The 257,967-nt window shown below is 51.3% G+C and overlaps 14 protein-coding genes, 1 long non-coding RNA gene and 1 other non-coding gene across 41 annotated transcripts in view; 12 read left to right on the top strand and 4 right to left on the bottom strand.

The window, feature by feature from the left end:
• The first annotated feature begins 607 nt into the window (after positions 1-607).
• TOMM40 (translocase of outer mitochondrial membrane 40) lies at positions 608-11,824 on the top strand. The gene is made up of 10 exons (XM_014551835.2): positions 608-761; positions 858-1,140; positions 1,883-1,950; positions 2,419-2,511; positions 3,397-3,498; positions 4,169-4,274; positions 9,562-9,684; positions 9,838-9,914; positions 10,036-10,138; positions 11,157-11,824. Exons 2-10 carry the CDS (start codon positions 864-866, stop codon positions 11,294-11,296), a joined length of 1,089 nt encoding a protein of 362 aa, XP_014407321.2. The 5' UTR covers positions 608-761; positions 858-863; the 3' UTR covers positions 11,297-11,824.
• A 1,954-nt stretch (positions 11,825-13,778) lies between these two features.
• APOE (apolipoprotein E) lies at positions 13,779-16,576 on the top strand. The gene is made up of 4 exons (XM_032485849.1): positions 13,779-13,894; positions 14,681-14,746; positions 15,233-15,422; positions 15,714-16,576. The coding sequence occupies exons 1-4, from the start codon at positions 13,828-13,830 to the stop codon at positions 16,432-16,434; spliced, it is 1,044 nt and encodes a 347-aa protein (XP_032341740.1). The 5' UTR covers positions 13,779-13,827; the 3' UTR covers positions 16,435-16,576.
• Positions 16,577-24,122: 7,546 nt separating this feature from the next.
• On the top strand, positions 24,123-27,149 carry APOC4 (apolipoprotein C4). Its single transcript, XM_032485847.1, has 4 exons — positions 24,123-24,991; positions 26,141-26,282; positions 26,567-26,847; positions 27,044-27,149. Exons 1-3 carry the CDS (start codon positions 24,916-24,918, stop codon positions 26,730-26,732), a joined length of 384 nt encoding a protein of 127 aa, XP_032341738.1. The 5' UTR covers positions 24,123-24,915; the 3' UTR covers positions 26,733-26,847; positions 27,044-27,149.
• Positions 27,150-27,261: 112 nt separating this feature from the next.
• APOC2 (apolipoprotein C2) lies at positions 27,262-29,187 on the top strand. The gene is made up of 4 exons (XM_032485848.1): positions 27,262-27,353; positions 28,259-28,326; positions 28,496-28,655; positions 28,965-29,187. Exons 2-4 carry the CDS (start codon positions 28,272-28,274, stop codon positions 29,020-29,022), a joined length of 273 nt encoding a protein of 90 aa, XP_032341739.1. The 5' UTR covers positions 27,262-27,353; positions 28,259-28,271; the 3' UTR covers positions 29,023-29,187.
• Positions 29,188-33,075: 3,888 nt separating this feature from the next.
• On the top strand, positions 33,076-60,805 carry CLPTM1 (CLPTM1 regulator of GABA type A receptor forward trafficking). Its single transcript, XM_032485846.1, is given in 15 exon segments — positions 33,076-33,172; positions 38,582-38,694; positions 45,393-45,516; positions 46,560-46,718; positions 48,977-49,094; positions 53,490-53,575; positions 54,347-54,467; positions 55,036-55,280; positions 56,025-56,118; positions 58,161-58,351; positions 58,583-58,648; positions 58,650-58,679; positions 58,971-59,106; positions 59,700-59,867; positions 60,076-60,805. Coding segments are annotated over 15 exon segments (2,007 nt in total). The 5' UTR covers positions 33,076-33,100; the 3' UTR covers positions 60,360-60,805.
• Positions 60,806-62,987: 2,182 nt separating this feature from the next.
• On the top strand, positions 62,988-88,563 carry RELB (RELB proto-oncogene, NF-kB subunit). The gene is given in 14 exon segments (XM_032487397.1): positions 62,988-62,995; positions 64,015-64,307; positions 65,307-65,354; positions 68,976-68,984; positions 70,171-70,517; positions 75,799-75,918; positions 75,920-75,957; positions 77,389-77,480; positions 77,660-77,791; positions 79,354-79,458; positions 83,355-83,570; positions 84,378-84,446; positions 84,589-84,666; positions 87,756-88,563. Coding segments are annotated over 14 exon segments (1,941 nt in total). The 3' UTR covers positions 88,142-88,563.
• Positions 82,926-82,997, bottom strand: TRNAA-UGC. Its single transcript has one exon. It is a non-coding gene; the product is annotated as a tRNA-Ala (tRNA).
• Positions 88,564-88,751: 188 nt separating the features above from the next.
• Positions 88,752-110,852, top strand: CLASRP (CLK4 associating serine/arginine rich protein). Of its 2 annotated transcripts, XM_032485845.1 has the most exons (21): positions 88,752-89,035; positions 89,816-89,943; positions 96,801-96,898; positions 97,444-97,545; positions 97,772-97,851; positions 100,003-100,087; positions 100,503-100,651; positions 101,449-101,545; positions 102,474-102,552; positions 102,637-102,710; positions 104,013-104,054; positions 104,969-105,184; positions 105,300-105,587; positions 106,962-107,225; positions 107,548-107,587; positions 107,887-107,947; positions 108,178-108,236; positions 108,313-108,359; positions 109,961-110,043; positions 110,409-110,433; positions 110,700-110,852. In XM_032485845.1, exons 2-21 carry the CDS (start codon positions 89,845-89,847, stop codon positions 110,740-110,742), a joined length of 2,031 nt encoding a protein of 676 aa, XP_032341736.1. In that variant the 5' UTR covers positions 88,752-89,035; positions 89,816-89,844; the 3' UTR covers positions 110,743-110,852. The 2 variants fall into 2 exon arrangements, 1 of the variants encoding a protein (XP_032341736.1); XR_004322308.1 differs by lacking the exons at positions 110,409-110,433; positions 110,700-110,852 and having other exon boundaries at positions 107,548-107,591.
• A 506-nt stretch (positions 110,853-111,358) lies between these two features.
• ZNF296 (zinc finger protein 296) lies at positions 111,359-115,245 on the bottom strand. The gene is made up of 3 exons (XM_032485836.1): positions 114,800-115,245; positions 114,429-114,578; positions 111,359-112,452 (listed from the first exon to the last, which is right to left on the bottom strand). The coding sequence occupies exons 1-3, from the start codon at positions 115,095-115,097 to the stop codon at positions 111,479-111,481; spliced, it is 1,422 nt and encodes a 473-aa protein (XP_032341727.1). The 5' UTR covers positions 115,098-115,245; the 3' UTR covers positions 111,359-111,478.
• GEMIN7 (gem nuclear organelle associated protein 7) lies at positions 114,491-125,232 on the top strand. 9 transcript variants are annotated; one of them, XM_032485840.1, is made up of 5 exons: positions 115,028-115,166; positions 117,346-117,526; positions 120,874-121,003; positions 123,395-123,518; positions 124,414-125,232. In XM_032485840.1, exons 4-5 carry the CDS (start codon positions 123,509-123,511, stop codon positions 124,815-124,817), a joined length of 414 nt encoding a protein of 137 aa, XP_032341731.1. In that variant the 5' UTR covers positions 115,028-115,166; positions 117,346-117,526; positions 120,874-121,003; positions 123,395-123,508; the 3' UTR covers positions 124,818-125,232. The 9 variants fall into 9 exon arrangements, with proteins under 9 accessions (XP_032341734.1, XP_032341731.1, XP_032341730.1 ...); XM_032485839.1 differs by having other exon boundaries at positions 124,411-125,232; XM_032485842.1 differs by lacking the exon at positions 123,395-123,518.
• Positions 125,233-126,794: 1,562 nt separating this feature from the next.
• On the top strand, positions 126,795-167,079 carry PPP1R37 (protein phosphatase 1 regulatory subunit 37). Its single transcript, XM_032485835.1, has 13 exons — positions 126,795-127,295; positions 159,425-159,522; positions 160,495-160,540; positions 160,801-160,901; positions 161,588-161,707; positions 162,164-162,314; positions 162,407-162,562; positions 163,762-163,874; positions 164,533-164,674; positions 164,773-164,939; positions 165,050-165,788; positions 166,125-166,215; positions 166,315-167,079. Exons 1-12 carry the CDS (start codon positions 127,094-127,096, stop codon positions 166,205-166,207), a joined length of 2,118 nt encoding a protein of 705 aa, XP_032341726.1. The 5' UTR covers positions 126,795-127,093; the 3' UTR covers positions 166,208-166,215; positions 166,315-167,079.
• A 2,968-nt stretch (positions 167,080-170,047) lies between these two features.
• On the bottom strand, positions 170,048-190,377 carry LOC102524478 (trafficking protein particle complex subunit 6A). Of its 13 annotated transcripts, none has more exons than XM_032485818.1 (11): positions 189,839-190,377; positions 187,970-188,007; positions 182,519-182,586; positions 182,276-182,393; positions 181,590-181,673; positions 181,325-181,418; positions 179,857-179,916; positions 177,314-177,418; positions 175,975-176,418; positions 173,501-173,632; positions 170,048-172,272 (listed from the first exon to the last, which is right to left on the bottom strand). In XM_032485818.1, the coding sequence occupies exons 1-11, from the start codon at positions 190,032-190,034 to the stop codon at positions 170,357-170,359; spliced, it is 3,255 nt and encodes a 1,084-aa protein (XP_032341709.1). In that variant the 5' UTR covers positions 190,035-190,377; the 3' UTR covers positions 170,048-170,356. The 13 variants fall into 13 exon arrangements, with proteins under 13 accessions (XP_032341709.1, XP_032341710.1, XP_032341718.1 ...); XM_032485819.1 differs by having other exon boundaries at positions 170,048-172,164; XM_032485827.1 differs by lacking the exon at positions 175,975-176,418.
• Positions 190,378-190,393: 16 nt separating this feature from the next.
• BLOC1S3 (biogenesis of lysosomal organelles complex 1 subunit 3) lies at positions 190,394-193,201 on the top strand. Of its 3 annotated transcripts, none has more exons than XM_032485832.1 (2): positions 190,394-190,520; positions 190,994-193,201. In XM_032485832.1, exon 2 carries the CDS (start codon positions 191,003-191,005, stop codon positions 191,603-191,605), a length of 603 nt encoding a protein of 200 aa, XP_032341723.1. In that variant the 5' UTR covers positions 190,394-190,520; positions 190,994-191,002; the 3' UTR covers positions 191,606-193,201. The 3 variants fall into 3 exon arrangements, with proteins under 3 accessions (XP_032341723.1, XP_032341724.1, XP_032341725.1); XM_032485833.1 differs by having other exon boundaries at positions 190,453-190,535; XM_032485834.1 differs by lacking the exon at positions 190,394-190,520 and having other exon boundaries at positions 190,970-191,641; positions 192,417-193,201.
• A 13,493-nt stretch (positions 193,202-206,694) lies between these two features.
• On the top strand, positions 206,695-215,762 carry LOC116665676. The gene is made up of 3 exons (XR_004322307.1): positions 206,695-206,783; positions 212,009-212,122; positions 215,670-215,762. It is a non-coding gene; the product is annotated as an uncharacterized LOC116665676 (long non-coding RNA).
• Positions 215,763-220,087: 4,325 nt separating this feature from the next.
• LOC102505228 (very-long-chain 3-oxoacyl-CoA reductase-B) lies at positions 220,088-238,288 on the top strand. Its single transcript, XM_014551827.2, has 11 exons — positions 220,088-220,298; positions 220,675-220,721; positions 224,853-224,928; positions 225,138-225,248; positions 225,370-225,437; positions 235,886-235,930; positions 236,155-236,189; positions 236,424-236,505; positions 237,009-237,074; positions 237,460-237,609; positions 237,798-238,288. Exons 1-11 carry the CDS (start codon positions 220,139-220,141, stop codon positions 237,915-237,917), a joined length of 960 nt encoding a protein of 319 aa, XP_014407313.1. The 5' UTR covers positions 220,088-220,138; the 3' UTR covers positions 237,918-238,288.
• Positions 238,289-257,444: 19,156 nt separating this feature from the next.
• The window catches only part of EXOC3L2 (exocyst complex component 3 like 2), a 15,768-nt gene continuing 15,245 nt past the window's right edge, over positions 257,445-257,967 (bottom strand). For all 3 annotated transcript variants that reach the window (XM_032485814.1, XM_032485815.1, XM_032485817.1), the window contains exon 10: positions 257,445-257,967. This exon is cut by the window's right edge and continues 109 nt beyond it. In XM_032485814.1, coding sequence (XP_032341705.1) covers positions 257,803-257,967 — 165 coding nt within the window. In that variant the 3' untranslated portion in view covers positions 257,445-257,802.

Genomic DNA, 257,967 nt, shown 5'->3' with positions numbered 1-257,967 from the left:
GTAGGTAAGGGGCATTGTGGGTAACAAGAAGCCGGACAGGGTTCACCTAATGGGTTAGAATTCTCCCGGGGCACTGTGGGAGAAGCTAGTACTTCCGATTTCGGTCCGCGACTGCGGACTACAGGGCCGCCCCTTTACCGCGGTGCCTGGTGGGATGCGAGGCCTGACCTTGCTGCCTAGCAGCCTCTGCCGCTCAACCCACCTTTACCTGTGTCCCTTGACCCTGGCACATTAGCCAATGAACACAAGAGGTTGATTACGCCACCAGGGTCGGGCCCCTGTACCTGTTGGAGCCAATTAGGATGCTGCAAGGGCCAAGGCCGACCAATTATCATGGCAGTTTCGCCGCGGGGCGGAGTCCAAAAGGGGAACGCCTTCTGGAATGGGGCAGAGGCGATAAGTCACTGGGCGTTGCAAAGTGCGCAGCACAGACCAATGGCGAGTGAGCACAGGAACCCGCGGCATCGCGAGCCAATCGGGGTGGGTGCCACGAGCCAATGGGAAGGGCGGGGAGGTGTGCTTTGACCTGTCTGAGAGTGGAAACCAACAGAAAAGGACGTTCCAAAGAGATGGGTGGGACTCTCATCCATGACTCCAATAGTAAGGCCAGGCTCTGAAGCTGGTGGGCGGACCCCAAGGCACGCTAAACCAATGGGCTAGGCGGGGCGGGGCGACGGTGGCGGCGGCGGCGGCAGCGGGTTCGGTTGCGCGTGGCGCACGGGGTGGGAGCGAAGCCCAGACCCGGAGGAGGCGCTGCCGCGGTGAGAACCGAGGCTCCGAGCAGGCGGGTGTTGGCTGGGGACTGGGCCTGGAGACTGCGGGCCTTGACCTCTGCCCTTTGACCTTTCCCCTTACAGGCGACCATGGGGAACGTGTTGGCCGCTAGCTCGCCGCCCGCAGGGCCGCCGCCGCCGCCGCCTGCGCCTCCCCTCGTGGGACTGCCGCCGCCTCCGCCCTCTCCTCCGGGCTTCACGCTGCCGCCGCTCGGGGGCGGCCTGGGCACTGGGGCTGGCGCAGGTCGAGGTTCCGAACGGACCCCCGGGACTGCGGCCGCCAGCTCTGGAGGGACCGCGGATGATGGGGCCTGCGGCTGCCTGCCCAATCCGGGCACGTTCGAGGAGTGCCACCGGAAGTGCAAGGGTGAGGGGCTAGGGGCCTGGTAGGGGTGCGATGGCCCGGATCTCGGGGGAAGCGGGAGCACATTGAGGACCTTAAGAATTGGCATAGACCATTGGAATAACTTAACAGAGCATTAGGAGTTGACGTTGGGATCGCGTGGTGGAACGTCGGACTTGGGGCTTAGAGCGATGGGATCAAATGGTGGAACCTCGGGATGGAATGCCAAAGCCTTAGAGAAAAGCCTTAGGAACCTCAGGATCCCCAGGAATCAGCCAAGCCAGCTTCATGTGGTTGAGAGGGAAACTGAGGCCCAAGGTCACAGTGTCAGCAAAGTGTCAGCAAGGGGCTAGTGGCGGTGGAACCCAAGGCTTAGGATCCTGGCTTGGAATAATTATGGTAGCAAAAGTGGTGGAGACTTACTGAGCACTGTTCTGGAATTCAGTATGTGTTAACTCATTAAATTCTTGCAATATTTCCATGTAGTGAGTATTTTCATCTTACAGATGATAACGTTTGACAGAGATATAAAGTGACTTGCCTAAGGTCACAAAGGTAATTCTGTGATTTGGATGCAGGCAAAGGCCTTGGTCCTGGGCCCATCCACTAGGCTATTCTGCCTCTTTGCTGGTTGGGGTACTTTGTGCAATGTGCTGCTTGTTCGTCCCTGGAGAAGGGAGAGCCGGCATGATAGGGAAGGAAGGGATGAGAGATAGTGTGTGTGTGTGTGTGTGTTGGAGTGTGATAGCATTTCTCTCTTCTTTAGAGCTGTTTCCTATTCAGATGGAAGGTGTCAAGCTCACAGTCAACAAAGGGTTGAGTAATCATTTCCAGGTGAGCCTTCCTGAGGCCATTATTCTCCAGAGGTCATCCCAGCCATTCCCCTGTATCTGCATATACAGCCCCCTTACTCCTCCTCCCTAAAGGTCTGGGCTCCTTGGTACTTGAAAAGACTCAGAGACACAGTGCCAGGCTGACTACTCAATGGGGGCCAGTGGTAGTGTTTAGAGATCCAGAAGCCAGAGATCCTCCCTTCCCCTACAACCAGCATCCAGGCAGGAATGAAGTACCAGGTATGCAGTCCCAGCCCTGGCACATCTCTTCTCTGAGTCTCTAATCTAGTCAGTCCACACCTCCCAGTCTTCATCCCCTGCCCAGCCCAGAGATGCCCTGATGGGGAAGCCAGATTGGCAAGTATCCCCTATCCCAGGTGGGAGGGGAGCTGTCCTGGGAGTGGGCTCAGCTGGGCTCCTGGGGGAGGGGGCACAGTCTCATCACCACAGCCCTCCCTCTTTCTCCCAGGTGAACCACACAGTAGCCCTCAGCACAATCGGGGAGTCCAACTACCACTTCGGGGTCACGTATGTGGGGACAAAGCAGCTGAGTCCCACAGAGGTGAGGTTCCTTTTGCCATTCATTCATTGTATCTTTCTTCTAACAAATAATGTAGCCAAACAGGCAAGCTAAGAACACTTTGTCAGTAGGAGGCCAGAGCTGCTGAGGGTGTTGGGAGGTGGGGACTGTGTCTCTCCAAGGTGCATTGGAATCTGGGTCATTTCTTCATCCTGACCCCCACCTCTCTGCCCAGCCTTGGGCTGGGCGAGTCCGGGGACACCCGGGTCACCAGACAGTAATGACCTAGAGGGGGCAGAGCTGGGTTGTAAATCATGCTGGGCTTTGAAGGCCAAGTTAGACATTTGAACTTTCACTAGGGGGCGCGAGAGAGCCATAGGAAGATCTGAAGAGGGAAAGACATGGTGGGATGAATGCTTTGGAAATAGCCTCAGCAGACAGCCTGAGAAATGTTAGGTTAGGGGAGTGAAGAAGGCAAACCTGGGGGCTTGTAAGGAGGCTGAGGCAGGACAAGGAGGAGTTGGGCTAAATTAGATCTCTGCTTATATTAACTATTTCCATTCAATACATTAGTTTATTCAACAAACTTTCCTTTTACCCCATTCTGTGCCCAGCCCTGTGCTGAGCGGTGCTGGGGACCTAGCAGTGACTGAAACAGCCATGAGGCTCATAGCCTAGCAGAGAAAGGGAACAGACCTGTCGCCAGATAGTAACAGTGCAGGGTGGGCAGGACTGAAATGGGGGAACCAAAGGCTGTGGGGGCCCAGAGAGGAGCCTAACTCAGCCTAGGTGGTCTTGGAGGCCTTCCTGGAGGAGATGAGCTCAGTCTGGGGCTTTCTAAATCTAGGATTCTCACCGAGGCCCATCATGCTTGTACTTCCATTAGTGCTCTGTCTCTGATCTCTAATCCTGCTCTCTGCCCCACAGGCATTCCCCGTGCTGGTGGGTGACATGGACAATAGTGGCAGCCTCAACGCTCAGGTCATTCACCAGCTGGGCCCTGGCCTCAGATCAAAGATGGCCATTCAGGTGAGTGGGAGTTGTGTCAGCTGCTCCCCCAGTCACCTTGAGCACCAAGCCCTTGTCGAACCCAGGAACCTAAGTTCATATGCCCAATGCACAGTGAGGCCAAACAAACCAAAACATCTGAGTTTGAAGCAGAGTACGGGTGGCTCAGACTTTAAAGACAGTTTTCAGGGAAGAGTTTTTAAAGGCAGATTTGGTGAGGAGGGCTGCAGGATGTGTGACTTTCTTCTGGTTGTTTGGAGGGGGGTCACAGGGTGTTATGCCAGGAATCTGGTGCCCAGCCTGAAGTTACATCCATCTGGGTAGGGCCTTAACTCAAAGACGCATTGTTCTGTAGATCACCTGAGGAGGAACTAGGATCCTGCCTTATCGCCAGCTCTGTTGTTTGACTGCTTTTCCTTTGCTTCTGCCTTCCCTCCCTTACTTGACTAGTAAATATTTGAACCTGCTCTTAGGGAGGGTCTAGGAGGCTGAAGCCTCTCTCCTATAAACAAGAAAACTGGACATGACATATATTTGTATAACTGAATCACTGCTGTATACCAGGAGTTAACACAACATTGTAAATCAACTATACTTCAATTAGAAAAAAAAAGAAAAAAAGAAAATAAGGGGATAAGGAAAGGCTTTTGTATCTGGAAGGGACCCTCACGCATCCCCTTCTCCCTCACAGACCCAGCAGTCGAAGTTTGTGAACTGGCAGGTAGACGGGGAATACCGGGGTTCCGACTTCACGGCAGCCGTCACCCTGGGGAACCCAGACGTCCTGGTGGGTTCAGGTAAGAGGCCCGGGGCTTGAAGGGTGGTTCAACCCCCGCCCCAGCTCAACCAGCAAATCCATTTCTTTCTCCCTCCCTCCTTTTCTACTATCCAAGAACTGGTCCATGGGCAAGAAATGTCTTGAGAACATTGGGCCCCATAGCATTGTGGGTGAGAAAGTGATTGAAGCCCCAGCTGTGCCGCTGTCTCAACTGCGATTATATGCACTTTCATCAGTTCTGTGGGCCTGTTTCCTCATCTGTAAAATCAGATTGCCTCACAGGCTTGTTGAGTAGGTCATGGAAGTTCATATGTCTGGAGAGCTTCAAATAGGGTTAAGCATGTGACAGGTCCCAAGATGAGCTGCTCTTGTTACTACTTGTGGGGCTCTGGGGTTGCCTGGGGGCAGAGAGCAGATCCCAAGGCGGGTGGGGTCTACGTGCAGTTGTGGGGAAGCAAGTGAGTCTGAGGTGGAAGCTGACGGGGTTAGCTGGGGGCAGGGACCGGCTGACTTCTTCTGTCTGTACTTCTCCGCTTTGGTTCCCTTTTTTTTTTCTCATCTCTAGGTGTCTGCCTTTGATTTCTCTACATTCATTTAGTGAGTGTTTAGCGATCACGTACTGTGTATATTCTAGACCCCAAGGGTAAGGTGGTGAACAAAGGAAAATTAAGTTCGTCCTCTGGGAGCCTCCATTCTCCTGACACAAGTAAAGCAGCATATAAAGAAAAGACGTAGTGATGGAGTGATGTGAAAAGATTACAGCCTCAGGAGCAGTGGGTGGAGTCTGCAGAAAAGGCTTCATTACATAACTAATGTTTGCACGAAGACTGAGGGGTGTGAGGGAAGGTGTCAAGCAAATACATGGGAAAAGAGCTTTTCAGCTGGAAGGAACAGCAAGTGCAAAGGCTCTGAAGTAGAACCCTTTACTGGAACGTCAAGGAAGATCCGGGCTGTAATGAAAAAGGAAGGAGGGCAATGAAGGCCAAATCATATAAGGCTTTGTAAAACTTTGGTCTTTACTCTGAGTGAGTCTGAGGTCACCAGAGGATTTTGAGAGGAGCAGGCTCTGACTTAGCTTCTAACGGGACCCCTTGTGCCAACACATGGAGACTGGACCACAAGAGGTTCCAGCCTGGGGACAGTGGAGGGGGGGAGAAGTGATGTACTTTGAAGCTGGAGCAGTGGGGATTGCTGATGGATTGGGTGTTGGGGATAAGAGAGAGGTCAGAAATAAGAGATCAGTCCCCTTCTTTTTGGCTTGGACCACTGGAAGGGTGGCGTTGGTTCCCACCTTGTGGCTGGGCCCTAGGCTCTTGGGCAGTGAGCGCTGAGTGAATGCATGTGTGAGGTGGGAAACCAGGATATCTGGGAGTCCCCAGGGAGAGCCCTCACTTCTGCCTTCTGGAGGCTCAGGAGCCTTTGCAGAGGTGTCACCTTTGAGCTTCCAGAAGAAGGGGAGGAGAGGAGCCGTGAAGGTGAGGAGAGAGGGACGGGCTGGGAGATGGGAGGCTGGGCATGAGAGGCCTCCTAGGTGGGCTGCATCCAGGGGCCCCAGAGCGGGGGTCCTGTCCCCTCCACCCTCCTCTTCCACCTGCTCACACGCTCACTGCAGCTGGACCACAAGAGCTCTTCTGGAATCACTGTGTTGTTTCTTCCCCGGTCCCCTCTCTTTCATCTGCCATCCCCACTGCTTGGAATTCTTTCTGATCTTGACATGGCTGAATGAACGCCTCTCAGGACACACACCACCCTCGCTGAGAGACCTTCCTTGGCTAAAGTGATGTTCGCGTCTCCGTGGTAGCCCTTCCCTCTGAAGTGGTCTCGCTCTTCCTCACCTGCCTCCCATGCTAGGACGTCAGCTCTCTCCAGGCAGGGAGTCATCTGCTTACTCACTACTGTCTGCGCAGCACCTGGAACCATGCTGGGAACAGAGTAGGTGCTCAGAAAATGCTGAGTGATGGTTACAGCGCAAGCTGGTTTCCACCTCCTGCCCTTTATCAGGCCCAAAGCTTATCGTGCGCACTTTGTCCCTCATTCGAGGCACTAGGGGTAGAGCGTTGAGGAAACAAGTGGTCCTGTAGAAGCTCACAGAATCCTCAGCAGCCCTGTGGGGTCGGTGCTGCTGTCACCCCCAAGTCATCGAGGCACACAGGGACAGGTGCTTCCCCAAGGACATCAGCGAGTCCACCTCCAGAGTTCCGGCTCCTCTAGCACTGGCCCGCGCTGTGCAAACACTCACCAGCGTCGTCCTTCCATCTACCCAGCGCTGGCCTCTCCTTCCCTCTTCCCTGGAGCCCAAGGCCACTGGTGACACTCTCATCTCTCAGTTCTTACAGGTGTCCCTTCCTCCCCCCGAGACACTGATCAAAACTACTGGGCCCGGGTCAGTGCTGACCACCTATAGTTGGTGGCTCTGCCCCCTCTGAGCCTCAGTTTCCTTGTCTGTCTCTGGGGCACAGTAGCAGTGAGCACATCTTCCTAAGGGAGCAGTGGGAGAGCCCAGCTTCGGCCCTGAGTACGGGGCGAGCTACGCCTAGTTAGGGTGCACTCCCACCATGGGTCGGGGCTCAGTGTTCCCACAGATGAGGAGAGCAGGGCTCAGGGGTGAAACGGACACAGCTAGGAAGCAGAGGAGCTGAGATTTGAATTGCAGCCTCTGCCTCACTGAGGAGCCCATCGTTTCACTTCAGTTCCCTCCCATGGCCTCAGTTCCTCCCCTGGAGCCTCTGCTTCATTCTGAGCACCTCGCGCACCTGTGCCTGTTCTGGGCCTGGGTGGTGCTGGGACCCAAAGCCAGAGAGCCCCTGCCTGCCCTGTAGGTTTCCGGAGACCAGGCTCCTTTTCCAGGCCAGCTGCACTCTGCCCCTTGCCCACGGCCTCCTCTTTGCCCACAGATCGCTGACTCACTTCCTGTCCTTCTTGTGGGGTCTTGAGCTCCGTGGTTTCTCCCTCGCTGCTCCAGACGTCGCAGAATGGCCCCGGTTGAGAACCACTGGTCTTGACAAAGCTCCTTCCTCGGGGAGCTCCCAGGTCATGGGGGAGCTGGGTCTGGACGCAAGCAGGAGGGAAAAGCAGAGCAGCTTGAGGAGACAGAGATGCAGGAAGGGCTGGAATGCTCAGGCCTGTGAGGAGCTAAGTGCTGGACAATGAGCTGTAAAGCCCTCGGAGGAAAAACATCCCGGCGCAGGGCAACCACGAGCCAGAGGCCCAGGGAACGTGCTTGGGGCGCAGAGAGAGCGACTCCATAGGGCGACTCCATAGGGCACGGGGCAACCAGGAGAGGCTCGGGCCGACTGCAGGAGGCCAGGGCTATGCGGCCGCAGTGGTCCTGTGGTGATGGCAGCTTCAATCCCACGGAGAGAAAGCAGGCAAATCCAGGAAATGGCTTCAGTGCAAACATTTACTTTCCCAGACGAAGCAGAGAGACTGGTACACCCAGCCGAAGGGATGGTGTGTGCATGGGCTTGAAGGCAGAAGAGAGCTCCACGTGTTCCTGCAGCATGGCCAGCTGTGTTATGGGATGAGACGATGGCTCTCTCAAAGCTGGGGACCAGCCATATGGGGCCTTGCACCTGTTCCGTGAGGAGCCAGGGTCTCCTTGGCATTGGGGAGCCTGAGCAGGGGGAGAGCGGGGTCAGGTCTGTGCTTGAGCAAGATCCCTCTGTCTGCTGCGTGCAGGGTTGTTTGGAGAGGGTGAGAGTGGGATCCAGGGAGCAGAGGACGAGGCAGTCCCAGGAGATGGAGGGGGAGTGGGAGAGAAGTTTGGGGGTCTCTCAGTCCCAGTAGTGACCAGAGACTCTTGAGTTGAAGTCCCTGTGTGAACTCGAGATAGTCAGTTTTCTCTCTCTGGGTCTCGGGTTCCCTTTTATCGAAGGAGAGGGCAATCCGGGCCAGAGGTGTGCTGGTGATGATTTAACAGGCAGCTCCAGGGGTAGGAGTCAGGAGGTAGATCTGTATCATCTACTTGTGGGGTGAAGAAATGGACAAACTCACTCACTCGAGCCCTTAGGGATCCGCTCCAGCCCACCCTGACCCCAGCTGCCCCAGAAGACACCACCAGGTCCCTGGCCAGGAACCCTCAGCCTCCCTCAGTTCCGCTGGTGGCCGCCCCTTCCCAGGTGTGCCTGCACATGTGAGCGGCCCCAGATCCTGTCCTACCCGTCCCTGTCCTGCTGCCTCCAGCCTGTCCCCAGGCTGGTGCCTCTAATCTCTGGGAAGCATAGTTACATCTCCTGCTTCCTGTCTCTAGCTTGACACCTTGTGCTCCTGTCCCCTAGGCTTTGTACCACCCACCCCCAACTCTGGGCCTGTCCTGTCCCTGCCTGTCCCCACCTTCCTTTCTGTCCTGTATTCCTTCTTCTCACTGAGCGTCTATCTCTAAGCTTATCTCCAAGCTTATCTTCCACTGAGCTCAACTGCTCCATCTCGTCAGGTTAGGAATCTTCATTCCTCCATCCCTCTCCCTTTCTGATCATTTTCCTGTCACTACAGAGTTGTCTTTTGTTTTCCGCTTCTCTCTCTCTCCCTCCGCGTACCCCCTCTGTCTTCCTCCCTGGTTCTTCCCCTCTGCAGAGGTCACTCTGGTGTCTAGTCTCTGGGGCTTCAGAGACAGACACGAGTGAGTCTCTGTCCTCGGGCTCAAGGAATCAGCGCAGTGGTGAAGTCATTTGTTAACATACACTCAGGGAGCCTCAGAGCCATCCCTGCTGCCGAGGAACAGAGGAAGTAGACCTCAGCAGGGCCCATCCTCGTGATTGCTGGGTGCTGGCTGTGTAGATACTGCTCCTGCTTCCAGCCCTGAGCTCTTCCTCACAACCTTGCCAGGTGGTCCTTGCCAGGAGTGATGCCAGAGGCCTGAGGTTCCTCCACCAGCAAGTGGTGGGGCTGGGATCTGAACGCAGGCTTTCTGGCCCCCCGAGGTGTGCTCTTACCAACCTGTACCCTCTTACCTCTCCTGGCGGGAGAGCAGTTCAGAGCCTGGGCTTGGGAGGTGGAGAGGCCTGGAGTCTGCCCCTGACCCATTTTGTGACCTTGTGGAGTGACTTAATCCTTCAGCCTCTGTAGGCTCCTCCGTAAACGGAGGCACATGAATGCAGAGTAGCTGAGGTCCCACGGGGCCTGGGAGGCTGACCTCAGGGTCCTGTGAACCACTTGAGCAAGGAGCCTGCTTGGGAGGCCTGAGGCAGCCCTGAGCCTCTCGCAGGGGCAAGTCTAGAAGGCTGCCTGGAGCAGGAGTCTAGCCTGGCACTGTGACAAGGCGGAAACTAACCAACAAACCAAGTGTTAACTTACCGTCTCCCCTGCAGGAATCCTCGTGGCCCACTACCTCCAGAGCATCACGCCGTGTCTGGCCCTGGGCGGAGAGCTGGTCTATCACCGGCGGCCCGGGGAGGAGGGCACTGTTATGTCACTAGCTGGGAAATATACATGTGAGCCTGGGGGCCCTGGTCACCTGGGTCTGAAGGAGGAGGGGGCTAGGGGCCTGGACTCCTGGGTCTGAGGGAGGTGGAGGAGAACCTAGATTCCCAGATGCCCAAGCCCTCTTGGTAACCTGCCCCACCCACCGCCTTGCTCTCTTACAGTGAACAACTGGGTGGCAACAGTAACGTTGGGTCAGGCGGGTATGCACGCCACGTACTACCACAAAGCCAGCGACCAGGTGAGCTAGTCCGGGGACTGGCTGTCAGGGTATGCTTGCCGGGCACGGGGTGCTGGGGGCTGCTGTGCCTGAGATTCGCACCCAGGAGGCTGACTCGCCTGTGTTGTCCTGGCCCCTCCAGCTGCAGGTGGGTGTGGAGTTCGAGGCCAGCACAAGGATGCAGGACACAAGTGTCTCCTTTGGGTACCAGTTGGACCTGCCCAAGGCCAACCTCCTCTTCAAAGGTACAGGCCCCCATTTCCTTACTTGGGAAACGACAGGTGACTCAGCTCTGAGGGGGTGTCTAGACCAGGGGCGATGGTAGAGGGCATCATGCCGGCCCCCCAAATTACCCAGGGAGGGTAGGTGCCTGGGCCCCAAGCTTTGTATCTACCACCCTCCCTCCTCACCCCACCAGTGGCCCTCTCCCAGTCTGCACACCTGGCCCCTTCTCTCTTTTTATCATGAGTGGAAGGCAACTTGGAGCACAGCCAGCCCACCCCATATCTCCCATTTGGGACGTTGCACAGCCTCAGCCAGATCCAGAACCTTCCCCCAGGCTCACCGACTCTAGTCTCAAGTTTTTTCTTGGACCTCAGTGCTTCTCAGGCTTGGGGTGTGTGGAGATTGCCCCAGTAAGGCAGCTTCAGTCGGCCTGGGCCAGGGCTTCTCAAGGCAGCAAGGAGGCCCAGTGAAGGGTTTGGGGTTTTTTTGTTTTTGCCTCTGAAGCCTGCCTCCCCTGCTTGCCTGCTCGAGCCCTCGCTCTGCGGGCAGTAGCCTGCTGTCAGAGGCTGGGTTTGGGTTACGGCTCTGCTCTCCTCAACTCCTGGTCAGTGAGTCCTCCCTCCGCACTGTGCGGGAATGGCACCAGGTACTTGCACACCTGTCAGGTTCTGGCACACAAGCCCTAGAGGAGAGTTCAGTCTTTCATTCAGCAGATACTCAGCACCGCTCTGTGCCCAGCTTTGTGTCGAGGGGGCTGGGGACACAGCAGTCACCAGGCCCTGTCCCCATCCCCAAGAGCTAACAGTGGGAGGGACAGACCCATCCCCAGAGAGCCGCAGCAACCTGCTGCAAACAGGACCAGAGTGGATGCTGGGGGGGCTCTCCGGAGGTGGGGTGCACTAAGCTCAGAGCTGAAATTCTTGGGGTGCGTTGAGGGGCTTCGGGATGATGGGGACCGCATGGACAGCAGTCTGGGGCAGCTCCTGGGGACAGAGCAAGAAGCCAGCACGTGGCTCATACACAGCTATCTGCCGGCAGGCTCCGTGGACAGCAACTGGATCGTGGGTGCCACGCTGGAGAAGAAGCTCCCACCCCTGCCCCTGACATTGGCCCTCGGGGCCTTCCTGAATCACCGAAAGAACAAGTTCCAGTGCGGCTTCGGCCTCACTATTGGCTGAGCCCCTCCTGGCCCCTGCCTTCCACGCCCTTTCTCCTTCAGATCCCACCTCCCCCTCCCCCTGCCATGGAGGGGAGACCTGAGTCCCCCTCCCCCTCCCTTCCCTCCCTCCTCGGGGGTCAGGGGGACAGCGGAAAGGAGGGGACCCATCACCCCAGCAGCTGAGGGGGGATTCTGGAACCACGGGCGCTTCAGGGTTCAGAGTACCAGGGGCAGCGTGCCCCGCAGGCCTGGAGGTCCAGGAAGGGATTCTGGAATCGAGGGGCACACGGGATTCTGAGCACCATGGGGCAGAGGCAGCCAGACAACCTCAGGGAGGTGTTGGGGTGTTCCCATCCCCCAAAGGGCCCTGGGCCCAGCCCCAAGGGGGCAGTAAGCAGAGGAGCTTCCCACCCCCAGTCAGCCCGCCCTGCCCACTTGCCCGCCCACCCTGCATATAAATCATGTTTATAAGTTATGGAAGAACTGGGACATTTTACAGAAAAAAAAAAAACAACAAAAAATATACATGAAAAAAACCCAAGTGAAATGGGAGGCCTCTGTTTTCCTACGTGTGATGTGTCTGTGGCCCCGTTTGGCCTATTCCATCCACCCGACCTCCCCACAGTGGCCGGCAGGGGGGCACAAACCGCAAGGGAGTCAAGTCTGGTCATTGGCCAGAGCCCAGCCCAGCACGGGGACGGGCCTGGCCCAGGGTCACACAGCCTCCTTGTGACTTTCCCAGCCGCCGGGGACATCACAGGCTTCCCTCCCCAGGAGGGCGTGGTCCTGTGGTCACTCACCTCAGCTTGGCCTGGCCAGCGTGGCTGCAGAGGACTTTGTCCCTAAGAACTAAAGCAACAGGGATGAGGCTGTCTCTGGGTGCAGGGGTGGGGGCAGAGGGCTGGGACTCCAAGATTTTTCCAGGTTCCAAAGAGGGCAGAGGATGAAGGTGTGTGAAGACTAACAGGAAGATCAGAGCTTTTGAAAAGCTTCACGAAGTATTCAAGCACCTGGAAGGGCTTCAGAATCAGTTACTACCCTTGGGAAAAGGCCGTGGGCTTCTGGCCCCTGGTGGGGAGGGAGGGGGCTGGAGTCTGATTCACTGGTGGGGACAGGGGGGGCTGGAAGCAGGGGAGGCAAGCTGACACCCCTGACCCCACTCCAGACAGAGGAACTGAAACCCTGGCACACACTGTCTGCGGAGGGAGGCCACTGACCAGTGATGACCCCTCACGGCTCAGAGAAGCCACCCAACCCATTCCCTGCCAGGGCCTTCTGAGGCCAAAGCAAACAGGCCCTGGCCTGTCTGGCATGGGGGCTCCCTTCCTGAGACCAGCCTCAGATGCCACAGTATCCAATGTCCCCACACCCTCAGAAGCAAGCTCCTCCATTCTATTCAAAGAGTTGAAGCTCTTCTATTTCTTACTGGCTTCACTATCCACCTCAATTCCAAATCAGGGGTTACTCATATGTGAAACAGCTGGGGTGCATGTAACGGCTGCTGGGGAGGGGACAGTGACACTGTGGCCCACCACAGCAGTGACGGTTCTCAGTACTTGACATATACCAAACAATTCACCAAACAATAAGGCAACTATCCTAGTTTTCTGGACCAAGAAACTGGACGTTCAGAGAGGCTGTCATTTGCTCATGGTCACACAGCTGGCGACCAGCAGAGCCTGGATTCAGGCCAGGACATTTTGGTTCCAGAGTCAACATGATTGCTCCAAGCCCTGGGGGAAGGCACAATATGCAGGTGGCTCCTGGAATCCACAAAGCCTCTGTTAAAATGCTGGATTTTCATTTCACAAATGGGGAAAAGGGCTCAGAGAGGTACTTACGTGTGCCCAAAGTCACAGAGAGTGAGGGTTAAAAACCGGGTTTCACTCAAAGCCTAGGCTTTTAGCAGATGCTACACTGTCCCCACACGTCCCATCCCATTTCTCTTTTTTCTTTTTTTTTTGGAGGAGGTAATTAGGCTTATCTGGTTTTTTTGTTTTTTTTTTTTTTTTTTTGGAGGCGGTACTGGGGATTGAACCCAGGACCCTGTGCATGCTACGCATGCGCTCTACCACTTGCGCTATAAACACCCCCCACCTCGACCTCCCATCCCATTTTTGTCTGGGCCTCCATCTCCCTTCTCCCTCAACCCAGAAATCCAAGACCCCAGCCCCCTGCTTCCAATGACCCAGGATATCACTCCCCCAGCCCTTCCCCCAAATTCTATTCAACCAACTGCTGGAAAAGAGAGGGGCGGGGAATGGGTGTTCCGGGCAGCTGCCTACGCCTTCCCCTTCCACATGCCCCCCTAACATCCCCCTCAACCCACCCACCAGAATGGAGGAAGGCGCCTGAGTTAGTGGGTGAGAGGTCACCTCCATTCATGGGGCTGGGAGTGGGGGGGATGATAGGGCTTCCAAGCCCCACCTCTCTCCTCCTCCCTGCCTTGTTTGAAGGGGGAGGACAGCCCACCTCGTGACCTGAAGGGGGCTGGTCCAGCTCACTCTAGCTCTGGAGGACTGGGCGGGGCAGGGGGAGCCTTATAATTGGATGAATCTGGGATCCCTGAGTCCTGCTCAGCCCAGGAGGCGCGAAGGACACTGTTCCCCGGGAGCTGGTGAGAAGCAGAGTTGGGGACACAGAGCCCAGTTCAGGGCTTCTGTGAGAGTTGGGCTGCGGGGGAGGAGGTGACCGTCCAACGTCCTACGCCTGGGCCAGGACAGAAGCAGGATGAGGCCAGAGACGGGACTGGACCTAGAAGGGTGGGCAGCAGGGGCATCCTGAATTGCCTGGAAGGTGTGGTTGGGGGAGCAGCTGGACCTATAGGAAAAACTAAATGAGCCGTTGCAAGAGCCCACGAATTGTCATTGTCATTTATTGAGCACCTCCTGGGTGCCCCCATCGTCCTAATATCTCTGTTAATGGGAGGCACGGGGTGAGGATAGGGAGTAACAGGATGGCCACCAGGATGGTGGCCGGGTTACTAGAGCATCGGTTGAAGGGCTTTTAAATGAGGGTTAAATTAGCGAATATGTGTAAGGCAGTGTATAGATGTGAGGTTGGAGGTTAGAATGTGAAGGCACAACGAGGAATGCGAGGTTGGAACGCCCAGTTGGAGCTCCCATGGAACTCCGGGATGGAGGGGAGGGCGGGGTGAGTGGAATTTGAACTTTGGGAGAGGGCCTGGAATTTTGGCGGCGGCAGACCTGGGGATGGGGAGATAGGAGAAGACAATTAGGGAATTAAATAGACAATGAAGGCGCCGCTTGGTAAACATTTGTGATAGGATTAGGCTGATGCAGATGCTGGGGTCCAAGGCTTTGAAGGCCGTGACCGGATGGGGCGGGGCTCTAGGTGGGAGGAGCCCCCACTGCCGTTGAGTGACAATTTCTCCCTCCCCTAGGTTGGCCAATCTCAAGCCAGAAGATGAAAGCTCTGTGGGTTGCGTTGGTGGTCACGCTCCTGGCCGGTATGAGGGCGGAACTTGCTCTGGTTCCCTGCCCCCGCCCCCTTCCATCCTCCGCTGCACCCCTTGCCTTCCTAACATCCCTGGGTCCCTTCTTCTGCTGGTCTATCTCCCCAGGTCTGAGGCCTCTCTGACATTCACTGGCTCTGAGCAGCTGTTTTACTAACTCTAAGCCACAGTTTCCCAATCCTTAAAATGGGAGTTATAACAGTTTCTAATGCATCGTTGTCAGTCAGGTAGTGAGCACTAGATAAGTGTCAGCTGTGATTAGTTTTATGCTCCGTCACCCCAGCATGGCCCTGCATGGAGCACAGGACAATCAATGCTGGTCAAGTGATTAAACGTGCTGGATGTCCCTCCACCCCCGTCTCTGCTCACCAGCTCTCTAAAGAAGCCCACCAGCACTGGTTGAGCACCTACTCTGTACCAGGTACTGTGTGCCTGCAGTGGGCAGAGGACCCTGACAGCCGTGAACTTGCTCCCGTGCAGGATGCCGGGCGGAGGTGGAGCCAGAGCCAGAGCCAGAGGTGCAGCTGGGGCAGGAGCAGCCCGAATGGCAGGGCAGCCAGCCCTGGGAGCTGGCTCTGGGTCGTCTCTGGGATTACCTGCGCTGGGTGCAGACGCTGTCTGACCAGGTGCAGGAGGAGCTGCTCAGCACCCAGGTCACCCAGGAACTGACGTGAGTGTCCCTGTCCTGGCCCCTGATCCTCCTGGCAGGCAGTGCCTTCTGGATCTTCAGCCTCTACTGTCTGGGTTTCTTTTTGTCCCCCGGTGCCGATTCCTGGGGGTCTGGGTCTCTGTTCATTTCTTGCTTTCTTTCCATTTTGAGCTCCTGGCTTCACCTCTCTCTGATTCTGTTTCTCGGCGCGTCCTGCCTCTGGAATATTACTCTCCTTCTGGTCCTCCATCCTAGCTCAGGATCCCTATTTCTCTCTCTCCATGCCCACGCTCCCACCCTCTCGGCCCCCAGGGCGCTGATGGAGGAGACCATGAAGGAGGTGAAAGCCTACAAGGCGGAGCTGGAGGAGCAGCTGAGCCCTGTGGCCCAGGAAACCCGGGCCCGCCTGTCCAAGGAGCTGCAGGCGGCGCAGGCCCGGCTGGGCACGGACATGGAGGACTTGCGCAGCCGCCTGGCGCATTACCGCAACGAGGTGCAGGCCATGCTGGGCCAGACCACCGACGAGCTGCGGAACCGCCTGGCCTCCCACCTGCGGAAGCTGCGGAAGCGGCTGCTCCGCGACGCCGAGGACCTGCAGAAACGCCTGGCCGTGTATCGGGCCGGGGCCGTCGAGGGCGCCGAGCGCAGCGTGAGTGCCCTCCGCGAGCGCCTCGGGCCCCTGGTGGAGCAGGGCCGACTGGGGACCGCCACCACGAGCACCCTGGGCAGCCAGCCACTGCGGGAGCGCGCTGAGGCCTGGGGCCAGAAGCTGCGCGGGCGGCTGGAGGCGGTGGGCGCCAGGGCCCAGGACCGCCTGGACAAGATGCGCGAGCAGTTGGAGGAGGTGCGCGCCAAGGTGGAGGAGCAGGCCAGCCAGATGCGCCTGCAGGCCGAGACCTTCCAGGCCCGCCTCAAGGGCTGGTTCCAGCCCCTGGTGGAAGACCTGCAGCGCCAGTGGGCCGGGCTGGTGGAGAAGGTGCAACAGTTGGCCGTGGGCACCACCCCCACACCTGCAGCCAGCAAGAATCAATGAGTGCCCGGGCATCCGCCTGGGGCGCCCCACTCCTGCCCAGGTGCCCCCTGCCTCCCTCCAGCCTGTGGGAGGCCCTGTCCCTGACCCAGCTGTCCTCCTGGTGGGCCCTAGCTTAATAAAGAGTTCATCAAGCTTCACCGCAGCTGCTGGGTGTTCCTGTGTGATTTCTCACAGCTCACGCCTGTTTCTCTTTCCTTCCCTACTCTGGCCACACGGCTATCCTGTTCCCTCGGCCTGTGTGTGTCTGTTTGTCTCTTTCTAACTCTTGACTTCCTTCTGTCCCTTTCTGAGTCTTTCCCTTTTTTTTTCCATCTCTACTCGTTCTCCTCCCGGCCTCTCTGGCCATTCTGCCTCCAAAACAGGACTCTGGAAGAAATCCACCCGTGGGTTAAATCCCGCAGTTGCCCCTGACTACTGTGGGCCAAAAAAGCAAGCTCTGTGAGCCTCGGTTTGCCCAGCTTCACCATACCGGTTTCATTGCCTTATGACTCAGAAGACCTGAGACCACCACCATTATCATTAAACTGTTTTTATTGCCGCTTCCCCACCCCCTTTCTCCCTCTCTTATCTGATTCTTGGCCTCCTTCCCTCTCCTGGCCTCAGTCTCAGTCCTGCTCTCCCGGAGAGGCTTCATTTTCTGGCTTCCTCTTTTCTTCCATCTCTGTCTTTTATCTCTCCCTCCACTGGTTTCTCTTGCCCCTGGCCATGCTTGGTGGTTTTGTTTGTTTCTTTTTCCCTTCTTTGTCTGGGTTTGCCCTCAGCCACCATCTTGTGGCATGTGGGCCCTGGGCCTGTCTCCCTCCCTCTGGATTAGTGAGTCCCTTCACTCTGAGCTCTGCTTTCTTGTCCCCCACCCTCATTCTCATTCCTCTGCTCCTCGAGCTGGGTCATTGGCCTCTGGTCGACACTGACAAGCCTGCTGGGTGCTGGGAGCAGGCCAGGGAGGGAGGCATGCCCTGTGAGGGTCTGCAGCTGGGCCGTTGGTGTTCAGGGCGGGGCCATCTGGTAGGGAGTTGACATTCAGAGAAGCCTGGCTGGAGCCTGGAGATACCTGTGCTCTCCCCTCCCATGCCCTCCCCCTTGGTTCTCAGAGGAGGGGAGCGGGGTTCCCTCCACCAGGGACAGGCCGGACGGAACTTGTGTCTGCAGGGCCGCCTCTACCTGCTTTGGTTCCAGCACTCTGCCCTTCCAGCTTTCCCTGGCACTGCTTTGCTTGCCCTTGTGGAATCAGACTCCCTCCCCCCGCTCCACCACCAGATGAGTCACCCTTGGGGCTGAGTGAGGAGGGGAAGTATCTGTGGGCTCAGAGGCAGGGGCCTAGTCCCACCTGGGCTTCTGCTGACTCACTGTGTGCCCAGGAGCGAGGGCCGAGCCCTCTGAGCCTGCTTCCCCAGGTGTCCATGGGGGCAGAGACGTCCACCATCTCTCCCACTGGAAGAGCTGAATCTTGAATTCTATATGAACAGAGGCTGGCAGAGGGTGCTGTGGGGTGAAGGCTGACTCCAAAGGGACTCAGAGAGACAGCCTAAAGTCTAACAAAGGGAGGGAGAAGATGAGGGAGAAGGAAGGAGAGGACACTTAACCTCTCACTGAGCCATCGAATGTTCTGGTCTGCACCTCTGTTGGCCCATCTGTAAACAGAAACTCCTGTAGCTGAGTGGAGGACCAGATCAGCAAAGCAAAGTTGTCATTCTGTTCTGAGGGTGGAGAGGGGGAAAGCAGACATCTGAGGGGTTGCGTGGGAAGCACTGGGCTCACGGAGGAGGAAGCCGGTGTCTGGGAAGGCTGCTGGGGGCTGACGGGCTGGAAGCACTGAGCTGGCCGAAAGGCTGTTGCAATCCTGCCAGGGTAGTGTCTGTGCTTCCTTCTCACAACCACCCCCCTCAGCCCAAGACGGACACGTGGTTGTTGGGGCACAAGGCCAGCCAACATAGAGTCTGGGGCCAGGGCCACCCTCTCCCAGCTGCCAGGGATCACTAGCAGTCAAAGGCAGCTGAGAGGATGGGAGCAGGCATTGGATGGCAGCCCTGGGGGCTTGATCTGGTGGAAGGGAAGAGGGGCGGGTGCATGGTGTTAGGAGGGGCCCAGAGGGTGAATAAAAGCAGATGGAGTGTTTCCAGGGAAACTGGAGGCTTGGAGAGTTGGGGAGCAGAGAGAAAGGGGCTGCTGGTGGAATGGACAGAAGGGTGCACTTGTGAACCTTGCACCTGAGGTTTTGTACTTTTGGGCGGGGGAGGGGGTGGTAATTAGATTGATTGATTGATTGATTATTTTAATGGAGGTACTGGGGATTGAACCCAGGACCTCATGCATGCTAAGCATGCGCTCTGTCACTGAGCTCTACCCTCCCTCCATGCACTTTTTGACAAGTTGAAGAGACCCTCTCCAAAATGGAGATCGGGGGCTGTGAAATTAAGACCCCAGAGAGTATCCAGGGAGGCCTAGGAGTCTTCCAGATGCAGAAAGATGGGGGAATAGAAGGGCTAGTCTGAAAGTGACTGGAGGTGGCGTGAGATAGGTAAATGTGTGGAGGCAGACTGTATGACCCCTGAGTCCTGAGTATGAGTTATTTGAGGCAGGCAGGTAATAGCTCAGTGGTAGAGTACATGCTTAGCATGCACAAGGTCCTGGGTTTTATCCTCAGTAGCTCCATTAAAAAAAAAGTTATTTGAGCTGAAGGGGCCTGTTAAGAAGGGGGAGGGGATGATAGAGGTGGCCTGGGGACACAGTGTGAATTAGTTACTCAGTTATTGAGAGACTTACTGAGAGACCCCCTGAGGCTGGGAGAAGGGTCTTAAGCAGGAGAGCTCTCTAAGGGATCATGGCCACAGGGAGAGGGAGAAGGCTGTCCCCTGAATGGGGAAGACACCATGGCAGCCTGAGGTCCCCAACATTCAGGGAACTTTGGAGGTGCAGGTACTGTACAGCAAGATGCTTTTGGCCTAAGTGTTCAGGCCTATGTCCCACCTGATCCCCACCGCCACCAGGGAGGGGTGGGGAGGAGGAGGTAGGTGGGTACAGGGAGGCAGGTGAGGCTTAAGGGGAGGAAGACTGACCTTACCTGACTCCCCCGCCATCAAAAAGGCCCCGGGCCAGGCTAGGTCCTGTCACCTGTGCTGTCCTCAGAGCCCAGAAGGAAATTTGAGAGTGCTGCTCTGGCCCCACCCCAACCTAAGGCTAATTCTGTCACTCCCGGTCCTGCTGGTGGCTCTCTGCATGGTTTTGGAAGGTGAAAATGGGAAGGGAGACTGAGAGTTTGAGATTTGGGAAGGTGAGGCTACCTTGGGCCTGGGATGCGGGCTTAGAGGACCCTTGAGAACTCTGGGGTCCCTTCTGTACCCTGGTTCCCACATAGTCCACCAGTCGCCCTCACTTCCACCCTCCCAGTAATGTCTCAGAGTTCTCTAAAGCCAGGTCCAGTGTGTGTCAGTCTGCCCAGGGGAGCCCTAGTAACCGATGACGTGTTCATTCTAGCCCTCTGGGATTGGCTGTCTTGCTTTTACCTCCTGGAAAGGGCTGGGGAACTGGTCCAGTGCTGAGTAAGTTAATTCTCAGCATCTTTCAAGCCCTATCTGGTGCCTCCAGTACCGTCTCCTGCATTCTAACACCATGACCCCAAAGAATCACATTCAAAGGTCTCCTTTCCCATCCCCAGAATCTCATCCCAAGGGCTCCCAATACTGAAGGTTTTGTACCCGTGTCCCTTTTCTGGGCAGGCCCAGCCCCTGCCCAGGCCTCATCAGCTTTTTGGACCACATCCCGATCCTCAGAAAGCTGGCAAAGTTTGGAAAACCCCACGAGATGACTTAGGGTGTCGTTGGCACCATCAAAAACAGCAAAGTTCCTCTGAAGGCTGCATAAGGACCCTCTCCAGGGTAAGGAAAGGCTGAGGTGTGTGGACTTACACATTGGGATAACTAAAGTCAGGAGAGGCTGACAAAGTCCCTGTGGTCACACGGCTGGTCCTTAGATCTCAGGGTGCTCAGACATGGGGGACAGGTTCCCTGACTCCCATTCAGACACAGTGTAGAGATGGTCCTGGGTGGTGGTGAAAAACCCAAGCATGGGAGTCACGGTCCACAGGCAGACCTGTGTCCTCAGGCTGGCAAAGACCCACGGCTACCTGTGTGATCATGTGCCTCAGTTTTCTCATCTGTAAAATAGGTGCTCTGAGGGGAAATAAACTAGAGGAACTTCGTAGTGCCTGACATCTGGTAAATACTCAATACATTCAACTGGAAGTTAGCTGTTGAGTTAGAGGATCATTCATGACTGAATATTATGGAGCATCCGCTAACTGCCAGGAACTGTTCCAAGGTGGGGAATGACAGAAATGAACAGGATAAAGTCCCAGCTCATGGGGAGCTGACATTCTGCAGGGGAGAGAGGAAGGAGGAGAGAACACACTATAAACCCGTATATTTTCAAGAAATTAGTCCAGCTAGATCCATATACTGAGAGGACAATAAACAGGGCAGGTGTAAACAAGGCAGGATGGACTAGGGGCTTTTGCAGACTTGGTGACTGGATCTTGGAAAAGATGACACTTTCAATTCAGATCTTAATGATTAGGAAAATCCAGCCAGGCCAAGGGCAGCTTGTTGCCCTGGGAGGGTGAGTGCAAAGGCCCTGAGACAGGAGTACATAAAGTACCTAAAGGAGAGGGACGCATTCCAGGCAAGGAAACAACCCAATCAAGGACTGGGAGACTGGAAATTGCCCTTGAGGAAGTAGGGGACAGCTAGGGTGAGAGCAGGCTTGGTAGCAAGAGATGGCAAGCCTTGAAAGCCAGGCCAGGGTGAGGAGTTGTGACTTCAAGGTGCTCATCTGGGAAACAGGCACAGAAGTTGGGGCACCCAGCCTAGGGCTCCTCCTAATCCCACAGACAGGGTCCACCCTGCGGTTTTCTTGGGGGAAGGGGATAATCAGGCAGTCAGGTATGGGGGAGGATTTGGGCATCCCGCAAAGAGGCAAAACACCATCATCCCTGCTCCACTTCTCTCTATAGAAACTGGTTTTCGAAAATCATCCTCCAAGTCAAGCAGGTATTTCAGAAAAAAAGAACCTCCTGAGCACCAGGAGGGCCACCTCTCTCCTCTGGGTCTGTGCTCTGGGAGGGCTCTCTAAAGTTTCGCACACCGTGGACTCTGGATGGATGACTCCATGAAGTGCCATATCACCCCCGCCCACCAAACAATTAAAATTATAGAGAGAATTCTGAGTGCTTCTTTGCTGCGTGGCCAGGGCTATTTGACAGGGTGGGGGCTGTGCCTTTGGGGAAGGGCAGCAAGGACACAAATGGATTGAGTATTGTCTACTTGCTCTGTGTTGAGGACTTTGAACTTCATCATCTTAAAAGAATCCTCCTAAGAAACTTGAGGGAGGACATAGCTCAGCGGTAGAGTGCATGCTCAGCGTGCATGAGGTCCTGGGTTCAATCCCCAGTGCCTCCATTAAATAAATAAATAAATAAGCCTAATTACCCCCACCAAAAAAACTAAAAAAAAAGTAGAAGATAGCCCCCTCAAAATACCCATCAATTGATGAATGGATAGATAAATCCATAGTGTATGTGTGACCATTGTGTGTGTGTGTGTGTGTGTGTATATATATATATACACACACACAGTGGAATATTTTTCAGCCATAAAAAGGAACAGAGCACGGACACATGCTACAACATAGATGAACCATAAAAATGAAGTGAAAGAAGCCAGTCACAAAAGACCGTATATTATACGATTCTATTCACAAGCAATGTCCAGAACTGGGAGACAGAAAGCAGATTAGTGGTTGCCTTGCTGTGGAGAAGGGGCTGGGAGTAAGTGCCAGGGGGTGTGGGGTTTCCTTTTGGGATGATGAAATGTTCTGGAATTAGATAGTGGTGATGGCTAAAAACTTAGCAAATAGATCAAAAATCATTGAATTGTGCATCTTAAAAGGGTGACTATTATGGTATGTGCAAATCTCAATTTAAAAAAAAAAATGAATGAATGGAAATCTTCCAGACAAAGGCAGAAAGAAGAGATGAAGAAGGGGACATTCCAACCTCTCTTCCACCCCAGACTTCCCTGACAACCCAGAGCAGCAAGGGAGGGGAGTGTCGAGGGATGCCAGAAGGGAGGTGGGTACAGGGACTCAGGGGAGAGGGGATGGGGTCTGGACTGGGACAGGGACCCTGGTGTGAAAAGCAAGATTGATTTGGGAGTCTGATGATCTTGCAGACACAGAGGTGTGGGCTCAGAGATGCTCTCTGGCTCCAGACACACACGCTGGGGTCTCAGACCCCACTGCTCCCACCCCCAACCCCCTCCTTGTGACCTCTCTGCCCCCACCCACCACCTGGAGTTGTTTTTGAGCTGCCTCTGAGGTCCATCCTGAATGACCTTCAGCCTGTTCCTGCCCTGGATAACAGAGATGAGCAAACATTGCAAACAGCAAACAGCTCATGCTGACCTTGGAGCTGGGGCAGGGTCAGTGACCTTCCCTCCTCTTCCCCCCACCTCCCCCAACCCTGGCCCTGCTTCAGCCTCTCTCTTGCCCTGTAGGATCCAGTCGGGAGGTGAGGGCGGTTGTCCTGGCTTGGCTGTAGTGTGAAAAAGCTGGATTCAAATTCACCACTTGCTGGCTGGGAAGCCCCACCGCCTACAGCCTCAGTTTCTTCATCTGTAAAATGGGAATGAAAAAGATGCCCACTTCATAGGGCTGGAGCAAGTTAATTCAATGAGTTAATGCACTAAGGCCCTGCCGGGGCGCCTGATGCGTGGTGAGAGCTCAGGGAACACAGGCTTTATAAACAGCAGCTGGGGTTGACAGAGGCACTTCGCACCGTGTCTGGTGTGGCTCACTGCGTGCTTTACATACGATCTGCTTTACTCTCCTGGGTAGGTACCTAGTCCATGACTCTGGTTCCTGGATGGAGAAACAGGCCCAGAGACATTAAGCAAGGGATACCAGGTCACACAGTAGGAAGGAGGTAGATCCAGACTCTGAACCCAACACCACGCTGCTTCTCATAACACCATGCAAGGTGGGGTTTTTCTTTTTCCTTTTTTATTATGGTAAAATACATAACATAAATTTTACCATTCTTTAATTTTTAAAAAATTTTTATTTATTTATTTATTTATTTTTTGGTGGGGAGGGAGGTAATTAGGTTTATTTATTTATTTAAATTTGGAGGAGGTACTGGGGATGGAATCTAGGACCCTGTATATGCTAAGCACGCACTCTACCAATGAGCTATACCCTCCCCCCTCATTTTAACCATTTTTAGGTGTAAGGTTCACTGGCATTAAGTACATTCACAATCTCGTGCAACCATCATCACTACCCATTTCTGGAACGTTTTCATCATTCCAAACAGAAACTCCTGGAGGTTTTATTTTGCTGATTATTGTCGGTGAGGAACTCCAGGAAACATTCATTGAGCACCTACTGTATGCCAGAGCCCACGCTGGGGCCACTGGAATGGACAGCATTCTGCTGGATCCATTCTGTACGGTCGCCCAGGTTGTGGCCAAGGAGGGGTTGTCAGATTCACCACCTGAAAAGACAGGATGCCTGGCGGGATTTCAGATACACAAGAAATAATTTTTAGTGTAATTCCTAAATATTGCATGGGACATATTTATACTAAAAAATACTCATTACTTATCAGAAATTCAAATGTCATTGGGTGTGTTTTATCTTGTAACCTGAGACCAAGGAATCTGGCCCATGGTCCCCTGGCTAAACTATGCACCCTGGCTTATGGCTGGGTCCTCTAGGAGAAAAAGACTCATTTTTATTCTGTCTGGTAGTTGGCCTGACCCTGATGTTGGCAACCTCCTACTATGTGGGCCTGGAGCTTTCCTTCACAGGGTGTCACCCAGCCTTCACTTGAACTCTGTTACGCTTGTTACCAGCCCCATTTTACAAATGAAAACATTGAGCCCAGATGAAAGAGTCTTTTTGCCCAGGTCACGTGGTGAAGACGTGTCTGGACCTGTAGCCCAGTGGCCAAGGGATCGTAGAGACAGAAGAAACAATAACAAAAAGCTGCGATCTTTGAGCACCTAAATTACCAGGGTCCATGTTGAGAACTTCTTTTGTAATCACATCATTCAATTAACGTCCTAAAAAAAAAAAAAAATATGGATTGTGGGCCCATTTTACAGAGGAGGAAGCTGAGGCCTAAAAGCAAGGCTGTCACATGAAGTGGGATCAGGATTTGAATCCAGCTCAGCCCAGAAGGCCAAAGAGCCTTCTGCCTTCCCCAGTCAGGTTAGGGTGCTGGGAGAGTAGGAAGGAGGAAGGAAGGAGACCAGCAGGGGAGAGCATGGCCTCTGACTGTCACTGTCACCTGGGCCCCCCTCTCTCTGATGTCCCTGCCAAGGGGCGGGCGGAGGTGGCCAGGGGAGGGCTCTGCTCAGTGCAGCTGCCCCCTCCCCCAACCTGGAGTGCTGAGCACAGAGGGACAGAGGGACAGAGCCCCCAGAAATGTCGTTCTCTGGACACAGGTCCTGGGCCCAGCACCCCCTCTGCTTCTGCATTCTGGTCCTGGCCTGTGTTGTGGGTGAGGAGCCAGTTGGCGGGTTGTGGGGACCCCATAGCAACAGATGCGTCTGGGAATGGGTGTCATGGGAGACAGTGTGTGCAAAGGGTACACTTGCAGTGTCAGTTCAGATGCTGGGGGTCATGAACATGCACTTGTGTGTGTGAGCGGAAGAGAATGCAGTTGTGGGAAACGTGTGTCCATGAACATGCATGTGTATCCGTGTGTACACATGTGAGTCTTTATGGGGTATTTATGCAAAAGATTTTAGGGTCTGGACACATGGAAGGGTGTCTGTGTGTATTGGGATGTGAGCATGTCTGGGTTCTGCAAATACGTTTAAAATGTAGGGTACAGCTCAGGGGTAGAGCACATGCTTAGGAGGCACGAGGTCCTGGGTTCAATCCCCAGTACCTCCACTTAAAAAAATAAAATAAAAATAAAATGTTAACACTTATATAGTGCCTACGACATGCATGAAACCAGCCCAAGTGCCTTATAATTGGTAACTCTGAACACTCACAATAACTCTATGAGGTAGGTCCTATCAACCCATCCTATAGAAGGGGAAACTGAGTCTTGAAGAGGTTAAGTCATTAGCTGAGGGTACACCAGAGATCACATAGATGCCTCTGTACATGTGTGTACACATGCACCCCTGTGATGGCTGGTCTCTGTGGGTGAGGCTTTGCCCGGGTGCGTGAGTGCTGGACAGACAGGTGTGTGCGATTCCTGGCAGAACCCCTGGCCCAGCAGCCCGACACATGGCCTTGCTCACCTCCATCCCTGCGGGCAGGAAGTCCTCCTGTGCTCTCCCTCACTGCCTGCAGCGGTAGCTCAGACCGTGTGGGGGTCACAGGAGAGCTGAGCGGGCAGCAAGATCAGGCAGTGAGGGAGGCATCAGGAGGGGGCGAGGGGGCAGAGAGGAGATGGTACAGACTCAGAACATCACAGGCAGACAAGGAGGGGACGGGGCCAGGGTCTCGGGCACAGAGGCTGAAAGGTGATGACCGATGGCAGAAGCAGGGCTAGTGGTCAGAGGGACATATAAAGCGGTGAGAGGACTGGCAAGGGACCACAGGAGTGTCAGTGACAGTGAGCATAGAGGGAAAGGGAGGTGGGAGGGTGCTGGGGCCCAGCTGTCCCACACTGCCCTCTTGTCCCATCCAGTAGGCCAGCAAGAAGCGACCGGGGCATCCCCGAGCCCCCCACCAGAGACCTCGAGTAGTTCCTGGAGCCTGGTTCCCGGCAAGGTGAAGGAGTGGATGGAGCCGCTGGTGACCAGACCCAGAGAGAGGTGGCCGTGGTTCTGGTGAGTGTGTGCAGAAGGAGGCTTGGGGGCTGGACTCCTGGGTCTGACAGAGGAGGGGCCGGGGATCTGGGTCTGAGGGAGGAGGGGCTGGGGGCCTGGGCTCCAGGGTCTGAGGGAGGAGAAGCAGGCGAACTCCAGGGAGCAGGAGGGGGTGGGGTTGGGGAGGGCTGGAGGATAAGGGCTGAGAGCAGGGACTCCTGGATCAGAGGGAGGAAGACGTGAATGGGGCAGAAGTCTTCGGGAGGTGGCTGGAGGTCTCAACTGTGATGTCCCCTCCCTGACAGGGGCCTCGGGGCCTTCCAGGGCTTTGTGCAGACTTACTTTGAAGACCACCTGAAAGACTTGGTTTCCCGCACCCAGGCCTGGCTCCACAGCTCCAAGGACAGCCTCCTGAGCAAGGCTCATAACCTGTGTCCCCAGCTGCTCTGCGAGAAAGGCGACCAAGATTAAAGTGTTCACAGCCTCAGCAATAAAGAAATTCTCTGTGTCCCTGTCCCAGACCCTCCCCAACTCGGCCAGAGATAACTTCTCCCCATCCACCCTCAAAGATTAAGGAATAGAGGAAGTAATATGTGGCAGGGAACCACAGTAGGGGTTGGGGGATTGGTGGGAGGAGTCGGGGTTGCGGGGGATGACCCCTCAGGCTTGTTTGGGGGCAGGGACTTCAGGCTTCTCAGTTTGGGATGGAGGGTGAAGAACTGGAGAGCAGGCAGCTCCCCACAGCAGCTCCTCCTTCAGAGCTCTGCCTTCATTTCCCACAGGATGAAGACCCCCAGACCTCATTCCTGGTGGGCACCCAGTACCCCAATCTCGCCACAGCTCCCTACTCAGCCTGTCTCCCTCAGCGGTGAATTTTCCGAGTGGGGGCTCCCTGTGGCTTGACCTCAGGAATGTCACTGTCCTCTGCCCCCATGCCATCCCCCCCCCCAGCCGTTCTGTTGGCCAGGACTTTGGCCAAGGCCTCGAGGTTGGGGGGGGATGACTCTGGAGGACAGAGCTATAAAGAGCTCAAGAGCTATAAAGGCTTTCTCTGTCCGTGTGGAGCTGGTGCGGACAGCCTGCCAGAGTCCGGTAAGAGAGGGATGGAAATGTGGGGCGGGGGGCAGCAGGGAGGGGGCCAAGACTGTTAAATCAGAAACCATGAGAGTCAAGATGTTAGATTCCAGTATTGGAATCATGGAATGTAGAATCGTAGAATGTTTACCTGTGCCAATCCCCCTCCTGGGTCAGATCTCAACCTCCTTGCTACAGTCTCCTTATCAAAATGTGGATGGTAATATGGTGACCTGAGCACTGTTGTCACTGACAGCGCCTCCCTCATACGGTTGGGATCACGACAAAATGATCGAATGCATTAGAACAGGGCCCAGCACAGAGGAAATACTGTCATCCAAGTGGCAGCTCTTAATCAAGTCCGTGGCATGTGCCCCTGTACCGATTGGATTGGGTCTTAGCATCACTGTCACCCTCTGCTGAGGCTTTTTCAAGATACAAAACACACCCTCCTCCCTCCAGAGCGGTGTGACAGGCTCTTTACTTCACTCACTTAATATTTGTTAATTGCATTTCTCTCTTATGTCGGCGTCTTCTTCTTTTTTTTTTCTAATGTAGATGATGTAGATTGAACCCAGGACTTCAGGCATGCTAAGCACACGCTCTACCACTGAGCTATACCCTTCCCTTCTCATGTCGGCTTCTTAAGGGGAGGGCCAATGCTATGTTCATGGCTGGGCCCAGAACTGTGCTTGGCGCATAGTAGGTGCTGAAGAAATTCTTCTTGAATGAATGAGTGTTAGAATTAAGATGTTAAAATCAGGAGTAGCATCATAGAATGTTAGGAAGTGAGGCCCAAGTTAAGTCATAAGGAACTTGACTTCAGGTGGGGAGAGGGGGGTCCCAGGCCTGGATCCCTGAGTGCATGTTCCCCGGAATACATGTTCCAGTGGCCCTGCCCCATGCCCGCCTTAATGTTCCAGGTCTCCTGACGCCATGGGTACCCGATACTTCCTAGCTCTGTTTCTCATCCTCCTGGTGTTGGGATTCAGTGAGTATGGTCAGCAGGGGAGGAGGGGATGTGAGGAGGGGGATGAGCCCCAATCATCTTCCCAGCCCAGTCTTGTCTGGCCCTGTGCCTGCCCATTCCTCTTCTTCTCCACCTCGTTCTCCCATTGCTGGAGACCCGTCAGCACCCTTAACACACTTTCCTCTTGCAGAGGTCCAGGGGGTCGCTATGGCCCAGGAAGATGAGGCTGACAGCCCTGGCCTGCTCACCCGGATGCAGGAATCACTCTTCAGTTACTGGGATACGGCCAAGGCAGCTGCCCAGGACCTGTACCAGAAGACATACCTGCCCACCATGGATGAGAAAATCAGGTATCACCTGCCTCCCACTCTCACCCCAGGAACCCGGAGTCCCAGCCCCCGGCCCCTTCTCCCTCAGACTCAGAAGTTCAGGTTCACATCTATACTCTCTCAAGGCCCAGGTATCTCAGCTCCTAGCCCCCGGCCCCATTAGAACATGGGGTTCTGAGATCCCAGCCTAGGGATACAGGAATTTGGGTTCCAGCTGCTTTCCCCCACAGGACACATGATTCTGGTTCCCAGGCCCCTCCTCCTCCCTCAGGCCTAGGAGTCCACACCCCCAGCCCCTCCTCCCTCAGCATCTCTGTCCTTTCTCCTCAGGGACATATACAACAAAAGCACGGCAGCTGTGACCACCTACTGCAGGGATTTTTACTGACCAGCTCCTTTCTCTGCTGAAGGGAGACCAGTAACAGCATGGGCCCCCAATAGTGGGGCAGGGCAAATCCAGACCCCTGCCACCCCTGGGCTCCCCTGATCTACCCCCATACTTCCTAGCAGCTCTGAGCATCCTGCTCCCAACTCTAGCTTGACTTCTTATCAATAAAAAGAAAAAAAAAAGCTAAGTTTATTCTTTTCCATGTGCTTGCTTTTCTGAGACCTCAGGGGCTAAGATGGAGGGACTGATTCCATTCAGCCAACATTTATTGAATCCCTATTCTGTGTATATATATGTATATGGTCAGTGGGAATAAAGAGGTGACTAAAAATAATGAATAATCATAACAACAATAATTAGAGACTTTGCTTCACTAAGGTCTAGCTTTCTCATTTGTAAAATGACAAATAGACACAGATAATCTGCAGTGGCCTCTGGCAGTGTCTGGGTCCTGGGCTGACATTTTAAATATGCCATCGCAGAGAGGTCTCCAATGGTCCTGTGGCTGAGGGGAGACTGGTGCCCACGAGTCATTGCTGAGGATAGGAATGCAGTGCCCAGTTTGGCTGGGACCCAAGAGGACAGACCTATAAAAGGTGTGCTCTGTGACAATTCCCATACATTTGTCCCACATGGATTTACAGGGAAAAGACAGACAGTCCTGCCTTCAGGTGGCCCCTCAAAAAGAAAGTATTTTGGTCCTAACCCCAATTACATACTGTTTTATTGATTACAGCTTTATGACATTTTTTTTTAGCTGTTCTCTTATTTTTTTTAATATTTAAACAATTTATTTTCTATTAAAGTATAGTTGACTTACAATGTTGTGTTAGTTTCTGGTGTACAGCATAGTGATTCAGTTGTACAGATACATTCTTTTTCATATCCTTTATCATTATAGATTATTACAAGATATTGAATAATCCCCGTGCTATACAGTAGAACCTTGTTGTTTATCTATTTTAAATGTAGTAGTTAGTATCTGCAAATCTCAATAGCGTTCTCTTCTTATTAGCAATAAAAATAGCATTTCCTGAGCTCCTATTCAGGGCCAGGAGCTCTGGTCCATCCTGAGGCCACAAACAGAGGGGCTGTGGTGGAAGGGAGGTGGAGGATGACCAAGACGACCCCTGGAGAAGATAACTTTCGACAACAAGGCAGGCAGGGAAGAAAAGGAGAGGAAGTGAGGCGTTCAAGACCTGGGTGAGGCTACCTCAGATAGGTAGTGGATTCAGGCACAGGGAGGGCCCTCTAGGGGACCGGGCTGGGCTGATCACAGGGGATGCATCACCATGCAGTTGTGGATGGAGAGTAAGGGGAGGGGTGGGGAGCACTCACTTGGCTCCCCCTTCCCTGGTCTGAGTGGTTGGAAGAGGCTATCTGGGCAGCGGAAAACAGCAGGCTAAAAGCATAGGATGTACAAAGGTAAGCAGAGGATCTCCAGTTTGAGAGAGGATAGTGCTGTGGCCCATGGGTAGAGAGGCTGAGGACCTGGACTCCTAGATCTGAAGGGAGTAGAGGGTGGTCCTGGGCCCCCAAGTCTTATGGGTGGGGCTATTGGCCTCTGAGGATGCAGGGCCTGTATTTCTCCTAATCAGCTTGGCATTAAATTCCGGCCAGCCTGTCAGCACTCTTGGGGCAGTTTTTCCAGGTCCTGAGACTGGGCAGCTGTGAGTCTAATAGAAAACAGGGGCCTTGGGGAGGGGCTGTGGGAAATGCCCCCAAGTCCCCAGGGCCTGGGAAGAGCTGAGGCTGCCAAGCCCAGTGGGGGGACAGCGAGGGGGGGATCCTGGAGGAACAATCCCTGCTCTGTCCACTTGTTTCCCACAGACTCTAGCCAAACCAAACCACTGCCCAGGCCAGTTCTGCTTCCAACCAATCCTGGTGTCCTTCCCTGACTCCTCCTTCCCGTCTCAGGCCCCCACCCCAGTCCCACTCCCTTCAGGACTCCAGGAGTCCAGGCCCCCAGACTCCTCCAATCCCAGAACTCAGGACCCCCAACCCATTCTCCTCAGGACCCGAAAGTTCAGGTCCCCAGCCTCCTACTCCCTTAGAACCTGAAATCGCAGCCTCTGGTTAGTATTGGGCGTCCCCTAGTGGAGCGCAAACTGGGTCTGGCCTGTGATTCGCTTAACAATCAATAGGAATGGAAGAATTTATTTGGTCATTCAACAGACTTGGGGGAGGGCTTTATAAGGGCCTAGTCTGAGGTCACAGTCTAAGAGCCTCTCATGCTCCAACAGATCAGGACTCTGAAGTATATGAGGGAGGACACTGGGGCATTTTGTACCTAGAGCTGAGAGCAGAGATGGGGTAACAGTTAAACTGGAGATTAAGTTTCAAAGCCTCTCACTTGCCTGGGCTTTCTGTGGTTCTCTATTTAAATCTGTACATGTAATTTTGTACTTTTTAAAAAGAGGCCCACAAAATCTCAATCTGCCCGTCTTCTTGGAGATTTAATCAGTATGTTCATTTCATCTCTAGACTTGAAGACTGGGCCTACAACTTCACAGAATTGTTATTACTATCATTGTTATCTGTAAGTGAAGGGGATCTGGCAAGAAGTTCTCTAAGGTTCCTTCTTGTCCTTGTGTTGGTCCTCAGGGGAAAGTCATTCATCTTCTGCACTCAGAGTTTCATCCTTTCACTCAGCAATCACGCCCTGAGACAAAGCATTGCCCATAACCAAGACACACCCATCTGGGTCAGTAATGACACAAAGTGGGCAGGGATGGGGTGGGGAAGTTCAAGGATCCAGAAGGACTGAGATATGGTGCCCCGCCCAGCCTGGAGACCCGGGAGGGCTTCCTGGAAAAGGCGATAATACTATTGAGCTGAGACCTCGAGGAAAGTAAAGGATGTAGATAGCAAATGATAAATAAATAATGAGACTATCCCAATGCAAAGCCTGCTCTCCTTTCCAGGTAATATGTAAAGCTCATGAAAACAGCACATGATGTTGATCACTTACTAAGCAGGAGGCCCAGGGCCAGGTGCTTTACATTCCTATCTCACTGGGTCTTCTCAAGAACACGGCAGGGCAGAGGGAGGACAGCGGGTACCACTGTAATGTCTAGTTTATACAAGAGGAAGAAAATGAGGGCCAAAGAAATGAAGATCCTTTGTCCGCGATCATTTCGCCGATGAGTAGCACAACCAGGATTTAAACCCAGGTCAGACTTTCACTCAATTCATTGGTGAAGGTTTAACAGCCGCTGAGTCTTCTCTCTGGGCCTCTTTCACTTCCTCCCCGGGCCAAGGATCCCTCAACACGTGTCCAGGCTGGAGCTGTAGGAAAACAGCTAATGAAAAAGACTGGAGCTTCTTTCTAGAGCCCTTGAAGCTGAGCCCACAGCTGCGAAGCTATCTAGAAAGCAAAAGACCACTAAGGCAACGCGCATGCGCATTAAACTAAGAGCCCTGAAGGCTTAGGGAGGGGCTGACAGGGTCCAATTTGGAAGTGTGGTGGCGTGAGGACGCTGAAAGAGTAACTAAACGCACAGGATTATAACCTAGGGACACCTGTCGGAGGAAACGGCTGAGGTAAGAAGAGGGGTCAGAAAACGAGGCCCTTGACCGAGGGCCCTGCTCTCCGAGCTTGCGTACGGAAGCCAGGAAGGTTCCTTTAACGCAGGTGGGGCGTGGTTCCAGCGGAGCATCTTGAAGCGCTACAGTGACCGGGAAGACTCAAGCAACTTGGAACAGAAAGGACTCAGAATCGGCGGGGCGAAGAGGACAGGATGACCCAGAAGGCTCATATAACTGGAAGCAGCGGGTTTATTGAGAGGGCAGAAAGAATAGAGACTGTGGGAAGCGCGTTGGCCAAGAAAGCCCCGGGAGTCCGGGGCACGCAGCGTGTCTACTAGGTGAAAACAAGCGCCTGCGAAGAGAGGAGGAGTACGGTGGCCTGGTTGGCCCTTTCTTGGCCGGAAGCGGCTCCCGAGAGGCGTGGCTAAGGCGTTCTTGCCGGATATGGTAGCCGGCTGGTCGGGCCTATTGTGAAATCTCGCGCGATCGCGCTGGTGCCGTCGGGGACGGGGCGGGGTTGGCGGCGGGGGCGGGGACCCGGAGCGGGAAGATGGCGGCGGCGCAGGAGGCGGACGGGGCCGGCAGCGCCGTAGTGGCGGCCGGGGGAGGCGGCTCCGGTCAGGTACGGAGGCCGAGAGGGGCCTGAGGGGTTCTTCCCCACCCGGGGGGCCTCCCACGGGGCGTGTCCTGCTTTTTCTTAGGGAATCTAGTGCACTGGGGGCTCCTTGCCCAGAGGGACCTTGAATACCGGGCCCAGGCGGGGCCGGGCGGCCCGGGAAGCCGGACAGTTCGGGGAACGGGGCCCTGTTGCGCGCTGGGTCCCCTGCACGCTCGCGCCGGGCGGCCACCAGGCTTGTTGCTCGATCCGAGGAGACAGTGGTGCGGAGGGGCGCAGACTGGTACCTAGGCACCCTGGGTTCTCGACTCCTCGATTCCAGGCTCCAAGACTGTTCCTAGAGTGGACTGGCGTTCACGGCGTCTTTTTCTCAGTGCCCAACGTATGGGTAATGATTGATTAATGGGGAGTTTCCTAACTCTGTGAAGTCAGGTAATCATTGTGGGTAAGGGCACGCGCTGTAGAGGCTGACAGACCCATTTTACGGATAAGAGTCCAAAGAACAGACTGAGGCGCTTGTAGAAGGTCACCCAGGTTAAGTTTGGGATCCAGTTCCTGTAGAACTTACCAGACATAGCTAAAGCAGGGTGGCTGGAGCTGAGATGGGTGTGCTTTCAGCATAAATTAGTTCCACAGGGGAATTAATCCTGGTTCTGAAGACTTCTGACCCATTGCCTCCTCAGCTAAACTGAGGCTGTAGAACATATTAGTTCAGGCAGCCACCCTTCAGACGTTTAGGGAATCGATGGAGTGACAGACAGCGAGGGTTTGCCGACCCACCCACTGGGATGTCACTGACATGTAGGAGGCAGCACAGGGAAAAGAAGTGTAGGTTTGTGGGGAGAGCGAAACTGACTCTCTCTGTGACCTTGGGCAAGTTCCTGTCCCACTTTGGGCCTTCATTTTTCCGGTGGTGAATGAAGAGGTTGGACCACAGAGATGGCTCCAGCCCTGTCCCTTCATCAGTGGAGTGGAAGAGAAGACTGGTGTGTAAACAGAGAATTATAATCCTGGATGACAATGGTGGTGACAAAAAATCTGTCAGGGACTGGGGGAGACCAGAGGAGAGGCGAATTATAGCACCCGGGGAGGACACCAGTATGAGATTTGTGTCACAGAGCCAACATTCCTGGTCTTGATCTTTTCAGCATCTTCAAGCAGGGCCTGGCCCGGGGGCAACCTGAGGAAATGTTTGTTGAGTTAGGGCCAGAATGAAGACCCAGTCCCTGTCTCCAGGGGCTTCCCAGTCTTGCTGAAAGTTCTTTCCCCCTCTGAATTTCTCTTGACTACTGGGTAGGGGGTGATTAGAGAGACTAAGGCTCCCACTGCCCTGACTGCTCTGAGTTTACAGAGACCCACCCCTCTAGATCCCCTCTGGTCCCACTCCTGCTTAAAACCTTTCAAGACTTACTCCTTTGCTTTCAGGATTAAGTACAAATTCTTCGGCAGATCAAGGCTTTGCATGACCTGCCTTTTTTCTTCAGACTTGACTAGGATTTTTCAACCTCAGCACCGTTGACATTTGGGGTTGGATAATGCTTCATTGCAGGGGGCTGACCTGTGTGTTGCGGGATGTTTAGCAGCATTCTTGACCTTTACACACTAGATAGCATAGCAGTAGCCCCTTCCCAGTTGTGACACCTAAAAATGGCTCCAGACATTGCTGAGGTCCCCCTGGGGAAGGCAAAATTGTCCCTGTTTGAGAACCACTAGACAAGAGGAGCATCAGCCACTGTGAAGCTGTTATTTCCAGGAGTGTCCCTCAGTCTCTCTCCTCGTAGCCTCTGCACATGTTTCTCCCCTCTTTACCTGGTCAATCCTGTACGTCTCAGATGCTCTCTCCCCTGGGAAGCCTCTCAGATGCGGTCAGAGCCCCAGCAGTCCCTGGGCACCCCTGTGCCAGCCCTGCCCCCCTGGGTTTTCACTCTGTCTCCTCCAGTGGACTGTGAGTCTCTGGAGGACAGAGCCAGAACTGGCTTGGTCACCACTCTGTCCCCAGCACTGCCCAGCTCAGGACCAGACCCAGAACAGACGCTCAGCATTTGTGGAATGAGCAGCTCTTGAGGCAGAGGCTGCACTGAGGTGGATGCCCGTGGTGGATCCAGGCAGGCAGTGAGGATGCCCCGACTTTCTCCCAGCTCCCGCCCAGCCTCATGATCTCAGCTGTTTCCTGGGCCCCTTAGTGGGTGTTCCTGGGGATTGTGTGTGAGACTGGGCATGCGGGTCCAAGAGCAGGTACTATGTCTTAGTCACTGCTGTGTCCACAGCCACCACCACCCTTCCCTGGCCCGTGGGGCCTGGCCAAGAGCAAGTGGACTCTCAGCAGTCTCCTGCTCCGGCCAGCCAGCCCCTCCCTTGGCCAGAGGCTCAAACACAGAGCCCGCAGCTCTACTCATTGTTCCTTCAGCTAACGTTAAGTCCCCACTCCATGCTAGGCCCTGTGCAGATGTTGGGGATGCAGCTGCGACCCAGACAGAGGCCCTGCCCTCTTGGATCTCCTGTATTTGTTGAGCGCTGGGTGTTGGGCAGGGGTGCCTGGGACAGGGACAGTGAACACAGTAAATAAAGAAAACATACTGGGTCAGGTGGTGATAAGTGCCCTGGACAGGACTAAAGCTGGGGAGGAGCATAGGAAGTGAGGTCTGGGTCGTAGGGTTGCAGTTTAAATTGGGTAGTCTGGGAAGGGCTCTTTGAAGAGATGACATTTGAACAAAGACCTGAAGGAGATGAGGAGGGTAGCACACAGATACATTGGGAGAACGCCTTTCAGGAAAAGAGAACAACCAGTGCAGAGGCCCTGAGGTGGGAGGTGCCTGGTGTGATGCGGAAACAGTGAGGAGGCTGGTGCGGCTGGAGCTGGTGTCTGCAGGGAGAGGGGTGAGAACAAACAGCCACAGAAGGGGCTTGAAAGTGCCAGGCCCTGGGGGTCATGGTGACAACTTTGCCATTACTCTGAGGAAACTGGGAACCACGGGAGAGTTGCCATTTTATTGAGGTCTAGTTTAGATGCTGTCACATTCACCTGTGGTCAGTGTAGAGTTAGTTCAGTGGCTTTCAGTACATGTCTGCAGTTGTTCAGTGGAACCAGCAGCACAGTCTGGTCTGAGAACATTTCCATCCCCTTAAAACTTTCCCTTGTCCCCTTTTGCAGTTACTCTTCCCCCAGCAGTGTTCCTTTTTATTGCTAACTGGTATTCCATTGCACAGATACATCACAGGTCATTCATCAGAAGACCTTTGCGTTGTTTCTGGGTTTAGGAATAACACTGCTGTGAACAGTTGCGTATAAGCTTCTGTGTCGACGCGTGTTCTCATTTCTCTCTGGTAGAGACCTAGGAGTGCGGTTGCTAGTTTGAATGGCAGGTGCATTTAGCTTTTTACGCAGCTGCCATATTTTTCAAAGCAGCAGCTCCCTTTTTCCCACCAGCAGTGTACTGCCATGCTAACTTTGCACTTCCTCGGCGGCACTTGTGACCGTCCCTCTTTTTGATTATGGCCATCCCTGTGAAGTGGCACCTCATTGTGGTTTTCCTTTGCATTTCCCTGGGAGGGTTTCCAGCCAGCTTGTCCACCATTGTGGGTAAGAAAACAGACCTGGGAGCCAACCAGACATGGGTTCAAATGCTGGCCTGGCCTCAAGCTTCCTTTTTTTTTGACCCAGAATCAACTCAGATTTGCTAGAAACCCTCACTTGGCCCCTCGGTGCTCCCAGGAGCAAGGTCAGCTGAGCTAGAGGACCCGGTGCCTATTTGACCTCACCCCCGCTGAGCCAACCCCTTGCCTACACCTTTTCTCTCCCTCAGACACCCTTCACCCGGACGCCAGAGGCAGCTCCTCGGGAGGCCCCCGTAACCACGTGACCCGAGGCGGGTCCCTTGCCATCACCACTCCTACCTGTTTCCTCCGGAGTGCTTTCCCGTTTACCATTATTCACTGTCCTGTTCACTGTTCTGCCGGTGTGTTTCCCTCTAGACCCGGAGCTCTGATGGGAGAGGGCCCTGAGCTGTGTGGCCACCACCGATCTTACTGCCCAGCACTGGGCCTGGCCCACAGTGGGTGCTCAGGAATACTTTTTTTTGACACACGAAGGAAGGAAATCTTTTCTGCCCTAAACGTACCAATATTATCACAGCCTGGCCCTTGGGTCAAAGAGGTGAAGGATCAGTGAGGGGAAGGGACACGCCCGAGACCTCACAGCCAGAACCTATGGGACCAGCCCGCAGCCTAGGTCTGTCAAGCCCCAGAGCCCCCTGCCTTGCACCACAGGGCTGTCCTGCACTTTGGGAGACAAAAGAGCTCTTGCTAGTGAAGGGGACAGGAAGTGACAAATGACGTTTAACAAATGCTGGCCTCAGCTTTGTGGCAGCCTCATCTGGCCAGGGGTGCCTCTGTCCCTGCTCTTGGGGGCATTCGAAGCTGAGAGGAAGATGCTGCAGAGGAGTGGGCCTGGAGTGGGACTGGGGGGACTTGGGAGGCCCAGGAGTGGGTAGATTTGGGTGGCCTGGGTGTTCAGGGCAGGCCATTCAGGAAACATTTGTTGATTTATCGAGCCCCTACCCTCTGCCAGCCCTGTGCTGGGCAGTGCTCCCACCTAACAGCGATCATGACAGTTCTGGTCCTGCCTCTTAAAAGCTGAGGGGTGATGGGCCAGCCGGTAGGAGGGAAGAGGGCAGGACAGGACTGGCAAGCCAGCAGGTGCAGAGAGAGGGGCCCCATCTTGGGCCCTTTCAGCCTGACCTCATGAAATTCTCTGCCTCTGAGCTTCTGTTTCTGACTGAAGGTTCTTTCCCTTGGAGTCCCTGCCTGACTCCCTGGCCGCTCACCCCTTATCTAGCTGCTGTCATCCTTCCTGAGTGACCCAGACAAGTGCCTGAGGCTCCCTGAGCCTCCCTTTGCCCGGCTGCCAAATGGAGCTGAGCATGGTTCTGACCTCACCGGGTGGTGTGTGCCGTGTGCATGTCTCTCTCCTCCGGCATGGCTCACGGTGGCGTGGCTCACTGTCTGGTTGTGTTTTTCTGTGTCTGTCTCACCTGCTGGATCCAGAGCCTCTGGAGGGATGGGCCCCACACAGAACCGGCCACAGAGGAGGCCTCAACAACTGTTTGCCCGGGGAAGGACCTTTCAGATAAACCCAAGCCTTGAAGACTCTAACACCCGCCACGCGACCGCTTCTGCATTACCCCAGTAGCCACCTCCTTGTATCCTGGGCTCCAGCCCCAAGGAGCACTGGACGGTTCTCAGAGTCAGGCTGTGTCTCTCTGCACTGGCCAGCTTGTTATGATTTAGGCCTCAGCTCTCCTCCTCCAGGATCCCTGCCTGACCCCCAGGCAGGGCCAGGCATCCCCTCTGTGCTCTGCCCCGTGTGGGGGCCCTGGTACCTCAGGTTGCCTCCTCACCTGACCTCTGTCCCTGCAGGTGACCAGCAATGGCAGCATCGGGAGGGACACGCCGGCGGAGACCCAGCCCCAGAACCCACCACCCCAGCCGGCACCCAACGCCTGGCAGGTCATCAAAGGCGTGCTGTTCAGGTAAGCAGATGCGGCTTTGGTTTTGTTCGTTGAAAAAAGTTCAAAAAGAAAAGCATAAAGAGGAAAACAGAATCACTAAGGATGACCATCATTACTATATTGATGCAAATCCTTTTTATCTTCTCACAGTTCTGGAGGCTAGAAGTCTGATTTGGAGGTGTCAGCGTGTCTGGTTTCCTCTGAGGCTTCTCTCCTTGGCTTGTAGATAACCGTCTTCCTGAGTCTTCACGTGGTCTTTCCTCTGTGTGTGTCTGTGTTCTAATCTCTCCCTGTATGAGCAGTCATATTGGATGAGGGCCCACCCTAAGTAATGACCTCACTTAGTCTTAATTACCTCCTTAAAGGCCCTGTCCTGTCTGCAAAGAGTCACTGAGATACTGAGGGTTGGGGCTTCCTCACATGAATTTGGGGGAGGTGGGGGAAACAAGCTAGCCATAATACATACTTTACATAAAATTTACCATTTTAACTATTCTTAAGTGTACTATTCGGTGGCATTAAATATATTGACATTATTGTGCAACGTCACACCATCCGTCACCAGAACTTTTTCATCTTCCCCAAACTGAAACTCTGTCCCTGTTCAACACTAACTCCCCATTTCGCCCTCCCTCAGCCCTGGCAGCCACCATTATACCTCTGTTTCTCTGAACTTGGCTGCTCTCAGTACCTTGTGTAAGTGGAGTCATATAGTCTGTCCTTTTAAGACTGACTGGGGATGATCCCTTTACCTGTGGATTCATGTGACCATTCCTGGGCAGTGGGAGCACAGGGCTGGCCTTCTGGAAGCCTGGCCTCTGACTGAGAGGCCCTGGGGACCTGTTGGGTGGGGACAGGGGGGACACTTGGGACTGGGTTCAGTCTCTGCCTGCCTAGACTTGGTGCTGGTCCCCTCCCTGCTCTGGGACTTTGTTTACCCATCTACAAAATGGACATTTCTTTTTCTCTCTGGAGAGGTGTTTTAGCTAAATGGTCAAGAGACTAGGCCATGCACTGGGCAGTCACTTCTCCCCTTGTCAGCTATAGGGGATTACACAGCAGAGTTGTTTCAGACAGTGATCGCCTTGGCTAGGACGTTCCCACACGGCCATGGCCATATGCAAGGGGGCCTGGGGATTGTCTTTATTCTGGAAAACAGAGCACCCTGCTGAGAAGCAGGGCGTCTATTGCTACGGGAGAAGGGGAGAGTGATTTGGGGGAAGCAACTTCGTGTCTCCTCCATCCTATTTTATTAGTTTTTTTCCCCTCAATTTATAAATAATAGGGGCTTATTGTACAAAATAAAACACTTCACACAATACAGAGGAGTATAAAGAAGAAAGTAACAAAAAAGTGTAACGTATTGGCCATTCTGTAAACATACACCTGTAACTGCCCTTACATGGGATTAAATAAGGGTTCTCGCAGACAAAGTTGTGCAAAATGGAGAAAAGCTGGAAACAGCCTGCTTGTCCAACATAGGAGATCAGCTACTAAGATTTGGGTCGCATGGCAGGTGTCAGAGTCTGCAATACCAGTGTGTAAAAGCACAGGCCTGCCTTGACACCTCAGCTCCCCGACCTCTGAGTTGTGTGACCCTGTCAGGTGATCACCCCTCTCGTGCCTAAGTTTCCACCCCAGAGCAGAGTGCTGACAGTTAGCTCACAGGTCATCAAAGAATTCCAGTAGAATCTATGTCAACTGGGGGACACAGGGGCTGGCATGTGCTCAGAGTTGAAAGAGAAACAGCCGATAAATAGCCCACCATCCCCGCTGCAGTCACCGATCACGTTCTGGTGGGGATAGACCCACTTGCCTGGAGTCCTCCGGGAGTGGCACATGGGACATGGAGGAAGTCACCACCATTGAGCCTGGACACTTGGGTGTTGTTCCTGACATGCACCCCCAAGTTTGTTCATCCGTGGAGCCCTGTCCCTCCTCTTCTCTTTGCCAGCTTCTCCCCTCCCATCGCTCCCGTGTCCAGTAAGGACTTAGAATCTTCTTATATATCAGTTTCTTTTTTTCATGCAGGCAGCTATGAATAAAGATTATTTTTATCTTTCCCCCTCATTTTTACATAAGAGGTAGCCTATTTTACACTGTTCTGCACTTTGATTTTTTTCATTAACAACATATCTTAGAAATCTTTCCACAGCAGTATGTAAGGGAGCTTCCTTCAGATGGATGCTTTCCATACAGCCACAGCGTAGGCTCATTTCCTTCCTTAGAACCAGGCAGCACCAAATATCAGTCCGGGTGGGTTCCCAGAGACCCATCTCATCTGGAGTTCTTAAAGGGAGTTCAGGGTGTGTTTTCAGGGGCCTATGAAATCTCAGAAGTGTCAAGCAGATTGCTTGAGAATGGCCTTTTTAGGGGGGTAGAGGGTGGAGTCCATAGTTTTCAGCACATCCTGAGACTGTACCAGTGGTTACCTCAAGTAGGGGGTGGGCTGGGAACTAGGTAGATAAATGGATGGGCTGGGAGGGAGTTTTCATTGTTAAGTCTTTTCATTTAAAAATGTAAAATTTTTTTTTGATAAAGTCTTTTTATTTTATTTTATTTTTTTAACATTTTTTATTGATTTATAATCATTTTACAATGTTGTGTCAAATTCCAGTGTTCAGCACAATTTTTCAGTCATTCATGGACATACACACACTCATTGTCACATTTTTTTCTCTGTGAGTTATCATAACATTTTGTGTATATTTCCCTGTGCTATACAGTGTAATCTTGTCTATCTATTCTACAATTTTGAAATCCCAGTCTATCCCTTCCCACCCTCCACCCCCCTAAAATGGAAAATTTTTCTGTGAATGTAGAATGCTTATTTGGGATAGGAGGGAGGATTTAAAGTCTCTTTCATTTACTTATTGCAGTAAGTTGAAAAGCATTAGGTAAGGGCCAGTCCCCTGGAGGCCTGGCGTCCTCGGCACGGGCTTCCTGGTCTGGGATGTGGGGATGGAGGGCAGCGCCCGTGAGCACTGTGAGAGGGTCCATGAAACTGTGAGTATACGGCTGCACACAGGTATTCTTCGGGGGACTGGGGATCTGGAATCCCAAACAAGTCTGACTCAGCCTGCCTCGTTTTACACATGGGGACCCAGAAGCCCAGAGCGGGTGGGACTCATGTAGGCCACACACCGAGCCAGGGCAGAGCTGCCTGTGGGTGTCCTTGCTCCCACACTCTCCCTTGGCATGTTCACTCCAATGACTAAAATAGGAGCCTCCCTTGGAAGTGGAGGGGTCCCCAGAGATGGTTCCAGACCTTCCCCAGCCATGTGTGTTGGGGATTCTTGGGGAAACAGTAGGTGGCTCAGCTGGGCCAGGGCCCCTGAGACCCTGGACCCCAGGGCTCCATGGCTTCTGCAGGCAGAGGCAAGCCCCTGTGCTTAATCCTGCCCTTTGACGTGGTTTGGGGCTCAGCAGGGAGGCATCCACACACTAGAATTCCCTTGTAGTGTTTTTCCATTCCAAACGTTCTTGTGTGCCTTTTTCCTGTGATGAAAATAGCAGTAATAGCTAACATATCTAAGGCACTTACTGAGTACGTAGCAGGCTCCATTCTGGATGATGTATACAGCGTGAGTGTGTGTGTGTCCATTTAATTCTTGTAAACAGCCCTGCAAGGTAGGTAGTGTTGTTGTCCCCATTTTAACTGTCAAGGAAACGGACGCCTAGAGAGGGTAAGTCTTGCCTGAGGTCACACAGTCAGGAAGTAGCAGAGCTGGGCTTCAAACCCAGATGTTATAGCTCAGAGGCTGAGTGCTTAACCTCTCTGCTATACGGTTGACCCTTGAACAACGTGGGGATCAGGGGTGCTGACCCTCCATACCCACACGTAACTTAATGTTGGCCTGGTGATTCCTTTCTGTCTGCGGTTCTGCATCCCTGGATTCAGCCAGCCACAGATCTTGTAGAACTGTGGTATTGACTATTGAAAAAAATTTGTGTATAACTGGACCCTCATAGTTCAAAACTTTGTTGTTCAGGGTCAACTGTGTTGCTTTTCATACTTGTAATCAATAAGTTTGTGTCTAATTTAATAATTACAGAGCTACATGAATCTGTGAGGCCTGAATTAACAGAGTAGGAGTTTATTTCTCTCTCTCTCTCTCATGTACCATTCTGAACTTAGACCAGGATCATGTGGTCTTCTGCAACCCAGATTCCCTTCTACTTTTTGTTCCCCACTGCTAGGTTTTGCCCCCTTCTCATGGCCTAAGATGTCTACTGAGGATCCAGCCATCACATTCACATTCCAGGAGGGAAGAAGAAATCAAGGAGGATTGCTCTTTCTCTTTAGGACACTTCCTAGAAGTCCAACATAACACACTATTTTTATGTTTTACTGGCCAGGACTTTACCATGTGTCCATACCTAGCTGTAAGCAAAGCTGGAATTATAGTCTTTATTCTGAGTAGCCAAGGAGTCCACTTAAAATTTAGGAATTTTTTTTCTGAAGAAGGGGAAGATGAATATTGGGAAATAACTAGCAGTCTGCTACAATTCTGTTGTGGGGCTTTTATTTTGTTCATTAAAAAACACTCAAAAAGAAAAACCTAAACAAGAAAGTAAAAATCACCTACAGATACGTCATTCATCATTACTGTTTTGGCAGTGATCCTTTTACATGTTAATTCATACACATCCCGATTTTATTGTGCAGAATTCTTTAAGGCAGTATTGTGTTTTGAGGCATTTTGTTTTGTTTTTGTTTACCCTCACGCCTTCCCTATCCCCCCAAACCAAAGGAATCCATTTTAAAGTCTGATGGGTATCAATTTATACCTTTCTCTGCTTTTATGTCGGTATAAAGGTGCATTACAGATCATTGGGGTTTTTTTTCTTTTTATTGTGGCAAAATATGCATAACATAAAATGTACTATTTTAACCACTTTGGAGTATACAGTTCTGTGGCATTAAGTACATTCACATTATTATGCAGCCATCACTGCCATCCATCTCCAACACTTTTTCATCTTCCCCAACGGAAACTGACCCGATTAAACACTTAGTTCCCATTTCTCCTTCCTCCAGGCCAGGTTTGTTTGCTTGTTTGTTTGTTTGTTTTTTAAACAAAAATGGAATGACACTCAACACACTTTCCTTCATCTTGCCTTTGTCTTTTAACAGTGTATCCTGGAAATACCTCTATGTCAGTTACAACTCTAAGACTGAAATATTATGTTTATTCAATTTTGTGAATTCAGAAAATGACTCAAATATTTTTGGGGGGAGGAAGGTAATTAAGTTTATTTATTTTTAAATGGAGGTACTGGGGATTGAACCCAGGGCTTTGTGCGTGCTAAGCAGGTACTCTTAACACTGAGCTGTACCGTCCCCCCTCAAATATTTGTTTGAACTAAGATAGTGTCATTTTGTTTCTCTTTCAGTTTTTCCTATGGTGGTATTCAGAGTGTGGATACTTCTGAAGCTCTCTCTCACTATACATTTTGAGAGTTTCAGAGTTCAGTGGCTCTGAGCTTCTCAAATTTTGGTTTGGTTTCTGCTAGTTCTCACTTATAATGTCTTGTCTCCTTGTGTTTGGCTTGTCTTTGGCTGTGTGTTGATCATCATACTTGGAAAATTATTTACAGGAATCATTTCAGGCCTAGGGTAAACATGCTTTCCTCCGGAGAGGACTTGCTTTGCTTCTGGTGGCAGCCTGTTGCATTATCAGTGGTGGAGGATGTGGGGCGGGGGGAGGTTCCTTGCGCCAGGTTCAAGGATCTGTCTGTGTCCACCTGGTGTGACTCCAGGGAGGGCTGGGCCACACCTGCTTTCCGTCATCCTGGGCATGGAGCCCTGTGGGGTCTTAGCTTCTTCTAAGGTAGTTCTCTGGTTGCCTCCTGTGGGCCTTGGCTAGCATTTCTGTCACTCATCAAAGCACCTAGCTAATGTCCTCAGATATTAAAAAAAAAAGAAGCTCCCAGCGCTCCTTTGCTTCTTTGGTTCCCACCTTCCCTTCAGTTTTTGCCTGCTGAATGTACAGTCTTGTCTGTTCTTCAGTGCTGTTCATTTAAGAATGTGTGTTTACATACATTTTGTATGTAAACTTGATAAAAAATATATATGAGAAAATATATGAAGAACATATAGAATATATTATTGCTCTATCAAGATATATAATTATACATATAAAACTAGTGTTGGTGTGCTCTTAATCATATTAATTTTACCAAGCTTTTCCAAATTGTTTCCAACAGGGGTATTGGTCTGAATTACCTAGCCCAGTGTTACCAAAAATAAGGACTAATCCATTACTTACTGTCTGCTTCTCCAGTTTTTGGTTGACTTGAAGTTCTAAAATGTTGCTCTAAGGTCTGAGCCTCTAAAATGCTGGGATTCCAGACTCTAGGGTTCTCACACTTTGGGATTCCAGGGGAGTTGGGCATTAGGTTTCCTAGTTCTGAGGTTTTGAGGGTCCAAGCCCCTGTGGCCACCAGATCCCAGGGGAGGAGTCTGTGTGGAGACCAGGGCAGCGCCAGGTCCCCCACACGGGTGAACAGGGACATCTGGGGTCTCTCCCCAGACATGGCCTTTCGGGGCATCTTGTCTTCTCAGCAGCCCTGCAACTGCCTTCTCAGGGGCCCTCCCTACTTGGCCAGCAACCCCTGGGTCAGGACCCAGCATGTGCCAAAGTCAGAAGGAGGTCAGGCCGAGCCATGTTAGAAAAGGTGTGGAGACTCACTGTCTGCCCTGCTTCCCTCCTCAGGATCTTCATCATCTGGGCCATCAGCAGCTGGTTCCGCCGAGGGCCGGCCCCTCAGGACCAGGCGGGCCCCGGAGGAGCCCCACGCGTCGCCAGCCGCAACCTGTTCCCCAAAGACACTTTAATGGTAACCGTGGGCTGGGAGGCCAGACACGGGAGATGAGAGTGTGGGGGAGGGACATGGGCAGTCGGGACAGACTCGGGCCCTGGTCACTGTCAGGTCTGTGAATGGGTCCAGGGTTGAGAAACTCTGAGTCCATCCTCAGCCCCTGAAACCTGTGTCACTCAAGGGACACTTCTAAAGAACAAGTAAATCTTTTTGGTTTTGTGGTGGTGCTCTCTCTGGGAAAGAGAGACAGTAGAGGTGTCACTCAGATAAAAGCTGTCTTAACAGAGTCCTTACATATTTTAGTTCAAAAGTATGTTCAGGCTTTAAATGTTGCAAAGGGAGGTGTGCAAGGAGGAGGAAAGGGGTTGGAGGGAGAGAGCGAGAGGCCGGAGGGCAGAGTGGGCACTGGGAGAAGTGCACTATTGCCGCACGTGGGCAGCGGCCGGGCTTCAGGAGCATCAGCAGCGAGGCTCAGACCCCAGTAATCTCGGCTTCTCCCACCTTGCAGTTCTTTGCAGCTCTGAGATTCCTGATTTCACAGAATTCTGGCCAGCAGGGTGACCACTGCTCAGCTGTTGTTATCAGTGGGCTTCCAGGGCTCTGGACAGAGACAGCCTCAGGGACTTGAGAGAGGAGGGAGCTCTGAGACCAGCTCCCCCAACCGCCAGGTTCTCAGTAGCCGGCCGCCATGCCTGCACATCTTGACTGTGCTTTGTCCATAGGTCTGCAGAGCTCTGACCAAGGAGCCCACGAGAGGCTGAGAGGGGAGAAAATAATTCAGGGCAGTCTGGATCCTTTCTGACCCCAAATTCTAATTGGCAGTTTGGCCATTCTTTAATTGTTTTTTGCTCTTTGACGTCAGTCACAGACTCAGACCAGGACAGACGCGGTGGGTGCGAGGAAAGAAAAAATGTATTCTGCCAGCTGCTACTCTTCTCCCCACTAGCCCCCGCCCCCGAGTTGTTCATATCAGTGCGCTGACCACCGCCACAGCTCTTCAACTGTTAACCTTCCGAGGCTTTTATGAGCAGCCCTAAGCTCCCCCTTTCCCTTCCCAACAGAACCTGCACGTGTACATCTCAGAGCACGAGCACTTTACAGACTTCAATGCAACTTCAGCACTCTTCTGGGAGCAGCATGACCTCGTGTACGGCGACTGGACTAGCGGCGAGAACTCAGACGGCTGCTATGAGCACTTCGCCGAGCTGGACATTCCGCAGGTGGGGACAGTGCCTGGTTTCTGGCCTCAAGGCTGCTCGGCCAGCACTCAGGGCCTTTCCTTGAGCCAACTCCCAGTCCTTTCGGGAGTCCAGGTTCCAAGCCTGGCTCTACTCTCAGTTCACATGCTGTGTGACTGGAGGCAAGTCCCTGAGGCCCCTGGGCCTTGTCCTCCCCACATCTCCATGTGGATGGAGTTGGAATTGGCCTAGGATCCTCCCAGCTACTTTCAGGGTTATGTAACTCTGTGGTTTAAACCAGTGAAAGATGAGCAATCGTCCGTGAAAGTGTCGAGTCTTCACTAATTTGTCAGGTAGCCTGGTTTGAAAATAATGGTTAATGTTGATTGAGTACTTACTGTGTACAGGGCACCAGGCTAGGCTGACTGGTGGAAAGCACCCAGCAATCCTATGAAGTGGGAACTATTATTTCCATTTGACTGATGAGGAGACTGAGATACAGAGAGGTCACACCCAAGGTCATGCTACTAGTGAGAGATCTGAACTCAGGCTGTCTGGCTCTGGACTCTGGTAGCCCCAAGTTCCAATCCTACCTCCTCCAGGAAGCTCTCCCTGACACTCAGGCTCAGGCAGTGCCCTCTCTGGGCTCCCCTACCCAAGCTCTGCCAACTCTGGGGGATTGTCACTACCTGGATATGGGCCTGTCTTCCCCACGGGACTGTGAACCCTGTCAGGATAAGGCTAGGACCTTCTTGGTCACCACTGTATCCCCAGCTCTGCCCAGCAGGGGGCTGGGTACAGAATGTTGAATAATCAGTGAATTTTATGAATCTGTGAATGTTGATATCTCTTTGGAGCTACACTCTCATTCATTTTTCCCCATCAAGTCTTCTCCTTGGCCTCCTAGGGAGGAGGGGGCATGTGTGCTGTGTCTGTCTCTGTCTTGGTCTATTTGGGTAGCTGGACTCAGGGCAGTGATGCTGTCTTTCTGAGGCAGATAGGATAACCCATGCTGAGGGGTGGCTCCCACTGAGACCTCATGTCCAGCCCCCAGACCCCTCCCCAAGATCCCAGTAAGGCTGAGTGGCAGGAAGCCAGGCAGGGAGAGCTGCTCCCAAGGACTTGGATGTAACCTTCCTCCCCATATTGGCGGTGCAAGGGTGTCTCAGCTGTACCTGACCTTAATTTACAGAGGTGAGTGAGCAGCGACACAGAGAGGCCAATGCCATTGAAAGAAGAATTTACTACTTACATTTCCCAGGAGGAGGGGGCCCCCCACCATGCCACGCAGGGCCATAAGGGAAGCACCAGGTTTGGTCAGGAGCAGGAGGAGCAGGGAGGGCCTAAGCTAAAGCCTTTTTTGGGGTTTCCACAGGAAAGGCCAGGGAGGTGGGGGAACGGCTTTGGACTGACCAGCTCGGGTGTTGTGGTGGGCTCTGGGCTAGAGGGTTGGTCTCTAGTTGTCTGGTACCTGCCCTGGGAGCTCCAGTGCAGCCTGGTGTGTGAATCAGATAAAGGGAGTGGTTGGGAGTGTGGACTTGGAGTTGGTTGTTTTGTATATGAAAGATGTGTTCGAAGGCAGGTGAGTTTGTTATCTCTAGGAATCATCTAGCCCTGGGAGGGGCAGTCTCTCCCTGGCCACATGTTGAAACAGCATAAAGTATAACAAACATGGTTTATTAACACAGAGGTGGACTTAAAAGGCAGGGAAGTGAGGACACAGCACGGCCAAGTGAATCCAAGCTCACCTTGAAGGTCAGACAGAGAGGCTCCAGTTTGGCCTTGGCCATCGCCGCTTCAGTCTCCTCATCTCTCTCCCCTTACTGCACACTACTTAGCCTCTCCGCGTGAGCCCCGTCACTGCAGCTGGAACACAGGATAACACGGCCCACTGCTTAAGGTTTATGTGCGTTATGCAGATGTGAACTCACTGGATGGGGCAGTTACCATGTGAGGTGCCAGAAGCGGGATCTAGCCTTCACGGTTTTACTGTTGAATGAATTGAGGTCGCTAATGTTTATTGCGCTTTCCCTGTTTTCAGCGATCTCACATAATCCTGCAGCCCTGCTGGCCCACAGCACTGATTACCTGCACCCTGCAGGTGGGCACTGAGGCCGCACAGCCCTTGTGAGCTAGAGCCGGGTTCGAATCAGAGTCCATCTGACTCTAGTGTCCTGCTCTTAACCGCTCAGCTACACTGATGCCCCACTGAGCACTCAGTGAACGGGGTGGGGAAGCCACGGGGGGCAGGCATCTTGAGGGCCTTCACTGTTTCCTTCTCCCGTCCACCCACCTTGCAGAGCGTCCAGCAGAACGGCTCCATCTACATCCACGTCTACTTCACCAAGAGTGGCTTCCACCCAGACCCCCGGCAGAAGGCGCTGTACCGCCGGCTCGCCACAGTCCACATGTCTCGGAGTAAGTTCCTCCCTGTCCTGGGGGCCCGGCTGGTGCTTTGGGCCTCAACTCCCAGTCCACGAGGGTAGGCGCGGACCTTGTGCTCAGGGAGGCCGATGTTGGTGGCCGAGTTCAAACTGCGCATATGCTGTGTGCCTCTGTGGGCAGGTGGGAGAGGAGTCGGCTTAGAAAGAGCAGGTGGAGAAAGGGACTTCTGAGGGAGGAGACAGTGTTCACAGGAGGGGAAAGGCAGGGCCGGCTTGTGCACGGTACCTGGCCTGGTAGAGCGGACGCTCGAGAATAGTCTGTGAATGAGGGGGTATGGAGTGAGCAGAGGGAACCGGGAGGACCTTGGTGACATGTTGCGTCCACTTGTGATCTCCGTGACTGCACGTGCATCGGCCGCTCCTGGAATGCATGTGCACAGTGCTGCCCTAGGGGGGCCCGAGGCGCAGTGTGCAGCTGCCACGCACAGGCTGAATATGTTGTGTGTGACTCTCCGTCCCCGTACACACACCTCTGAGCAGAGCCTCTGTTGATGAAGCAAGCTGGTGAGGGCCATGTCACTGGACAGGCCCCATTCTTGTCCCCGCTGGCCACCCACCTGGTTCTGGGGGCCCCCCTGAGAATCCCGATCCGATGAGCAAACCCCAGGACTGCCAGTGACCCCTAGAAGCCTCGAGTCAGAGCTGGCCATCGGCAACTCTGACACGCCCTCTTGTTGAAACTGAGATTCTTTCTGCCTGGTCCGTCTTCTTAAAAAAATTTTTTTTTGTTTTAAATCTCTTGTTACAAGTATATGGTTTAAAATTCAAGTAATTCAACCAGACAGTGAAACTCATCAGTCCCCTGCTCACCCGCTCCCGCCCTCCCCAGTTTCCACTCCCCACAGGCAACTGCTTTAGCTGTTTCTGCTACCTAATCTCCAAGGCTTCCAATAGCAAGTTGATACTTTGATTTTTTGGTTTTTCAGTTTCAGACATTATCTCTTGACTTCCTACTCTAGAAGGGGAAATCTCAATTCAGGAACAGAATTTTGGTTAGATTAATATTCAGTATTCAAATGCTTTTGAGTATGTGACTCTTATTCACATCTGAACGACGCACAGGGCACAGAGTTTATTTTTAATTTCCTGTCCAGCTTCTTTTCCATGAGGTTAATAATTGTTAGCATTTTTTCGCTTGCTTTGTGTCTTTTGTCCTTGAGTCCACTGTCTCCTGATTGGCAGTCATGAGAATCTCTCACCATACTTGAGTTTCAGCAGATCTGGAGAACAGGACCTCCCCCCGCCCCCGCCCCAAAGACCCCGTTCCCTTTGTGTGAATTTTGTGTGCCCCACCTCGCTCTGATTTTGCTGCGCCTGTGGACTTGGTTAAGATCTCTCTGACTGTTTCGTATGGCCCAGTGACACAGGTATTTTAATTTGCGGTGGTTAGATTTTTTCTTACTTCTTTTCATGTAAAAATATCCCAAAGGATGAGAATGTTTTTGTTATCATCTACACTCGATGAAACAAAAAGTTGGTGACCCCATGTCAGTCCCCAAAACTGATTTGGAAAAGTCACCCAGGTATGCTGAGTGCTGTTCTCAGTGAGTGTGTCTGGGGCCTCTGCTCTGTGGGATGTTCCGCCCGGCTGGCTGGCTGGTGGAGCGAGTCTGTGTAGATGTGGGCAGAGGTGAGCTGAGGGGGTGTGGCCTGCAGTCCCCACAGAAGTGTCCCTGCAAGTGCAATTCATCAGGGGTCTGGGTTAGGTGTGCCTGACTCCTCAGAGGTTGCCTTGAATGCGACCCAGGTGGGTGGCTGCTCACCTGCATCCCAGTTACCCTGATCAACCTGGATCGATGCCAGCATCTTCTGTGGTTTTGTCTTTGGTGAACAAGATCCATGTCACTGTGCTGAGGTCGTGTTCATGGTCGATGTGACAGATACTGGCATGGTCTGCAAAATAGAATCTGCAGCCTTATGGACCACCAGGGTCACCCAGGTTTGCCTCACAGCTGGGCCAGCTTGGAGCAGGGACTTGGAGGGATGTGGAGCTGGCCACCGGCCAACTCCAGGGCATAGAATGTGACTGTGGGATCAGAAAAGATCCCTCCCTCCCCAAAGGGCCAGTGATCAGTACTCTGGAGCAGCTGTCCCATAGAGATATAGTGCCCTGCCTTAGAAGTCATTTTAAGTTTTCTAGTGGCCACAGTAGAAAAAAGACCATAAAATTTATGTTAGTTATAATTTTATGAAGGTCAACATGTTGTCATTTCCAGATATGATCAGTATTAAAAATTAATGAAATATCTGACACTCTTTTTTTTCCTGCACTAAGTTTCAAAATCCAGCATGTGTTTTGCGCTTGTAGCATATCTCAGTTTCAACTGGCTGTATTGCTGGTGCTTAGTGACCTCATGTGGCCTCACATGGCCACAATCCTGGCTGGTGCAGTTCTAGAAACTCTGAACTTCAAGAAAAGGGAGCTTTTTTCCTCCCTACGGAAGCCAGGTCCATCTCACATTACAATTCCATCTGTATGCTGCCAAGTAGCAGAATGTTCTCCACCTGAGCCAGAGCTTCTCTCCTGCGCCTCCCACTCCAGGCCCTCTGGGGCCAGCCAGGCATGGCTCCTCCCTTCCCTGGACAGCCTTTCCCAGATGTGGAAAACAGCAGAGCCTTTCCCCCTGGAATTTATCCTTCAGGATGCCCACCATTGGGTGTTTACTGCTCTTCCCGGACGTGGGGCCAGGTCTCAGGTGCATTAATGATAGAAGTGATGGGACAATACTCACAGTGACAGCAGCAGGGCCCGGGCTGAAACCCGCAGTCAGTTCCCAGAAGCATGGAACGTAGGGAACGGGAGCTCATCCCTGGAATCTAGAAGCCCCTGGTTCTGAGGGGGTGTGGGAGGGATCTGGGCCCTGTGGTTTGTGTAAACGTGATAGGCAGGGATGCTCTGTCCGGCTGGGCTCTGTAGAGCAGAGAGCCACTTCCCAGTGATCCTGCCAGGAAGAGGTGGGACTTTGATCCTCATTTTCCAGTGGAGGAGTGAGACCCAGGGAAGTGGCTAGCTCACCAGTGTCCTTCAGCTCTTGGGAGACAGAGGCAGGATGTGACCCCAGGGTCCCCACTCATGGCCAGCTCCCTCTCCCATTTCCCCGTCTCTCCCTAGCCCCTGGGGGCAGGATGGAGAAGTCATAGGAGGGGCAGGCCGTATGTTGTCCCAGGGTGGAGGTGGGGAGACCGAGCATAAACAAGCACCAGCCCCTCCTGCTGGCGTGTCTTGGCAAGTTCTGGGCAGGGTGGCAGGGATCCCATGGCTGACCTGGCCTCTGCAAGAGGAAGTGAGGTCCACTCTGGCCAGGGATTCACAGCCCCAAAGTGTTCTCATGTCGGCGGCTCTAGGCCTGCTTTTGAACTGTTGCTGCCCTCCTGTTTTTATTCGTCTCTTCTACTGTTCGTCCCTGTGGGCTTAGCCCGGGGCCGGGGCTACACCAGTGTCCAAAATGGGCCCAGCCCCACCTGGGATTCACAGACTGGTTGAGGGGACAGATAGCAAACAAGTAAACCAATGGGCAGGTGAATTTGCAGTAGTGGACTGTTGTGAAGGAAACAGGGATGGCGAGGAACAGGCGTGGGGATCCTCCTTCCGGGGAATGGGCAGGGAAGCCCTGTGGAAGGAGGGGCCTTTAACCAGGGGCTGGAAGAGTGAGAGGAGCCAAACAGGAAGATCCCAGCCATGCTGGGTCTGTGCCAGGGAGATACAGCAGCACATCCGAAGGCCCAAGTTTGGCGTATTTGAAGAGAAAGGAGAAGGGGTGGGCGGGGGGTGGGAGGTGGCGAGTGCTGAGAGTTCAGTATGGCTGTGGTGAGCCTCTCAGGCGCCCTGCTTGGGGCTGCGGGAGCCACCTGGGGTTCTGAGGCAGCGGGATGATCAGATACTTGGTTTAAAAGACTCACTGGCTGCCGTGGGCAGAGGGGATCTTAGTGGGGCAGGAGTGTCCTCCAGGAGACCAGTGAGGAGGTGATGATGGTCATCCAGGAGGGGACACTGTGGCTGGCCCAGGTTGGGTCCCTAGAGGTGGGAGGGGTGGTCAGATTTGAGGTGTGTGCCAAAGGGGACACCCCCAGGACGGGCTGATGGAATGGATGCAGCAAATTCTGGAAAAGGAAGACTCCAGTTTTCTGCCTGGGGCAATTTGATGGCTGTTAGTGTCACTGTAAAGACGGGGAACTGGGGGCTGGCTGAGATTTGAGAAGGCAGTTCAGGCTTTCTGGTGACTGTTACTGTCGGCTGGCAGGTGGAAGAGTGGCAGCCAGGAACCCAGGGAGCAGCTGTTGGTGGTCAGAGGTCTGGGGCCTGGGGCCGGGGGCCTGCAAGTGCCAGTCGGTCTCACGTGCACATCTTTCCCTGCCTCCCCTCCCACAGTGATCAACAAATACAAGCGCCGGCGGTTTCAGAAAACCAAGAACCTGCTGACAGGGGAGACAGAAGCTGACCCAGAAATGATCAAGGTAAACACAAGCAGAGCCAAGTCCAGGGCCTGTTCCCAGCCCAGCAGCAGCCCATCTGGGTTGACCTCAGGGACCACCACTGAGCCGTCATGGGGGCTTTTAGCTGAGCCTCAGTTTCCCTCCCTGGAACGGGGTAGGAGGCAGCGCTGCCTCTCAGGGAGTGGGGAGGCTTCTCACTGACACTAGGCACTAACAGAGCAGGTGCTCTGCGCGCTGTACACACACTCGGCAGCCTCTCGCCAGCCCTGTTGCATGGATCCCCTCACAGGAGACTTCCCCAAGGTGTCATGGTGGGAAGTGGCAGGGCTGGGATTCGCACCCAAGCAGCCAGGGCCCAGGCTTGGCCCGGCACAGAGTAGGTACCCGATAATGTGACTCTTGAAGGAATACTCTGGGGCAGCTGGGGCACTGGGGTATTGACCTGTGGTGGGCACCAAGAATCCCCTGTCTCCCCGAGGTGGTTCCGGGCAGGTGGGTGGTCCCTGAGTTGGAGACTGCACATGGGTCCTTCACCTGTTCTGTCTCGAGGCTGCACTTTGCCTCCTGGTGAACATCCCACCCAAATCCATGGGTCTGGGTTTTCTGTGCTGTCAGGTGGCCAGGGGATCCAAGGCAGCGGGCTCTGTAAAGGCTGTGTGCAGACTTACCAGGGTGAGCCCTTGGCCAGCGGTCGCAGTGGCAGTTGCTCTTTTGCTTTCGCGATTATCACGGGAGTCCTTGGGAGGAAGCGAGTGGGTACCTCTGAGGCTTATCAACCCCCTCACCCCTCAGAGGGCCGAGGACTATGGGCCCGTGGAAGTGATCTCCCACTGGCACCCCAACATCACCATCAACATCGTGGACGACCACACGCCGTGGGTGAAGGGCAGCGTGCCTCCTCCCCTGGACCAGTGTGAGTCCCCGCCACCCCCACCCCCAGGTCCTGACCCAACCCTTGCCCCTGAGATCCCTAGGTCTCCCCACTCCCAAGCTCCCCGCACTGCTCTGCCCCTCTAGACACTCCCCTTCCTCCCACACCGCGGGTGAGCCCAGCACTGACCACCGTGTGCCATGTCCAGCCTCATCCAGCCCGTGAGCTTTTTTCAGAAAATGTGCCTTAGTTGCCAACCTTGGAAATTCAAAGCATCACTTTAAAACCCAGATTTCTGACTTTTTGTTTTTATAAAACCTTGATCCGTGGTGGCCCTGGGGGCAGCTGTAGTCTGGAGCTGAGCTGCAGCTGTCCCCTCCAGCTGGGGCCTGCCCAGCCCTTCCTACCCTGTCCTCTCTGCTAAGGTCAAGCAGCCCTTTAGCTCCTTGGCCAAGAAATGTTCCCTGTCCTCCAGTCTCTGTCAGAGGGGCCCCATCAGGTCCCTGCACCTTTGTCCCCAGAGGCTGAGTGATCGCCGCTGCCCTGGCCCCCATGGGTACCTGTGGCCTCCGGCCTGGGCTGATGGTGCCCCTGCTCCGCACGCCTGCAGATGTGAAGTTCGACGCCGTGAGCGGTGACTACTACCCCATCATCTATTTCAACGACTACTGGAACCTGCAGAAGGACTACTACCCCATCAACGAGAGCCTGGCCAGCCTGCCGCTCCGCGTCTCCTTCTGCCCGCTCTCTCTCTGGCGCTGGCAGCTCTACGCCGCCCAGAGCACCAAGTCGCCCTGGAACTTCCTCGGTGATGAGCTGTACGAGCAGTCAGATGAGGAGCAGGACTCAGTGAAGGTGAGGCAGGGACGTGGGGGCTTCCCAGCACCTTCCTGGGCTGCAGGAGGGGAAGGGGAAGTGGGTCAGGCTGGCGGCCTGGGGACCTCTGGCCGATGCTCCCCTGCCCACAGTTTTACAACCTCCCAGGCCCCGTCCCTGCAGTGGGCAGGAAACAGGGCCTGGCTGACTCTGGGAGTCCTGTCTCTGCAGCTTCCATGGTGCTGCTGGTCATGGCTTTTCTGTCTGCTTGGCCAGGCCCTAAGGGTCTGGACCTACTCTGCCTGCTTCCATCCAAAGCTGCCTCCCCGACTTTGGGCTTGGACTCAATGTCTCTGCCCCCTCTCACAGTGTCTTGGAGTATCATCCTTCTCTCTGCCTGCGTCTGTGATGTTGAGACTTGGCTGTGCTTGCTTGGGATTGTCTTTGGTGTTGGGTTTCTGTTCCTCACTCCAACTGTCCCTTCTTTGTTACTCTGCCTCCCCCCATTGCTGTCTCCCCACCTCTTCTCTGTCTCTCTCCATCTTTCCTCTACCCTCTCTGCATCCCTCACCCACTTCTCTGTGCCCATCTGCCCATCTCTGACCTGCTCTCCTCCCAGCCAGCACTCTCTCTCCCCTCTGGGAAGCCCCAGGGGTTAGGTCTGTGGGGAAGGTCAGCAGGTTCTTCGGGTCCAGAAGGAAGAGACGGGCTGGCTAATGGAGGTGCTGCATTGGTCGGGCCCCAGCACAGTGCTCACAGCCATCTCCCCCACCCCCGCCCCAGGTTGCCCTCCTAGAGACCAACCCCTACCTGCTGGCGCTCACCATCATCGTGTCCATCGTCCACAGTGTCTTTGAGTTCCTGGCCTTCAAGAACGGTAGGTAGGGGTGGGACCCTGGGTTCTATGAGAGGTCATGGGGGACTGGGGACAAGGGGGTACATGGTGGGAGGATAGGGCCTGCCCCCTCCCTCTTCCTCTCAGGCCTTCCCCCTACCTGGGCTCCATTAGCCCCTCTCTAGAGGCCTAGTGAGCAGTCGAGGGCAGTGGCCGCAAACTCCCAGTCCAGAAACTCCCATCCGCCGGGTGTGGTGCTGGGGGAGGGGCTGAGCCTGCTCTTTTGGCAAAGGCCAGGACGGCACCGCCAGGAAGCCGGGCCGGGGAACTCCAAGGCTGGGAGCAGGGAAGCCCCAGGGCTGCTCCTGCCACCCTGCTTGGCAGGCTGCCTGTTGGGGAAGACCCCTCAGGGTTGAGTGTTTGGGGCCCACCTGTATGGGAAGGTGACAGCCGTGTCCCCAGAAGGCCCCTAGATTCCAAAGGCCAACACCGGTGATAGCCAGCATTTGAGGGGGACTGGACGCATGCAAGGCACTGTTCCAAGCACCCTCACCAGGGAGCTCATGGAGTCCCTGCAGCCACAGCTCCGTGAGGCAGCATCGTCACCCCCGTGTTTATGGTGAGGACACAGAGGCTCAGGGAGATTAGTTACTTAGCCTACAGTTACACAGCTCCCAAGAGTGTGGATTTAGATCTAGGCAGCCTGCTCTGGCTCCAGGCCCTCGTTCCTTCCCTGGAGAACCCCAGTCTGAAGGAGGACTGCTGCTCTGCAGCTTCTGGGAGTGACAGTAGTGATGACTAGTATTATTATTATTACTGTCCTCCTCCTCATCACCAGTAAGAGGACATTGCCATGACTGAGTTACCTTCTGGAAAATTAAAAATCGAACAGTAGGTGGTGTCAGCCCGTCAGGGTGGAGTCTGTTAGCAGTGGTGCGTGCTGTGCCTGGGCATGCGCCGGCTTGCAGACGCTCTTGCTGACCGTGAGCTGGGTCCCCTGGGGTCCATCTTTTCCTAATGAGAAATGAAGGCACAGAAGAGGTGGTTCCTTGCTCAACGTCATGCAGCAGGGGTGTGGGCCCTAGGCGAGCCCAGCTTTGTGGCCTCTGGTCTGAGGCAGAACTAGGATTCACCCTCCCCCACCAGAACCATGTCTTCAGACCCTTCTTCCCAGTTAGGATTGGGGGGAGTCCTGTGAGTGTCCCCTTCAGATCTCCTCAGGGTCTGAGGGTCTGCTGAGTGTGCTGGAGCACTGGAATCAGAATCAGAGCCAGGTGGGCGGCCAGCACCCGGGACATGGCCCCATGTGACCACGGGCTTGGCTTCTCTGTAACACAAGCATGTACTGGGTTGGCGTCCTGTGGCAGTAGGTGTCAGATGCTCCGCCTAGGCAGGGTCAAACAGTGCTGTGACCCTCATTTGGCTGATGGGGAGACCAGGGCTCAGAGAGGGGCTGACCTGGGCCCTGGAGGGTCGGGGGTGGGGGATGGTGTCCCAGGACAGTAGTACTGGAAGGAGCTTCAGTTGGAGAGCAGAACACACAGACCTGTGTGTGCCCTGAATGTCTGTGGGCCAGTTCTTTCATGGTTTCAGGGTTGTGGGCTGGGAGAGGGGCTCCTGAAGCCTGTGACCCAGATCTTCTCACCCAGGGCAGGCCCCATAGCATCAGGGTGAACAGCTCAGGTCTAGTGTCAAGCAGACCCGGCTTCTATGCAGATTCTTCTAGGTCTGGCTGTGTGGCCTTAGGAGTGTGGCTTCTCTGAGTAGCCCTTAGCACTTAGCGAGTGGTGAGCACCCAGAACATGTAAGAGGTCACTGTCACCATCACTGCCACCCTAGGGACTGCGCCCTGGGGGCCGGGATGTCCCGATGTGAAGACTGCAGATATCCTGCCTGCCTGGTGCTCGGCACGGCGCCCGTAAAGCAGAGACTACCCCTTCACGGGCAGGGAGGTTGTGTGCACCCTCCGCCTTGGCAGACCCCGTGCAGCCCCGGGGGTCTGAAGGGTATGGGGCTTGAGGGAGCTGCAGGAGGGAATCGGAGGCTTCTCAGACTCCTGGCTTTCCCCCATCTCCCACGCACAGATATCCAGTTCTGGAACAGTCGGCAGTCCCTGGAGGGCCTGTCTGTGCGCTCCGTCTTCTTTGGCGTCTTCCAGTCTTTCGTGGTCCTCCTCTATATCCTGGACAATGAGACCAACTTCGTGGTCCAGGTCAGCGTCTTCATCGGGGTCCTTATCGACCTCTGGAAGATCACCAAGGTCATGGATGTCCGGGTAAGGCCAAGCTGCCGGGCTGCTTAGGGAGCCACCAGGGGTTGGGAACCAGACCCTGGAGCTGGCCCCTGGGGGATTCCCAAGACCAAGGGGATTTTTGCACCAGGGGATTTTTTGGGTCACACGTGGGGCAGGGGAACTGGGAACAGTGGGGAAGGGCAGGGGCTGGAACTGGTGTGGGGGGTGGGAGCCAGTGCAGCAGCTGACCACGGCCTCCCTCCCTATCTGCAGCTGGACCGGGAGCACAAGGTGGCAGGACTCTTCCCCCGCCCAACCTTCAAAGACAAGTCCACATACTGTGGAGTCCTCGACCAAAGTGTATGATGATGTGAGTGTCCCCAACAGTGGGTCCCAGAGAGGGTCTCCAAGTACCTGCACACTCCTGAGGGACCAGGGGATGGGCCGTGAGTGCTGACAAGCCCATGCTTCATGGCTTGTGCCCTACCCTCCAGTGTCCCCCGCCTGCCATATATACTTCTTGGCCAAGTCCAGAGTTCCCAGGGCCACCTGGAAATCCCCTGGCTGGCCTGCCAGACCAGGTGTGCATGGGTGAGGGTGGGGAGCAGGGGTGCCAGGCGAGGCCCAAGAGCCGGTCCCAGCCCCGCCCTGTGCCCCACAGATGGCGTTCCGGTACCTGTCTTGGATCCTCTTCCCGCTCCTGGGCTGCTACGCTGTCTACAGCCTCCTGTACCTGGAGCACAAGGGCTGGTACTCCTGGGTGCTCAGCATGCTCTACGGCTTCCTGCTGACCTTTGGTGAGCAGGCTCTCACCACCCTCAGCTACCCCAGTTAGGGCAGTTGTCCAGCAGCCCTCAGCCCCATGGTGGGCCGTGCTGGGGCCTCAGCAGTCATTAAGTCAGCCGGCCCCCACCCTCCTGGCGCTCAAGGTCCAGTGGTCAGGATGGCACGTGGGGAGCCTCCCAGGGGTGCCTGGTCCAGCCTAGGGGTCAGGGAGGGCTCCTGGGAAGCCCCAAACTGTACATTTCAGTCCTCATCCTCAGGCGAACCCACGGAGTAAACAAGCAGATGAATGAGTTACAGCATGTAACAAGTGCTGTGAGGGGTGTGTAGAGGGTGGTCAGAAGATGTCTCTGAGGAGATGATATATAAACTGAGGCCTGAAAGATGCCAAGGAGAAGGCTGCGCAAAGAGCTGGTGACAGAGGGCAGAGCAAGTGCCAAGGCCCTGAGGTAGGATGTGCCTGGATGGTTGGAAAGCAGCAAGGAGGCCAGTGAGACTGGAGCCAAGTGAATGAGGGGAGAGAGGCCAGAAATGCAGTCAAAGAAGCCAAGGTTCAGGACGCATGCCCCTTCCTCTGCTCACGAGTGTCTCTTCACCACTACCACAGGCTTCATCACCATGACACCCCAGCTCTTCATTAACTACAAGCTCAAGTCTGTGGCCCACCTGCCCTGGCGCATGCTCACCTACAAGGCCCTCAACACCTTCATCGATGACCTGTTTGCCTTTGTCATCAAGATGCCTGTTATGTACCGGATCGGCTGCCTGCGGGACGGTGAGGCCGGGTGGGCAGGTGGGTGGGCTGGCCAGCAGGCTCGCACCAGAGCTGGACACAGGCAGAGCCCTGGTCTGAGTGGGAGGCCCTGGCCTGGGGGTTCAGTCCCAGGGGGCTCAACCCACTCTTTACAGGACCACTCCACCCACCCCTGCTGACAGTGAGCCAGGCGGGCCCCTCCCCCTCACACTGCCCCTCCCACCCCCAGATGTGGTCTTCTTCATCTACCTCTACCAACGGTGGATCTACCGCGTCGACCCCACGCGGGTGAATGAGTTCGGCATGAGTGGCGAGGCCTCGACGGCAGCTGCCTCTGTGGCCGAGGTCCCGACAGCAGCAGGGGCCCTCCCACCTGCCCCCACCACCACCACTGCTGCCGCCAGCGATGAGGCCTCCACGCCCCTGCCTGCCAAGCCCACCCAGGGGGCCAGCTCTGCCAACGAGCCCCAGGAAGCCCCTCCAAAGCCAGCAGAGGACAAAAAAAGGGATTAGCCGCTCCTGGTCCTCCTTGTCAGCTCCAGCTCCTGGTGACCACCGCCCCTGCCACCCCGGCCCCCTCGCCTCCCCTCCCTGTTGCCCTTCCCTGGACAGATTGGGCCAGGGCTGTGGGAGGCCCCCGTCGAGCCAGGGCCCAGCGTGTGCTGTGGGGGCTGGGGCAGGCCAGGGCACCTCATTTGCGGAGGCACTGTCTGTCTGTCTGTCCCTGTGTGTTTCTAGCCATCTTGCCTCGCCAGCCCCGCACCGTTGGGAATCATGGTGAAGCCGACGTGGAGCTGTTGAGGGGGTGGGCCAGGCGGGGGAGGGGCCAGGGCCCCCCTGCGGGACAGCCACGGCCATCCATTATCTTGTCCCTCGATCCCCCACCACCCCCTCCTCCCAGACCGCCGCCCTTTAACACAGTCTGGATTTAATAAATTCATATGGGTGTTTAACTTAAAGTCAACAATCCCCCACCTCGTGCCTTCCTCTGTCCCCTTGGAGAGCAGGTGTGGGTGGCTTTCTTGAGTCTGGCAGGGTGACCTGCAGGATGCAGGACACGGGCAAGTGGGGACAGTGACCCTCTGGGCCAGGCCTTTCTCACCCTTCTTCCCCTCCCAGGAGCCTTCTGAGGGGGCTTCCTTAACTGTCCCCACTTCACAGATGGGGAAACTGCTTGCCACGACATCACTGTACCTGTGCTCACCCACAAGGCTGCATCTGGCCCGCCAATGCTGCTCTTACCTCCCAGCACTCTTCCATCACTTGAGACACGCCTCCAGGCACACAACTCTTCACTTCACCATCTGAGTCCTCCAGGATGTAGCTCTGTGGCTCCTCCTCCAGGAAGCCCTTCCTGACCACCTCCTCTGGGACCTCCCCCCCACCCCCAGCTCCCTGGGCTCCCACATTCCAGAACTGCCCACTGTGGGTCATTACTGTCTGGGGACAGGTCATTCTCCACTGGACTGAGCCCTGTGAGGACAGAGCCAGAGCTGTCTCAGCCTTTGCAGTGTCCTGGGCAGAGGAGTCGCTCTGGAAATGTTTGCCGAGTGGACATTTGCACGGTCCTGACTTACACAGACACGTGCACACATCTGAAGTATGCACCTTGATGGGGCTGCGTTAAGACACTGGCAGAGAGACTGACATACAGTCGACAAATGTTCCCTCAGCCTTTCCCTTGGACATTACTCCAAGCTGGGGGGCTCTGTGTCCACAGCAGGGATCAAGATAGCCCCAGGCCTGCCCTCATGGGGCTCAGAGCCTTGCAGAAATCCTGAGCGCTGAGGGTTTCTGACAGGTCCTTTCAGTCATTCACCCAACAGACAGTTGTGAAGCCTGACCTTTCAAGGGGCAGAGGGGAATCAGTTGGGCTCCTGGTCCTATACATAGGAGCCACTATTCAACACTTCTTATTGTGAGCCAAGCTGTAGTCTAAGTGCCGTATGTGGTTTGCTTCATTAAATTGAATACTGCCTAGTGGCACCATCCCCCTACAGACCATCGTTTTAGCCTTATCTCCACTTCTTCCCATCAGTCACCACTCCAGCCTCCTTGCTGTTCCCTGAACATGCTGTGCGTGTTCCCACCTTGGGGCCTTTGCACGTGCTCTTCCCTGTGCCTTGAACATTCTTTCCTAGAAGTCCACATGGATCCTTCACTGTTTCAGCTGTCTGCTCATGTGTCACCTTCAACCCTCCCTGAACTTCCTAACCCAAATAGTATCCTCCAAATTCAAGCCATATATTCTGCTTTAGTCTTCTGTAATACTGCCATCACCACCAGACAGACATGTATCAATTTTCCATCTGTCTCCCCAACTTGGATTTCAGTTCATGATAGCAGGGGCTTTTGTCTGCTGTGTTCCTTGCTGTGTCCCCAGCTCTGGAACAATGCCTGGTACTGTTACACTGTGTGCAGTAACTGTAAGTCAAGTATTCACAAGAACAGGTGAGAAAACAAACCCAGACAAATTAAGTAATTTGTCTAAAGTCTCATAAAGTAATGTGACACACGTATTTAAAGTGTAAAGTGCTTGGAATAGTGCTGAGTACATGTGAGAACTCTATTCAAGTGTCAAATATTACCAGTATTTAATCCTCCCAACCATTATCAGACCCATTGCACAGATGAAGAAACTGAGGCTCAGAGAGATGAAGTCAATTGTCTGAGGTCTCCTCGTAAGTGGGAGACCTAGGATTTGAACCCAGGCAACCTGATTCTAGAACCTCAAATCATAGCCTCTGGCAATGCCTTTGCCATATGCAGATGACAGACTGCAGACCAAGAACAGCTTTTTCCCGTTTTTATGCAAACTTTACACGTTTTAAGTGGTTGGGAAAAAATCTTAAGAATGTTTTGTTTCAAATTTTGGTATCTATAGAATGATTTTTATTGGAGCACAATGGTGCTCATTGTTTCAGTATGGTCTTTGGTGGCTTTTGAGCTATGGCAGAGTTGAGTGTTGAGACTGCTGGCCCTCAAAGCTTAGTGTCACATATTTGCTATCCAGCTCTTTGCAGAAAAAGTTTGTTCCATATTTTGCTTTTCAACAGTAGCTCTCCAACTTGAGCTTACACTGTATCACCTGCAGGCCTGGGGGCCACACTTTGAGAACTGCTGTACACGATTCTGCCTCCCATGGGCAGGTACCAGGCCTGGCTTGGTAAGTGCTGCGCCTTAGTACCTAGGCAGGCTCTAGCACAAAGCAGGTGCTCAATAAATGTTAAATGAATCAATGAGTCTGTGTGGGCCATGAAGCGAAGAGGTGGAACACTCAAAGTTTTCACAAGCAGACGTAGAAGTCAAACCCTGGCTCTGTTGTCTAAGGGTGCCCAGCATCCAAGTTGGGACCTAACAGTCATCCAGTCATTCTTAGGGATAGGCTTAGAAATATGATCCAAGTGGCTGCCCCTCTTTGAACCTCAGTCTCCTCCTCTCTGAAATAATCCTAGCACCTTCCTCTGATGCTGATGCAAGGTGTGAGGTATCTGTGAGGCCCCCAGGTAAGCCCAGGGGTCAGGCACACAGCTCAGTATGTACACTGGGGGCTACGCTGTTACTATTCCCAGACTGAGTTACTGAGCCTTCAGGCTGAAACTGCTGTGGGCTATTAGGAAACTTGAAGGCGCTGTGGGAAGGAATAAAATATCCATCCATTTATTCAATAAACATTTGTCACCTACTGTGTTCTGGGCGCTGTTCTAAGTGCTGGGGATACAGCAGGGAACAAAACAGACAAATCCCAGAGCTGACATTCTAGCTTTAAACGTTTAAGTATCTTCACTGCCAATTTACAGTTTAAGGAACTGAGGTGTAGAGAGATCATGGAAGTTTCAAAAAGATTATCAACGTCAGTTATAGAGCCCTGGCAACCTCCTGATCCCGAAGCTTCCCTTCCAGCCAGAGAAACAGGTCAAGTCCCGTAGGCAGACGTTGGGGGCAAGCCTCAGTTTCCTTACTTGCTCCATGGATAGGTTGTAAGGGGCCATAAGCGAGACTCAGTTGTCTCGGCCAGAGCAATGGGCAGCGTCGCCGGCCAGGCCCCTCCCGTGCGCCCGGCCTCCTCTTCCCGGCCGGCCCCGCCCCCGCGACCACGTGATGCGTGGGGGTTTTCCCGTTCCCCTTGCGTTACGTCACGGCGGGGTACGGGCCAATGAGCGCGCAGGCCGGCAGCGCCGGGGAATTCCGCCGCCCCGCCCCCGCCCGCCGCCCTCCCGGCCCGGCCCCGCGCCCCCCGCAACCCCGGGCGCCGCGCGTCCAGCCCGGCCTGCGGCCCCAGCCCCTGCGCCGCTCTTCCGACCCGCAATTGTCCGCTGGACTGTGCCGCCTGGCCACACGGCCTACCCGCGTGTGTGTTTTGGTCTGAGCTGGCCTCCGTGCCGTCAGTCCCCACTGGTCGGGCCATGCCGAGTCGCCGCGTCGCCAGATCGTCCGCTGCGCCGGAGCTGGGGGCTTTGGGTAAGCGGGGCCGGGGTTCAGGAGAGGAATCTGGGGAGGGACTGGAGATGCGAGAGTTGAGGGTCCCGGTGTAGTCTGAGGGTTCCTACAGGAGTCTAGGGGTTTGAGGGGAGTGTGTAAGGGTTCTGGGGACACTATATTAAAAGGAAGGAAGGAGGCAGGGGATGGTGACCGAGTCCGGCCCACGGTAAGAGAGAGGTGTCCCACTATAGAGTGAGAAGGGGGCGGGGCCTGACCCTGAGGCAAAGAAGGGGGCGGGGCCCGTCGCGGAGAGGAGAGGGGCGGGGCCTGACTTGGAGAAGGAGGAGCGGGGAGATGCTCCTGAGGGATGAGGCGTGGCCAAACTTAGAGAGTGAGAAAAAGGAGGGGCTTGACTCACAGAAAGGGGCGGGGCCTGATCGTGAGAGCAAGAAGGGGCGTGGCCTAATTCAAAGAAGGAAGCAAGGTCCTTCCTACTCAGTAAAGAGGCGGTGTCTAAGGGAGAGAAGGGGCGCGGCCGCACTCGGAGAGGGAGAAGGGGCGGGGCCTGACTCTGGCAGAGAGAGGAGGGAGGGCCTGTTCCGAAAAAAAGGAGGGCGGGGCCTGACTCTGAGAAGAAAGAGGGGGTGGGACTTGCCTCAAGAGAGAAGTGGCAGGGTCTGAGAGGGAGAAGGGGACCTGCTTGACACTGGAAAAGTGAAGGGGTAGGGTCTGACCCTGAAATAAGGAAAGGAGTGGGGGGTTTCCTAACTGAGGTTGAGAAGAGCTCCTCCAGGGCCTCCTCAACCTTCTTAAGGTAGAGAAGGAGCAGGGCCTGCGTGTGATGGAGAGCGAGGTGAATGACAAAAACTAGGGAACCTGTTAAGAAAGGAACTAAGGCTGGACCGTGCGGGCGATAAGGGTGAGGGGCCTGATCCAGAGGGGCGGGGCCAGGAGAGGAACAAGGTGGGGCTTGGGAGATTCCCTGGGCCTCTCGCCATATCTCCGTCACCTCCTGAGGACATGCCTCCCTCCCTGCAGGGTCCGCTGACCTCTCCTCGCTCTCGCTCGCCGTTTCCAGGACCACAGGTGAGCAGCCCTCCACAGTTCCTGCCCATCTGCACGCTCAGGACAGGGCACAGGGGAATCCTGTGGAGGTGGCATTGTGCACGTCTTTGTGTGGGGGGTTTGTGGAGGTCCACCTCAGCTTTCCTCTGACAGCCTGTGTCACTCCCTGACTGTTGAGATGGGGTCCCCAGATGTCCCTACCTCCTAGGTGATAATGAGCTGAGCAAGGAAAGCTAACCACCTGTTCACTCTCTAAGAGCAGTCCTCTTTACAGATTCACCATGGTAGTGCAGAGGGTAATAATTACATACTGGTGCCACCACCCCCTCACTGTGTGAATGTTTGCTAGTCACTTCCACTCTCTGGGACTCAGTTTTCCTCATCTGTAAGATGGGTGTAATATCAATACCTCCCTTGTAGGGAGACTGAGAGGATTCAATGAGCTGATACAGTTAAACTTTTAAAGCAGTGTCTGGCACCCAGTAAAGGCTCAGTAAGTGTTAACTGTTAGTGGTATAATAATAATTACTATTATTATTCTATAAGAGTGGTTCTCAAACCTTTGTGTTTATCAAGGTCACCCTGAGAGCTGTTAAAACAGATTTTTGGGCCTCATCCCCCAAATTTCTGATTTAATAGGTTTGGGATGGGCTTTGAGAGTTTGCATTTCTTGCAAGTTCCCAAGAGATGTTGAGTCTTTAAGGCCCCTCCTGCTGTGCCATCCAAAATTCAGTGTTGCCCAAGGAAATGCAGAATCATGCCCCAAGGCTGACATCCTCTCTCATAAATTTGCTGGGATTTGGAGGGAGGAATTGAGTCTTGTTGCCATGAAAACCCAGTGGCCCCAGTGGGCTGGCTTTGAACCTGTCTCTGGAAGTAGACTCTTGGGATGGACCCCGGAAGTACTGGCTTGGCTGTGGAGGAGGCTCTGTGGGTTCTCTAACAAGTCTACATGTTTGGGAGATAGTGAAAGGTGGGAGATGGCTTTGGGAACAGACACTGCCGATCACTGGTTCTGGGCAGGAACAAGGCTGAGACTTTTCTGACCCGAGACCTAGATCTTTGGTTTCAATTGAGAGTAATTTCTGATGTTATCCATTCAAGAAATATTCAAGAGTGCCTATTCCGTACCTGGCTCTGTGCTGGGCAGTGCTGAGGACTCAGCGGTGACTGAGATAGCCCTGGCTCTGCGCTCATGGAGCTCCGTACCTAGATGTGGAGGCAGATATGTACACAATGAATAAAATGTAAGATTATAAAATATGATGAACAAATCTTGGGGTCAGTAACATCTAACAACATGGTGGGGATAGGAAAACTACTGAGATAGTATGGGAGGGAAAATTTCCCTCGTTCTGATAGGCCAGACACATACGGGGCCCTGGGTATACAGTGGGGATGGGGCAAACATGTTTCTTACTCTCTGGTGCTCATAGTCTACAGGAGACAGATGTGAATCACTGTAATGTAAGGTCATGTCAAATCCTAATCCGAGTTGGGGTATAGCTCAGGGGAAGAGTGTGTGCTTAGCATGCATGGGGTCCTGGGTTCAATCCCCAGTAACGCCATTAAAAAAATAAACTCAAAAAATAAATTAAAAAATTTAAAAATCCTAATCAGTGCAATGAAAATGATAAAACTAAGGCACCTAACTGCGAGTGACTAGAGTAGGGGTTCTGGGGGTTATCTTGGATAAAGTAGTCAGGGAAGACCTATCTAGGAGGTGACATTTGAGCAGGGCCCTGAAAGAGGAGGAGGAAGCTATGCAAAGAACTGAAGGAAGAGTATTCAGCAGAGACCAGTCTATACAAAGGCCCTGAGACAGGAAAGATATAGCTGCTCCAGGGTGGCCCATCCTGACTGCCCTTGAATGATGGCAGGTCTGTGTGAAAGGTTGGGGAGGGCAGGTTGTTATTTAAGCTGAGCCTTGAATAAAGAGAAGTCCCTAACACTTCCTGGTTGAAAGAGGATTTTAGATAATAATAATGTTAGCTAAGCTTAATGAAGGGCCTGAAGTGGTCAGACCCTGTGCTAAGCAATTTCCCAGAGTGATCCTAAATCTTTATGTTAATTCCTAAGATATATTAGACCTCATTTTCTACAAAAGGAGGCTCAGAGAGGTTAGGCGACTTGCCCAAGGCCTCACAGACAGGGAGTGACACCTGAGATTCAAACCAACATCTGTGTGACTCCACACTCCACACTGTGAAACCATGTCTTCCAACCTCCCCGTTTTATAGACAGATAAACTGAGGCCTAGAGAGGGGAAGCAGTTTCCCCAAGTCCATAAAATAATGTCTCTCAACTCCTTACCCAGTAGTAGCCAGCGTTTATTTATTGCCCACTATCATGGCGGTTCTTATGTTAGCTCATTTAATTTTCACGACAGCCCAACGAGGCAGACATTATTATTGTGTCCATTTTATAGATGAAGAAACCAAGGCACAAAAAGAGGTTAAGTAATGCGCTGAAGGCCACACAGTTAGCAAGGAACAGAACCGGGATTTGAACTGGGGCAGTGCAAAGCTTCAGCCACGCCTGCCTCAGTTTCCCCCAACAGCCTGGGAGCCCCTTGAGGGTTCAGACAAGGTCGAACTCATCTTTAGGTCCACAGGTCATCCAGCATGGATGCCTGAGAAGGTTTTTCCAAGTTGAAGTGACTTGAAGTTGGCCCTGCCGGAGATCTACAGCATATCCCTTCCTCTCTCCTAGCTTCAGTGTCCCCATCTGCCAAATGGGGATGTCCTCCCCCACCTCCTCTGACTTCACAGATTGCATGAGATAAGGGGTGCAGGAAAAGTGCTTTTCAAGGAGCAAAGGTCTGGCTGCCAGGAGCCACTCCCTGAGAGCAGAGGAGGAGGACAGGCCTGGCAGCAGGGCAGGTTGGCGATCACTCCACGGCCAGTGACCAGCACAGGCAAGCCTGGGTGGGACATCTGGCCCTGGCCTGCCCTCCCTTGCTGTGTGACCCAAAGGCTTACTTGCTTGCTCTGGGCTCACCCATGCTTTGTCTGTGGAATGACAGGAGGTTGGTTTCAGTTCCTCCGCAGCCCCTTCCAGGACTGAGCTTTCCTGAGGTGATAAGGGGCTTCCCCAGCATTGTGGTTACTCCCTACTCAGGAAGTAGGGACGAATCTTGGATACCGGGTGGGCAGTGCTGGGGGACAGACACAGGATGCAGAGCACACGGTTGTTTGGAGGTGGAGGACCAGCCTCCTTGGATCTTCAGACACCAGCCAGTGACCTCCCGGGTCTAGAATGGGCTTTAGGGAGTGGTACACCCCCACATTTTGTTTAGAATCCTGGGAATCCATTTTTCTCCCTGGTGATAAGACCATTGGCTTTTCCTTAGATTCCCCACAGTGCTTCATAATCCCCAGTCTAAATGTTTTTAGGAAGGCCTTTGGGGGTAGCCTGAGCCTGGGACCCCAATATTGGGAGCTGAAGGGAGGGGAGACCAGGAGAGGGAGATGGGGGTTGGAGTTTGACACCCTAGGAGTCGGAGCCCTGGATTTCCCAGGATGGAGGAAGGGGGAAGGGGGAAGGGTTCCAGGAGGGGATGGGATTGGGGAATCTGTCTTAAAAGATGAAAGTCTTGACCACTTTCTGGAGCTCATCTTTTTCTTTCTCTTTCTTCCACAGATGAATTGGGTGAGTATCACAGGGCCGTTTTGTGGGGAGGGTGAGGAATCCAAGTGCTCACACGGGGATCTTGGCCTTCCTTGTTGGGGAGGAGGTCGCAGTGTAATTTCTGGGACTGTTGGGCTATGTTAACAAAGTCACGTGCTCGCAAGGTACTTAGCAGCACTTAACACTTAGTGAAGACTCAGTATATGTCAGCTGTCTTTAGTGTTACTGTTACTATGACTATTGTTCATTCCTTCAGTGAATTATATTGAGCACCTGCTGCATGCCAGGCACTGTTCTAGGCACCGGGGATTCAGCCATGAATCAAAGTCCCTGCCCTATGGGAGCTGATATTCTAGTGGGGGAGACAGTCGGAAAAGGAATAAAGAACAAGCTAATGTTAGATTGGGCTGAGGGCTGTGAAGGAAATAAACGGAAAGAAGGAGAGATGGCCTGGGGAAGACACAGTAGATCAGACCTTGACTTTGACTGTAAGGGAGATGGGAGTCACAGGAGGCTTCTGAGTGGATGGGGACAGCGTCTGACATCAGCTCCCTCTGGCTGTGTTTGGGAGACAGACTGGAAGAGGCGAGTTGGGAAATGGGAGCAGTGGTTCAGAGGGGGAATGATGGAGGGTGGACCTGGGTAGAATTAGTGGGGGTGAGGAGAAGCAGAATGTGCATATATATTTGAGGTAGATGCGGAAGAAGTTCACAGATCGGGGTCATGAGTAACTGGCAAAGATATGCATCCTTCCAGCTTGAGCATCTGGATGCTGCTGCTGCTGCTTTTTGAGATAGGAACGGCTCGGGCAGAGCAGCTATTATTCATGTTGTTATTAAATGGGGCAAGATGGAGGCGGGGTACCTGTCACTTTACCCTACCTTGATCCAGGTGAGGGGTGATGGAGGCAGGGATTCAGGAGCTATTTGGGAGGGGAATGGACGTGAGAGTGCAGGGGAAGGAGAAACCAAGTCGACTCCCCAGGTCTCCGGCTTCAAGAACTGGGGGATGCTGGGGGGCGGGTGCTGTTTGCAAGGAGGGCAGGGGCTTTTCTGTGTTCGGAGCTGAAGCCCCTGCCCTCGGCCAACAAGAAATATGTCTTGAAGAAATAAATGAACGGGGGAAAGCGAGGGCAGCACAAGTCTGCGGGTAAAAAGTCTTTTTTTTCCGTCCAGCATCACCCCCCCCGTTTTCGCTTCCCCCACAGAGATCATCGACGAGTACATCAAGGAGAACGGCTTCGGCCTGGAAGGGGCGCAGCCGGGCCCGGGTGAGGGGCTGCCGCGCCTGGTGTCTCGCGGGGCGGCCTCCCTGAGCACCGTCACCCTGGGCCCCGCGGCGCCCCCGCCCCCGGCCACGCCGCCGCCCTGGGGCTGCCCCCTGGGCCGGCTCGTGCCCTCGGCCCCGGGCCCCGGGCCGCGGCCGCACCTGGTCATCACCGAGCAGCCCAAGCAGCGCGGCATGCGCTTCCGCTACGAGTGCGAGGGCCGCTCGGCCGGCAGCATCCTCGGCGAGAGCAGCACCGAGGCCAGCAAGACGCTGCCCGCCATCGAGGTGGGGCCCGGGGCAGGGGCCGGGGCCGGGGGCGGTGGGGCTCGCGCCCTCCCCAACTCCAAGATTCACACGCACGCATTCATCTTTTGTGTTTCCTGTTTTGTGGTGATTGTTACCACCGCTTTTGCTCTTGGAGCGGATGATGCTCTCTCACCTGGTCTTAAGTTAAAAAGGGCATGCAAAGAAAGGCCTTCTTCCAGTTTTACAGGACTGAGCAAAATTATCATTGCTGTAAAGGCGGTGTAGCCTCCTTGCTCAGAAGCGCGGCCTTAAGGTTAGAGTTCCTGAGGGGAGGGTAGAGTTCAGTGGTAGAGCGCATGCTCAGCATGCAGGAGGTCCTGGGTTCAGTCCCTAGTACGCTACTCCATTAACAACAAAATTTTTTTAAGAGTATGTCTTGGAGCTGAGCTCACATCAGGGTGACTGAAGCTGTCTTACTGTCTTATTCTCTTTATCTTCTCACCTCGCTGTGTGAATGTGTGATAATATACTGTGCAAGTCTATTGGTGGCCGTTTAGGTTGTTTCCTGTCTCCCACTATTACAAGCAGGGCTGTAGAGAACGACTCAGTTCATGTGTGTCACTCAGGCAATTCCTGGAAGTGGAGTTGGAATTGCTGGGCAAAGGTAATTTGATGGTTATTGCTACATTGCCTTCCACCCGGGCTGCACCCAGGACTGTCTCTCCCATTGATGTCTGAGGGGCCTGGTTCCTTGTGCCTCTCCAATGTGGAGGCTTCATGTGTTTCTGAGTCTTTGCCCAAATGTTCGTGGTACTTGAGCTGTGTACTCACCATCCCACTAGCCCTGGATCCCGGCCTCAGCTGCTCCCTGACCTCCAGTTTCCTCCGTAGTGACCAGCTCCGAGTCTCCTCTAGATAGTCCCTGACAAGACAGCCAGAGGGGTGCTGTGAAATTACATATCTGCTCCTCTCCCCTGCTCAGAACCCTCCCTTGGCTCCCTAGTACCCTCAGGAGGAACCCCAAGATCCTCCCTAGGCTTCTAAGACCTTTCATGGTCTGGCTGCCTGTTCCCACCCAGCCCCACTCACTCACCACTTCCCACCGCCAGGGTTTGCCTGTGCTGTTCCTCCTGCCTGCAGCCTGGTTGCCTCCTGTTCTTGCCTCAGGGATGCCTTCCCTGACCCTCCACCCCAGGTCCCAGCTCCCTCCTGTGAGATCTCCTGCTTCCCCCTCCTCTCCCTCAATCTCCCTCAATGGGATTTTTACGCTGAGCTTTATTTGGGTGATTAGCAGAGCAATCCTGTCCTACCCCAACACATCTGGATTTTAGGGTCAGAAAGACTTGGGTTTGAGTCCTGGCTCTGCCACTTACCAGCCGTATGGATTGGGGAAAATCTAGTGCTTCTCTTGGCCTCAGTTTCATCATCTGTAAAATGGGGATGAAACTCCCACCACTGCCACCCCCACCCCCGCAGGATGCTGCGAGGAAACCAGGGAGATGGCCCAGCTCTGGCATGCAGGACCCCTCACTCAGCCAGGTGCCTGTAGTTCTCATTACTGGATTTGGCTCCAGGCACTGTGGCCAGAAGTAGCATGTTAGCAGGATATTTTGGTCAAAAGAATGATTTACTTTGAAATGTGTATTTCATCACTGGGTTGCACTGAGAGGCAATTTCTTAGCCCTTTATTTATCTTTAAGCATTTTGTCTTTTTCCGGTTTGACGGGATATTTTTTTAACGTTATGTCTCAACTTTTTTGGAAAAATGTTAAACCTGTGTAAAATAGACATGAATCATGCCATGAACACCCGTACATTTGTTGCTGCATGTGCTTTGTCTCCCTGTCTTTGTGTGGACGTTCATAGAGGGAGATGTGAAAGTGAGTCGGAGATATGATACTTCATCCAAAATGTGTATCTCTCGAGAACCAGGACTTTTTTCTACAATGTGGGACCTATATAATCACAACACCATTAGTACACTCGAGAAATGTAATATTCATGCAAGGATGTTATCTTATATTAAGTCCATATTCTAACGATCCCAGCTGTCCCTGGATTTCCTTTATAGCCATTGTTTTTCTTGTCCACAAGTTTATTTTCCGGTTCAAGATCACATGCTGCATTTTGTTGTCAGTTCTTGCTGTGGTCTGAATGTTCGTGTCCCCCCTCAGTTCATATATTGAAATCCTAACCCTCAAGGCGATGGTGTTAAGAGGTGGGGCCTTTGGGATTAGTGCCCTTATAACAGAGACCCCAGAGAGTGCCCTTGTCCCTTCTGCCAGGTGAGGACACAGTGACACGATCTGCAGCCGAAAGAGGCTCTCACCGGAACCCAACTGTGCTGGCGCTCTGATCTCGGAGTTCTAGCCTCTGGAACTGTGAGAAATACATTTCTGCTGCTTATACACCACCCAGTTCATGGTATTTTCCCCATACAGCCTGAATAGATGAAGACAGCGTCTTCAGTGTCCTTTGACCTGGGTTAGTTCTTCAGTCTGTCTTTGCATTTTGGGACATGGACATCTGTGGAAGACAGGAAAGGTGTCCTGTGAAGTGTTTTGTAAAATGGCCTACATTCCAGGTTTATGGGCTGTTTCCAGATTAGATCGAGTTATTTGTTTTGGAGGGAATACCCCAGAGGTGGTGCTGTGGCCTCCTCAGTCTCACATCAAGGCACATGGGGCGGCAGTCGGTCCAAGGATCTGATGCTGAGTCAGATCCTGTGGTTAAGGTGGTGTATTAATCAGCTCTGGCTGCCATGACAAAATATCACACTGGGTGGCATGAACCGCAGGAATTTGTTGTCTCACAGCTCTGGAGGCTGGAAATCTGAAATCGAGCTATTGGCAGGCTTGGTTCCCTCTGGGGCCTCTCTCCTCGGCTTGTAGATGGCTGCCTTCTGGTGCTGGTGTCTCTTTGTGTGTCCAAATTACCTTTACTTTTCTTTTTCTTTTTTATAAGAAAATTACTTTTTCTAATAAGGACAAAGCAGATTGGATTAGGGCCCACCCTAAGGCCTCTTAATTTATTCACCTCTTTCAAAGGCTCTGTCTCCAAATATAGTCACATGCTGAGGTACTAGGGTTAGGCTTCCACATATGAATTGGGGGGTGCAGTTTAGCCTGTAACAGGTAGTGACCACCAGGTCCCTCCATTGTAAAGGTACAGCTTTCTCTTTGTAATTAGTAAGTTATCTGTGGGGTGATACTTTGAGGCTGTGTTTTCCCCAACTTTGTATGTGTAGGTCTTTCCAGGCAATTAGTCTAGCTTTGTGTTGGTTTTGATTTCAAAGAGTTAGAGGAACAAACATCCAACAATAGGGGGTGGCCTGACTCTCAATTTGTATTTAGTATTTTTATCCTCATCTTTTAAAGGAGAAAACTGAGGCTCAGAGAGGCTCACAAGTTACTTGTGCAGGGGTACACAGCAAACTTATTCTAGTAATTACTACCATTTACTAAGTGCTCCTGTGTGCCAGGTACTTAATAATACCCATTTTACAGATAAGGATGGTGAGACCAGAGAGGTTTATCATGCAGATGGCCAGTGGTAGAGCCTGGATTTGGTACAAGGTTTGACTTAACTCTAGGGCCTAATGTTTTATCCACGATCTCGTGTGACATCTCTAAGAGCAAAAGCTTTCAGCCTTGCAGTCTTCATGACTCCTGAGACTGTTGACCCGGAGCTTTTCAGAATCTTTGAATATTATAGCAGGGAGCTGGTTTTAACCCTGTCTGACTCAATATTACCTACCTCTGCTCATAACCATCCCCCAAATCCATAATGCCCTACCTTCAGTGTCAAGGAGAAATAAAAGGAAAATTGTACAGTATATATAAGGACATTTATTTCAGGATGTAAATGCTCAGGCATAGCCCCAGGGAAACATAAACAAAGTAGTGGTTGCTTTTGACCTCATTACTACAGCAGCCATGAATGCAGCCTGAGCCAGCCTGGTGGACTTGGCCACTTGAGTGACACACATCCAGGGTGGCCGTTGATGACAGGATTTTCCAAAGTGGTGAACAATTCTCAGTCTAAATGAAATCCAGTCTTCTTTCAATTAACACGGTGATGGCAGTCCTGGAAAATTCAGTGTATTTGAAAGTTATGGGGAAAATACTATATATGTAAAACAGGAGAGGTTCTGGGTTCTGACCATTTAAAACAGGTTTGTCACTGACGTGCATGTTGGCAGGACATTCAGAATTCTTGCAGGACTTGTGTAGGACTGTCCTGTGTAGCATCTCTGGCCCTGTGTACTGCCTGCTGTGGGTCTCCAATGCGGAGTCAACCAAAATCATCCCCCAGTATCTCAGATGCCCCCTAGAGGGCAGTAGTCTCCCACTGAGCCACACCTGTTCATTGTCTTCTATAGGCATGAGCTTTACAGATTCAGAGCAGGCTTTAGTGGTCCTTCGGTGCCAGCAGGGCCATGCGGGTGACCTAGGAAAGCCAAGTGGCCCAGTGGGTCTGGGCCCCATCTAACGGGGCTGGAGTCTATCTGCTGCCCCATGTGGCTGCTGGGTAGAATTCCAGCCCCCATTGCTATAACTTCCTTTTTGAAAAAGAGAATCTGGAAATCTGGAATAATGTGGTATCTCGTACTTTTTAAATGTAGGCTCCAAAATTTCCCCAACTTTTCATTTTGGGGAAAAAAATCATTTATTTATTTATTTGTTTGTTTGTTTGTTTGTTTGTTTATGGTGGGGGAAGGTAATTAGGTTTATTCATTCATTTATTGTTTGTGGAGATGCTGGGGATTGAACCCAGGACCTCATGCATGCTAAGCACACACTCTACCACTGAGCTATACCCTCCCCCCACAACACTGATATTTTTGACTGATGACCCACGTTTGGGCTTGTCTAATGTTTCCTCATGATTAGATGCACTTCTGGAGGGGCCATCAGAGAAGTGATGTGTCCCCGCCAGCGCTTCCCGTCAGGGGATGCCTATGTTATTTTGGCCCCATATTGGTGATGCTGACCTTGGTCACTTAGTTAAGGTGGTGTCTACAGGTCTTTCCCCTGTAAAGGTACCTCTCTCCCCTTGTCATTAGTATGTTATCTGTGGCTCATACTTGGAGATCCAACTTTTTTTTAAGTTGAATGACCAAAGAAAGCACATCTTTGGGGCAGCTATCATGCTAGGAGGCCCCCATGTTGGAAGCTTCTGGTTCAGGATCTCCAAAGGGTCTTAAACACTCTTCCATCATCCAGCGGGAGGGGGTGGGGAGCTACCAGGGAGGCCCCAGGGAGTTTAGATGGGTGCAGGTGTCTGCAATGGGACCCCAAGAGCCCCTGTCTTCCTGCAGCTCCGGGATTGTGGAGGGCTGCGGGAGGTGGAGGTGACCGCGTGCCTGGTGTGGAAGGATTGGCCTCATCGAGTTCACCCCCACAGCCTCGTGGGGAAAGATTGCACCGATGGTGTCTGCAAGGGTGCGGCTCCGGCCTCACGTCAGCCCCCGGCACAGGTACCCACCCCCGACCCCGACCCCGACCCTTCACCCTTCATCATGGAAATTTGGAGGGGCTGAAGATCACCCCGGAAAACCTTAGGGCAAGGAAGTGGGCAGCTTAGCCAGATTGTCCCCACTGCATTTCCGGGGAAACTGAGGTCTAGGGCGGGTGGAGGGTCTTACCTAGGCCTGGAACCCTGCCACACACACACATTATTCACATGTATTGTATTTATCCTCATTTTGTAGAGGAGGAAACTGAGGCTCAGACAGGTGAAGGAGCCCAGGTGGCCAATGGCAGAGGTCCATTCCTTAACTGCTAGGCCCATTCCTTGTTTTGCTTTTAATTTATATGTTGTTGATAAGTTAAAACATTAAGGGGGGAGGGTGTATTTCAGTGGTAGAGCACATGCTTTCATACACGAAGTCCTGGGTTCAATCCCCAGTACCTCCATTAAAAAAAATTGAAAGGTTGAGAAAGGATGTGCAGTGAAAAATAAATTTCCTTCCATCTTTGGTCTTTCAGCACAGTGCCCTGTCCTGGAGGCAACTAAAGATATGCCATGCATATATTTTTTTTCTCCCCTAATAAGTGGTAGCCGACATTTGCACCTTGTTTTTATGTTCCAGTACATCTTAGAGATCATGCCTATCAGTACATTTAGAGCTGTCCTATCCTTTTTATGGGCTGCATAGTATTCCAGTATATGGATCTACACAGTTAATTGAATAAGTCCCTATTAATGGGCACCCACAATGGTTCCAATCTCTTGTTGCTCTGTTACTAACTGTGCTGCCATGAATGGATTCTCATATATATATATGTCATTTTTTCTCTAGGATAAATTCCTACAAATGAAATTGCTGGCCCTCAAGTCTGTGCATTTATACTCTTCATGGGTTATAAACTTAAGGAAAATGTCAGCTCCATGAGAGCAGAGATTTTGTCTCTTTTGTTCCCTGCTGTATCCCCTGGCGCCTGGCACACAGTAGGTGTTCAGAAAATATTGGTAGGATGAATGAGTACCGCCATATTGTCCCCCAATATGTGATTGCTAGAGCAGTTTACAGTCCTGCCAGCCAGGAGGGAAAGCGCCTAATTCCCCACAACCTCACCAGCAGAGGGTATTATCAAACATTTTGATCTTTGCTGTTTCAATGAGCTTAAAAAAAATTGGCATCACAGTGATGTTTAATTTGTTCTTTTCTTGTTATAAATGAGGTGAGCCAGTGTTTTTATGTGGTAGAGATATGGCGTGCTTCCAGGTTCTCCTAAGAGTTCTCCACACCCCAATCCTCTCCCCCTGCTGGGACCCCTGGGCCTGGGGTGCTTCAGCATCTGAGACCCTGAGCCCCATGGCAGCTTCTGCTGGAGCCTGCCTGTGGGTTCAGGCTACACCTGCCCCCTCAGGAGTCCCTCCCTCTACCCCTCCTCCCCCGACTCAGCTTTAACAACCTGGGCATCCAGTGTGTGAGGAAGAAGGAGATCGAAGCTGCCATTGAGCGGAAGATTCAGCTAGGCATCGACCCCTACAATGGTGAGTCCCCATGCCTAGCTTGGTCATCCTGTTCCCCCAGCCCCTCGCCCTCTGCCAGCCCTGTCCCCTCACCTTCTCCAGTATCCGCCATCTCCCCAGCCCCATCCCTTCCCTGTCTGCCAGTTCCCCAGCCATGGTCTTCAGCCCCCATGCTCAGTGTTCCCACATCTCTCCCACAGCTGGGTCCCTAAAGAACCATCAGGAGGTGGACATGAATGTCGTGAGGATCTGCTTCCAGGCCTCATATAGGGACCAGCAAGGACAGATGCGCAGGATGGACCCTGTGCTCTCTGAGCCCGTCTATGACAAGAGTGAGTCGAGGGTGCTATATCCATTAGGATTATTCTTGGCCACAGGTACCGGAAAGCCCCATGTACAATGGCATGAACAAATAAACAGGGAGGTTTTTTTTTTTTTTTGGTCTCAGTTATTAAGTCTGTTCCTATGAATTCAGCTGCTCAGTTCTATCAGGGCATTTGTTCAGCAGCTCTGTGATTCTCTTGGCTTTTCCCTCATGGTCATGAGCAGTCTGCCACAGCTCCAGACATCACGTGTGTGTTCAGGGCATGACGGCAGTGTTGCCCTGTATGATGTGCAGGCTGTATACTACCCAATTCTAGGGGTCAACATTTACTATGTAGCCTGTGGAAACAGGGCCTTCTAGTGTTGGAGAATGCACAACCAGTACAACTATACTAGGCAGCCCTTGAGAAGAGGCAGCATGGGTATCTCTCTCTTTTATAGAGAAAATAATATATTCCTCAGAATCACTCTGGTAGATGTCTACTTATGTCTTGTTGGCCAGAACTTGGGCCCATGGCCACCTCTTGTTGCAGAAGAATCTGGGAAAGCAAATTTTCATCCTCTGTAGAGGGGTACAGGCATAGAAGAGGGGATTGGGAATGGCTGTTAGATTTTAGCCAGCCTGCAGTGACTGCCATAAGCATCAGAATGGGGAGGAATATTAATTTAATCAGGGCTTTTATGGATGTGAGAAATAGAATTGCAACTCAAATAAGGAAAATTTTTAAGAATTTGTTTGTTCCATTAACTAAAAATATCCAGAGGTGTCAACAGATCTTCAGGTCTGGCTGCATCCAGGTTCTAAGTGATGTCATCAGAGATCTGTCTTTTTCTGTCTCTCAGCTATGCTTCCTTCATGTTAGAGTCATTTTGGGGAGGGTCCTCTCATGTGGGGGCAAAATAACTGTATGCAGCTCTAGTCTTACATTCTACCAGCTTGATACTTCTCCCCCACTCCCAAAGAGAAATTCTCTTATGCAGTATTTTGGCTCAGAGTCCCAGGGCTGTCTCTCATTGGCTTGGTTTTAGTCATGTGCTCCTCTCTGACCAATCAGCTATGGCCTGAAGGAGGCAATGCTCTGATTGGTCAGGTCTAGGGCACGTGATCACTGCTGAGCTGGGAGTGGGCTCAGCCCTACCCAATCCCCACAACTGAGGTGGGGGGTGGTCTGCTGAAGGAAGGTTGTAGGGCTGTTAACAGAAGGGCCAGGACCACTAGACAGGCAAAACAACGTGTGTCCATTACAAGTTTCAGGCCTGTTAGCCCTCATCTAAGAATCATCTCTGAGTCCTGACCCCACCAACCCCTCCCTGAGGTCTGAGCATCTCCCTTTTGGCCAGACATTCGCCAGATCTCAGCACAGAGGACTTGTGATTGTCCATTAACCTCTCGTGCCTTGGCATCTCCTCTTCCACTTGGACCACGGGTTCCAGAAGGATCAGGCAACCTGGCTTCTCTGTTTCCCATCTCTCTGTGGTCCTGGGTGGGAACCCATGGGGTACCTGGTAAGGGTTTGATGACGGAATCCTTGTTTTTTTTTAATATATTCCTTCCTCTCCTTTGTCCCAGAGTCCACAAACACATCAGAGCTGCGGATTTGCCGAATCAACAAGGAGAGCGGGCCGTGCACAGGAGGCGAGGAGCTCTACCTGCTGTGTGACAAGGTGCAGAAAGGTGAGGGGCCTGGGGCAGCGAGGGGGTGGAGTGGGGTCTGGTGGCTCATAGGGGTAGCCGGGGAGCCCAGAAGGGTGAGAGGATGAGGAAGAGCTGGCTAACCTGGGCAGCGGAGTGGAAGGGCCCAGAACTCCTATTTTGGAGTCAGAAACAGCTGATTGATTCATTCACTCACTGAGTCACTCACTCACTCACTCACCCACTTGCTCATTCACGAACAAAGAAGGAGGCTCATGCTGGGTGCCGGGCAGCCCTTGCCATCAGGAGCTCCAGGAGACTGATATTAAAATCGTGGAGTTGCATAAATAAATGCTTTATGACAGTTGTAATAGGAGCTACAGATGAAGAAAACAAGGGACATTTCCACTTGATTCACATCTGCTCAAATGTCCCTTCCTCAAATAGGGCTTAAAATAAAAACCCACCCAAGACTGCCTGGCTGAGGAGAGCTTTCCCTTTATTGTATATATTTTTCTCTGTCCTTTGCGTATTCTATCATGTGATTCTTTTATAAATAACATCACCACCAACAGAAAAGCTGACATTTAGCTTGCTCCTAATACATGACAGACTCTGTCATAAGCACTTTGTGTACATCATTTATTCAATCATCTCTTTGCCTAAGAGTTCTGTGAGGTAGATTCTATTATTCCCTTTTACAGATGAGGAAACTGAGGCACAGAAAAGTTAAGGAACTTGCTCAAGGTCACATGGCTAGGCAGGTAGAGACAGGATTTGAATCCAGGTGGTCTGTGCTCATAATCATTCTTCTGGGAGGAAAAGTAAGAAATAAAGAGAGTTGAAAAAAATTCAGGAAGATGGTGAAAAAGTGGTATTTGGAGATAAATAATACTGAGAAACAGGATAGAAAGGAATGGCTAGAGGGGTTGTGGGGCACAATTTTACTTAGAGGGGCCAGAGAGGATGCTTTTAGGAGGTACTATTGGAACCATGAAGAGTCTGTGTGGCCATGTGAGGAAGAGTGTTCCAGCAAAGGGAACAGCAGGTGCAAAGGCCCTGAGGTAGGAGCTGGTCTAGCTGTTGGAAGAACACCAAGGCCAGTGGGGCAGGAGGGCAGAGAGAGGGGAGGAGAGTAGGACAACCTGCCACAGCCTCATGAATCCTCCCCACAATCTTTTCTCAGATTCTATGGTTATATAGTTAACATCTATCTCTACCCCACCCCCGGCCCCTGCCACTGGGTTGTAAGGGCAGGACCTGAGGATATCCTGGTGAGCAACTGTGTCCCCAGAACCACCCAGTCTAGGGCCAAGCACACATGAGGTTCTCAGGAAAAAGTTTTTTCAGTAATTCTTTTTTTTTTTTTTTTTTTTGCCACAAGTTTCACTCTTAAAACAAAACAAAAAAATTTTAACCATTTTAAAGTGTACACAATTCAGCGGCATCTAATACATTCACGCTGTTGTGCCACCACTGCTATCTAGCTCCAGAACATTCCATCGCCCCAAAAATGAACCCCATACCTGTTAAGCAGTCACTCCCTATTCCCCTCTCTTCCAGCCTCTGGCAAACACTAATCTATTTTCTGTCTCTATGGATTTGCCTATTCTGGACATTTTATACAAATAGAATCTTACAATATGTGGTCTTTTGTGTCTGGGTTCTTTTACCTAGCATAATGTTATGAAAATTCATCTATGTGTAGCCTGTTATTAGCGCTTCATTCCTTTTTATGGCTAATATTCCATTGTATGGATAGATTTCATTTTGTTTACCCATTCATCCATCATTTGATGGGCATTTGCGGTATTTCCGCAAATGAATAGTGTTGTTATGAACATTCGTGTTATGAACAAAGTTTTTGTTTGAACGTCTGTCTTCAATTCTTTTGGTTATGTACCCAGGAGTGGGAGGTTCTTATAAAATTTTGAATGAAAGAGCAAATTGTTAATGGGTGGCTCATCTGTGCCAGGCTCTGTGCTAGGCAGTGTTGGGACACAGCAGTGACAGGTACAGGCCCAAGCTCTGCCCTCACGGGGCTCTCAGTTCAGTGGGAAGTAGGGAAATACAAATTACAAACCTGGGTAGTACTAAGAGGGAAGAAGACGAAGAACAGAGATTGAAAAACAGGAAGACCAGACATGGTCCAGACATCTGGGAAGGCTTTCTAAAAGAGGTGATATTTGGCCTGAGGACTGAGGAATGCCGAGGAGATTGTTAGGATCCTGGGAATGGGGGTCAGGGCAGGGAATGTGAGTCCTATTCCATCATTCACTCACTGGCTGATCTCGGGCAGGTGACTTCACTACCCGGAGCCTCTGTTTCCTCATCCCTAAAATGAGCTGGGGTTAGGATGAGATGCGATCTCAACTACCCAAGAACTACACTACCAGGAGTCAGCATTTACTGAGGATTTTCTGAGTGCCAGACCTGGAGCTAGTATTTTGCATAATACCAATAGAATCCATCATACTTAACATGGACTAAGCACCTTTTATGTTAAGCCCTCTTCTAAGCCTTTTCTTGGAGTGACTCACTTAATCGTCCCAACAACTCCTGTGAGGTGAGTACTACTACTTTCCCTCTTTAAGGTGAGGAAACTAGGTCCAGAAATAAAAGGTCACTTCGCCAAGCCCTAGGAGCTAGTGGTGTAGAGCTCTAGCCTGCCTGGATTCCCAACTTGCTGACTATGTGACCTTGGACAAGTGACTTTATCTCTTTGTGCTTTGCTTTCTCCTCTATATAATGGGCTTCCTAAATGTAGTTTTTCTATAGGATTGTGTGTGTTAGAGGCAATCTGTGTGTGTCCAACACATATAAAGTCTCAGTATATGGAGTTAGTGTGATGAGAGGCAATGCAATAAGACAAGAAAAAGAGATAGCAGGCAAAGTAGCATACTGAATCATGACTATTCTGCTACCAGTTGTGTGACCTTGGGTAAGTCTCTTAAACCCTCCAAGCCTCGGTTTCCCCATCAATAAAGTGAATGTATAGGAAAGAGTTAATATAGCAGATCTGAGACTGTTATCCTTTGATAGGCCAACTTATGAGGTTGACCCTTGGCTGGCTTACGGGAACTTGGATTTTGGGAGGGTTCCTACCATTCCCTGACTATTAAAGAGTGGCTTGCTCTGCCTAAACTGTGCAAACAATGTGGTTTGTGTGGCTCACCTGCTTTCCTTCTGGGAGTCTGGAATTTGGATATGTGTCAGTCGGAGGGTGCCAACATGAGCAGCTCCCAGTAAAAACCCTGGGCAGTGAGTCTCTAATGAGCTTCCCTGATAGAAGCATTTCATGTGTGTTGTCAACTTGGGGGTGGGGGCAGGGGGTGCAATTAGCATGTCCTTTGTGACTCCACTGTGGAGGACTCTTGGAAGCTGACACCTCATTTCCTTTGGACTTCGCTCCAGGCACCTTTCCCCTTTACTGAGTATGCTTCTGTATTTTTGCTGTTTTTGTTTTTTTGGGGAGGTAATTAGGTTTGTTTGTTTGTTTATTTATTTATCAGAAGTACTGGGAATTGAACCCAGGACCTCGTGCATGCAAGGCATGTACTCTACCACTGAGCTATCCCCTCCCTCCTTTATATTTTTGCCATAATACATTATAACCATGAGTATGACTATATTGCTGAGTCCTATGAGTCCCCTTAGTGAATCACTGAATCTCATGGTGGTCTTAGGGGCCCCGACATGGTGGAAATATTAATACTACCTGCCTTTCAGGTTAAAGGATTAGATGAAATTAAATATCTAAATAAATATCTAAAATACTTAGTGACTGGCACACAGTAGGTGCTAACAGAAAGTTAGCTGCCACTGTGATTAGTTTTAGTCTTAGGAATATTGATGTTGATATGGGGGAAGGCTGAGTGAGTTGGGGCCCTGGTGGACCAGTGTCCCTGGCTCAGCTGATGTCCCCACTTTCCTGCCAGAGGATATATCAGTGGTGTTCAGCAGAGCCTCCTGGGAAGGCCGGGCTGACTTCTCCCAGGCTGACGTGCACCGCCAGATTGCCATTGTGTTCAAGACACCGCCCTACGAGGACCTGGAGATTGTTGAACCTGTGACGGTGAACGTCTTCCTACAGCGGCTTACTGATGGGGTCTGCAGTGAGCCTCTGCCCTTCACCTACCTGCCTCGGGACCATGGTAACCACGGCAAACCAGGGTGACCCATCACCCTAGAAACCAGGTCTTTGGCCTTGCTTGGGGTCACCCAAAGAGGAAAGGGGAAGAGGCAGAAGTGGAATGCAGGGTCAGAGTTACACAGCCTGGGGTTCAAATCCTGGTCTGCTGCCTACTGGCTGTGTGACCTTGGCCTCTCTGAGTCCCAGTCTCCTCCTGTGCAAAATAGGGGTAGTAATAGTATCCATCTCATGGTATTTTGGGTGTATTTAATCATTCCTCCCTTCAGCATGCCTGCCGCTGCCTGGCCCTCTCCTGGGTGGTGCTGGGGACACAGCAGTGACTGAGATTGCCCCAGCCCTGCCCTCATGAGCTCATAGTCTTATGCAGGGGGGAACATTTGTTCCCATACAGTGACAACCAGAGTAGAAAAGACTGGGATGGAATTACTTAGGGGACTCCAATTGCCCAGAGTGGGGCGACTGACCCTGCCTTAGGTATCAAGGAGGGCTTCCTGGAGGAGGGGACAGCTGACCTGAGGATGGGAGGATAACTAAGCAGTTCTCCAGGAAACTGGTAAGAAGTGAAGCAGCAAGTGCAAAGGCCCTGAGGTAGGATTGTGCCTGGGATGCTTCAGGAACAACAAAGAGGCCAGAGTAGCTAGAAGTGGATTTGAGTTTTGTTCTGATTATGATGTAGACATCTATTTGCCTTGGTTGGGCAAGAACCAGAACAGCTCAGCAACTTCCTAAGTGGTCTCTAGAATGAATTCTTAATTAATTTCTTATTTGTAATGGATTACTTTGTATGCCCCTGGTATCTCCTGAACAGACAGCTACGGCGTAGACAAGAAGCGGAAGCGCGGGATGCCTGACGTCCTTGGGGAGCTGAATAGCTCTGGTGCGTCCCATCAGCCCCTTTCCACATCCCTCTCTAGGTCCCTAGGAGGGGGTGACTGATCTCATCTTCCTGCCCTACCCTAGGCTGGGAAGGAGTGGTGGGGCTATGGGGTCCAGGGGTTCTCATCTCTCCTTTCCCTCAGACCCCCATGGCATCGAGAGTAAACGGCGGAGGAAAAAGCCGGCCTTCCTGGATCACTTTCTGCCCAGCCACGGCTCAGGTGGGTCCTGACTCAGGGCAAGCCCAGCCCCTGAGGTGGGCTGAGGGTGGGCTGCAGCCCTTTTTTTCTGGCCTCTTCTGGCCCCTAAGAGCTCCCACACGGCCAGTGACTTACCACTTAGCCAGCAATGTGAAGTGGAAAGAATAGCGGTTCTGGATACTGTTCCGAGGCACCAGGCCATTTACTTGCTGTGACCTTCACCAAGTTGCTCCACCTCTAAGAGCCTCAGGGCTCCTCTGAAAAGTATCAGCCCACACCTCTTCACTGGCCTTTTACAATTTAATATATTTATTTTTCCAGACACTATATAATGAGCACATAACTGCTTTGTGTGTGCTTACTAACTTCATCTGTGCAATCACCCCCCCAAGGTGGGTGTTGTTATCCCCCGCAGCCCCACCCCCATTTTACTGGTGAAAAATCTGAGGCCCAGAGAGGTGAAGTCTCTTGCCCAAAGTCACACAGTCTGTGGTAGGGCAAGGAGTTGCACCAGGGTGTAGGTTTAGATTAGTGGTGATGGATGTGAAACGGGTTGCAGGGAGTAGACGGTGGATAAATGGAGGTGGTCGTCAGAGCCAGCCTTGAACTGTCACCGTCTGGCCTGTTGTACCCCTGCTTTCCTCTCAACTTGCATGCCAGCCTCCAGTTCCACCCCTATCTGGCTGCTATCCAAAGCCTCCCCACTTGCTGACCACTAGCTCTGAGAATGCTGTCCCCAACACTCCAGCTACCCCATGGTATCCAGCTCCTAGCCAGCCACCAGCCACTCAGAGTCTGCCGAGCCCAGACCACTCCAGCCAGTCCCACCCTGGAGGTTTCAAGTACCCCCTGTTGTCCCCTTAACCCTCTGCAACTGGTAACCAATGCCCAACAGCTCTGCCCCTAGAAACCCTCAATCCTAGTCCATTTCACCAAACTTCAGCCCCCAATCCTTCAACCCCCTGAAGCCCCTCCTCATCAGCCACCTGACATTCATCCACCTGCTCCGTCACCCCAATTTACCGGTGTCTAAAGTCCCCCTCTCTCATCCTTCTGCCAGATCAGCCCTGGCTCTGTAGTGTAATGATTAGGTGCATGGCCTCTGGAATCAGACTGGGTTTGAATTCTGAGGCTACAATTTAGCCACTGTGTGATTTCTTTGGGCCTCAGTTCACTTAACTTTCAGATGGAGACCTACCTCTTAGGATCCTTTCCAGAATTTAATGAGGTCACATCACACAATTATTTATTAGCACAGTGGCTGGCATAGAGTTGTGCCCAGATGTAAAGAACTTGCCAGAAACCAGGAATGCCACCTGCATTTGTTATGATCATGTTTAATTGCCTTCACAGCAAAACCCAAAGTAACAGACTTCAATAGGATAGAATATTATTTCTCCTCTCACATAAACAGAGTCCAGTGGTAGGTGGTCCAGGGACGGTTTGGTGGCTGCATGATCATCAGAGACCCAAGCTCCTGCCATTTTCAACTCACAGTTTCCACCTCATGTTCCAAGGTGGCTGCTGCAGCTCCAGCCATCATTGCCACATTTCAGCCAGCAAAACTTAAGTCACATGACCACATTAAGCTGCAAAGGAGGCTGGGAAATTTGAGTCCCAGCAGCACTGTGTCTCTGCAACAACTGTAATCAGCCTTTGCTGGTGAGGTTTGTCTTCTCTCAAAAAGAAAATCTCCCATAATAACACTTACGTTATCTTACAATTTTGGGACTGGTGACTTCTCACTTGGGTCTCCCATGGCACGGAGATTTCACTTTTGGGGTTGTCTCTATATTCTGGGGGGCTCTGGGGCCTCCTCTTCTTCCTCATTCTTGGGGATAAACTCCCTAGCATTGCAGGAGCATGATTTCATCTCTGGTTGCACAGCTCACCCGTTGACTGCAAATTATTTTGCCTGTTTGCTTATTAAATGAGAATGATTCTATATTTTTTTGAGGAATCTCCATACTGCTTTCCACAGTGGCTGCATCAATACATTTACACTCCCACCAACAGCATATGGGGATTCCCTTTTCTCCACATCCTCACCAACATGTTATTTATTATTTGTGTCTTTTTGATGATAGCCATTCTGACAGGTGTGAGGTGGTATCTCACTGTGGTTTCAATTTGCATTTTACTGATGATTAATGATATTGAGCATCTTTTCTAGTGCCTGTTGGCCATCTGTATGTCTTCTTCCGAAAAATGTCTATTCAGTTCTTTTCCCCATTTTTCAATTGGGTTTTTTTTTTTTTTGATGTTTAGTTGTATGAGCTGTTTATATATTTTGGATATTAACCCCTTATCATGATATTGTTTGCAAATACCATATGACCCAGCAATTACACTCCTGGGTATATAACCAAAAAAAAAAAGAAGACACTAATTTGAAAAGATACATGCATCCCAATGTTCATAGCAGCATTATTTAAAATAGCCAGGATATGGAAGCAAACTAAGTGTCCATCAACAAATGAATGGATAAAGATGTGGTATATATAAACAATAGAATACTACTCAGCTGTAAAAAATGAAATTTTGCCTTTTGCAACATGGATGGAGTTGGAGGGTATTATGCTTAGTGAAATAAATCAGATGGAGAAAGATAAACACTGTATGATATCGCTTATGTGTGGAACCTAAAAAAATACGACAAATTAGTGAATATCACAAAAAAGAAACAGACTCACAGAACAAACTAGTAGTTACCAGTGGGAGAGGGAAGGGGGGAGGGGCAACACAGGGGTAGGGGATTAAGAGGTACAAACTATCAGGTATAAAATAGCTACAAGGATATATTGTACGAGGAATATAGCTAATATTTGATAATAACTATAAATGGAGTATAACATTTAAAAATTGTGAATCACGATGTTATACACCTGAAACATAACACTGTACATCAGCTATACCTCAATTTAAAAAATTATTGTAACAACAACAAAAAAATAAGAATGGTGATAGTCCCTACTCAGAGTTTCTCCGTGACATTTAAGGAGGCCACACAGATAATGCATTTAGCACCAGACGGGGCGTTTGAATTAGGACCTGGCCGGAGGTTGACCCTAAAGCCCACCACACTTCCATCTTTCTCCTCATCCCTGCAGGACCGTTCCTCCCGCCGTCAGCGCTGTTGCCAGACACAGATTTCTTCCCGGGCACCGTGTCCCTCCCCGGCTTGGAGCCCCCCGGCGGGCCAGACCTCTTGGACGATGGCTTTGCCTACGACCCCGCTGCCCCCACACTCTTCACCATGCTGGACATGCTGCCCCCAGCACCGCCACTCACCACCGCTGTCGCGGGCAACGGGGGTGCAGGAGCCGCGGTCGGGGAGGCCCCCGGCCCCGAGCCGCTGACGCTGGACTCGTACCAGGCCCCAGGCCCCGGGGATGGAGGCACTGCCAGCCTCGTGGGCAGCAACATGTTCCCCAACCAGTACCGCGAGGCGGGCTTTGGCGGCGGCCTTCTGTCCCCGGGGCCTGAGGCCACGTAGCCCCCGCGGCGCTGGAGGAGAGGCGCTGGGTGGGCAAGGAGGTGGAAGGGGCCTTGCGAACCCAACCAGGATGTCCAGCACCCCCGTCCCCTTTGTGCTGCCTTTGGTTAGTCTTCCGACGTCCTCATCCTTCGGAATCGGACATCTTCAGCGGTGGCGTGAAACTCCGTAGCATCGGTTTCCCCGAGCCCATTTTACAAATAAGAAAACTGAGTCTGGAGAGGAAAAGGGGCTTGGCTCCTTTGCACTAGCTTCTTAAAGCTGCCTCAGCGCCCACAAGTGGGGGCACCTTCTCTAGGCGGATTCTGAAGTGTACATATGGGAGGAGGTTGCAGATCCTCACCCCTCCTTCCCCAGGTCTGAAAGTGGGGGGTAGGTTGTTTGTTCAGAGTCTTCCCAATAAAGATAAGTTTTTGAGCCTTGGGGGGGATCTCGTCTCTTCTCCGCTTCAGAAACACCCACAGTTCCAACTTACAAAGTCTCCAGGCTCTCCTTCCGCTCCGCTATTTCGACCTTCAAGCCCCGCCCCTCCCTCCACACCCTACCCTAGACCCCGCCTCTCGCGTCTGCGGAAGCGCCCTCCGCCACGCTCCGCACCTCCCCCTAACTCAGCCGCCCAGTTCCGCTTCCGGTGCGGGCCGCGCGCGAGCGCAGCGGTGGGAGGCGGCGACGAGCCGGTGCGTGCAGGCGGCGGGCCTTGACCTCCCAGCTTCGGGCGGCGTCAGGACAACTTCGCCCTCGCCTCGGCCTCTCCCCGGTCTGCTGTGAGATTCTGCCCGGCCCCGGTCCCGAGGGCCGCCCGCCCTGCACCTCCTCGGCCTACCGGGCCTCAGGCCGCGCCCTGCGCCCGCCGTCGGACCGAATTCGCCGCGTCGGACCCGCTGTTTGCCACAGGTCCCGCCCCCTTGTCAGAAATACTTAACCCGAACCCTCAGGCCCAGACCTGGTGCTCGATCCCTGTCCAAACCCTCGGTCTCCGCCTCAGTCCACAACCCTTGCCCCTAAACTCAGGCCACCCCTGCCTGTCTGCCTTCTCCGCCTCCCTCAGTCTCTGTACCTTCCCCCTCCCCTCAGCCCCCGATTTAGATTCCTTCTTTAGACCTTAGCGGTGCTCTGGTCTTTCCTTAACAGCACTCCCTCATGCTCCTCCTCCTTCCCCAAGTGTCGTCGTCTTCCGTCCACTCCCTTTGCCTGCCCTCGACCCCCACTTCCATGCCACTACTCTGTTCCCAGAAAGTCTTTCTCTTCTTCCGCCACCTACTTTCATCTCCAGACCCCTGCAGCCCCTACCCACCCCCTCGGATGACCCCTGGTTTTAGCTCTTCCCCCTCCTTGAGCTCCAGCGCCAGCTGCTCAAGGTCTGCTTCCAGACCTTATTTCAAACACTCCATTCCAAAACCTTTCATTCTTGATTGCAGCTCCTTAAACACAGAAAACCCCTTTCCCAGGGATGCTCACTCCAGAATCTCCCAGTGGGGTTTCTCAGAAGGCCCAAACTGCTGGATCAGAGTTGTTCAGGATACACCTGAGCATCTGGCTCACAGTTCTGCAGCCTCACTTTCCCTCGCCGAAGCTGATGTTCAGGATCAGCTCTGTCACAAGCTTGTTAGGTGACTTTGATTCTGCCCATATGGTTTCTCCAGCCCATTTGACACCCCTCCCCTCATCCCTCAGGTTGAGGCCGCAGACTTGGCCTCACCACGATGTGGCACGAAGCTCGGAAGCATGAGCGGAAGCTTCGAGGCATGATGGTGGACTACAAGAAGAGGGCAGAGCGGAGGCGGGAGTACTATGAGAAGATCGTGAGTGACCTTTAATCTGGGCTGGGAGCTCTTCCAAGGGGTGGGGCCCTGGTCATCCTGGTAGAATTTGGGCTGGGAAGTACACCAAGACATAGAGCCCAGTTTCCGCAAGGGAATTTTCATTTTTTGAGCATAATGGTTGGTAAGAACCTGAGGGATTTTGTTGATTGTAGCATACTGCATTGTTTGGCGTGGGCGCAGAGTACACAGCCAGTGTCAGCAGGAAGGAGGAAAGTCTTTGTAACACTCAGAGTAGTCCAGACATAAGATTGGCCACCTCCAGAATGGTGTCTGTCTTGCTTATTGCTGAATTTGCGGTCCCCAGAAAGTGCAGCTTTTTTTCAGGTTTGCCTTGGCACCCCGAAGGCATGCCATCCATATTCATTAAGTGAGTGGACTCTGACCAGTTTCCCGCTCCTGTTTAAATGTTTCAGCTGCTTTTGGAGAAAAGATCACATTCCATCCTGTGACCTAAAAGGCCTTTGTGATCTGACCTCTACTGGCCTCTCAGCTTCATCCTTAGGTAGCTCCACTGGCCTTTTTTCCGTCTCTGTCACCGCAGGGCATTGAGCCTGTAACGACTCCTCACCTGTTTAACTCCCGCTTGCCCTTGAGGCCCCAGCTTGAAATGGCATTTGTGTACTAGGTTCAGTTCTCCTGTTAGGTGGTATTTATATGGACATTTCCATTTACTACCACATCACTGCCCCAGCCCCCTCCTCCCTGGTCTCCTGGCTTCCAGTCCTGCCCCCTCTAATCCACCCTCCTCCAGGGGGCCAGAGAGGTCTTTCTAGAGCACAAAGCTGACCCTGTCCTTCCCTTGCTCAGAACTTCTCCATGGCTCCCTAGTGCCAGGCTCCTCAACGCAGCCTGCAAGACCCTGCATGACTTGGCTTTTACCACCCCCTACAGACTCATACCACTCTGTTTTCTGTCTTGTTTCTTTCCTTATGCTATCTGGCCTCCTCACTACCCAGGGCGACTTTAGCTAACAAAAAGATATGTGAAGAGTATCCGTTTACCTTCCAAATTATATAGTCCTCTCCAGCCACAGGGCCTTTGCCTTCACTCCTGCTCATCTGTCAGATCTCAATCCTCAGGGAAGTCTTCCCTCATCCCCCATACACAGTTGGGTGTCCACTATAAATATCCCCATCATAGCTCCCTATTCAGCTCTGTAAGAGTGGAGCCTAGTTGTATTGGGGTTATGTTTGTATCCCAAGCTTGGGTCCAACCTGATTTGAAAGAATGAATGAATAGCAATAGCAATAGCAGTTACCATTTTAATTGATCCCTCTTAGGCCCCAGGCTTTGTGAAAAGAGCTTTAGATAGATGCATTTTTTCTTTGAATGCCCACAGTCATCCACGAGACAGGCTGTTATTACCCTAGGAGAGGCCTCTCAGAGCATCTCACTTGCCTTCTGTCACCCAGGAGGGAACCACTGGGCTTAGGGATGGCTAGTCTCTGGTGGTATCAGAGTAACATGCCCCTGAGGGCTGGCCCTGGGTCTGTGTTGGTTATAGTTGAGGCCCCAGCGATAGGCCAGGAACATAGTCAGTGCTCAGGAATGAATAGCTGCCATTTATGAAGGGCCCATGGTGTGCCAGACCCCATGCCTGCTACTTTGGCACATTCTTTCTAGTCCTTTCAGCAGGCCTGAGAGATTGCTGTTGTTCCTTGTGTTAAAGGTGATACTGATAGTAAGGGCTAACGCTCTTGAGCATTTATGTGTTACCCACTGTGCTGAGCACTTGACATGCATCTCTGCTTCATCAGATCCTCACCCCAGCCTGGGAGGTAGTTTGCTTATCGCCATTTTACAGATGAGCAAACTGAGGCTCAGAGAGTCCTGGCCTACAGTCATGTAACAAGAGAGCACAGCTGGCATTCTAACCCAGACTCTGACCTTTGACCTCTCAGCTCTCCACTGGGCTTTCTACTGCAGAAGTAGAAGTTCAGAAAGGTGCAGCAACTTGTCCAAGGTGACACAGCCAGGAGGCAAAATACCAAAATGGTTAAGCCCTTAGAGTTTGGAGTCACAGAGCTCTGGGTTCAAATTCCAGCTGTTCCACTTACATATAGTGTGACCTGGGGTAAGTGGCTGTCTCCCTGATCCTGGTTTCCTGTGAAATGATGTATCATGTAAAATCAGATTTGTCTGTTAATAACAGAGACCTAAAACATAAGTGGCTTAAGTAAGATAGAAATTTATTTCCTTTTTGCTTCATAGCCCAGAGGTGGCCAGCTCTGCTCAGGGACCATTTTGTTGTTGAGCTGCGCATGCTTCTCTTCCCAGGGTTGTCTCAAGAGTCTAAGAGGGCTGCTCAAGCCATCATGTCTTTATTCCTTCCAGCAAGGAGGAAGGAGGGAGGGAAAAGGGGCCAAGGTGCTTATGCCAGTTGTTAAGAAAGTTTCTAATTGTTTGCACGTGACACATCCACTCATATCTCGGTGGCTGAAAAGTAGCCTTGTGGTCATGTACAGCTGCAAGGAAGGCTAAAAGGCATAGACTCTCTTCTGGGTGGCCTTGTGCCAGATGTGTTAGAAATCTTACTACTGTTGAGGAGAGGAGAATGGATATCGGTTGCCAACTAATGGTCTGTCACAGATCGTGGGGACAGGAGCACCTCCCTCCCAGGGCTGTTGGAGTGAAATTGGGCACAAGACCACTGAGGGTAGGCCTGCCCAGGGAAGCTTGGTCAGTGAATGCCAGCTCGGGTGGGACTAAAGTTATTATTGCCAGGTAGAGCTGGAGTTGTGTCACTCAGAAGGCCTGGGACTCTCGTCCTTGTTAGCTGGGGAGCTCCCTGAGCTTTATTTCCCCCTTGGGACAGTGGTGATAACCAGCCCCTCTCACTGGGTGACAGGGAAGAGCTTCAAGAATAGAACAGTGTCTGTGGGGTGCCTTGTGGTGCAGGCCTGTACAAGAAGCCATTGTCCCCGTAGGAGAATGTGATCAGCATTCAGATCTGAGCCACAAAGCTGTGGACTGATGGCTGGGCAGTGGCTGATGGCTGCTTTGAGGAGAGGGTGGGGCTACTCACGCGGGTCTCTCTTCCTCTCTGGCTGAGAGAAGAGGCTGAGGCGAGTGTTTAAGAAGCCAAGGTCCACTGTGGCGGGCTGGACAGGTGTGTTATGACAGCTGGCTTCTCTGCTCCTGATTTGTTCTTGGTGTCTGCTCTCTCTCCCTAGCTGACCCTGGTCCTGTCACTGCCCCTGCCCTTGTCAGCTTTCTCCTTTAATCAGTGGTTTGGATAAAGAAACAGAATTCCCTGTTGGTATGAAAGTGGAAAATAAAACAGGTCTCAGTTCGGCTTTCCTTCTTCAGAAGCCTCTGGCTGAACCCGCAGGCTAAGTGATGCATCCCCTGGCTCCCCTATCCTAGCGCTGCCTACTCTAGGTCATCACTGTAGGGGACAGGTGTGTCCCCTACACTGGACTGTGAGCCTTAGGGTGGGGCTGGGGTTGTTTCCGTCACTGCCATGGCCCTAGCACAAGGCCTCGCTCAGAGTAGGTGCCTGCCTAACTGTTGAATGAGTGAAAGGCTCTATGACCTCCTCTGACCCCTCTGATCCTGGAATGATCCAGTGGGTAAGAATAGATTTTGAATCTGGAAGAAATATTTGTACATTCATGATCATTGCAGTATGATTTACCATAGCCAAGATGTGGATGCAACCTACATGTCCATAAGCTGATGAATAGGTAAAGAAAATTTGGTAAATACATGCAGTGGAATATCAGTCAGCCTTAAAAAGAGATGAAATTCTGTCACATGGTACAACTTGGAGGAACCTTGAGGACATTGTGCCTAGTGAAATAAGCCAGTCACAGAAAGACGAATACTGCAGGATTCCATGTGTATGAACTGTTTAAAGTAGCCAAGCCCTTAGAAGCAGAAAGTGGTGGTTGCCAGGAGCTGGGGGTGGGGAGGAAGAAGAGTGGTTAGTAGTTCAGGGGGTATAGAGTTTGTTTTGCAGGATGAAACAGTTCTAGAGATCTGTTGCCCAGCAAGGTGCATATAGTTAACACTACCGTACTGTGCACTTAAGAGAGGTTAAGATGGTAAGTATTATACATCTTATACCACAGTTTGAAAAATTACTCTTAAAGAAGAAAAGGAGTGGATTTTGGAATCAGGCCCATTTGGGCTCAAATCCTAGTTTTGTTTTTGCTGCTTTGATCTCAAGCAAGTGAGCCCCACCCCTCTGAGCTCGTTTCCTCATCTGGAACACGAGGATAAGAGTAGCACCTTTCTCCCACGGCTGAAAGGTTTGAGTGAGAAGATGTCCATAAAACACTTAGTCCAATGCCTGGCTTTTAGTACGGTTCACTGACTTCCAGAATCTCCCAGCAGAGCCAGACTAAACCCAGGTATTTACTCCCAGCCCAGTGCCTTTTCCTTTCTGCGGTGCTGGCACTGCCAGTGGCTTCGCCTTCCAGGCCAGAGTCCACCCTGCAAGCAACGTCCCATAAGTCTCAGCTGTGGGAGCTGGCATTTGGCCCGGAGTGGCCTCGGAACATGAAGGACTCTTGGCCTGAGACTTGGCCAGGAGCTGTCACAGGGCCAAGGGAGCTGTGTGGCCTGAGATGAGGAACTGAGGGAGGCAGGGGAGGTGCAGGGTGAGGAGCTGCATTCCAGCAGCGCCGCCCTGCTGGACCCCGTGGTCTGGGGTGTACCCCACCCTCAGCTTCTTCGGGTGTCAAATGAGAAATGGCACTGGAGTGCACGCAGAATGGACAGTAGCCTGACGTCAGCGGTGTCCTCAGCCCTTGCAGGGCTGGTGTCCCCGCTCACCCCTGCTGGCTGGGGGTCGGGGTGGGAGGTGGAGGCAGAGTGAGGATGGGCAGGCTCTCGGGAACCTGATGCAGATGGGTTTCTCCTGCGGGGGCTCAGTGTCCTCATCTGTCAGTGAGGGTTCATTCTACCCCCTTCAGTCAGTGTTCCAAGCCCCTGCTGCAGGCTGGGTGCTACTCTAGGTGCTGGGGGTACAATGGGGAACGGAACCGAGATCCTAGCCTGTGGAAGTTTGGTTCTAGTGTGGAGACAGGCGGTACGCGAGTGCAGGTGTAATGTCCGGTGAGGGGCGGTGCTCGAAGAAAACAGGCAGGTTAAGAAGCCAGTCAGGGGTTGTGAGGGGAGCTGTTTGGGTAGAGTTGATAAAGCCTCTGGAAGGAGGTGGGAAATGAGTGAGGGGTGGAATGGGCAAGAGCAGTGCGGGCGGGGGTGGGGGGCAGCCAGCGCAGAGCCAGAGTGGAGGCTGGGATGGGCCTGGAGTGGGGAGGGGGCAGTGACAGTCAGAGCAGGGAAGGGCTCTGAGCCTCACGGGCCTCAGAGGTTTTAGCAGAAGCCCTGGGGCTGCCGCGTGGAAAACGGGCTGCAGTGGGCAAAGGTGGCAGCAGGAAGCCCGAGTGCTCCAGAGTGGTGGCAGGGCTGGGGCAGGGGTCGGGGGAAGGATGGAGGGGGTGGGAGGGCGTTGGACTCTGGGAAGTTGTTGCTGGGAGTTGGCCAGGTCTTAGTGGGGCACACCAGCAGCCCGGCTCATGGCTCTTCTGAGTTCCCCTGATGTGGCATGTGGCTGGAGCTCAGCCAGGGCCTGGCACTCGGGGGGCTCAGTGATGGGAGCTGCTGCTGCTGCTGGATTTTATCTTTCCCTTATGCAGAGATGGTGACTTGGAATTGTGACCCCCCACACACGAGGCTCAGGCCTGACATGATAGATGAACGTCAGGTGTAACATGAGGTGGTAGGGGGCGCTCTGAAGAAAACAGGTGACTCGGGACTTTCTCCTCCATCTTGGTGCTTGTTCTTTTTAACAGCCTTATTGAGATTATTCACAAGGTTGTGCAACCATCTCCACAGTCTTATTTTAGAAAATTTTCACAATCCCAAGAAGAAACCCCACACCCATTGGCAGTCAGCACCCCCTCCTCCACCTTACCCGGCCAGCCCTGGGCAACCACTAATTTACTTTCTGTCTCTGTGGATTCGTCTGCTCTGGACATTTCACATATTCACAAGTGGAATTGTACACTATGTGGCCTTTTTGTGACTGCCTCCTTTCACTGAGCATGTTTTCCAGGCTCATCCATGTTCTAGCGTGGATCAGTCCTCCATTCCTTTTTATTACCCAACAACATCCCACTGTCCGGATGTGCCACGTTTTGTTTATCTGTCATGCGTTGATGGACATTTGAATTGTTTCCAGTTTTTGGCTGTTGTGCATAGTGCTGCTGTAACATTTGTGTGCACGTATTTGAGTATCTGTTTTCAGTTCTTCTGGGTACACACCTAGGAGTGGAATTGCTGGGTCATATGGCAGTTCTTTGTTTAACTTTTGAAGAACCAAATTTCTCCACATTCTTGTCAGTACTACCTGCTGTCATCTGTCCTTTCCATTTTAGTCATCCTGGTGAGTGTGACGTGATGCCTTCTAGCTCTCATTGCTCGTTCTTGATGAGTAGTGACATTGATGGTCTTTTTACGAGCTTATGCAGTCCTGATGTCTTAGAGGCTGGTCCAGGCCAAAGTGCTCTGAATGCATGGCCCTGGGCTGGGGGAGGGGTGGAGAGTTGAGGGATAATATTTTGGTGAGGTAGGTCTTGGTACTGGCTGTGTAGAAGGTTGGGCCAGAGCTCAGAGCCTCTTGCCACTATCTTGAGAGGAAACCCTCCCCCTGTTCCCAGAGGTTGGGTGGCCCCTGTTAGTGCTGCCACCCCTGTGCAGGTCCTTTACCTCTGAAGTATGGCCTGCTTGGCATCAGAGGTGAGCTCGCTGCTAAACTTGGGTGTTGGGGGGTGGCAGGGTTTTGGGGCTCAGTGGGGCAGTGACCTCTGTCTTGTCCATCCCTGCAGAAGAAGGACCCAGCCCAGTTCCTGCAGGTGCACGGTCGAGCTTGCAAGGTGCACCTGGATTCTGCGGTTGCCCTGGCTGCTGAGAGCCCCGTTAACATGTAAGACTGATTTTGGGGGTAAGGTGGTGTCTCTGGCTGAGGGGTGAGGGTCCGAAGGGACCTGGGGCATGGACAGACCTTTGGAGTCTCAGGCAGGGAAGGCTTGGCCTGCATGGGAAGGTGAAGGTCATCAGCTGAGGAGATCCGGCAGGGGTTGGGCCCAAGGCCTCCGGGTGTAGTGGTTGGAGGATTTCTGGGGAATGGGTGGGGTCAGGGCCAGAGGCTCAGATGCAGCAGAGAGTAGGTTGCCAGAGGGGGTGTTTTGGGGTGCCTGGGGCTTAGCAAGTGGCCCTTGGACCTGGTTCAAGTTCCACACTCTTGCTTGGTTCTGAGAAATAACCTGTTCAGGTCCCGAGCCTGAATGTATGTTTCAGGGCAGAGGTTATGGCATAAAGGACTGAGAGGTGAGGGGTGAGGGTGTGGCTGGCATGGGGATCAGAGGAGCCGAGGGTTTGGCTCCCAAGCTTGAGATGGCAGGGAATAGGCATTTTGTGTCCTGAACAGTGGGGACCCTAGGCTCCTTGCTCCCCCACTCCCCACTTCAGGATGCCCTGGCAGGGGGACACCAACAACATGATTGACCGCTTTGATGTCCGTGCCCACCTGGACCACATCCCTGACTACACCCCGCCACTGCTCACCACCATGTAAGCTGCCTCCCTCCGGGGTTGCCAGTCAGGGAGTCCGACCTGGCAGCACCTCTTCTTTCCCGAGCCCTTGCCTGCCCGCCACCCTCTAGGGAAGGAAGGAGAAGTGCACGTGGGGAGGCCCTCCACCCCCCAGCCTGAGCCAGGCCCCTCGTCCCCACTCCTGCTGGCTTGGGGTGGGATCTCCCCTCTCCCTCTGATCTCAAGACCGTGACCTCCCCCAAAGCTCCCCAGAACAGGAGTCGGACGAGCGGAAATGTAACTACGAGCGTTACCGAGGCCTGGTGCAGAACGACTTTGCTGGCAGTGAGTGATCTGGGGTGTGGAGAGTGGGTTTGGGGGGGTCCCTGGAGACTGAAAGACCTCAACAAGATTGGGAAGAGAAGGTATCCCAGGACTTTGTACTAAGGGGCCTTGGGTTTGGTCGAGCTCTGTCATGGACCCGCTCTGTCCACATCCCTTTCCTTTTTGGGGCGTCCATCTCTGGAATTGGTACAGGAGACATTTGCTGGACTAGAGGGTCCCACCAGGGTCCCTGCCATATCCAGTGCCCCTTAATTCTGTGGCCTTATTTTCCTAAAAAATTGGGCATTTTTTCCCCTTTTGTTTTCCCTGGGCTGTACAGGTCAGAATGTCAGGTCTGAAGAGGAAATTTCTCCTTGTTTTAAACAAATATTTAGACAGTGTTTGACAGTTTGCCAAGTGTTCATACAGTGTTTTTTCCCAAGCCATCACCATTGCTACTTCACAAATGAGAAAACTGGTTTAGAGAGACTTTTTCATACCCTGGGCTTGTCTGGGGAGATCCTGACCCTGACATACTTGGACTTTTTTGTCTCGGTTATCTCAGTGCATCTGCACAACCACCCAGCAAGGTGAGAGTGATACCCCATTTTACAGATGAGGATGTCAAGGCTCTGGGCTTGGGGGGGACACTATGTTCAAGGAGTTGGAGTTCTCACTCTGCCCTTAACCACTGCTACCTCTCACAGGAGAGCTCCAAACTTAGCATGCCTCCCAAGAAGGACTTTGAGATTCCTTCTCCCAGGGTTTCCCCGTGGAGTTAAGGGGAGGGTCACAGGAGTCCCCAGCCTGGCGGGTCTCGGTCTCCTCCTGGAGAAGGGTGGTAATGGTGGTGTCTGTCCCTCGAGGTGGTTGTGAGGGTTCAGTGAGGGGTGCATGAAGCCCCAGTACCAAGCCTGGCACAGGTAGCTCTCCCTGTAGGTTCACTGTTCCCGTATTTCTTTGTTTCTAAGATAGGCATTTTAGCGTCTCTAAAATCAGGGTTTGAAAAAAATAAAAATTATAAATAAATAAAATCAAGGATTGTCAAATTCTAGCAATCAATGAGGCCTGAGAATCAAGGAAATGCGTCCTCATCGATACAGTTGGTTTTGCCTTCCTTCAGGGCCACACAGATTCTTGGTAATGGAGCCAGGGTTTCCCTTAGTTCTGTCTGACTCTGCATTCATTCCTTTATTCATTCCCACAATTCCTGAGCACCTGTGGTGTGTCAGGTGCTGTTCTGGGATCAGGGGTCTAGTAGGGGAGAGGGCAGTAGCCACATAATCACGAGAGCAGGTGGTAATTACAAACCAAGGTGCTGTTACCACAACCGGTGTGCTGCTCTCGGCGGTGCTTGGCTGAGTCTGGGTCAGTGTGGGGGCGCGGGCAGGAGCTCCCCAGGGAGGAGAGGTGGGCCGCGAGGATAGCACTGTGCGGGAAGGAGGCCTGTGTGGCTGGAGCTCACATGAGGTGGGCCGACAGGGCCCTCTGGGGCTTTTGACACGACCGCAGAACCGTGGAGGCTGCTGGAGGGGACGTGCTGTGTCAGCTCCGGGCTTGCCCAGCCCACCCACCTCGCTTTCAGATAGAAAAGCTGAGGCCCATGGAGGGAAGGGGACTCGCCCAGGGTCCCACCTTGAGTCAGGCATGTGTTTCATGGCAGGAAGATCAGGAGAGGCTCTGGTACATTGCTGAGCTTGTCTAGTTGGGTGTTGTGAATGACTGAGAGCCCAGATTAACCACATTTAATTTAAACTGAGCCACAGAGCACACAGTGGAGTGGCCCGTGGGGTCCGGGGTACATTCAGCACTTGGGATTAATCATGCTTAAGGGACCAGCCAAAGGCCTCCCTAACTCATGATAGAGGTAGCAGAGCCTAAGTTAAGTACCATGCACTGTCTCTGCCAGGCACCCCATTTTACAGAAATAGAAACTGAGGCACAGAGTGGCTAAGTCCACCAGGATCATATGGCAAGTCAGTGGTATAGCTAGGGCCCTCCTGCAGCCGCTGTGTCTCCACCACACACAGTTTGTGATTTCCCGGGAATCCGTGACTCTGCCCCCAGCTGTGCTTGGATGGACCCACCCTCCCACCCCTCACTGCATCCTTGTGTTTCCCCCCGCATTCCCAGTGTCCCCAGCCCACTCTGACCATGTGCCTTTTGCCCCAGTCTCAGAGGAGCAGTGCCTATACCAGATCTACATTGACGAGCTATACGGAGGCCTCCAGAGACCCAGTGAGGACGAGAAGAAGAAGTGAGTTGGGCTCTGGGGCACTATGTGTGGGGTTGAGGGAGGCAGGAGGACTGTGAGCCCCTCAGGGCGCTGCTCCGTCCATCCTGGAGCCCGGACTCCTGCGCCCAGCCGCGACCTCCCCACCTCCAGCCCCATGCTTGCTGCCTCCCTCCATCTGAAGAATGTGAGCGGAGCTCCTTGATGACTCTGGTCCTCAGTCACGGCCCCATGTTCAGGGCGAGGCTGGCACTGGGAATGGCTCAGGGAATGTTGTCTGGAGTCAGCAGCAGATGTGCAGAGGGTTCTAGGCTGAGGGAGAGCGGGAGCAAGGGCTCTGTGCTGCCCTGGAACTCAAGAGGGCGGTGTCCGGGATGCTTGGTGTGGGGGCCCTCCTCTCCCCTGGGCGCTGCCCTGGCTCATAGCTCCCCTGTCCCAGGCTGGCAGAGAAGAAGGCTTCCATTGGCTACACCTATGAGGACAGCACAGTGGCCGAGGTGGAGAAGGTGGCTGAGAAGCCAGAGGAGGAGGAGTCACCAGCTGAGGAGGAGAGCAATTCGGATGAAGATGAGGTCATCCCCGACATCGGTGGGGTCCCCTCTCTGCCCTTCCACCCCGCAGTCCCTGGGCATCGTTTTCGTGTCTCGTCCCTCACCCTCTGTGGGGCGCCCCGTGCTTATGAGCCCCATCTCTCTGGCCCCTGCTCCAGGGCACACCAGCCCCCTGCTGTCCTCCCATCTCATTCTTGTCCTCCTGGCCCCGCCTCCCTCTCTGTATCTCTCTCCTTCCTCATTTCTAGGACACTGCTTTTATGACCCTGTCCCCACCTAGGTTCTAGCTCTGACCTCCTCTTCTCTGTCTCTCTTCTCTGGAAAACAAGTGTTCTTCCAGTTACAGAGCCTCACCCCGCATCCTGCTGCTCACCCCTATCTAAATCCCACTGGTCAGGCCATCCACCGTCCTTCCTCCTCCATCCTGCTCTCACTCAGCCAGTCGGCTGTTGATTCAGACACATGTAAAGCACCCGTTCCCCTCCATGTCGCCATCCTGCATCTGGCTCCTGAATACCTGTGACCACACCCCTGCCTCCCACACACCTGGATCTTCATCCACCCTCTATCCGGCCCCGTCCACTCCTCAGATCACTCCCTTCTCAGCCGTCACATCATCTGCCCACCTCCCACCCCCACTGCCTGCCATTTGTTGTGCTCGCCTCTGGCCGGGCCCTGTGCCAGCCAGGGGATGCTGAGATGAGCTGACTCGTTCTCTTCCTACAGAGGCCTCCAGTCTGGTGGGCACCTGCCACCCCCAGCTCTTGGGGCACTGCCCCTTCTCCCCTTCTTCTCACTCGACTTTGGTCCCTGACAGCCTTTCTCTTGGTGCAGACGTGGAGGTGGATGTGGACGAACTGAACCAGGAGCAGGTGGCAGATCTCAACAAACAGGCCACGACCTATGGCATGGCTGACGGCGACTTCGTCAGGTGAGGCCTGCTGGTTGACACCTCTCACCACCCTGTAGACCTGGCATCTCTGTCATTATCCTTGTTCTGAGCACTTTACACAAGTGCCAGGGTATTACACACACAGCCCCTAAGTTCATGGGGTGGGTACTTGGGGACCGGCTTCACCTGTGTAGAAACTGAGGCTGCCCCCAGCTGAGCGACCCCTGGAAGCTCCCGGCCTGGTGGACAGCGCCCTCTAGTGGAGAGGCTTCATTTTTTTCTGGATCATTAACTTGCAGTTGCTGGTTGAGCCTCTGCCTTGTGCCTCACCCAGTGCAGATCACATAGAGTTTTCCACCTAACAGGGCACTGAGTCCGAGTCTGAGTTCTTCCAAGTCTGAACCTCTGCCCAGAACCCTCCAAGACTCCTGCCTCACTCATGACCAGCCAGTGTCCTCACCATGGCTGGGAGGTCTCACCTGTCTGGTCCTCTACTTGCACACTCCACCCCTTCTCAGCTTCCGTGGTTGCTTTACCTCTCAGATCCCTGAGGCTCCATCTGACCTTGGGGCCACTCCATGTGCTTTTGGCCCTGTGGCATCTGCAGCTTACTCCTTCAGTCTCTCGTCAGCTGTCACTGCCTCTGGGTAGCTTCCTGTTGAAAGCTGCAGCAGCTTCTGCCAGTTCCCTGGCAGTTCATTTCTCCCTTCCAAGATTTATTTTCCCATGAAGGTTTTCACCATCTAACATATCGTGTGTTATATTACTTTGGCCATTGGCTGTCTTCTCATAATGTAAGCCCACGAGGGTGAGGATTTTTGTTTGTTTTCAGTAACTCTTTAGTACCTGAAATAGCACCTGGCATGCAGCAGGCGCTCAGTAATAGTGCTGAATGAATGCGAGACCCTCAGCATGGTGTGGGGTCCCTCACTCCTGCATCTCGTCTGACCCTCCTCCCCTTCCGCAGGATGCTCCGGAAAGACAAGGAGGAGGCGGAGGCCATCAAACACGCCAAGGCCCTTGAGGAGGAGAAAGCCATGTACTCGGTGAGGGCTGGGCCAGGGTGGCAGGGTAGGTGTGCCCCTCATGGAAGGCACACCCTCACCAGCCTGGTACCCGCCCTGTTCCAGGGCCGTCGCTCCCGGCGCCAGCGGAGGGAGTTCCGGGAGAAGCGACTGAGGGGCCGCAAGATCAGCCCACCCAGGTAGAGTGGGTTCGGCCCTGTGCTCCTGCCCCGCCAGCATCAGTCTCTCAGGGCTCAGGAGTTGGGGGCCGGGGCTCAGGAAGACTTCAGGGGCAAGCTTTCGGCCTGTGGGGAGGGTCCTAGTGGGGCCATGAATAGGGAAGGTTTCAGTAGGAATAGTCATGAGGGTTGTGTGGACACCCTGCCCTGCCAGCCATTTCCCTCACCTTGCTAGACTCAGGGCTCTTGCCACACACCTTGGGAGCCAGTAGGGAGGTGGCATGAGGTGGCTGGGAGAGTTGGGGACATAGTCGAGGGACACGGGCCTGGCTCGGACTGTCTGACCTGGTTCTGCAGCTCAGCTGCTTTGTCACTATCTCAGGTTGGGCAGGTGACTTCCTCTCTCAAGCTCGTTTCCTCTTCTGGAAAAGGGGCACCATAACCTCCTGGGAGAGGGGGCTACATCTGTGCCTACATTGAGGTCTTGGGCAGGTTTGGATGAGGTGGTCTGGCTTGGTGCAGAGAGCCAGCCTGGGTCAGGTGGTCTCTGGGCCAACCTGCTGCAGCCTCTTAGGCCTGCTAGCCCCGTGCAGACCCCTCCCTCTTTGCCACGTCTCCTTTGTTCAGGGGAGGTAATTGAGGGTTGCTGTGAGCTTAAGCGACTTGTTGGGGTTCAGGATTTGGTGTGGGGTTTGGAAAATGTACATTCAGAGTGGAACTGATTCTTGCTATTGTCACTGTAGAGGTGCAGGTCAGTGTGGTGTATAAAAGCTTGGGCTTGGGACCACGTGGCCTGGGTTGGAATCCGCGCTCCTTCATTTATGAGCTGTGTGACCTTGGGCAAGTGACTTCACCTTTCTGGGCCTGTTTCCTCAGCTGTGAAGTGTGAATAATCACAGCACCCACATCAGAGAGTTGTTAGGAATAGCTGTTAGTTCACTTAGTGCTGGCACACAGTGTGCGCAAGACGTCTTAGCGCTGCTAGTTTTATTGTCATCATTAGTGAGCCAGAACCCCGCAGAACCAGGGACTTGTGGTGGGAGCAGGGGTGCTTCTCTTCTGGGGTCTGGAGGCCAGCCGGATTGAGGCTGCTGAAGTCCTTGTTGCTCAGGATCAGAATGGGTCTGGGACGTTGTGGGTTGGGGCTGAGATTCAGGCTTTGGACAGATCTGAGGTTGGGTAGGAGGAGGGATCAAGACAGGGCCTATAACCTGGCCAGCAGCTCCTGTGTTGCCTGGCCTTGGGTGCCCAGGTTGGGGGCTGGCCTTAAATCCGTGCACACTAATCCCACGCCCCTATGTGTCCCCCTCGTTCTCTCCATAGCTATGCCCGGCGAGACAGCCCTACCTATGACCCCTATAAGCGGTGAGTTCCCGGGGCCCAGTTGTCTTCCTGATGGAGGGACAGGTGGTGAGGGGTGGGGCGCCCACCCTGTAGGCTGCCCTGAGATCACAGACTGGGTGGTATGTTCTGGGAGTCTTAGTGCCTCGTGTTGGCTTTGAGTCTGAATTATTTTTGGTTTTCCAGAATGTTAGCCTGCTTTCACAATTTCTTTTCCTTTTAAATGTGAACCTTTAAAGTTTTCTGATTTAAACATAGCATAGTGTTGTGTCGAAAATGATCAAACATGGTAGAGACGTGACTTAGAAATCAAGTCTCTTTAATCTGAACTCCCAAAAGTAACCAGTGAGAAATAACAGGCACAGAATGGCCTGCTTGAGCACGTGTGTCTCCTGGATGTGGGGGTGATTGGAGTTGTGGCTTTGAAGATGAACAGACCTCAGTCTGACCCCAGTTCCCTTTCAGAATAGGGTGGGAGGGACCTGCCCTCAGGGCTCTTGGAAGGATGGGCGAGATAAGGCATGAACCCCTTTTGGTGAGAGGTCTGGCCCAGATAAGTGCTCAATCCATGGCTGCTGTGAGGAATATCGCATACGTGCGTTCATGAGAATGGAACTGTATCACATTTAATGCTTTGGAACTTGCTCCCTTCCGACTTGACATCTACATTGGGGAAGTCATTCCCTGCTGCATTATGGATCTGCTCTTCCCTTTTAATAGTCACGTAAAATCAGTACGGTTTTCTGTCGCTCCCTTTCCTGGTTGTTTTGAGAAGGCTCCGTGGTCATGAATCACATTCTTGCGTAGCTGGTGTCTTTCTGCCTCCTGGCTCTGTTCATGTGTGCTGGCTGTCCCATGTCGCTCTGTAGTGGGTCTCGTTAGCTGGTGAACAGGCTCGAGGAGCCTGGCAGTTAAGTCCCCTGCTCCCTGCTCTGTAGGTCGCCTTCGGAATCCAGCTCCGAATCCCGCTCCCGCTCCCGCTCCCCGACCCCGGGCCGAGAGGAGAAGATCACATTCATCACCAGTTTTGGGGGCAGTGATGAGGAGGCAGCCGCGGCCGCAGCTGCAGCAGCTGCATCAGGGGCCGCCACAGGGAAGCCCCCCGCGCCCCCCCAGCCCGGCGGCCCCGCACCGGGACGTAATGCCAGCGCCCGGTCGGTAACGCTCACGCTGCCCGCCCTACACCCCAGCCACCGTTGGGGGGGACGCGGGGCAGTGGGGGGCCCAGCCCAGGCTGGTGCTGACTGGCTCTCCGTGCCCCACCTGCAGCCGCCGCTCCTCCACCTCCTCCTCCTCCTCTTCCGCCTCGAGGACCTCCAGCTCCCGCTCCCGCTCCAGCTCCAGCTCCCGGTCCCGCCGCGGCGGGGGCTACTACCGCTCCGGCCGCCACGCACGCTCCCGCTCCCGGTCCTGGTCCCGCTCCCGGTCCCGCTCCCGGCGCTATTCGAGGTCCCGCAGCCGTGGCCGGCGGCACTCAGGTGGGGGCTCCCGAGACGGACACCGCTACTCCCGCTCGCCTGCCCGGCGCAGCGGTTACGGGCCCCGGCGCAGAAGCAGGTGCGTGGGGCTGGGTGTACTTGGGGCGCAGGGCCTGAGAGTGGGTGTGGGCCCCATCTCAGGGAGATCAGTGTCTGAGGGGTGGCCCTAGATTGCAGGGGGACATGTTTCCACTCAGGGAGTTCCAAGTGTGGTACCACGGCCAGAGCACAGCTGCCGTTCTCAGGGACAGTAGGGCAGGAGTCCTCTCAGAGGGAGTTCCCATGTGTTTGCAGTGGGTGACCCTTGGGACTGGGGCCGCTGTGTGGGAGGGGCAGAAAGTCAAGGCAGCCCTTTGAGGAGGAGACAAGGTGTAAGGCGAGTGCTGCACACAAGGTAGGATGTAAAGTCCTCTAGAGATGGGAGCATCCTTCTGGTCCCGTTCCCCGGGGGAGGGGGTCAGGGTGCCCTGGAAAGGCAGCATGGCTGGGTGTAGATTGTGGCCTTGCTAGTGAATTCTCGGGGCCTGTTACTTCATCTGGGAAAGAGATGATAGTATCCCCTCCGTTGAGTTGTGAAGTTCTAACAAGTAACTTCCACATAAGGGCCTAGTACAAGGCCTAGCATTCAACGAGTGCTTTTATTCCCGTCAGTGTCATTACCTATGTTACTGTTGTGTGGGTCTTGCTGCCAGCTACCTGTGGGGTCTGAAATAGAGGGGCCAGGTGGGCCTTGGTGAACTGAGGGCACACGTCCTATCCGTCGGGGTCATTGGCCACTCAGTGATAGGCCTGGTGTTGCCTAGTTTTTCAAGAAGAATTGAGTCTGAATTTTTAAAGGATGGCTCTGGTTTCTTCAATATTAGCGACAAATTTGAATTTTATTGAAACCCAGAACAGTCCTACTGGAATTAGGGTGTGACATAGGTGTGGCTTCCAGGTTGTTCCTGTAGCCCGACCTGGAAGCAGGAGAAAGGCTGAGGGAGGGAGGGGGGCCCTGGTCACATCTCTGAGGTCAAGGCTGATATGTCCCCAGACTGGGTCCTGTGGGTCTGTGCTGCAGTCTGGTCGGGGAGAGGGGGTGTGGGGGTGCTCCCCGCTGGTGGTGAGCCCCTGGAGGTGGTGAGGTTGTAGGTGAGGTTATGGCTTCTGTGTGCCCTGGCTGGATGCAGCATATAAAGTGGGCGGAGCCCACCAGCCAGGGAAGTGGGTGAACGGGTGTCTGGTGAGTAAGTGAAGAGCTGTTTGAGGGTCAGTGTGTCTAGGGGGCAGTCTCTGTGTAGAGGCTGCAGGAGGCCAGGAAGGGTTTCTGAGGGAAAGTAGCAGGACAGAAGCAGAGACAGAATGACCACAGGGCCTTTCTTGCAGAAAGACTAGATTCGGTGCCGGGGCGGGGGATTTGTAAATGGGGTCCCAGGAGCCTCATGGCCCCCCTGCTGCCCTGCTGCCCTCCCAGGAGCCGCTCCCGCTCAGGGGATCGGTACAGGCGGGGTGGCCGGGGCCCCCGGCACCACAGCAGTAGCCGCAGCCGCAGCAGCTGGTCCCTCAGCCCATCCCGAAGTCGCAGCCTGACCCGGAGCCGCAGCCTCAGCCCGAGCCGCAGCCGGAGCCCCAGCCGCAGCCGGAGCCGCAGCCACAGCCAGAGTCACTCGCCGTCGCCCCCGAGGGAGAAGCTGACCAGGCCGGCGGCGTCTCCCGCTGTGGGAGAGAAGCTGAAAAAGTGAGCAGAGCAGGGCTGTGGGGAGGGGACTGTCAGCCTCAGGTGGGGAGGGTGAACCCCACTGTTTCCTCTCCGAAGGGAACTTGGCCTGCCCTGGGAGGTCTGAGAGCGACACAGCTCTGCCCTGGGCGGGGGTCTGAGGAGTCACAGCTTTGCCTTGGGTGCGGGGTCAGAGGGGGACGTGGTCCTGTCCTGAAGGATCCCAGAGGGACAGGGTTTCTCCTTGAGGGTGTCTGAGGCCCATGGCCTCTGCTCCCTGGTCTAAGGGCAGGGCTTGGGCTGCATGGGGTCAAAGGTAGCAGCTGCCCTTTCTTCCTTCCAGGACTGAACCGGCTGCTGGTAAAGAGACAGGAGCTGCCAAAGTCAGTAAGAATTTGGAACTCGCCCGTCTAATTCCCGCCAGCAGCAGTGCCCGAGAGCTGGGCCCGGTGGGCCTACAGGGGGGCCCGGGTGGGCCAGGAGATCCAGCCCCAGGGATTGAGATCTGTGTCCCCGAGCCCTCCTCAGCTGTCCACTGGGGCTCCCAGAATCCCGTGGCCGGTCTCCACAGCCTGCCCGTCCTTGGCACATGCCCCCGCCAGTCCCAGGCTCTTGGATGAGGTGGGTTGTGGGAACTCCGGGACACCCACCCCCTCTCCTGCCTCTTCTCCCCCTTCCCCAGCCCAAGCTGACGCCGCAGGAGAAGCTGAAGCTGAGGATGCAGAAGGCGCTGAACAGGCAGTGTACGTCCCACCACCTGGCCCTCCAGGGCTGCCCAGCTCCTCTTCCTTACAGCCTGACCTTGGGCAGGTTCTGCCTTCTCTGGACAGGAGGCGCTGTGGGGAGGGCGTAGGGTGTGCATGCCGCCTGCTATGTTAGGGCCTCTCCAAGCTCGGCTTCCACCTTTGGGATCGGGGTGAGGGGGGTACTTGGCTGGGCACCCCTCAGCCACTGTGTCCCTGCCTTTCCACAGTCAAGGCGGATAAGAAGGCGGCTCAGGAGAAGATGATCCAGCAGGAGCACGAGCGCCAGGTAAGGGCAGGAGTGAGGGGATGGGGCTCCCATGGGGGCTGGCCCAGCCCTGCCCTCACTGCCCTCTCTCCCACAGGAGCGGGAAGACGAGCTTCGAGCCATGGCCCGCAAGATCCGAATGAAGTAAGACTATCCCCCACTCCCTGCATCAGGGCCAACCCCCTGCCTCCTGGTTGCCCTGCATTCACCACCACCTGCTTCGAGCCAGAGCCCTGCCCAAGCCCTCTGGGAAGATGAAAATCAAAGCCCTTACCTGGCCCTCAGGGCCAGCCCAGGCCATGTCCTGGGCTCCTCCTCGTCCCCAGCTTACTTCAGCCACCATGACCTGCCAGCTCTGCCAGCCTCCAGCTTGTCGCCTTACCTTCTATTCAGATACCCACCTGCTTCTCTCCCTTGCTACACTCAGGGGCCCTCCCTGACCATCCTGTGTGGAGTAACACCCCACAGCACTCTGTCCTGCAGCCCTGCTCTGTTTTCTTCATAGCACTGGTCTCGCCCCGGCTTCCTGGCCTGCACTGTGTCCTTAACTCATTCTTGTCAGCCTCCGCACTAAGGAGCCAGGCCTGGCTGCTGGGCCCCTGCTGTGTGCTCAGCCGCTGATCATAGCCAGCACTGTGGGGCCTCTCTCCCCTCCTGCTCTGCTTCTCTTCTCCCCTGACTCTTTCCTTGGAAGAGTTGAGTGGCTCATAGCCTGGGTCAGACAGACTTCAGGTCCAGTCCCAGCTCTGCCACTGCCTGAGTGTGTGGTGTTGGGGCAGGCACTGGTCCAGACTCTGGAGCGAGGACGGTCCTTGGGGCTGACTTCTCAGGGTAGCTCAGGGATCAGTGCTGTGAGGCCTCGGCCCATCCAGGCCGTAGGCAGAACTGCAGGCCGCAGTGCTTGGTGTCCGCGAGAAGGGGAGTCAGTCACAGTCGTGTCGCCTGTTGCTTGTTTCTGGTTCCACCCTGTACTTGCCGTGGATCCTTGGACAAGCAGCATAACCCTTCTGAGTTTTTCCTCTTTGTGAGACAGACATGACCACACATGCATCTCTGCGGGATGCTGCCATCAGGCTCGTGGTGTGTGGTGCCAGCCACGTGGGGGAGGCTTGATGCCCATCACATGCCTGTCTCTGCTGGGCCTCCAGGGATGCCATGCGCTCCCGTCAGGAGGTGGAGGAGCAGAGCTCGCAGACTCAGCATCGTGGTCAGGCAGACCTGCTTCTGCTCCCCACCAGCTATGGGCCTTCTTCCTATCTGAGCCTCAGTTTGTTCATCTACTGAATGGGGATGGAAGAGTTGTCCCTCATAGGCGTGTTGGAAGGATTCAGTGAGATCAGGGCCAGGCATGGAGAAGGTGCCCAATAATTGTAGCCCTTGGGGTTTCAAATCCTGGTCATCTGACAAAGGCCAATTAGCGTGTAAGTCCCTGTGTTCTGAGACTGCGCCCTAAGTACGACAGGAAATGGTCCAGCTCTCCAGCCCCCCTGGCTGTTTGTTCAGCAAACCTTTCATGGTGAAGTAGACTGGGGTTCAGATGCTGGCTCTGCCGGCCAGTATCCCGAGCTCAGTGTCATCATTTCCAAGTGAGGAGAGTTGTGCCCCCTTGGTTAATTTTTCCACTTGGACTAGGACGTTGGCAGCACCTGCCCTGGTGGGCAACCCAGCCAGCCCTCGAGTTCAGTGCTGTCAGCCGGCCACATACTCACTCCTTTCCCCTGGTTTGTGTCCCCTTCCCCCCACAGGGAGCGGGAACGCCGAGAGAAGGAGAGAGAAGAATGGGAACGCCAGTACAGCCGGCAGAGCCGCTCGCCCTCCCCCCGTTACAGTGAGTGCCCCGTGGTCGCTTGGTCGAGAGAGCCAGGCTGGAGGCTTTGGGGCATTAAAAAAAGAGATGTCAAAACTGGGTTACAAAAAAACCGTGGTACATTTCCTACATTAGCTTTCCATAAATTAAAACTTCCGAGATGCACACACAACACAGTATGGTTGCTTCAGTCACGAGGGAGCTGCAGGGATTGGGAGAAAAGCTCATTTCCAGCACGTGGGTTTGGGCTGAGGGGCGCCCAGTGGACAGGCCAGAAGTGCCAGTGCTGCCTTAGCTGGAGACGACACTGGGAACCCAGCCCGTGGCCTTTCCTGGTCCCAGGCACTTGCCTGGTTTTCACCTGTCTTCCTCTGTCCTCTTTTCAGGTCGAGAATACAGCTCTTCCCGAAGGTAAGAAAGCCTGCTTGACTCCCTGGGAAATCACAGTTACCTTTTGGCAGGAGGCCTCAGCCCTAATTGCTCCATCCCCACCCGGTCCCCTCCACCTGCAGGGCTGGCCTCATCCCTGGGGAACATCCCTCTGCAGCTGACTCCCCCATCACTGAAGCCCCAGCCGCCTCCAGGCATGCTGCTGTGTATGTGCACACATGTGCAGTGGGGCTCCCTGATTCCTCCCCAGCCCTCACGGGGCCTCTCTCTCCCCTTTCTCTCTCCAGGCGCTCAAGGTCCAGATCCCGAAGCCCCCATTACCGACATTAGGCAGAAGCGTGGGGGGCAGAGGGGTGAGGGGGTGGGGCGAGGGCTCAAGCTGTGATGCTGCTGGTTTTATCTCTGATGAAATAAAATCACACATTATTTAATTCCCTTCACCTGGTCTCTGTGTCCTCTGTGTGGCCCTCTGTGTGCGGGGCTCCCAAACCCCGGTGCCCACCAGCCAATGAGGCTAGCTGGGCAAGGAGCTTGCTGGGTTCAGGGGACAGTCGCCAGTGTTGCCTAGGTGGGGAGTTCTGCCCGCATCTGGGCATTTAAGCAGCAGCTGCTTGGCTTCCAGAACTCTCCTCTGCACTCAGTGAGGGCAGGGGTGCGACGTGGTGGGAACAGGGCTCAGCACCCAGCATGTGGAGGGAGGATGGGCCGGGACTTTGCCCAGGGGCCTCTGGTGACAGGTCCAGGCCTCTCCCCACCCTCGCCTCGGCCCCTGCCCGGGCCTCGCCCACACCCACACCGGGAACCGGGAGCACCGCTTTCTGTGCCAGTCCTGCTGTGCCCCAGGCACTAGGGGCTGGCCTTTCCCCTCACCCCCTCCTTCCAAACCGGTCTGTCCAGCTGTCCACCCCAAGGAGGGAAGCCTCCCGCCCCACCTCAGACACCCCAAGAAAGCCAGAGTCCAAACGGGTGTGTAACTGGGGGAAGGGAGCGTTTACTCGCAGGGGAAGGACAAGGAGGTCACAGAAGCAGTCAACAGCGAGGACAGCAGGGAGGGCATCCTTGCAGCTCAGGCCTCCCCACCCACCTCGGGGTGCTTCTGCCGCAGGTGCTTGTCCAGGGTGGCGCGCAGGCCGAAGGGCACACAGCAGTGGGGGCACTCGAAGCGGGGGCTGCCGGGCCCGAGGCCGTGCATGCGGCGGTGGCGGTTGAGCTTGCTGCTCTGGGCACAGGCGTAGGAGCAGAGCTCGCAGACATAGGGCCGCTCGCCCGTGTGCGAGCGCCGGTGCACTGTCAGGTTGCTGCTGTTGGTGAAGTGCTTCCCGCAGTACTCGCAGCTGCCCCCGGGCCCCAGCCCCCGGCTCTTGCCCGCCGGCTTGGACAGCTTCTTGGGTGACATCTGGCTTTTGGCGGGCTCAGTTCTCTGCTCCTTGCTGGCAGCTCCCCAGCTGTCCCCGCTGGGACCTGCCTGAGCCCCACCGCCGGGAGCCCCGGGTTCTTGGACACCGGCCGTGGCGGCGGCTCCAGCCCCCTCTCCACCGCCGCTCCGGAGGGTGCTGGCCGGGGCTGCTGCATGGGCAGCCGGCTCTGGAGGGGCGGTGGAGGCCTGCTCCTCACTGGCATCGGCCTCGCAGGGGCTCTGAGGCTGCAGCTGCCGATGGGTCTTCTTGTGGCGGTTGAGCTTGCTGCTCTGGGCGCAGGCGTAGGGACACTGGTCACAGGCGTAGGGCCGCTCGCCCGTGTGCGAGCGCATGTGCACCTTGAGGTTGCTGAAGGAGCTGAGGGTCTTTGTGCACACGGGGCAGGTGGGGCTTCGCCGGGTAAGCCCTCCTCTGGGGCCCTTGGCCTCAGCTTCCTGCCCTGCCACCGCCGACACGGCTGCGGCCACTTCAGCCAGGCCCAGCAGTGGGGCCTCTGGGGCCTCGGGTTCCGTCTGGTAGATGGACAGTCCGTGGTCCCACTGGGCATGGCGCAGCAGTTTCCAGGCCCCAGTGAACTGTCGGCCGCAGCGGAGGCAACTCAAGGCCTTCAGGGCCTCGTGTTCTGCAGAAGAGAGGAGGGCCAGGGGGTTAGTGGGATGGGCAAGTCAGAGCAGCTGCAGCTCAGGGCTGCCAGCTGGACACCTGCTGTGGGAGAGGCTCTCTTCCAGGGGCTGAGGAGTCAGCGCTAAGAAGAGGCGAGGCTCCCTGCCCTCGGGAAGCTGATGTTCAGAGATGGGCAGACAGACAGATAAGGAGCAAGGAAAACCCGTGGGGTGGATGATGAGGACATGGAGATTCTCTTTTTGTGTTTGAAAATCTTCAAGAAAAAGTTAAAAGCTAAAGCAGAGTGATGGATGGGGGCCTGCTAAGTTATTGGGATCAGGAAGGCCTTGCTGAAGATGTGATCCAATTCAGTGTGCTGGACATCCTGCCACTCAGCCCCCTCTCACCACTTCACTTCAAGACACAAAATAAGACCTCCATTTTCCAAATGGGAAAACTGAGGCAAAGAGATGTCTCCCCAAGTTCCCGCACCTTGGAAGGGGTGAAGCTAGGGTTTCAATCCAGAAACCTGGGGAGTGGGAGATGGAGGTTTTCAAAAGAAAAACTGGTTTAATAATAAAAATAGCTCTTGATTATCGAGTGGCTTCCTGGGCCAGGCCCTAAACTCCTGGGTTCCATGCATGATCCCCTTTTCCTGCCTTACGGAGGAGGGGGCCGAGGTCTAGATGGGGAGACGGCTTAGCAGCCGTCTGGGGTGGGTAGTGAGCTAGGTCCCCCTCCCTCTGCATGGAACCCTCCACACTGGATGTTTTCTCTAGACCCTCCAGGCACTATCAGTAAGGTACTTCTGAGACCGACCTGCCTTTATGTCTTGGATGGGGGTGGCTTTCCCCATGTAACACCAGGGTCAAGAGCACAGATGGGGGTTGGAGACAGCCAGCCTGGTCTGACTTCCTGCTCTCTAGCTGGGTGAACTTGGGCAAGAAATCCCTGTCTCTGAACCTCAGTTTCTTCATTGGCTAGATATGGGCACCCAAGGGGTCTTCTCCCTTTTAGAGGTTGCTGTGACCTCAAATGGAGAATGGCTGAGTTTGAGTCCATCAAATCCTCAGTAAACAGCTGAAGTGTCCACAACTCTCCCAAGTTCAAGGGCCTGGGAGAGTTTTGTTCCAATGATCCCATCACGGCTCCTCCCTTGCCCATCAGGCCACCCTCCCTACTCCAACTTTACAGCTAAGCCAATTACAACTCCTCGTCCCCTCTCCCACCACAGGACCCTCTCCCAGGCCTAGCCCTAAATACAATTCCATTTCTCACAAATCCCAGGAGCACATGACCCAAGGGCTGGAAGTGCCTAGGTGTGGATGAGCCCCACAGTCACCACTAACCAAAAGCTCACCATGAGTCTAGCACCAAGTTAAGGGTTAATTCCCAACCAAGAGGAGGAACCCAGGTATCCAGACACCCAGGATCAGGCTCAAAACAGGGGCTTCCCAGCATGCAGGCTGGGAGATTCCATCAGGGAGGGAAGCCAGAAGCCCCTTCCCTGGCTCTGGGCAAATGCCCAGCTCCTCAATCAGAGGTGATAAAGAGGTGAGTGGGGGTGAAAACATCCCCAGTCCAGTTGGCCTCAGTTCCCCTCCCCCAGGCCGCTGCCCTCCCCAGAGGTCCCCCCTACTGCCACACTGGTCCAGCCACCTGGCCAGTTATTTCTGGCCAAGGGGGAAGGAGAAGTGAAACCAGATTGGGGGGTGGTATGTGTGGCAAATCCCCAGACCAGTCTTCTGGGGCTGGCCACACCCTGTGGGTGGCCCTCTTTCCCAGCCCGGCCCCTGCCCCCACCTGCCCCCCCCCCCCACAACTAGTCCCAGCCCTAGGACAGGGCAGGCCCTGGCCACGCCTAGGCTGCACCCGGTGGGGAGCCAGAAAGGGGAAGTAGTGCTCACTGCCCCGCCTGTCCAGCTCAGCCTCTTCTCCCACAGGAAGCCAGGCCCTTGAACCTGACACGGGGGACTGCATCCCGGCTCTACTCACCTGAGCCCTGGCAGGGGCTGGGGCCTTTAAGGAGCTGACAGCCCAGCTTCTTGTGGTCCATGAAAGCAATGATGGCCTCCAACGGGAAGGTCTGCAGGCAGCGGCCGCAGGTCAACAGATCTGGGTGTTTGTCGGTCCACGGCTGGCGGTCTGCAGGGAGGAAGCGGGTGGTGAGCATGGGGTGGGGCCAGGATGGGGGCCAGGGTTTCCGAGGGAGAGGGGAAACCCGAGGGTCGAAAAGGGGGCTGGAGGCCAGGACCTGGCGAGGAAAGTAGGGTATGGGCGGGAGTTGGGGAGTCGGGGGTCGGTACCCGAAGGAGGGGGTCCGCACCCTAGAGAGAGGGAAGGGAGGCAGGGCAGGGGGCGCTCACCATGAGGGTTCGGGGTCAGCGGCGTCCACTGCGCCCACTGGCTGCGCAGGCCAAGGGCATGGAGGAGGCCGCCGGCGAGCACGGGGCCGGGGGAGTGACGGGGTTCGCCCTCGAGCCGCCCCGGCGCGGGCACTTCCTTCAGGTTGAAGGGCCCCAGCCCCGGGGCCTGTAGGGGCCGCGCGTCCGACTCGGGCTTCACATCGATGACGAGGTTCCCCATCTCCATCTCGTCGTCTGAGTTGGTGGCGGGCGCAGGGTCTATTCGGCGGGGCATGCAGCCGGCCTTGCGGCGGGACATGGGGCACGGGCAGGCGGACTGGCGGGCGGAGGACGCGCCGGCCGTGCGCGCTCAGACAGAGGAGCCCAGGTGAGTGACTGCGGCGACCCGCCGCGAACTCTTACACGTGCTGGCCCGGCCCGTGGCTCCACCCACCAAGGCGGGGCCTGACGGCAGGGACTGCCCCACCCTCAGCCAAACTCAATCAGGACAGTACCCATTGCGTTTTGCTCAGTGATCAAACCTTCAGGAGACAGAGTTCACACAATCACACATAATAACAGCCATTCCTGATCGCGTTTTAGGGCTGGTGGAAATTGAGGCACAAGGTGTCCACTCGCCCCCACAGTGAGAAAATGGTAGGGGCCACGTTTCTAACTAGGCGCCTGACAGTAATCGAATCTATTCCATTAAATGCATTACAATCAAGATTCCTTGGGCAAACGTGAATTGAGCTCCTACTGTGTGGCAGTTGTGGACTTAGCACTGGGGACAGCAGGGGACAAAACAGACAATAACCCTGGCCTCACGCAATTTACTCATTCAGGGAGACAGACTCTCACTCAACAAGATAACTACGGTATAATATAGAATGCCTTCCAGGATGACAAGTGTCATGAAGCAAAATAAAGCTAGGAATGGTTATTAAGGGACAGGATTACTGGGGTGGAGGGGGCCTCAATTTTCTCCCCATGTCAGTGCAGGGCATGGTGGAGTTGGGACCTGAGGGAGTCAGCCAGCCAGCCTGTGTATTTAAGGAGTTCTGTACTGATTAAGTTCTTTAAAAAAAAAATTATTGAAGTACGGTTGATTTACAATGTTTTCTTAGTTTCAGGTGTACAGCAAAGTGATTCAGGTATACATATATGTATATATATTCTTCTTTAGATTGTACTGATGAGGTTATATTGATTGAGTTTTGTGAGAAGATGGGTCAGATCCAAGGAAGTCTTTTGACCATTTTAAAGTCTTTTGGAGCCTTGGGAGGGTTTTGAGCAGAGGAGGGTTGTGATGACATACATTTACCTTGTTCTTAAACCTGGAATCGCTATTAAAACCAAATAGCCAAGTGTCTGGTTTCCCTTCACCAGGGCCTCCTTAAACTTCCCTCCTCAAACAGCTCTCTGATCACTATTTGAAGTGGCATCAACACCCTGTCCCACCCTCCAACCCTTCAAGTTTTCTTCCTGGCACCGACCACATCACAGAACAGAATTGTTGGTTGTCCTCTTGCCCCTCCCCCCAACATAACCCCCCAAGGTCAGGGCCAGGGTCAGTCCTCCTCTGAGTGTCCCCAGTCCAGCACTGCGGGAATTTCACATGCTAATCTCCTGGAGTGCTGCTGCAGGCCCGAGGGTTCCTCATATTGTTATTCAGGCCTCAGCTCAATTGTCCTCCAGAGAGCAGAGGACCTCCCTGACCACAGTATCTAAAGTAGCCCCACCCTGCTGAAGGCCTTCCAATTTACACTCCATGACCTCCATCTGTCCCGAGTTCCCTCCGGGGCCTCAGGTTTCCCAGCTGTTACCTGAGGTGGCTTCCTCATCAATGCCACCTCCCCTGACCACCCCATTAAATGTCTCCCAAGCCTGCCACCCGCTATCCCATTGACCTTATTTTATTCCTTTTACAACCTCATCAAGCCCTGAAGGATCTTGTTGATGTGTTTACTCAAGTTCTGTTCCTCTCAGGCTTCCTAGAATTTAGGTTCTGAGACCGCTGGGGCCTAGTCTGTCTTTTTCACAGAGCTCCTAACCATTCATAGTTCAGTCAATAAACTGTGTATTGAGCTTCTGCTAAATGCACCCTTTCAATAGATATTTGCAGAGGGCCTGTGGACCAGGCTCTGGGGCTTGGGGGTCTGGTGGGAAGCAGAGGCCCTCAAGGTCCCTGCCTTAATGAAACCATGTGGAAGTGAATTATGAGCCTAGAGCAGTGTGTTTCCATGGGACCTCAGGCCAGACACTCACCTTTTAGGGCCTCAGTTTTCCCCTTTGTAAGATGGGGCTGCAGGGAGGGCTGCAGAAGGAAACCAGTGCCTCTGGTCTATCCCAGCTGCTGCGTGGCTGCTGAGAGCATGCTCTCAAGGTTTCAAGTAGGGGAGGTGGGGTTCGAACTGGAGGTGAAGGGCAGGACTGTGCACGTGTACAGGGGTGGGGGTGCCAAGATCAAACTTCTGCCCTTAACTCAGAAGGAGGAAGTCTTCCCCTCTCTGAGCCTCAATTTCTTCTTCCGTAAAATGGGCATCCTGGACGCCCTCACCTCGCAGACTAAGCGCCCGGCCAAACCGCCGTGGGGGTGGCGCCCCGGTCTGTGCTCGCTTCCGAGCCCTCGACCACGTGGGGCGGCGGCGGCGCCAGCGGAACCCAGGCTCAGCGGCTCGCGGCCCGCCCGGGCCTCTGCAGCGGAGGCGCTGGCGGAAGTGGGGACGCCGGCCGCCGCGGACCTCGGTGAGTGCGGGCGTGTAGCGGGTGGGTCGTGAGTACGTTCCCGCTCCCGGGCCCCGGCCCCGGACGCCCACCCGCGCTCAAGGCCGGGAGTGGCGGAAGGGGCAGGTCCGCGCGTGCAAAGCAGGCTGCTGGGACGTTTGGGTCCCCGAACACCTGCACCCGGGACTCGGGTCCCCAACGCAGCAGTGGAGACCTTCCCGCGCCCAGCGAGGGGTGGGGTTCGGGGGGGGGGGGAGGGAGGGAGGAATGAGCTCCCTAGAGAAAATAATAACGACAATGACTATGCTAACAGTAATAACGGCTGCAGTCATCAGTCTCCCGCCTTTCCTGGAGTGGCATCGCTTGCCTGATCTGAGCCAGGTAGTGGGAAGAACGTCCAGCCCAGGGCAGAGTGGGAAGTGGACGCCTGAGGGCCGGGAAGACCTACTTAGTATAAGAAAAGGAGAGCGATGGGTAGCCAGGGCGGAATTGAATGGAAACTGACCAGGGCGTGGGGGCAGGGAGGGAGGAATCCGTGTTTGGGGTCCAGATCCTCTCGGGAGGCCCCATTTAACTAATTTGCATCCAGACAGGGCCATTCCTGGGGTGTGTGTGGGCAGGTCAGTACCCGGGTTAATTAGGTGTGGGGTCTTCACTGTTAACTTGGTAACTTACCTGGTTTCCTACCCTTGCAACGGGAAGTGTTAGCGAAATGTTTGTGCACTGATGCGGTCATTCCCATTTTCTTGAAAGTGAGCACTGAGGCCCCAAAGAAGGAGATCTCTGAATCTCCTGTCCCTGCCATTGACCCAAGTGATGGGCACTTTAGTTTTTCTAGTGGGGAATGGGTTTGGACCTTTTTTCCTGAATCCTGGGCAGGAAATCCTTGGCTTGGAGACTGAAAGGATAAAGGACTCTCAGACTTGGTCATCAGGGAGAATGGATAATGCCTGCTTTGGCTGTCTTGGCCACACCCTATATGACCTTTCTCAGACCAGTTTCTTATCAGGTCACGCCTTGCCTCCCAAATCTCCAACGGCTCCCCTGTGCTAGCTGAAGACACTACCCTTCTGCACAAGGCAGGAGTGAGGGCCTTGGCTCTGTGGTCAGACCAATGGGTTTGCTCCCTTTTGCTGACAGTCATCAGCTGGCACCCAGTAAATGATTTGGCATCTTGCAGCTTCAGTTTCCTCTTCAGGAAAATGGGCATTGTGCTGCTGTGACCAAATCTGGTTTGTGTTTTTTTTTTCCCTAATGGAGAAACAGAGCCTATGCTGGCCCACCTTTAATTTTGTTTTATCCAGGGATTTAACATAACTCTTTGGCGACTTGTTTAATTCCCAGCAGTCCTTTATTAAGTCCTAGCCCTAGAGAGGCGGTTGTATCTCTGAAAACACTCCAGTGTTAACCTAGGTTGGGGGAAAGCCCTGGGGGCTGATGACCCTTGACTAAACTGGGAATGCAGTGGTCAGATACAGTACACAAATCTATGTCCCTTAATCCCATTCACCTCAGTAGTAGTGAGATACAGAAAAGGTATAAATCTCATCAGTCCCATTTACTGAGATCTGGCCCATCAGGCAAAAACCCTGGCTCTGTTCAGTTCATTAGCAAATAGTGAGGGCCCTCAACTCTCAAAACCTACCCTAATTGACCACTTCTCCCCACCCACACTGCCCCCACCCTGTCCCAGGCACCCTCACATGCCACCCAGAGGATCGCGGCAGTGGTGTCCTCATGGGGCTCCCTGCTTCTCCCTCTGTGCCACGCAGTCCATTCCTTTGCAGCAGGCAGAGGGATCCTGTGAACCCGAAAGTCAGAGCCTGCCTCTCCCCTGCTCAGAACTGGCCCATGGCTCCTGACTCTATGAGAGTAGAGACCCAAGTTCTCACCATGGTCGGTCCTCAAGACCCCTGCACGCTCTCCCTCTGCCCCCACCTGCACACTGGCCTCCTTACTGAGCCTCAGTCACCCTTCCATGAGCTTTGCATTTGCTGTTCCCTCTGCCTGGAATGCTTTCCCCTAGATCGCCACGTGGATCCTTATAACCTTATCAGGGAGCTCTTCCCTGAGCCCCTTCCTGGAAACCACCTCTTACCCTCCAGGCAGGCCCAGGTGTCCCCTCTGGGCTCCCAAGTCCCCCTGAGCTCTTTTATTCCAGCCCTGCCCACTCTGGGTCATCACTGTCTGCAGACTGAGTCTGTGTCATCGCCTGGACTATGAGCCCAGGAGGGCAAGGCCAGGCTCTTTCACTCCCAGCTGTGTCCCCAGCACCACCCAGCATGGGCTGGGCACAGAGCAGGCGCTTGAATAATGGGGGTTAGTGGGTACTTCCACAAATATTTACTGAGCTCCCCCCTGATTGCCTGGCCCTAAAGGGCTGGAGATGGAGTTGTAAAGTAATCAGACATGTCCCTTCTCTCAAAGGCTTATGTTCTGTGGCAGAACATAGGCAAACAAGGAGGGAAGTATAGCTCAGTGGTAGAGCACATGCCAAGCATGCAGAAGTCCTGTGTTCAATTCCCAGTACCTCTATAAAAAAATAAACAAGTGTAAAAAAAAAAAAAGAACACAAGCAAACAAATAAATACATATTGTCAGGAGGTGATAATGCTGTGAAAGGCTATTTTCCTCCCTGTAAAGGCAATGTTTGAGCAGTGACCTGAGTGAAGTAACAGAGGAAGGTGTGTCTGGAAACATATATGTCTCCCATATGGAAGAGATTTCCAGATAGTAAGAATAGCATGTGCCAAGGCCCTGAGGCAGGAATGTGCTTGGCATGTTCAAGGACTAACAACAGCGACTGAAGGGTAGGAAGTGAGATCAGAGAGGTAATAGGGCCTTCTAGCCATCGTGAGGACTTTGGCTTTTGCTCTGGGAGAGGCAGGAGCCATGGGAAGTGCTCTGAACAGAGGAGAGGTGTGATCGGACTTAGTTCTAACAAGAGGATCCCTCTGAGCAAAGTGGGGAACAGACTGGGGTGAAGATGGGGGTCAGGAGCCCAGTGGGGAGGCAACTGAAATAGTCCAGGTGGGAGGTGATGGTGGCTGGACCAAGGAGGGGCAGAATAAGGGTGGTCAGAAATTCCCAGATTCAGGATGCATTTTTTTTTTTTAATGGAGGTACTGGGAATCAAACCCAGGACCTCCTGCATGCTAAGCATGCTCCTACCACTGAGCTATTACCATCCCTTCCATGCATTTTTGAAGGTGGAGCTGATGAGCTTTACTGAAGGATTGGCTGTAGGTAGGAGAGAAAGTGAAGAGTCCAGGATACCTTGGGATGTCCTTTGCCTATGTGATCACCAGCCTCCCCCTGAAAGATTCTTCTGACAGCCTTAGGGAGTCTTTGTATGTTTTATTTCACAGATGAGGATCCAGAGCAGGGAGGCGGCTCCAAGAATTGCAGTCATCTGCCTAGATCCCTGGTAGTGAGTCCGGGAGGGCTAGGACCCACCTGGTGTCCCCCAGTCCACACCTCCATCCTCTGTGCCTGGTGGTAAGCTGTGGCCTGTTGCTTGTTCTTGTGTGGATTGAGAGCTCAGAGTGGATTTTACATTTTTAAGTAGTTGGAAAACTTTAAACAAATTTTCTGCAGCTCATGAAAGTCTATATGATTCAGATATCAGTGTTTCAACAAGTAAGATTTTATTGGAGCACAGCCATGTTTCCATAGTGTTGGGCTGCTTTCTTGCTACTCTGGCACTTATGAAAGAGAGCCTATGGCCCACGACTCCTAATATATTTACCATCGGGCCCTCTAGGAAGGAAATTTGCTGACCTCTGCTATCTGTTCTGCTAATAAGGATTCGATTTGGGCAACCAGTAGGGGTATCCGATTAGTGGGACTTGGCAGCTAGACACCCAGGGGCTGGGAAAGGTCTGGGTCAGACAGAAAGAGGTTTAGGGAGAGGGTGACAGTAAGGATAGGCGAAGAAGTTCAGATTTCTGAGGGAGGATCTAACTTGGGGACATGGAAGCATTACAATATGTCCCATCCTTTTTATTTTTTTATTTTTAAATTTATTATTATTATTATTTTTTTAATGGAGGTGCCAGGGATTGAACCCAGGACCTCATGCATGCTAAGCATGCGCTCTATCACTGAGCTATACCCTCCCCCAACCCCATCCTCTTTAAAGTTAGAATTTAAAAATTCTTTTGAATAGGTCATACAAATTCAAAACAGATACAACTTCAAACAGAATTCAAAAGATACAAAAAGGTAGGCAGCCAAAAGTCTCCACCCCAGATCCTTCATGGACTGAATGGCCCGTGTGCATGTGTGGTGTTCATGGTTACCGTGCAGCTGCCCCTCTATGAGGGATCTGAGAGGTGGTGAATCTGTTCATGTGTTCAGTGATCATCTTACCTGCCCTCCACCTGTCTGTCTACATCAGTGGTTCTCAATCAGATGTGATTTGGGGGGACATTTTGCAATATATGGAGAAATTTTTCTTTTTCCCTTAATGGAGGTAGTGGGGATTGAACTCAGGACTTGTCTGTGCCAGGCACGTGCTCTATCACTGAGCTCTACCTTCCACCCCCTGTTTTTTTCAAATGGCTTTATTGGAATTGTAATTCTCCTACCAGACTATTCACCAATGGAGACATTTTCAGTTGTCACAAGTTGGGGGAGGGATGTCGGACACTGCTGGCATCTAGTGGGTAGAGGCCAGGGGTGCTGCTAAAACCTTCCACCTAAGCACAGGACAGCCTCCCACAGTGCGACAGGGAATGATCCAGCCCCCAAAGTCAACAGTTAATCACTTTAAAGAGGGGGGACAAAGTCACAGGGCAGCCTGAAACTTCGGTCCTTCTCTCTTTGTTTTCCTGCCTACAAAGCCAGCATTTCCCTGCATGCCATCAACATCAGTGCAGTGACACGTAATATGTTACAGTCGACTGCTAAGCTTGCACATTTGTTAGGTCATTTAGTCCCCATGACAACCCTGTCAAGTTGGTCCTCTTTTTTTTTTTTTAAATGGCGGTACTGGGGATTGAACCCAGGACCTTGTGCATGCTAAGTATACCCTTTACCACTGAGTTATACCCTCCCCCCATGTTGGTCCTCTTCACACCCCCATTTTACAGATGAGGAAACTAAGTCACAGACTGGTTAAGCAACTTACCCTCGGTCACATGGCGATACTAATACAGTTGTTATTCAGCTGTAACTAACTCTTATGGAGAACCTAGTATGTAGCAGGCCCTGCATGAGGCTGTTGAATCCTCATAACAAGCGAAGGTAGCAGTTGGTCCCATTTCTCCTCCATGTAGTGGAGGAGGAAAATGTCTCTTGCTTGAGGTCACCCAGCTAAGCAGGCCTGGGAGCTCAATTTCCTCTCCATTCATTGGAGGAGAGACAGTATTTCAGGAGCCTGGTCTCTGTGCTACTCAGTGTTCCAGGAGCTGGGGATACAGCCGTAGGCAAAGAGCAAGGTCCCTGCCTGTGGAGAGGCAGCCGTCTCACAGGGAAGAAAGATCATAAGCAGAAAAGTGAATATACCAGGTCATGTCCAGGAGTGATGTGTGTGCTACAAAGAATGATAAAGCTGACTGAGGGGATGGACGGGGCTGAGGGGCGGATCTTTAGAACAAGATGGCCAGGGAAGAGACAGAGGAGGTACAGGCAGAGGGGACTGCAAGGCCCACGAAGGGACTGTGTCAGGGTGCTCAAGGACCAGAGAAGAGGCCAGTGCAGTTGCGTGGTGCCTGAGAGGCTGAGAGTGCTGGCAGGATCCGGAGCACGCAGGGCCTTGAGGGCCTGCGGTGAGGACTTTGGTCTTGACCCTAACTGAGATGGAAGCCAAAGGAGGGCTCCAAGCAGAGGACGGATGTGATCTGACTTGGGTGTTAACATAGTCCCTCTGGGTGTGTTTGGGGACAGACTAGCAGGTGAGGAAGGTGAGAGTGGGATACTGGTGAGGAGTTGACATCAGTAGTCCAGGCCTATGCAGTGATGGTGGCTGGACCAAGATGCTGGCAGTGGAGCAAGTGAGACATGTTACGTTGTGAGTATATATATGTATATATATTTTTTCATATTCCTCTACTCCCAGGCATTTCTTTTATGATCTTGATATTTTTGAAAAATCAAGCGAAGTTTTTTGAAAAGAATGTCCCTCAATTTGATTAGATTCAGGTCATCCATTTTTGGCAGGAATATCACAGAAGTAGTGCCCGGTCCTCAGTGTGTCACATGAGGGTACACGAGGTATTTATTGGTCCCATCACTGCACATGTTGGCTTTAAAAGCCCAAGTTAGGGTGGTGTCCACCAGGTTTTTCCACTATAAAGTTACTCTTTCCTCTCGACAAGGAATACCTTGTGAGGAGGTACTTTAAGACCATGTAGCCAACCTGGACCTTCTCAGATGTTCTTCCACAAGTGTTAGTATCCATTGATGATTCTAGCTGCCACTGTATGGTAAGGATTTTCCCCTTCCCCCTTTATTTATTTATAATAAGCATGGACTCATGGATTTCTGTTTTATTCAATAAGTTATAATCTCTAACTATCATTTTATGAATTGTTCCAGAGTTGGCCCTTTCAGGCTGGCTCCTGTGTGACTGGGAATTTATTTGGAAGATAGTACTTCCTGATGGATTGGATGGGCTGTGTGTGAGAGAAAGGAGGCCGGGGTTTGTTCTTTCAGCAAATATTTGTTGCCAGGGAATGGGGGTAAAGCTATGATAAAAGCAGTGCAAAGGCCCTGCTCTCATGGACCTCGTGAACGGTGGGCCAGGTCCTGGGAAGGAGGGTACTGGAGGAGGGATCAGGATTTGGGTTTTGGACAGGTTGAGATGGGGTAAATGGGGGTAGACAGGCCTCTGCTCCCAGTCCTCCTTCTTCCTGTAACCCCAGACTCCTCATAATGGCTCCCTATTCCTCTTCTTCACCCAGCAGCCAGGATAATGCAGACTCCACTGGCCATTCCTGTGCCTGTGCTCCGGCTCCCTCGGGGCCCTGATGGCTTGAGCCGAGGTTTTGCCCCCGATGGACGCAGAGCCCTCCTGAAACTGGAGGTTCCTGAAATCCCGGAGTCTCCTGTAGATCAAGAATCACGGGAATCCCAGGAACAGCGGGCCCGGGCTGTCCTTCGGGAGCGCTACCTCCGAAGCCTGCTGGCCATGGTGGGTCGCCAGGTGAGCTTCACATTGCACGAGGGTGTGCATGTGACCGCCTACTTCGGAGCCACCGACCTGGACGTGGCCAACTTCTATGTGTCGCAGCTGCAGACTCCGATAGGTGTGCAAGCTGAGGCGCTGCTTCGCTGTAGTGACATTATTGCATATACCTTCAAGCCATAAAGATGGAATCATGTTCATCTTTCCACCTTGGGTGTAGCCACAGTCTCCTAGGGCTCCGTGTGCTCATGAACTTGGAACTCTGGGCCTCATAGAGTTCTGAATTCCTTTGGAATTTTGAGCCAAGCTCCAAGCATCTCTGGCTTCTTGGGACCTCTGGGGTGTAAGTCAGTAAAATTCTGCAACCCCAGGAGTTCTAGATCCTGTTGAAAGGAATGCTCTACCTCACAGAACTCTAAACTCTACAGATATATGGGCCTCATGACAGTTCCTGAAGACTGGGGTTGGGGGTGGGGCAGGGAGGGAGAGATAAAGGAAGGCAAATTGTTTAGTGGGAAACTGTGTGTTGAAGTTCAGACACCCTGAAAATATTCCCCAATATTCCCCTCCTGCCAAAGAACCCATTATCCCAGGAAAATTTGCCTCTTGGTTTTTTTTTTTTTTTTTTTAATGTACGCTGCAGGGATCAAACCAGATTTAGGGAGTGGAAGGTGGCTATACAAAGGCAGAATACAGTGGAGCTGGGTCAGGATGGGGAGGACACACCAAGGGAGTGGGAGGAATGCGGATAAAGGTGCGGGGATTGAACCACCACTAGTCTCTGGGATGGCTGGAGTGACCTGGATGCCAGACTTCTGAGATTTGGAGTCGAGTTCTTCTCCAGGTGGGCGGGCATGTACGTACCGAGGGGTGCGGCTCGCATTGGGTCACATGATCGTGCACAAGCACTCCTCCCACTACCTGAGTGGGCGGATTCGCTTCCTTGCCCCTACAGGGACCCGTAGGACCCTGTGTGGCGGTACCATTGAGAAAAGGCAGAGAATTAGGGGTTAGGGTGAAACTTCACGCCTTCGCCATTTTTTGCTTCAGCTGTATAACGTGGCTGTCCATAGCATTCGCTTCACTTAGACCCATTACTAGTAGCCTTTCAGAAGATTTACTCTAAAAAAATAATTTCTGCCCCCATTGTAGTCCCATCAATTTAAGAATGTAAGTGAAGAATCCATTAAAATGTAGATGAGATTTGCTTTTTTCGTCTTCAATCGAGAAAGTGCGGCGGCCAATGAAGTTGAATGAAGCAGGTAAAGAGCCTCAGCTCCCACTTGTCCATTCAATACGCTGCCTCTGGGGACTCCCGGGCCTAGCTTTTGAGTTACCTTGGCAACGACGTCGCTCGCCCCTCCTCACGTACACCCACCCTTTTTTTGTTTTAACCTCCGCCTTCCCGGAATTGCCTGATGGGCTGGGATGGCGTGGCGAAAGTGCGGAGGCGAATGTTAAGCGACTTAATTGCGCCCTTATGGGGGTGTGGCTTGAGTTCGTGCTGGTTTGCTACTGGCTCGGTGATCTACCTGGTCCATCACCCGGTATTATGGTTGGCAGATTCGTCCCTTGCTTTTGGAATTTGTCGTTTTTTTGTTTTTAATTAAAATCACTCCTCATGGGTTCATATTTCAGATTTTAAATTTAAATTGTATTTTATACAACGCTATCCAAATGATGTTTATTGATGATGCGTTATTGATGAAACTGCAGTCTGCAAATGGAAGGCTAGAGACTAACTAGCGAGTGGGGACAGGCTTCGTCTCCAAGCAGAGGATCCCTGTCAGCATCCATCACCTGTACTCATATACTCAACACAGCTCCTATCGCATTTCCTTTCAAGTTCTCCATCCCTTTACTTCTCTCCTTGTCAGTTGGCCTAGCCCCACCAAACTGATGTTTTTATTTCTATCAACTCGATTCCCTTCTCCGTTGCCTGAGCTCGTGACGAACGCGTGCGAGCCTATTTAGTTACCTAGATTCAGGCGGGGAGGCGGGGTGGGGGCGGTTCAGGTTCGCGCTTGCGCGCTGCTCTGGGAGACGGCGTCCACCTCGCCCCGCCCCTCATTTTCTGCAGTTCCGGCTCTGCAGATTCACTGCTCACGTTTCTTTTTCCTGTGGCTCTTTCTGCCTTCTGTCCCCTCCATTGACAACTCACTTGACAACGCTACCTGTCTGTAGCTTAGACTGATTTTCTACTCTTCTGAGTAAGCGGCAGGCTCAACGGCTCTTAACGAAAGTGCGGCTGCGAACGGGCAGGTACGCATGGGGCTCGGGGGAGGCGCGCTCGAGCTCCCGGCGGCGACGACTACGACGACCAGCAGAGCTGACGGAGGCGGTGCCTGAAGCAGTGGCGGAGCCCATGCCCCGGGAAAGCGGGAGGGCCCGGAGAGACAAGTCCGGGGCCCGGGGCATGTCCCCGGGGCCCCCGTGAGGAGGAGGCGGCGGCGGCGGCGATGGAGACCCCGCCGCAGGAGGCGCCGCCCGGGCCGAGCGCGGACGGCGAGGCCGAGGAGGCCCCCACTGAGGCCCTGTCACCCAGCTCCGCATCGCCCCCGGCCGACGGGCGCCTCAAGGCTGTGGCCAAGCGCGTCACGTTCCCCTCCGACGAGGATATCGTGTCCGGAGCTGTGGAACCCAAAGACCCCTGGAGACACGGTAGTTATGGCTGGGGCGCGGGGGCGGCTCGTGGGGGACCTGGGAGTTGATGCAGCGCCCAGCACAGAGCTGGAGCTCAGTAAGTTGCACCTTTAGATGATTTAAGGAGACAATTGTCAGTTTAGATGTGGAGGGTGTTAGGGGGTGGCTGCTGGGTTGGGAATGTGAAAAAGCTAATTTATGCCTACTCCCCGCCTCCCCGCTCCAGGGGACGCTGAAGGTGATCGCTTTAGGAATTAAAACGGGGAGCAATCAAAGAAACTTTGGTGATTCGGGAGATTAGGAGGTCGGTAACCTTTGAGTTCATAGTTCCCCCAGAGAAGGATGGAACATTCAGGGGAGGAAGGGGGTGGTCAACATTGGTGCTGAAAGGGTAGCTGGAGAAGTTTGATGGGCTTATAGGAATGGAAGGAGGTTAAGTTGCTGGTTTGCAAGCCTGGGGGCAAGGGATGATCATGTTGCTCACTTCCTTGACTGAAAGGAGAAAGAGGAATGAACCTGCACTGTGGCAGTAAATCCTGGGGTTGGGAAAAGGAAGTCAAGGTCAATAAACTTGCCAGGAAAGGAGCAGAATTGGTGGTCAGTTTGGGGCTTGGTGAGATAAAGGAGGTGTTCGATCTTGGAGTCACTGTATGCCTCCTCTTCCTCTCCTAGAAAAAGGGAAGCAGAACACTGTCAGCTGTTCAGGAGCAGAGGAACTTTGGAGCCTGGCTCTAGAAAGTTCTTTTTTTTTTCCCCTTGAGAAAGAGTTAAGGAATTGGAGTTGTGGATCGGTAGAAGGTGAGAGCATTGTAGAAGTTTGGTGGCTTGAGGTGTAAGAGAGAGAACAAGTTCATGGGTTATAGGTCCTCTGGAGAAGGTCAGCTCAGTGTTGGAACTGAAAGGGCCGTTGGAGGAATGTGTTTTACCCACAGGGCTGGGAAGGTGGAAAGTTGCTTCAGAGATGGACTGTGGTGTTGAGTCCATTTCTGTGCTGGAGAGGTCTGTCGGTCTTGCTGGGATGGAGCCTGCAAAGAGAGGGATCAGCCTGGCCTGCGCTCTACAGAAGTTGGTCTGTTGGCCCTGTGGAGAGAGAAGGAGCCGTTGCTAGTCTGTGGGCCGTGCAGGAATTGGTGGCTTTGATGTGAGAGTGGGGAATCATGGTAACTGGAAGCTGAAAGCACAGGGAGCAGCCATGAATGCTGTCTTGGCCAGTTACTGTTACAGAGAAGGTGCTTAATTTAAAATTCTTGGCCTTGCGAGCCAGCCAAGTCCTTGGGCTCTTGGCCTCACGGATACGTGGTCACTTTTGGTTTGGAGAGCTTGGGGGACTGCGGCTGAGGAAGGGAAGAGTCAGAATGGGCCCTGTCCCAGTATCCAGTCCAGGGAGTTCAGAGCAGCAAAGACTTGGAGGGGCTCAAGTTCAAATCCTGATTCCCATTTACCTACTTCATGACATCAGGCTGGTTACCTAACTCCTCAGTTTCCCCACCTGTAAGTAGGTGGTGATACCCATGCCACAGGCTTTAAGAGAGGGCTAACTAAGATTGTGTGAAAAGTGGCCAAGGTGAGCCTTCACAAAGTTGCAGTTATTGTTGGTCATTTTAGGGGTGATGTGAGGTAATACTGGTCATTTTAGGGGCCAGTCTGGGGAGGTAGTTCACAGAGCTGGGGCCTGGAGGTTTCTGCTTCGCAGGCTCTCAGAAGAGGGACAGAAACCGTGGTCCGTTTGAGGGCTTGGAGCAAGGGAAAGGGAAGATGTTCCATTTATGGGCTGGGGCGTTGAGGTGGGGCAGTTGGAGGGTCTGACACCGGGTGGGAAGGAAGTGGGGTGAAGCTTCTAGTCTGCAGGTTCCCAGAAGAGGCACAGCTGTGTGTTACCAACTGTTGGGCTTTGGGGAAGCCATTTTTCCTCTCTGAGTCTCCTGTTTCTTTCTCTGCACGTGCAAGTGCTAATTTCTGCCGTGGGGTAGTTGTGAGGATTAAATAAGCTAGTCCTGGTAAGTTCCTGCCACAGAAAGTGCAACTGCTGTTATCCAGGTGGATTCAGTGGGCTTTTCTGGCTTTGTTTTTGTTTCTCATGGGCAGTCTTGGGGATGCAGAGACCTTTGAGGGGAGGGAAGGATGGAAGGAACAGAATCTGTTGGAGCCTGGCTGGGAGGGGTTGAGGGGTTGCCCTGACAGGCTGGGGAGGGGTCATTGGTGAACTCTGCTAGTTTGGATGATGTGACTTGCAGGACAGGAAGTTGGAGGGCCTGGCGGTGCTAAGGTGGCTAGCCTCTGTGCCTGGGGAGGACAGCTGGCCTAGGACTGAGGGCGGGGGAGGCTTGCCAGGCTATACAAAGTTGCACCAAGAAGCTGCCTAGTTGAGAGGTCAAAGGGTCTTTGGTGGGGGCTTCAGGGAGGAGTTGGCTGGAGATTTGTTGGAGTTGGTCTGTAAGCCATGAAAGCACAGGGGTGTCATTTGAGCTGTGGCCCTGGTGAAAAGGGTGACGGAGGAGTCATTCTGGGGCTTGCTGTGGTGATAGGACCTCAAGGCCAAGAGTGAGGGAGGAATTGGCGGGCCTGAATGGGAAGAGAGGTCATTCAGAAGCTGTTCTTCCATAGCAGAGTTGGAGAAGTTGCCTGGGCCAGGAGGCACAGAAGGGAGGAATTGGGGGCCCCAGCACAGGGTGCCCGTTCAGCAGAGCCTTGCCCTGGGAGGAGAGCTCAGCCAGTCCCTAACGGAGCCTCTGCTGGGGTGGAGGAAGGCTGGGTCTGGGACTGGAGTGTGGTACAGCTGGGTGGGAACCTCTAGCGGTGTGTCCCTGACTGGAGAGCCCCATTGAGCCTCGCCAGAGGTCTCGGGCTGGGGGATTCCTGGAGGTGTGATTCCTGGAGGGAGGTAGTGAGGGAGGGCCTCAGGCCTCCGCAGGCTCAACCTGGCCTAGCACTCAGAAGGGCCTTCCCTGGCTCCCACCTCCTATAGTGTCCCCACCTGCCCCCGGCAGGGCCTGTTTATTTTCCTCATTGCGCTGATGGCCGTCTGCTGTTTCATATTGGTGGTCTCTCTTCTGCACTGGACTGGAGAGCAGACACCGTCCATCCTCCTTCCCACTCAGCCCTCGAAAGACACACAGTGATTGTGGTTGCATGAGCCCCGTGTGCAGCCGTTCTGGAAGGGGTGAGGTCAGGCCATACCTGAGCTCCACCGAGCCAGAGTGTGCCTCCAGGCCAGCCCGGCAGCAGCGTGCCATGGCCCCGGCAGAGCACTTACTCTTGCTGAGCTTGTTTGTTTCCTCATCTGTGATATTGTGATCCCTGCCCTGCTGACCACCCAGGATATCTGAGGGGGTGTAATGAACCTGGTAGGGCAGGGTCTCCGTGGTGAGTAGAAGGGGTGTGGAGTTGGGGAAGAGGCTGCCTCAGTGCTGCCAGGCTGGGCTCGTGTGCACTCCACTCTCCTCGCGGGGTGGAAGTGGGTGCCAGCTGGAGAGGGGCCGGCCTGATACACCCCACCCAATCCCGTGGTGACAGGTCCTGTGGGCCCAGTTCCTCTGAGGAAACTCTTCAGACTGCAAGAATGACTTGAGGCTCAGCTGTCTTCCCAGTCCCAGCTGAACGTTGCATGGAGAGGAGACCTGGGGTTTGTAAGGCAGGCATTGGAGAGCACGTGACACTGGCCACAGTCTGGGAGGCTCTCTCCCCCTCCCTCCAGTGCTGCCAATGACTCATTCCCCACTCCCTGACCTCCAGCCTGTGGAGTCTGTCCTGGGGTGGGGGAGGGGAAGTTTTGCCCACCAGGAAACTCCTCATGTGAAGTGGAGATGCTTACAGAGTAAAGAGGGCCCAAACATGCCCACCTTTGGCCACCTGAGCTTTGGGGCTGGAGGGCAGAGTAGAAGGAGCAGTGGGGACAGTGGCCGTGGTGTTCTTAAATGGGGATCAAAGAGGCTGGAAATGCCTTACTGTTTGTTCTCATTGAAACCCATGCTGCAGATTTAGTCCTTGAAACTGGTTTGACAGGTAGAAAGGTACCTGTTAATGGTGGAAAGAGGCTCGTGGTTAATGGCTTGTTTTAGCCTAAGTGGTGTGGTGGTCTTGCTGCAGAGTGGGGAACGGGGTCGTGGGGGGTGACATGGATGCTTTTGTCCAGGTCTCTATCTGGGCCCAGCCTCACCTCCTGCTGCCCGTGTTGGCACGTAGACTCTGCCGTGTGACTTTGGGTGATTGTTCTCTCTGTCCATGGGTTTTCTGCCAGTAAAATATAGCTGACAATGGTACCTCCTCATAGGGTGATCGTGAGGATTAAGTTAGATAAGTGTCCACTGAGAGCACTCTGCTGAGTAGGTGTCCTCCTTGTCCAGCCTTCTGCCCCCACTGCAGCCCCCGCCCCTATGCCTTTGCTGTCTCTGTGGTTTATTTGCACTCACCTCTCCCTCAGCATTTCCCTCATCAGAACCCTGCTGTCTGTCCCTCAGAGGGCTACTCCTTTGAGATGAGAGCCCCAACATCCCTGACAGGGCCTGGGAAAGACCTCAGGTTCCAGGCCTCATCCTGTCTCAGAAAAGCTGGGTGACTGTTAGCAAGAGGCCCAGTCTCTCTGAGCTGAAACGAAATCAGCATGTGTTGGCCCACTGCCCCCTGTCTGAGAGGTACCAAGAGTCTAGACTGGAGGTCTTAGCTGCAGCCTCTCCCTGAGCCTTGGTCCCCTCTGTAGAGTGGGCCCCGGGCCCCAGGCCCCAGCCCTCCACCATGTTGGGATGTGACCGTGTCCACAGGATGTGCTGGGGGTGCCTGCTCTGGCCAGGCCGGGCCCTCCATGCACTTGGATTTGGGCGGGCTGCCCTCATTTTTTCCACCTCCGGCTCTTTGTGTTCTCATCGTATTTCCCTCTCAAGGGTGAAGACTTTGCGAGTCACCTGTGTGACCTCCGTCTGACACACAAGAGGGCTTGGGCCCTGGGTGGACGAATGTCAGAGAAGTGAGGTTTTTCCTTGGATCTTATTCACCAGGGTGGCGTTTGGAGAGAGCTTCTTGGAGTAGTGCCTGCGGTTGGCGCCAGGACAGGGCCCTTCCTCTGGGCCCCGCGAGTGGCTTTGGCCTCCTCAGCACAGCGTCACCCAGCCGGCAGTGGCAGCGTGGTTCTCCTGTCTTTCACAGGCATTTGGCTCCAAAAATATTAAGAGCTGTGGAGCCAGATGCTCTGGCCTGGACTGGCCATAACTGAGGCTAGCTTCTGGGAATGGCCAGGAATCTGTTTCTAGAAAGCTCCCCCGGCAGCCAGGTTTGGCTGTCCTGCTCAGGGCCCCTGATTCAGCCACTCAGCACTCAGTCCCAACACTGCCTCCCAGACCTCAGTTCAGGGGCAGCTGGAGTTGGCCTGTAGATTTGTTTTAGAGCAAATTGAATTGTCTGACTTCAGGTGACTACAGAAATGTGTTTTGGGTTGAAATTCTTGCCCCCCAGATGACCTGAGTAGTCACTACCATGGGAGGTCGGTGTTTTTCTTTCCAGGTAGATTGAATTAGAAGCACAGAGAGGGCGAGTAACTTACCTGAGGTCGTCACAGAGCCAGTAAGTGTTGGGCTGGGATTCAGACCAGGCAGCCCGGCCATGGGGCCTGCACTCAGCACCTGTGACTGGCTGCATGAGCTTCACCAGCTGCTGCGTTCGGTTCTGCGTGATGCAGAGTTTTCTTTATCTTTAACCCATAACCCTTTGTAACATGGAGATGACAGTTCCAGCCTCACAGGGTTGTGGCAGGGATGAGAAACAGAGTGAGTAAAGGGCCCACTGAGTGGCATTCAGGAGGGCTTCACTGTGGTTCCCTGACAGCTCCAGAGGCCTGGGAGGTCCATGCTGCTCCTCTGTCCCCATCATCAGGTCCTTGTTCGGATCCTTGATCTGAGTACTTCTGTGCTACACAGTATCAGTACGCGGTAGGTGTTCAGTGCATCCTGGCTGAATGTGTGTTTTGGCAACCCTGTGACCAACCATTCATTTAGTTGGTCTCGCCATGCTGGTGTTAGGGGTCAAGGAAGAAGACAGGCCAAGCCCTGCCTCCATGGAGTCACAGTTGGGTGAGGGAGACACCCAGCAAACGATTGTAATCAAACCAGGGTGCCCAGGACTCTGATTAGAAAGAGCTCACAGACCGGCAGGCAGGGCAAAGGTGGCTTCTTGGAGGATGGGCCATCTAAGGCCTGAAGAAATCACAGGAGTTAGCCAGGTGAGGAGCAGTTGGAAGGACGTACCAAGGATTGGAGGCAGAGAGAATGAGCGAGGTGTATCTGAGGAACAGACAAAAGCAGTCTTACTGGGATCGGAAATCTGGAGGTAGAGGCAGGAGGGTCAGAGGCGAGACTGCAGAAGGGGAAGAGAACCGCCCAGCTGAGGCCTTGTAGGCTGAGTTAGCCTGAGGGTGGTGGGAAGCCAGCAAGCTTTAAGAAGGGGCACGCCTACTGTCTTTAACAGAACCTTCTGGGAGTGTGGCATGAAGAGGGTAAGACCAAGACTCTGAGACCAGGGAAGGTGGCCATGGGCCAGGAACCTGTAGGCTCTCAGCTTTGTGTGGCCCTGCACTGGCTAATAGCTGACATTTGACTTCTTGATTTATTCATCAGATTTATCTGAACCTCCCCCTCCCCCAGAAGGTTTTGCACTGCGGTGTTCTCTGTAGCACGTCCAAGGTGACAGTTTTCCCTATCTGTTCCCACTTTGGGTCTTTAACACCCCACCCCACCCCTGCCCATTAGTTCTTCCTGCCCTCAAGTTGGGTAGTGGGAGGCGTGGGGGCCGTGCGTTTGAGTGCCTGCACCACCTCCCCCGTGTGACCTCAGCAACTGGCTTCACCTCTGAAGTGTCCTTAGGTCCCACATTTCCCAAATCCAGAAAGCTCTAAAAACTGTCCCAGGCCCTGCTGGGGGCTTACATAATATAGATATCCTATCACTCTTCTAAAATCCAGGAAATTCTGAATTCCAGAACACATCTGGCCCAGAATTTTCCAGGAGGAGACCACGGAGTCCCCCATGGGCCTCATTCGTGTCTCTGTGAAATGGCAGTAACATGAGAGGCAGCACCGGGCTCGGGCTTTGGAGCCCACGGGTGCCAGTCCAGCTCTGCCCTGAGGCAATCGCCCAGCTGCTCTGCCTCGGTGGCCCCATCTGCATGGGGGTTGAGAATTAGATTATTCTGAACTTGGGGAGCGACTGGATGAGGAACTAGCTGTTGTGGGCACTCAGTAAGGGCTCTTTCGAGTAGAATGCGGTTGTGTCCCTCACGAGCCTGCCCAGCTCCCTCCTCTCTGAGAGCACCCTGGCAGTCACTGTCCCTGGGCTGGATGGGATAGGCAAGCACTCTGCTCTGTGTGAATTTGGCTGTGTGCACATGGGCATGTCCCGAAACCTCCCTGTGTCACAATTTGCCCATATGTGAAGTCATTTTGACAGACAAGGAGTCTGTTTCAAAGCTTTCTGACTCTCTGGGAGGAGCCAGGCCCAGGGCTTTCGCAGCCAGAAGCACACTCCGACTCCAGTCATCTATCCAGGTGAGAATGCCCTGGGTCCAGGACATCTCCAGTCCCGGGCAGCCGCTGTCACTGCCCATGCTGGCCCCGGATGCTGTTCGTGTTAGGACAGCTCTGTCTGGGGGAGCTTTGTGGGCTAGACCTGCAATAGGAGGCTGGGGTCTGGTGTCTCAGCGTGGGAGAGGTAGAGGGGGGTCCCCAGTGCAAGGAAAGGGGTTCAGAGGCTGGGTGCCCATCACAGATGGATGGATTTGTCATGAATGGGTAGACATCCATCATGCTTTGGTGATGTCTCCTTTTCCTATTTGAAAGGCAAGGCTCATCTTGGTTTGGCTCCACTCCGTGTCCCTAGAACTTCTCACGGTGCTGGGCACTCACACTGGGTGGATTGGTGTGGATGAAGGGACACAGGCATTCTCCACTCACTCCTACCTTACTCTCTGCAGCTGGTATGGAGCCGTTGCCTCAAGGTGGGGGGTGCGGTGTGGAAGTGTCTGCTGACGGCCATTCGACTCATGTGACGTGCCTGACGCCCTCTCCTTTTCCAGCAGAAGCCTGGGTGGGGGCCCTGTGGCCCGATGCTGCGGAGGCCTTGTTGGATCCCAGCTGGGATATCCTTCTTAGTTGAGTGGGTGGCCTCTCTTGGAACCCACTTGGGGTCAGACTCGTGTGCCACCTTCACACCCACCCCTCTGTCTCTCCACAGTCTTAGTCTCCTGCCAGCTGCCATCCGCAGTGCAGTGGGGGAGCCGCTCGTGTTCCGTACAGCCCTCCCCTTTCTGCAAAGCAGAGCACCTTCGCAGCTCTGGGTTCCTCTGAGCAACAGGGCTGGCAAGAGGGAGGAAGAGCAGGGCTACCGGAAGATGAAAGCAAACGCCTGGGAAGTGACCCTGTGGAGGGTCCTGCTTTGGATGATGATGGTGGTGATGGTAGTGATGGTGGTGATGGTAGTGATGGTGGTGATCTCAGCTCTTCATGCGCATTTACTCTGTGAATTTGCACAACTGGCAGGAGGAAAGCTGAGGCTTATGGGTGCTGAAGCCACACATATAGTAAGGGCATGAGCTGTGTTCAAACCAGAAGGATCAGTTCCAGAAAAGCCTCTGAAGGCTCCTTCCCCACCACAGGATGAAGGCCTTGCCCCTGAGCCTGGTGAGAGCCCTTTCCAAGCGGAGGTCTGTCCCCCTCTGTCCTGACTGACAGACTCCAGTTCCCTCTACTCAGCCTTTCCTGACCAACTCCTGCTCACCCTTCTCGTGCTGGCGCACAACTTGTCCCCAGACAGAGTGCTCTGTGCTCTCCCAGGTTCCCATGAAGCTCCTCATGCTGTTGTTATTTGTTTGGGGCCATCTCCCCACACTGGACCCAGAAGTGCCATGCGGGACCGCATCCTGTCTGGCTTGCTCCCTGGAGGAGGCGAACCACCGAACGCTCCCTGGCACCATAGGGACTCCGAGCAAAGTGGGTCTGCTAACGAGCACCCCAGGCCTCAGGGCCCTCTAACCCAGTGCTGGGGCTTCAGAGCAGTTGGGGGCCTGAAGAGAACAAGGGCCAAGGAAGATGTTTGTTGAATCATTTGTATCATTTTTCATGCTTTCACTCATTCATTTTTCCTGCCTGCCTTGCCTCTGCCTCCCTCTACTGGGCTTCAGGTAGAGGAGTCCTGGCTGCCCTCCCTGCCTGCTCTGCCCCCTCTCCCTTCCCGAAAAAGCAGACCTTGTTTACTGCCCAGCTTTGAATCACGCTTATGGCCCACTTCCCCCACTGTCTTTCACACCTGATCTGGAATCCCTAAAACCGCTCTGGAGGCCCAGCCCTTGCCACCCTCACTGACCACGACTGGGCTCTCCCTTCTCCATGCCCTCTCTCTGGGATCAAGTATGGTGCCTTGTTCTCAATTCTGCATGTGAGGAGCTCCCCACATCCTGTCCTGGGATGCCAGCCTTGCTTTCACAGCTTTAGCTTGTCCATCAAGTACCAGCAAACCCTTCTTTCCTAGTCCTCTGAATTGGTTCCCCCCATGAGGTGGTCAGCGATCTAATTATCTGCAATCCTGTGGTAGATATTCTCTCTTGCCTCTGACTGTAAACATCATGAGGGCGGGTGTGGGTTTGCTTTGGTGCCACTGTATCCCCTGGTGCCCTTAGCCCTGAGCCTGGCTCTGAGCAGGAGCTTCTGTGGTAAGTGGAGAAGGAAGCAATGTCTGATGCTGGGCCTTGGGTACCGGACAGGCCCTGCCCTCATGCAGCCCGGATCCAGAAAGGGAAGTGTGAAGAGGGCAGAAAGGCACCCCACTGCCAGATCTGGCAGACCCCCAAACTAGCTAGCCTGGTGGAGTATGGGAGCACAGGTCTGGGATCTTTGCTGTTGACTTGCTGTGGGTCGTAGGCCAAGGCATTGCCCTCTCTGTGCAGCAAGGTAGTGTTTGAGGTCTTTTCCACTCTGTGTGTTTCCCTGTCTCTGTCCATAGGTCACCCCCACCATTTAGGGAACTGAGTGAGTCTCAGGACCTCGTCCTCATCAGGGAGGTTGGGATGGGCAAGAGAGCCCAGGTTTTGGTAATGGTCTGCCTTTCTATCTTTGTGGCAGATGACCTGATTCTCAGCCCCACCAGCAACAAGGTGTGTCACAGGAGGAGGTGGAGGATGTCAGTGGTGCCCAGCCCCGAGCCAGGCCTCCATCTTCTCTCCTTTTCCTCCATCTCACTCTTTGTCCCATAATCCCCTTCTTTCTTGGGCTTGGGATCCTTGCCTCCTGACCCAGCTCTCCCTGCTTTGGTCACAATGACCAGAAGGTGCTGCGTTCTTCTTGGCGGGGCAGAGGTCTTCCTACTGGACCTGGCTCAACCCTTGGGATCTGCAGTGCTGAGCTTCTCTAGGCTCCCGTGTCTGTCCTGTCCCTGCCCCTCCACTGGACTGTGAGCCCCAGGAGGGCACAGCTGTGCTGTCTTGGTCACTGCTGTGTCCCCAGCACAGCTCCAGGCCCGAGCAGGTGCTCAGTGAATGTTGTTCCATTAGGGTGGAGTTGACGGTGGGTATAGACAGAGCCGTCCGTGGAGCCCTGGTTAGATCCCCCACATCCGACAGCAGCCTGACCTTGTGTGGGCCTGGGAGAAACCATCCTAGACCAGTGAGCCCAGTGACTGGAGGCAAGGCCGTCTGACTTAATGTGCCACCACCAGCTATTGTGGCCAAATGTGTGTGCTCACTGACCACCCAGCCAAGAGAGTCCAGGGCAGGGACTTCCCTCTTTCTGGCATCCAGGTTATCAGGGGTGGAAGGGTAACCTCCTTGTTTTATAAATGAGGCAGCAGGTGGAGAGGGATGGCCTGGCACTCAGGACAGGGCTCCTGCCACTCTCCTCGGCCACCTCTGTAGTATCCTAGAGGAGGGCAGGTGAAGAGGGCTGCCCAGCTGTGCACCTGGGTTCCCTGCCCGCCTTGCTGTGTGACACTGTTATTAATAGAAAGGCTTTGGGCCCTGGGGAAATGGAGATTCCATCTCCAGCTCACCGTGAAGCCAAGCGAGATCATGCTTCGTGAGTTGCAGTTTTCTCCTCGCCCCCTCCTGGAGCTGGTGTGGGAGCTGGGGGAGAAGGGTGTGCAGTCACCCTGGGAGTGGATGATGGTTGTTACTAAGGGAAGGATCACTACTTTGATTCTTTTCTGACTTTAAAAGTAAGATGTTCATTGTAGAAAAAAAAAATTGGAAAGCCTAAAGAAGAAAATGAAATCACTTGTTAATCTCACCATCTGGAATTAAAAAAAAAAAAAAAACCCAGCTTTATTGAGATGTAATTCATGTACATTTCAGCCATGTAAAGCATACAGTTCAGTTTTTCACAGAGCAGTGCACCTTGTCATCACAGTCAATTTTAGAACATTTTCATTACTCCCCAAAAAACCCTGTATCCCTTAGCTGTAGATCCCAGCGCCCCTCCCCCACCCCCTTCAGGCCGCCACTGATCTGCTTTCTGTCGCTTTAGCTTCTGGACATTTCCTATAAATGGAATCATGCAGTATGTGGCCTTTTGTGTCTGTCTTCTTTCATTTACCATAATGTTTACAGAGTTCACCCACGTCTTGCGTGTGTCTGTACTTCATCCCTCATTCTTGCTGAATAATGTTCCATTGTATGGATAACCCCACGTTTTATCTCTTCATCCATTGGTACGCATTTGGGTTGTTTCCACTTTCTGGCTATTATGAACAACGCTGCTGTGGATATTTACGTTGAGGCTTTTGTGTGGATGTGTGCTTTCATTTTTCTAGGAGAGAAATTGCTCAGTCATATGGTGGCTCAAACCATTTGAGCAACGACAAGACTGATTTCCCAAGCGACTGCCCCACTTAGCAGCCCCTCACTGTACAAGAGTTCCAGTCCCTGCATACCACAGCCTTGGTACCGTCTGTCCTTTTGATTCTTGCCACCCCAGAGGGTCTGCAGTGGCGTCTCACTGCGGTTTTGATCTGCGTTTCCCTGATGGCTGATGATGTTGAGTATCTTTTCACGTGCTTCTTGGGCACTTATACCTCTTCTTTGGGGAAACATCTATTCAGATCCTTTGCCCATTTAAAAATTGGATTGTCTTCTCGTTGTGCTGTAAGAGTTCTATATATATATTCTAGATGCAAGACTTCTATCAGAAATGACACACACCGCCTGGGATGTTGTCAACATTAAATGCCAGAGCATTTCCTTCCTGTCTCTTTTCTGTGGCTAGAGGCACTGTCACGGGCACAGAAAAATAAGACTGGGCAGACAGTGTGTATATAGTTGAATGTCCTGCATTTTCACTTCATTTTTCCATTTTTTACAAAGCATGATGAAAATCCATCATCAGGCCGTTGTAATTTGTTCCAGCCATTTCCGCGTTGCTGAGCATTTAGGTCCTTTCCAGTTTTCAGCTGCATGAATAATGCAGTGACGTTCATCCTTGTCCATAAATCTTTGTCTGTCACTGGTAGCTTTCTCAGAAGAAATTCTTAGAAAGGTAGTTTTACCAGGTCAGAGAGTAGGAACCTTTGAAGTTTCATACACTGTCTGTCCACATAGGACTAGAAGTCTTGAGGGACAGGACTTGACTGTATCTTTTATTTATTTTTGAATGAATGAATAAATGAATAATACTTTGGATGTCTTGATGCCAAGCGGTGTTTTGTTTTAATGAAAATTCCTTAACTAGTAGTTAACCTGTTTATGGTTACCACGTTACATACTTCCCAGAGTTGCTTGGGAATTGTATAGTGCAAATGTATTTTCTCTGATTTCTCATTTGCCTTGCTGGAAAGGTGGAGGCGGGGGAGCCTCCTTTCCTTCTTAAAAAGAATCACTTTCCCCTTTGCTCTTTCCCTGGCTCTCCGTGGAGAGGCACCATTCCCACCTGAGCAGCTCAGGCTGGAGGAGCACTGGTGGTGAGATGAGAGAGTGCAGGGGTGGGGGGATCAGCCAGGGCTGGGTGGCAGTGCATTGCAGGGGGAGGGCATGTTAGTGGCGGCCAGGCGTAGGCAAAGGGACAGCAGGTTCCAGAGAGGTTTCCGGTAAAACAACAACAGCCACTGTTTGCTGAGCGCCAGGCCGAACGACCTGGGGAAGCTTGTGGGGCCCTTCGTTTTGTGACTTCGCGCCATCTGTCACTTGCTGAAGTCACACTTCTTTGCAGAAGGTGACAGAAGCCAGGGCAGCCCGGTCCCTGGACACATCCAGTCTGCCACAGCCGCAGAGTCTCGACGAGTCCAGGATCTAGACCCCAGCCACTCCAGCACGCACATGCCAGGCTTCTGCCCTGGAGGCTTTTCCCCAACTCTCTTGTGTTTGTCTGCTTCCATCCACTTACTGTCTCGTTTCTGCCTCCTCCAGTATAAGCGACTGGGGAGGTTATTCAAGTGTGTTCACTGATCACCTGGCACAGAATAGGCCCTAGAAAAATACTTGAAGGAATGAATGAATTTCTGACTCTTACTCATCTTTTTAGGTCTCAGCTTAAATGTTCCTGTCTCTTACAGGTCTTTCCCGATTATTCCCCCCAATCTAAATTATTATCACCTCTGTTTTCCTATAAAAATGCTTTTTTCTTATAATTTGTCATAGTTATTTGTATGATTATTTGTCTGCCTTCCAAGCAATTACTCCCTGAGGGCAGGGGTCCAGATCTGTTTTGTTCTCTGTTGTCTGCCCATCCCAGGTTGTTTGGTAAAGAATGAATGAATGAATGAATATGTCCTTTAGTTCCCAAACAGACCTCATGAGGGTAAGTGGTGTTACTCACCTTGTATGGATGTGAAGGTCAGGTTGGGCAGTGGGAAGTTCCAGGCACCCAGTGTCTGTCCCTGGAGCCTTTGCTGGACCAATAAACAGCTCAGTTACATGATTTAAAAATTCCAAACTCAGACTCCCCAGTGCCTCCGAGTCCAGCTGGCCATCTGGTGCCCCTGACCAAGCCTGAGGCGGGCATCCTGAAATAGCCCGCCTGCTTCTGGTCAGGCTGCTTGTCAGCCTGATGAGCACCGGCTTTCTCAGAGGTCCCCTTCCCGGAGCTTGGCCTGTTGCCTACCTAGGACTTCGATGGGTGGTAGTGATGGGAAGCAGGGAGCCACTGAGGGACTTGCAGACCTTTTTCAGGCACCGTGGTGCCCCCAGCCCTGTACTGGGTCCCTTGCCAGTTTGCTTCCTTTGACCCTGGCAGTGACCTTCAGTTCCCCAGAGGCACCGTTAGCGTTCTTTCCTCTGAGCCTTTGCACATGCTATTCCCTCTGCAACGCTCTCCTTCTCCCCTCTGCTTTTAAAATTATGTTGTTCAAATTCTTCTCTGTGCATATGAACTGTATGTGTAACGTACACGTAAGTTAGGGTAATATAATGAAGACCCATGAGCCTACCTCCCAATTCAGGAATGAGAACATTGCCATTGACTCACCTCTACCTCTGGGTGGGCGGAGCACAGAGCCTTGGACTCCTACCTTGCACGCTGTGAGTGTCATGCCTTTTTTTTTTTAAAGTTTTATTAGCTATATGTGTCTGCTGAAAAATACAATATTTGGTATTGCTTATTTTTGAGTGTTGCAAAAATGGCATTGTGTCGCGAGTGGACTCCAGGGGCTTGCTTTTCCTCTCAGCATTTCCCAGTTTCATCCATGTGGATGTTCTGGAATCTTCCATTGTGTGACCTGCCATAGATTTGCCTGTTGTGCTGTTGGTTGATATTTGGGCTGTTTCTGGTTTTCAGTATTACACACTTGTGCAGCTGTGAACTTTCATGGACACGTGACCTGGAGTGTGAGCCAGCATTTCTCCAGGGTACAGAGCTCAGAGTGGAATCACTGGTTGTGGTTGGTGGAGCTGTGCAGCCTTACATGATAGTACCCAGCCCTTTCATGAGGCTCTTCCCTCCCTTACCTGGCCAACTCCTACTCCATCCTCTCCGGGTCTCCTTCCCACCTTTCTTGCCTTCAGCAGATGCCCATGGAGCATCTGGGTGCAGCTGTGTTCTGGGGAGTGATGGTGAATGAGACTCACAGTCTCTGTCCTTGCATAACCAGTGTTGTCAAGTAGCCCCTCCTCCAGGAAGCCCTCCCTGACCCCCTAGACCATGTTAGGTGCCCCTGGGCTTTCCTGTCCTAGCTCTGCCCACTCGGGGTCATTGCTGTCTGCGGACAGGTCTGTCTCCTGCACTGGACTGGAAGCCTCATATAAACAGACACCAGAGCTGTTTTGGATGCCATGTCCCTAGCATCACTTGCCCAGGGTGGGGCACAGAGCAGGTGTTCAGTGAAGGATCTGTTGAGTTACTGCTGAGACACTTAACCCTTGAGGCAGGTGGGATTAAGAGGAAGAGGTGGAGTCCAGAATCTAGTACTTGGAGTGAGTCTCGGGCCCCAGGCTCATCTGGCCCAAAGCACAGCACTTCCTCGAATGGCTGAGCACACAAGGTGCCTGAGCCCATGCATGGACCTGTGACAGAAGGAGAGGACATGACCTTTGCCCTCGGCAGCTGAGAGAGGAGCCACTGCCCAGCTGCTCCCTCCTCCGACAATGGCTAGGGCTGGGCCATGTGTGAGGCCTGCCTGACCCCCTGGGAGTTACAGTGGGTGTGGGTGTTCTTTGAAGAGGGCAGGATCAGAGGCTGCATGAACCCTTATGACAAGTGGACAAGATGAGAGTCGTGGAGCCCCGGAGGGGAAGCTTCGGGCTGGACAGGGCCGTCGATGGCCCAGAAATCAGGAAAAGCAGGGATCACGGAGCTGTGTTTGCAGAGAGCCGCTTGGACCCAGTGCAGCGCTGAGTGCACTCCACACCCTGTCCCACGAGGTGGGTGGAATTGTTGCCTCATTTCACAGATGGAGGCACCGTGAGACGCAGAGGGTGAAGTCCAGCTCACCTGGCTCGTCCCAGGTAAGCCTGGATGTCCCCCCAGGAGCCTGCCTCCTTCAGCCCTGTGCTGCGCCGGCCCGCCTGGAGCACTGGGCAGAGAGCTTGCCCGCCCGTGCGCTTGACTCTCCACGGCAGGCTGGGAGGTAGGTAGCGGCGTCTCCCTTTTGCAGGCAGGGAGACTGAGGAACAGAGATGCGTGGCCCCTGGCGCCACATCTGAGTGGCGAGGCGGAGTCAGCCTGGCCTGGGCTCCTCGTCCTGGACTGCACTCTGGCTCCCTCAGGGCCTCTTTCCTCCTGCTGCTCTATTGGTGCTCACTTGTCCCGTCTTCCCTTCTGCACCCTTAGGCACCCAGCCCTGGGTAAATATTTGTCTTCAGGCAAGTGGGAGCGGTGCAACCAGTATTTCCGAGCCAGGTGGCAGGGGATAGGTGGAGGCAGCTGGTTTGGGGGCAGACGCTCAGGGAGCCTCCGGGTAGAGCTGATCACTTTGTTTGCCCCGTGCTCATCCAGCACCTACTCTGAGGTGCTGCGCGGTGTCCGGCTCTGCACCAGTGTGATGGCTGCTACTGTTTAACCAGCACCAACCTCACGCCAGACGCTCCACATCCGTGATCTCAGTGGCTGCCTAGAAGCCCGTGTGCGTGTGTGTGTGTCTCAGTCTCATTGGCTTCATTTTTCCAAAGAGGAGACTAGACCATGAAGAGATTAGGGCCTTCTCCTGTGGTAGTTGGGATCTGTTTAAGTTGTCAGGGCCAGAATCCACTTGGGGCCACGTGGGGTGAATCAGGATGTTCACTGGAAGGACACAGGGGCCCCTGCCAGTTCCCATGGGGTCCTGAGAGCCAGTAGGAACCGGAATTGCTTCCAGCTCTCTGGGCCACAGGCACTGTTGGTTTATTCCTCTTTCTATCTGGTCATGAGCCACACAAGCCTGGCCATCCTGGTGGTCAGGACAGGACTGCTCAGGGCAGGACCCTGCCATAAGCGGCTCATTCAGGCTTAGCAAAGAGCCCACATCCTTCCTGTCAGATGGGGCCTGAGAGGGCCCAGCTCAGCCTCAATGGGGGTTTTGGGGGCAGTTCTCAGAGAAAGGGACCTGGCCTCTGCAGACACTCCCACTAGGCACCGCCAGACGCACCATCTGACTCCAGAGGCCACGCCCTCAACCACCAGGCTGTACTGTTCTGTGCTGAGAAGGCGGCGTCGCATCACGAGGCAGAAGGCCACCAGTGTCCTCAGGAGTACACGTCTCTTTGGGAAGCCCCTTCCATCTGGAGGCGCATGGAGGCCGCAGAAGGTCTACAAACGCACACGCAACACACATCCCAGGAGAAAGCACTCAGTCAGAGAGAGGGACTGTCTTGGGCACTTGTGTCCGGTGGGTGTCATTAGTCTCCACGCACCACAGAGTTGGGTGTGTTTTCTTGGTGGTTCAGGCAGTCAGCCAGTATTGAGCTCTGGTTTCGGACTGGTGCTGGGCATGCAGCATGGCCAAGGTCAGCCTGGCCCCCACCTCATGGGCTCGAGGTCCAGAAGGGGAGGCGAGAGAGACAAGTCAACCAAGCTGCCGACACAGACTGACACAGGGGTGTGGGAGGACCCGAGCCAAGGGCTGGGATGGAGAATAAAGTGGTGAGGCTGGGGGCGGGGACGTGGCTTGGTAAAAACATCAGACATCTCGACTGTCCCATGGGGCGGGGCCACCTCACACCTGAGCCTGATGAAGTGGAATCCAAAAGTCAGGCCTGCCTGCATGCCCTTCTCAGTCCTGGCCTTGTGTCTTTGGCAAGTCCTCCACCTCCCTGAGCTGCTGGTTTCCTCTTCTGGAGAGGATGGGGGCGGGGTCTCCATACCCTAAACAGTGGCTGTAGACAGAAAGGTGGTTGGGTTTGGTTTAGAGCAAGGACTGTGGGGAGGGGGTGTAGCTCAAGTAAGTGTATGCTTAGCATGCACAGGGTCCTGGGTTCAATCCCCAGTACCTCCTCTAAAAAAAAGAAAATAGACCTAAATACTCCCCCAACCAAAAAATTAAAAAAAAAAAAATAGAGCAAGGGCTGTGGAGCCAGACCGCTCAGGCCTGGATCCCAGCTCTGCCCTTCACTGGCACTGTGACCTGGGGCAGGCTTCAGGGTCATTTTTCAAATGGGGAATCAATCCTACCTCATCAAGTTGTTGAAAGCAGTAAATGAGGTAATATACTAGCAGGGTGCTATGTGCATGTTTGCAGTTGTTAGTAATGATAATTTAGAATGAAAAGTTGCCTGTCACTCAGCTGGGGCTTGAGTCCTTAGTGCGTCCTGTGCAACTGGGGACCCAGAGATTAAGGCCTTGACTTCCCCCTTCATCCAAGGGCACCTTGGCCTTATCAAGCTCCTACGAGTGTGAGACTGCGGTGGGCCGAGGTGATTGTATGTAATATGCCTGGTTCCTCTGCCCCCAGAGACTTGGAAAACTGTAGGTGTCTTCTGACTGCACGTGTTTCTGTAACAGGATCTTCAGTTGGGCAAAGCAACTTGGAAGGTCAGGATGGGGGTGGCGGGGACAGGTCCCTGGTACCTGCCATCTGCACCCTTCACTGGAGTCGGCAGATCCTCCTACTTCCCGGCCTGAGGCGCAGGGTCTGGAGGCCTGGCTCCTGGCTGGTTGCATAAGCCCAGCCTGCTCGCTGCAGCTGGCCATCCTGCAGCACGTGTCAGTGGCACTGGCTCCCTGAGTCGTGATGCCTCCTTCCCAGAAGAGGGCAGGGAAGAACATTCTTGTCACCCAGGAATCTGCAGGCATCACAGCCCCTTAGCAGGCCTGGGGAGGGGGATGGAGCCTGAGAGGAAAGTACTGGTTATCTCAGCCTCGCTGCAGGGGCCTCCTATGCAGAGCACAGGGCGGTTTCCCACCACCGTCACGTAGTTCTCTGGGCAGAAAGGAAGGGAGACTTTGTTCAGTTCACAGAGCAAATCATCTCATTCATTCGTTCCCAGATGTTCACTTGAGATGCTGCATTGATGTTCCCAGACTCAGGAAGCCCTTGGTCTAGGACAGAGAGAGAACAAGGGAACAGATCCAGAGAGGGTGTATCCCATGAGGAAACAGAGGGTCGTGGTGGAGAATAATGAGTGTGGGGGTTGTGGGGATGCTACTTTAAAAGGAAGGGGTCAGAGAAGGCTTTTCAAAGTGGGTGACAGTCTGGGCTGAGACCTGAATGACAGGTTAGGAAGAGCTGGGGGTGGCGGAGCTCTCTGAGCCTCGGGAATAGCATTTGCAGACCCGGAGGAGGTGGAACAGATAGGGTCGGGGCGCGGGCGGAGGTGTGTGTGAGCAGAGGATGGGCGAGCCCATTGCAGGGCCACGTCAGGGGCTTGTCCCAGGACAAGAAGTTGAGGTTTCAGTCTCATGCGGGGACACACTATAGGGACTAAAAGTGGCAGAGCCTGGCCTGTCCTTGACATGGTCACCACAGCTCGTTATGTGCCTGCCTCGTCTCTGAAGGGCATGGACGGCAAAGGTGGCATGTTTTCCTTTCCTGGGGGGTCTGCAGGGAATGTCCCTGCCCATCCTCACCAGGCTTCCTGTGCACAGCCCACCCTGGGCGTGTGGTTCTGAAGGTGGAAAAGCTAAACATACCACCCGGGGATCACCTTAGCCCTTCTTGGCCCTGGCAGGGACAGGCAGAGGAGCTGCTCAAGCAAAGGCCCAGAGGCTGCTTGTCAATCAGCCTGGCTGGAATGAGGGATGGCAGCCCCCTTCCCTTCCAGGGACACTAGTCCTAGAGTGGTACCCGGTGTTGGTGTGACTCAGGGACAGATCATGCTTGACATCACCATCGGCGACATTGTCTCAGTCGGGTGGGCCCACTCTACTGGGGAAGTTACCATTTCCAGCCTCAGTGTGATCTGTGAGGGTCTCTGAGTTACTGAAAGACTGGTGGGGGTGGAGGGGGCCTCAGTGATTCATCATCAGGAGGAATAAGGCATGACTTGTGCCCCTTCATTTTTCCTAAAGAGTTAGAGGCAGAGGTTTTTCAGAACAGGCAGAGCAGCTAGAAATTCCTGCTTGGGCCTCCACCTGCTGGCAGAGGCAGCTGCTCCGTGCCCTCTGTGTGGGCCCCGTCACCACCCTCGTTCTGTGCCCAGGCCTCCTGGCACCCGGCTGCTGTCCCCCAGAGCACCCTGTGGGAACAGGAGGTACACTGCTCTACTCCAGGTCCTGGGGGGAGGTCCCAGCCTGGCCAGGGCGGTAGGCTGGGAAGGCCAGGCCCTCGGGAGCTGTAACTGATGTGGGTGAGGTCATCTGAGGATGCTTCTTCCTGGCAGGTGAGTACCCTTGGAGCTGACTTTGGAGTCCCAACTAGGAAGCCAACTCTAAAAGCCGTAGTGGCCCAGCAGTGCAAGAGGAGGGCTCCTGGCCTGTGTGGTCCCTCGGGTGTTGCCGCCTCTCTGGACCTCCTTTTCTTTGTCTTAGGTTGGGGGTCTGGTCATGTCCCCATTCCAGGGGTGCTGTGAGGCTTTGGCTCGGGCACATGAAGGGCCACCTGAGGTGATGGAATTGTAAATGTCAGCTCTCATGGGCTCCCTGTGGAACTCAGGGACACCACCATCACCAGGGTTGTGCTGGAGCCCTGGGTCCCCCTCCCCCTCATGGTGTGTTTCAAATTCTCCTTGTCCACCCTCCATCTAGCTGTCCTGTCCCTCATGGTGCAGGGATGAGGGCCCGTGTTTGCATTCCTTCCTTCCTTCAGCCCATGTTCACTGAGCACCTGCTGAGCCAGGCCCTGGGGAACCACCCAGGCCGGAGGCCACCAAAGCCAGTCCCAGCTTTATAATTAAGGTGGTCGTGAAGAGCTGACCTAACCCAAGCTGCTGGCCCTAGGTGTGAACCAGATTTCCCTCCCATCCTAAATACTGCCTCTGGGGCCCAGCTCTGAGCAGTTGTGCCTCCCAACCCCTATTTATTCATTCATGTTCATTATGGACATCTCTAGACATATGCAACAGTAGTATAATGAACCCCCTTCAGTAATGACCAGTACGTGGTCATTCTTTATCCTCTGTTCTGCCTGCCCCCCATTATTTTGTAGCAATTCCTGGATATCCATCATTTCACCTATATGCTTTTCTGAGTTGTTTCTAGAACGGTGAGGACACTCAGTCCCAAGCCAGCCATCTTCTTTCCTCTGCTGTCATCTCCCCAGGGCCAGGACGAGACTGTGCTCTCTTGTGTCCCTGAACAAAGTGGGTGGCTGTAGGTGGCTCTTGGAGAAGAGCACAGCCTTCTCCCTGCTTGAAGGAGGCAGCCACTGCGGGATGAGGCCATGGTGCTGCCAGGAAGCCAGGCGAAGCGACTGGGGGCCTTCATTCTCTGATTCCTGAGCTGCTTCACTTGCTGCTCCATCTCTGTGTTAGCTTTTTAGTGGTGAGCACTGATATTTATTTTCTCCCTTTATTTCATTAAAGGAGGCATTCACAAGCACACTGTTCTGCACCATGCTTTTTTCATTTAATGTCTCTTGGGTGTTGTTCCCTGTTGGCTCAGAGAGAGCGTCCTCATTCTCTGTGGCCGCAGAGAGTCCCAGTGCACAGTGGACCGGGGTTATTGACTGCTCCTTGCTGATAGATACTAGTGTCAGTTCAATTCTCTGTTTGCAGGGAGTGCTGCCATGAATAACCTTCTACGTATATAAAATTGCACCTTTGCAGGCATATTTGTAGGATGAATCTCCGGGAGTGGAACGGCTGGAGGGCAGGGTACATGTATTTGTCTTTTGGAGTTTTGACCGGCACAGCCAAATTGGTTTGGAAAGGGGTTGGACTGTTTGGTGCATACACCAGCTGCTTGAGGGCACGCCTGCTTCCCAGTCTCACCAGCACGTGCTGTCCAGCTTGTGGGTGTTGGCCTGTCTGGTAGGTGAAAAATGGTGTGTCGGCATACTTTAATTTGAATTTCCCTTTGTTCTGAGAGTCACTGAGCATTTAAGAATTCTGAACCTCAACTGCCTGCTTTGGGGACTGGACTGGTCGAGGAACCAGCCCAGGGGTTGGGAGCGCAGGATGTGGAGGACGGCAGACAGGGTTTGCTCCTGCCTTGGCGTCCAGCTGGAAAAGTGTCCTTGGGCAGGTCACTTTCCAAACTCATCTGGAAGGTGAGGGGAGATAATCCCTACTTCTCAGGGCTGTTAGAAGGCATAAATGAAATCAGGTTTCTAAATCACTCAATCTGTCTGAGAGTAGATGCAAAAAGATGATTCCACCGAGCACCAGAGAAGCCCCTGTGCACGGTGTGTTCCCTCTCCCTTTCTCTGCTATAGGCCCGGAGGGTTCTGGGGATGGAGACAGGGTGGAAGGAGCAGCATTTGGAAATGCAGGGCAGTGGCTGGAGGAGTGGGGTCAGAAGCACAGACCTGGATTCTAACCCCCCCACTCTGGGCTGAGGGACTTTCCACTCAGGGCCTCCGTCTCCCCACGTGTGAGGCCTGTGTTCTTGGTTGCAGGCCCAGAAATGGAGCCCTGCAGGATTCACAGCAGGGGAGTGTATGGGGGGAGGATGTCATCAGGCAGGTGGAGAACCGGGCCGAGGAGGCGCGGGAGCTGGCAACTGGGCAGCCTAAGGTAGGGGGTTACCTAGGAGAGAGATTGGGGGCTGGGAGTGCCTTCCCCACCCTGGAACAACTGACCGGTGCCACCATAAAGACTGACACCCACATCCCAGGGTTCTCATGGCAAGGACCTGAGGGCTTGGAAGTGGCCATGGGTAGAGGTGAACAGCTGGTGTGATGCCTGGTCTCCTGGGACCTCTGGATGTTCACAGTTGGATGCTGGGCGTTCCGTGGGCATCCTTCTGTGGCTGCCCACCAGGATTGGACTTGAGTACCTGTGGCCTGCCCTTGTGAAGTATTCCCGTGAGAAATGCCCAGTCTCAAGAAACCAGCTGAGTTGGACCTTATACAGTCTTGGAGGGCCCCGCACACTCACATTCTGCGCCCAGAGCAGCATGGGTCAGGGGATGAGGAAGTTCTGCACGTGGGCAGCATAAAACACGTGGCTCTGCAAAGATAGGGACCTCAAGCTTCGTTCCTGCAGGAGTGGTGGGGCCGCTGGGCAGCCTAAGGCAGAAGGGCCCCAGGAGGCTCTGCCCCTCTCCTACCCCTGGCCCCACCTTTGGGACAGCCCAGGCCGTGAGAGGGACGTGTGTGGGACTGCGGGAGTATGGGAAGGAACCGGGCACCTGATGAGGGTGTGTGGAAGGCATCTGCTCTGGGCTAAGCATCCATGACCTTACTGCCCTCCTGCCCTCGGTGCCTGAGTGTGGGGCGCCCAATGCGAAAAGAATCTTCCCTGAGTTCACCCAGCTGGCCTGAGCAGAGCTGGGGACTTGGACACCTGTCCTTCTGACTCCAGGAACACGCTCTACCTCACTCTCGGCGTTCATTTGTTCTGTCACCTCCTGTGCAGCCCGTGTGTACCGTTCTGGGGATACTTAGTGAACAAAAGCAGTAAAATACTTCTGTTCATTGCAGCGTAAGCACACAAATAGATTATAAAGCTTTGTGTTAGGTCTGGGAAGTGCCACACAGAGAATGAAGCAGGGTAAACAGGGATGAACAGAGACAGAGGGGGCTGTTCTGTATGGGGTGGTCAGGGAAGGCCTCTGAGGAGGTGATGTCGGAGCAGAGGCCTGCAGGGAGGGAGGGAGGGAGGAATCCATGGGGATATAAGGTAGAAGAGTGCTCTGGGCAGCAGGTGTAAAGGCCCTGAGGCCCTATGTCACTGATAAGGCTCTGGTGGGGACCTTGACTACTATAGCCCCTGAGCCAGATTTTCCTCGCACCTCTCCTGCATGCAGGCTTTGCCACCAACACTTTTAGGATCCTGGGCTCAGTGACTGAGGCCCTCCGTGGGTGGCCTCTCCCAAGCCTCCTTGCCGACCCCTCCTCTCACATAGTCTAGACCATCCTGATCATGTGCTCACTACCCAGACAAATGGTGAGTTTCTACTTGTGTACTTTAGTCATGAAGTTCCCCCTGCCCAGGATGCCTTTTCCTCTTTGCTGTCTGACTCTTCAGGACCTTCTCTCTGAGACTTTTCCAGGTGCTCCCTTCCCAGCAGATGGCAGCCTGTCTGTCCTCATGCCTCCATGTTCCCTCCCCACTCTCTCTTGTGGCTGTGGTGCTGCTTTGTGACTATTCCCAGGTTTGTCTCCCTGACCACGTGGGGGCCCTGGGATAGGGCTGGGCATGTGGGGATCAGTGGCTGCAGATTGGGAGACTTTGGGGGAGGGAGAAGGCTGTTAGGATGCGAGCCCACCAGGCTGGCCCTGTGCCCACACTCTCCTGCAGCCACTGGCTCCCGTGGCAGTCCTGTGGAGACCCGGTCTCGGCAGGCACCATGAGGAAACCCCGGAGCATGGCTCTCCTGAGGGCAGGACTGGCTCTCCAGACCCCAGAAACCACAAAGAGAAAGACACATCCCTCTGGGGAACCTCCCTGACCTGATATTAGAGAAGGCTATCTTTCTGGGCCCCCCAAACCTGTCTGTCCAGCCTGAAGCCTGGGGGCCTGAGGACTGCAGGGCGCCAGTGTGGGACGGGAACAGCCCTGGCTTTGACCCCTACCCGTTCCCAGCTCCTAGGAGACCAGTTGGCATTGGGAGAGGTTTTCTCCTCTGCAGTGATGGGTCGTGGGCTCGGGACCTCTCTGCAGGATTACGATGAGGATTAAAAATTCAGTCATAAAGCGTCTGGCAGAATGCCTGGTAGGGAACCGGGGTGAGATGAAGCGTGCACCTGTCTGTGCAGGGAGCACTCTGAATTTGAGAGCATGTTTCACCAAGTGAGTGGTTTCTGGCAGGGTCTGGGCCCTGGCATCCCTCTCACCTCCCTCTAGGCTCCCTTGTGCAGTGGTCCTTCCAGCCGGGCCTCCACAGTAGCCTTTCTACACACAGGCAGACCTGCCACCCAACCCCACCCACCGCCGTCAGAATGCCCAGACTATCCTCAGACCTAGGACAGTGGCCAGGTGTGCTCTCCTCCATCCGTCTGTCACTCCCTCACCCTGTCTTGGTGCCTTCTTTGTGCCTGGCCCTGTGCTGGGCAGTGGGGACCACAATTCCCGGCCTTTCTTCCCCGGGGCTCTCTGTCCCTTGGGGGAGACAGATCGGTTCCTAGACAGTGACATTTCAGTGTGGGGCAGAGCTGAGATGGGGGAGCCCAGAGGAGGGGGCCTGACCAGCTGGGGGGTCATGGAGGGCTCCCTGGAGAAGGGGACCCTTGAGCTGAGGGTTGAAATGAGAGTGTAATGTGTAAGAGGAGGGAGAGTATGAAGTGTGATGAAGCCCTGGGCCTTTCTGGGAAAGAGAGGAGTTGAGGTGTCGCTGGAGCTCAGTGCCCGGAGCAGGAGGGGGAGGTCTGGTTGATGGTGAGGCTTAAAAGGGGCCTTTGAGACCTGGCTCTTCCTGACCGCCTAGTCCTAGCTCAGTCCAGAGCATTCGCAGTGCCCTCCCGGAGCTTCCGCAGACCATCTGCATAGCCCTCTCCTAAGATAAGAACCCCTCAGCGGGCAGGGACCCTGTCAGAGCCTTCCCTGACCCCTTAACGCCAGCACAGAACTTCGCAGGCAGGAGGCCTCGGGAGGTGTTTACTGATGGATAGCAGGATGGTCTCTAAGCTGGAATCTTCTGGGTTAGAAACCAAACTCAGAGGGGCTGAAGCCAAAAGGGGAATTTATTGGCTTACGGATCTGAGGAGTCCTGAATAGTCAGGCTTCAGGCCTGCCTGGATCCAGGGTCTCAGACAGCGTCATCAGGACTCTCTCTTCACCTCTGAGCTCACCTTTCCTCTGAGTCGGCTTTGTTCTCGGGAGGCGCTCTGGTGGTAGATGCCAGGGTGGCTGCCAGCAGCTCTAGAAATGGGAGGCCACCTCAGCCACTCCTGCAGGAAGAGAGCTCTTGTTCCTGACAGTTCTGGCCCAGGCCCTGGGGCGGGCTGTGGCCGGTCCTACAATGGTCAGCTTCCTGTCCTCCACCGATCACTATGACGGGGACTGTGGACAGGGCACCTCTGGGGAGGAGAGTGAGGAGTAGAGGTAATGTGGACATACCCCTGGGGTCCTTGGGTGGACATGGTGAGGGAGGTGGGGGGACCAGTGCCCGTCTACCGAGGGCCAGTTGGTACTTTTCACAGGCCAAGGCGGCACTCAGCACAGGGGCAGGTGTGCAGCTGACACTTGTCCGCCTGTGAAGCTGCTGTGGGGTGTAGGCTCAGGATCCCAGCTTCCCTGCACCTTTGAGCACTGATCTAGTCCCCTCTGAGCCAGCCTTCCACCTGCACGTGTGAGTCCAAACGGCCTCCGAAAGGGAGGATGGTGTTCCACAGACCTCGAGTGGTGGGAGCACAGAAGCTTGGGGAGCCCTGCAAGGAAAAGCCTTGAGAGCCGGGGTCTCGGGTCCCACATGGAGAGACGCTGTCCCGCGTGGGCCTGGTCACGCACTCGCCGCGAGGCTCTCGGTTTCCCGTCTGTCAAGTGGGGTGATAATGGTGATGGTGCCCCGCCCTCAGAGGGCAGGAAGAGCATGGCAGGCAGGTTCCCAAGGTCGGCTCTGCTGATGCAGTACAGTAGCCAGGCCCCAAGAAGCCAAGGCCATGTGCTGTTAGCTAATGGAGGGGTTAGAACCCAGGCCTGGCTCTGGGCCACCCAAGCGCTTAAACCTCACTGTTAGCCTCTGGTGTGCTGGTCCCAGCAGCCTCCCTGTTAGGGGGCCCAGGCGGCTCTCTGCTCCCCAGCCCTGGTCTCATGCAGGTTCGGTCCTCTCCACACCTTGAGGAGCTCCTGACACTGCTCTGCACCCAGCCCTGCTGCTCCTGTCCCACACAGAGAGCCAGGTCCTTACCGAGGCCAGGCCTGCTCCCTCCCTGTCACACTTACCCTATCCCAGGGGCCACTGCCCACTACTATGTTTGCATCTGTCTCGTCTGTGTCCCCAACTTGCTGTTGAAACCCCAGCAGTGAGAGCTGGCTCCCAACTCCCTTGTCTTCCCCTCCATACACACTGTTGCTTCCCAGTTTTGTTTGGTTTTGGGGTTTTTGTTTTTTTTTTTTTTTTAGTTACTTTATTTTAGTTCCTGTACAGTAAACTACACATATTTCAAATGTACAGTTTGATGAATTTTGATAGCTATATACACCAACAGTAATTTGGGAATTCGAAAATTGCACCTCTTGGGGAGTGATGAAAATGCTAGCTACCTTGATTGTGGTAGTGGTTTCATCGGTGCTTCCTGGGTTTTGGCTCCCACTTGGATGACGACTGTCTTTCCCACCAGCTCTGGGCTGGCAGGGATGGCCTGAGTCATCGCTGCCCCCTGGTGCCCATCCTGTCCTTGCCTCTCGTGGGTGCTTTTGCACCTGTGTGCAGAGGAGAGCCAGCCCTCTCTGCCTGTCACCTGATGCCTGGCGTCGGGTTTCTCTCTGTCCCTTTGTGAGGGCCCGTGGCAGGTGGGAGTGGGAGGCAGGCTCATTTCCTCACCACCTCTTCGTGGAAAACTGGCGCCGCCCCAGAACTCACCCCTTCCCCTTGGCCCCAGCCAGAGTTCAGGGGACCCCACAGCCTGCCTCTGTCCCTGGCCCCTTCCTCCCCCTTAGGCCTGTCTAGGAAGTGTGAGAATTAAGCTGTGTTCCAGTTTCAGAGCAAGACAGGTCTGGGTGTGCATTCCAGGGCTGCCACTTCTGACTCTGTGACCTTGGACAGGTGGCTTGCCCTCTCTGAGCTTGCTTCTGCTTATTAAAAATGGAGCTATAACTGCCAATCCCATAGGGTTATGGAGCTGTCTGAAAGAAACTGCGTAGAAAGTGCTCAGCATGGTGTCTTACACAGAGCAAGGGCCCCATACCTGGACATGGTGACCGCCACTGTCATCATCATCTTTTCTGCAGCTTTGTCTCCTGCTGAGTCAGGTCCAGCACTGGGCAGCTGCTTAGCAGGTGCCCTCATGTCCCTTATCTGCTGAGACCCTGCAGGTGTCCTTTCAGAGAGGGAAAGAGGTCGTTGCGAATGTTTATCCCAGCCTCCCCAGGACAAGGATTGGAACCCAGGCCCTCTTGCTGGAAACCATGACCTCTGCACATCCCACCCCCAGCATGCGTGGTCTCTCTCCCTCATGCACCCCGCCCCCTCCTCTCTGACCACCACTTAAGCCAATCCCTGCCTGAGTCGGATCTTCAGGGCGTTGGGCTTGGGAGCGAATGCACTGGAGCCCTGACCTGAGACACACTCTCACATGCATGTGCCTCCGCACACCCATGTGTCCACCTGGCCTCACCGGCCGTTACGTCACTGGACAGGTGCTTTGGCAACTTCTTCTGGGTCCCTGCCTCCCCGTGGGGGAGAACACATGGCAGTGGTAGCTGGTGCTTTTGTGGGCACCGACCAGTGTGTGCTAAGCCTGGCCTGAGGGCTGGACTCCTGCTACCTCAGTCACCAGTTACCCTGGGGGTAGTTTCACTCATGCACATTTTCAGGATCAGGTGATTGAGGCACAGAGGTCCTGGAGTTTACGTTGGGAGCCAGGATGCAACCCCAGGCACTCTGGCTCCAGAGCCCCTGCTTTTAACTACACCGTGAGACCCCACGGCTCAGGTGGGGAGCTCGAGGTGCTTCCCCGGGAGGACCTTCCTGAGGTCTCAGAGTGCGGGAGGGAGGCAGCCAGGATCCAGGCCCCGGACTTTGGGCTGGAGCTGGGCCTTCTCCACCTTGCAGCCCTGCCCTTCAGAACCTGGCCCCAGCGCTCCTACTGCGGTCTCTCACCCGGCCCACCCTGGTATCCAGTAACACCCCGTGTGAGCTGTGCCCGCGGCTGCCCTCCTCCTCCCCGGCTCACTGCCTGTACCGCCTGATGGCTCCCCCCATGGGGAGGCCGCTGGGTAAAGCCAGGCAGTCACGCTCATCTGTGGGTGTCGAACTGCGGCCAGGAGAGCAGCTCATCGACACTCGAAGGCCTGTGTGCTTAGGTTAAGGCTGGGCAGGTCGGGGGTGGATGACCCGAGGCGCAGGCCTTGATGATTTTGGCACAGGATCACTACGAACGAGCTTGTAGGGGCGGGTCCCAAGCCGGCCTGCCTGCGCCAGCTCCCAACTCCGCCAGCTTGTAAGGTGCTGGGTGGCCCTGGCACAGCGGTAGTGCTGTATAAATGCCCCGTGTTACTTCTCCGACCCACCTGTACTGCCGTTTTCTTACTGTTTTTTATTTTTTGTAAAGTAGTTCAGTTTTAAAATTTGAATATGTTTCATCTCATTCCCAAGTGATAATATATGCAAAATGCTGGTTTTGATGAGATAATTCTTTTTCCTTAGTATATGAATGAAATACACAGACGTAATGATTACTACCAGGTCATTCCCGAGCCACCTGACACTCTCAGGTCTGCCCTCTGGGATGGGCCAGGACTTGGGACGTGCTTGAGATGCTGTTGGGGAAATGGAGCCCGGGTCGGGGTGCCCGCAGGCTGCTGAGCCCATGCTGCAGCGCACTGACTGGACCCCTGCTTTTATTCCTTCAGTGTCTTTCCCCAGTGCTGCCCCCACCTTGAAATGTGTCTCGGCAGCAGAGGAGAGTGACAGGATGCAGTTGTCATTGTTGTCTGCTGTTGCCCTGGGCCTTGGGCCCCCCATTTCTGAGCCTGTCCATCTTTCCTACCCGCTACCCTCAGTTTCCCCTGGTGTACACGAGTGGACCCGTGTCACCTCCCTGAGCTCGGGCTGTGACCTTGTGTAAGGCCCTGCCTGCATCTGAACCCTGGGCTCCTGGCTGAAGGGGTGGCTGGATGGCACCTGTGGCTGGTGTGGAGGTGGCAAGGTCAGAGACCCTGGCCTCAAAGTCACCAGGAGGCTCCTCAAAACAAATACTGATCCAGTGGGCAGGGCTGGGATGGTGGATCCCAGAGGACTTGGGGAGCCTGGCCCAGCCTAGGCAGTCAGGGAGGGTTTCCTGAAGGAAGGGATGTCTGAGCTGAACACCTAAAGCACCAGCTGCAGTTTGAGATGTTGCTTAGGGTCTTATTTCCTGCAGACTATCTAGGACCCCAAGAACTGCTAATGAGGATCCCACATGTACCCGGCCCCTACTTCATCCCCACCTGACATGACTGGCGCCTTTATGACGTGACTGTGTCCAGGGGAGCAGTTTTTCCCTTTGGCCATCTGATAAAGCCTGTGTACATACCCTTTCTTGGAGTGATGCTTTTTAAAGGTGAAAAATAAAATAAGATTACAAAAGATACCAGTTAAAATACAGCTTATTAAGCATTTTTAAAATAGTAATCTAGTATTTATACTCTTTTTCATTGACACATGAAATAACCAGGATACAGCAGCAGCGTAAATGACTACCATTTCCAAAGTGGTGATGAGCATTCAGAATCTGCAGTCACTGTTATGTGATGTGAGTGCATCTGCCATTTCTATTGATGACAGAGTGGCAGGGTCTGCTAAACAGTATCTCTTTTCTGTTTGTGTGTGTGTGTGTGTGTGTGTGTGCGTGCGTGCGTGCACTGTGTGCTATGTTAATAAGAAGGAAATGCTAAATTTCATTTCAGCTCAGTTAGTGAAAATAAAGAGGTAGTTTTTCCCCACTCAAGTTCACAGATCCCCTGGGGTCAGTGGACCCTGTTTGGCTGGACTCCCTGAGGCAGCTGCTCGAGTCCCAAGGGCTGCCTTCCAGGCAGGGCCAGCTCCTGTCCACCCCCTCTCCCTGCCAGAGCTGGAAGCCTCCAGGCACATGATCCAGTGTCAGAGAGCTCCCTTGCAAGGTCTGCAGGGGGGCAGCTGACACCGGGGAGGACTGCTGGTCACCTCCTGCTTCTTGCAGGCTCCACCAAGCCTGACCTCTGGGGAGGCTGGGGCTTTCGTCAGCTTCTTTCCTCCTGACATCCCCACCCTCACCCAGCACAGTGGAGAGGGTTCTGGAGCAAATGTTCGACTCTGCCCTGTACCAGCTGTCTGGCCTCACAGAGGCAGCTTCCCTTCCCTGAACCTTAGTTTCCTCACCTACAAGACAGGGCAGTGCTTGATGAGATTGGAGTGGACGGCCCCTGGCCGAAGCAGTGGCCAGGGGAGGGTCCACTAGGAGGTGCTTACCCAGAAGCTCTGCAGGGGCTCCCACTGGCACATTCCCTGCCCGCCCTGCCGACCCCAAGAGCTTTCTCCACCCAGGCCTGACCCTGTCCCTCCCCTGCTCAGAGCCTTTCTTTCCTGCTGTCCTGGTCGCCCCAGGAAAAAGCCTAAGCTCTAATAGCCCAAAACTGAAAAGAATACAAATGTCTTCACCTGACGAATGGATAAACAAAATGCATACGTCGGACAGTTGTGCAGTAGCACAGCACTGCAGAGGGGCTGAAACTCAAAATCGTTCTGCTCCAAGAAAGAAGCTGGCCGCCAAAGGCTACCCTGTTTATGAAATGTCCGAAACAGACAAGTCTGTGTAGACAGTAGGGCCAGGCTTACCTTCTGCGTGGTGACGGGCCCTCAGTTTCCCAAGGACAGGGCTGTGTAATCGTTAGGTTTGGGCTGCATTACCTCATTCGTTTTGCCAGCCACTGCCCCTTACCATGGGGCACCAGGGCCATGTCAGGGACCCTGACTGCTGCTGTGTCCCTGGGACAGGAAGCCCAGTCCTGAGTACTGTCCAGGAATGTCTTGCTGTTGAGGATGTCTCAGGAATGGGAAGTTTGAGAGGCCATGTGGCATCACAGTTAAGAGCTGAGTTCAAATACTAGCTCTAACACTTACCAGCTGTGGACCTTGGGCAAGGTGCTGCCCTTCTCTGAGCTCAGCATCCTCATAAGATTGAAGTGTGGATTCATTCTCTCATTCAAAAAAACCACAAATCAAACACCTGTTCTGGGTCTGGCCCTGTGCTGGATGGTGTTGGGGACATGGTAGTGACTTAGACAGCCTCTGTCCTTTTGGGGCTCCCAGTCTAGTAGGGGAGACAGCTGACAAGTAGGAAAGTGGTGTGATGTTAGTTGTGTAATGTTTTATGTGAAGGTTCGGAGAGCTGTGGGGAGCTGTGGAGGGTCGGGCTAACTTGTTGGTTTGGGGACGCCTGGGGCTACCTCCCCAGAGTAGCAGTCGTATCAAGGGGCTTCAAGGGCAGGATGAACTCAGTGGGTTTTTGGAAGGAAGTTTTTATCTTGGAGGTTGAGGGGGGCGCAGGCAGAGGCCTGTGGCGGGAGTGGGTGAGAGGCCCCGGGTGCGCAGAGTCACAGGCCTGGGTCCTCTCTACTTGCAGCCCAGAATGTGACCGTGGACGAGGTCATTGGCGCCTACAAGCAGGCCTGCCAGAAGCTGAACTGCAGACAGATCCCCAAGCTCCTCAGGCAGCTCCAGGTACACCAGGTTGGGGATGGGCGGTGTCGGGGCAGGGTGTGGGGGTCCCTGGGGTGAAGCTCCCCTCCTCCCACCCTGGCAGCCCCTGGGCCTGTGGTGTCTGTTCCCAAGCAAGAGGGGGTGCACGAAGCACTCCCCCTGCCCAGGCTGGTTAGCCAGCCAAGAGCTTCTGTAAATACAGCTTTGAAAACCTTTTCAGTTGTAAAAGTAATCAGGCTCTTCATGAATATTTAAACAGTACAGAATTAAAGTAGGAAATTACTTGTCAAGGTATCTCTCACTCCCCAAAGAAATTCTCTTCCCCAGGGGAAAAGCCATGTACACGAAATTTAAGTTTGAATTACAAAAGTAATGTATGTTCTCTACTTAAAAAAAAAAAAAGTTAAAATACTACAGTTATAAAAAGCAGAATTGACTTCTCACTTCTTGCCCAAGTCCCATTCCCCAGGAGTTCCCACTGGTGACAGCTTGGGGTTTTCATCCCCTGGCCTTTTTGTGGTTTTTTTTTTTTTTTTTAATTTATTTATTTTATTGTTATTTGGGGAGGGGAGGGAGAGAATTAGGTTTATTTACTTGTTTAATGGCGATAACCAGGGATTGAACCCAGGACCTCATCCATGCTAAGCATGCGCTCTACCACTTGAGCTATACCCTCCCTCCTGACTTTTTGTGTTTTTGTAAGAGAACAGGTCACTATGCAGAGGTCCATAGACAGGGTAGTTTCTGTTTTTATCTGAGTGGGGCGTTACTGTACCTCTGGCCTGCTTGCCCCCCAGCCATCTCTCAAAGGCGCCTTTCCTGCTGCTCGCCCAACCTGGTCCTGTTGCTAACGCTCTGCTTTAGTGACTTCCTTTCGGACAGATGACTCCAGAATGTTCCAAGGTTGCTTGTTTCAGAGCCCCAGCTGCCCCACTGTCCAGCTCAGCCCCTGCAGGTGTCTTCCTGCCTTAACTACCGTTGGTTCTTTCCCAGGAGTTCACAGACCTCAGGCACCGCATTGACTGTCTGGACCTGAAAGGTGTGTGTCTGGACAGAGGCTGGGGGCCCTTGGGTAGTGGGCAGGGCCAGAGCCTCCCTGGAGGTGGATCAAGGGCGGAGAGTGGCCTACCTGGGGTCAGCCAAGGGCAGGCAGGGCTGGGCCTGAGACAGGTGTGAGCTCCCTCCCTTGGCCTGGAGCCCGTTTCCACCCAGCCCCTGACCCCGAATGCGAGTGCACGCATGCAGGCACAGACGTGCGCTCACAGACACGCAGGCGCATGGTGCTCCATCTCGTCCCAGGTGAGAAGCTTGACTACAAGACCTGCGAGGCCCTCGAAGAGGTCTTCAAGAGGCTGCAGTTCAAGGTTGTGGATCTGGAGCAGACAAACCTGGATGAAGATGTGAGCAGCCTGCCACTGCCCTTGCCCGCTCCCTGAGCTCCCTGCCCCTTAAGAGGTTTGGGGGGGAGGGCATGGCAGGAAGAGGGGACTCTCTTGGACAAAGGCTGGGCAGGGCCTCTTGAAGAACAAGATGGGGAGACGTCTGGTGTGGCCAGAGTGGATGAGGGAATGCTGGGCTCTGCGGTGGGGCCCAGAGAAAGGGTCTCATCGGCCCACCTCAGACTCAGGCAGGGGCTTTGTAAGTGAGGGAGAGACTTGGGGAGCCAGGCTGGAGGGTGAGGTGTGTGGCCACCAGGAGCCTTTCCAGGAACCCCTTGCTGGGAACCCAGCGCCTGCAGGGGAGAGTTTGGGAAGTATTCTGAAAGCAGCCTTCCCCGTTTACACCCAGGTATTCTCACCTCCCTAGACCTGGAGACCACCAGGGGCCCAGGGGGAGGGGTCCTGGAGAACTGAGGCCCAGGGACGCCAGAGGCCTATCCTGGTCACACAGCACATCACTTAGACTACTCTGAGGGGCAAGTGAGAGACAGCAGACTGGCTCCAGCAGAAAGGGGGAAGGGTTTGTTCCTGAAACCCAGAGGTGCCAGAGCAGCATCAGGGCTCTCCCCATCCCTTCACTCAGCCCCTACCTCCTGGCATCCCTGTGAGGCCGAAATTTAAGGCTGAGCCCAGTTGTTTCTGCTCAGGGTGCCTCTGCCCTCTTCGACATGATCGAGTACTACGAGTCGGCCACCCATCTCAACATCTCCTTCAACAAGCACATCGGCACCCGGGGCTGGCAGGCCGCTGCCCACATGATGCGCAAGGTGGGCGCCTCCTGCCTGCGCCCTCTCCAGGGCACCCAGCCCTTAGGGCTTGGTTCCAAGAGCCCTCAGAGGGTGCTGGGCCCCAGGCTCCAGGCCAGTGGGAAAGCGGTGCCAACAGGTGCCTGCCCTGGGCCCGCCCTGGCCCCTTCTCTCCCTGCAAGTGTTTTCCTTCCTCCTCCACTTGCCTGTAATGTGTCCCTTGGAGGTGGCTGTGGTCACCACACCCATTTCACTCCTTGGCTTCTCTGCCATACAGGAGTCAGGAGCTCGGTTGTCACCAGCACCACCTCCTCATCCCCAAGGTCCCAACCTGGGCCTTCCCTCACCAGCCAGTTTCCCAGCTGTGAAACTAGATGGCCCTGCTGCTTGCTGGGATGTTGGGACAAGGGGTGGGAGGTCTCCCAGGACAGGGAGGGCTGAGGTCAGCCTGGCTTAACACCCCCACCTGCTGCACAGACGAGCTGCCTCCAGTACCTGGATGCCCGCAACACACCCCTGCTGGACCACTCAGCACCCTTTGTGGCCCGTGCCCTGCGCATCCGCAGCAGCCTGGCTGTGTTGCACTTGGAGAATGCCAGCCTATCTGGGCGGCCCCTCATGCTGCTCGGTGAGCCCCAGGACAGTGTGCTGGTGGGCTTGGGCTGTTGGCCAGGTCCCCTGGGCCTGGCCAGTCACAGCATCCTCCCCTGCTGTCCCCAGCCACAGCCCTGAAGATGAACATGACTCTGCGGGAACTGTACTTGGCTGACAACAAGCTCAATGGCCTGCAGGACTCAGCCCAGCTGGGCAACCTGCTCAAGTTCAACTGCTCCCTGCAGATCCTGGACCTCCGTAACAACCACGTGCTGGACTCAGGTGTGTGCCAGGTCCACCCATCCCACCCCAACTCCAGCCATCCAGCACCCACTGTGTGCCCAGCTGCATGCTCGTGGTGCTAGAGGTGCTGTCGTGGCCCTGCCCTCTTGGGGCTCACAGTTCATCCCCAGTGATGACTCAGACTGGGCTGGGCTGCACAAGCCCAGAGCAGGCGTCTGACCCAGTCTGGGTATCAGGGAGGGCGTCCTGGAGAGGGTACCGCTCAGCTGTTCCTGTAGGATGAGGTGGGCTTTTGACCAGATAATTGAAATAATTACAATCTGGGAAGAATGCCCTGAAGGCAACAAGGATCTCAGGATAAAGGGTCAACCAGAGGCTGTTTAAGGTGTGCAGGCACGCGTCTCTGGGCCGGGATGAGGAGGCTGGGACAGGACCAGCCACTTTAAAAGCCTAAGAAAAGAATCCAGGCAGCAGGAATAGCAAGTGCAAAGGCCCCGAGGTGGGAGAGAGCTTAGATGTTAGGTGTTTTGGGGGAAAGCCCCAGAGAGCCAGGAGGTGAGTGGGACGTGAAGAGGGAGTAGTCGGCAGGACCTTGTCAGCGGGAGGAATTAATTTCATCCTGGTTCACTGTTGAGCAGAGTCTCCAGCCTCAGTGTGAAGAAGAGATTGAGGAAGAGGGGTGCAGAGTGGGACCGCGAGGCCAGAGCCTTCCTCCAGGGCAGCCAGGCCCGGGCACCACGTTTACTGAGCACCTACCACGTGCTGGGCCTGATGGCTCTGGGTTCACAGCTGTGAGTGAGGCAGAGTTCTCTGCTCTCAGGGGAGACAAAGCCAAGATACATTCATAAAATATTGAGTCTGTCAGATGGTGAGATGTACTCTGGAGAAAAATAAAGCAGTAATGGTGGGCTGAACTTCCGTTGAGGTTAGGCTGGCCACCTTGTCCTGCAAGAGGCTGATATTTGAGCAGAGATTGGAAGCAGACTAGGGAGGCTTTCATCAGGGTGCCCAGGGGAGGGGTGTTCCCGGCCCAGAGATCGGGGAGCCCTGTGAGCCAGGCCCGAGGCAGGCGTGCAGTAGCAGGAGGTGGCAGAGCCAGAGCCTGTGGGGCTGGGCAGGCCAAGGCGGGGGGGGGGGGGGCTGGGAGCTTCTGAGCACTCGTGGGGCGGCTCCCATGCCAGTGTGCCCCAGGGAGATTCCCAGACCACAGACAGGACTTGCCCACGGGCCTCCCCCAGGTCTGGCCTACATCTGTGAGGGCCTCAAGGAGCAGAGGAAGGGGTTGGCGACCCTGGTGCTGTGGAACAACCAGCTCACGCACACGGGCATGGCCTTCCTGGGCATGACGCTGGTGAGTCGGCCAGGGAGGGGAGGGAGGCAGCCTTGTTCCCTCCAGCACTTCTCCCACCCCAAGCTCTCAGCATCTTCCAGCTATCACCTCTCCCAGTTTTGCTCATCCTGCCAGTTCAGGAACCTGATCTCTCCCTTCAGCCCTGTTTGGTGTTGGCTTCAGCCCCTGCACCCTCTTTCCTTCGAGGAGAGTAGTTCTCCTCTGATTGTCTCTCTGCATCCAGCACGGTAGCCTGGTACAGTGCTTTGTATGAGGTGAAAATGCTTTGCATAGAAAGTTAGTATTTCTGGAAGCCTTCAGTAAGTCTTAAATCTTTCTATTATGTGGTATTTAAAGCAAGCCCATGGGATAAAAAGACTCATACCCAGGTTAAGAATTGCCCAGGGCCAGGCCTGTGGCCAGAGTCCCTGGGTTGCTGGCTGGGGCAGAGAGTGGGCCTGGGCTATGGGGCATGGGGGCTGGCTGGACACTCGGAGGGCTGGGGCATGGACAGGCAGCTGGCACTTGGGAGACTTCTGAGTATATGAGGGATTCGGCCTCAAGTAGGAATGTGCTGGGGCTCAGACCGGGGGCACTGCTGAGGAGAGAGCCCGTGTGTTTGCCTCTTCCCTGACTGGCCTTCTGGGCCTCTCCTCGCTCTCACGCGCCCCACTTCCAGCCGCACACTCACAGCCTGGAGACGCTGAACCTGGGTCACAACCCCATCGGGAACGAGGGCGTGCGGAACCTCAAGAACGGCCTCATTGGCAACCGCAGCGTGCTGCGCCTTGGTCTGGCCTCCACCAAGCTCACCTGCGAGGGTAGGGCACGGGGCTGGGCACGGGGCTGGTGCAGGCCGGGCTTGGGGGCGGCCAGCTGGGTGTGGGCCTGTGGCCAGCCCCTGCGGTCCCCCTCCCAGGCGCGGTGGCGGTGGCGGAGTTCATCGCCGAGAGCCCCCGCCTCCTGAGACTGGACCTTCGGGAGAACGAGATCAAGACGGGCGGGCTCATGGCACTGTCGTTGGCCCTCAAGGTGAACCATTCCCTACTGCGCCTGGACCTTGACCGCGAGCCCAAGAAGGAGGCGGTGAGCGGGCCCTCCCCTGCGGGCAGTTGGGGGTTGGCCCGGCCTAGGGCAGCCCTGGGACCCCTGCAGGTGGGCCACCTGGAGCCCTAGCCAGGCCTGCTTGCCCACAGGTGAAGAGCTTCATCGAGACGCAGAAGGCGCTGCTCGCGGAGATCCAGAATGGCTGCAAGCGCAACTTTGTGCTGGCGCGGGAGCGGGAGGAGAAGGAGCAGCGCCTGCAGCTGTCGGCCTCCATGCCCGAGATCACCGTCACTGAGCCCCAGCCTGACGATGAGCCTGGGGAGGAGCCTGCCGCAGAGGCGCAGGAGAACGGGGCCCCTGGCCCGAGCCCTGGGCCGGACTCAGACTCAGACTCAGACTCCGACGGGGAGGACCGGGAGGAGGAGGATGGGGAGAGGGCTGAGGCCCCCTGCCCCGCCCTGGTGCCCCCCACGGACTCCCTGGGTCCTGGGGACAGGAACCCCCCAGGCTGCCCCTCCTCCCCGACTGAGCAGCGCATTTCTGTGTCCAGCCCGGGCCGGGGCCACAAAGTGTTTGTGGTGACCCGGGTGGAGAGTCCACCTGAGAGAGCAGAGCCTCCTGTGCCACCGGCCCCTCCTTCCCCCGCTGCCCCTCCTTGTCCTCCATCCCCACCTGCCTTACCCTCCCCTCCCGCCTCACCTGCACTACCACCAGCTGAGGCTGTCAGCCCTCAGGACCTAGGGTCATCTGAGCCTCAGCCACAGCCAGAGCCGCCTCAGTCAGGGCCACCGCTGCCCAACGGCCTGAAGCCTGAGTTTGCCCTCGCACTGCCCCCAGAGCCGCCCCCGGGGCCCGAGGCCAAGGCGGGCGGCTGTGGCCTGGAACACGGTGAGAGGAGCGCTGGGGTTGGGTGACAGGGGGGCCCCTGGGTGCTGGGTGTGACCCCAGGCAACCACCTGCCTGTTGGCATGTCTCAGTTTCCGCCTCTTCAAAATGGCCTTTGAAGGGGTGGGGACAAGTGCAACTTGATCCTCAGTCCCCACCTTCCTTCCCTGGGAGCACTCCTTGGGGGTGGGGCATGGAAGATTTGCTGCCTGGAGTCTGCTAGTCTCAGTGGTACCTGGGCCTGTGCTACCCTGAGGGTCTGGCTTGGGGCAGGGCTGGTGGGGACGGACTGGTAGCCCCAGCCCACCTGCCTGACTGGCGGCCCTTCTCCCCGCGCAGAGCTGAGCTGCTCCAAGAACGAGAAGGAGCTCGAGGAGCTGCTGCTGGAAGCCAGTCAGGAATCTGGGCAGGAGACACTGTGACACTTTAGGTGCGGTGAGGGCCAGGGGCCCAGGGAGCTGGGGGGCCAGTGAATTGAGCCCCTGGCTCTGACATGCACCCCCCCCCACCCCCCATCTCTTCTCCCAAGTTCCTTTTTTCCGGTCGGTCTTCAACGAACTGAGGCCAGAGCCATGAGAATCTGCTCACCCTCACCCCCAGCCTTCCTGAGGCCTGGGACGCCAGGGGTTGGGGGGCCTTCCTGGGGACCCCCACCCCCCACAGCAACACTACATAGGGTGCAGGAGCTACAGGGAGCGGCCCTCCCCATCCTGACTTAAGCACTTCTGTTTATGTGTTCAACACTCGAAGACTGGGCTGGGGGTGGATGGGAGGAGGACGGGGAGGAGGAGGCTGGCACGGTCTCCGAGGACATCAGCCACGAGGCCAGGTGCCTTTTCCCAGGGGCCTGTTTGGCCACACCTGCCCCGTCGAGGGCAGGAGTCCTAGGTGGCAGTGGGATGGCCCCCTGGTGGCCCCGGGCACAGGACCAGGCAGGAGGCACGGCGTGGTTGGGGCGGTGAGCGATGGTGGTGGTTGGAATTGGCAGAGCAGCCCCAGGCGGGGTGAGGGCCTGGGCTGGGGGTGGGCGGGGGGAGATGGGAGTGGAGGATCAGAGCTTTCTTTTTCTTAAGTGCAATAAATCTATCAGGGAGCTGGGGTGGGGAGCAGCCAGGGCTCTGGAGACCCTGCCGTCCAGGCCCCTGGAGGCTGCGCCCTGAGAGGCACTACAACCCGGGTGGGGGTGGAACGGGGCGGGGAGGCAGCAGCGGGCGGAGGGCGGGGGAGGGGCTGCTCCTGTTGGTGCAACTCTGTTCACACCTTTTCTAATAAACCAGAGCTGGGTTCCCCATTTGCCTGCTTTCTGCTTGTGCTGATCCCAGGTTCCCCCTCAGGGGTTCTGGGCGTGGGGTGGGGCAGACAGGTCCCAGCTGTGCAGCCTCTGCCGGGCCATGTGCCAGTGGTCCCCCAGAGGAAGGACAGGAGGCTGCCCAGACAGGAGCCACGTCTTCCCACCCCCTCCCCACTTGGTGCCCGTCCACGCTCCTGCGACTCATCCTGCTGGCCGTCTCCCGTACACTCCCATTTCCCCCTTTTTCGGAGGGAAACAACCCCCAGATACCTTTCAGCTTTGTTGATGGACATGGTGCTTGAGTTCAGAGGTCATCCCTCTGCCTGATCACCTCTAGCTCAAGGAGAACAGACAGCAGCCCGGCTCTGGCAGCCCTGGGTGTTTGGGAGGGAGAGTGCCTCCATGGGCACCGAGCGTATGGCTGGAAGGCTGTGGGGCATTTCTGAGAAATCTGAGTTTCACCCTTCAGGAGAGAACCACTTTAAAAGAAAGGCCTTTGCACCGACCCCTTCTTTCCTGCGGGGGAGGCCGGCCCGAGTGGGTAGAGATGCAGTGGGAAGGTTATGAGAATTGCAACATTGCTGCCTGGAGCCCATTCAGCACCCGTGCAAACCCAGGAACCTTCTGCTCCAGCTGCCTGGGCGTCTGGGGTGAACAGCTTTCCTATTTAGGCCACTGTCTGTTTGCCCTTCGGTCACTGACAGCTCCAGTTCTCTTAACTGCCCCCTAAGACACCCACAGGTGGGACTCCCATCTGGGCGAGGGGCTTGGGGAATCCGTGGCAGCAGCCTGGCCAGCAAAGCACCAGAAGCTGGAAGAGGCAAGGAAGGATTCCCCTGCAGGTTTGGGAGGGCGTGTGGCTCTGCTGACTCCTTGATTTTGGACTTCTGGCCTCCAGAACTCAGAGAATAATCTTTGGTTGTTCTAGGCTCCCCAGTTGGTGGGACTTTGTTATTGCAGCCCCAGGAGACTGATAGACCATTTCTGCAGTGCTCCCAATTTTCCAACTCTTAGGGGTCCTGGATCACAGAGGTAGATTCCTTTGGCCAAGTATTTTCTTTCTTTTGCCTTCAGCCATTCAAGCGTCACCCGAGCTTGTTGTGAAGACAGGAGGCCGTTTTATTACTTGGCTAGATGCTGTACCACACGTTAAATATCTCGATATCCTAACATGGGAGAGTTTACTTTCATGCATGTGGGGGTTTCGGGTGGTAGGCAGCTGTGCTCCAAAGTGACTCCTGGACCCAGGCCCCCGCCCTCTGGTGGCTCTGCATCCCCTAGGTCCCTAGGAGACCCTGCATCCAGCAGCCGGTGGGGAAGGAGAATGGAGAAGGCAAACCTGCCTCTTGTTGTCCTGATGGCAAAGGGGGACACACCACTTGCACTCCCTTCTAGGGGCAAGTTTTCAGCAAAAGCTCCACACAAGAGAAAGGCCCTGAATGCTGGTGGACAGGGTGCCATCTTGGCCACACCCAGCCCCTCTGACATCCTGTTTTGTTTTTTTTTTTTTCCTCTAAGTCTCCCACAGCTCTAGCTTTGGCAGGTGTGTGGTCAGCCTAAGATAAACAAGCCACAACTTGGTACCAAGTAATAGGGAGCAGCTTCTCATTGGGGCCTGGGGGGTTCTCAGTTCTGCTCCTTTCTGCCAACTGAGTCTACTGGTTAGTTCTGCCTCCGGAGCACCCCACTCCCAGTGCCAGCCTGTTTTCAGCTTGGACTCTGGTGGTAAAAAACAAGCCCAAGTCAAATTAGCTTAGGGAACATAAGGGAAAGGATGTCTGTTGGCTCCAGTAGCGCGTCTACAGAGACACTGATCTAACAGTGTCACGAGGACCCACGTGTCTCCACGGTGGTTTCATTCTGGGGCAGGCTCACCTGCTACTACTGGAAAACAGCTCCCAGCGTGTCCAGCTTTATCCCACTAGCTCAGCTGTGCCGGGACTGCTGGTGCTTCAGTTCTGGCAGCTCCTGTAAAGTCCCAGGCTGGTTCTCTTCCCTGCGTCCATTTTGAAGCAATTACTGGCCAGGGATGTTGGGGTGCTGTGCCCAGCCTTGGAGCTAAGGCATGTGAGGTCAGGATCCCTACCAGACTGCACAGCCTGAGGGTGGGCATCATTGCAGTGCTCTTGGCTCCCTCTGGGACTGTCTCCACAGCTCTGGGGGCCCTGGCTCAGAAGTCATACCCTTGACCTCTGGTCACACAGGATATGTTAAGTGTTGGTCCCCCATCCCCCATTGGACTGGGCCAGGCACGCCACAGGCCTGTGTGGCTGTTTGACCAGTGAGGAACCGGAAGCTGCCCAGAGGCGTGGTGCACACATTCTAGGTCTCTGTCCCACCGGTAGGAGGGAAGGTGGTAAGGCATGGTGGTGGAGTCCAGCCCTGGGAAAAGCCCCTCCTCAGCCTGGCTATGGCCCCCACTCAGTGTCCTACAAGTGCACCATCTCTGCTCAACTTCCCTGTCCTCATCAAGGGGCTCATCAGGTGGCCCTGGAGTGACCCATAAGGTAGGCACCCCCTGGACAGTTACTTGTCCAGGGAGGCAGCAGTGCCCACCTCAGCTGACTGAGGTGCCAGCGGGGCCTAATTAACCCATTAGGCCTGGGGTGGAGCCACCCCGAGAGAGTGGATCAGCCTGCTGAGGTCACCAGGGACACCGCCTTCGGAAATGCCAGCTCCTGCCCTACCTACAGAGGGGCAAGCTAGGGTGTAGGGACAAGGACCTGGATTCCCTGAGGCCTGGGCGCTCTCCACTGAGTCAACGTGCACATCCGTCTGTCCTTCATCTCCCCTGACTCTGCAGCCTCGCCCACCGCCCCCGGAGCCCCACCTGCCACTGGGATGCCAGCCATGAGGCTGCCAGCTGAGACTGCCCGACTCCCTGGAGATGAAGTGAGCTTGGCAGGACAGGGCTGGCCTCGTCCTCAGCCCTCGCTGAGCCGGGGAGACCAGGGCACGAAGAGCAATCAGGGGCTTTCACATCTTCATTTATTGCACATGAACCTGAGTTCCTCCACTGGTCCTTCTGCCCTAGCTCTCAGACACTGGCACTGATACACTGCCCACTCCTGGTGGCTACTGCCAACAGCTCTCTCTGGCTCACAGATTCCCCTGGGGATTGTGGCTACCACAGGCTTCATTCTGGAAACTGGACCCTGGGTCTTGGCCCAGTCATGCCCCTTACACCCTTATCTGGGCAGATGGAATTATTGCCTCCTGCCACCCCAGAGTCTTCCATTCAAGGCCCGCCTGGGCTGGATTCCCCTGGAGAGATGGGTGCTTAAGCCACAGGTCTGGGCTTGCCCCGTTGAGCCCAGTCCTGGGGGTGGTGGGCTTCGCTGGCATGCGCAGGGGTGTGCCCTGCAGAGCGACCTGACACGGCTTCCTCTGGGGCGTGGTTGGCTCCGTTGGCGGTGTGGGGGGCGTCGTGGGCGGGGGACTTGGGTGGGCTAGGCGGCTTGAGCGCACTGACCGCCCGGATGAGGCCCATGCGGCGGCGGATGGAATGATCCAGGTTGACCGTGCAGCGCAGCAGGCTCTGCGCCTCGGCCACGGTGAAGGGGAAGTCGGAGTCCAGGAAGCGCTCGAAAAGCTCGGGGTCGCCGTCTAGGTCGAGCACGTTCTGCAGCGCCTTGGTCATGGTGTGCAGCTCGCGGCTGTTGTCGCAGAAGACGTCCCAGAGGCGCGCGCGGGCGTCTGGCGCGCCCCCAGCCTGCTGCCGGTCCTCCAGGCACTGCAGCACCCAGCTGAGGCGGCATGGCCACTGGTTGGCGAGTACGACCCAAGCCACGGCCTGGCGCGGCGAGGGGCCCACGAAGTCCCCCTGCTGCTGCTGCTGCAGCAGGCGCACGGTGATGGGCACCGTGTTGACGATGCGCCGCATGGACACCACGTTGTCGGGCACGTACTCGTAGAGGCAGTCGCGCTCGTCGTGCAGGCAGAAGAGCGCCTCCCGGATGCGGCGCGCCGCCTCGGCGTCGATGCGGCTCTGCGCGCGCTGGGCCCCCGCCCGCGTCTCCACCCCTAGGAGCCTCGTGCTCTCGCCGTCCCCCGCCCCGCCCGGCGGCCGCAGCTTGCGCGTCATCTCGCGATAGAGCAGGTCGTCGCGGCTCTGCACCGCGTCGTGCAGAAACTGCAGCTTGGTGCGGCGGCCCATGATGGGCACGGAGAAGGGCAGCGTGACGGTGCGGTTGAGGAAGAGGTAGCCGTTGTCGGCCGTGCCCTTCATGGAGCCGGCGCTCTCGAGGCACGCGGCCAGGATGCTGGGGTCCACCACCAGGATGAAGATGAAGGGCGCGTGGCTGTCGGACAGCAGTGTATTCATGGCGTTGAGCACGCCCACCACGCGCTCCGGATAGCAAGTGTCCAGCCCCGTGACCTCGAGCACAACGCGCAGCCGGCACCGCTGGTAGATCTCCAGGAAGCACAGGAAGTCAGTAAGCAGCTCCACCTCCTTCTTCACCTCGCACATGAAGCCCAGCTGGCTGCCGAACTTCTCGCGCGACACCAGCCGCTCAATCTTCTTGCGCTGGCTCACGAACAGGTGCTTGCCCACTGAGTATACGGCCATGAGCAGCCCGGAGCCCGACAGTGTGGTGGCCGCGCCCCCGACCACCTGGAGCAGGCTGCCATTGGCGACGCCGTGGCCCAGTGAGCGGCTGCCCACCGACAGGTAGAGCAGGCCCACGCCCAGGCTGAGCGCCGCCAGCAGCGCCAGCAGCGCCAGGCACACGCGCAGCCGGCAGTGCCACTCGCGTTGGCAGAAGCCCGGCGTCGCGCCCGGCTTGTTGCCCATCACCGAGTACACGCTGAAAGGCAGCGCGCCGTAGTGATGGCGGATGCCCTCGCACAGCGTGGTGACCAGGCCGGCCCACAGCTTGTCCGTGCCCGCGTACTGCCAGGCGCTGAAGCGGATGAAGAGGAACTTCACGTTCTTGCGCCGCAGGTGCACTTCTGTGATGACGGGCTGCAGGAACACCAGGTACCACAGAAGCTGCGGGAAGCCCCAGCCGCGCACTGACCGCGGCCGGCATTGCACGCGCTGGAGCTCCTCGCCCTCGCGCTGGGTCGCCTCCTGCTGCATCAGCGCTGCGGGGACCGAAGGCACCGGGCGAGGGGTTGGGGGGTACGGTGTGAGCAGCTGGGCTCTGGCCGCGGGGACCAGGCTCAGGCCTGGGTAGGGCCCATCCCAGAAAGCTGAGCAAGAGCAGAAGGAGAGGCCTGGAGCCAGGCTTGAACAGGAAAGAGTCTTGAGGGGGAGGTGAGGGTTAGAGGAGAGTAGAAATGGAGCCCCCAGAGGACAGAGGCAGGGAGGGCTCTAAGGAATGAAAGAGAGCATTGGAGGTGCTGAGGAAGAGATGCTGCAAGGGCACAGCTTGGCCCAATTTTCCTGGCTTACTGCTTTTCCTCCAGCTCACAGCTCAGCTGTCTCCTCCTCCAGGAAGTCTTCTCTGATCCCCAAGCTGGGTCAGGTGCCCCTGGGCTCGCCCACCCCACTCTGGGTCATCAATTGTCTGGGGACAGGTCTGTCCCCAGGTCCTTCACTGGTCTGTGAGCCCAGGAAGGGTAGGGCCCTGGTTGTTTTGGTCACCTTGTGCCCCTTGAGCACTGAGGAAGTGTTGGGAGAATGTCTGGAGGATGGCTCACGAGAAGTTGGGGCAGGATCTGCCTGCTGTAAAGTTAGGGAGTGAACAAGTGGGAGTCACCCAGCACAGCTAGAAGGTCTGTCATGCTGTCTCCCTTTTCCTTATAGCTGCATCTCTTCTCCTCCCAGGACCCTTTTGCTGTTCCGTGACAACACAGAGGCAGGATGTGGGCTTGTTTAGGAAGTGCTCACCACTGGGCATACGGAGGTGAGTCACCTCCAGCCTCTCTGGCCGTGATCAGGGCTAGGGTCTGAGCCCCCACAGGGTTGAACCAGTGCTGAGCTCCTGTGGAACTTGGCTGGGTTTCAGGTCATGTCTTCAATTAACATTATCGGCCAGGGGTCTCATGGGCACCAGGCCTGGGGCCAGGGCTGAGGAGAAGAGATGGGTCCGAGGAGCACAGAAGCCAGGAGGGACTTAGCAAGAGTGAGGAACCTGGGCTTTCTCCCTAGGATGCTGGGGAGATGTGGGAGGCTTTTGAGCAGGGGAGGAATAGGGCTTGAGCTGTATTTTAGAAAGATTCCTTGCAGTAGATTTGGTGGAGGAGGGGGTGAGGCTGGAGGCCAGGAGGCTGGAGATGAAACTGGAGCAAGGAACTGGGGTTTGGGGGGCAGAGGCTATGGGTGTGGGGAGGGACCCGGTTAATGCTGACTTATGGCATCTGGACTGGAGCGGACCAGCCTTAGGAGTGAACCGGTCTTGGGGAAACCTGGGGCTGGGCAGGGACCAGAGGCTTCGTTTCCCTTAATCACCCCTCCCCAACGCACACAGATCCTCACCCGTGATCTTGTCCAGCATCAGGTGCAGGCGGCAGCCAAAGGGGGCATAGAAACCCACAGTCACAGGGACGGGCACGTGGCAGAGGGTCTTGGCCAGGCAGCTGCAGTAGACATCATCCTCTGTCAGGATCTCTGGGGGCCGGGGTTGAGGAGGGGGTAGAGGTGGGGAAACCGAGTCAATGAGGCTGGCCAGGCACCACCCTCCTCCCGTCTGCCCTCCCCAGTGCCTGCCCTCAGCTGCTCCCTGCACAGGGATCCCCCTCCCTGACTCCTAGAGATGACTCAGGTCAAACCCTCAGACAGAAGCATCTGTGTCCCTCTGGGCCCCAGACCCACCAGGCAAAGGCTGGAAGGCTAGTTTCCCTCTGGCCCCGACCCAGACACGTGTGGGTACTTGGCTGCCCTGGCCTTAGGTCACCAGGCTCAGCCACCAGCCCGTGGTCCCCCTAGGAAAATCCCATGGGCTTTTCTTGAGACTCCAGGCCTGCAAATACTTAAGATACCACTTTCCATGCTCAAAAGTTCTCCGTGTCAGTTCCTTCCTCCTCTGTCAGCCTGGCTCTGAGTACAGCCAGGCCCCGAGTACAGCCAGGCCCCGACAGCCACAGGCTCCTCAGCTTCCTGCCCACCCCTTCCTCTGCTCTGTCCACCTCTCTGTGACCCTGTGCCCGCAAGTCCCTAATCCTGCCCCAGCCCAGGCAGACGCATCTTCTGGTCCTGGCCCTGCCACCTTTCTCTGCATACCGGACAGAGTGATGCCCCTGAGAGGCTCAGTCCCCTCCTCTGAAGAGTGGGATGCAGAGATGCCAGGGAGTGTGGGTGCCAAAGGGTCTGGCCACAGGGGTGGGCCCTCTGTCAATGTCGTCGTCTGGAATGGCCCTTTAGGGCACAGGTTCTGGGGTAATTTCTGGCACAAGCATTTAATGCGCGAGCGCTACAGTGTCCACTCTGCAGAGGGTGCCTGCCCTCCCGTCTCGGGCTCCCACTGAGCGCTGTTTCATGGACCCAGAGTTGGGGCACGAGAAAGGTAGGGATCAGCGTGGGGGGGGGGGGCACCAGGCTGGCCTCACAGCGCGTGGTGGGGAGGACACACCCACTTTCATAGAGGCCTGGGCTGTAGCTTCCTTCCGTCCCTGAGGGCCGGCGCAGGGCCTGGAGGCATAGCTGGGAGGGCAGGAGGAAGACTCCGCTGAGGTCAGATGAGCTGGCGGCCGGGAAGATCTGAGCCTGCTGTGCCTGGTGGCTGGCTGACCTCACCTCATGGAGCCTCTACTTCCCTTGAGGGAAATGGGCAGCGCAGCCCAGAGGCTCTAGGGACAAGGTCGTGTCTGCCTTGGGGCCAAGTCCCTGTGAAGCTGTTGTTCTGTTTTCCAGCCAGACCCAGAAACCAGCATGTACCTCCACCTCTACCTCCCTGGTCAGGCCACCAGTCAGGCCACCAGCTCCTCTCGCCTGGACTCCAGTTTCCCACCCCCTGCCTCCTCCAGTCCACTCTCCTGTCGGATCTCAAGTCAGTGCTTGCGCCTCAGGGTCCCGCCTCCCTGGGAGGTCAAAAGCCAAGCCTTCACCGCGGCCAGCGGCCACGAGGCCCACAGCATCTGGCCGCCTTCCTCCCTCTTGCACACCCTCTGATCTTCCTCCTCACCGCCCCCTGCTCAAGCCATGTGGACCTCCTTGCCTCCCCCTGGCCCCAAAAGAATCTTTGCATTTGCTGATCCTGCTGCCACTTACTCGAGAGAACTGCCCCATCTTTGCTCAAATGTCACCTTCGTGGGGCTTCACCTGATGATCCTGTTTAATTTGCCAATCCTGATGCGCCCTCCTCTCTCCTTGCTTTATTCTTCCCCATCCTGCTTATCAGCTGGTGACACACTTTTGAACTTTGCTACTTATCTTGTTTCTTGTATCCGCCCCTCCCACCCCACCACCATGGACCCTGAGCTCCACAAAGGCCATGATCTCTGTCTGCCCAGCTTCCTGGGGCACCCCCAGAACAGCACCTGGTACCCACTGCAGGGTCCAGTACCACCTAGTCACAGAATGAATGAGTGTGTGTGTGTGTGTGGGGTGGAACCCCTCCCATGGCTGCCTTGCTCTCTCCATCCCCTAGGCTGCTTCCTACCTCCTGCTGCAGCCGCACACTTGACCCGTCTCCCCCATACCAGAGCTGGCCAACAAGCGGGTGTGCGTGGCCCCCTGCTCCAAGTCCTCTGCAGAGGAAGGGCAGGGAAGAGAGAAAGCAGAGCTAGGGTGTCAGCAGAGGGTGAGAGCTGGGGCCCAGGCCCCTGGCCAGTCCAGGACGGGGGCACTGTGGACAGGCCCGGCCTAGAAGCTTGGATCCCAGCAGGTGAAGCAGAGGTGGCCGCCCGAGGCCCAGGGCAAGGGGCCAGAGCAAGGGGTGAGGATGGCAGGCCCTAGGCCCAGGTGGGAAGCGAGGCAGCAGGAACAGAGTTCTGGGAAGGCTGGGTGAGCACCGGAGCTGTAGGAGGTGAAGGAGCCATAGGCAGCGGGGGCGGGCAGGGGCCGAGCCGCAGTGGGCCTGCTGGGCTCCAGGAGGGTGCTGGTGGCGGAGGGCAGGGCCGGGCTGCTGCTGGCCGTGGTGTGTGCCGTGGTGGGTGCGGGGGGCGGCTGGGGGGCGCTGGCTGGTTGTACGGGGGCAGTCGAGGTGGCAGGCATCCCCTTCTGGGCCCTTTGGGCAGGGTAGAGCCGCTGCCGCAGGGGGCTGGGAGCTGGGGCCTGGGGCTGCCACCGCTGCTGCTGCTGCTGCTGCAGGAGCGGGGGCTGGGGGCCCCAGCGACAGCCGCCGACACACCCCCTGTGGCTGTGGTAGGCCAACTGCCAGCATGCCTGGGGGAGCGGCCAACAGGGCCCGTGGGCTCCAGGTGCTGCTAGGTCATGGCACCACTGATGACAGCATCCTGGAAGGAAGGAAGTGGGGGTGACTGGGCCTGGGTCCCTGACCCCTGAGGGGCACCAGCAGGAACCAGGTCAGATCTTCAGGTGCAGGCTGGGGCTTATCGCTCAGCTGAGGCTCAGGAGGAGTTGGGGAAAATGACGAGGTGGGTGTGGGCAGAGGGGCCCCACTCTGTGCTCTTCCACAGGTCAGGGGAGAAGAGGTCCAGGGGCCTGGACCCTAGCCAGGTGAGGGGCTGGAGAGGGGATGATGCCCCAGAGTCCCTGCTACCCCAAAATCATTGGTCCCTGGGGTGTCCCCAGTGAGGGGGGACTGAGAGCAATCCATTGGGAGCTAGCCTCATTGGTCCAGAGGAGGCCACAGTGATGGGCAGTGGCTGTGGGGAGGGGGCTGGGATGGGGACTGGGAAGGGGGTTGGCCTTTGCACCTGGGCTCAGAATAGGCCAGCAGGAAGGCGACTGCCCTGGGAGGCACAGACCCCCAAGGAGGCTGAATCAGTCCTAATGGGGGCTAACTGCCCCCTCTGAACCCCGAGTAGGAGCACCTGCGGTCACCGTGGGAGGCTGAACCCCCGCCTTGTTCGAATACACTCAGTGTGGGGCGGGGGCTCGCTCTCCTACCCCCACCCAAAGCTGCCATGTTGTGGGGCAGTCCCCACAGGCCTGGTGATTTGGGGAGGGGATTCTTTTCATGCTGGGGAAGGGGCAGGCCAGGTGCGCCTCCCCCGCTGGCATCGCAGCTCAGGCTCCCACCTTTGGCCCCCTGTGCAGAAGCCTCTGATGGTGAGTGCTGGTGGCATTTCCCCCCGGGGCCTGAGGTTTTCTGCTTAGCAATCCACTCAGCAGCCCCCAACTCACAGGCCTTTCTCCCTGCCAGGAACCCCCAAACTGAACCCCTACCTTTTTGGTGCCCCATTTCCGGGTCCAAGAAATAGCAGTCGGTGGGGGGCCGGGAGCCCTTGGCGAAGTGGACGGCGTAGTGCTTGTGCATGGTGGCCAGGGGGTCTGTGTGGAGAGGAGTGGGGCAGGGCCAGGCTCAGTGCCCAGCCCTCTCAGGCCCCAGCAAGGGCCCCCACCCCCCACCGTGACAGCTCCCTGTGACCTGAGATGGATGAGAGACCTCGTCCCTGATGTTGGGGGCCTGGGTCACCCAGGTGGGGCAGAGGGGCTCTTCTGAGTAACAGTGAGAGGTCAGGACAGGGGACAGATGGCCAGACGTGGGAGGACAGAGAACAGTTGGGGGGGGTTAGGGGCTAATTTGGGGTGGGTAAGGTTTCCAAGGGTTGGGTAATTGGGTGTTTGGGAGCTGCTAGGAATTTCCAAGAGGCCAGGACAGTGGCGGTGCTGAGCAGACAGAAGCTGGGAGCCGGTGGGTAGTTGAGTAAAAATAAGGGGGACCTGGGCACTGGGGGTGTATGCTGTGGAAGGTGGGGCCCTTTGAAGGGACTTGAAACCAGTGTGGTGAGAGGTGGGAAGCAGTGAGCCACAAGTGCCTGAAATTTCGGGGCTGGGACATTTGGTTGGAGGGTTGGAGGGAGGGGGACTCTAGGGGAGCAAATGAAATCAGGGTGGTCTGATTTGGGGAGAGGCTCAGCCTACTGGGGATGAGATGAAGTGCTCTAGATTTAAAATGTCAAGAGCCCAAAGCAGAAGTGAGGGAAGGATGCTGTTTGGAGGCGGGGACAGGGGAGGCCCCGAGGCAGAGGAAACAGGGTGATGAGAGTAAGGGTCAGTGAGGGTTGGGGGCTAGGCACGTGGCCCCTGCCCACTCCCATCCCCCCAGTCCGGGGTCCCACGTACCTGACGGCAGCTTCACAGCCCCAGCTCCCTGCCCCGCCGAGCTGCTGTACCAGCCCCACTGCCTGCCGCCAGCTGCGTCAGTCAGCGCAGGCCCAACTGGTGAGAGGCCTGGGAGCTGGGAGCCCAGCTGCCCGACCGGTTTGCCCACCTTGTCCCCGCCCCTTCCTCAGCCTGCCTGGCCTGTCCCTGTCGGGGCGCTATGCTCTCAAGGACTGGGGGCTGCCCCCTGAGGACTGAGATCTGCCCCTGTGCAGTGCCCCCCGTAAGGGATGGAGATGGCCTGCCTCGGTGCCGCCTGGGGCGGGACCTGCCAGGGGATCTATGGGGCCAGCCCCTGGGCCCGGCTGCTGTGGCAGGGAAGGAAGCTGGGACAGGGAGTGGGAGTCTAGGCCCAGAGAAGATGCAATCCTGGGTTCAGCTGCCAGTTCCTTCAGGGCCTGGCTGTGTGGCCTTAGGCAGGTGACTTCACCTCTCTGAGCCTTGGTTTCCTCATTGCTAAGTAGGCCAGCATCCATGCCTGCCTCTCATGGTTGTCGGGAGAAGCCCGCTGAGCACAGATCCTGGCACCCAGCAGTGACAGCGGCAGCTCATGCTCCCTGGGCACCAACCAACCAACCCATTTACCAGCTGCTCTAGATGCTTCATGTAAAATGACGACACTTGCAGACATTCTTTGAGAGATGAGGGGGCAGGTGGGGCTGGGGTTGGGCAAGACGTGCCTTAGATACCATGGGGGCCCCTCTGCTCTCTAGGGTCCTGTCTCCCTGCTGCTGGCCTGATGGGGAGACGGGAGAGGCAACCACAGAACAGTGCCCAGGACAAGAGAGAAGGGAGCCGACCAGCCCTGCAGGGCACCCCACTGACCAGACACCGCCCCCGGTAGCCAAGCTATGCCCTCTTCCCTCCCCTGGGCTACTTCTCTCTCCTCCCCCAGGCCTTAAGCCGCTTCTCCCAGGAAGACTTCCTTCCTCTCCTCTGCCAGTTCAGTGCTCAGCCCCCTCCTCCACACCCCAGTCCTGTCAGGGGAGGCCAGGCTAGTGTGTCTGAGTGAGGGGTGAGTCTGCAAGGGAACCTTCAGGACAGCCCCTGAGCTTCTTGAGGGCAGGGCTAGGCCAATCCCCTGCTCTCCCCGGCTGCCCTCAGACAAAGCTGAGTAACTGCAATTCATTTGGGAAACACCTGCAGGCTCTGTGCTGGACAGTGCCAGCACCCAGCCCAGGGACCCAGAGGGACCCAAGAGGAAAGGCTCCTGGGCTGTAAACAAGTAAACACAGAGCACGGCAGGATGAGGCTGTCGGGGAGCCTGCCCAGGGCTGCAGGCTCAGGGCGAGTGAGTAACCACTCCAAGGGGTGCGGTGGTCAGCAGAGGCTGGGAGGCTGCTGGACGCCAAAGAGGGAGCATGAGTTTGGAGAGTTGGGTAGCCCAGGCAGGGAACAGCATGTGCAAAGGCTCAGAGGCAAGCCAGGGAACGTGGTGATGAGCTGAGTGTGCTGGGGAGGGGCGGCTGGACAGGGTGTCTGCACCAGACTCTACAGAGGTAGAGGAGCCCTACCTACTGTGGGTGTTTTAAACAAGGAGACCCTTCCTCCTCCCTTTGGGTTTCCCCCAGCCTCAGTTTACAGCTTGAGGCAGGGGTACTTACCCAGCTCAAGCAGCAGGTGGCAGAGCCTGGCAGAGTCCAGATGTGTGATGCCCCCAGATGCTATGAATGTAAACAGGGGAGATGTCAGGGGGAGGGGTGAGGGCACAGATGCCAAGCTGCCTGGGGACTGGTCAGCCCGGCCATGTTCTGGATATGACTCGAGTCCGCCAGGCACATGAAGTGTGTGTGTGTGCGCGCACGCGCTCTCAGGGGCAGGGGTTGGAACTGAGGGTGTCTGGCTCACCCCACCTCCATCCATCCTTCGTTCTGGCAGCCCCCAGTCCAGCCCACCCCTGCTGGCACTCCAGTCACTCAGGGCCCCTGGCCCTGCTCCCAAAGAGAGGTCCGTCCCATGGGGCCTGCTGGGCAGAGGGCAGCCCTAGACTTGTTGACGCTGGTGAGGCTGCCAGCACTGGGGGCCATCCGCCCCTGCTAGGTGTGCGGGATGAGTGAGAGGCAGCAAGCTCCAGAGCTCAGGCCAGGGTGGAGGGAGAGCAGGAGGGCGGGAAATGAGGGACGGGGAGCTACATGGGGTACTCTGCTTCCCCCACAGGATCCACGACACGAACTGTAGCTTGCAGATGCCCCTCCCCTCGCAGCACTGAGTGACCCCCACCTTCCACTTTGAATCTGGTTCCACGGATAGAACCTTTATTGAACATCTGCCATGTGGAGAAATGTGTCCAACTCGGGCATCCCTCCACATCAGCCCTGACTGCAGCAGGGACCACCTTGCCCCTGGGACGCCCCCACCTCCCTGTGACACCCATCTGTTGAGCCTGTGTGATGCCCTGAAGTGGCAGGACCCTGTCTCCTTAGCATCAGCCCTCTGGCCTCCACCAGAGGCAGTGGCCGGGTCCCCGGGCCAGCGTGAGGCTCAGCTGGGGATGGGACCTGAAGCACCTCAGGATTTCTGGATCACCACCTGGAACTTACCTGGAAAAGACGGGTTGGCTTTAGCTTGAGGCTGGGGTCGGAGGGGAGAAGCAGAAAACACCCCAAGAGCTCAGAAACGTTCATCCCTGCCCTGCGCGTCAGCCTGGGTGGCCTCAGGCGGGGCCTGTTTCCTCACTGGTCAAAGGGGTGATGCTCTCTGCCCACCTGCCCTGCACCCCAGGGATGTGTGGGTGACTGAGGGCACAGAGGCCAAGCATGTAGGTCGCCAGGGAGGGGCCTGCTACAGCTTCCATGGCATGTTTTGCACACGTTGCTCAGAGCCTGCCCACTTGGGCCCTGTGTCCCCCTGGGGACCAGCAGAGGGAAAGCACCGGGGGGGACGGGGAGTGAAGGTCTGGCTGCAGGGTGCTCCAGGTCCTCTGTCTGACTGAGGACCCTGTGGACCAGTGGGGCCCTGGGGGTCCAAAAGACACCCCATCACGCAGGCTGCAAGTTCTGTGGGGCCTGACTTTGGAGCCCCTGCTAGCCTCAAGGGATGGGAAGAACCCCCACCACCACCACCCCAACTCACAGGCGGGCAGGGCTGCCACGGAGGCGGTGACCAGGCTCTTGATGCCCAGGGTGCTGAGGGCGCCGCGCAGCAGGCCGCAGGTGAAGGCCAGGAACTGGGGGCGGGGGCACAGGTCACCGTGGGAAGAGAAGGCAGGCCAACACCCAGGGCCTGGGCCATGCTGGGATTTGGGCCTCACCGCAGGGTCCACCCTTTCCCGGGGTCCTGGGCTTGGGCAGGGGCCTACCTGGGGGTGGGGCTGGAGTCCCAGGACTGCCCCGCATACCTTTGGCGCTTCCTCCAGGTACTGCTGGCCTGAGGCCATCCGGACGAGGAGAGGGAAGCTGTTGTCCTGCAGGACGTAGGTCCCCTGGGGACAGAGAAGGGGCCCATGGGGGCTGGGCTGTCACTGTACCTTTGTGGTGGGAGGAAGGGAAGCAGGGACCCAGTGCCCCAGCTCCTCTGCGATGAGGTCTGTGAGGACCCTTCCCTCAAAACTACTGTGGTCACAGGCCCGCCCTTCAGAGCTGCAGAAGGGGCCACGGGCTTTCAGACCCAGGCCTGATGTCCACCCATGGGGGGATGTGTTGGTCCTCCCCACCCCCACTACCCTCCAAGATGCAGGACTTCCCAGGGTTGTGAGAAGCTGCCAGCCAGGCTTGGGGAGCGGCCAGCTGGGCCAGGGCACAGTGCATGTGCCCGATGGGAACTCAGACCAGGCAGAGACAGGCAGTGTCACAAGGGGCCTTCTGCCGCCCTGGGGCCACCCTGGAGGCTTGTGGTCATCTGGGAATAGCTGCAATGCCCCACTGCAGCCTCCTGGCTTCCCTTGAAGGATCAGGATCGCACAGAGGGCCCGATGGGGGCTGTGCCTGCCTCCCAGCTGGGGAGGGCCGGCTGCAACTTCCCTCCGTGGTGGTCCCCCTCCCCCAGCCCTTCTGATGTCAGGCGGGGCCAGGCTTGGGCACACACCTGGTGATTGGTGCGGAGGCTGTCCATCTGCTTTTGGAACACAGCCACCCACAGGTCTTTGCACAGGAACTTGAGGATATCCAGCTCCTCCCTGAAGGCCAGCGTCTCCCGTGGCAGCCTGGGGGGCATTGGCAGACACTGTGGAGCCAGGCTGGGTTCCTGTGTGGAGCCACACCCCATCCCCGCCTGGGCATGCCCAGGAAGGGACCCCACCTTGGGCCCTGCCCACCTCTCACCTCTCACCTCTCACCCAGGGCCTGGCCCACGCGGAAGCCCATGCCCTCCAAGACCGACAGGCTCATCTTCTGTCCCTACAAGGCCAGGGAAGAGAGGTTCAGGGGCCTTTGGCCACCTCCACCAGGAAGCCACCCAGTGTAGCAACTGACAGTTCAGGGTGCGGAGACCCAAGAGGGAGGGCCTTCCTCCACAGGCTGGCAGGACAAGCTCAGGCCTCTGGAGTGGCAGGCTGGCTTTGTCCCGTCAGCTCGTGACACCTCCAGTCCCTCACATGCCTCCATAGACCCCATCCGCCCCTCACTCCAGGAAAAATGAGGGTCTTCCCCAGGCTCAGCTGTACCCGTGCTGGTCAGCTCTTTCCTGATAACACCAATCGATTCTGTACACACTTCGAGCGTCCATCCTTACAACACCCTACAGGGTAGCACTCTGATCACCCCTAAAGCTCAGGATGACTTGCCCGGGGGCTCCTGAGGAACAAGGGGGCCAGAAGGTGTGGGCCCTGGCTGGGCCAGCAGGGGGCTGTAAAAGCCAGCTATGATCATCAGGCCTTAAAATATTAGCCAAGAATCCTGCGATAGGTACGCAGGGGCTCAGGGGAAGGAAATGTTCCACCGGGTGCTTGAGGAAGGCAGTGGCAGCCACGTGGCCTTCTGGAGGGCAGGCCAGGGTCCCACGGTGGAAAGACTAGGCACGGGGAGGTGGGCACTAGGAAGGCTGTCCTTGGTGTCTGTGTGCCTGGGGAGTGCAGACAGCGTGGTTGGGGGAGAGCTGACCTGTATGTGTTTCTTACCCGTGTGACCTGGAGAGAGCAGAGGGAGAGAGGCCCAAACGGGAGCATCAGAAATATCAGGACGGCCTATGGCGTGAGGCACCACGCCTCTTGGAGAAAATCTTGCAGGCCGAGGTGGGAGAACAGAGAAGAGGCAGGGGCAGGACCCGGGAGGGAAGCAGCTCTGTGGGGGTGGCCCACATCAAGAACACCCCTGTAGGATGTTGTAAGGATGGACGCTCGAAGTGTGTACAGAATCGATTGGTGTTATCAGGAAAGAGCTGACCAGCACGGGTGCAGCTGAGCCTGGGGAAGACCCTCATTTTTCCTGGAGTGAGGGGCGGGTGCAGGTCCTGAGGGTGGTGGGGTCTATGGAGGCGTGTGAGGGACTGGAGGTGTCACAAGCTGGAGGGACAAAGCCAGCCTGCCACTCCAGAGGCCTGAGCTTGTCCTGCCAGCCTGTGCAAACCAGAGGCACATGAGAAACATACTGAATGAACAAAGTGAGGAACTGAGACTCGAGCATGCGCTGGGCCTCGTACAAACCCCCTCGTTTAATTTTATCAACCCCGCAGGGTAGGCTGCATGTCACCCCTGAAGACCGGGGCACAGAGGGGTTATTAGGAAACACCTCCCAGAGATGCCCTCGGCCACAGGGCTGACCTTCAGACCTGAGCAGGTCCTGGCCCCAGCAGAGGTGGCCCTCTCCTCTGTCCGGCCACATAACACTCAGGCCCTAGCCCTCCATTCCGGCCTCTTCCTATGGGCACCAGGCCTGGGGTGCCCCAGTGACGCCGCTCTCTGGTGCCCTGAGGTGCAGCAGGAATGCCGCACAGGAGGGTGCGATGGCTGATGCTGCCCGGGCTGAGAGGCAGTGGGGAACGCACGCCCGGAGCCAGATCATCCCATGACCCCCACTGGCTGTGGGATGGGGCAGTGGCCAACTGTCCTGGCCTGTTTCCTCATGTGGACAAGGACCGGGTTGACAGCACTATTGCCAAGGGTCCTTGTGAGGATTAAGGGAGTTGGAAATGTAAACCAAGTGCTCTGAGTCGGGCTCAGGAAGGGGTTCCATCACTCACCACCTCTGCATCCATCAGCCTCTGGAATGAGCCCCCTGGCCGATGGGGGAAAGAGCCCTTGGCTGGAAGGAAAACCCCACAAAGGAGGGGCTCTGTCCTGTGTGCTGACTGATTGCAGCACAGGGATCACGGCCAACTCCCGGGTCACCTTCCTTCTAGAGGTGAGTGCCTGGAGGGGGCCAGGCTGGGCCCTGCTGACCCAGAGCACATCTGCACATCTGGGTCCCAAGGGCTCCCCACTCCCCTTTGTTCACTCCACAAACATTCCCTGGCCTTCCTCTAGGAGCTCACCTACTGTGCCTGGTGGGGTGATGAGTGCCCAGGGTATGACGACCTGGTGAGAGGGCTGAGCACCCCACCCCCCACCGCAGCACAGAGCAGGGCAGAGCCAGCTCCCCCAGGAGCAGTCCCAGGGTTGGGGGTTACTGGGGAGGGGCCGGAAAAAGCCCGGAGAATGCAGCTTAGGCTGAGAGGTGGGGGGACAGTCAGGAGAGGTGGGGCGGGGAGGGGGCCTCTGCAGTCCAGGCTAAGGAGAATGCCTTTTCCTCACATGACAAGTGCTACATGAATGTTCTTGACGTGGGCCATATTAGAAGGCAACAAAGACGGTCCCTGCCCTGATGGAGCTGGCATTCTGGGGGTAGAGGGGTAATGGCCCCAGGGGCTGCAGGGAGGGAAAAAGGCCGTGTAGTGCTCCTGGGACATGACCTCTGTTGGGAAAGGATGCTCTCCTCTGAGGGAGCCATGTCTGTGTCTGAAGGGAGAGTTAAGCAGGGGAGGGGGGTGGGGGAGGGAAGATGCCCCAGGCCCAGTTCACAGCCAGGACAGCGGCCTTGAGCAGGGACAGCCAGAGTCATCAGGGTCCTCAGCCCAGCCGGGGAGCTCTGAGGGGGTGTGGGGGGATTTCCCAAGCTCAGGTTTCCCTTAGGTGAGCTTCTGACTGCTTGAGTGTGAATTCTGGCCCTGGGTGAGCTCTCTAATGTCCCATGCCTCAGGGTCCCCACATGGGAACTGTGGTGAGTGACAAGCAGCTCACTCCAGAGCTGCCGTTACTGTTGGACCCACTGTCCCCAGCCATCTACTGAAGAGACTGGGAGTGGCAGGGAGATGGGGAGTGGAGGGCAGAGGGCAGGTAGGGGGTGGGGGGAGGGTGGAGAAGGAGGCAGAAGCCTCACCTGCTTTCGCAGCAGGACTCGGTGGCATTCAACCCCAGTCCCCACAAAAGCTCTTCAGACACTAGGAGTTTCTCCTTCCTATGGAGGGCAAGTTGGGCTCTCCCATCCCGTTGGAAGCTTCTGGAGCCCAGCCCAACCTAGTCGGTGCCTTTCTGGGCTCCCATAACAGCCCGCTGAGAGGAAACGAGATGTTGGGAGAAACACGGAGGACCCTCCCCCGCCAAGAAGACTTATCAGTGTCAGCATGAAGCGCATCCAACAAAGAGCACGGGCGCTGGAGGAAGGGACGATGGGACAAAGGAAAGTTCTTGGAAATGAAAAATATGGTAGCCCAAATAAACATTTGTTCACAAGGGAGCTGAAAAATGGACAAACCTGGCAAGTAGATAAAACCTCACAGGTCATTAAGAAAAAACCACGAGGTAGGGGAAAAAAAGAAAAACGAGAGAAAAGTCAACTCATGGAAGAGATCCAGGAAGTCTAGTATTCATCCGAGTGCCAAAAATGGAACAAAGCAGGAGAAAAAACAAAGAGATTTAAGCATTCAGTCAAGCGTTCAGACTGAAAAGGGCCACAGAGTAGGATGAATGGAAAACAAGCCAACCAAACTAGCCGCCCGCCCCTTCCTGGACTGAAGAGACCAGAGGCTGGCTCAGGGGCTGTCTGGGGGGCTGTCTGCCTGGCTCTCCCGCCTGCCCTACCCCTCACTTATTTGTGAGGTTCAACCCCCACCCGTGGAGCCACTCTGAGCTGGGCCAGGGCATCCCGGGAAGGAGCGGCCCTGCTTCCTACCTTAAGACAAGCCCGGGGAGAAGGGATGACTTTGATCTACCGCAAGGTGAATGGTCCCAGGAGACCCAAAAGCAGCGCAGTGAGAGACCAGGTGAGTGAGAGGGAAAAGCCAGCACACCTCCCAGCCTGTCACCCTGGCCTCTCCCCACTCACCCACCCAGGCAGCTCCAAACACCCTCAAGCCCCGCCTTCCCCCCCATGCCCGGTTCCCCCTCCTCCTCCCGCTCCTCTGTCTACCTCTCCCCTGGGCTCTGGGCTCCAGCCACAGCAGCGCCCTGCCCCCGCCCAGCCTCCACGTAGTCAGGGAGGTCTTTCTAAAAAGTACATCTGAGCCTGGCACACCTCAGTTGAAACCTATGGCTCCCATGACCCTTGGGTCAGAGACCCAGATCTCGCGTGTAGACCCAACCACTGGCTCGGTGGCCTCAGATGCCCTGCGCCCTCTCCCGGCCTCTGTCCCCTGCTGTCCACTTTGCCGGGATCCAGTTGGTTTCCCAGGTTCTTGCCAGACCGACAGGGACAGTATCTGATAGCTGCTATCTGCACCCCAGGCCCTCCTGAGAGAAGGGGCTGGCCTGGGCGCTTGCTGGGCCTCAGTGGATGAAGGCTGCCCTGGCAGAGCTGTTCCTTGGCCACCGGCCAGGGCTTACAGTACTGGGTGACAACGCATTACACACACACAGGAGTTCACTCCTTTGCCCACAGTGTTCCCTGAGGTGGAAAAACCACTGCCTCCTCCTCCTCCCAGAACTTTTCCTGCTTCGGTAACAAAGGTCTTTTGACTCCTGGTCCCTCTGGCTGGTCTCCCATTCAACTTGCAGCCATCCAGGAGAATCCATTCACCAGCTACAAATAACCAGGCAGCACAGGGAGATCAAAAAGCCCTAAACAGTGACTGTGGCCCCTGGGTGCCTGTGCTGCAGGGACATGTCCTCAAGAAGCTCCAAGGCTGCTGGGAGGGGCACACCTGACACCACAGACGAGCTCAGGAGTGGATGCCCGGGTCCTGATTTAGCCTCTGATCATGCGGCATTGGGAAGGTCCTCCCTCTTGGGCCCCTCAGTCCCTCCTCTGTAAAGTAGAATGTTGACATCCATCCCGGAGGGCTGTTCTGAGGACGAAATCCAGTAAGATCCTGTGCTGGAGATAGGAGAAGTACCTGAGAGTACCTGCGTGTGGTTCAGACAGGACACTTTCTGGACCAAAGAGAAGGAACAGAGACGGGAGGGGCCAGGAACAAAAGACAAAAGACTGTGGGGAAACAGAGCGGTTGCCCAAGACGTGCCCCTGAGAAACAGGACTCCTCAGCTTGAAGGAACGTGGAGAACTCTTGCGAGCCCAGGCCACCTCCCGGCCCAGCTCGGTCAGAATCTCTGGTGTGGGACCCTAGCATCAGAACTGCGGTGACAGCCAGGCAGAGGGCCACAGCCCAAGGGTCTCCGGCATGCTTGTGCTCTGAAAGCCCTGTAGTGAGCAAACCAGAGGAACCCTGTGTTCCCCACACTGGGTTGGCTGCAGAAACTCATTAAAATCCTCCTGGAGAGTGTCAGGGAGGACAGAGAAAGATAGGAGAGCATTTATGGCACAGGCTTTGGAAGTGGGAGGCCCAGTAACATTCCTGACTCCAGCCACTTACCACAAGGACTCCATCCATCAAAGCCTCTGTCTGCTCATCTACAAAGTGGGGAAGATCAAATGAGACTAGGAGCATGAGGCCCATGAGACGACATGGTAGGTGCTATTATTGGTCACAGTATTAAATGAATTTCAGTTCCCACCTCCACCCTGCACAGCCCCAGGGGCTGCACTCACTCCTTCAGCAAATCCACACACCATTCTGTGGTGATACCCAGAACTGGTCCCCACCCACACAGCACACAGAGCAGCAGAGGAGCTGGATGTGAATCAAAGGATCACACCGATACAGAATTCAGATAGATATTTATCGTGATGTGGGGAGGGGGGCTGTGGGAATGGAACAAGGATACCTCACTTCCACTGGGGATTCAGGGAGGGCTTCCCTGAGGAAGGGGCATTTGAGCCCAGATCTGAAAGATTCATAGGTGTCAGGGCAGAGAAGATGTGACAGATGAAATGAGCATGGAGATAAGGGGGAGGCTGGTATGGGGCAGAGAGGAGAAAGCCTGGACTAAGGCAGGGAGGGGCCAGATGGGAAACAAATTTATACCCACGGACAGGCAGGGCCTGGTTGATGGCTGGAGGCAAGGGAGTAAAGGCAGATGTTGGGGACTCCTGGGTTTCTGGCTTGCAAGCTAGGAAGGATGGGGTGCTGAGATACTGCAACCCCCTCCCCAGTGCACAGTCCCTGCCTCGTTTTCTCTTTCTCACAACATAAACGATATATAATCATTTATTTGTCTCCCCCACTACCATGTAAACTCCTGGGGGGCAAGGGTTTTGCATGGTGGGCTGAGTCTTCCCCAGGCCCTACAGCAGAGCCTGGCACTTGGCAGGTTTTATTTATAGTTTAAGTGAATGAGCTCAAGAAAACTATGCTGAGATGATAAACACCCTTGTGAGGGCTCCTAAATTGGAAAGAACACCTAGGCCAATAAAAAACAAGTCTTGTAAGTAGATGATGATGAGGAGGATCATAAAAAGAATATTAATGAAAAAAGGAAGCACAGCCCCCGTTTATTAAGCACCTACTATCTCCCCCACCGTTTCTTGGTAACAGATTTTATAACATGTTTTGAGGGCTGACTATGTGCTAGACATCCCACTAAGTGTTACAAACTTTTGAGCATTTATTTTTCGTAAGTCCAACTTCCAAAATGCCAAGCATGCTCCTTTTGCAGGGCTTCCACCCTCCCTCTCCCTGGAATGCTCTTTCCCTCACTTGCTCCCCAGGCTTGCTTCCTCCTTTCTCTTCTCAGAAAGTCCTTCCTCCACCATCCATCACTCCATTCCTTTTCTTTCCCCAACTCTCCTGAAGCTTTTTTTTTTTTTAATAGAACTTCTCACTAACTGATGGCATATTCTATTTTTTATTGTTTGACTCCCCTACTGAAATGTAAGCTTCGCAAGGACAGGAAAACAGTGCCCGGAAGACAACAAGCGCTCAGGAAGTTTGTTGACTGAATAAATGTCTCACTTTGAGTCTCAGGTGTTTACAAGGGAGGAAACTGAGTCACAGAGATCGAATCATCTGCTCTCACACCTAATGTGAGTGGTGCAGGCGGGATCAACCCAGGCAGTAAGTTCTCAATATATATCTTAAAACAGTAATTATCGTAACTACGATCCGCTTAGTCTGTGCCAGACTTTGGACTAAGAGCTTTACCCGAACTGGCTCAGTTCCAGCAGTAAGCAACCCGCGAGGACCGCCCGGCTGCGACCTCCGCTTTCCATAGTTGGAAGCCAGCGCCCGAGGTCGCCGGGCGGGGCAGGGGTTCGACTGGGGCCTCTTCCGCGCTCCCCGGGACCTCGACCCAGCCTTCCCGCAGCGGCCAGTGCCTCCTCCCCTCTGGGGCCCGGCGCTCACCCCGGGGCTGGGGTCGGGGTCGTGCGCCCACAGCTCCGCCACCATCTCTGTGTGCAGAAACTCGAACAGTGCCGCGTCCGCCATGCGCCAGCCTCACACGCCCACAGACAGCCCAGCGCTTCGTGCTGTCATTGGCCCGGCTGGACAAGCCCCGCCTCTTCCATCTAAGTTCGAGCCTGCCTACTCTCGATTCCATTGGTGTTTCAGGCTAGCCCCGCCTTACTTTTCTGGACTCTCGTGGTGCGCGCGTGAACCTGGGAGACTAGGGGGAAGAGCTGCTTTTCCTACATTGGCCGCAAGTGACAGGCAGCTCCGCCCTCCCCTGTCTCGCCCCTGTTTCCGGGTCCTCGAGCATTTCCATTGGCCGAGTCACTGGTTACACGTGACATCTCGTCTTTTAGAATCCCTATTTGTCCACTCCTCTCACAGCACAACGCGGAAGCGCCAGCCCAACCGCTTTCCTATTGGCAGTACCTATATCCACGTGACTCCACACGCGCCCTCAAAGCTGGTCCTGAGGGCTTGCTTCAGAGTTGGTAGCCGCACGGCCCACGTGATTGGCCGCCGACACCCGCCCAATCTGCTCTCTCATTGGTTGGGGCTTGTCGCCCTCCTCCCTCGGTAAAGACGCAGCGCTTCGGCTGGGTAGCGGATCTCGCAGGCTTGGAGCTTCGGTGACCCGGTACCGTCTTCAGTGGTAGAGCTCCCCGTCCCGCCCCGACTAGCTCATTCTTCCTAGAGTCATCTGGACTGTCACCCTTTCTATGATCCAGGCACTGGTCCCTGAACGGCTCCTGAGAGCCCGTGTGCTTCCCAATCTGACAGGCTTGGAGGCCAGTGTGGAGGGTGTGACCTCTGCTCGGAGGCAAAATCGGACAGAGCTTAATTTGGGACTCTGGGAGCTCGTGCTTCAGAGCCTTGATCAAGCTGGTGGTCTTCAGTTTCCCCATCAGTACACTGAAGAGGTTGCAGTCCAGTAGCCCCCATCATCAGGGATAATCTCTGTTTGCAGAAAAGGAAACAAGCCCAGGCAGGGGAAGTGGATGGCCCCAAACCGCTAAGATAGTGGTGGGGCTGAGAATCCAGAATTTGCGCCTTTTAACCACCATAGGGCGCCCGCGCCTCATACACTCCCTACGCGCGTCTTCTCCCTAGCTCGGTGCCATGGCGTCCCAGAGTCGTCGGCGGAAGCCGCTGCGGAGGCCTGAGACGGTGGTGCCGGGGGAGGCGGCCGAGACGGACTCGGAGTTCTCTGCGTCCTCGTCGGAGGAGGAGGAGCTGTACCTGGGCCCCTCTGGCCCGACGCGAGGCCGCCCCACGGGGCTGAGGGTGGCTGGGGAGGCCGCGGAGACCGACTCAGACCCGGAGCCGGAGCCGAAAGCCGCGCCGAGGGACCTGCCTCCTCTTGTTGTGCAGCGGGAGACGGCCGGGGAGGCCTGGGGCGAGGAGGAGGCCCCGACGCCCGCCCTCGCGCGCTCTCTGCTGCAGCTCCGGCTGGCTGAGAGCCAGGCGCGGCTGGACCACGATGTAGCGGCCGCGGTGAGCGGCGTGTACCGTCGCGCGGGCCGCGATGTGGCCGCTCTGGCCGGTAGGCTGGCGGCTGCCCAAGCGGCAGGATTGGCGGCGGCCCACAGCGTGCGCCTGGCGCGGGGGGACCTGTGCGCTCTGGCCGAACGCCTGGATATCGTGGCTGGCTGCCGCCTGCTGCCCGACATCCGCGGCGTGCCGGGAACCGAGCCGGAGCAAGAGCCGGGACCGCTGGCCTAGCCATGACCCACTCTCCTTCCTGACTATGTCCTGGGGGTAGGCCTTGCAGTCTCTGGGACCTGGCTCTGTGCCCCTCTCATCATGCTGTTACCCTCAGGGCTAACCCCGCTCCCTGAACAATGCTGAGTGTCTGTGTCTGTGTGTGGATGGCTGGGAGGGTGTAATGGTGTGCAGCCCCGCTGGGCCTTAGCATCTGTTTCCTCCCCCTGGTCCTGGCTCTTGCTGCCTGGTGCTATGCCTGTGTCTGAAGCTTGGCTTCAGCTCTTGGGTAACTAGCATCTCCTTGATGTGTCTCCATCTTGGGGACTCACTGGGCCTCACCTTTACTTTGTCTCTGCCTCAGTTTGGTTTCTCAGTTGGGCTGGTCTTGCTTCTTTCTTCCCCTAGGATCCCCAGAATCTAGTGGGGATCCCTGATGTCTTCCTTTACTCCTTTGGCTCCAGTTCTGGAATTTTGTCCCTCTAGTCTAGGCCCTTTTTCTGCTCCCAAGGCTTGGCCCTGATTCCACCCCCTCCTTCTAGTCCTTGTTCTGCTCTCTCCTGGCTCCTTCTTGTGCTTAGTTCCACCTCCTTGGCCTGATCTTGTTTCCTAGGCCTGGCTGTACCCTTAGTTTTGGTGCTGCTGCTTTTTGCTTCTCCCATCCTGCTTAAAATACCTATCTGATCCTGGGCTGCAGGGACCCTCTATGGTTTCTTTCATCAGGCCCAAGATGAGGTCCCCTCCTGATCCCAAGGGGGTCCCCCTCCCAGCTCTCCAGGTTCAAGGTGACATCTCCTCCAGACCTGAGTTGGTGTGTCCTCCCCACCTCCAGGCCAAGCTCCAGAGACAAGAAGAGCCTCCTCCTGACTCTCCAGGCTGAGATCCCTGTGACACTCAAGGCCCAAAACAGACTTGCCCTGGAACTTGGGGCACAAGATGACACCACTTTGCAGATAAGGACCACATGCATTGTGTCTGTTCATCATGTTGGCCCTTCAGTGCTTAAAGGACTTGGATTTCTGGGGCTCAGGGCCCGGGGTTAGCTCCTTTCTCCTCACCTGCTCCATCTTCCCCTCCCAGCCCTAGTCCCGAAGTCCCATTCACGTGCATTCCCCTCCCCCACTCTCTTATTCTCCCAACCAGAAGCCGAGATCTGAGCCCCCAGGATGGAGAAGTGGGGAAGAGTGCTGTGTGGCTGACTCAGCAGACTCACTGGATAGCCTCTCCCAACTGCAGAGGAGGCAGCCACACTGCCTGTGTTCTGGAAGAAGCCTGGGAATTCATCCTGGGGCTGAGGGTGGAGGGGAAATAAGAGGTTATTTGGCTTGGGGTGGCGTGGGAGGATTACATTCTGCAAATGGGAGGATTTAGAGAATGAATGTACACTCTTTCTCTACCTGACATAAAACAGAAAAATGGAGAAAGAAACTTCCTATTAGAGTTGGCTGTTGCAGTGCCTTGAGCCCGGCCAGTTTACACCCACCGCCAACTCCCTGTGGAAGTGACAGCTTCCTTCCAATGGCAAACCCAGCATCAGCCATGGGTCTTATCTTTGCCAATCTGAGAGGTGAAAAATGGTACTCGGTGTTGACTGAAATAAAATGCACAGCCTAAAAATTGAGATTTATGTTTTATTTGGTGGCTTTCTGAGGACTCGAACCCAGGAGGCAGCCTCTCAGATTGCTCTGTTCATAGAGGCGAGGAGGGAGCCAGGATATGTAGAAGTTTTGCCACAAAGACCAGGTAGTCGGAACATCAGAAGATTACTGTTAATTAAAGAAAATCAGATATCTCAAGGAATTTAGCGCTTTTCTATGTATGGGAAGGTGCAAAGATCTGGGTTCATTGAAATAATTTTCTTGATATGCACCTAGCTGTCTAGGGCCAATTCTTCCACATCCTGAGTTCCCTTAGGGGACATGGTTGGGGGTGGCTGCAGAGGCTGGGCTGCCTGCTTGTCTGCATCCTGAGTTCCCTCTGCTCACCGTTGGGGGTGGCGGTAGTGGCTGATGACTTGATGGCCACAGCAGCCTTTGTTTACTGATAAGGCTGGCACTGTTTTTCACTCACATCAGGGTAGTTTTAAATGGCAGGAAATAAAATTAAAACCACCGTGAGACAGCATTTTTCACCTGTCAGATTGGCAACATTTAAAAAGTCTAACAATACCGATTGTTGGTGTGGAGGTGAAACCAGGGAACTTTTACACCCTGTGGGTGAGAATGTACATTGACATAATTTCCTGGAAGACACTTCAGCAATGCCTGGGGCAGCTGATGGTGGACCTACCCCACAGCCCAGCTCGTGCTCTTTGTTCATAGAAACATTGGTAATTGTGTCATTAACAAGAGAATGAAGACATAAATTTTGATCGATTGATTGGATGGAATGTTAAACAGCAGTGAAAGTGAATTAACTAAAGATAGAAGTATAAACATGAGTGAATCCCCACCGTGTAACATCAGAAGACCACAGCAAGCTGCAGGAGAATCCATTCAAGATGGTAGCCTTCATCTAAGGTTAAATGACAAATGACTGGTGTGGATTGCTGGGTTTGTAAGCATGTGCCCTATAAATTTAATGGAAAGCAGTAGCAATAAATACCCCTCAAATGCGATTTTGGTTGTTTCTGGTGGACAAGAAGGTGCTATCAGGAGGAGTAATTAGCAGGTTTCACCTAAACTGATGACTCTTTGCTTTTGGACGGGATGGTCTAGACAGAGTTGTTCAGTGTAATGTTCATTGTAACATCTGCACACCTTAAATATTTCATTATGTAAAGAAGAAATGAGGGTAGGTGTCCCAGGCAGAGGAACAGCAAGGACAAATGTCCTGAGGCAGAGGCTTGGCTGCTAAGTACAAAGAGCCAAGGGCACAGGGAATGAAATACGACAGAGCAGTCGGCAGGGGCCAGGCCAGCCTGGGGTCCCCCATAAGAGTTTTGTTCATTTCTCCTGAGAACAGCCAGGAATCATGGAAAGACTTTAAGCAGTAAATTACACAATCAGATGTGCATTTTGAAATGATCTTATCAGCTACTAGGTGAAGAGCAGAGGGGAGCAGGAGCTGGGCGGTAAGCCCAGTCAGGAGTGGTGACAAGTTGAAGTTATAATGGATTGATCATGTTACCGAGTCCAAACTCCGTTCTGCTTGCCACATGACAGGCCAATAAATCGGTAGGGAGTGGTGATAAGTTGAAATTATATTGGAGTGATCATGTTACCGAGTCCAAACTCCATTCTGCTTGCCACATGACAGGTCAATAAATCGGTAGACTAGGTGTTGGAGGAAGGAATAGTGAATTTATTTGGAAAGCCAGCAGATCAAGAAGATGGAGGACTAATGTCCTGGAGAACTATCTTCCCCAAGTCCAAATTCAGACTCCTTTTATACTAAAAAGGGGAGGGAGTGTGGTTGGTTGTTGCAAACTTCTTGGTGTCACAATCCTTTCATTTTGCAGCTGTCACATAGATCAGGTCATGATGTCTCTGTAAACCTCCAACAAGACAAATGTTATTTTCTATTCTGCAACTTTTTATCTTTATATGAACAAGAAAGTGTTATACCCTTAAAGGTGGGAGCCTTGAGACTAGGCTATCTATATTTCAGGCTACAGACAACATTCTTTTACAAAAATGCAGAACCAGCATGATTAAGCACAGGGTTAGAGCCAAAGGAACAGATCTAATAGGGAGTCAGGTTTGTTCTTCCCTATTACAATCACAGTTCCGGTGTACAAAAATGGAGTTAAGCAGCCTTTGAGGATCTGGTCTCTACGTCTCTGCACCACTGGGACCTTGAACTTTCTTTGAACTGTACCAGATCCAAGGACACCATCAGCCATAGACAGAACAACACCTGCCAGTCGCAACCTTATGGTCTCAAGTTCTCTTCTTTGCACTATGCAACCATTTCAGACCCCAACCAATCCTTACCTAACAAGCACCCTTACTTCTGGCCAGCTCCAGTTGTAATTCTTGAGAAACAGATCATGTAACTAATGATAACTTGGTAGTTTTTGCCTTTATAAGCTCCCTCCATTTTGCAGACTGGCAGGAGACAATTCAAGTACTTCTTTTTTTTTAATCTAAATCTGTTTTTTTCCTCATTAAGCTTTTTTTTTTGTCTTCATATTCTTTTGTTTTGTTTTGTTTTGTTTTATGAGGGGGAGGTAATTAGGTTTATTTATTTATATATTTAGAAGAGGTACTGGGGATTGAACCCAGGTCCCCATGCATGCTAAGCATGTGCTCTACCACTTGAGCTAGACCTCCTCCTTTTTTGCTTTTTTTTTTTTTAATTTGTTTGTTTTATGAGGCATATTCTTTTTCATTAAAGATTATTACAAAATACTGAATCAAGTACTCCTTGAATCCAAGTCTCCTGGGCCACAGTCCTAACAAACCCCCAATAAGCACCTTTTTATTTCAGTCAAGATCCTTAATTTAATCAGAGCTTCAAAATCCCTTTTGCCATATACGGTAACTCTTACAGATTCCAAGGATCAAGACCTGGAGATCACTAGGGGGGTAATTCAGCTTACCAGACCCCCTACACCAAGGAGCTCACTCAAGGGCACAGGCTGTTCTCGAGGGGGAGGGCCTCATCCTTATCAGAAGGCCTCTGGGCATCTGAGTGGCCCCAGGTCTCTGCTTGCTTAGCTTTGGCCAAATCCTTGCCCCCTTCTAGCCCAGGGGGAGAGTGAGTGCAATTCAGTTCCTGCTTCATGAGGTGGTGGAGCCCAGTTGTTAAAAGCGTGGCCTCTGGAGCCAGCCTGCCTGGGTTCATGTCTGAGATTTGCCACCTCTGAACTGTGTGACTTTGGGAAAATTGCTTAACTTCCCTGTGCATTAATTTCCGTATGTAGTGTTGACTGATTTGTGTCTTCTCAAAATTCATGTATTGAAGGGGGATGGAGGGTATAGCTCAGTGGTAGAGTGCCTGCTTGGTGTGTACGAGGTCCTGGGTTCAATCCCCAGTGGCTCCCTTGAAAGGGAAATTTTTTTTTTAATTTTTAAAAAATGTGCACACAATTGCAATTAAAAAAAAAATTCATGTATTGAAAAACTAATCCCCAATACCTCAGAATGTGACCCTATTTGGAGACAGAGCTTTTAAAGAGGAGATTAGGTTAAATAAAGCCATTAGGGAGGGACCTAATCCAATCTGATGTCCACTAAGAAGAAGAAATTTGGACACACAAAGAGAAACACCAGGCACGTGCAGAGGAGAGACCGAGCGAGGACACACCGAGAAGGTGGCCATCTGCAGGCCAGGGAGAGAGGCCTCAGAGGAAACCGAACTTGCTGCCCCATTGATCTTGGACTTCCAGCCTCTTGACTTGTGAGAAAACAAATTTCTTATGTCTAAGCCACCCAGTCTGGTATTTCATTATGGCAGCCCCGGAAAGCTAATACATCTATTAACTCAGGATAAGACCATTATCCAGCTCCTAGGATTGTTATAAATGTGTCCGGTGCTGAGCCGACAGATAGGGCTGTCATTTGGCTGTATTCAGTGCATTAGGTGTTGGGACTACAGCCTGAATAAGGCCGACTGTTTGGGTTGTCTATTGCTGTATGACAAAGCACCCTGAAACTTAGTGGCTTAAAACAGCAGCGCTCCCTTAGGCGTGATCCTGGGTTTAGTGGGCTCAGCTGGGTGGTTCTTCTGCTCCGTGTGATGACAGCTGGGGCTGCTGTCATCTGGATGCTTAACTAGACTTTTTTTTTTCCAAATGTTGTCAGTTCTTTTTTTTTTTTAATTGAAGTACAGTCAATTAGAATGTGTCAATTTCTGGCGTACAGCACAATGTCCCGGTCATGCATATACATACATATATTCATTTTCATATTCCTTTTCATTAAAGATCATTATAGATATTGAACATATGGACTCTAAATGCCCAAAATAGTTTACTAGCATGGCTCAGCCGGGCTGGGGCCCACCTCAAGTTTCCTCCTGGTGGCTTCTCCAGGTGGCACCCACGTTGCAGGAGGGAGTCTCCCAAGTGCACAGAAAAGAGACACTGTAGATGTTTTAAGGACAGCCTCAGAAGATACCGTGTCTTCTGTCTCACGCTATTGGTCAATGCAAGTCTCCCGGCCAAGACCAGACTCTAATGGCAAGGCTCACACGGCGGGTGAATCCTGGCGAGGAGTTGATTGAAGGCCTTCTGTGGAAACTGGCTACCACACAGATACAGATCCTTGCCTCACGGAGTTCACATTCTAGCTCAGGGCTTTTTGATAGAAAGTGGGACTACCGGGGGTGGTACCACCATCCCGTGGATGCAGGCAAGTTTCTGGGAATCTTTCTCAAGTGCCCCCCCCCCCAATTTAATATTTTCCTCTCCCATTCTTCATTCTAGAAGGTGCCTTGTAGGTGGAGAAAATGAACACTTATTTCATGAGGCAGTTTTAAAAAAACTTTTTATTTTGAAATTATTTTAGACCTCCAGAAAAGCTGCAAAAATTGGACTGAGATATCCATATAACCCTTCTCCCAGCTTCCCGTAACATTAGCATCTCGCAGAACCATTGTATAACCATCAAAAGCAGGAAATTAACCTTGGTAACTAGTAACACAACTAAGGGCCTTATTTGAATTTCAGTTTTTCCATTAAAGCCTTTTTTTTTCTGTTCCAGAAGCAAATCCAGGATCCAACGTTGCCTTTTGTGGTACTTTTCTTTTCTTTAATGGAGGTTCTGGGGATTGAATGCAGGACCTCGTGCATGCTAAGCACGCGCTCTACCACTGAGCTATACACCCCACTCACCCTCACTGCCATGGCACTTTTGAAGAATATCAATCAGTTATTTTGTAGAACGTCCCTCAGTTTGGGTTTCTTTCCCTCATGATTACATTGACTCTGTGCTTTTTGTCAAGAATACCCCAGAAGTGATGTTTTGTGCCTCCGCACATTATATTAAGGGTGTGTGACATTGATACGTCTCATTATATGTGGTACTAACCTTGATCACGTGGTTAAGGTGGTGTCTGCTGGGTTTCTTCAGTGTGAGATTATTATTTTTCCCGCTGTAATTGACAAATATCTTGGGGGAGATCCTTTGAGACTTTTCAAGTATCCTGTTTCCCCTCAAACTTTTGCCTGATAATTTTCACATCCATCAGGAGATCTTGCCTGCAAAAATTAATACTATAGTGTTCGATCGGGCAGTCTTTTAAATCTTTTGTTTCTGGAATAAATTATGTGTATTGGGGGATTGGGGACATCTAGCTCTTTTTAAAATTAAAGTCTAGTCAGTTTACAATGTTGTGACAATTTTTGCTGTACAGCGTCATGTTTCAGTCATACATATACATACATATATTCCTTTTCATATTCTTTTTCATTACAGGTTACTACAAGCTATTGAATATAGTTCCCTGTGCTATACAGTAGAAACTTGTTTATTTTATACATAGTAGTTAGTATCTGCAAATCTAGAACTCCCAATTTATCCCTTCCCACCCCTTTCCCTTCCTGGTAACCATGAGTTTGTTTTCTATGTCTGTGAGTCTGTTTCTGTTTTGTAAATAAGTTCGTTTGTGTCTTTTTTTGTTTTATTCCACATATACGTGGTATCATATGGTATTTTTCTTTCTCTTTTTGGCTTACTTCCCTTAGTATGACAATCTTCAGGTCCATCAATGTTGCTATAAATGGCATTATTTCATTCTTTCTTATGGCTGAGTTGGACACTACCCTCTTAAGTTCAATGGCTGGGTCTGTGAACTAAACTGACAACAGGCAGATTAACAGGAGAAAACAAATGAAAATTTATTGATTTTCAATTAATGTGCTTAGGGGTATCATACCAAAAAAGTGAGTACCCCTCAAAACAGTGAGATTTGAGAGTTTACCTACCATCTTAATAGGGGAAAGGGAAGCAGAGAGAGGTCACTTATAGGAAAGAAAGTGATATTTATGGAAGATAAGTGGGTCCTTAGGAGAACAGATGGGAGAGATGAGAGTTTGTGACAGTGTCTGTCAAGGTTTGGTTTCTAGTCTCCTCTCCGGGAATAGGACTCAATCTGCCCCAGTTGATGAAATGCCCAGAGAGGCAATTTATGACAACTCAGTTTTTTAAATTTGTTTGTTTTTTGAGGATCTATTTTTAGGCAGATCAGGAAGTTTAGAGAAATAATCTGCATTTGTTGATTCTCAGATGTCTTCAGCTCAAAACAGTCCTTACCCAAATAAGGCATATTTTGATCTACATTTCTTCCATCTGAAACTTTGTGCAAAGATTTGCATATTAAAAATTGAGCTGTTGGCTGTGGAGAGGAGATTCAGATTAGTAGTTGAGTGGCAGGAGGTCTGAAAGTGAGATACATAGATTAGAATGAGCAGAAACACACAGAAAAGAGCACATCTAGGCGCACTTCCCCGCATCCCATTAAACCAGCCTCCCAGTCCGGCGAACAAATAAGTCCAATAAAATGGCTGAGACTCATTTAACTGATGGAGAGTGTTTATCTTCTCTTTTAAAAGATAGAAATTAGACACGATTTGTCCTGTCTGATTCACCTGCAAGAAGCATTTTCTGCCAGTTATTTCACAAACCCCTCCTTGCTTGCAGTTAGTGTATCCAGGGTGCAGCTGTTTTGGGGGACAACAGAGGCTAAACTATTAACTTTTTATGTTTTGCGGTTCTTTGAGGAGGGAAGTAATCAGGTTTATTTATTTACTTTTAGCGGAGGTACTGGGGATTGAACCCAGGACCTCCTGCATGTGAAGCGCAAACTCTACTGCTGAGCTATACCTTCCCCGCATTACATTTTAATTGAGCACTTGCTGTGTCCACATATGGTATTGAACTCTTGTTCTATTACCATGGAAAGATTTCATATTGCCTTTTCCAACTCATAAGTTCCCATAAGTCATTGGCACTTAACCTGGTGACGGAGGGAGCCTGGTATCTGAGTCCACATTGTCCTGACCATTTAGGTGGGAATCCACCTTATGAGATAAAGATATCGGTGTGGTTCACCAACAAGGTCAGAGTGGCAACTGCAGTTCTTTGACAACCTCTGTCCTTGGTCATATTGCCATCTGCACCCCTCCATTCTTTACTTGCTCCTGTCTGGTTATAAGAGTGTTACCAACCAGGTTTGTTTGCCCAACACAAAAGCAAGCCAAATGCCACATGAAAAGATGCCCAGTATTGCCAATTGTCAGAGAAATGCAAATCAAAACCACAATGAGATACCACCTCACACAGGTCAGGTCACATCATTAAAAAGTCCACAATGGTAAAGGTTGGAGAGGGTGTGGAGAAGAGGGAACCTTGGAATGTAAATTGGCGCTACCACTATGGAAAACAGTATGAAGTTTCCTTAAAAAAATAAAAATAGACTTATCCTATGATCCAGTAATCCAGTTCTGGGGCCTGTATCTGGAGAAAACTCCAGTTTGAAAAGATACACACACCCCAATGTTCACAGGAGCATTATTTACAATAGCCAAGACATGGAAGCACCATACACATCCACCAACAGATGAGTGGATAAAGAAGATGTGATATATACACAATGGAATACTACCCAGACATAAAAAATGAAACAATGCCATTTGCAACAACATGGGTGGACCTGGAGATTATCATACTAAGTGAAGTAAGCCAGAGAGAGAAAGGCAAATATATGATATGACTTATAGGTGGAACCCAAACAAAAATGATACAATGAACTTATTTACAAAACAGAAAGAGACTCACAGACATAGAAAACAAATTTATGGTTACCAAAGAGGAAAGAGGTAGGAGGGATAAATTAGGATTTTGGGATTAACAAATACAAACTACTATATACAAAATAAATAAATAACAAGGTCCTACTGTATAGCACAGGGAACTACATTCAATAACTTGTAATACCTATAATGAAAAAGAATATGAAAAAGAATATATATGTGTAAGTGAATCATTATACTGTACACCAGAAATGAACACAAGTCAACTATACTTCAAATTTTAAAAATTAAAAAAAAAAGCAAGCCAAATATTGAGACATCAGGGTTTGCAGAGAAGGGTTCCTCACAAGAGACAGGAGAACAAATCTCAAACCCACCTTCCCAAAGGCGGGGGGCTTAGGATATTTATGGGATAAAGGAGCAGGTGGGCTTGGGCGTGGGGCAAGATGATTGGAGGGAGCGAAAAGGGGATGGAATCAGTGTTCTGTGCAGGTGTATCTGAGTTACAGGCTTCTTTGTGTGGCACGTGTGCAAATTGAGGGGGACTTGGTATGAAACATGCAGGTGAATTGGGGGACAAATTGGACAAGGAAGTCTCTTCTGCGCAGACTCCCGTCAGCTGTGTTGGTTCCATTCAGTTTCAGCGAGTTTTGTTGTGTTACAAGCAGAGGGGTTTGTAACAAGCTGTTCCCTTACCTGCTGTTCTGTTAGCCAAGCTCTAGAATTGCTGTGGTCAGCAGGTTCTGTTATGGGTTTTTTAACCCTATGTGGCACAGTTTCAAGAGCAGCAGAATTGCATAATATCTGATCTGGCAGACTGGCAGTCCGGCTTTGGCAGCTATAAGGCTTGGCTTTGTCACCTGACCAAGTTAGTCCAGATTTGAGGTCTCCCCAGAGATAACTGGTGCTGTCAGGGAGCCTGATCATGGGAACAGCTGAGCCTCCCCACGTCATTCATGGGTGGCCTGGGAACCAACCAAGACTTTTGGTGATCTGATAATTTTTGTCATAAGAGTTAGTGCTAGAAACACTTATGACCTCTGTGAGTGGTTTGGGGACGTTGCCTCTGGAATCAAACCACAAGCTTTGGTGGCCATATTACCTTGATATGTCACCACTGGTCTAGCATCATGCCTGTTTTCACAGCAAAGGGACACATCCCTTTCCAGTGATTTTACCTGAGCAAGGGACAGTCCTTGAACTTCCACAGAGGGATGACTGAGCCTAATGAACTCACTGAAGAGGGAGATGGTTTTTTGGGGGTCATGGATACTATACCCTTTCATTCATCCATCTTCCATAGTTAACCCATCAGGTGCTCATTGGCAGAATGAAAATGGCTCAGGTTCCTTTTCTCTGCTAGATTTTGACGTAACCAGCAATCAGGTTGATTAATTAACATGGTCTTGATTTGGAAGATGGGTGCAAGGGGCTGCTGGTTTGTCCTTGACCTATTGAAGAAGCAGTCAGGTTGAGTAGAAGTAAGATCCAGTTTGAAAGACGGCCCATTGTGGATGAGCAGAGATAGCCAGGATGGATTGAGCCAAGCCATTTCCCACCAGCCTTTCCATAAAGGAGAGAAAAGGGGAAGCTTCCATGGAAGAAGTCAGAGAATTCTTCTTTTTTTCCTAATGCTCTGGGAGGAGGAGTTCAAGAGGAGAGGAAAAGAAAAAAAGCAAAAAGGTGAAGATGAAGTTCTTGATCTGTGATCTGGGGAAGAAACTACCTACTTCTTGGCATCATCTGCTTCAGGAGCCTGGGACTTGGCTCCAGAAATCCTTCTGGAAATCCTTCGTGTAAGGTTGTCATCTGTAGGGATGGCCTTCCGAGTGTCCTGGGCGTGCTGACCTGGGTCTGGTTTGGTGCGGCTCCTGCGAATCCAGCAGGATGTCTCTTATATTTTGATGGCAGTGCCGCTGGGTCAGCAGAGACCCTTCCTAGCAAGGTGACCATGCGTGCCTTCTAAAACCTCAATGTACACTGGATTTCCTGGTTGGAAGGGATGACAGGGCTTGTTGGTCAGTGATGGCCTGTTGACAACATACTACAAGTACATAGGCAGACCTGTTTTATTGTACTTCGCTTTACTGCATTCACAGATGCTGCTTTTTTTTTTTTTTTTTTTAACAAATTGAGGATTTGTGGCAAGCCAGTAAGTCTTACTGGTGCCATTTTTTCCAATAGTATTTGCTCACTTTGGGTCTCGGCCATGTTTCGTAATTCTCAACATTTCAGACTTTTTCACGATTACTCTATTATGATGATCTGTTATCAGTGATCTTTGATGTTACTATTGTAATCGTTTTGCTGGCGCCATGAACAGCGCCCACGTGTCAGATGGCGAACTTAATTGATAAACGTTGTGTGTGTTCTGACTGCTCCACCAACTGGCCCTCCCTCTGTCTCTCTCCCTCTCCTCAGACCTCCCTGTTCCCTGAGTCACAACAGTATTAAATTAGGCCAATTAGTTACCCTACAGTGGCCTCAAGTGTTCTAGTGAAAGGAAGAGTCACATGTCTCTCACTTTTAATCAAAAGCTAGAAAGGATTAAGCTTAGTGAGGAGGACATGTTGAAAACCGAGATGGGCTGAGGGCTTGGCCTCTCGTGCCAGTTAGCCAAGTAGTGATTGTAAAGGACAAGCTCTTGAAGGAGATTAAAAGTGCTACTCCAGGGAACAGACGGATGATAAGAAAGCAAAACAGCTTTATTACTGATACGGAGAAAGCTTGATTGAAAATGGACAGAAGATCAAACCAGCCACAACATTCCCTTCAGCCAACGCCTAATCCAGAGTAAGATTCTAACTCTTCAATTCTACGAAGGCTGAGAGAGGTGAGGAAGCTGCAGAAGAAAAATCTGAAGCCAGCAGAGAAAGAAGCCGTCTCCAGGACATAAAAATGTAAGGTGAAGCAGCCAGTGCTGATGTAGGAGCCACAGCAGGTTATCCAGGAGATTGAGCTGAGTAATTAACGAAGGTGGCGACACCAAACAAGAGCTTCAATGTACATACATTTCCTAAGGATGTAGCTGCCGTAGATAGTGATTCCTCTGATGCGTCTGTGCAAAGCAAATTTTAAAACCTTCTGGAAAGGACTCACCGTTCTATCAATTTTTTTTTTTTGGTGGGGGAGGTAATTAGGTTTATTTATTTTTAATGAGGTACTGGGGATTGACCCCAGGACATCATGCATGCTAAGAATGCACTCTACCGCCAAGGTATACCGTCCCCTGGACTCACCCTTCTAAATGCCATGAAGAACATTCATGGTTCATGGGAAGAGGTCAAAAATATCAACATTAACGGGACTTTGGAAGAAGTTGATTCCAACCCTCATGGATGATTTTGAGGAGGTTTCAGACTTCAGCAGAGGAAGTAAGTGCAGAGGTGGTGGCAACAGTGAGAGAACCAGAATTAGAAGTGAGCCTGAAGGTGGGACTGAATTGCTGCAACCTTCTGATCAAAATGTAATGGATGAGGAATTACTTCTTATGGAGGAGCATAGAAAGTGGCTTCTTGAGATGGAATCTACTCCTGGTGAAGATGCTGTGAAAACTGTTGAAATGACAACAAAGGATTTAGAAGATGAACGTAGTTAATAAAGCAGCACCAGGATTTGAGAGGATTGACCCCACTGTGAGTAAAATGCTATCAAACAGCATGGCATGCTACAGAGATATTGTTTGTGAAAGGAAAAATCAATCAATATGGTCTGCATTCTCATCTGAGAGAAGACAATAAAGTCCATTGTTGTGGGGAAAAAAAAGTCAATCGATGTGGTAAATTTCACAGTTGTCTTATTTTAAGAAATTGCCACAGCTGCCCCCATCTTCAGCAACCACCACCCTGATCAGTCAGCTGCCATCAACATCCAGGCAGGACCCTCCAAGTGGCAAAGAGGTGACAACTCACTGATGGCTCAGATGATGGTCAGCATTTTTTAGCAATAAAGTATTTTTAAACTAAGATATGTACATTTTTTTAGACATAATGTTATTGCATGCTTAATAGACTACAGTATAATGTAAACACAACATTTAAAAAATTTTTATTTATTACTATTTTTAATGGAGATACTAGGGATTGAACCCAGGACCTTGGGCATGCTAAGCACACACTCTACCACTGAGCTATATTCCCAACTCTGTAAACATAACTTTTATTTTATTATTTTTTAATTTACTGAAGTATATTCAGTTACAATGTGTCAATATTTGGTGTACAGCATAATGTCACATAACTTATACACACTTGGAAACCAAAAAGTACTTGTGACTCACTTTGTAATGGGAGCAGGACTCTTTGGGGCCTTCCTGGGACAGACCCATCTCCCATATCCTCTGCTGCAGCCCCTCTCTGATAATAGTATCTCATGCATATTTCCTGAGTTTTTCAGATGCTAAAAACCAACACCAAATGGAAGAAATTAACTACTTGATGATCAGGAGCACATAGCCCCCAGACCTTCTGGCACCTAAGGACTGATAACGTTGACCACCCTGTTACCTCAACATCAACCAATCAGAGAGCTGTGCACAAGCTGGTCACACACCCTGGGACATTCCTCCCTCACCTGGCCTTTAAAAAGGCTTTGCTGAACTGCTTCAGGGAGTTTGGGTTTTTTGGGGCATGAGCCACCCATTCTCCTTGCTCCGCCCTGCAACAAATCTTTCTCTCCTCCAAAATCTGACCTTTCGGTTTGTTTGGCCTCACTGTGCATGAGACACACGAACTTGCATTCGGTGACAGCTTTATTGCAATATTAACTTTATTGCGCTAGTCTAGAACTGAACCCCCAATATCTCTGAGGTAGGCGTGTACTAGCTAGTTCTTGTATAGAGCTAGTCATAGCATCACACTGCTTATTCAAGTCCCAATAAATGTTCACACAGAGCAGGAATGGAAGTTTTAGAACTACCAGGGGCAAGGGGGTGGGTATAGATCAGTGGCAAAGTGCATACCTAGCAGGCATGGGTTCAATCTCCAGGTCCTCCATTTAAAAAAGAAAGAAAGAAAGAAAGAAATGCCAGGAGGCATAGGGCAACCAGACTATCTCAAAATGTGTGACACTTCCAGCTAATTTCTTGACAGATTTTATCTGAAGTCCTTTTTAGTGTTAAGATTTTTATGTTTCACTTGGCCTGATGATGATTGAGGGTTTTACAAGGTATGACCTTTTAAGGTGTGTCCCAGAGTTTTTGCAAAGCAGTCTGTTTCCGCTGTAAATTTTATTTATTTATTTCCACAGTTCCTTGGCCCACTCAATCTGTAGAGGAATGCCAAACTGAGGGATAATCTCGGTTATTCATTTCCTTACCACCATCATAGCTTTGGCACACCTAATTGGATATCATCCAGTTCCTCCAGTAAACATGCAGATTATTAGCAAATGCCAGGAATAGCCTGAAGCCTGAGGTCGATCTACGGAATCGGTGTGGGATGCAGGGACAGGTACTGTGGGCCTCGGAACATTTCCTGAGATATGCTGTTCTCCAGAGATCTGGTGAGATTCCCAAAAGTGCATCGGGAAATAATTTGGTCAGAAATTTTGTGGATACAAGGTTGGGCCGGGTTGGGATGGAGCAGAATCCTTGTCCTTTAGTTGCTTTGTTGTCCCCCATCCACACACAGGTCCCACCTCATGGGAGGTAAGGCCAGCCAAAAGGTCAGAGGAAGGGGGCTGATGAATTATAGCTCAATTTAAAAAAATGAAAGGGGGGCCACAAGAACTCCATTTGGCCCAACGTATACTCCATCGATGGTTTGGCTCCCTTCTTTTTTTTTAAAATTGAGGTACAATTGACCTACTGCTTTACGTTAGTTTCAGCTGCACAACATAATGATTCGCTATTTGTGTTACTGTGAAATGATCAAAGTAAGTCTAGTGAACATGCGTCACCACGCATAGTTACAAAACAGTTTTTTCCCTGTGAGGACTTGTGAGATCTACTCTCTTGGCCATTTTCAAGTGTGCACTGTAGTCTTACTAACTGTGGCTACCGTGCTGTATGTTACATCCTCAGGACTTCCTGTTTGGCCCCCTTTTGTATCCATTTGTCTTTTTCAGATTGTGGGGCATTTGCCTGGCCAGCTGATAGGATCAGTCGGAGATAAAGGCAGGTTTATATAGTGGGTGTGATGTGGGTGAACAGTCAGGGCAAGTCAGGCAGGGGGATGAGGAATTCAAAACAAGGGATTCAAAAGACCTTGAAGACAGATAAACCAGATGTGCTGGGGCCCTGGTTTACAGCCCCCTTCTCTTTTCCTTCCCTTGTACAAACAAGGGATATGAGTGAGCATGCGTGCTTGCGAGCTGGAAAAACTCCACAGTAGGGGAGGGGCATTAAAAAAAAGCTCTTAAAACCACCTGCAGATGCAGCTTCTTCTCTGTCCACAGAGGTCTTGTCCCTCTCTGCTGTTTCTTTAACTAATAAAAACTTGCCATGTGCTGTGATTTCAGAATTTCCTGTGAATTCTTTCACCGAGGACCGTGGGTCATTGATCCTTTACCCAAAACAGGCGGAGAAGGCATGGGTTGGGGTGGTCCCTTTCTGGCTGTGTGTCTAGCAGCCTTGTGGGCTCTGTCCTTCCCTGGAGATGGAGAGTCAATCTCCTGGGTGTAGGCTTCACAGTGAACACTAGTGATTTTAACAGGAAGGTAAATTAGCCCACAGTAAGGCAGCATATCCCCGTTGGCCATGGGGTACCAGCGGAGATTAAGAATCTTGGGAATTTTCCGTGTGTGCCAGCAGCATGGCAGATGGCAAGAGCACATCTGGAGGCGGTGTGCATCCTGCCAGTTCTCCCCTTTGACAGTGTGCAAGCTCTTGGGAGAGCTATGAGTTCTGGCTTGGTTGCTTGGCTGATTTTATAGCAGGCAAAGCACGGGCCTCCAGTGCTTCCTGTGGGGAAGCTAAGGCATGACCCGCGTATTAGGTCTCCCCAGGAATTTCATCTACAAGAACCATGGAAAAATAGAAGTAAGTCTGGATTGTCAGAGGGGATGTCTAAGACCACTGAGACCCTTTCTCTAGTTTTGAGGCCATTTCTCGTGGCTTTGAGACCATTTCTGTAGTTTCATTTTTTGTAATTGTGTGGATGGAGTGGGGCTTTCCATCACCAGGGAGGTGATACAGGAAAATGGGGCACAAGAGGATGGCCATGTCCCAAGCCTTGAGCGAGTCCCTGGGACCTACCTGCCAAGTGAGGGTCCTTGGCTTTCTCTCTCGTGCAGGAGAGAGTTCAAGAGCGAGCCATAGTAGAGTGAAGGTAGATTTATTCAGAGAGCTACATCCATAGACAAGAGTGAAGGCGTCTCAGAAGACAAGAGAGCCACAGAGCGACCTCGGGGTCTGGGGTTGTTAGTTTTTATGGGCTTGGTAACTTTATATGCTAACAAGTGGGAGGATTATTCCAACTACCTTGGAGAAGGGGCTGGGATTCCCAGGAACTGGGCCATCACCCACTTTTTGACCTTTTAGGGTCATTCTTGAAACAGTCATGGCACCTCTGGGAGTACCATTTAGCTAATATATTACAATGAGCAGATAATGAAGCTCAAGTTCTACTGGGAGTTGACTCTTCTGCCGTCTTGGCGCTAATTGCTGTGTCATTCTTTTAATGGTTGTGCCCTGCCCTCTTCCCTCCTGTCTCAGAGGGATAGCAGAGAAGACAGACGCAAAGCGTTACTGCAATGGAAGATGATGGCGGGGTTGGTACCCAGGTTCTGTTGGTAGGTCTGCCACTCTGCAGAGAGGCTCCAAGTCACAAGACTGTGTAAGGGAGCAGAGACAGCAGCAGGGGGCGGAACAGAGGTGCTGGGAGCCCAGTGTGAGGGGCCTGGCTCCTGCTGGCAGGCCTGGGGACGTGCGTGATGCCATAGGGGTCCGAGTAACCTGAGAAATATGCTACAGGATGTATTTGTGAGGCAAAAATTTGTGCTAAAATACCTGAAGCTATTCCACCATCTTCATGGCAGTAGAGGTGAAAAAATTTTGTCAAAATTAGGTCAGTTGAGAGCTTGGGGTATGGACAATGCTCATTTGATGTTTCAGAGGAGGTCCATGCCTCTGAGGGCTGGGAGATGGGCTCAGAGTAGCATCTGGAACGAGGGCAAATGAAGGTTGAACAAAGGCAGCAAAAATAGGAATCCATGGGCGGCAGAAGCCAGCTGCCCCAGGATTTGCATAGCTGTTTTATTTTGATTTGAGGGGAGGCCTGGACAGAAGTAATTTAAGGCTTTGGGGGGTAAGTTTTTGAGTCCCCTGTGATATCACAGGTCCTGAGTAGTGGCAGTGGTTCACACTCACTGAAGCTTAGACCTGAAAGCTTTCTGGTCTTGTGTCACTAGCGCCCTCCGGAAAACATCACCCGCTCGTCTGGTTACAGAATGAGAGACCAGCCTCGTATTGACCAAGGGTGGGGCCCGAAGTAAAGTCCCCAGAACCAAAGTCAGCTCTAAGGACTTGGGATAATATGGAGGGAAATGCCACATGCGTGAGGTACATGAGTCCGTGTTCTTTCTCTTCTTCTGAACTTAATTGCAGAGAGAAACTGTGAGTCAAGGGTCAATAGGAAGGAAAGGAACTTTGAGCGGAGGTCAATCCCTGTAAACCAGGTTGCGTCAGCGGGCATTGATGGGCCGGTAGCGGCTGGATGAGGGACCCTGGGGTGGTGACAGATTGCAAGAGTTTACAGTTCTTCTGTCTTGTACACATGGACAGATTTGATTCGCTTCTGAATCAAACTTCCCTTCTGTTTTTTACAGGCGACACTGGAATGTTGCAGGATAAGAAAGTAAAGATAAGGGCACCCTGCTGGAAAAGAGAGCTTGTAATATTTCTTTTAATTTCATGTACTCTATTTTTTCTTTTTAAGTTTTGTTTTGTGGGGAGGTAATTAGGTTTATTTATTTATTTTTAGAGGAGATACCGGGAATTGCCGGGACCTCATGCATGCTAAGCATATGCCTTACCACTGAGCTATACCTTCCCACCAGGACATCTTTTAAGGTTGCGTCCTCTTCAGAGGAATTTAAATCACGATAGGTCTCTATGAGGGAAAATAGGAAGTTAAGAGGTTCACTCTGCTGGGAGGGACATAAAAAACGCCCTTTCAATACAAATTTTATTTATAAACCAGAAATAGACTCACAGACAAAGAAAACAAACCAGGGTTACCAAAGGGGAAGTAGGGAGGTTTAAGTTAGGAGTTGGGGACTAACAGATACACACTACTATATATAAAATAGCTAAACAGCAAGGACCTACTGCATAGCACAGGGAACTACATTCAATTTCTTATAATAAGCTATAATGGAAAATAATCTGAAAAAATATATACACATACGTACATGTGTAACTGAATGGCTTTGCTGTACACCTGAAATAACATTGTAAATCAAGTACACTTCAATTAAAAATAAAAATTTTGGTAAGCTGACTATAACTCAATAAAATAAAATTTTAAAAAATAAATAAAAATAAAAATTTTAAAAGAGGTACAAACTACAATGTATAAAATAAATAAGATGGGGGAGTAGAGTGCACGAGGTCCTGGGTTCAATCTCCAGTGCCTCCTTTAAAAATAAGTAAACAAATAAACCTAATTACCCACCCCAAGAAACACAAATAAATAAATTAATAAAATACAAAGATATATTGTACAGCACAGAGTATAACCAATATTGTATAATAACTTTAAATGGAGTATGAGCTACAAAAATATTGAATCACTATGTGGTACATCTGAAACTAATATAATACTATAAATCAACTATACTTTAGTAAAAAAAAAATAAAGACTGAAACTTTTTTTAAAATGCCCTTTGCATTGCACTGTATTGTGACAATAGAATTTCATAGCAAATCTCTACCTAAAAGACTTGCTAGTGAGGAAGCAGAAACTGGAAAGGCGTGGTGGAGGTAAAGAAGGTCTGAGAATAGCAGGGTGGTCTGAGACAAAGGCAGTGAGACAGGTTGCCCAGAGACTTGACAGCTGGAGTGGAATAGGCGGTGATGGGTGGAGATAAATCCTCCGAGCCAATGGTAGAAAAAGTTGCACCAGTGTCCATTAAGAAATCCAATTCCCCACCCTCTCTCTTAACTTAAATGGTGGGTGGTGGGGTGTGGCTGAGGATAGACTGACCTTGTCCTCCATGGGGAACTGCCCCGCAGAAGCGGGAGAACGGACCCTCTGAGGGTGCAGGGTTCTAGAATGATTGCTTTTTAAGCTTTCCTTAATTTTTAGGGCAGGACAACTGTTTTCCCAACGTCCTGGCTTTTTATAGCATATGCAGTTGGCTTGGGACAAACTGGGGAGGCTCTGCGGCTGGTGACAGAAAGGGGCGGACTTTGAGTTACTCCTGGAGTCAACTCTGTTTTCATAAGTACCTTGTAAGCAAGGATTGTTTTGTTTGTTTGTTTGTTCTGCAATGGTAAAAAGCTTTAATCATGGACTGAATGTGTTTTTATAGGCCACCAATTAGCAGATTAAAGAGCCATTTAAATTTCTTTACTTCAATATTCGAGAAAGATGAACTTCAAATGCATCCTCTTATACTGATCAATGAAACTAAGTAAAACGAGGTCAGAGTTGATTTTCATTCCTTTTTCCTCCTGCTTTCCTGCAAGCTATTTTAAAAGAATTGAGAAGCAGTTTCTGTGATAACGTGGAGAGATTGTCCATCCCCGCCAACTGCACTGTTTTGGATTTGCTTGTTTATATCAGGGCGAAGATTTCCAACCAAAGCACTGAAAAGATTTCTGTGTTCTGGAGCTTCTGGGTTTGATGCAGTGTGTCTTAGAAAAGTCTGTGTAACACCTTCCACAGAGATATATCCATGTAAGTATAGTCGATTTACAATGTTGTGTTAGTTTCTGGTGTACAGCATAGTGATTCAGTCATACATACATACATTTATATAGATTCTTTTTTATTATATGTTATTATAAACTATTGAATATAGGTCCCTGTGCTATACAGTAGGACCTTGTTGTTTATCTATTTTGTATATAGTAGTTTGTATCTGCTAATCCCAAACTCCTAATTTATCCCTCCCCATCCCTTCCCCTTTGGTAACCATAGTCTGTTTTCTATGTCTGTGAGTCTCTTTCTGTTTTGTAAATAATTTCATTTTGTGTCATTTTTTTAGATTCCACCTCTAAGTGATATTATATGATATTTGTCTTTCTCTCTCTGACTTACTTCACTTAGTATGATCATCTCTAGGTCCATCCATATTGCTGCAAATGGCGTTACTTCATTCTTTTTCATGGCTGAGTAGTATTCCATTATATATACCACAACTTCTTTATCCAATCATCTGTTGATGGACATTTAGGTTCCTTCCATGTCTTGGCTGTTGTAAGTAGTGCTGCTGTGAACATTGGGCTGCATGCTCGTCTTCCTTCTGAGCCCACAATTCAACCTTGGACCAGTTCACCTTTGAAGGAAAGACCTCTAGCGTCACTCCTATCAGGGCTTGAATATGAGCCTCCACCTGGGTCATTTCCTGGTCATTTGCAGGAGGGCCTGGGAATGGATCTGGCCACCAGTTTCCCCAGTGTGGGGGAATTTTCCCCAGGAGCTCTTGGCATATAACTACAGTATAATCACGGGTGGGAAGAACACCCCTTAAAAGCTGGTCAGGATCCCTATGAGCGGGGTTCTATGTGGCCACTAATCTTTCTAACTCCTCTCAAAATTTGGTAGGATCTTCTGAAAGTGGGAACAAAAGGGCTTTGTAGTTGGCAAGTTCAGACATGGACTCTTCTTGGTTGCGGTCCAGGATACATTCCCCAAGCACTTTGCCTGGGAAAATCTGAAGCGGATGGGTTTTGATTACAGAGCCCTGGGCAGTAGTGGGGGTTGTCAGGGATGTCAAGCCAGTCCCCCTCTACCAGATTTTCTTCCTCGACTCTCAGCATTTACATAAGTAATCTGCATTCCGTCCCTGGGGTCTAGAGATCAGGCCAGAATGCCTTCTGGAATTCTTGCAGGGAAAGGGATGGCAGCCAGGTGTTTGAAGGATTTTTCTGGAGGAGTTGAAGGAGTTTTAGGAATTAAAGGAATTTGCTGAGGAGGTGAGGTTAGATTTGGGGGAGGAGGATTTGGGGCAGGGACCCAGAGATCCAAAAGATCTTTTGAAGGGTTAAGGACAGGAGGGTGAGGGTAAAGGGGCAGATAGAGAGGTGGAGAAGGAATTCATGGTGGCTGTGGATATGATTTTATTTATTTATTTTTTTGTTTTTTGAGGGGGAGGTAATTAGGTTTGTTTGTTTGTTTTAATGGAGGTACTGGGGATTGAAACCAGGACCTTGGGCATGCTAAGGCATGCACTCTACCACAGAGCGGTACCCTCCCCTCTTTAATTTCTGTTCTAAGTCTGATTTCTGTTTTTTAAATCTTGTTAAAGGAGTCCCTAAGTCTAGCCAGAACGTTCTTTTGTGTCCTTCTATCAGTTTGATCTTGGTACCCATAGACCATTTATTTTTGATGAGAGCTCTCTAAAATCTTTTTTTAAAATGTAAAAGTTTTTACAAATCAAAGGATCCCTCATCTGGCCATTGATTATACTTCAAAGGTATATCTTTTTTTATTTGTTTGTTTAGGGTGTTTTTTGGGGGGGAGTAATTAGGTTTATTTATTTATTAGGATTTTTTGTTGTTGCTTTTAATGGAGATACCGGGGATTGAATCCAGGACCTCAAGCATGCTAAGCATGGGCTCTCCCACTGAGTTATACCCTCCCTCTCGAAGGTGTGTCCATTCCATTACTAATTGCTCAAGGAAGCAAGGATGCTTGTTGCCATGGGGGGTAAAAATGTTGATTATGAAAACTCATGTCTCCGGTCTCCCATACAAATGAGACACCTTGAGTCACAGACCTAGTCATGTGTGAATACAGGCAGGTGACACTGGGATGGGATTGTCCCAGCACTGACAAGACAACACGGTTAGAGACAAGAGAGCCTCTGGTGGCCTGGGACTCCTCGTTAAGAGGGACCCCCCTGAGAGCTGGCATCAGAGAAAGAAAGTGCTGCTTGTCACTTTGCATCTGGAGTTCCTACCCTGTTGGGCAGCCACTGGAGGCAAGCCGGGCAGCCTGCACCCCCCAGCTGCTGGAAACCAGAGCCAGTGTTCTCACTGCTTACAAAGCCAAGCTCTCAGGACACAAAAGGAGATGAAAGAGGAATTTTTCATCTTTTTTTTTTAAATGGGTGACACACAGCAAAGTTTATCTAGCTCGATGCCAGTTTGATGAGAACTGTAAACACACCAGGCTGTGAGGCCAATTCCAATGACAGGCTTGTCGACCCTTTGCCTTTGTTCTACCTTATGATTCTCCTAATGATGATCAACACGACAAGACAGCCATCATCAACAAGTCTACAGATGATAAATGCTGGAGTGGGTGTGGAGAACGGGGAACCCTCCCACACTGTTGGTGGGAATGTAATTTGGTGCAGCCACTATGGAGAATAGTCTGGAGGTTCCTTAAAAAACTAAAAGTAGAGTTACCATGTGATCCAGCAATCCCACTACTGGGCACATCTCCAGAGAAAATTCTAATCTGAAAAGACACATGCACCCCAGTGTTCATAACAGTGCTATTTACAATATCCAAGACATGGAAGCAACCTAAATGTCCATTGACAGATGCCTGGATAAAGAAGACATGTGAGATATATATATAATGGAATACTACTCAGCCATAAAAAAGAATGAAGTAACTCCATTTGCAGCAACATGGATGGACCTATAGATTATCATACTAAGTGAAGTCAGATAGAGAAAGGTAAATATATGATATCATTTATATGTGGAATCTAAAAAAAACACAAATGGACTTAATTACAAAACAGAAATAGACTCACAGACCTAGAAAACAAACTTATGGTTACCAAAGGGAAAAGGGGGGAGGGAGGATAAATTAGGAGTTTGGGATTAACAGATACACACTACTATATATAAAATAGATAACCAACAAGGAACTATTGTATAGCACAGGGAACTATATTCAATATCTTATAATGACCTATAATGGAAAATAATCTGAACAAGACTATAAATAACATATAAATAACACACACACACACACACACACACACACACACACATATATATATATATAAACCACAAGAGACAGAGGCAATAGAACACAATGACCATCTCTGGAAGGGAAAGGATGAATTAAAACCCAGAGTACTCAAGACAAAATCACATGAGTTGTTCTACCCAAAGAACTAATTCATACAGATGTTTTCTCCAGCTAATGTAAGTTTAGAAAGGGGAAATACGGTAGAGACTTGTACTCCTGGGTTTGATCAGACCTCATGCTGAGACCCAGGAGACTGAAAAGAAGTCTTACCTTTTGCTGCCTTCGTCAGGTCCCAGGATCTCTCGGCTGCAGCCTCCGGAGTGGGCAGAATGTTCCAGCCAATGATATCTCATTCCCATTGCCAGGAAACCACAGGAGAGCGAAGACTTTTCTTTTACACTCCTAGGTCCAGTGACTGGGTCTGCAAAATAAATTGACTGCAGGCAGATTAATGGGAGAAAAAGCATACAAATGTATTAATTTTTTATTTCATGTGCACAGGGGCATCAGAAAAAAAAAAGAGTATCCAAAAAAGCAGTGAGATTTGAGAGCTTTATATGCCTTCGTAATGGGGAAGGGAAAGGGGGAGAGAAGGCCACTTACGGGAGAGCAAATGATGCTTATGAAAGATAAACTGGCCCTTAGGAGAACAGATAGGCAATTTGATCGTTTGTGACAGTATCTGTCTGGGTAACATGTTCACTTAACAGTCTAGTCTTCTCTCTTGGGATGAGTCAGTTTTCCCTGGTTGACGAAACTCCTAGGGAGGTGATATATGACAAGTGAGGTTTTTGTTTTTATTTTTGTTTTTTGAGGATCTGTTGTTTTTAGGCAGATAAGGGGAATTGAGAGAAAGCGTCTCCTGTATTTGTTGGTTCTCAACTTCAGCTCAAAATAATCGTCATGCCAGCACCCACTCTATTCCTTTTATCCCCTAAGCCAGAGGAATCACCATCTTCCCAGATAAACAAAAGTTAAAGGAGTTTATTATCACCAAACCTGCCCCACAAGAAATGCTAAAAGTCATTAAGGATGAAATAAAATTAAGTTAAACAGGAACTCAAAGTCATATGAAGATATAAAGGCCTCCAATAAAGATAATATAGGCAAATGTAAAGGCCAGTATGATTTAAATCTTGCTTTGTAATTCCATTTTTTATTTTCTACAGGATTTAAAAGACAAATGTGTATATTAATTATTTATAGATTATAAATTATTTATGTAATACAATACATTACATTAATAGATTAATGTGTTAATGTAATACAGTAACAGAATGAAGGAAAAACACATTATAATGTCAAATGATGCGGAAAAACTACTTGACAAAATTCAACACTCTTTCACGATAAAAACATTCAACAATCTGGGAATAGAAGGAAACGACCTTAACGTAGTTAAAGCTGTATATGAAAAGCCTGCAGCTGACATCATCCTCGATGGTGAAAGACCAAAATCTTTTCCTCTAAGATCAGGAACAAGGCAAAGATGCCAGTTTTACCACTTCTGTGTAGCGTAGCACTAGGAGTCCTGGCCAGAGCTATTAGGCAAGGAAAAGAAGTTAAAGGCATCCAGACTGAAACGGACAGCCACTAATAGGGAAGCTAAAGCAGATTGGGTGACCTCATTTATTACATGGAATCCCAAATTCCATAAGAAGAGAGCTTCCAAACCGGCTTTAAAATCTGCCACAGACTCATCTTTCCTCTCTTTGCGTGTTGGAGGAATAGACCAGCCAGTGTGGGCAGGGAAGGCTCTAGGCTCAGTTGCTCTAAGGGGGGCTTTTTCTGGTCCATCAGAAGACCATGTTAGAGATGAAGGATATTGAATATCATCCTTGAGATGATGCCATTCTTCTTCCCACATCCATTCTGGGGCTTCACCAGGTCCTACCAGCATATATAGAAGCTGGTAAAGATCTGGAGACCTGGGGTCAGAGGCCTCGATAAGGATTCTAAATTCTTCAACAGAACTTTTGGAGATGCTCCTTGGGTTTAGGAAATTCTTTTAACGATGACCCTTAGTTCAGTCTTTCCAAGGAGAGAAAGCTTTCTGAGGAAGTTCACCTGCAACACTGGATCATTTTATTTTAAAAAGTAACTGTGTAATAGTCTCTTTAGAGTGGAAAGGCTGTCCAGACCGAGAATGGGTAAAATGTGAGCGCTCAGGTAAAGAAGGATGGAGGGGAGTGGTAGGGGTCCCATCAGTCCTGTTGCCTTTGGCTTTTGGTACCTCTGGTGTGCTTCGATTTTTCATTAACCTTTTGTAACGAGTCTTTTAATAAAACTATTTGGGAATCTTTTTTTAATTGAAGTACAGTCAATTAGAATATGCCAATCTCTGGTGTACAACACAATGTCCCAGTCTTGCATATACATACATATATTCGTTTTCATATTTTTTCCATTAAAGGTTATTACAAGATATTGAGCATAGTTCCCTGTGCTATACAAAAGAAACTTTCTTATTTTAGAAAGTTTTGGAAGTTCATGCATACCAATTAAAATAGGTATCCCATTCTGTTCGTTTAATTTGGGAACCCTTACTTTCAAGTGCACTTCTTAAGTAAATGAGCTTGTCTAATTGGAACGTTCCTCCATTGTAATTCTAGGTTGTTTTTAGTAAGATTTTGCCATTTTTAATGCATATTTATAGCTCCCAGAACCATGGCTTTTAGACATCAGATAAGCAGGTATGCTAGGAGATGGTGTGCTTGACTCTAGGATTTGAGAATCCCAATAACTAAGTCTTTGGGTTGTTTGGAGCCAAATCAACACCTTTTAAAAAGGATCTGCCACTGGGTGGGGGATTGTGTGGTGTCTTCCAGTGTACCTCATCACATGGAAATTTTCTTGAGGTTGGCGGGTGACCTAGTGTCAATCTAACCCATTCTTTGACCAACTTATCCTACCATGGTGTCTTTGGGTTTGGTGGTGGGCACTCTAACAGCTCTTAAGTGCTCGATCCATACCCACTAATTTTTGCAGCTTTTCAGCCTCTGCGATCTCACTTAGCAACAGCCTTTATTAATACAAGACAAGACAAACAAACATATGAACGTTAATAGATCGGCAATAATCCAGAGACGTTACTGGATCCTGGACAAGAAAAGATCCTATGTCACCGCCAGCAATTCACAACGTGGAACTGGGGATGGGGGGAAAGGCTGAACCAGCAAAGAATGGAAACTACAGGCTGATTCCAGACAAATGGCAAATTGTAACTGTCACCAATATTTCCTAACATGGAAGCAGTGATTCCAGACAAATGGGGAATGAACTGGAAAGCCAATTAGATCGGGAGCTTAACCCAAACAGAGCAGAGCTCAGAACCAAGAGGAACTCATTCAGGGCCCTTGGAAGTGGAGGTGTCGAGAAAGACGGTCAGCTCAAACGGTGCAAGGGGTACCACACCTGTGTTTCTTGTCCCCAAAGCTGTTGCAAGTTTCCTTCAGTCCTACCACTGCCACCAAATCTGTTAAATAACAAAAACTTACCTGGGTACATTTAAAGATCAAGTTGACGTCATTCAATGATTTATGAATCAGGCTGCATTCCATCCAGGAATACAAAGGTACTCCACTGGGATGGAAATAAGGAAAGGTGTTTTTTGTTGTTGTGTTTTTTCCCCTAAAGACATGGGCCTTTCCTATCTGCTGTCTTTGTTTGTTTTTTAAGTCCAAGCTCCCTTCCCCCCCACCCTTAATGGAGGCACTGGGGATTGAACCCAGGACCTTGTGCACGCCAGCTAAGCACGAGCTCTACCACTGAGCTATAACTCCAACCCAGGAAAGGTTTTTAAAGGTGGAAAGGGGGAAAAGAAGGAAATTGTTAGCAAAGAATGCATTGTTTCAGGCAAAGCCACCCTCTAAGGGGAATGGAAGGGTCTGTGGGGTGGAATACCTAACTAGTGCTGACCACGCGATCGTGGGTGAAGCGGGTGAGGGTTACATCGCGGGGGCTGAAACTGCAGTCAGGTTAGCGATTAGGTCTTGTTTGGCTGACCTGGGGGTTAGCACAAGCGACTCCACTGGGGGCCTGTTGTTTTCTCTTTATCAAAGATTATGAAATATTTCTGGAAATGGATTAGTGGTGACAGTTGCACAATACTGTGAACATACTTAATGTCACTGAACTATATATACACTTAAAAAGGGTTCAAATGGTAAAATTTATGTGGTGCATATTTTACCACAATAGTAATAATAATTAAAAAAGAATTTGCAGAGGAGGAATGAGGAGCAAGATCCCTTAAAGCTGTTGTAAGGGCTTTGGCTTCTTCGTGGCCTGAGCTGATAATCTGTCGGTCAGGTTGGTCTGACACATTGAATATTGACAAGCTATTATCAGTTCTGGCTCCTATCAGCAGCTAGAGTGAGTTCAGTGACCCAAACAGAGGGCATCTCTGGGTACACTTCCCCTAGTCCTGTGGGCTGAGGGGAGGTGGGATGTACTGCTCTGCAGGGATTCAAAGCAGACCTTAAACACTTGTGGCCGTATTAGATAGGACAGGGCAGTGCTAGGGCTGATGGGCGTGACTATCAGGTAGTTTAAGGCCCCGGGGCGTGGCTACAGTGAGGGGCAGGGCGGAATGCTTGCCAGGTGGTGAGAGGGGTGCTAACGAGGTGTGTCGTTCCCCAGCCCACCCCACCCACAGCCCTCCCCACCGCCCCCTCTGCTTCCGCCAGGCTTGAAATAGCCGCTCCCGAAGGCAGCCTCCTAGGCCCTAGGTCGGGTGACTTGTTGACCGGAGTTGCGATGGAGTCAGAGTGGGATGCACTGAGAGTGCTGGGAGCAGTTACCGCCGTGTGTCTGCTGCTGTGGGTGACCTGGGGGTTGGTCTACACAGTCTATGTTTACCTGCTGCCCCAGGCGCGCCGGGGCGCCCCCTGGCTCCGGGCCCATGGAGCCTGGGCAGGTGAGGGAGGAGGGCTCCATGCCAGGCAGGTTGGGCTGGTTGGGGGGAGGGAAGGGGAAGGAGAGGCAGAAACAGGAACGAGGACAGACAGGTGAGGCCAGAGGATTCCTGGAAGCAAGACAGGTGAAGGCTGGAGCAAGAAGGTCAAGGGAGGCACAGGGTGCTTGAAGTCCCCAAACCTGTGCAGGTAAGACGAGCAGGTGTCAGAGACCTGAGCCCATGAAGGATGAGGACAAGAACCAGGAGGAGCTGGATCTCAGTGAGGGGGGTTCCCAGAAAAGGCGCAAAAACCCAGAAGAGGGAGAATGGAGGGGATGACAGGGTGGGATCTGGTCTGGCTCCCCCACCTACCTCCTGCTCCTTCTCTTGTTTCTAGTGGTGACAGGAGCTACCAGCGGCATTGGCAGGGCTTATGCACATGAGGTGAGCCAGCGCTTGGAGCCTAGTGGGTGGTGGGAAAGCTTCTCTTGTCTGTTTGCCTGTTGTCAGCTGCCCGTAAGAGACTGCGAATCGTGTGCTTTATCTGCTTCCCTCAGACGTCCTCTCCCCTAGGAAGCCTTCCCTCTGGCCCCCAGGCTGGGGGCAGGTGTTTACACTGGGCTTCTACAGATCCTTGATATTCTCCCATCGTCACCCTGATTTATTCATTCAAAACCTATTTATATGCCACCTCCACGTGCCAGGCATCTTCAAGGTACAAGGGTTACAGTGAACAAAATCGATTTGAAAAAAATCAAAAGACCTTGCCCTCGCAAAGCTTCTGTTCTAGTGAGGGGAGACAGGAGTAAATAAGGTAAACAAGTACAAAGGACGCTGGGTCAAATGATTACAAGGGTTAAGGAGAAAAATAAGTCAGAAAAGGAGGACAGGGAGCCCTGGGGATGTGCAGGTTCCAATTTTTATAATAGAGTAATCAGAGAAGGTGTCACTGAGAAGGCAACAATGGGCAAAGACTAGAAGGAGGTGAGGGAGGGAGTCATGTGAATTGGGAGAAGGAATTTCCAGGGAGAAGAAACAGCCAGTGCAAAGGCCCTAGGTAGGGAGTGTTGCATGTTGGAGAAGCAGGAAAGGGGCCACTGTGACTGTAAAAGTAAAAGGGAGAGGGGAGCTATGGGAGAGGAGGACAGAGATGCAATTTGAGGGCAAATCATGGGGAATCTGGTAGGTTATTGTGGGGACTTTAACATTTACTGAGTGAGATGGGATCTTGAGGGGGTTCTGAATATAAGAAGGATACAATACTATAGTGGGCAAGGGTGGAAGCAAGATCAGCTTAGAGGCTTTTGCAAAATCCAAGCAAGAGATCCTGATGATTTAGACCAGAGTGACAGTATTAGAGGTATGAAAAGTACTGGGGATTTGTATTGATTCTATTAAACAGACTGGAGGTGGAGTATGACTCCAAACTTTGGACCTTGTAACCTGAAACCTTGCTAAACTCACTTCATAGTTCTTTTTTTTTTTTTTTTAACTGAGTTATAGTCAGTTTACAATGTTGTGTCAATTTCTGGTGTACACTCCTTAGTTCTTGTAGCTTTTTTGTACATTTCTTAAAATTTTTCTGTGTAGACAATCATGTCATCTGAGTATAGAGACAATTTTATTTCTTCCTTTCCAGTCTGTATACCTATTATTTCTTTTTCTTGCCTTATTGTACTGGCTGGGAAATTAAATATGATGTTGAGAGGAATGCTAAGAGTGAACATCCTTGCCTTTTTTCCTGACCTTCGGGAAAAACCATTCAGGTTTTAGCCATTAAGTATAATGTTAGCTGCAGGTTTTTAAATGTATGCATGTGTGTATATATGTGTTTACATGACCTTATAAGGTTAAGGAAGATCTCTTCTATACCTAGATTGCTGAAAGTTTTTATCAAGGATGGAGGTTGACATTTGTCAATTAATTTTTCTTTGTCTGTTGAGGTACGCTCATAGGGTTTTTCTTCTTTAGTCTGTTTATATAATAAATTACATCAATTGATTTTTAAAATGTTAAGCTAACCCTGCATTCCTGCAATAAGCCCCATTTGGTGATTATCTATTATCCTTTTTCAATATTGCTGGATTTGATTTACTAATATTTTGTTGAGAATTTTTGTGTCTAAGTTTAGAGGGATATTAGTTTGTAATTTTCTTTTTTTTTTTAAATTGAAGTATAATTGACTTACAATGTGGTGTCAGTTTCTGGTGTACAACATAGTGATTCAGTTATACATATGTATTCTTTTCTGTTTCATTATAGGCTATTATAAGATATTGAATATAGTTCCCTGAGTTTGTAGTTTTCTTGTAATATCTTTGTTTGGTTTTTGCTATTAGGGTAATGCTGGCCTCATAAACTAAATTACCACAAGATTTTTGACCAAAATACCTCAAAGGATGGAGTTGCCATTACTGAGATGGAGTTGAAATGAGGGGACCAGGTTAAGGGGAAAGGGGAAGGAGTCTAGTTCTGGATATTCGAAGTTTAAGATACCAATTGAGAAGCATGCAGCAGAGAGGGCCCGCTCTGGAGTTCAGAGGGGTGGAGATGTACATTGAAGCATCATCAACATAACAATGCTACTTGAAGTTATGACACTAGAAAACAAACTTACGATTACCAGGGGGAAAGAGGGTAGGAAGGGATAAATTGGGAGTTTGGGATTTGCAGATACTAACGAGTATATATAAATTAGATAAACAACAAGTTTCTTTTGTACAGCACAGGGAACTATATTCAATATCTTGTAGTGACCTATAATGAAAAGAATATGAAAAGGAAGATATGTATGTATATGTCTGACTGAAACATTATGCTGTCCACCAGAAAGTGACGCAACATTGTAAACTGACTATACGTCAGTGAAAAGAAAAACAACTTTGCCTTAAGAAAAAAATTAAGTTATAAGACTAGATGAGACACCCATGGCCCTGGGGGCCCATGGAGAGGGGCAGCACGATCTGAATCACCCCATATTGCTCCCTACTGAGACAAAGTAGGGGCAAAACCAGCGTGGAAAGTGAGGTCTCGGAAACCGGGTAAGGAATGCTTCCAAGTAGAGGCGTGATGAATGTGTCATTTGCTGCTGGGAGATGCTGAGAACACAGCACTGGATTTAGCAACACAGAAGTTATTGGTGACTAGAGTGGCTTGGGTGGCCTGGTAGGAGCAGGAGCCCAGCTGGAATGGAAGCAAGAGGGTATGGGAAGAGAGCCAATGTCAACAACCCTTTCATGAACATTGAGTAAAGTGGGATGGGTGATAAGAAATGGCGCAATACCTGAACAGAGAAGATGGGAGTGATTCTGGCAGGTTTGCAAGCTGATGGGAATAATCCAGAAGAGGGAAAAGTTGTGATGTGGGGAAAGATGGGAGAAAGCTGAAGTGATGTCCTTGACGGCCAAGAAGGGAGGGGAGGCTAGAACACAAGGAGCCGGGCAACCCTGGGGGAAAGGGAGAGTACTTGGGTCTAGATGCGAGTCAGCCAGTAGTGATGGCTGCTCTGAGTCATTGCTGTCTGGGGACTGGTCTGTCCCAGCACCACGCTGTGAGCCCCATGAGGGCAGGGCTGTGGCTGTGCCACCAAGCACAGGGCCAGGCACAAATGGATTCTGGGCAAATGTTTGTTGAATGAATAAATGCCCTTCACAGCATCAACCTCTAAGATGCATGAGGCTGTTGAGATGTTTGTGTCCAACCTCCCCCCAAAGCTGATGGACACTCAGTCCCACGTAACACATCACCCTCAGACATGCAGGTTGAGAGGGTCAGACCTGCACCAAAATGCTGCTCAGCACCCATTCCACAAATGTCTGCTAACTCTGTTTCAAGGGGTAGGGCATTCAAGGCAGCAGGAACAGCATGTGCAAAGGCCCAGAGGCAGGAAAATTCAGAAGGTGCTTTTGGGGCTGTTGAACTGCCTGCTGAGCCTGGATTCCCACAGAGGGCCACTGGCAGGAGGGACAGCTGAAGACTCAGGCTAGACCCAGGCCACTCAGGGCCAGGGTGATGAGTGTGGTTTTATCTCCAGGACCCTGGGGAGTCAAAGCAGGTTCTGAGTAGGAAAGGCAGAAGCAGGTTTGTGTTTTAGAGAGAGCTCTCTGGCTACTGAGAGAGACCGAGTCTATCTTGGGCATCCGGTGTTTCCAGCACCACCCAGCAAAGGGCAGGGGCTCAGTAAACACATTTTGAAGAAATGCATGAAGGAAGGAATGCAAATCACTGGATTCTTTATATCACTGAGAATAAAAGCCAAAGTCTTAACTGGGCCGTCCGGAGCCCCATGATTTAGTTCTCTGTCCGCCTAGCTGAGATCCTGGGTACCGGCCAAGTCATTCAGTGCACACTGTACTGTTTGCTGTCCTCTAAGCTGCCAGCCTTTGTGCAAGGGTCTTTGCACTTGCTGCTCTCTCTGCCTGGAATACTATTTCCCTAGAATGCGTGCTCCAGTTTCCGAGTTTCTCTTTTGTTCACCTCTGCATCCACCAGTGCCTGCAACACTGCATCAGACTGTCAGCATCTGGTAACTATTTGTGGAATTGGTGAGTAAGTCAATGAATGCATCCCCCGCAGCTTGCCCGGAGAGGTCTGAACATCGTCCTCATCAGTCGAGACCCGAGCAAGTTGGAACACGAGGCCAAGGAGATAGGTGAGGAGGGGAGAGGGGCTAGGAATGTCCTGGGGTGATACCAGGGCATGGTCGGGGCGGGTGCGGGGAGAGGCCTCCCTCTGCATCTGGGGCCATCGAAGGATGGGGTAGGGGCAGGAAGTGAACAAGGACTGGGGTGGGATGGGGCAAAGGTGGGACTGAATTCCAGCTAAGGTTCTGGCTCTCAATGCCCCCGTACCCCTCCCCAGAGCGGCTTTATGGCCGAAGCACCCGAGTCATCCAGGCTGATTTCACCGGGGGCTTGGAGATCTATGAGCCCATTGAGGCAGGACTGAAGGACCTGGAGATTGGAATACTGGGTATGTCCCCATGCCCTCTGGGAGGAGCGCTGCCCTCAACATGCTCGCCCTCCCTTGGTCGCCACCCTGTCCCCCGGGAACTGTTTGGAGTGACGCAAACAATGTGTCCCCTCTCACTCAGTGAACAATGTGGCCAAGCAATATGCAGACAACTTGGGTAAACTGCTCGACTTTGAGGACACCGCCCAAGTAAGTAAAACCGAGTACCCGTCCGTGGTCACCCCTTCTTCACGCTGCTCCCTCTGTAGTTTCAGGCAGGTAATCTGTTGCCTTCCTGGAAAAAATGATCTGAAAGCTACAAATTTATGACGTCTAGGATGTGAAGGAGGCTTCCTTCCATGGGGCGCCCTTCTGCAGTGCCCAACCGTACAAGCGTTCAAGCTGAGGCTGCTTCTCTCTGCCCTTTTGTATTCGCTGGTGCCGACTTTAAGGGGACATGACTCACGTAGGAAAGTCAGTGCCTCAGTTTCGTATCTAGAAAATGGGAATGCATATTTTTGCTGGCCTCATAGGGCTGATATGACAATGGAATAAAATAATGCACATAAACCTAAGCTGTGTGCTCCATAAATGTTGGCTATTCAGTGTTTGATTTCTTTCGTTCTTTTTTTTTTTTTTTTTTAAATAGAGGTACCTGGGAATTGAACCCAAGACCTTGGGCATGCTAAGTATGAGCTATACCCAGCCACCCCTGAGTGTTGGCTAGTATTAGACATAGACAAAACAGAAGATAAGGATGACTTTTAAATTTTACATATTATTATTTCAAAAGTAATGCATGGCTCACTTTATAAAATTTAAAGGAGAGGCAGCCAGTGTCTCCTCCCTCAGGTGTTAGAGGAAGTTGTGGCTGGAGATGAACCCTGCATTTGAGAACGATTAAGAAACTGGATAAAAGATTTTTTAACACCTTTATTGTGGTGTGGTTCCTGTACAGTAAACTACAATATTTCAAATGTACAATTTGATTAATTTTGATAGATATCTACACCAATGAAGCCACTACCACAGTCAAGATAGCTAACATTTCCATCACTCCCCGAAAGATGAAATTTTCAGATTCCTAATTTATCCCTTCACACCCCTCTTTACCCTCTGATAACCCTAAGTTTGTCCTCTATGTCTGTGAGTCCTGTTTCTGTTTTGTAGATAACTTCATTTGCATCCTTTTTATTAAAGATTACACATATAAGCCATATCATATGGCATTTTTACTTTCTCTTTCTGGCTTACTTTACTTAGAATGATGATCTCCAGGTCCATCCATGTTGCTGCAAATGGCATTATTTTATTCTTTTTAATGTCTGAGTAGTATTCCAGTGTGTGTGTGTGCACGTGCGCACACATACACGCGCCACCTCTTCTTCATCCAGTCTTGTGTTGATGGACTTCTGGGTTGTTTTCACCTCTTGGCTATTGTATACAGTGCTGCTATGAACACTGGGGTGCATGTGTCTTTTTGAATCATATTTTTCTCCAAGTATATGTCAGGAGTGGGATTGCTGGATCATATGAAGTCAATTTTTAGTTTTTTAAGGAACCTCCATACTCTCCTTCACAGTGGCTGTACCAATTTACATTTCCACCGACAGTGTAGGAGGGGTCCTTTTTCTCCCTACCTTCTCCAGCATTTATGGTTTGTGGACTTTTTAATGATGGCCATTCTGACTGGTGTGAAGTGATACCTCATGGTAGCTTTGATTTGCATTTCTCTAACAATTGGTGACGTTGAGCATCTTTTCACGTGCTTGTTGGCCATCTGGATGTCTTCTTTGGAGAGATGTCTATTTAGGTCTTCTGCCCACGGATAAAAGATTTTTAAAATAACTGTTTGAAGGTATCATAGAACTACTAAGGCGATGAGGAATGCTGCGCCAAGATTTGAGGGAAGAGAGACTCCAAGAGGAGTAAAGCTGGTATTTGAAGCAACATTTTCCTTCCAAGTGGATGAGTGTTTAAGAGGCTAAGCAAGAGTTTTCATCATACGTTTGGAGCCACAACAAATAATGTAGTTCAAAGCTTTGGAAAAAATCCCAGGCTTTAGGTTAGGGTCCTGAAAACGATAATCTAAGAGTCAGGGTAAAGTAGGTTTCACAGGAACTGAAGCCAGATTTCAAACTATCTCAATGCTCTTTGGGATTCAGTTGATCTGATGTTTTAGCGCCCCCTAGTTTAGCTGCCTGGGAGAAGCAAAGCAAAACAAAATCTATCATTTTTAGAGAAAAACCGATGTAGTCCAGAGCCTTGAATTAGCAATACAGTTTTTAAATATTAAATACCCAGCACCCAACAAAATATAACCTGGAACATTAAAAGAAAAATCGTGATTGAGAGCAAAAGAAATAATAGATAATGTAAAGTAGGTCTACATGTGACCAAGATAATGGAAACAGCAGCACAGATTTTTTTGAAAATACATTCCGCCTCTCTCTCTCTTTTTTAATTGGAGTATTGTTGATTTACAGTGTTACAGTTAGTTCCTGGTGTACAGGCCAGTAACTCAGTTATACACATTTTTTTTCATATTCATTTTCATTGTAGGTTATTACAAGCTATTGAATATAGTTCCCTGTGCTATAAAGTAGGACCTTGTCATTTATCTATTTTGTATATAGGAGTTTCTATCTGCTAATCCCAAACTCCTAATTTATCCCTCCTCCCTTTCCCCTTAGCTAACCATAAGTTTGTTTTCTATGTCTGTCAGTCTATTTCTGTTTTGCAAGTAAGTACATTTGTGTCATTTTTTAAAGATTCCACATATAAGTGATATCATATGATATTTGTCTTTCTCTGTCTCACTTACTTCACTTAATATGGCGATCTCCAGGTCCATCCATGTTGCTGCAAGTGGCATTATTTTATTCTTTTTTATGGCTGAGTAGTATTCCACTGTGTATATATACCACAACTTCTTTATCCAGTCATCTGTTGATGGACATTTAGGTTGCTTCCACATCTTCGCTACTGTAAATAGTGCTGCTATGAACATTGGGGTGCATGTAAGAATAGATTTTTTTTTTAAATCATGACATAGATAATATAAAATTTACCATTTTAAAGTGTGCAACTTAGTGGCATTACATTCATTCACAGTGTTGCACAGACATCACCACTATCTATTTCCAGAACTTTTTCATCACCTCAAACAGAAACTCTGGTCCTATTAAGCAGTACCTCCCCAGTCTTCCCTATTCCTCACCCCTGATAACATCTATTTCTACTTTCTGCCTCTGTGAACTTGCTAATTCTAGATGCATTATACAAATGGAATCACAGAATAGTTTTCCTTTTGTGTATGGCTTATTTTACTTACCACAGTGTTTTCAATTTCATCCATGTTGTAGCAGGTGTCAGAACTTCATTCCTTTTATTTTCTTTATTTTTAAGTTATGGCAAATGTACATAACATAAATCTTGTCATTTTTAACTATGTTGAAGTGTACAGCTCAGTGGCATTACTGTACATTTACCTTGTTGTGAAACAGTCACCGCTATCCATCTCCAGAATGTTTTCAGTATCTCATACTGAAACTCTGTACCATTTAAACAGTAACCCCCCCATCCCTCCCTACCCACAGCTCCTGGCAACCACCATCCTACTTTGAAAAAATTTTTTCTTTTGGATTTTTTTTGGAGGGGGAGGTAATTAGGTTTCTTTCTTTATTTGTTTTACTATTTTTTTTAAACGAATGCACTGGGGATTGAACCCAGGACCTCTGCATGCTAAGCATGTGCTCTACCACTGAGCTATACCCTCCCCCATCCTACTTTCTGTCTCTATGAACTTGACTATTCTAGGTGCCTCATATAAGTGGAATCATACAGTATCTGTCCTTCTGTGCTTGGTTTATTTCTAGTGTAGTATAGTATTATCAAGGTTCATCCATGTTGTAGCATGTCACAATTTTATCCCTTTTTAAGGCTGAATGATATTCCATTGTATGTATGTATCACATTTATCTGTTGATAGACATTTGGGTTGTTTCCACCTTGTGGTTATAATGAATAATGATGCTATGAATGTTAGTGTACAAATATGTTTGTGTTCCTGCTTTTAATTCTTTTGGTTATATACCCAGAAGTAGAAATGATGGATGCAAGATTAGTTTGGCTATTCAGGGTCCCTTGAGATTCCCTATGAATTTTGGGGTGGGTTTTTCTACTTCTGAAAAAAAAATGCTGTTAGGATTTTTATAGAGTTTGTATTGAGTCTGTAGATCACTTTGGGTATACTGTCGTCTTAGCAATATTAAGTCTTCCAATCCACGTACATGGGATGTCTTTCTGATCTCTTCTCTAATATCTTTCAGTAATGATTTGTAGTTTTCAGTATATGTCTTTCCTTCTTGCTTAAGTTAATTCCTAAGTACATTTATTCTTTTATTCTTTTTGATGCTATTGCAAGTGGTATTTTTTTCATAACTTCCCTTTTGGGTTGTTCATTGTTCATCTGTAAAAATGCAGCTGATTTCTTGGTGCTGATTTTGTACCTTGTGACTTTGTGAATTTGTTTATTAGTTCTCACTTTTTTTTGTGGAATCTTTAAACTTTCTCCGTGTAAGATCATATAATCTGCAAACAGAGATAATTTTGTTTCTTCCTTTCCAGTTTTTGAATGCCTTTAACTTCTTTTCTTGGCCTAGTTGCTCTGGCTAGAACTTCCAATACTATATTGAATAGAAATAGCAAAAGCAGGAAACGCTTTCATCTTTTCACTGTTGAGTGTGATGTTAGCTGTGGGCTTTTTATACTATTATATGTATTATTATGTGCATTATCCATATATTTATTATGTTGAGATAGTTTCCTTCTATTCATAGTTTGAGTGTTTTAATTATAAAAGGTGTTGAAATTTGTCCATTTCATCTAGATTATCCAATTTATAGGTATATGGTTGTTCACAGTGCTCTCTTTAATCTTTTTTCTTTTTTTAATTTTATTCCTTGCTTTTTTTTTTTTTTTTTACAATCGATGAACCAACATGGACACATTATTATCAACCAAAGTCCATAGTTTACATTAAGGTTCACTCTTGATGTTGTACATTCTATGGGTTTTGACAAATGCATAATGACATGTAGCCACCACTATAGTATCATACAGAGTAATTTCATTGCCCTAAAAATCCCTTGTGCTCCATCTATTCATTCCTCCCTCCCTCCCTCTCCCCAGACCCCTGGAAATCATGATCTTTTTATTGTTTCTATAGCTGTGCCTTTTCCAGAATGTCCATTGGTTGGAATCATACAGTTTGTAGCCTTTTCAGACTGGCTTCTTTCATTTAGTAATATGTCTTTTAAATTTCTTCCATGCCTTTCATGGCTTGATAGATCCTATTTTTTTTTTACTGCACATATATTTTTAATTTACATATACGTACTGTTCATTGTTTCTAAGAATGTTTAGAGCTTTAGCTTTTTAAACTTATGTAGTTATCAAAGGAATAAAGACACCCACAAAATAACAATTAATTCAAAAAGATACATACACCCTGCTATTAACAGCAACATTATTTATAATTGCCAAGATATGGAAGCCTCCTAAGTGCACATAAATAGTTGAACAGACAATGAAGATGCAGCATACATATATATGTGATGGAATACAGCTCACCCATAAGAAAGAAGGATATTTTGCCATTTGTGGCCCTTCATTCACTTTTTGTTTTTCACTTCAAAAACTGGAATTTTATAGCTGGCAGAGACATTTCCATTACATCAAAAACAACAAAATACCTAGTAATAAACTTAACCAAGGAGGTTACCTGTACTCTGAAAACCAAAATGACACAAAGAAATGGAGAGATTTCTTGTGCTCTTGGATTGGAAGAATCAACACTATCAAAATGGCCACACTACCCAAAGCAATCCACAGATCCAACGCAACCCCTGTCAAAATACTTAAGACATTCCTCACAGAACTAGAACAAACAATTCCAAAATTTGTAAGGAACCACAAAGGACCCCAAACAGCCAAAGCAATCCTTTGTAGGTCTCTTTTTTTCCCTCTTTCTTCTTTTTGTTCTCTTTTCTTATGGTTTGATGACTACAGAAGGTCCTTTAACATTTGCTGTAAAGCTGGTTTGGTGGTGCTGAGCTCTTTTAGCTTTTGTTTATCTGTGAAGCTTTTGATTTCTCCATCAAGTCTGAATGAAAGCCTTGCTGGATAGAGTATTCTTGGTTGTAAGTTTCCCCCTCGCATCACTATAAATATATCATGCCACTTCCTTCGTTTCAGAGTTCTGCTGAAAAAGATAACCTTATGGGAGTTCTTTAATCCTTTTTATTTCTGTAGAATCAGTAGTAATGTCCAACTTTCATTTCTGGTTTTAGTAATTTCAGTATTGTTTTCCTTAATCAATTTTGATAAATGTCAAATTTGTTCATCTTATCAAAGAATCAACTTTTGGTTTCCTTGATTTTCTTTATTATTTGTTCAATCTCTATTTTATTTTTCTCTGCTGTAATCTACTTATTTTGTTCTGTTAGCTTTCGGTTTACTTTGTTCTTCTTTTTCTAGTTCCTTAACTTATAGAGTTAAGTTGTTGATTTGAGGTAAGTTTTTCTTTTTTAAAGCATATATTTACAGCTATTAATTTTCCCCTTAGCACTGCTTTTACTGTGTCCCATAAGTTTTGGAATGTTGCGTTTTAATTTCCATTTTCATTTGTCTCTAAGTATTTTTAAATTTCCTTTGTAATTTCTTCGTTGATTCATTGGTGTTTGAGAGTTGTAGAAATTCTTTATATATTATGGATATTAATCCCTAATCAAATGAATGACTTGCAAATGTCTCCTGCCATTTTGTGAGTTACCTTTTCACTCTGTCAGTAGTCTTTTAATATACAAAAGGTTTTAATTTCCATGACATACAGTTTATCTATTTTTCTTTTGCTGCTTGTTCTTTTGTTATCACCCAACTTTAATGACACACAACATATGCAGAATATGAATTATTTTCTTGAACATACAGAACATTTCACAAAACATAAATTCAACAAGTATCAGACTCCAAATGATATAATTTGTTCTCTTTCCATAGTGAAACTAAGCTAGAAATAAATTATTTAAAAAGTTGGGGGACACTTATGTGTTTGGAAATTAGATAATACACTTAAAGAAAGTTCCTGGGTCACAAATGACAATAAAGCTAGGAAACGTTTTGAGCTAAATGATACTAAAATCCTACACATCAAAATTTGTGGGATGCAAAGAAAATATATAAACTTAAGTGCATGCATTAAAAGAGTAGGCTGAAAATCAATTATTTAACTGCCCATCTCAGGAAGTTAGAAAAAAAAAATCAAAGAAAACATAATGATGGAAATAATGACGATAAGAGCAGGCATTCATGCAATAGAATATATTGAAGCTTTCAAAACAGAGCATTTAGAAAGTCAAAACTTTGCACTGAAGGACTTTTAAATAAAATTGACAAAACCTTTTAGATTGATCAAGAAAAGATGAAGAGAAGGCACAAATAACTAATATCTTAAATGAAGGTAAAGGTACCCATGGAGTTATTAAAAATATAAAAAGGTCCTTCTAAGTCTTAATGGCAACAATTTGAAATGTTAGATTACTCAAGGCATTTCCTAGGAAACATGATGTATTCAAACAAATACAAGAAAAAGTAGAAAACTTGACTAGTGCTTTATCTGTTCAAGAAATTGAGTCCTGTAAAATACTGTAAAACTTCGTCACAATCTTGGTTACTCTTGGAGGGGTCATGTGTGGAAAGAAACATGGGTGGGGGCTTCTCAGGAGTTGATAATTTTATTTTTTAAAAACTGGATGCTGGTTACATGGCTGTATCCAGTTGGTGAAAATTCATGAAGCCATACACCTGTAATATGGGCACATTTCAGGATCTATATTGTTCTTCAATAGAAAGTGTCAAAAAGATAAAAATATAAAACCTTCCCATAAATAAAATCTCCAGGCCCTGATGCCTTTATCAGTGAGCTGCCAAATACTTAAGGTCAAAGTAATAACAATCTTATCCAAATTGTTTCGAAGACTAGAAAAAGAGCACACACTTTCTAACACATTTTATGAGGGGTTATAACCATCATACCAAAACCTGACAAGGAAATTATAGGAAAGAAAAATTTGAGCTTAATCTCCTTCAGGAACTTAAATACAAATACCCTGAACAAAATAATTAGTTAAATATGTCCTGTGATATATAAAAAGAATTACATATCATGATCAAATGAGCTTTATTCCAGGAATGCAAATGATTCAGAATTTTAAAATCAATCTAGATAATCTAGATATTAACAGAAAACACGGGAGAAAAACTGTATGATCATCTGGATAGATACAGAGAAAGTAACAATTAATTGCTAAGAGTTAACACACGCTCATTATTTTTTAGAAAGTAAACTAAGAATAGAGAGAAACTGCCTTGATCTGACTGACTTCAAAGAACTTGCAACTAGCATCATACCTATTCTATGAGATTGGGAACAAGACAAGGAAGCCTGCTATGACCTCTTCTGTGTAACATTTCATGGGAGGTCCTACACAGTGACATAAGATAAAAAAATAGATCAAAGTTATAAAGCCAGGGAAGGAAGAAATACAGATATCATTATTTGCAGACGACGAAACTGTATATGCAGAAAATCCAGAAGAATTTATTCATCATTTCAGTGAATTCTGTATCTGTATACCAGCAATGAACAATTAGAACGTAACTTTTAAGATAAGATTTATTTATTTAATTATCTATTTCTCTATCTATTTATTTCTAATGGTGGTCCTGGGGATTGAACCCAGGACCTCATGCATGCCAAGCAGGCACTCTACCACTGAGCTATACCCTCCCCCCACCTATGAATTTTAAAAATGCAAACAACCCAGTTGAAAAATAGGAACTAGGCTTGAACAGGCACTCTACAAAAGAGAAAATTCAAGCAGCCAATGAATATACAAAAGTGTATTCAACCTCATTCTTATTAGGGAACTACCAATTAACACCAGAGTGAGCTTCAAGAACGCAGCCACGACAATGGTTAACAGTAAAGTATTGACAGTGCCAAGTGTTGCTGGGGATTGTGGAATAACTAGAATTCTTAAGCTTTTCTAGTGGGCATATAAACTTGGACAACTGGGGGGGACTGCTTGGCAGTACCTCCTAATATGCATTTTCTGCCATCCAGCCACTTCAATCCTGGTTGTATAAGAGTGCGCATATGCGCCGAAAGACACACACAAGGATGTTCCTAGATAAGTTGTTTGTGATAGCTCCAAACTGGACACGACCTCAATGTCAGTCAGTAGTTGATCAGACCCATAAAGCATGCTCTAGTCATACAATGGAAAATTATCACAATGAACACGAATGAAGAACTTCTGCTACACGGAATGGGGATGAATCTTATAATGTTTGACAAACAATGTCAGAGATACAAGAATACATACTGTATGACTCCACTTATATGAAGTTCAGAACCACAAAACTATTCTGCAGCATGTTAGAGGTCAGGACAGTGGTTAACTGGGGGAAAAGCAAGAGTAATGACTGCAAGAGATGAGGAATCTGGAAAACTGTCAAACTTTGTTTTTTTAGATGGGTAGAGGTTAAAGATTTGGATTCATTTTTTACAGTAAAGATTCGTGCACTTTGGCATTGTATGGTATACGTTTATAAAAAATTTACTGATCAAAAAATCCAAAGAAAGAAGTTTATGAAGTGAAGGTGAAAATCTCCCTTCTCCCTCCAATCCTATAACTCAAAAGTGACCCCAAATTTAAAATGTGGTAGGTAGTTTTCCCTCTGTGCATATAGGAAGATGTGTGTGTGTGTGTTTAAATTCAGATAGAGGCAGCCTATTGTTCTGTGTTTTGCCTTTCACAAGAGGCATATTATCTTGGGGGTCATTCTCATCGGAATAATGAGTGAACCACTCTTTTTACTTGTTGCTCAGTGATCCATCCATTGGCTACACTGTGTTTATTTAGTCATCTCGGTATTGATGAGCATTCAGGATGCTTCCTGTTATATGTGACTACAAATTGTGTTGGAATGAATACCTCTGGACATGTGCATTTCTCACATGTGTGAGTATCTTGGAAAGGAATCACATTTCCAGAAGTAGGTCAAAGGGTAGGTGCATTTTAATTCCTTATATATGTGGAATCTCAAAAAAAAACACACACACACAAATGAACTTATTTACAAAACATAAACAGACTCACGGACATAGAAAACAAACTTATGGTTGTGGAGGAGTAGGGGGTAGGAAGGGATAAATTGGGAGTTCGAGATTTGCAGGTACTAACTACTATATATAAAATAGGTTTCTACTGTATAGCACAGGGAACTATATTTAATATCTTGTAGTAACCTATAATGAAAAATAATACGAAAAGGAATATATGTATGTATATGCATGACTAAAACATTATGCTGTACACCAGAAATTGATATGACATTGTTAACTGACTATACTTCAATATATGTATATTTTTTAAAAAGGTAGGTGCATTTTAAATTCTATAGATCCTACATTAAAGAGCAAAAAATGTGTTCCACCATGAAAGAAAAGTAAGCTAGAAAGTAAGAAAATGTGGGGGTTGTGCCAGGGCTGTGGAAGGGAAGGACTGAATTGGTTCTGCTTCTTTCCCCAGAAACTGTCGGATATTATAAACTGCAATATGATGTCTGTGGTCCAGGTAAGACTGCGTTCAGAGGAACTGGGTTCAAGTTTAGCATAGCTCTGACCACTCTGGGTGGTCCCCAGCATCCCCCAGCACTGGGCCCAGCCTGGAGAAGTGCTAGGGGAATATTCCCAGAGGGAAGGTAGGAAGATGGGAGTGAACTTGAGGAGGCTGCAGGAGTCTGAGTAGGCGGAAGTGTTGGAAAGGGAAAGACGAGGCCCTCCCCATTCCTCCTGCAGATGACTCGAATCGTCTTGCCACAAATGGTTACCAGGTAAGAGGCAGTCTCTTTGTCTTCCACTCGGGATCTTATCCTCATCCAACCTCCGAGCTTTTTCCATTCCCCAGCCGTCCCATTCCGCTGTCCCACCCACATTCCCAACTCTTACCCGTCCCTCTGATCCTTCTCAGCTTAGGATGCCGATGAGGGATGGAGGTGGGGAAATCACTCGGACCATCTCTTCTCCACTGGCAGTAACCGCCTTCCAAATAATGCTTCCTCCTCCAGGCGCAAAGGCATCATCATCAACATATCTTCGATAGTGGACAGGAACCCCTTTCCGTTTATAGCAATGTATGGAGCCACCAAGGTACCCAGACCCACAGACGGGGCGAGGGCTGGATGCCATGCTGAAATTCCCGCAGTAGCCTTTAAGTCTGGCATTGAAGGTTATGGTGAAAAAGTCCTGAATGGGTGTGCCGTGATGTATCACCTGCGTCTGAGGCTATAAATAGGTCAGACAGACATCTGGGGCACCGTCCAGTAGGCAAGCGAAATGGTTTGTTTGTTTTTTAAGAGAAACGGATGGCTAGGGGTGAAGAGAACCGGTGACGTGGGAGGAGGGCAGGGAATTCAGAGACTGGCCGGGGTAGAATGGAGAGTGAGTGTGTGGAAACAGAGGAGGGCTTGGAGCGGGGAAGCATTCACGTGTTAAGTTTGAAGACTTGGACCGTGAGCGGGGGCGGCGGGTGGGGGCCTCCGGGAGCCTGGGAGTGTTCTAGGATCTGGGACGGCCCTGGGGCGACGGCGGACGGGAGGAGTCTGCCCAAGGAACGCTCTTGGTCCTGTGGCCCTCCTTCTCCTTCTCCGCAGGCCTTTGTGCGAAGCTTCTCCGCGTCCCTGAAAGCAGAGTACAGCTCCGAGGGGGTCCTCGTGCAGGTGCCTGACTCTGCAGGGAGGGAGCTCAAAAGGGCCGAGGCGACAGAGGCAGCTCAGAAGGGCAGGGGGTCTGACAGGGGAAAGGAACTTAGAGACCGCGGAGGCTCTTAGGAGCAGGGGCCGGGGCCAGGGCCGGGGAGCGGGAGGCGGGCCTGAGAGAGGTTTGCTACCCGGCGGAGCTTCCGGGGAGCAGCGCTCAGAAGCCAGTGTGCTCTCGAGGGGGCGTGGCGTAAAGAGGCGTGGTCTGGGCTGCCTGGGGGCGTGGTCTCAAGGACCAGAGCTCGGAGATTGGCGTGTGAACCAGACCCCGGGATGCTCAGACAGGGCCTGGGAGCTTACGCTGGGGGGAGGGGAGTTCATTTCTTGATCCCCTTCCTTCCTACAGACCGTGAGCCCCTTTATAGTTGAAACAAATATGACCTTGGCCATGAAAAATCGATTTCTGGTGGTGAATGCCCACGACTTCGCTCGGCAGGCATTGGACACGCTGGGCCTCACCTCCTATACCCCCGGGTGCCTCCGCCACGCCTTGCAGGTGCTTTCCTGGGGCAATCCTAGGCAAAGAGCTGGATGGGACAGTCCCTGGCCCGGATCCACTAGTCCTCAGAAAGGGAGAGACATCCAGAGAAGGGAGGGCCGCCACCCTGGGCTGGGGAGCTGGGAGAGGAGTTGGGAGACGCAGGAATGGGGTGTATCTTGAACTTTGGTACCTCTCCTTCTCAGGGTCTCCTGCTGGCTATCTTCCTGCCCAGTTGGTTTTGTTGCAGTCGCGAAGGAGTAAAGCTTTTGTCTCTGTTTGCGAATTGGAGTAGGGAACAGTCACTTCCTAGAAGAACTCGATAAAAAGCCTTGGAGAGGCATGGCCACTTGTCCGTCGTCCCCAGCTCCCCCGTTCCCTCCAGAATCCTGGACCAGAGCTGCTGATGTTAGAAAAGATGGCCCACACGTCGAAACAGACGGACAAGCAGGCCAATGGAACAGAACTGGATCCCCAAACGCCTGGACATTTAGTGACAACTGTGGCATCTCAAATCTTTGGCAGGAAGATGGAGTTTTTAATATGTGGCACTGAAACAACTAGATAGACATTTGGAGAAAAACAAATATATACGTATATACACATATATAAATTGTAGCGATGATGGTTGCACAACTTTGTGAAACACTAAAAACCACTAAATTGTACACACTAAAAGGTATGTGAATTATATCTCAATAAAAAACTTTTAAAAGAGACCCCCCAGTGTGTGTCCAAATATATCTCTATATATAATTAGATCCAATCCTCACACCCTGTACCTGCATAAACTTCAAATGAATCAGAAATCCCTGTGTAAATATGGAAACATAACAAGTAGAAGCCATGAATTTCTTTCCATCTTGGAAGTGGGAGAATCTTTCTAATTACTACTGAAAATTAAAAGCAGCAAAAAACAAAAAAACCCAACCTAACAAATATCAAACTTTAGTTAATGATATGCAGGCTAAATTATTTAGAAAAAGTGTACTGATGTCTGTAACTTACTTTGAAATGCATTAAAAAGTTAGATTAATTAATGGATGAATAGAATGTATAGAAATATGGTTAGACAAGTATGGTAAAATGTTAATAATAGAATCTAAGTGTACATGTTCCCTGTACACTTCTTTCAACTTTCCTGTGTGTTTAAAATTTTTCATAATAAACTGCTGGGGAAATCCAGGAGCAATACAATTAAATTTATAAATAAAACAACTTAAGTAGATTTAGAAATTATTTAAGAAAAGATGACACCATAAAGTAAAACTGTGATGATCTCAGAGAAAATATTTACAAGTTACATCACACACAAAATGTTTATCTCCTTAATATATAAGAAATAGTCTAAAAGCTCAATGTTTTAAGGTGTGCACAAGAAATGGACAGTTCATAGAGAAACAAATATGAGTGTTCCTTAACTATACGAAAAGGTGCTCAACTTTACTCATAATGAGAACAATGCCAATTTAAAACCACTTGGAAGTAGTTCTCACCTTTAAAAGTGACAAAAATTCCTAAGCTGAGAAACACACTCATGCATTGCTGGTGGGTATGCAAAATGATACAACCTCCATGGGGAGAAATTTGACAATAGCTAACTAACAAAACAACATATGCAGTTTACTCTCATACCTAGCAATGCCACTTCCAGGAATATACCCTGAAGACCCATCTCCATGGAAACAGCAAGACCTCACTTTGGGGGCAAGGTTGATACCTTCAAAGAACAGAAAGGCCCATAACTGTGTAACAGGTGGGGCTATTTTTAATTTTCTATTTTGAAGACCATCTGGGCCTGGATTTTTGTGGTAAAGTTTTAAACTATGGATTAAATTCTCTGACTAGATATAAGAATATTCAGATTTTCTATTTCTTCTTGGGTCAGTTGTGTTTAAGTTCTGTTTCAAAAAACTTACCCTTTTCATCTAAATTTCCGAATGTACTGATATGAATTGTTTCATAATACCTTCTTATTTCCCTTTTCATGCTTGTAGGATCTATAGTGATGTCTCATTTTGATTCTTGATATTGACAGTTTTTCTTTTTTCTTCTTTGATCTTGAGAGAGATTTGTTGATTATATTAAGCTTTTCTTTTCTTTTTTTTTTAACTGAAGAACAGTCTGTTATAATGTGTCAATTTCTGGTGTACAACACAATGTCCCAGCCATGCATATACATACATATATTCATTTTCGTATTATATTAAGCTTTTAAATAGACAACTTTTGGTTTATTGATTTTTATGTTGTACATTTGTTTTCTGTTTTGTTGATTTCTACTCTTGCCTATATCATTTTATTTTCTACTTTGTTTTTAATTTGTTTTTCTTGTTCTACCTTCTTGGATATTTGATTTTTAAATTTTACTGTCTTGATACATGCATTAAAGCTACACATTTCCCTCTAAACATAATGTTTACAGCATCCACAAGTTTTGCCAGGTTACATTTTTATTGTTACTCAGTTAAAAATGATTCCTTATTCCCATTTTTATTTCTTCTTTGATTCACAGGTTATTTAGAAGCATGTTGCTTAATTTCCAAACATGAAGCTATTCTAGTTATCTAACTACTAGAGTACTCTAATTTAATTCAAAAGCTATTGGAGAATATATACTATACAATTTTCATCCCTTGAAGTTTTTTAAGGCTTGATTTATGGCCCAGAATATGGTCTATTTTGTAAAAGACCTTTCTTTATCCTGATAAATTTCCTTGCTTTGATTATCTGTTCTGTTTGAAATTAATATAATATATAATAAAAATAATATAATGATAATATAGATCTACTGTCAACATACTCCCTCCATTTTTTCTCAGAAATTCCTTATTTCACCTTCATTTCTGAAGGATAATTTTGCAGAATTTTTTCTCCCAACACTTTAAATATTTCAGTCCACTCGCTTCTTGATTGCAGTTTCTGAAGAGAAGTCAGTGCAATTCTTATCCTTGTTCCTCTGTAGGTAAGGTGTTTTATCCCTCTGGCTTGTTTCAGGATTTTATTCTCTATCTTTGTTTCTCTCTTTTTTGTGTGTGGGAGAGAGGAGGTAATTAGGTTTATTTATTGCTTTTTTAAATGGCTGTACTGAGAATTGAACCCAGGACCTCGTGCATGCTAAGCATGTGCTCTACCACCTCCCCAGTCTCTAGCTTTACTTTTCTGTAATTTGAAAATGATATGCCTGGGTGGTATCGTGCTTGGTGTTCTCTGAGCTTCCTAGATCTGTGATTTGGTGTCTGGCATTAATTTGGGGCAACTTCTCAGTCATTATTGTCGCAAATATTTCTTCTGTGCCTTTCTTTCTTCTCCAATTACACATATGTCACAACTTTGGTAGTTGGCCTACAGTCCTTGGATAGTCTGTTCTGCGTTTTGTTTATTTCTTTTGGTTTTCAGTCATTGTTTCTCTTTGCTTTTTAGTTTTTTTAGAGTTTTCTATTGAGACATCCTCCAACTTAAGAGTCATTCCTCAACTGTGCCACCAGTGAGCCCGTCAAAGGCATTCTTCATTTTGTTGCACTGCTTTCTGATCTCTGGCACTTCTTTCTCAGGATTTCCAGCTCTTTGCCTATATTGCCCATCTGTTCCTGCATATTGTCTGCTTTATCCAATAAAATCCTTAATCATAGCATATGAATTATAGTTGTTTTAAATTCCCGGTCTGATCATTCTAACATCCCTACCATGCCTGGTTCTGAGGCTCACTCTGTCTTTTCAGGTTGTGTTATTTTACCTTCTATCATGCCTTGTAATTTTTTCTTGATAGCCAGATGGAATGTACCGGATAAAAGGAACTAAATACGCCTTTGGCAATGTAGTGGCGGGGTGTAGGGAGAAGGGGAGGAGTTCTACAGTCCTATGATTGGTTTCAGTCTTTTAGTGAGTTTATGCCTCTAGACTGTGAACTACACAGACGGTTTTATTTTTGGTTTATTTTTTAATTTTGGGTTTTGTGTTGGGGGGTGAGGTAATTAGGTTTAATATGCTTATTTATTTATTAATAGAAGTACTAGGGATTGAACCCAGGATCTGGTGCATGCTAAGCATGCATTCGACCACTGGGCTATACCCGCCCCACCTTGAACTTCACAGGTGTTTTTAATTTTTTTCTCCCTCTTAACTAGGAGAGGATGGCTAGTGTGGGCTGGAGTTGGGTATCTGCCTTCCTCAGGTGAGTTGGCTTCTGATAATATCCCAGCCAGTTAGACTCTGGTTAACTAGTTCTCCTTGGGGCCGGCCTTGTTAGGAAGAAGAGCGTGCTCTAAAGAACTTCAAAATTGTCCTTTTCTCCCTTCTCCCTGCCCAAAGCACAAGGGGGTTTTTCTCTAGTATTTACTGTAGGAACCAGCTTCAGCTCCTGGAGGTAAATCTCACAAAATTGTGGGAGTCCTCCCATGACTAGTTGTCCCCTGGAGTTTTTAACTCAGAGTTGTCCACACTGAGCCTCCAGAGACTCATGAATTACAGCTCTGGTTTTCCTGCGCTGGCGCTGGTTCCCGCGGCATTTTCTGTCCATGAGTCTCTGCTCTGGTAAGTTTTTATTCTCTGTATTCACCTGTCGGTCTCTCCAGTCTTGGGGGCAGTGGTTCTCCCTGTGTCCTCACCTCTCTGAAGGATCCCAGAAGTGTTGTTTATTTTTCAGTCTGTTCGGCTTTTTACGTGTTAAGATGGCGTGGTGACTTCCAAGCTCCTTACATGTGAAACTGGAAAACAGAAGCTATCTACCTACTTGAAAAGAATGTATATTCTGCAGTTGTTGGATGTAGTGTTCTATATGTGTCAGTTAGTTCAAGCTGATTAATTGTATTGTTGAAATCTATATTCTTTCAGATAGTTTTTTTTTCTTGTTCTATCAGTTACTTCAGGAAGCACGTTAAAATGTTCAGCGGTGATCGTAGATTTGTCTGCCTCTCCTGTTCTGTCACCTTTTGCTTTATGCTTTTGAAGATATGTATTAGGTATATGCAAGTTTGCAGTTGTTATGTTCCTAATTAACCCATTTAAAATTATGAAATGTCCCTCTTCAACTCTTGGAATACATCTATCTAAAGTCTACTTTGTCTGATATATTAATATCATATTAATAACATATTAATGGCCACACTGGCTCTTTCTTTTGGTTAGTATTTGCACTGTACCTATTCACTCTTTCTTTTATTCTAAATCCATCTGTGATTTTATATTTAAAGTGTTTTCCTAATAAAGGGTACTTGATAGACTCTAGCTTTTCCTCCAGTATGACAGTATTTTCCTTTAGCTGGAGTGTTTATTTTCATTTACATTTAATATAGTTGGTGATACAGCTGTGTTTCAGATTACTGTGTTAGTTAACCTTTGCTGTGTAACGAATCACCCTAAAATTTACTGGCTTAAAACAACAGCCGTCATTGATTATCTTTCAGTTTCTGTGGGTTAGGAATTAATGAGTGGCTCATCTGGATGATAGGAGATCAATGATTTGCAAATGTTTTCTTTCATTCTGAGAGCTGTCTTTTAACTTACAATCTTAAAAAAGTCCAACTTACCTATTTTCCCTTTTGTTCACCTTCATTTTTAAAGGTTGTTACTCCCCTACCCCTATATTTGCACCTCTCCCTTCTCCCCACTGGTAACCACTAGCTTGTTCTATCTGTGAATCTGTTTCTTTTTTGTTATAGTCACCAGTTTGTTATAGTTTTTAGATTGCATATGTAAGTGATGTTATAGTTTTTGTCTTTCTCTGACTTATTTCACTTAGTATAATGCCCTCCAAGTTTATGTTGCTACAAATGGCAATATGTCATTCTTTTTATGGCTGAGTAGTATTCCATTGTGTGTGTGTGTGTGTGTGTGTGTGTGTGTGTGTGTGTGTGTGTGAAGATGCCACATCTTTACCCAGTCATCTGTTGATGGACACTTAGGTTGCTTCCATATCTTCGTTATTGTAAATAATACTGATATGAACACTGGGGTGCTTATATATCTCAAATTAGTGTTTTGGGTTTTTTTTAAGTCATATTCCTTTTCGTTGGTGAGTAGTATTCCATTGTCTGAATATACTGCAATTTGTTTCTAATCACCTATTAGTAAACATTTGGGTTAGTTCCAATTTTTGAATTTTATGAATAAAGTTTCTATGAACATTTGTGTGAAGTCTTTTTATAGATATATATTTTTATTTCTTTTGGAAAACTACCCAAGAGAATTCTGAATTACAGGGTAAATGTATATTCAATTTGACAAGAAATTACCAACCTGTTTTCCAAAGTGGGGGTACCATTTTAGACTCCCTTCAACTCTGTGGGAGAGTTCCAGCTGCTCCATATTTTTGCCAATGCTTGGTATTGTCAGTCTTTTAAAATTTTAGCCTTTTGAGAAGATGTGTAGTGATATCTCTTTGTGGCATTAATTTGAATTTCCCTAGTGATTGTAGATTTTGAATATCTTCCATATGCTTGTTGGCCATTAATAGATCTTATTTTGGAATATATTTTAGTTTCAAGGCTTTTGCCCACTTTAAAGTTGGATTGTTAAATATATTTTCATTGATCTTTTCATTATTTAGTTGTAAAGATACTTTATATATTCTAAATTCACCTAGTTTGGCAGAAATACGTATTACAAATATTTTCTCCTAGGTTTTAACTTACATTTTAATTTTCTTAATTTTGTCTTTTGAAGAACAGAAGTTTGAATTTTAATGAAGTCCATTTATCTTTTCTTCTTTTATGGTTAGTGCTTTTATTGTCTTATCTAAAAAGAAAACTTTGCCTACCCCAAGTTCGTGAAGATTTTCTCCAATTTTTTTCTATAATTTTTATAGTTGTAGCATTTACATTTAGGTCTATGATTCATTTGAGGTAATTTTTGTGTGCATTGTGAGTTAGGTTCCATTTTCTTCATGCAAATACCCAGTTGTTTCAGCACCATTTATTGAAAAGACTATCTTTTCCTCCCTTTGAATTACACTATATATTTATAGAAAATCAACTTTTGGTCTATTTTTGGGCTCTCTAGCCTGTTTGTGTGACATATATCCTCAAACTAATACTACACTGTCTTGATTACTGTAGCTTTACAGAAAGTCTTGAAATCAGGGAGTAAAGCCCTCTATCTTTGATATTCTAAGTCCTTCAATTTCTATATAAACTTGAGAATGGGGGTGGGGAGAGTAGAGCTGAAGTGGTAGAGCACATGCTTAGCATGCACACGGTCCTGGATTCAATCCCCAGTACCCCCTCTAAAACAAACAAACAAACAAATAAACAAACAGACCTAATTACCCCCCCCTCAACTGGCTCCACCAAAAAATTTTAAAAAAGAATCCATTTGTCATTTTCTTCAAGAAGAGTTTGCCGGGATTTTGATTGGGTTAATTTGTGGCCCTTTTATTCTATGTCATTGATCTTTATGTCAATAACACACTGTTTGATTACTGCAGATATATAACAAATCTTAAAATCAGATGGTGTTAGCTTTGCAACTGTTATTTTTCAAGTTTGTCTTGGCTATTCTTGATCCTTTGCATTTCCATGTGAATTTGGGAATCAGCTTATCAATTTCTACAAATAGGATTGCCGGGATTTTGACTGGGATTGCACTGAATACATGGGTAAATTTGAGAACTGACATCTTGACAGTATGAGCCTTTCAGTTCATCAATATGGTTCAATCTCTCCATTAGGAGAGAAAAATGAAAACCGTTAGGTTCTTGTAAATTCTCTCATCAATGCTTTTTAGTTTTCAATGCCTACATTGTGCACATATTTTGTTAGCTTTATATATAATATTTATAATTTGTGATGCTGTTGTAAATTATATTTTTAAATGTTATTTTCCAGTTGTTGGTCGTTATCTAGAAATAATTAATTTCTTGTGTTGACATGTATCTTGAAGACTTGTTAACATCACTAATTAAGATCATTTATTAACAGTATCATCAATGGCACTTATTAGTGCCAGCACTTTTTTTTCCTAGAATAGTTAGAACTTTCTGTGTGCATACTCATGTCATCTACAGATAAAGATCATTTTAATTCTTCTTTTCCAATTTGTTACCTCTTGTTTCCTTTTTCATGCCTTATTGCTACAGCCAGGATCTCCATTACAATACTGAATAAAAGTAGTGACAATAGATATCTTTATCTTCTTCCTGATCCTAGAGGGAGAGCGTTCAGTGTTTCATCATTAAGTAAAATGTTAGCGTAAATCTTTGAGGAGTTTCATTCTATTTCTGGCTTTCTGAGAATTTTTATTATAAATATCTATTGAATTATGTCAAATAATTTCCTTCACTTATTGAGATGATCTGATTTCTCTCCAAAATTCTATTAATGTGGTTTGTTTCATTGATAAATTTATGATGGTTAAATCCACCTTGCAGTCTGAAACAAATCTCACTTGGTCATGAGGCATTTTCCTTTTTGTATGTTTCTATAGTAGATTTGTTAATATTTTGTTAAGAATTTTTATATCTGTGTTCGTGAGGAATATTGGTTGTACTTTTCTTTTACTGTAATGCTTTTTATCTGATTTTGACTTCAGGGTAATGCTGGCCACATAAAATGAGTTGGTAAGCATTCTTTCCTCCTCTCTGTTCTGAAAGAGTTTATGTGAGAATGATATAACATCTTCCCGAAATGTTTCATCAAATTCAACTGTAAAGCTCTCTGGCCCTTACATGTTTTTGTGAAAGTTTAAAATTATGAATTGATTTCATTAATAGTTATAGTGCTATTCAGATGTCCTGTTTCTTCTTGTACCAATTTTGGTAATTTGTGTTTTTTAAGGAATTTGTCCATTTCAACTAAATTGCCAAATTTGTTGGCATATATTCATAAAGCTAAAAAATTCTTTTAATTTCTTTAGGAAATGCCATGATGTCCCTTCTGTCATTCCTGAATTCAGTAATTTTTTTTCATTTATTGTCTTGATTTTATCCAGTGAGAATTTTATCGATTTTATTAACCTTTTCAAAGAATCAACTTTAAAAAAACGGAATTTCCTTATTTTTGGTCAGTTTCTTCTATCATTGGTTTCCATTATTATCTTTAATATTTCTTTTCTTCTGTTTACTTTGGGTTTAATGTGCTCCTCTTAGCTTCTTACAATTGAAGCTTAGATCTTTCCTTTTAAACCCTTCTTATCTACTATAAACAATTATAAATATATAAATTTCCATTTTGATTAATATCTGCTTATGATGTCTTTTTATATGAAGTGCATTTCTTGTGGGCAGCATACAGTAGTTGGATCTTGCTTTTTTAAAAGTCCAGTCTGATAGCTCTGTCTCAGAATTGGGTGTTTACTAATCAGGTTCTATGTGATTATTAGTATGTTAGTTATAAATCTATCAGTTTGACTTTTTTCCTGTCTCATCTAGTCTTTGTGTCCCTTTTTTTTTTTTTTTTGGTCTTCTTTTGGATTCACTGAGTATTTCTTTATGATTCTCTTTTGCCTTCTTTGTAGGTTTATTAGCTGAGCTCTTTGTTCTGTGATTTTAGTGTTTGCTTTAGAGCTTGGGTTATAACTCTAACCTATTGCAGACTACATTCAAGTGATCTCTGCTACCAGTTCACAACTGGTGTAAGAACCTTGTGATCCGGAAATTGCCTTTCTCCCCTCCTGGCACTTGTGCTTTGTCAAACATTTCACTTTTACATACATTACATGCTCCACAACACTTTGTAGTTATTTTTGCTTAAACAATCCAGTTTCTTTTGAAGAGATTTGAAAAATAAGGAAAAACAGCTTGTATACTTTCCCACACAGTTTACCACCCCATTTCTGGTGCTCATCATTCCTTTGTGTAGATCCAGATGCCCATCTGATACCGTTTTCCTTCTGTCTGAGGGGTTTTCTGTAACGTTTCCTGTTGTGCAAGTCTGCCTGTGATAGATTCTTTAAGCTTTGGAATGTCAAAAAGCTGTTCTGTTTGTTTTTTTTTTTGCCTTCGGTTTCTTAACGTTTAAAAATTTCTTTAAAATTGTGGTGAAATATACATAACACAAAATTGACTATCTTAACCATTTTCTTTTTTATTATTTTTATTTTTTTAATTGCAGTATTGCTCCTTTACAATGTTGGATTAGTTTCTGGTGTGCAACATAGTGATTCCATTTTATATATATAAATATCTTTTAAAGATATTTTTTCATTATAGGTTATTATAAGATACTGAATATAGTTCCCTGTACTATACAGTAAGGCCTTGTTATTTATCTATTTTGTACATAGTATCTTAGCCATTTTTTAAAAACTTATTTTGGAGAAGGTAATTAGGTTCATTTATTTATTTATTTTTAATGGAGGTACTGGGGATTGAACCCAGGACCTCATGCATGCTAGGCATGTGCTCTGCCACTGAGATATACCCTCACCCCTTAGCCATTTTTTTTTTTAAGAAGAGGTAATTAGATTTATTTATTTATTTTAATGGCTGATACTGGGGATTGAACCCAGAACCTCCTGCGTGCTACGTGCATGTTCTACCACTAAGCTATAACCTCTCCTCTTCCTGTTAACCATTTTTAAATGCACAATTCAGTGGTGCTAAGTACATTCATATTGCTGTGTAGTCATCACAACCAGCCAGAACTTTTTCATCATCCCAAACTGAAACTCTGTACCCATTAAACAAGAGCTCCCTTTTCCCTCTTACCCCTAGCCTCTCACAACCACTATTTTACGATCTGTCTCTATGAATCTGACTGTTCTACATGCCTCATATAAGGAGAATCATGAAGTATTTGCCCTTTTGTGACTAACTTATTTAGGATAGAATAATGTTTTCAAGGTTCATTCGTGTTGTAACATCTGTCAGAATTTCTTTCCTTTTTTAAGGCTGAGTAATATCTCACTGTATGGACATGTCACATTTTGTTCGTCTATTCACCTGTCGATGTTGGGTTGTTTCTACCTTTTGGCTCTTGCGAATGCTGCTTTGAATGTGTGTGTACCAATATCTGTTTGAGTTCCTGGCTTCAATTCTTTTAGGTATTTCCTAGGAGTAGAATTGCTGGATCATATAGTAATGCTATGTTTAATTTTTTGAGGAACCATCATCCTGTTTTCCACAGCAGCTGTACCATTTTACATTCCCACAATCAAGGCACAAGGGTTCCAATTTTTCCACATCCTGGCAAATAATTATTTTCCTTTTAAAAAAAAATAACCATTCTAATGGCCATGAAGTAATATTCCATTGTGGTTTAGATTTGCATTTCCCTAATATGCATATTTTCATGGGCTTATGGGCCATTTTTTATATTGTCTTTGGAGAAATGTCTATTCAAACCCTTCACTCATTTTTTAATTGAATTGTTTGTTATTTTCGTTGTTGAGTTACAGTTCTTTTTATATTCTGGCTACTAATCCCCTATGAGATGTATCATTTGTGAATGTTTTCTTGTTCTTTCACTCTCTTCATAGTGTCCTTTGATGCACAAACATTTTTAATTTTCGTGAAATCCAAAAGAAAAAATTAACCTAGTAGGTCATTCTTTTGTTTCCTGGGCTTTTGGTGTCATACTTATGAAACTATTGCCAAATCCAAAGTCATAAAAAGATTTTACCTGATGTCTTCTAACAGTTGTATAGTTTTAGCTCTTAATGCTTTGATCCTAAGTTTTCTATATTGTGTGATTTTTGTATATGGTAGCACCATTTGCTGGAAATACTGTCTTATCCTTATTGAATGGTCTTGGCCATCCTTGTCAAAAATTTTGATCTCATATGTGAGGGTTTAGTTCTGAACTCTGTTCCATCCCATTGGTTTATATAGGTCTGTCTTGTCTTTTTTTTTTTTTTTAGCATTTTTAAATGAATTTTTTAAGCAGTCTAGTTTTATTTATTTATTTATTTTGGCAGGGGATGGTAATTAGGTTTGTTAGTTAATTAATTAATTAAACTGGAGGTACTGGGGATTGTACCGAAGACCTCATGCATGCTAGGCATGCACTCTTCCACTGAAGCTATACCCTCCTCCATATGTATGTCTGTCTTTATGCTAGTATCACACTATTTTGATTATTGTAGCTTTGTGGTTAGTTTTGAAATCAGGAAGTGTGAGTCCTCCCCCTTTGTTCTTCCTTTTCAAGACAGTTCTGGAAATTCAGGGTTCCTTGAAATGAGTTTTAGGTTGAAATTTCCTACTTCTGCAAAAAAACACCATTGGAATTTTGATAGGGATTGCATTGAATCTGTAGATCTCTTTGGGTAACTTTGTTATGTTAACAATATTAAGTCTTCCAAACTGTGGATATGGTGTCTTTCCATTTATCTGGGTCTTGCTTAATTTTTGAAAGAAATATGTTTTAGTTTTCAGTGTGTTTTAGTTTAGTCTTTCACTTCCTGGGCTAAATTTATTCCTAATTATTTTATTCTTTTCGATGTTTTTGTAAATGGAATTGTTTTCTTAATTTCCTTTTCAGACTGTTCATTTCTCATGTATAGAAATACAACTGATTTTTGTGTGTTGATTTTGTATCCTGCAACACTGCTGAATTCATTTTTAGTTCTAATGGGCTTTTTGTGGATTCTTTAGACGTTTCTACATATAAGATCATGCTATTGCAAACAGAAGATATTATTTCTTCCTTTCCAGTGATTTTTCTTGCCTTAATTGCTCTAGCTAGAACTTCCAGTACTATGTTAATAAAAATGGTGAAAGGCAAACATCCTCATTTTGATTCTGATCTCAAGGGGAAAGTTTTCAATCTTTCCCCATTGTGTATAATATTACTACGGTTCTTTAATATATGGCCTTTATCATGCTGAGGAATTTTCCTTCTATTCTTAGTTTATTGAGCTTTTTGTCATAAAAATTGTTGAATTTTGCCTCATTCTTTTTCATATCCCCCATGAACATGAATGCAAAAAGAATAAACGTTAGCAAAACAAAGCAAGTGATACATAATAATGATAATATGTCATGATCCAGTGGATTTAACCTAAAAATTTCAAGATTGTTTTAATAATCAGTAACCAACCTAAGTAATCCATCCCATTAACAGAAAAAAGAAAATAGTTTATCATAAAAGATACAGGGAAAGCATCAAGCAAATTTTATCACCCATACCACATAAAAACTTTCACCAAACTGGGAATTGAAGGATCTTCTTCATTCGGATATAAAGCATCTATGAAAAACCTACACTTGGCATGATGCTTAATAATGAAAGGCTAAGTGCTTCCCCTCTGAGCTTGCGAATAAGACAAGGATGCCTGTTCTTAATAATTCTATTCAATGTTGTACTAAAGGATCCAGCCAGTGCAATATAGCAAGAAAAAAGCTCACACATATTGAAAAGGAAGATATAAAATAGTCTTTATTTGCAAAAGGCCTAACAGTCTCTGTAGAAATCCCAAGGAATCTACAGAAAGAAAAAAAGCAACAACTAGAACTAAGAAGTAAATATATCAGGATTGCAGGGATAGAAGGCCAATATTTTTAAATGGTATTTCTACATGGAAGCAATAGATGACTGGAAAATGAAAGTTTAAAGCCAATGCAATTTATAGTTCAAAAAAAAAGTCTTAAAAACAAGAAAACTCAAGGTAGACATTTTTTGCAAAACATTGGTTTCAGTTATATACATATATAATGTATGTGTGTTTGTTGGATTGCGATCTAAAATATATTTTTTTAGGTCAAGAAAAGTTTGCAAGCCACTATAGCTAAGTGACACTGGCAAATAAAAGCAAAAATTAACCTCAAAAAAAGCCAGTGTAATTTACAATATAAAGCAAAAACTAAAATATTAAGAAATAAATTTAACAAAATTTGCAGGAGACCGGTACACTAAGAGTTGCAGAATATTGCAGAGAGAAATTATAGAAGTTTGTTTTTTTTTTTAAGTGGAGAGTTATACCTTGTTCTTGGGTCAGAAGACTCAATAGTATTAAGAAGTCAACTTTCCCCCAAATATATCACACCTCAATGAAATCTTAGTCAAAATTCCAGCAGATTTTTTTTGGTACATATTAACTATTTGATTCTAAAATGAATATGGAAAAATAAAGGACTTAGAATTGATGTAATTTTGTAAAAGAAGAACAAAATTGAAGAACTTACTCTTGCTGACTTTAAGGCCTACTAGAAAGTTACACCAATCAAGATAGTGTGGTATTGGTGTTGGGGTCAGCATAGATCAGTGGGATAGACTAGAGAGTCCAGAAATATACTCATATATATATGGTTAGCTGATTTTCTACAAAGATAAACAGTGTAATTCAATGTGATATCTACATCAAAAAAAAAAAAATTAACGAACCCCTACCTCACACCATGTACAGACATCAACTCCAAATAGATCCTAGACCTAAGTGTAAAAGCTAAATCTATGAAACATCTAGAAGAAATAGAAGAAATATTTGCATGCTTAGGAGAGGCAAATATTTCTCAGGACACAAAGAGCATTAATCCTAAGAGGAAAAAAAAAACAATAAATTGGATTTCACTAAAATTTAAACTTCTACTCTTCAAAGGTAACATCAGAAAATTGAAAGTCATGCCAAAAACTGAAGAAATTTGTAGTATGTATATTTAATGAGAAACTTGTCTCCAAAATGTATGAAGAACTCAATAATTAATTAAAAGACAAACACTGCAACAAAACTAGGCAAAAGCCTTGGATACTTAACAAAAGAAGATATGTGAATAGCCAATAGGCTTATGAAAGATGTTCAATTTTTTTTAAATCAATATTCTATTTTTTAAAATTGAAGTATAGTTGGTTTACAATGCTGTGTTAATTTCTGGTGTACAGCATAGTGTTTTAGTTATACATATATATTCCTTTTCATATTCTTTTTCATTATGGGTTATTACAAGATATTGAGTATATTTCCCTGTGCTATACAGTGGGACCTTGTTGTTTATCTATTTTATATATGGTAGTTAGTATCTGCAAACCCCAAACTCCCAATTTATCCCTCCAAACCCTCCTCCCCATCCCCTTGGTAACCATACGTTTGTTTTCTATGTATGTGAGTCCCAATATTTTTAAACATTATGAAAATTTAAATTAAAACCACAAGGAATACCACTACACACCTACTAGAATAGTTGCAAATTTTAAAAGACTGATAATATCAAGTGTTGATGAGAACAAGGAATACCACCAGCCTGACACCAAACTGGAAATAGCCCAAATGTTCATCAACAATAGAATGGATTAAAAAAAAAAAAATTCTGACAAGTCACTATAATGGAATCCCATAGAGTAATAAGAATGAGCAAAGTACTGTTTTATATAATAACATGGATGAATCTTGGGGGGAGGATATAGCTCAAGTAGTAAAGTACATGCTTAGCATGCGTGAGGTCCTGGGTTCAATCCCCAGTACCTCCTCTAAAAAACAAATAAATAAATAAACCTAATTACCTCCCCTCCACCAAAAAAAAATTTTTTTTTTAAAATAAAGTTTGGGGAAAAAAAAGAATAATTAATAACATGGATGAATCTGTCAAATATAATGTCAAGTGAAAGAAGACAGAAACCAGAGTCATTGGGATGTATGATTCCAATTATGTAAAATTACTGGTAGGAGTAATCAGTGGTGTTGGACCCAGGATAGTGATAACCTTTGTGGGGCAGGAGTGGTTGGGAGAGGATTTAAGGGGGAAAGATTCATATCTTGACCTGGGTTGATTACAGAGGTTCACTCTGGAAATTCACTGAGGTTTGCACTAATGATCTGTGTGCCTTTCTGTATGTTTATTGTACTTCGATAAAGAATTTCAAAATATCTGGGTGGAGGGTATAGCTCAAGTGGTAGAGTGCATGCTTAGCATACAGAAGTATTCAATCCCCACTACCTCCTCCAAAAATAAATAAGTGAACCTAAGTACCCCCCAAAAAAATCCTAAAAAAAAAAAAAAAGAATTTCAAAATAGCCAAAGAGAATAGTTTATGAATTAGAAATTGGTCATTTCCTGTCTCTCTCCAGTCCTATTCCCCAGAGGTAGCCATGGATGCAAAATGGGTAGTGCCTTTATCCAGAGTTGTAAATGTATTTCCTGAGCTGTAGCCACTGTCCTGCACTTCGTGTTTTTCACATAACAGTGTATCTTGGAGGATGTTCCCTATCAGAACTCTGAAGAGCTGCCTCCAATCTTTATCAGCTGTGTTGTATTCCACTGGGGGCTATATCTACCAAACCCAATTAAACCAGTCGTCTATTGACTGTTTTCCATCTTAGCACTTTGAACAGTGTAGCAATGGCTATCTTCCTTCAGGTGTCGGTTTTGCACCTGTATGAGTTTCACAAGGGGATGCATTCCTAGAAGTGGGGTGTCTGAGTTCAAGTCTAGGAGCATTTTCAAATTCCCTTTGAGAATCGTTCCATGTATAACAAAGTGCTTTAGGTGAGATTACAGGGAAATGTGAGGGATCTATTGATCCCATTTTCCTCCTCAGGGCCTCTGGGATATCATGAGCTGCAAGGTGATCTTTGTGGTCCAGGTGGAGGTTGGAACTCAGTGCAGATACCTCTTCCTCCAGGAAGCCCTCCCTGATTCCCAGACAGGGTCAAGGAACGCTTGGGCTTCTCTAGTCCTCCTGAGCTCCCCAACTCTAGCCCTGACCACTGTGGATGACAGATGTGTCTCCTCCTTGGACTGTCAGTTCCATAAGTGTAGGGCCAAGGCTGTCGAGGTCACCACGGTGTCCCCAGCACCATCCTACACAAGGTTGGACGCAGAGGATGAACTTGGATATATGAATGGGTTGACAGATGGAATAAATTTATAGGAATAGAGAGAGAGTCAGGACTCAGAGGGGACAGGTCTCAGCTCTTGGGGACCCAGAGAGGAGGCAGAGAGGCTCAGAGAAGAGAATGAAGACTTGAGGATTGGGAAGGGGTTTCTGGAAAGAGACAGGGTCTCAAGAGGAGAGACAGAGACTCAGAGAGGGGTGGCATCTCAGGGAGAGGCATGGAGACTCAGAGAGGTGGCTGGGGTTCAGGCTGGCGAGGGTCACGGGTGCCCCGACAGCAGGTGGAAGTTGCAGAAGGCCTGGAAGCTGAGGCTCCAAGGGAGAGTGGGAGCTCGGTAAGTTTCCTCTTTTATTCCCCCTTTTCCTGTGGACAGCAAAGTCCAGGCTTGTCTCCCTCCTCAAACTTCACCAGCTACTCAGATCTGGAGGGCTGGGGAGGGGCCCAGGGGCTCTGCTGGGTGGGCCCTGGACATCCTAGTTCTCTCCCCTAAACCTCTGGGGCCTCCTCCACCCTGTCCGGGTGCTTTGATGGGGCTGCCTTAGAGCTCAGCAGAAAATAACCCTCCTGGGTACACAATTTGTCACAAAGGCATTGGGCCGAAAAGGAAGGGCCTGACCCTCTCTTGGTGGGGATGGTGGGGAGGGGGCAGGTGGATCCCAACCCCTTGTGCCTCTCCTTTCCCAGAATTTCCTGCCCAGGTGCCTTTCTGGTCCTGGCTGCAATTTCTCATTTTGATGAAGCTGAATTATCCTGGTCCCAGTTGAATCAATCCCAGTCTGAGCAGAGGGCACAGCCACCTGGAGACTGCCTTCTGCCCTTTCTCCTACCCTGGACCATGGTCATGGCCCATAGGGGTAGTCCCCTCCCCATCTGGCTTCATCTCTTTTCTCTCCAATGATGGGGCTGCTCAGCCACTTGGGTGGGTGACCAGAAAAGTTCAAATCCCAGCCTCTGCCTGTAACATACAGTTGGTACCTAACTTTCTGAGCCTGCTTCCTGCCTGAAAGAAACAGTCCCTTCTCCTAGGGCCAGGGGCTGGTGCCATGAGATGCTGTGCATTTAAGATACACTCAGGGAGCTCCTTCCATAGAACACTGGGATTGAACACACCTCCATCTGAGTCCAAAGAGCTAATGTTTTCCGAGCACTTTCCATGGGTTGGGATCTGGGCCAAATGCCTCACACACCTTCTTATCACTGTGCCCTCCCAGCCTGCTCACTTCTGTTGTCAGAGCCTGGGGTGTGCAGGTGGGGCTCTGCTCCTGGCACTTGTTGGATGGTGACCTTAGCTGCATTCCTGCCCCCGTCTGGGCCTCTGGTTCCAAATCTGCAGTGAATCTGTTGAGTGAATCCTCGGGAACATGGTACTTGGCATGTAGTCGGTACTATTAAGACCCTTTCCCCCATTTCCCAGAAGTGGAAACTGAGGCTCAGTAGGATTAGAACATCTCAGGGGACTGAGAAAATGCTTGCAATCTAGAAAAAAGTGAGGCAGCATATTCATAATCAAAAAGTAGAAACAGCCTAAATGTCTGTCAGTTGATACATGGATAAACAAAATGGAGTATCGCCATACGGTGGAATATTATTCAGCCTTTAAAAAGATGGAAGTCCTTCCATTGGTGACAATACGGGTGGACCTGGAAGCCATCATGCTAAGTGAAATTAACCAGTCACAGAAGGACAAGTTCTGCATGATTCCACTTACATGAGACATTTAAAAGACTCCAACTCATAGAGACAGAGAAGAGGATGGTGGCTCCAGGGGATGGGAGGAAGGGGGTAGGGGGAGTAGTTTAATGATCGTAAAGTTACAGTTACACAAGGTGAGTGAGTTCCAGAGCTCTGCTGTACCACAGCGTACCTACAGTTAACACTACTGTGCTGTGCACTTTAAAGTGTGTTAAGAGGGTAGATCTCATGTTAAGCGTTCTTAACACACATACACACACACACAAGGACCACGTAGTGTGCGGTTTTGAAATGTCCAGAACAGGCAAATCTACAGACAAAAAGTAGACTAGTGGCTGCCAGGGCCGGAGGGGGATATAGGGCTTGTGTTGATGATTAAGGGATGCAAGGCTTCTTTTGAGGGGTTATGAAAATGTTCTAGAATGAACCGCGATGATGGTTGCACCAGTCCATGAACATACGAAGGGCGACTGAATTGTGCACTTTAAGGGGATGAATTGTCTGGTGCCTAAATTATGTTTCAAAACAGCCATTTTTAAGCAGGGCACCAAAATCTGAGAAGCACTCTGCCAAACTGAGATGAATACAGCTCTCATTACATGCCTACAAACTGCCCTTTGTTAATTCAATTCCTCTCTTGTATATCAATGATACAGAAAGTGTTATTTTAGGATGTGGAGTGAGGAGTGTATGTCCTCTGGACATCTCACCTTGTCCTGGGCAGAGAGGTTAAGCAGTACCTCAGAGAGGGACAGGAACCACAGCCCAGAGAGGGTCAGCTTCCTGCTCAGCGTCACACAACCCTGGGGCTCCAAGAGTCCTGAGTTCCCACCTTCAAACGTGAGTTCAAATGTGCGTGAGGTTCCAACCCCAACCTCCACACTGACCCCTGACTGCCTCCTCCTTCCGATTTCGCAGGGAAGAAAAAAAAAAGAGCCACACCAGGAAGCATCCATCACAAGCTGTCCAACTGGGCCGGAGGGGCAGGGGTCAGCAAGGAGGTGACCTCAAGGTCTCCGTGGGGACCAGGATCCGGCGGGGCTGGGGGTGAGTGGCTGGAACTTTTCCCACCCTGAGATTTTCCTGCGTCAACCCAGGAGGGCGCCCTGGATGCCGCCAGCCCTGCCCCCAACCTCCTTCCTCTTCTGATACAGCTTCCCGGTGAAGGACGGGGGAGGGGCGGGGGCTGCCAAGGTGGAACCACTCCACCCAGAAAGGAAGGCGCTTTGCGACTGACCAAAATGAGGGGCCCCGGCTCAGAGAGGCCACGGGCCTGCCGGGGAGTCACGCAGCCCTGGGGACTTAGTATAAACAAGGCGGCCCTGCTGGGCCTCCCTCACCCTCCACTGCGCTGCCCGAGAGTTGGACCCCAGCCCGGCCGTGGGCGTGTGAGAAGCCCTTGGCCCTGGGCCCTGCCCCCGGCCCTTCCTCCCCCCCCACACTGGGGACTCAGCCCTTCCTTGTGTTAAATAGAAACCTCTTTATTCTAAGTATCGTACGTTCCTTAATACATTGGCTTGAGGCCAGACCTTGAGGTGAGGGGAAAGGGGGGGCCTGGGATATTTCTGGAGAGCCTTCCAAAACGCCACGCACCACACACTGGGCTAGAGAGGTGGTGCTGGGGACGGGCTTCGTGGCCTTGGACAAGTCCTGCTCCTTCGGGCCTGTTTCTCTTCTGGACAGGGAGTTTGAGGGTAGGTGAGGAGACCCTGAAAGATCTCTCCGGCCCAGGGGTCTGTGGTCCCAGGCAGGGAGTCAGGAGGATGGTTTGTCAGCAGCAGAGATGGGGGGTGGTGCCGAGGCGGAGCCTGGAGTGTCTCAGTGCTGGGCCCGGGGCCGTGATGGGGACGGAGGCCGAGGCCAGGGCAGACGGGCCAGCCAGGAGAGGGGGATGCGGCCCAGGAAGAGAGGGAGGCTGAGGCAGAAAGGTGGCCGGGGCACGGGGATGTCTGCGAAGAAGGCATGGTCCCGAGAGGGTGACAG

This window comes from Camelus ferus, chromosome 9, assembly GCF_009834535.1.
Source record: "Camelus ferus isolate YT-003-E chromosome 9, BCGSAC_Cfer_1.0, whole genome shotgun sequence".
NCBI classification, from domain to species: Eukaryota; Metazoa; Chordata; class Mammalia; order Artiodactyla; family Camelidae; genus Camelus; species Camelus ferus.
The sequence above is the reverse complement of the archived record's forward strand: the minus strand, read 5'-3'. Positions and strand labels throughout refer to the sequence as shown.

Excerpts from the sequence above, each read along its gene's own strand:
- LOC102505228 (XM_014551827.2), top strand. The coding sequence starts at position 220,139 with ATGGAGTCAGAGTGGGATGCACTGAGAGTGCTGGGAGCAGTTACCGCC. Across the intron at positions 220,299-220,674 it reads GGCCCATGGAGCCTGGGCAG|TGGTGACAGGAGCTACCAGC; the intron begins GTGAGGGAGGAG and ends TCTTGTTTCTAG. Across the intron at positions 237,075-237,459 it reads CCGAGGGGGTCCTCGTGCAG|ACCGTGAGCCCCTTTATAGT; the intron begins GTGCCTGACTCT and ends TCCTTCCTACAG.
- APOC4 (XM_032485847.1), top strand. The coding sequence starts at position 24,916 with ATGTCGTTCTCTGGACACAGGTCCTGGGCCCAGCACCCCCTCTGCTTC. Across the intron at positions 24,992-26,140 it reads GGTCCTGGCCTGTGTTGTGG|TAGGCCAGCAAGAAGCGACC; the intron begins GTGAGGAGCCAG and ends TGTCCCATCCAG. Across the intron at positions 26,283-26,566 it reads GAGAGGTGGCCGTGGTTCTG|GGGCCTCGGGGCCTTCCAGG; the intron begins GTGAGTGTGTGC and ends CCTCCCTGACAG.
- APOE (XM_032485849.1), top strand. The coding sequence starts at position 13,828 with ATGAATCTGGGATCCCTGAGTCCTGCTCAGCCCAGGAGGCGCGAAGGA. Across the intron at positions 14,747-15,232 it reads GGTGGTCACGCTCCTGGCCG|GATGCCGGGCGGAGGTGGAG; the intron begins GTATGAGGGCGG and ends GCTCCCGTGCAG. Across the intron at positions 15,423-15,713 it reads CAGGTCACCCAGGAACTGAC|GGCGCTGATGGAGGAGACCA; the intron begins GTGAGTGTCCCT and ends CTCGGCCCCCAG.
- CLASRP (XM_032485845.1), top strand. The coding sequence starts at position 89,845 with ATGTGGCACGAAGCTCGGAAGCATGAGCGGAAGCTTCGAGGCATGATG. Across the intron at positions 97,546-97,771 it reads CCGCCACTGCTCACCACCAT|CTCCCCAGAACAGGAGTCGG; the intron begins GTAAGCTGCCTC and ends CCTCCCCCAAAG. Across the intron at positions 102,553-102,636 it reads AGGAGAAAGCCATGTACTCG|GGCCGTCGCTCCCGGCGCCA; the intron begins GTGAGGGCTGGG and ends GCCCTGTTCCAG.
- ZNF296 (XM_032485836.1), bottom strand. The coding sequence starts at position 115,097 with ATGTCCCGCCGCAAGGCCGGCTGCATGCCCCGCCGAATAGACCCTGCG. Across the intron at positions 114,579-114,799 it reads GCTGACCCCGAACCCTCATG|ACCGCCAGCCGTGGACCGAC; the intron begins GTGAGCGCCCCC and ends TCCTCCCTGCAG. Across the intron at positions 112,453-114,428 it reads CAGCCCCTGCCAGGGCTCAG|AACACGAGGCCCTGAAGGCC; the intron begins GTGAGTAGAGCC and ends TCTCTTCTGCAG.
- TOMM40 (XM_014551835.2), top strand. The coding sequence starts at position 864 with ATGGGGAACGTGTTGGCCGCTAGCTCGCCGCCCGCAGGGCCGCCGCCG. Across the intron at positions 1,141-1,882 it reads GTGCCACCGGAAGTGCAAGG|AGCTGTTTCCTATTCAGATG; the intron begins GTGAGGGGCTAG and ends TCTCTTCTTTAG. Across the intron at positions 2,512-3,396 it reads AGCAGCTGAGTCCCACAGAG|GCATTCCCCGTGCTGGTGGG; the intron begins GTGAGGTTCCTT and ends TCTGCCCCACAG.
- BLOC1S3 (XM_032485832.1), top strand. The coding sequence starts at position 191,003 with ATGGCGTCCCAGAGTCGTCGGCGGAAGCCGCTGCGGAGGCCTGAGACG.
- GEMIN7 (XM_032485837.1), top strand. The coding sequence starts at position 116,998 with ATGAGCCTAGAGCAGTGTGTTTCCATGGGACCTCAGGCCAGACACTCA. Across the intron at positions 117,527-124,410 it reads GCCGGCCGCCGCGGACCTCG|CAGCCAGGATAATGCAGACT; the intron begins GTGAGTGCGGGC and ends TTCTTCACCCAG.
- LOC102524478 (XM_032485818.1), bottom strand. The coding sequence starts at position 190,034 with ATGGAATCGAGAGTAGGCAGGCTCGAACTTAGATGGAAGAGGCGGGGC. Across the intron at positions 182,394-182,518 it reads GGCCAGGCCCTGGGTGAGAG|GCTGCCACGGGAGACGCTGG; the intron begins GTGAGAGGTGAG and ends AATGCCCCCCAG. Across the intron at positions 177,419-179,856 it reads CCACCTGCTGCTTGAGCTGG|ACCCCCTGGCCACCATGCAC; the intron begins GTAAGTACCCCT and ends CTCTCCACACAG.
- APOC2 (XM_032485848.1), top strand. The coding sequence starts at position 28,272 with ATGGGTACCCGATACTTCCTAGCTCTGTTTCTCATCCTCCTGGTGTTG. Across the intron at positions 28,327-28,495 it reads CCTCCTGGTGTTGGGATTCA|AGGTCCAGGGGGTCGCTATG; the intron begins GTGAGTATGGTC and ends TTCCTCTTGCAG. Across the intron at positions 28,656-28,964 it reads ACCATGGATGAGAAAATCAG|GGACATATACAACAAAAGCA; the intron begins GTATCACCTGCC and ends CTTTCTCCTCAG.
- PPP1R37 (XM_032485835.1), top strand. The coding sequence starts at position 127,094 with ATGGAGACCCCGCCGCAGGAGGCGCCGCCCGGGCCGAGCGCGGACGGC. Across the intron at positions 160,902-161,587 it reads AGACAAACCTGGATGAAGAT|GGTGCCTCTGCCCTCTTCGA; the intron begins GTGAGCAGCCTG and ends GTTTCTGCTCAG. Across the intron at positions 165,789-166,124 it reads CGGCTGTGGCCTGGAACACG|AGCTGAGCTGCTCCAAGAAC; the intron begins GTGAGAGGAGCG and ends CTCCCCGCGCAG.